Here is a 226,241-nt window from a genome sequence, read left to right on the forward strand (position 1 = left end):
AAAGACTGTTGAAGAATACAGACAGGAGCTTCTGGCACTCTGAACTGCACATGAGCAATACAGAGCAGTGCTTCCACCCCTGCCCTCCCATCATGCACTGCGCACAGAAGGAAGTAACAAATGCTGACAAGATGTCAGAGGAAGTGGAGATATTTTTCAGGCAAACGGTTATGTAAATGAAGTAGCAAGGCATAGAGATCCTATTACAAAATGACTTATTGCAATGATGTAAGTTAGATATTAAAATGTTAGTCTGTGCCCGGAATACCCCTTTAATAAAACCATGAATTAAGAATTCTTACCTTTACGGCACAGACTCAGCTTGGGCAACTTTCCGTGAGTTGCACTGTGACGAAGGTTAACCACCCATTCTGGAATCTTAAGCTGAAACCATAACGCAAAGTACATGGTTAGATATAAAACCGGCATATTTAAATAAAGAGGGAGCTACTAACAAACCAAAATAGTTAAACAACCAAACGTGCGCTCTCAGCCGGCTACCTGAGGCCTTTTCCCTAAAGGCCCATTTACACAGGATGAACTGTCAGGCAAACGATGCCCAACAGCACGTCGCAGTGCTGCTCGCTCCTGTGCTGTTACAGAGGAGTGAGTATCGCTAAATTGCTCAGAGGGCGGCCAGCATGGAGGCGGGGCGGCCCGGGAGTACAAAAACAAAAAAAAAACCCTCCATGGACACAACCCCATCAAGAGTCATTCACATCATACAAAAGCATTTTCATATGTTCGATCAATACAAAAGAGAAACCGTATATCACTAGAGATACATGTGATAGGACAATCCACCACTTAAAGTGATCATCAACTAAATAAAACGTCTGTCTGCGTGTTGTCTTCTAAGAACAATAAGCCACGAGGCTTGGACCATAGGACCTTCTACAATCTCTGACCACTCAGCCATGAGTTACTCATAGGAGGATCTGATTAACGTTTTGGAAATCACTCCCCTCCTTATTTCCCCCACCACAATAACTGGGTAAGAGGAAATTACCCAGAGGCAGTTGTTAGGCTTCCTATTGCCATCACATAGCATCCATTGGCGCACTGCAGGGGCAATGGGGTTCACAAGGAGCCCTCATCTCCCACTTAAAATGCCATGGTCACCCCTGACTGCAGACTTTAAGGGTTTAAAGGGGTTACCTGGGTTTTTTTTTTATGTTAAAACCCTGTTCCCTATGCAGTAACATAACTAACCAGCATGTACTCACCTCTCCCCGAACCGCCACTCCAGATCTCCCTTCTAGCGTCACATTTACAGGGTGCCCCAACTGCTATATGGGACATCACCGAGCTGTCATTGGCTGCAGTAGCCAGCGACTTCCCAGGAAGAGGAGAGTATATGCTAATTAGTTATGTTAATAAAAACTTGGACAACCCCTTTAAACACCAGGGTTTAGAGCGAGTGTCCAGCTGGTTCATGCTGTGGATACCTCTGGTGAGCCTGCACCGTACATGTACTGCGCTTCACATTGACGACCTCCTCACTGCGCCCCCCTTATAAGGCACAAGGCAAAAAGAATAAAAGTGGAATTACAGTACTTTTTTTTTTATAGAAACTGTTTCTTATAGACATATTCCTTTTATTCTTATTATTTTTATGATGGGGTTTGGACAGAGAGGTCCTACATTTGCATTCACAATGTTTGGAGTAGAGCCTCCAAGTGTAGATCTTTTCCTCCCATAGATTTTGTATTGGATCTCACAAGGGCGAGATCTGCATGATGCTCATATTTCCACTATGTACATTATACTACAACTTGCCCCTACATATGCAGTGCAGCAATTCCGCCATGTCTGAAAATCCATCTATTTCACACTCTGCATAAGCCAAATGCTCCGGCTGACTGATGGAGGTCGGAGGTCCCAGATAAGAAAATCCCCTCGGAATTCCGTAATAGTTTATACAAACCCTTCAGGAAAAGGACAAAAGCAATAATGGCTGCTCACCTCGTTAGCCAGACGCCTTAAGGGAATTGCAATCGATTTCTGTTTGGGTTCTGTAATTATATTTACAAATCTGTAACAGGAAGAAAATACAGTAAATGACAACAGACAATAATTCGTCACCGACTGCCTCATTTAAAGCGTACCTAACTTCTTAGAATATGCTGCCATGAGGAATAACCCTTCTGTCCATTAAAGGGCTTGTATATGTAAGTTTTCACCATATGTCCCTTCTGCAGGCTGCATTTCTACGTTGCAGTTTTCTCTAAGCTGGTGGGGTGAACCTGCTGTTATGATGTCTAACACACTGTGCATAGAGAGAACTGTAGATTCTGCTGCCTAACCTTCTGTTGCAGGTGCAGAGGAAAACAAATTATGTAGGACACACACACAAAAAAAAATACCGAACAGTATAGATGTGATTGCAGTAGCTGTAGGGGCTCACGTCCACAACTGTATTGTTTTCGCACACGTGATATGTGGTGAATGAAGGCATTGACAGTCAACATACTTTCATTGTTCCATGCACACCTGCGTGTGGACAACGTGTAGCCATATGCAAGAGAGATAAATTGCAGCATGTTCTATTTCTCTACATATGACACGCAGTCCTTCTATGGGCTGTGTATCACATGCATTACATCGCGTATGGGGAGTGTTTTGATACACATTCCCGGTCTGAACGGGCTATGGAATTACAAAAAAAAAGTTCAATCAAGCTGTGCATGTCCATGACGTCAGGCATACACAGTGCCCTACTCAGCACATACACGGTCTCTGCCGGCAGAGCGTATAAGCTGGAATGTGTAAAATGCCACAGTAGAGCCGCCACGTTTTACGCATTCGCCGTGGGCATGAACACAATAAATAATGACGATTAGCAGTCGGCAGTGTCTGTGTGAGTCTATGCCTTCTGTCTTGCTCCTCCTCTCCCCATAGACTTCTACAGCCAGTACGAGTGCATTACCCTCCACCACTTAAGGTTTGATGTAATGCTGAAAGCACAGTTGGAAATGTCTATCCACAGGCTAAAGGGTAGTGTGATCTAAAGATCTGTTACAAGAAACACAAACCAAGCATGTCTCCCAGTAACTACTCACCGGACGAGGGCCAAGCCATAAAGCAACTCCAGCTCTTGTTCTCCCATCCCTCCACTGACATCCAGGATTTTGCATCGCACCAGATCGGCCGTGCACTCTACAGCGAGGGGCATGCTGTTTCCATACCTGCAACAAGGAGCAACCGCTGAAGATACCGCTAGTAATAAGAGGCATAAAGTCACTATATAACGGATGCTTATTTCTACAACGCATCAGTTTAGAAGATCTTTAAGACGTGTTATCCAGGCAACTAAAATACTTCCCCAATCCAGCGGTGTTGGCAACGCCACTTCCCGGCCCGGCACCGGGTCACGTGGTTGAGAGACTTCCTACACCTTCCGATGTCAGTGACGTCCTCATGGGGCTGGCTGTTGGAATCATTTCAATACGTGTGGCAGCCCCCTTGCTGTCTGAGCGGGTCAGCAGAGTTGGCGCTGGCACTGCTGGATCAGGGTAAGTATTTTGGCTGCCTGGATAACCCTTTAACCCCTTAAGGACACCATTTTGGGCTTAATGATGCAACGATTTTTGGCGGATTGTCATCTCCATTTTTCAAAAGCCGTAACTTTTTATTTTTCTCTCTATTTTTTTTTTTTGCAACTTAAATGACAATACAGTTTTTCTGCGGGGCGGTACGATTACAAAGATAGCAAAATGTTTATTTATATTTTTTTTAGGTTGTTCCACTTTTTTTTTACAATAAAAACCCTTTTTCCGGAAATTTTGTTTTTTCTAAATCGCTGCATTCGAAGTCCCATAACTTTTATTTTTCCATGGACGGAGCTCTGTGAGGGCTTATTTTTTGCGAGACGAGCTGTAGTTTTTATTGGTACCATTTTGGGGTACATATGGCTTTTTCGATCACTTTTATTGCATTTTGCCTCCGCTTTTTGGCACTTTTTTTTGCAATGCAGGATAAAAAAGCATGTGCAACTTATTCTACATGTCGTTACGGACACAAAGAAACCAAATATGTGGTATTTTTTTTACATTTTTCTTCTGTGTACATTATTTATTTTTCTTTTTTTTAACTATTTGTGTCGCTGTGGGGGACTTACATCACAGCACCAATGATCGTTATGATAAAGCATTGCAGGACTTCTGTCCAGCAATGCCTTATCGCTTGTTACAGCGATCCCAGGCACTGGCAATGCAGGACGCCGATGTCTAGCGTCCTATTGCCATGGCGACCAGTCAGGCTCTCCGCGGTTATATCGCGAGAGTCTGGTGACGTCACAGAGGGAACATGCTCCCTCTGTTAACCCTTCCCATGCCACAATCTACATAGATCACGGCAGGGAAGGGGTTAATGGGGGGGGGGTCGCTGCTCCAATGTACCCCTGCTGTTGCAACGAGGAGCCGGCTATCAGTGACAGCCAGCTCCCGCTGCCGGATAGCGCGAGATCTCTTCTGATCTCACTCTATCCACAGGACGTAATTGTATGCCCTGTTGCGGGAAGTATCCCCCTGCCAGGACATAAACTTACGCCCTGGAACGGGTTAAGGACCAAATATTGCAAATTTACAGCGTTTGGTGCTGGGATTTAATCCCGGCCAATACCAAAAGTACGGATTAAAGCAGGAGCAAGTCAGGTCCTCGACTGTCAGACCAGGACCCAGAGGAGCAGTGAGAGCGTTTTTTTTAACCTTTTCTACCTTCTCCATTCCAGGCTGCATAGCGCTTAATGTGCGCTACGTACTTAAAAGTGAAAGTGTTCGTTCCGCTATGCGACCCGGCGATCACCGGCTGCCCACGAAGTCAACGGAAGCCGTCCGTCCCACGGCCCATCCGCAATTGACATTGCGTATAGGCCGCGGGTACCTGAATCACCGCCTAGCGACGACGCAGGAAAAGCAAATATTTAAATCAAAGATCTGCACTGAGCATGTCCGATGGCGAGCGTCCGCGGTCATCTGCAATACAGAGGATAGCAGGTACACGGTGTCGCCGGACGCAGTTAGGGTGTTATTTTGCTGTGGGCTCCCACATGCGGAATCCGACCCGTCCGTGTGCAGCCGGCCTTAAAAGGGTTGTCCCGCGAAAGCAAGTGGGGTTAAGCACTTCTGTATGGCCATATTAATGCACTTTGTAATATACATTGTGCATTAAATATTGGCCATACAGAAGTTATATAACCCCCCCCCCCCCCCCCCCCCCGATGTTGGCGTCCCCGTCTCCATGGCGCCGACCGAAGCCTTCTTCTGCCTGGATTGCACGCGCTTGCGCTGTCTGCTTCTTCTGTCCCGCTGAAGGGGCCGCTTCGGCGTGCAGAGGACCTCTGCGGCGCGAGCACGCCAGAGCGGGACAGAAGAGGGCAGACAGCGCAAGCGCGTCTAATCCAGGCAGAAGAAGGCTTCGGTCGGCGCCATGGAGACGGAGACGCCAGCACCGGAGGGGGTAAGTGTATAACTTCTGTATGGCCAATATTTAATGCACGATGTATATTACAAAGTGCATTTATATGGCCATACAGAAGTGTATAACCCCACTTGCTTTCGCTTGACAACCCCTTTAAGCCCATGTCACATGAACGTACGCTCGCTGCATATCACCCGCAGCAGCAAATTCTATAGACTTCTTATGGCCCTCACATGAGGCAAACGAAATACGTAAGCAAAAAAAAAAAAATTGCAACATGCACTATCATGGCGTGTACTATATGCCCAAGATAGCATATGGGGATTGGTGCACGTCACTGCATATTTACTGCGTCGGACACACTACCCCCACTGCACTCTACCCCGCTACCTCCCTGCCCGGGCACACTACCCTACAGCAGACTGTGCCCAGCACACGTATGCTAGCCCCGCACGCCCCCTGACCTGCTCTTCCAGGCGGAGATCTGGTGCAGCGCCTCCCGCTGCAGCTTGCAGTCCCGGCTGTACAGATACTCTAGCACCTGCTCCCATTCCGCCTTGCTGATCCAGGCTACGACCTGCCGGTTGCCCGCCATCCCAGCAGCCGCACAGCTCGGCCTCCCCAGCCAATCACTGAGCGCCTTTGTTTTTCGTGCTGTGTAACACTAAAACTGCGCCGATCGGGAACAAGAGCGACGAACTTCAGTTCCGTGCGGTGTCTTCTGAAACTGTTGTCATTCATAGTAATGGCAGAAACTGGAATGTGACCATAATAAAGCCGTGGCCCCAGCCCAATAATATGTCTTCATCCACTCACTGACACTTGTCCTAATGTGGAGATGGTGACAATCACTACAGCCTCACTATCTGACCTGTGTCGGTTCATGCCACTCGGATTGGAGCATTCAGGCCAAATTCACACGTATGGAAGCGGATCAGCGCACGTTTTTGTGGCATGGGCGAGCGCACCGGCATATTTTACTGTACTTGTTTGTGAACGCAAAAGAACACGCACCGATGCGCCTATTCATTGACATAGGCAATTAGTGTAATTAGTTCAATATGTGCTCGCTCCCTGCGCAAATAGAGCACGCTATGTATATTTTTGCGCAAACACAATGTGCGCATAAAATACACTTATGCGAACAAACCCATTGAAATCAATGGTTTCTATTCACTGTGGATTGCGCGTGCAGATTTTTTGTGCACAAATACCCCGTGTGAATGAGCCCTTAGACCGGCTTCACATGGGCGTATTCGCATGCGCAATATGCAAAAAATAAAACCCATTGATTTGAATGACTTCATTACCATTTCCGTATTTTGCGCTTGCATTTCGGTTGCGCAGAAAAAGTTTAGAACATGCCCTATTGTTGCAAAAAATACAGTAAAATACACCGATGTACACGCAAAAAACACAGTTTATTCCACCAAAAACCCTATGCTCATGCATGTGCAAATACGTTTATACTTATGTGAAGGCGGCCTTAATGGGGTAATCCGATGAATTATCGAGATACCGCAATTGTGTTTTCATTTGTATCAACAAGGCACCCTGATGTTTGTCTCCGCCAGGGGTGCATCTGTGCCATGATCAGCGGACCTGGAGCAACTGTGCCACATACTGGTTTGGAATAAGGCCAAAATCTAAAAATGTCACCGGGAGAACCCCGGTTATCACCTTTTCAAGCGATTCTCCTGGAGAACCAAAGATGGCTGTACTGCTTTTCTGTCCAGGCTCACACCAACGGGTCGAATTCCGCATGCTAATTCGGAAAGTGATGTATGGTAAGTGATGTTACCCCTCCCAACCTACATCATAGCCAAGCCAGGAACCTACTACACACTGATGAGGGGCAAAAACCCCGAAACAGCTGTCCGTGTATGGATTCTGGCTTGGTTTCCAATTCTCAATCATTGTTCTAAAGACCTGTCTAAAGGGTCAGGCATTGATTTGAAGGAATGCTGCCATCCAATAGGTGGCGCTGCAGAGGTATTGTTCTATCTCCCTTATTTGCACATTTCCCAGAGGAGCATTGATGGCCTTATAAGTCTCCTCACACACCTTCTTGGTGGTCTCCTTAAGGAGTGATGTTACCCCTTCTGACTCTTGTCCATGAAAAAGACCAGAATAGGACGTGCTGTGATTTTTTTGGGATGGGTCATGCACTTGTGAATAGGCTATAATGAATCCGTGTAATAGATGGATGGAAAAACGGACGTGTAAATGGGCCCTAACTGGACAGATTGATATCCCTGAATTTTAAGTGACTTTGGCTTAGGCTAGGCTCACACAGCCATATGCGTAAAACGCTGTATGAGTCACGTAGCGTTTTACCACTGTGGAGCCGGCGGTGACCTGGCTTATCGCCACGTACGGCAGCGATATTGTACTGTGCATATCTCATGCACGACAGTCGTCCTGTTTTTTTTTAAAACATTTCCTGCGCTGTTGCATCACAATGGCACGTATACTCACCACTCATACGCAATGTAATTACGTATGGGTGGCGTTGATTACGTGCTCATTGAGAACAATGTGTTCTCTCGCATAATACGCTGCAAAATAGAACATGCTACGCAAATCGCAGCGTATCACACAGCGCACGCATTATACGCGGTAATCTTACGCTGGTGTGAGCCCGGTCTTTCTTGTACCAGAAATAATGATGCTGATGTGACAGGGACAAGGCATCTGGAGTCTTCGTGGCGTTATATGCCAATTAAAGTATATGTGAGACGAAAGTGTACTGGGGATGTTGTTTGGTACCTACGGTGCAGCGACGCAGGACTGAAATTGATGACGTATTTTGGCACCTACAGTGCGCTAGGCCGCGATGTTAGTCATGCCGTGGACCTTTGAGAAATAGTCCGGAGTACGACAACGAGTTTGGACTACTGCGATGAAGATATTTCGCTACGAGAAGTTGGACGTGCCGTGTGCCATCGAGGTTCCCCAGATCTGGATATATGTTATTATTGTGCGTCTTTCCCTTAAAATTACGTAAAGTTTGAAATACCAGTGACCTCCTATGGAATGATGGGAAACCGCCTATTAAACATTAGTAAGGTTTATCTTTGTTTTTAAATAAAAAAAAAACATCCTCGGTCTCCATCTGTCAGCTGCTGCGCCATTCTGAACCTGCGTCACACCGCCATCCGTGACACTGTTAGGCGAGGTGACAGGGAGCTGGGTGATGCATTTTCACCCCCTCCCTGCGCTGTCACCTGTCGAAGAATGTGCGCCACATGGCAATGTGACTCTTCTCAGATTGTCATGCACGTGCTCTCCCATAGGCTCATATGCCAGCAGTAGTGGCGCAGGAACCAGGGAACTGTGAGTATAAAATATATATCACCCGGCTCCCTATCACCGAACAGTGTCACCATAAACTCTTCTCCCACCTGGGTGTGTGCTGTATATGGAGAAGCTGTTCTATGCCGCAGACGGCTTCTCCTCTTCAGAGCGTCTGCGCCTCCTATGATATCTATTAGCTTCCTCTGCATCAGGACTTCCATTTATAACATAAGCCACAACACAGTGCCAGATCCATCATGTAATGAAACCAATGGTGCTGGATGGCCCCCACGGACGTACCGTGGAGTCCGTGCGGCCCTGATGAAGTCTGTCATGTTGAGAAGTATACCGCAGCATGTATATGTATGTATAAGTACTTCTTGCCTCAAATCGACCGAGCTTCTGACGCAAACTAAGCAGCTCTCCATGTTGGCTCATAGAGGGTCCAGAGGCTCTGGTATAGAAAAGTCACGAAATATGGAGCTAGAGCCATTTGCACCAAAATTTTATGACTTTTCAGCCTCCTGCGCCTTTTATGAAGGGGGCGCCCAACAATTTTATGTATAATGTATGCCAGAAACTGGTGTAAATATGCCAGGCGCACGGAGCTGCCAGAGATGCTCTTATCACATGAAGACGCCTGCGCTACGCCATGTATTCCGCCCCGGGAAAATTATACTATGCCCGATGCCGCCAATATATCCCAATACAGACAATGGGGGACATTTACTAGGCCCAGGAATGTCCTGCTTAGTACAATCTCCCCAGGCGCACTGAGTGCTGAATGCATGATGAGGCGTCCCCGCAGCTCCGTGCACGCCAGGTCCGATCTGACATATACTTCTGGTATAATTTATTCCAATTTCTTGCATATATTACATAAATCTGTCGTTCAGGTGGCAACAACACCCCCCCCCCCCCTCCACAAGCCCGAGAAGTTGCAAATTTTTGCTCAAATACCCAGTAGAACACAAATTTGTGACTTTTTAATGGCAGTCATAAAACTGTTTACAAATGTGCCCAATGTTGTTGTGCTGAAGAGCAGTTGCCCCTAGCAACCAATCATTTTTAAGTAATCTGCAATCTGATTGGTTGCTACTCCCGCTGCCCGTCCTATCCGCTCCTGACTTCTTCCATGAGGTTCTCAAACTGACGTTACTTCCCGACAAGCCTTCAGTAGGGAAGGTTTGGTATTTTGCCAGGAACAAAAATGGCGGCCAGGCGGTCCTACAAGCGCTGACACGTCAGACGGAACACGTGACTCCATGTCAGCTGCGCATGAAGGCGGAAATACAAGATCCGGCAGAGAGTGAGGTGGAGACGGGCTGCGGCTGAGTGAGCGGCGGGTGAGTGCGGGGCCCGACAGGGACGCTACTATTAACCCTTCTCCTGCTGAGCTGTGGACAGCAGCTGACGTCACGGCCGTACATATATATATAATGACACTGTGAGGTGTAGCTCAGCCTTCTGTAGCTCTTCTGGACAATTAGCTTTATTAGTAGTGACAGGTGCGGTAAGCGTCCGTTTAGATGAGCCGATTTCTTGTTTGAACGTGCGAATGATGTCATCATTCGCTGTATAAATGGGAGCTACTGAACGAGCGCTGTTTAACCCGAACGATTGGCGAGCCGACAAGGGTTATTAAAATGAAGGAAAGCGATCGATTATTGGCTGCGTTTACGCTGAAGGTTATCGGTCACTTTTGCGCAACAATCGTTACGTGTAAAAGTGCCTTAAGGCTCATCACAATCAGTAGATAGTCCGTTAACGAGCAGTGATCCTAGTGAGCTCCTAAGGGTCGCAACCTTCTCAGTCCTGGGGCACCCTTACTAAGAAGGGGGCGTGGCTAGTAGCTTATCACGCCATATGATTGTACTTCCGTTATTCCAGCGCCCCTCTAGTAATCGCGCTCCCTCTCAGTGAGCCCAGTAGTAGTAATGTGCGCCTTTTACACCGTCCCCGTCGGCAGCGGCGCTCCCCCAATCCCTCTTAGGCCGGGCGTATAATACATTGTGGAAATTCAGGGCTCCTTTACACGGGCGAGCGCGATACGGAGCCGTGAATCCCACCCACATGTCGCCTTCGCCATCCATGTGAAACCAGCCTTGCGTCACTGCGGAGATGAAGGGAATCCCCGGCGCGGCCGTCACAGCGGAGAATCGCACAGTTCTCCCATGGCTTTCAATGGGGCCAGCGCCGCCGCCTCTGTGTGCCGTGGGCGCCGCCGCCTCTGTGTGCCGTGGGCGCCGCCGCCTCTGTGTGCCGTGGGCGCCGCCGCCTCTGTGTGCCGTGGGCGCTGCCGTTACATTGAAAGCAATGGAAGATCACCCAAGGAGATAGAACGTGCCGCGATTTGTTTCCCGCATCGCACCGCGGTGCCGTACAAGAAGACATCGCTCAATCGCTCACGTGTATGACTTGTTCAAAAGAATGGGGTTCGTATTTGTGCGTCTCGCAGTTTTCACGCCCGCGTGGAGCCGGCCTTACTCTCGCACTAACGGTTTTCATTGCAAATAGTACACTAGTATAAAAAGACCGCAGCCCGCTGTGTTTGACTGCGTATAACGCACGACGGGGCCCACAATGGCGTACACGGCGTCACTAAGCCACAGAGCGGGAAATGAAAGAAACCAGTAAGACCGCGCATAACAGCGTGCGTGAGATACTGTCCTGTGCAGGCAAAGTGGCGGTAATACACCGGCTCACACTGCGGTAAAATGCTGCATTAGGCTAGACACACACGGCCGGGTCCGATTCCGACTGCAAGATCTCACAGACCTGTGACCCCCGCGTCCTTTAAGTCTTCTCTCTGCTCTGCGGATGTGCCGGCTGGCGCACCACCACACATGCGCGGTGCAGAGAATGACGAGGATCTGCTGTGGGATGGACGGCCTCCATTTAATGCAACGGAAGCGGTCTGTGCTAGAATAGGACATGCTGCGATTTTCTTTTTTAACACTCCGTGAGCAGAAAATCGCAGTTGATTTCCACTCGTGGGCATGGAAAAGTGTTTTGCCCAGCATGTCTATGGGCGGTATTTGCTTTGGGATCCGGAGGCGAATGCTCGCTCCGGACCACCACATCCAGCAAGTAACGACACCGGGGCGGAAGACCCAGTAATGTCCCATAAACCTGTCATGTGGACAATGCAGAATTCCCCGACTGGTTTATGGGATGTCGCCTGCCTCTACTAACAACCATTGGCCAACAATAAGCGTGTTGGCCTGCGCTCGCTCCCTCCGTGCCCACGGGCATCTGCTCTATGGGGATGACTGAACGTAGACACAATTGTTTGATGCCATACAGCTGTCATTGATCGACTGCACCCCCCCCCCCCCCTTCCATTTATGGTTCTTTTCAAATGGGATGATTTTCGAGCCCGAAGCATTTGCTCGCTTGTTGGCTGATCGTTGGTTCCTTACACACTCCAAACGTTGGGGGAGCGAATATTCAGGGGAAGATGTGGGCTGATAATTGGCCCGAGTAAATGAGCCATAAATCATTGATCGTGGGGATCTGAAGCCTTCCGGATTCCTGCTGATCTGCAGAATAAAGGGACTGCAAAGCCAAAGTGTAGTGAGCGTTCTGCCAGTTAGTAGCAGTTCTTGGGGTCAGACCCTAACGATTTAATTGATGGTGTTCGAGTATACGTTCAATTTAGGTCATATGTAACAGGTATCGTCCTTATCAATCAGGTATGCCTAATTATTTTTTGATACATGGGAGAAGAACCTGTGTGAAACATTCAGGTGATCCAGGGACTATTCTGGCTGCCATTATTGAGTCAGGAAAGGATTCCACCCCCCCCCCCTTTCAAAAAAAAAAAAAAGGGCCAAACTGGCTTCTGCCTCAATGGTTTTATTTTTGCCTTCCTCTGGATCAACGAGGATGGGAAATGTTTTTGCAGCGTGAGCTCACTACCAAAATGCCCATCAATGGATTGTCCGTTTAATACATTGTAGCACACTAGACTTGCTGCCTTAGGCCGCCTGCAGGCGGCTGGGCCGGATCTGGCTGCGAGAATTCTCGCAGCGGGACCCGTCCCATGCCCCTGCAGAAACCAGCGTGTACTCACCTTGCTTCCGCCGCTCTGGCTGTTTGATGTGCGGGCAGCCGGAGCCTGTGCAGACCAGAGCCGGGGATTAAGAAATAGAGCATGCCGCGCGAGATTTTGGGTGCACCAATCGCGTCCATCTGCCTAGGATTGCGTTTGCTAACGCAATCCTATGGCAGCTTCCACAGGCGGAAATTCCCCAGGAAATCCCACCGCGGAATTTCCGCCCGTCTGCAGGCGGCCTTAGCGACTTACAATTCCCAATCTGCCCCCCCCCCCCCCCCCCCCCCCCATGTTTCATATTTTCACTTTATGATGCCAATGTTTTTTCATGCTCTTAAATGAGGAAGACGGTTGCAGAAAGTGAATGCTGTTTTTAGAATTTTTCTTCTTAAAGTACCTTTTTCCTGCTGCTCTCTAGATCATGATTTTTTTTCTGGTTTGTAACACTATAAAGTGTTTTTCTGTGAAGTCTTTCAAAAGTAGTTGAAGGACAGGGAAAAGGCTAAAATATAAAAAAATATCCACCACTTATTCATTAAATGGGCCCCCTAGGTCCAGTACGCCCAGTCCAGTCCTGGAAGCTCTAGCATACAAGACGCGTTTCAAGGCCTCTTCCTCAGTATTGCTGGGGGTCACAGGTCAGGTGGGCGTGCAAACACTTAGATGGATGTCTTTGTTGGAAAGAGTGTTTGCACCCCCCCCCCCCTGGCGTGTGATCCCACCCCCAGCAATACTGAGGAAGAGGCATTATTGCCTCAAAACATTGGCAGTTATGAGTTCCACCTCTGGGATCCGCACTTCTTCATAATCTGACCCCATCCCAGCTCACCACCTCCCACCTGAGTTGACCAAGATTACTGAAACGGCTGAACTGGCTGTTCTACACCATTTCCATAACTCGGAAGTGATTAGAAATCTCTTAGCAGTGCCAACGTTTTATAGAGACCTTCCCTTCTGGAAATCCCTGTTGGAGATCAGGGTGGAGTGCATCATGATGAAATTCAACCTACATTGAAGACAAAGGGAGTATTGGCACTAGAGATGAGCGAACGTACTGGTTTCGAGTAATTACTCAATCGAGTACCGCCATTTTCGACTACTTCAGTACTCGAGTGAAAAGTACTCGGGGGGGCGCCGTGGGTGAGTGGGGGGTAGCAGCGGGGAACGGGGGAGCCCTCTCTCTCTCCCTCTCCCCGCTGCAACCCCCCACTTACCCACGGCGCCACCTGAATTTTTTCGCCCGAGTATGGAAGTACTCGGAAATCGCGGTACTCGGGCGAAAAAGGGGTGTGGCCGAGCACGTTCGCTCATCTCTAATTGGCACCGACGTTACACTTAATATAATTATAGTCTCTTATAGTTTCTTTAATTGCGTGACTGGAAAAATGGTGGCCTCAGAAAATATCAACTGGGTTACGTAGCATTTTACGAAGGACTGAAGAGTAAATAACTGACTTCAGGTCACTTTTTACAGTAGGGTGTTGGCGTCGTTGTGATATGTTGTCAGATTTAATTCATGATGATCGCTTTATTGGACGTTCTCTTAATGGATGTTAATTTTGTGTTTTAGGAAAGATGATTTCAGAAGGTGGCTCGTTTATGCGGGGCATGCTAATTGGAGGTGCGTTTTGTCTAGTGGTAACTCTTCTTGGTCACATAAAGTTGGGCCATGACGCTGCCACCCCTCATGAACACCATCACATCCAAGCACTTAATAAGGAGGAAGTTTTGAAACTTTCGGATACAGAACGAATGGAGTTGAGTCAGAGCATGCGGGTTTATTGCATTCTTATCGTCAAACCAAAAGACCTGAGTCTTTGGGCTGCTGTCCGAAACACGTGGAGCAAGCACTGCGACCAGGCGGACTACTACAGCTCTGAACACGTCAAAGTCTTTGACTCCATTGTTGTCGACAGCAGCGACATGTGGATTATGATGAGGAAAGCTATCCAAATGGCATTCGAGAAACATAAACAGGAGTTTAACTGGTTCTTCATCGCCCAACCCTCTACTTTTGCCATCATCGAAAATCTGAAGTACTTTCTGTTAAAGAAAAATCCTTTGGAACCTTTCTACATTGGGCATACCGTCAAAGATGGAGATCTAGATTACGTCGATTTAGCCGGTGGCATCGTGCTCAGTATCGGCTCGGTAAATCGGCTTATCAGTGTTATGAACGAGCCGGATAAGTGTCCAGAAACCGGTGGTATAATATGGAAGGTTTCGGGAGATAAGCAATTGGCCATGTGCTTGAAGTACAAAGGAGTGTTTGCCGAAAATGCCGAAGATTCCGAAGGGAAGGATGTCTTCAACACCAAATCGGTTGGGACCTTAATTAAAGAAGCCATGGCAAACGATCCTCAAAAAGTTGTCGAAGGCTGTTGCTCAGACATGGCGATCACATTCAGCGGACTATCTCCGAACCACATGCAAGTTATGATGTACGGCGTCTATAGGCTACGGGCTTATGGGCACAGCTTTAACGATGCGTTGGTGTTCTTACCACCGCCAAACTCGGATAACGACTGAAGAGTGTACCGAGTCTTTCGTACCCGATGCAGTAAAATGTTAAGTACACTGTAGCGTATTTCGAGAACTTTGGGAGAAACTAATCAAACAAATGTGGTGGCTCTATTTATTTTAAGTGAGAGGTAGAACTTGATCTGTGTATGTGTAATTTTTAGGGTTTTTTTTCCTCTTCCGTACAGTATAGAAACTTTTGTCTCTTTCGACAATGTCAAGGACTGCAAAATGATTTGTTTTACTACACAAACGGCAACTGGTTTTACATGGTGATGACTTTTGCACTCAAATTCTATTTTTCTACTTCATGAAGAACTGGGTTGATATTTTCTGTTTTCGTGGTAAGCGAGCTTTGTACAATTCTTCCAGCTGCTCCCTATGGGAGAGTGTAAATGATCTGACTTCTGTCACCTCGATCGCGCATGGGTGATGTTGCCAAATGACATTGTTGGGTGTTAGAGTGCACTTTCTTCTGTGTTCCCTTACCACCGCAAGACTCTAACTCCATTACCTCATACACATAGTGCTTGTACTGAGCATAGGACTGCTTTGTATACGAGTAGCCGTACTTAAGATGACTTTGACACTCTTCTAGTACTTTTAGAAGATGCTCCAGCGTGAAAGTTACCTCCTGTTTTTAATAAGCATCCAGAACTGGAGCGCTGGTTCCGTCTTCACTTTTTCAGTAAGATACGTAAGACTCTGGTGACTACGTAACGTGGAGGGCATTATATAGCAACCCGTTTTTTTTATGCTGCACCATGGCCTTACGATGCTATGAGGTTATTAACGGGGACCTGTTGGCGCTTCCGTTTTCAGAAGTACTTACAGGGGTGGACAAAAGTATGGAAACGCCGTACGAAATGCATGCCTTAAGTTACATGGGATTAAAAATCCATATTTCCGTAAGCCCTATAGAGTCCGATTTTTTTAAGTGGGGGTTTATGTGATATAGATGCTGCCGGGTAGAAGTGAACATCTGTTCGAGCAACGAGGTTCCATTGGTCAGGGTTTTGAGCCGCTGTTACCAGCTGCTCCCAAAACCATCCAGAGCAGGGCAAGAGGTGAAGAAAACACAAATTTGTCAGGAAAGCTCTCAGCCAAGCGGGGTTCAAAAGGGCAGTTCAGTGCTGATAATTAAAATCCCATGCATTTTGTATGGTGTGTCCATATTTTTAATTACCCCCTGTATGTTTTTGATGGCATAACAATTCTGGTAACACTTTCCAAGAGGAATGACCGAGGAAGAGCACAAAAAGATGCTCCAGCTATGGTCATTTCATGGAGAATGCTAGGGTGCGTTCATATGTAGAGGATTTTGGTGTTGATCCGCAGCACAATCTGTAAAGTTGGGTGCAGATTTTAACGCAGATCTGCAGTTTATTTCACCCTTTTGATTGAAGGGAGGCAGTCTGCTGCGGATCCGCATCAAAATCCACACCTACGCTGCAGAAATTGACGAGGATTGGGGTTTCCGCTGTGCAAAATCTGCACCAAGTCCACTACATATGAACACGCTGTTCCACAGATGTGACGACGGAGTGCGGACTGCTTCCTTTAAAGGAAATGTGTCATCAGAAAACTATCTATTGTGTGAATTAAAAGTTTTTAGTTTTTTTTAATAGTTGTATTTTTATTGAGAACATCTCTAACAGTGTAGGGCCGGGCGCACACAAGCGTAATTTCGCCGCATATTAAGTGCTGAATGGGGTCAGTGAAAATCCATTTATTTTTATTGATCCCGTCACACTTGCGAATATTCATTGTGTGCAAAAAAAGAACCCATTGTTCTCTACGGACGCGTAATCAACGTTTGACATGCGCAATTACAATGCGTATGTGTGTCGTCTAGACGTTTAAAGAAAAAAAAACAGGAAGACTGCGCACGACGGCGTGCGTGAGTCGAAAAAAACACTGCCATCCGCAGCGACAGGGCCGGCTCCGCAGTGGTTTATGCTTCCGTCATGTGAGCCCGGCCTTGGGGTCAGTTCAGGGTTTCCGTCTCTTTGTTCTGTTTTCGTAAGAGAGAAACTCCCAGTTTAATTTGAACAAGAATGGAAAGAAAACAGACTTCCATTTGCTTCCGTTCTGTCAGGATTCCTTTTTGGGGTTTTTTTTGCGCAGTCTGCAGTGTTATTTTTCTATCCAAAAAAAGCTGAAAGCGGCCCAATAAAAAGGATTAAAAGCTTGTAAACCTAAAAAGGTAGAAGCAATATCCTAACATAGCAAGTTATATAGAGCATGGGGATGTCCCGTCTGGTAAATGATGTCTGAGGACCCCGGGGGTGGGGGTGGGGGGCGAAAACTGCAGAAAACACTCAAAGATACAATAGAGAAGTAGAAGGGCGGTTGGAACGACAAGTTGGAGTGAAGTCGTCTTTTTTAAAGACCGTTTTGGCAAAGACACTGTTTAAAATGAAGTCGGGGTAGACTTTAAGAAATGGCTGGTTGAGTAACTAAAGAACCCAGTGCCTATCCCAGGGGACACGGGGAATTTCAAAAAGGTCAATTTTATTTTTGAGGAGTGCTATCAGGTATTCCTGGCTTTGTACGTCTCTGGCTCTTGAGAATGACTTTAACCTGGAGGGTTGGGGGGTTGGAGGGGAATGCCTGTTTCCATTTTTTTTAGTGATGAGGCTCCTATCTGCTGTTACTAAGGGCAGGAGCGGCGTAGGGTCTAACAGCAGTCTGGAGTTTAGAACTTGTGCAGTTGGGGTCCTAACTTTTTTACTCAAAACAGGCATATCGGTGGGCAGGTGCAGAAAAGTCCATCAGGCATCGGGAACGAGGGATTTAAAATGTGTGTAAGAATTGGTGTAAGTCACCAGAACGTCAACAGCTTGTATTGGTTTTCTTTCTTGGATGAGCAGATGGAGGTCTTTGATGTCTGTTTCTGTGTAATGCGCCACATTACTTCCGATTTATGCTTATAGGGCGATCGGATGGATTGGTTGGGATATGGATTAAGAAGGATACTATAAGTATAATAAATATAGCTCTTAGTAGAAATATCTGCCCTGCGAAGACTCTTGAAGGGGTTGGAGTGGAAACTTGAGTGGCGGTCAAACAGTAAAAAATGCATAATTTAAAGTTACCGATGGCGGCGTCTTAGGGGTGGATAAAAGGTAGAATGATATAGTCGAATGAATTCGCATCCTATGCTCCACTGAATTAAGTTTTTTTTTTTGTCAAATGCAGTTTTTAAGAAGATGTGTGAAATGATCCTGCAGTCCATTATGGGAAAGGCCCATGAGGCTGCTGTAAAGCCTGTATCTAACTGCTGCCATAAAGCATATCTCTGCAGCAATGACAAGATGGCCGCCCCCATAGTACAGACAATAGAATAAAAAAAAAAATCTGCAGTAAAAAAAATAGTTGCACTGCATTTGCACATGCATGTCCACATAAGGCTCATACAGGCGTATGATTACCATGTATTAGACAGGCGCTGTACGCCCGTGTAATATGTGATAATTCTCAGGCAATCTATTACATTGCCTTACGCAGTTCCGCTCACCTTAGGGTTGAAATTGCGTAATAGATGAGCACAAAAAACCCCCATAAATTGTTCTATTTTGCCGCGTATATATGCGTGATGAAGGCAGTTGTTCTCTACGGGTGCATATATACGCAATTATATTGTGTATGGTCGGCATGTACATGTGCTTTCGCTTCACGACAGTGCTGGAAAGCTAAACAAAAAACAAGGGGTACTGCGCATGACATACACTGTCATGCTCATTGCAATTTCACCGTTATACCGGCAGTATACGTCGGGCCGCCACCGTCTCCATAGCTGTAAAACATTGTGTGAACCACGCACCGGTTTACGCTTGCGGCCGTGTGAGCCCCGCCTAACGCTGTGTGTTCATGGACACACGGTATATACTGAGCTCTGCGTACACCGTGCACTGGAGGTAGGTGTGTAAACGCTCGGCGGGGTGCGTGCAGCTCTATTGCACATTTTCAGTAATGCGATAAGTTAAAGGGAGCCTATCAAGAGATTTGGGGTTTGTGGATTAACGGATGTGGAAGTTGGTTAGTATTTTTATGTGTGAGAACTTTTTTATTGAAACTTTTAGAGGCCCGTTATATTGGAGGAAGAAACCTACCTTATCATGCAGCCCCCCCCCCCCAGTTTAAAAAAAAAAAAAAAGAGGGGGGGGGGGGGGGTCGGGGGAGGGTTGCTGTATACGGCAGAATGTGTCTACACTGTACGTCTGCGGATGTCGGTTGCATCTCCTGCCTGTCCGGTCTTCTGCAGTACGCTAGTACTCTTACGTTAATCTCACCCTCCAGGAATAGCAGTGTGAAAATGAATGAAGTGCGTTGAGGGCAGAATAAAGGGTTAATAACTTACTTCTAATGACCATTTAATAAGCTTGAATACCCTGTTTTCTGATGAGGGTGATTTGTCTTTCACTTGCTTTCATCTATGGGACTTGTTGGCTTAAAATTACCCAAGTGGAGAAAAGTTTTAAAGAGCCTGTCACCATCAGCTCACTGACAGCACCATAAGGTAGTGCCCGTCACGCTGATTACAGGGATATGTCTGCTGTTTGTATCTGTGCAGGAGTTTTGGAGAAACTTGCATTTAATAGCAGCCAGACCCAGAATTAGTTCTGCATATTCATGAGCTGCAGGCTGGCCACACCCAACTCACCCTCCAGCCAATGATTGGCAGCTCTGACAATGCACAGTAATAAGCAGAGAGCTGTCAATCATTGGCTGTGGGGCGGGGTGGGTGTCGCTAGCCCGCAGCTCTTCAATATGCATGACTGCTTTTAGGTAGTCCTCCTATGTATGTTCTAACAGTCACGTTTCTCAAACTACTGCACAGATCCACACAGCAGACATATCACTACTTTTTGCTGCCCTCACAGAGGGGTACAAAAAGATGGTGACTGCCTCTTTAAGGGCATCTAATATATAGTTCAAAACACGTTCTAGTCTGATCTTTTTTATACCCGACTGGTTCTTGAATATTAGATCTTTTTTCAGTTTCTATTATAACGGAGAACATTAGATTAGGATTTCATTTTGCCTTTGTTCATCCTTGAAAAGCAGCAAAGAAGGTGCTTGGTGGACCCTTATCTGGACTCGTCTTATTGCAATGACGCACGTGTTCAGCAGAGTTGAAAGTACATACAGTTGGGCAATTCCGGCCGGTTGGCTTTAGGCCAGATTAACGTTGTCATTTGTCTTTCCGTTTTTAGGCTAATGGCACACAGCTGTATGCTCCGGCGCTCTACTGTCTGTGTAACTCCATGGAGCACATGGCCCATTATAGCCTATGAGGCTACACACATGTACCCACCTATCCCCAATTGGACTGATGGTCTGCATAAAAAACTCATGGCCCTTCTGTTTCATAAGTTAGAAAAGGACATGCAATGGCCGTTAATGAGCAGTATCCATACATATTGTACCGCACACAGATGGTGGGTGTCCATGTGCTGTCCGACATGTGTTGTGCTTGTTTTTCAGCTGCCATTCACATTATAGCCATGTGCCGCTAGTCTAAAGCTATCAGTTGATGAGTCTCTCGTCTGCTTCTATATCTATACTTGTTCTGACTAATAGAATACATCTGTCATAACCAATTGTCAGAACACCATAGACCTAACTCTTGTCTTTCTCGACCGCAGTATTAAGCCTACAGCCTGCTTTATGCATTGGAGCTGATGTTCTCGGTTTCTAGGCCAAGATGTCTTCTACCCATATTTGCTGTTACCAATCATATATCAAGAACCACTTAAAAATTGCATACAGAAACCACTATTCCAATACACAACCGCCTCTGTTTTGCACATTAAAGCGTTAACATTAGCAGTAAAGAGTTTAAAATACAGGACCATTGGTGGTATAGGAGTAGATGTGAGGAACGTATAAGGCTGCAGTCGAATGTCCATGTTTACTGTGTTTCCACCGTGTGACTAGAAGAAGAAAAAAATCTTGCAGAGCGATTTCCCTTCCTCGTCTTGATGGGATGTGATCCTGTTAGTAGGCCCCGCACAGAGCTGTGATGGACACGGTGGCTCTTCGGGAATCCCATTTATGGACGTTGGTATAGAATATGGGACTAAACGTTCACAGAGCAGATAAAGTCTCTTCAACTTGTTTGGAAGGAGAGGTGATACACTTATCTGAGACCATGCCTTGAGAGGTGGTCTGTGGGCTTGGGCTACCCAAAGTGAGGGTACCATGACACTTTAGAAACACTTGACAGGTATTTTAGTCACTGGAAATGTATCGCGGTTGCTAGCGTTGCATCTGGGATTTTCTAAAATTGACCTTTTTTAAACATCTACTATTTTTTTGTGCTCCTAGATTTGTGCTGTAAATGTTAAATGCTGCAGTCTCCAGTTTCGACATGTTGGATCCCTAACAATTTTTAACTTGTGGCTCTTAGTTTCCTACTTCTGGCATTTTTAATATCAGAAGATGTATTAAAGTCTATTTCGAACTTGAATGGGATGTACAAGATTAGAGAAGCGTAGCCCTTTCATAAATGGTGCCACGTTTTGTCCATAGCAGGGTCTTATATTGTGGCGAAGTCTCATTTTAATAAGGCTGAACTGCAATACCACAAACAACCCATGGACAAGAGTGGCACTGTTTATGGAAGACTGTGGCCTTGTTTCCGTGAGCTCATGCAAGTGCTTTAGGCTCTCTTGTCCCTCAAAGCAAATGTAGTATTTTGTTTTTATACCCTTCCCTAGGATCCATTTTGTAGGGGGGATGTTTTCAGTTCCAACTATTATCAGACCTTGCATGCGTCATACATTGGTTTACGTAAAGCCACCAAGCTGTACTATTACTTGGTGGTGCTTGTGGCACTGAGCTGATGTCGGCGTTGGGACAAAGGCACACGGGTGTATTTTTGTCCAAGTGCTGTTCATGTATTTCACAGACCCATTCTAGCCAATGAGGCTATGTACATGGTTTTTCACATGGATTGATGTGGAGGAAAAAAAAATCCCCAAATTTTGTCCTATTCTTGTCCTCTGTCACAAAAAAAAGGACCTGCACTTTCCAAATAAATGTGCAGTAGATGTGAATATCGGACAGCACATAGATGGGTGTCAGTGTGCTGTCCAGTGTGGGTTTCTCTGGTGCCGCTCCCTTTATGACCGTGTGCCCTTGGTCTTATGCTGACAGGCATAATACACTGCAATACATAAATATTGCAGTGTATTATACTAGTTATTGAGATTATTGTGACAAAATGCTTTTGTATATAAAAAAAAACAAACCTATACATCATTGTCATCAACACATTTGTAACGACTTAAAAATGTCACATTTTAACCTAAATGATTTCCGATTAGAAGAAAGCAAAAAAAAAAAATACGAAACCGTTTAAAAAGTGAACAAAAACTCATATGTACCCCAAAATGGTACCAAAGAAGACGCCATTTCGTCCCACAAAAAACAAGCTCTTGTCAATCTACACCAGCAGAAAAATGAATGTCAGAGTATACGACACAAAAAAGTTACTTTGTTCGTATTTAAGTGTTATTGTGTAAATAAGTCTTGCAGTAACGAGTTCCCGTGGTTAATTATTCTTTTTTGTTCTTGTTCTTTGTATAAAATGGATGACAACCCAGTTTTATCGCCCCCCCTCTGGTGACCCTGCGCAACTGGATTAGGAACTCCACGTAACCTCTGAAGCCAGTCATCTGCATATGAAGTATATAGTTATAATGTTAGCGGTGGGCTAGAACTGAAGAGATTGGGAGGTTTGCTGGGGATATAATATATATTTTTGTTACTGGTATGTGGATAAGCTAACCGCGATTCTTGTATTAAAAAAAAAAAATGAATAAATATTTGTAATTTTTTTTTATGGTCTGGAAAATTTAAAACAATGAATTTCTGTATTAAATGATTTTATATTACGTGTTTATTGACTTTTATATTATTACTTAAAGGGGTTGTCCCGCGGCAGCAAGTGGGTCTATACACTTCTGTATGGCCATATTAAGCACTTTGTAATGTACATTGTGCATTAATTATGAGCCATACAGAAGTTATAAAAAGTTTTTCACTTACCTGCTCCGTTGCTGGCGTCCTCGTTTCCACGGAGCCGCCTAATTTTCGGCGTCTAATGGCCAAATTAGACGCGCTTGCGCAGTCCGGGTCTTCTTCTTTTCTCAATGGGGCTCCGTGTAGCTCCGCCCCGTCACGTGCCGATTCCAGCCAATCAGGAGGCTGGAATCGGCAATGGACCGCACAGAAGCCCTGCGGTCCACCGAGGGAGAAGATCCCGGCGGCCATCTTCAGCAGGTAAGTAAGAAGTCACCGGAGCTCGGGGATTCAGGTAAGCGCTGTGCGGTGTTCTTTTTTAACCCCTGCATCGGGGTTGTCTCGCGCCGAACGGGGGGGGGGGGGGGGGGGGGGTTGAAAGAAAAAAAAAAAACCCGTTTTGGCGCGGGACAACCCCTTTAATTTTACAAAAAAAGAGGAAAAAAACGATTATTGCTCTTCATGCAGTTATACCTTGGCCAGAGAGGCATTCATAATTCTGCTGACTTCAGAGCTGAAATCTTTCAAGATTCTGGTTAAATGTGATCGTATTCTGGAAAGAGTAGCTTTACTGTCAGACATTGTATAGTAATTAGATGTAAGAAATTAAATCATCCCACTGGATTATACGCCGGCCATACAGATACAATGGCTTCTCTAGCCTCCGCTCCAAATCCATCATGCCTAATCCCCTTTGGACGTCATGCGAGGGAATCAAAAGAACAGCAGGGGCACCACAAAAAATGTAGAACAGTGATATCTGGACACAGGAGCACTTTTTAAAACAAAGCCTTTAAAACTACCATATTCTTCTGACCATAAGACTCGTTATTTTTTTAGCAAGATTAAATCTTGCTGAAGTGCCCCTTCCTTATGGCGACCCTCTTCCCTGTCTACTCCGTGTCCAGCCAAGCACAGGGTAATGATAACAGGGGTCTGTCCCTCCTAGACCCCGGCAGCCCACTTTGGATAACTCTTCAGTGACTGATCCTAGCCCACCCCAGTTGTTGGTACTGCCTAAACTTTTTTCTCCATATTCTGTAGTCCTTTCTTTCTTCACTCAACTTGCAGTATCCTGTCTCATCCACTCGCACATACAAGATCTGCGCCAGTGAAATGAGGCTGAATATATAGACTGCATTGAAGTCCTAGGAGGAAGCCATGCTGTTTATTAATGTGCAGATGCTGGATCTGAAGCATTCCTGAGGAGGGGGTTAAGCACTGAGAGCTGTGTAAGTGAATGGAGAGTGAGTGGACAGAGGACATCACTGCTACAATATGTTAGGAATGCAGGTGTCTGGTTTAACAGTGAACTCTCAGTGCGCAGAGATGGCACAAGTGAACATGCAAGTGTGCAGGAAGATCTACACCAGTATGTACTCAAAAAGCATTGAAGTTTAAAATCAAACATTTATTTGTACATCCGGCTAAAAACATAAGCTCGTCATCCAAAGAGAACGTGTAGACACTTCATCAGTGCTGGAGAACTATATAGGTCTCATGCAGACGGGCGTTCTGTTGTACGCCTCCCATCCTCTTTTATTACTGCTTACAATGCAATGTTAACCCTCTTTCTACCCTACAACACCAACAAACTGACTCTGGACAAGTTAGTGACATTAGTAGAACATATTTTTTTCCTATTGTCTAAAGCCTGGGTGCATCCTGTAGTCCAAGAAATACGGTAATATGGTTTTGGGACAAAACTTTAACACTTTATTAAACTTGTTGGACAACTTCTCTCTACTTACACTAGTAGTTGGTGAGGTAGCATTGCCGTTCAAGACTAGTGTCTGGTTATCAGTCAAGCAGGTTCTGCAACCTACATCGACACTGTCTCTCAAGTCAATCATAAACCTGTAATGAGGACAGCAAGGGACACAAGTACAGTAGAGACAACATAGTTAATTAGGCTGAAAAAAAGACACTTAGCTGCCCAGTTCAGCCTATTACCCCTCCCCCATTTTAATCCAGAGGAAGTAAAAAACACACACCTCCAAAGACCTAGAAGCCAGTTTTCCCCCATATAATCGAAACCCAAATCCTTCCTGACTCCAATCTGGCAATCGGAATAATTCCCAGATCACCGACTCTTCTCAAGTAAGAAGGGACTATAATATGTAATGTTGTTACACTCAAGAAAGGCGTCTAGGCCCCTCCTAAACTCTTATCGAGTTCCCCATCACCACATCCCCAAGCAGAGGATTCCATAGTCTCACTGCTCTTACAGTAAAGAACCCCCTTCTAGATTTCTGTAGAAGCCTCGTTTCCTCTAGACGTAGAGGGTGTCCCCTTGTAATAGTCCTGAGCATAAATAGAGATGGTAGATCTCTGTATTGTCCCCTCATATTTTTATACATAGTTATTAGGTCACCCCTAAGTAGTTTTTTTTTCCAACCTAAGTATTCTCACTTTTGATGGCCTCGCTGGGTATTGTAGTCCGCCCATTCCATTTATTACTTTAATTGCCCAGCTTCGTACTCACTCAAGCTCTGATATGTCCTTTTTGAGTACCGGTGCCCAAAACTGTCCACAATATTCCATGTGTTGTCTGATCAGTGACTTTCAGAAGAGGAAGAACAATGTTCTTGTCATAGCACAGTCACAAATCTTACAGGGGTTATCAATGGAGAAAGAGAGATATAGATACACATATACTCAGCCAGACCTACTTTGGGTCCAGCAGTATTGGCACCACCGTTGCTGACTCTGGATTTAGCACGAGCCTCTTGTTGGAAAGTACGGCTATATAGGACACCCTCAAATCAGGACTTGTTGAGGGCCCTTGAGGACTGAAGCCAATATAGAGTCCATGAGAAAAGGCATGAGTTGTATTTTCCTAACTACCTTCATTTCCACGGATGGATAGGTGGGGCCATTCACATTTGTGTTTGGACTTTATGTTTTTGATACAGAGAAATGGAGTTAAAACAGAAATAAAGGCTTCTTTGCCCCATTGATTCCACTGGGCTTTTAAAAAAATGGAAAGCAAAAATTTCAGTTTACTTCCATTCCTTTTTTTTTTCATTGAAAAAAATGGGGAAAAACAAACCTTTTTTTCTGTTTATCTGTACGCGGCAGAGACCGAAAGCTCTAACGTAAGTATGAATGGGTCTTTACTAGAGATGAGCGAACGTACTCATTTCGAGTAATTACTCGATCAAGCACCGCGATTTTCGAGTACTTCAGTACTCGGGTGAAACGATTCGGGGGGCGGCGTGGTGGCGCGGGGGGTAACAGGGGGGAGCCCCCCCCCTCTCTCTCTCCCCGCTGCAACCCCCCACTCACCCACGGCCCCCCCCGAATCTTTTCGCCCGAGTACGGAAGTACTCGAAAATCGCGGTACTCGGGCGAAAAAGGGGCGTGGCCAAGTACGCTCGCTCATCTCTAGTCTTTACCAATTCCAATTTTGAAAATTGACAATTTTTCAAACTATCAATTTATTAAAGGACCCAAAACGGGTCCCTGTTCCTTATATCAGGATCTGTTCAGGCATTTAGTTAATACAGTTACACATTGCACTTGTGTTAGGCCATAATGCGGATCCGGCCTGGCCTTACTCTTTCGCCCTGTGCCACCTCCACTGTATTCTTCATCCATTATGCAAGGTGTTTATTCTTGCTCCCCGCCAGCACCCGAATCTTTAGGAACGAGTGGGCAGGTACTCCTCAATCAGTAGTTTGCCTTAGCAAGTATGCTCGCTCATCTCTAGTTAAGAGTCCTAATCACATGCGAGACCCACGCAAGAATAAGACATGCAGCGATATTTCAAACTTGGACCATTAGTCCAAGTAAAAAATTGCGAATGTGCATGAACCCATTTAAATAAAATGGGTTCTTTTCCCGTGCGAGTTCTGTGTATATCGCAATCAGACAGAACTTGCGTGGGACTATCGCCCGTGAGTATAAGCCCTATAGTACACCCGGGATAAACTGAAATGCAATTGTTGGTTAGCTGACCAACAGATTCAATAAGAGTAGAGCATTGAGTGCAGAGTTATAAGTTCTGGTATCCACAAAACAAAAGTAATCATATAAAATATAAATCCGGGTCTCAGGAGACCTACTCAACTAGTAAAATGTATTCCCCTTAGGGTGGTTTCACATCTGCATCAGGGGTTCCTCATTCCTGCTCCATTCGGGGAGCAGAAAAGGGGAATCGCCGTGGCTGATTGACACAGAACGGACCCAATCGACTGATGGGGTCCGTTCACTTTCCGCTCAGCTGCATGGCTTTTAGCCGGAAGAAAAAGCCCTGCATGCAGCACTTTGCCTTCCCGCACTTCCGAACAGAGGTTGCAGCGCAGATATGAAACCACCCTTACTGAATCTAGCGGTTTGGCCGCACCAAAAAAAGTGCTATTTCCATGCGATAAGCGCCGCTTCAAAACCCGCGGCAGTTTGCCGCCGACATTCCGTTGCAGTTTTCTCTCCCCATAGGAAGGAGAGAGGCTGCAACGGAAAAATAGCAAAAAAAGAAATGACATGCTGCAGCTGTCAATTCTGCGACTCAGCGCGGCTTTGCAGAATCTCATCCACATGGCTGGCTAATCCCGGGATTAGGAGCCTAGGGGGAATTTGCCGCACGGAGATTCTGCAGCAAATCCGTCCCATGTGAACCCAGCCTAATACAAATAAACGTAAGATAAGAAAAAAATATAATAAAACAAAATACAAAACATCCAAGTTTTGGAAAATCTATAAATATCACTGTCGTAGGGCCCTCCGACCGGTATGTTACAGTAGCATATCAAAATGGGGTATTATCATGATATTCAAGGGATATTTATACATTTTCCTGAACTTCGGCAGGTTTTACATTCTTTATGTAATTTCTTTTTTTATTCTCATGTGATTTGTTTTGGGGTTTCATTGATAATTTTTAATCGTTTAGTAGGCGTTTTGAGAGCCGGCTTTATAAAACGTACCGCTACGTAATAAGAACTGGTGATCTAATTCTTTGCATTCAAGATTTTCTTGCCCTCCAGCCCTAATTTGGGGGTTTCTACAGTCTGCGCATACCATAGCGCAATGTGGCTTGGTCTGATTGAATCACGTTTTAATTTTTACATCACGTGGACAGATGCCAGTGCATCACTGGCCAAAAGGGAGAGATGGCATCAGAATGAACTAAGGGAAGGCGGCAAGCTGGCCGAGGGCGGGTGAGGCTCCGGGCAAATGTTCTGCTGGGAATCCATAGATGAGGTGTTGGTTTTCCACAGCGGAAAGTCCACAGCAAAATCTTTGTTTTGGGTCAAATTCCGCTGCACTGATGTAGCTTTTGTTGTGGATTTTGACACATCTGTAGCAGACATCAACTGAAAGAGTGAAATCTGCTGCAGATCCAGATCAAAATCCACCACATGTGAACGCACCCTTGGTTGGAAGAACATGACCAACCGCTGAAGGTATTGACCCGACCTCCAAATTCCCTCTCAACCTGACGGAGCATCTATGGAACGTGATGGAAAAGCAAGTCCATTCCATAGAGACCCCAACTCACAACCTACAAGATCGGCTATTGCCGGTGGGAGAATGCCTCCAGAGGTTTTGTGGAGTCCATGTCTTGATAGGCCAGAGCTGCTTCATGGCACGAGCGAGACCTACACAATATTCGTGTTAATCACCGACCGGTGTATGATCTTCTAATAAGGCTTTTACCCTAGTACTTACGGTTAATGATTCCGACTATTGTACAAAGGTCTACTAATACTATGGCATCTCTGGTGTACAGTAATGTCCAACCCTGAGAACAGCTAGGAAGCCATAGACATTGAGCCTAAAAGATTGTGACCCCTGAGCCATTGAATGGAGAACATGGCATTAACCCCTTTCAGCTCCAGGGCGCAAGTTTACATCCTGACAGCGGGGTACTTCCCACAACAGGGTGTAAACTTACGCCCTGGAGATAGCACGAGACCATAAGAGATCGTGCTATCCGGCAGCGAGAGCCAGCTGTCAGTGATAGCTGGCCTCCCACTGCAACAGCGGGGGTGCAACAGAGATACGCCCCTGCTGTTAACCCCTTCCCTGCAGTGATCTATGCAGATCGCTGCATGGGAAGGGTTCATAGAGGAAGCGCGCTCCCTCTGTGACGCTGTTGGGCTCTTGCGATGTAATAGCAGAGAGCCCGGCTGGTTGCCATGGCAACAGGACGTCAGATACTGGCGTCCTATATTGCCATTGCCTATGATAGCTGTAGTAAGTGATAAGGCATTGCAGGAGAGAAGTCCTGCAATGCCTTAGCACAGTGATCATTGGTGCTATGGTGAAAGTCCCCTAGACGGACACAAATAGTGTAAAAAAAAAAAGATAAAAATAATGTACAAAAAAAAAAAAATGTTAAAATCCTTTTTTAGGTGCTTTTTCTCATATTAGCATAAAAAAAAAAAAAAAAAAAAAAAAAAAAAAAGGTAAAAAAAATTTAAAACCCCACATATTTTGGATTGTCGTGTCTGCATTGATGTGTACAATAAGTTGCACATTCTTTTTATTCTGCACGGCAAAAAGCTGGAAAAAAAAAATATTCAAAGTTTTACAATATAGCCTATGTACCCAAAAATGGCACCATCAAAAACTACAGTTTGCCACGCAAAAAACAAGCCCTTATACGGCCGCGTCGACGGAAAAGTAAAAAAGTTATGGCTTTGAAAAATGGAGATGAAAATCCACCAAAAATCGTTGCGTCCTCAAGCCCAAAATAGGCCGTGTCCTTAAGGGGTTAAACCACTCGGCACCATTAACAGTATAAACCAAATAAAACAGGGATTTACTGAATCCTTGTCAGCAGTATTCTCTGCTATTCATGTCATCTGCAAGAACTGTAGTCATGCAAAGTGCCTACAGAAGTAGAAACAAACTAACAACAGGAGAAACAGGTAGATTTCATTCTTTATTAAGCAGCACAGACTGCAAATATCACATTGAGGCCGGCTTCACACGGACATATTTGCGTGCGGAGAATAGAACCCATTGATTTCAATGACTATGATCCCAATTCCGTATTTTGGGGTGCACATTTCAGGCACGCGAGAGAAAAGTAGAACATGTTCTATTATTCTGCGTGTTTGCACACCAAAGGTCCCCATAGAAGTCAATGTGGGGACGAGGACACGTGTGAGACACTGCGGAATTCTGATGGAAAAACAACAATTGGAACAAACTAGTCATTTCAAATCAGTGGGCAGAAAAAGTACAGTGAAATACGCCGAAATGTGCGCAAAAAAGCCTCATTCATAGCGCAAACAAGTTGCACTAAGGCGTGTGCAATGGCGCATACATCCATGAGAAGCCGGTCTTGACCACACAAATAAAAAGTTACTTTCAAGTCCCGTTACATCTGAGTGCCCATCAGTTACAATACAGTGCTTCACTTGTAGGTCTTCATGTGCCACAGGCCGTCATTCAGATAGTGAATATTCTCAATGCCGATTCCTTTATTGACCTTCTCGCTGTAGAAACAAGAGGAATATTTACTTTGTGGCGTCATTCATCCTGTTCCCAGAGAGATACAATCATGTACTGTAAGCAGCACACACCCATTAACACCTCATCTAACGAGATAGGCAAATGCCACGTCCAATGTGTCGCTGAACTAAAGGGGCTATTTGGGTTGGGAAACACGATTTTAAATTCGTTATTAGGGAATTCTGCAATAAAGGGGTATTCTGGTTACCCCCATCCACATGTGTGACCAGTAGCTCCATTCCTCCCGAAATGGGATAATGCATCTTCAACTGTGAACTAGGGAGGACACAGGTCCCTCATTCTAGGGAGTAGCGGGGGTCCCAGTGGTTGAACTACCCCTCCCAATCTATCAGTTTTTACCTATACAGGGAATAGGTGAAAACTTGAAAAGACGACCTGTAACCTTTTACGAGGGGCTGCTGATAAGTCTTTGGCTTTGTGTTCTTTTTTTGTTTCTATGGTAATGAATGTTACATCACATGAAAGCCTTACGTGTCTAATATAGGTTTTCAAAATGTTGTGTTTGTAGCTTATGGCAACAGTGATCTCGGCACGTGGGAAAAAAATGGCGGAGTCTAAGGCGATATTCACAGCAAATGGGAGCAGAGGAGTGATAAAATTCTTGTTTCTGCAAGGAAAGTCTGAAGGATATTCATGGTGATATGTCGCAGACATTGGGGTATAAATGCCCTTCATATTCTACAGTGAAGAACTGGGTTGCCAAATTTAAAACAGGCCACTTCAGCACCAATGATGAGGATCGTCCTGGACGACCGAGAGAGGTTGTTGTTCTGGAGATCGTCGTTGCTGTGCACAACCTCATACTGGAGAATCAGAGAATCTCAGCTAAAGGAATAGCAGACATCATGGGGATTTCTGGTGAACGTGTTTGTGTCATTATCCATGAACATTTGAACATGAAGAAGCTATCTGCAAAGTGGGTCCCCAAATGTTTGACAACAGATCAGAAAAGCATGCGAGTGAAAACTTCCTGGTCCATTTGTCAGCGTTTCCGGACTGATAAGAACTTCCTGGATCGACTGGTCACTATGGATGAGACCTGGATTTATTTGTATGACCCTGAAACCAAGGAGCAGTCAGAAGAGTGGAGGCACAGTGGTTCTGCTCGCCCAAAGAAGTTCAGCCACTAAGGTGATGGCGTCTGTGTTCTGGGATAAGGGGGGCAGGCTGCTAGTGGACTACCTTCAAAATGGTTCCACCATCAATACAAGGTATTACATTGAACCTTTGGACCAATTGAAGGCAGCTCTGAAGGCCAAAAGGCGCGGCAAGCTGTCCAAAGGAATCTTGTCCCTACAACACAACGCCTCCGCTCACACTGCAGAAGCGACCATGGCACAACTGGTGGATCTAGGCTTCCAGCTGGTTGACCACCGACCTCATTCACCAGATCTAGCTCCCTCCGACTATCATCTGTTTCAAAACCTGAAGAAACACCTCAAGGGGACCAAATTTCACACCATGTATGATGCCATGGCTGCTATGGATGACTGGTTTGAGGCACACCGAAATCCTCCTTTTTGCAAGGCTTACAGAACTTGGAACACCGATGTAAGAAGTGTGTTGATATTAGTGGAGAGTATGTGGAATAAATGTAAAGTTTCATCTTCCCATCTCCTTTCCTTCTGGGTAAAGCCAAAGACTTAGTAGCCCCTTGTATATAGGACTCATCTAGAACCAAAAGCATTATGAAACCTGGTGGACCTAACACGTTCATGTACCGCAGGTTGGAGTAGTGACTTCCGCTCCGACCCCAGTATAGCCCAGCATCGACAGCTGGCACTGCCTGGAAAACCCCTTTAAACGTTGCAGCCATCACTGCTCCTCTAACAATACGATACTAGACGCTGGTCCTGGGCAGCAGTTGCTTTGACACACGCGAGACCCCATACAGAAGCAATGAGGCAGATGTGCCTCAATAATGGGAAGACTGAAGATTAGTACTGGATCAAACTTTGTACAACTCTACATTGCAGCTCCTAAACTACAACTACTGAAAAGGATCATTTAGGATTTCTTTAACCTACATCCTATGAAAAGCTATAAAAAAACAATGGGGTTCTCAAAAAAACAAAACAAAAACACATTCTGTGAAACTTACATGTCATCTGCAGACATCTTCATGACACCAACACACAGGGCGTGCTGTTTTCCTTCTGCCATTATTGCCTGGTTGCAACAGTTAAGGAAACTAAAATAATAAACCATAAATATTCAGATTTTTTTTTTTTTTTTTGCTTTACCAGCTAAAACAGCATTTTTCCAGACTGTACCCAACACGCCGCCGTGCTTTACATAAAATTACCGTATATACTCGAGTATAAGCCGAGGCACCAAGTTTTACCCCCAAAAACTGGGAACACTTGTTGACTCAAGTATAAGCCTAGGGTGGGTTTATACTCGAGTGAGGTTCGTGCATTATTGCTTTTAATGGGGACGCCACTTCTGCCGGTGGCTCTATTAAAAGCAATGGGCTGCGTACAGTGATTTTTTTGGGGGGAAGGGCTTTAAATAAAAGCCCTTCCCTGAAAAATCATCCCTAACATGTGTAATAAAAAAATACTCACCTCTCCGCCGCTGTTGGGGCTCAGGTGAAACTGCATCATCGCCGCCCCTCCATCCCACCACAAACTGCATTATAGCCGCCCCTCCATCCCACCACAAACTGCATTATAGCCACCCCTCCATCCCACCACAAACTGCATTATAGCCACCCCTCCATCCCACCACAAACTGCATTATAGCCACCCCTCCATTGCACCTCAAACTGCATTTTTGCCTTTCTATCCCACCGCAAACTGCATTATTGCCTTTCTATCCCACCACAAACTGCATCATGATCATAATCATCATCTTCACGGCCCCCCTCCTCCCTCCCCCATCTGCCCCCCAGGGCCCGCACTGACAAAAGAAATGGGATGTGAGTGCCACCACCAGGGAGGCCCTGCACGCCTCAGGGAACAGAGCAGCAGTGCAGAAGCTCACTCACCGCAGCCACCAAGAGAGAAGTCTCTGCAGCGCCGGAGGGGTGAATCCAGGCTGTCACTGCTGGAGTGGTGAGTGCAGCTAATCAGTCACTGGGGGCGTCACCGGGCTACACACACCACTTCCGGCACGGACAACACAGCGGCGGCCGGCGTGCAGAAGAAATGAAGATCACACACAGAGGCTGCAGGCACACCCAGGTGAGCGGGAGAGACCGCTGACTAGGTAAGCAGCATGGTTGGCACCGTATTCACTCGAGTATAAGCCGAGGGGGGCTTTTTCAGCACAAAAAAATGTGCTGAAAAAGTCGGTATATATATATATACACGCTATATATTTTTTAGATGTTACCCTATTAACATACCTGTTAAACATAGCGATCACAGTTCTATCACCACATGCCATTCATGTAATAATGGTTGTACTGCAAAAGCACGATCCCGCTGCAACACGAATACACTTTACTCCAACATGATGCCTTTCACATATTTTAAACATGTAACATACATGTATGGTAATGTATCTCATATAGTACGTATGTTTCAGGTGGTAATCTTCATTTCATTTCAGCCCCTGTGGAGGCAGTTTGCGTAGATGTAGTTTCAGACTTCTCATGTCCCTCTCAGTACTACAGTATATGGATGCGAGGTCTATGTGCCCAGGATGCTGCTGTCTTCACTAGCTCTTATACCCATTAGTCCTGGACAGATATTCTTATTCCCTATACTGACACTCCACTATATTGATGCTACATTGTGATTTCAGCTCCTCTTATAAATTCCACCATGGCTTCTCCCCTCTTTCTACCCAGTTGCTGGATATGTAGGCGTTTGTGATCTAGTCCCCCCTTCCCGATTTGCTTTCACTATATCAGTGTTTCCCAAACTTCAGTCCTCATGACCCCTGAACAGGTCGTGATTTGATGATATGCTATAGAGAGAACATCAGTGGCAATAAGGAAATCCTGAAAACCTGACCTGTTGGGGGTCTGGACTGGACTTTGCTGCCCTAGACTAATGCCGCGCATGCGTGCAATTACTTTCCTCCCTTGTAGATTCTGCCCTGGGTTATCTCCACCTGCCTGATATCTTACTTGCAGGCTCTGAGTCCTCTCCTTCCTCTGTAGTACACTTAATGGTGCCATATACAACCTCCTCTCCCTCACTGCTGATACAGTAAACACAGACGGGTGGGGAGCAGAAGGCAGCAGCAGTATGCTATGGAATCAGAAGCAGCAGCACAGCAAGCTATGTGGAGCAGTTACACAGACTCTACAGCAGACTTTTTGGAAGGTCACTTGATTTTACATTTGTGAAGCAAATGGACAATAAAGAATTCAGTGTAAAGCTGCCCATATCCTTTACAGGGTGTGGACACCTTTAAAGGGGTTGTCCCGCGGCAGCAAGTGGGGTTATACACTTCTGTATGGCCATATTAATGCACTTTGTAATGTACATTGTGCATTAATTATGAGCCATACAGAAGTTATAAAAAGTTTTTCACTTACCTGCTCCGCTGCTGGCGTCCTCGTCTCCATGGAGCCCGCCTAATTTTCGCCGTCTAAAATGGTCGAATGGCCAAATTAGACGCGCTTGCGCAGTCCGGGTCTTCTGCTTTCTTCAATGGGGCTCCGTGTAGCTCCGCCCCGTCACGTGCCGATTCCAGCCAATCAGGAGGCTGGAATCGGCAATGGACCGCACAGAAGAGCTGCGGTCCACGGAGGAAGAGGATCCCGGCGGCCATCTTCAGCCGGTAAGTATAGAAGTCACCGGAGCGCGGGGATTAAGGTAAGCGCTGAGCGGTTTTTTTTTTACGTCCCTGCATCGGGGTTGTCTCGCGCCGAACGGGGGGGGGGGGGGGGGGGGGGGTTGAAAAAAAAAAAAAACCCCGTTTCGGCGCGGGACAACCCCTTTAATTGTTTTTATTACACATGTTCTTGCCATTGGTTAACTACACTGTTCACAGTCCGTTTGCTTCAACTCTCCAATCCCAATCTTTCATGCTAGTTAAAAGGATACAACCACCTTGTCTGCGGCCGCTGGGTAAAGCTTCGCTCCAGGAGATGTTAAACCAGGACACATGATATTTGCTCCACTCAGGACAAATTTTATTGCGCCTTTATCGACCTGTTGATGTGGAAGGATGAAGGGATCTTTAAAGAAAAAAAAAAGAAGAATGAAAAGTTAAAATAATCATCACAGGAGGTTCTACATTTACACTCAATGGAAGTAAAATGGCTCTGTGAACCGTCTGAGCACCCTCAGAGATTTACGACCACCTATTTATATTGGCCACAAAACAGACAGTTTGCACTTTATACAATATTGGGCTCTACCGTGATGCAACTAAGTAAGGCCAGGGGCACACAGGCGATCATGTGCAGGTAGTCGGCATATCATCACTGCAGGACACCTAAGACCAGGATGACTACAGAGCAACGGCGCTGGCGCAGCGAGGGATATGCTGGTTGTGTAATGTTCCTTTCCTCAAACTCATTTTAAACGGGGGCCACATCAGCCTTACGGTTGCAGCCAAAGAGCAGATTGTATATGTATAGTAAGGGCTTGTTCATGTACACGTACATCGTATTACGTGCACACTTTTCATGTGTATAAAACACTTTGATTTAAATGGGTTTGTTCCCACGAGCCTATTTTTTCACGCGATGCGCGTTCTCGTGGTCAAATATGCGCCATGACCTATTTCTGTGCATATTACGCACCGCAATGTCATTAAAGTAAATGGGCGGGTAAAAATATGCAGTGCATATGCAAGAAATGTGCGTATTCACTGTGTGCTTCTGCACCATTTCAATGAGCCTGTCTGATCTGTGTTGCATGTGCAAATAAGCATTTACGCCCGTGTGAAAGAGCCCTAATAGTGACCCCAGTAGTAATACCAACGACTATGGGCTTTCCGCTTGCCCAGCCTGTAGCTGTGGTCCGGCGGAGGTGGTCAGCGGACACCTATTGCACTGCCGGATTGGAGATGCAGGCGGGGGGAGTAGAATTCCTGTTAGGCTTGATGCACGGTTGGCGGGCCACATAAAATGAGGAGGCAGGTTCGATTTGGCCCACGGCATAGCGGTTTACATGTGTGCTTTCAATGTAGAAACCTGTTTCAAAATCCCACGATGTGAGCGAGGCCTACAGAAGACGGTTCCTCCACCCACATACAACTCTGTGAATGGCCTGTGATTACGATTGTGTTTTGCAGGGTAGTTAACCCCCCAAGGACCAGTCATGGGAACATTTTCGGAAAGTTAAACGTAGGCAAGCAGCGATATGTGAAGGCTGCGGACAGAGAAGCTACGCCGAAAACTTACATTTGTGAAGTAACCGCAGTGTCGGGTAGAACGGTCCCTCCCTTTGTCTGAAGAACAGCAGCTCACCGTTCACAGTTAATATTTCAATGTGTTCATGGCTGCAAAAAAGATCATGGAAATCAGATACAGAGTCAGGAAAATCGAAGTAAAGCTCCTACGGAACGTGCAGTGCCAGTGATAGTACACCGTGCCGACTGCTGGAGTAAAGTCACTTTTTAGAGGCGCCCCTCTGCCAGGGCCGGTATTTCTAATACCTTACTATAATTCGCGGCATACCCAACCAAGACAGACAGCTCTGATGTACGAGCTACATACAGGTACACCCAGAAAATAGGTATTACACGGCTGCCATTACTTGCTGGCCTTGGTCATAGAGGGAGGTTCTGTGCTGTATTAAGGCAACCTCTTTATCCCCTTATAGACCGCTTCCTTACCCCCCCTTCCTCCCCATTTTTCGTCCCCAAATTGTAGTTTTAAATGATACTGTTAAATGTACTGTGTAATGCACTGAAAAACAAAAAAAAATCTTAGTGGAGTGAAATGGTAAAAAAACCCATTTCTGACATCTTTTGGGCGCATCTTGTTTTTATAGTGTACACACTGCAACAGAAATTACAAAATGTATTCTATGAGTCAGCACGATTACCACAATACTAATTTTTTATTTATTTTTGCTGTAATACCGTATATACCGGCGTATAAGACGACTTTTGAACCCCGAAAAATCTGCTCTGAAGTCGGGGGTCGCCTTATACGCCGGTAATACAAAAAAAAAGAAAAAGTGTCAAAAAAAAAAAAAAAAAATTCATTACTCACCTCCCCCGGCGGTCTGCGGCACTGCTGCAGGATGTCGCTCTCTCCTGGTCCCCGGCAGAGCATTGCTTTCTGGACGCAGGCCTTGAAATCCCCGCCTCCAGAAAGCTAATACTGTGATTGGCTAACACACGCTGTCAGCCAATCACAGCCATTCAGTGATGTCATTGAATGGCTGTGATTGCCTAAAAACACACGTGCCTTCAGCCAATCACAGCCATTCAATGATGTCATTGAATGGCTGTGATTGGCTGACAGCGTGTGTTAGCCAATCACAGTATTAGCTTTCTGGAGGCGGGGATTTCAAGCCCTGCGTCCAGAAAGCAATGCTCTGCCGGGGATCAGGAGGGGGCGACATCCTGCAGCAGCGCCGCAGAACGCCGGGGGAGGTGAGTAATGATTTTTTTTTTTTTTGCTCCGCTGTATTCCCGGCGTATAAGATGACAATTGGGGGGTCGCCTTATACGCCGGAATATACGGTACTTTTAAAATGCAAAATATCTTCAGAAAAAAAATATATATATTTTCTGCTGCCATCTTCTGACTGCCAATTTTTTTTTCGTTTTCCATCAACATAGTTGTGCGAGGGCTCATTTTTTTCGAAGACGTCCTGTAGCCTCTATTGGTACCCTTTTGGAGTACATACCACTTTTTAATTGCTTTTTATTACATTTTTTCTTGAAGATGGGTGACCAAAAAAAAAAAATGAAAAGCGCAATTCTGGCGTTGTGCATTTTTGACGACGTTCATTGTGCGGGACAAATAATGTATTACTTTAATAGATTGGACTTTTATGAATGCAGCAATAACAAATATGTTTTTTTTTTTTTTATTGTTTTAATTTTTTTTCCTTTATTTTATATTTTCTAATTAAGAAGTTTTATTAACTCTCTTTTTAGTCCCCATAGGGGGCTTTAACTTGCAATCATTTCATCACTCCTGCAGTATAACGTAACAACATACTATTACAATATACCGCAATCTGACAGGCATTCTACTAATCCACGCCACAGGCATGGCTTGATAAGCAATACGCAAGGGTAGCCTGAACTTCAATCGGGGAATTTAAATGCCGCTTGTCAGAACTGACAGCAGCATTTAAAAAGGGGTTAACAGCCATGATCAGCTTTCACGCTGATCGTGGCTGTTTCTGGCAGGTGTCAGCTATAAAACAGTCGGCGACTGCATTGTATGGCGCAGGATCAGCTCGCACTCCCATACAAAACCCGGACGCACAGGACGTGCTGTGTCGTTAAGGGGTTGTCCGGGATTTTATTTATTTTTTATTTTTTTAACTAATGATGGTCTATCCTCATTGCAATATAAGCATGTAGGTCTATAATGTTAAAGCGAACCTTTTATAGCCACTTTCCTGTATTAAATTTCTCATGACAAGTTTTACATCTCTTCTGCTTAGTGCTAGAAACACGTGTCGGACCTCGCCCAACATGGAAGCTATGCAGGAAAATCTCAATGTCGAATGAGGTCCAACACTGGATTGGAAAGGGTTAACCCCAGTGCTGTATTCCGTCAATGGTAGAGGAGCAGAAGATCCGGGCTTCTGTTTCAAAATCTTGACAGACAATAATGACAGCCTTTTGTCCATCATGATTCACAGATTTCAGGTGTTGCAAGTAGCTTCCATATTATACTAGAGGCACAAGGACAGAGGGCAAAGCTGCTCCATCCCATTACCCGGATCACTCCTAGTTACGCAAATAGCTTCAGGGCTGCTTAAAGCAGGAAAATAAACGCTGCCTTTAAAAGACGTTCCATTCCTTGCTGCTGACTGTTGTAGTTAAACCTTGTGATGCAGCGATGCGTCATATAGAGGGACAATAAGTCGCAAGAATGTAGGAGGCAATTACGGCTGCTGCTGTCCATATCAACATCGTTGCGGCTGCCCATAATTAGTCCCATTTTTCACCCCTAATGCAATGGTTCCCTGACAGTCTAAAGGCCCTTTTACACGGAACGATTAGCGTTCAATATAGCGAAAATGAATGATAATCGTTCCCTGTAAACTCGCCCAATGATCAATTTACAAATCATTCATTTAATGTGGGCGTAAAACCATCGTTTGCTTTAACCAGCGCTCGCTCAGTCGTTCTCAGTCACTTACACAGTGAATGTGACGACTTAAAAGCAAGTGGGGTTCAGCACTTCTGTATGGCCATATTAATGCACTTTGTAATATACATCGTGCATTAATTATGAGCCATACAGAAGTTATTCACTTACCTGCTCCGTTGCTAGCGTCCTCGTCTCCATGGTGCCGTCTAATTTTCAGCGTCTAATCACCGGATTAGACGCGCTTGCGCAGTCCGGTCTTCTTTTCTGAATGGGGCCGCTCGTGCCAGAGAGCGGCTCCTCGTAGCTCCGCCCCGTCACGTGCCGATTCCAGCCAATCAGGAGGCTGGAATCGGCAATGGACCGCACAGAAGCCCTGCGGTCCACCGAGGGTGAAGATCCCGGCGGCCATCTTCACCAGGTAAGTAAGAAGTCACCGGAGCGCGGGGATTCAGGTAAGCACTATCCAGTTTTCTTTTTTAACCCCTGCATCGGGTTTGTCTCGCGTCGAACGGGGGGGCTATTGAAAAAAAAAATAAACCGTTTCGGCGCGGGACAACCCCTTTAATGATTTCTCGTTTGAGCGAGCCAATGATGTATCTGCCAGTATAAACGTAAAAGGACGTCATCGTTTGCCCTTTGAAACGATTAATCAGCAAGTCTAAACAGATCCTTAGGCTGCCTGTCCACGGGCATTGCGGTATCCCATGGTGGAGATACACGGAACAGATAGGCTGACCACAGAGAATCACGGTAATTCGCAGCATGCTGCGAATTGCCGCCCGCGAGAGGAGAATCGCTATGATTCTCCGCTTGTGGACAGGGAGGAAGCGCTTTCCATAGCAACGCTATAAAAATCTTTCACTGCGTTCCCCATGTCCGGATTATTGCCGCGGGGAACGCAATGAATATACGCCTGTGAACAGGCAGCATTAAGGTCTCATTTGGCAGAAAAAAATTGTAAGCATCAGTATTTCTCCAGCCAAAATGACAGACGCCATGAAGGAACCCAATATAAGTCAATGAGGTCCATCTGCATCAGTGGTATCGGTCATGGGATGGACCTGGCACCTCCATGTAGTTCTAATGGAAACCACAATGCAATTGTGAACATAGTCTTAGTTTACTTGCCAGCAGGAATAATGTTTGCACTGGACACACAACTGCGTTGGAAAATCACTGATGGCAGTAATGTGGACATCCACAGCAGTCATGTGAGCAAAGTCACATCTTGGTAATGTCACAGTATTGGTATATTCACACGGGGCGGAAATACTGCGGAATATCCGCATGCAAAACAGAGTCAATATCGATCGCGTGTCCGCAGGCGATTTCAGCAGATACAGCGCTCTCTTCACCCTCCAATGTGTGCGCTGTCAGTGTGCCCCTTCACCTGGCGGCCTCTAATGAGCACCGCTGCCACTTCTGCAACACCTGACCAGCAGTTCAGCGCTCACTGGTGGGCGCCAGGTGCCGGGGCGCACGGACAGCGCAAGCATTGCGAGGTAAAGGGAGCGCTGAATCTTATGAAATCAGTAGTTGATTTTGACTCAAAATCCGCACCAACAGTGTGCGGAAATGCTGTGGGGTTTGCCTTGGGATCTTCCGCAGCATCTCTGCCCCGTGTTAATATATGATATAGCATCTAGAAGACGAGAATGTGACCGAGTGTTATTACCGAAGGAAAGGGGTTCGAAAACAAAGCCGAGGTGGGACATGGCACTACCCAGGACCTTTAAACTCACCAGCGGACTATTTTCACAGGGTCCTTTTTCGGCATTATTTGGTTAAGCCATTGGTCAATCCCAGGGAACTGGTCATTCAGCTGATTCTTTATGCCTTTGATTACAGAGGTCTTTAGTTGAATGCAATTGGATACATTTTCCTTCTCATCGAATCTGCAAGAAAAAGAAACAAATTAACAGTCAGGAAGTCTGAACGGATGAGCAAAATACCCAATGTTACCCCACGCAGCGAGTCGAGCGGGGTCTCCACCGGACACATTTATGGAAACACTCTGAGGAAAACAGACAGCTCTTGTCTAGTGAATCACATCCCCCCACCACTATTATCCTGCCCATTTCCGCTGATCTAGGAACCTTCATGATGCAACAAGGCCCTAAAGCCGTGCGTGGTTTGTCTTATACTTCATATTAAATCTTTTTTTCTCCATTTACATGAAAACAGAAAGTCAATAGGTTTGACAATTTGCCCTCATCTATAACACAGGATAGGAAGCGCCTCGAGTGTCTCATCGGCATGCAGGGCAAGTTACTTCCTATCCAAGATGTGACAACCGTAGGAACCACTTATGGTGCGCCTATACCCTAAATACCACCTTAAAGGGGTTCAGTCAGCAAAATAAAAAAAATGTATACTCACCTACATCCTGCCCGGTATCCCTGTACAGTCTAACCTGTGGAAAGAAAAGGGTTAAAAAAAACCAAAGTATACTCACCTAATCCCGTTGTATTTCTTCCCTCTGTTGTTTAGCTGTCGCATGAGGGGGTCGGCTCCCATCAGCTCCTATGCACTGAGACCGACTTGCGCGACAAACTTCTGCCGTCCTCGGAGAGTCGATGGCAAATGCGCAAGTGCGCCGGTAAGGGGGAACACATGCGCACTTGCCGTCGACTCTCCGAAGATTGCAGATGTTGGTCGCGGCCAGGCCAATCAGTGGGCGATGCGTCACTTGCGACGTGTTGACCACTGATCCAGGCGCAGGACTTGCCGTCCAGCAATGGTCGGAGCAGTGGCGGAAGCTGGCACTTTGCCAGCTTTTGCCCTGTGATAAAAACGCTGCCGCAGGGACATCAGGAGAGCAGTAGGTTTGTGGTGAGCGGCCCGGTAAGGCACAGGTGAGTTTAATTTTTTTTTTGCTGACAGAACCCCTTCAAGGCCTTGTTCACATGGTGGATTTGAATTGCAGATTCAGCGATCGCCATCCACTCGACGATACGCAGGCACTGACTTTTGAAGTTTCACTCGCACTTGCGGGTAGGAATTGCAGATTCCGCAAGTGGAAGAAAAATAGCAGCATGCTCCATTCTACCACAGATTATGCGAGTATGAGGTCCAGTGATCTCGATGGACGCGTTCGATCCGCAGTGCATATGCAATTACGTATGCAAGTTGCTAGGAGACCAGATAACAAATGGTATAAGGAAAGCAGGAATTTGTGGGCAGACAATGCAAGTCAGAGTCTGGGGAGCAGCACACCATCCAGGCTGCCTGCCACCCCCGCTTGTTCTTCTGGGTGCTTCCTCCACAAGAAGAAGGGTTATTTTTATTTTTAAGCGGTTTATACTACTTCCAAAACAAGTAGTCATTCCCTGCGTTCCTTCTGCCACGCAGACGATACGCTGTCCATAGGTGCAGAAACCCGCACGCATGCGCAGTTCATTTTTGTGATCATTCGAAGGTCTTCCGCTGCAGATACCCGTACGAGGAATCTGACCCGCTCGTGTGCGCCCGGCCTTAGACAGGCTTGGTCGCAGGCGATATAATTATGGCGCTCATGAACCCTCCTGTTCCTTTAGAGCCACAACCCCGGCCCTCACTAATTTTGGACAGGTTATAAAGAATGTAGATGATCCGCCCAAGGCAACTATTCCACAAGATCGCCCACATCCCTGGGAACAAGATTCCGTCGCCTACTCAGGGGGCACTTGTGTTTCCCATTGGCTAACATCAGAGCATTATCATACGGCACGGGGGTTCCCCTTTATTGCTCTGGTCGGGGAGCAGGAAAGGGGAATCCCTAGAGCTGAACGACTCTGTCTCTGGACCCCACTGAGTAATGAGGCCCGCCCAGCTTTACGTATTTTGGGCGGAAGAATGAGTGCTGCAGAGCGTGGTTACGTGCCAAACAACAAGCGGTTACCATAAGTTAGCGCCAAGATGGAGCTACCAGCCAGTCAAGCTGGCGCGGTGTTTGCTTTGATTGCCAGGAATCTGGAGCCAGCACTACGGCACTAACGGTTACGGTTTCTCATCACCTGATTATAAACATTTATTTCATGCTTCACCTGCCAGAGTTTTTCATGTGCGCTTCTGTTGCCCCCCCCCCCTAAAAAAAACCAGCAGCACCCTGTATTTTCCTGCACCCCGAGACCCCATAGAAGTCAATGGGGATGAACGAATGTGCGCAAAAGACGCCAGATGCACAAAACGCTGCCGGCAAAAACAGCACATCCGGAACTCGGACTAACGCGCCATTTTAATCCGTGCGTCTATGTTTGCCGTGTCACAAACGTCCAAGCCTTGCAGCGCAACAGTACAGTAAATTACGGCGACGCGCTCACAAAAACCATCATTCATTCTACAGACAGGCATACGCTGGTGTGGAGGGAGCCTGTGCCGAAGAGTGTAACCCCCTCCCACGTGCAGAGGCGGCCATGAGCACAGCCTCCTGTGTGCGGCGCTATCCTGGCCAGACATTCATGCACTCACTTCTTAAACATGCTGCTGTCTTCCAGGGAGCGACGGCTGATGGGAAGGTTTGGGTGAGAGGTCAGAGGATCACATCCGGGTAGCAGCCGCACCACGCCGGCTATGGACCGCCCACTACTCGCAGCTGCACTGCTAAACGGAAGTGACGTGTAAAGGGCGGAAAAGATCCTCCGTGGGCGGGGCCTGCGTCAGCACGTCCGGCGCGCACTGTTGCTATGGAGACGTGATGCACGCTTGACAGCAAGTTCTGCTCTGGCTGTTCCATAAATCGTGGCTCACCTGCAGATGGCAGCAGCCAGTGTGCTGCAGAGTATGTATGTATGTGTGTATATATATATATATGTATGTATATATATATATATATATATATATATATATATATATATATGTGTGTGTGTGTGTATATATATATATACATACACACACACACATATATTATATATGTATATATATATATATATATATATATATATATATACACACACACATATACTCTGCATATACGATGTATGTAAATATAACATCAGTTGCCCACAACTCTCTGTGTAGAACAGTATTTTGGCAGCTGTAGACCCCCTAAGGCTAGCGGGCCCTGGAGCCTTAGGGGGGTCCAAGTGCTCCTCCATCATATAAGAAAGCGCCAGTATTATATATTCGCCCTGTGACATAATTAGCACTCCGCCATGTAATCGTCGACGGCTGATGAGTTCCCATGGCAACCAGACACCATACACTGCTATTCAGGACAGCCGTGGTCTGTGATCGCATTATTGTAGCGATCAGATCTTTTATGGTTCAAGGCCCCTGCAGGGACATAAAAGATAGTGTAAAACATTTTCACGTACTTTCCCCTGTTTGTATCTAAATTTCTTTTTTTTTTAAAAACCCACATATTTGGTATTATCATATCCGCAACCAGCTGTACAATAAATTGAACAAACTATTTATCCTGCAGACCAAAAACCATAGAAATTGAGGCAAAACGTTTACTTTGTTCATTTTGCCTCTTAAAAAAACGCAATAAAAGTACTCCAAAAAAACTGTACCAATATAAACTACAGCTCATCATGCAAAAAAAAGCCCTCATAGAGCTCTGTCCATGGAAAAATAAAAAAAGGACTTTGAATACAATTTAAGAAGAAAAAAAAAAGTAATTTTAGGATTGTCGTAACCATATCAGCCCACAGAACAAAATTAGCATTTCATTTATGCTGCATGATTAAAAAAAAAAAAAAAAGAAAAGAAAACAATGGCAGAATTGGCATTTTTTCTTCCTGACCGCAAAAAAAAATATATATAAAAGTTTTACCCAAAAATGGTATTAACCCTTGCAATCCAATTTTAGATTCAGGGTTTCCTAGTGGGCTTTCTCTTTCTGCTATTAAACAATGGCGCTATCTGCTGGCTAGAGCCAGTACTGAGGTATGGGAAATGCTGGAGAGGCCCCCAACAACAGAGCGGCCAGTAATATACAGTAAGAATACCCTGCTGGATGTCTTCTGACATCGGAACTGTACAGCCTTCAATCAGAATGTCTTCAGACGTCAAACAGTGGATTGAAAAGGGTAAATAAAAATTAGAGTTCGCCATACAAAACAACAAGCCCTCATGCGGCCATGGAGATGGAAAAATAACAAAGCTATGGCTTTTGAAAAGTGAAGATAAAAATCCCCCAAAAATCGTTGCATCCCTATGGCCAAAATAGGCCACGTCACTAAGGGGTTAAGAGACCCAACGATGCAGAGAAAAGTTTTTTCTTGGGGGGGGGGGGGGGGGCTTGGTGAACATTTTGGTAGGATGGGTTTGCTAAAGTAATAACATCCTGGAAGAGGATACATGGGCCGGAGAATAGGCAGACACTTTATGATGCCCATATAAGGCAATGTGCGCACGGATGACTCAGACGTTGTGCCCAAGATTTGTACGCAACTCACATCGGACACGCCGTCCGTGTGCCGTCCAATGAGTGGGCTCTATTTCCATCCAGATTTGTAGATGGAAAAATCGTTCGTAACATAGCCTAAGTGCTCCTGTCCACGGGCGAATTTTCACTGCGCTCCCCGCAGCGATAATCCGGCCGTGGGGAATGCAGTGAACGCTTTCCATAGCGTCAATATGGAAAGCGCAACCCCCCCCCCCCGTCCAGGAGCGGAGAATCATAGCGATTCTCCGCTTGTGGCTGGCAAATCGCAGCATGCTGCGAATGGCCACGATTCTCCGCGGTGAGCCTATCTATCAGCTGGCTCCTGCTTCCCAGCAGCAGCCTGTGGACAGGCTTCACACGGGCGTAAGTGTATTTACACCGCTTTGCTCTGTGTACTTGCGAGATGGGCGTTGTGTTTTTGTGCGTATGTGTGCGTATTTGACTGTATTTTATGCACACGCATACCCTGCATATTTCCGCGCTCCAAAAAACTGCAAACATACCCCTATTGATTTAATTAGTTTAATACGTGCCATTTTCGTGCGCAATCCGCACAAATATTATACATACAACTTTTCTTTTTATACGATCGAAATGTACTCGCAAAAGACGCACAGGTGACTGCACCCGTTTAAATCAATAGGTTCTATTCACTGCATATTGTCTGCGCAAATTTGACACTCATTATACGCAACACAAATGCGTTCGTGTGAATAAGCCTTTAAGGGTTTACACAGACACACGTGATTTCGTCAGGTTTTTTTGGCTGTGAAAATCATGGCCGCAAAATGTGATAAGAGGAAACCACTGATTTCAACGTTTTCGTTTTGACCAGCGTGATTCTCGCGCGGCAATAATACTCTGTGTGAGAAAAGATAGGATTTGCCTTAGCTTTCGGCTATTTTTCTTTCTTTAATACGTGCAATAGGGCGCAATTTAAACGGTTAAAAAAAAAAAAAGAATTTTGACTGGTTCATGTGCAAATACGCTCCGCAGATTTGCTCATGTACTTGTCCGTATAAGTCCCTAGGCCGCTCTCACACATGAACACGACAAAGCTCAGCAATTTCAAGCACAGCGCTCTGCCGCGCTTTTACTTTTGCTTTTGGCCGTGATCAGGCGTATGTTTGTGAGGCCCCAATGATTTCAATGGGAGCGTTATACCACGATTAATGCAGCGTTCAAATCGCGGTAAAAAGTGTGAGGGAGGCCTGAGGCTGGATTTACATGGATGCAGAGGCGTAACTTGAAGCTCCCGGGCCCCGATGCAATATCTGTAACAGGGCCCCCAACTATAATGCTTTTTTCATAGTACTGGGCTCCCTATATGGAGAAGAGAGGCCTTAGGGGCCCCCTAAGGCTCCTGTGCCCGGGTGCAACCGCATCCTCTGCACCCTCTATAGTTACGCCCTGCATGGATGATTTTTCTCTCACAGCTCTGCAGGGAGATAGAAGAGTCGCAGCAGGTCCTGTTTTGGGGGCAATTCTGTTCAACAATCGTCCATTATTCCCTATGGGAGCAAAAAAATAAAATAAAAAATCGCAGCACGTCCCAAACTGAGCCCAACGCACGTGTGAAAGCAGCCTAATTAACGACACAACTTGTTTGCACATGCTCTTGTTAAAACCGCTGGTTTATTATTAATGACGTGTATTGTAGCACATGGTAGGACAAATGCCTCTTTGGAGTCACCGGGGCAGTCCGAAGGGCCACCTGAGTCACAGCGCAGGCCACACCGTTGTTGGCCGACAACATACTGGGTTTGTGACGTCAGCGTTACTAGCAAATATAGATGAAATAAGGATGGAATTCCCACGCAATTTCATCTGTAGCACATTCGCATTATGGCTCATATTATAAACGTATAACGACGCACTCGCGCGAAACCGGTTTAGATGACACAGCTGGGGTTTTGACAAGAACACGAGCCTAAGGCTGCACTCACAGAAGACCCTGCGGCATTTTTACCTCAATTTTGAGCAGCATTGTACAGCATATGACAGCGCTTTTTAACGCACCCCATCACTGTGATGGCTGATGAGGTTGCGCTAAAAAGCACTAAACCGTGCAAAAATAGAACATACAGCGCTCAAAAATCACGTTGTTAGAAATGCTGTGTTCGAGCGCATGTCTGCGAGGCCCCATTGAAATCAATGATGGCGTTGTACCGCGGCGCTCAGGAAACCACGCTAATTGTGGTAAAAAGCAGTGTGTGTGAGAATGACCAACGGCTTCCTACATATCAGCGGGCGTGATATTGCGCTTTCTGGATTGCTTTTTACACAGGGGTGTGGCTTTTTATTTTCAATGGGAAACCCCACATCGCACACCGTGCGGTGTTTTCCTGTCCCATTGAAGACTATTGTCGATGCCTTTCCGAAGGGCCGCCCAAAGATGGGACATACCACAATTTTTTCCCACACCATGATGCGATGCAAGAAAAAAATTGCTCATGTATATGACCCCGTTCAAAAGATAGTAGTGCAGAAAAAAAATCACGGCATGCCTTATCTTTGGGCGTTCCCTCGGAACGCCTCGCCAATTGTTTTCAATGGAACCGGCAAAGCATCGCACGGAGTGTGAGCTGCACGTGAGTGTGATACAAGGTTTTCTATTGAAAACAATGCAAACACTTTGGGATCCTCCACCGGTAATTATTCTGGGGATTTTCTACTGGCTTGAACTTTGGGGTATAAAAAGGGGATGTGGTTCATTTTGAATGAGAACATGTTCAGATGGCACTTTTCTAGTTATTGACATGTCGTTCAACAGTCAGCCCCCAGGATCCTCAAAGCCAAGTTATAATTCTCTTATGCTTACTCTATGTACTTTATGTGCTGTTGTATCTGCTATTACATACTATTCTTTATATTACATGTTATCCAGTTATATTTTTATAATAACCTACATATTGAACTCTGTATTACATATTAGTCTGTGTTCAAAGCCTCTCACCCAGATTTGGTACAAAATCGCAGACAATATAGCACAGCATGTAGTGCTATTTTGTCTGGCAAAATTCTGGGCAGCCTAATAGAAATCCGGTGGGCCCCATTATAGTCAATGGGGTCTGTTGGACGCCATTCGTGTCAGTCATGTGCCGAATCCGACGCTTCTGTTATTTTCATTGTTTGACCCCATTATAGTCAATGAGATCCGTTGGACGCCATATATGTCAGTCATGTGCTGAATCTGGCGCTTCTGTTAATTTCATTGTTTGACCCCATTATAGTCAATGAGATCCGTTGGACGCCATATATGTCAGTCATGTGCTTAATCTGGCGCTTCTGTTATTTTTATTGTTTGCCCCATTATAGTCAATGGGGCTGTTGGACACCATTTATGTGAGTCATGTGCCGAATCTGGCTCTTCTGTTATTTTCATTGTTTGACCCCCATTATTAAATTAGATCCATTGGACGCCGTTTGTGTCAGTCATGTGCCGAATTCGACGCTTCTGTTATTTTCGTTGTTTGACCCAATTATAGTCAATGAGGTCCGTTGGACGCCGTTCGTGTCACTCAAGTGCCGAATCTGGCTATTCTGTTATTTTCATTGTTTGGCTCCTACGATGGAACTGAAAAATGGAAAATTTAGCATAAATGTGAATGAAACCTCATCCAGTTACATTTTTAAACTAATTAAAGGAAAGCTCACCACACAAAATTCCAATCTGCAGTTCAGCCATATAGATCGACGAAGAGAGAGAGCAGTCGGTGATCAGCCTGGCAACTGACAGCGAAGAATGCAAGGAAGTCCGAAACCTCTAATATTCAGTTATAAATGTCTCAGTTTATTGCAGCATATTAAAAACAGTACAAAAAGGAATGCCAAAGAACAGTGAGCCACGCTTACGCGTTTTGGACCGAACAGGCCCTTGTTCACAGCATAAATGGTCATAAAACAATGTACTTTTTAAAAACCCGGAGAGAGTAGAAGACCCCCGTATTCCTGGGGCTTTCCATTTCAGCTGAAAGGGTTCTGAAGCCTGACTGTTCTCCGATGCCAAATCCTCTGTGTGGGTGTGGTAAGGAAGAGGCCCTTATGGCAGTGCTTACCTCCCTGCAGTGATCACTGGGAGTGTGCCCACAGACCTCTGCCAACCCGCTCTCCCGACTGACAGGGAAGAAGCAGTGAAGTCCTCTCTTGGCTGCAAATGAACTTGGATGGTCAGTAGTGGAAATTACCTCTTCCGTCCGTTCCCTATATCCTCTGGAGCAGCTTGAAATGTGGGAAGATACTTAAAAGAAAGTCTCGTGGCAGGAGCTCTACAGGTTAGCGTGCTCATGCCGCCATTGCCAGCCCACATCCCCAGTGGCATAATTTAATGTGATCACGTCCAGATATAAAGTTATGTCCTTTCTACAGGTTAGGGGATAACTTTATGATCGGTATGGGTCTGAAATTCAGGACCCCTATTGATCCTGAGAATGGGAGCCCCAGCCCGAATGGACCCTGTTCATGCAGAATTGTACATGTTCACTGCTGCTCCATTAATTTCCATGGTAGCGTTAGATATTGCCGAGTACAAACGCTCAGCTCTCTCCACATCCCCACTGACATCAATGGAGCAGTGGTGCACATGTGTGGGGAGTGCTGCCAAGAATTCAGGACATGCTGGGTGTGAAATCTCTGGATTGGTGGGGTCCCAGTGGTTGGACTCCCACCAATCATAAAGTGATCCCCTCAATCTTTTTTCTGGCCCCATTGAAAACAATGGGCGAGGCATTCTAAGGGAACGCCCAAAGATAGGACATGTCGTAATTTTTCATGCACCAAAAGAATAGGGTTCATATTCTCACAACACACAAATCTCGTGCAATTTTCTCTTCCGTGTGCAAGCGGCCTTAGGGTGAGTTCATTAAGGAGGATCTCTAATGGGATAAAATCAGTAGGGCTGGTCCCACAGCTCTGTAGTCATGGCCCCATGAACTCTATCACCGACGTTACCCATTGAAAGTGAACAGTGAGGACCGCCTACTTGACACATTGAAACCAACAACTGAAGAACCTAAGAGAATCCCATCGAGATGAAAAGAGGCGCATATGAAAAAAATAAACAGGAATAGAGTCAGCGGGGTCACAGTTACAGAGCAATGCAGCCCGCCCCACTGATTTTATCCTGTGAGAGGTCCTCTTTAATAAGGCTGAGTTGTAGACCAGTCTGAAAATGCAGCATAGGGAAATGTATCTCATGATACTTAAAGAGGTTCTCCGGAACTTTTACTATTGAGGACCTATACAATAGGTCATCAAAGGTTCAGCGGCGGTAGTCAGCCACTCGTGATCCCCACCGATCAGCTTATCATTGGACCCACTGTCAGTGCGAACAGCACTGGAAGCAGATAGCACTGTCAATATTTCAGTGGCCTGGGTTGGTACTGCAGGCACATCTTCCATTACATATGAACAGGGGACAAGTATGCCTATTGCCCCTGGGTGTGTTCTATTCTGAAATGCTATACAACACAGAAGGGGAAATATAAAAACAATCACAGAAAACAGCCATTACTTACTGAATAAGGAATGCATATAGATGGATCCTCTCACCATGCAGGTAGCTGACTACCAAATGAGGGAGCTAAATGCACCTGTGTAGGACACCGATGAGACAGCCACTCACACAGCCTCTTGATATAGAAGGGGGTGGCTGCTTGGCGTATGCTCCCACACAGAGTGGATACAAAGTGGCAGACAATTCTGATACATGTAGTTCACCATGCAGACCAGCAACCTATTAATGACACCGTAATAATTCAGCGGGTTGCTCTGCCAAGATACATCAGCCCACTAACCACTTCACGGTTCCTTGCGTTGTAGTGGGTCATTAGTGTAGGGACCCACTACAACGCAAGGAACCGTGAAGTGGTTAGTGGGCTGATGCATCTTGGCCAAAATCCAACTAATGCCTTGCATTTATTATATCATTCACATGCAATGTGCTTTAAGACTCCAGGGGGAGCCCAGGGTGGCAGTACCAATGTGGTTCACTGATGGAAGTGCAGAGCAACCCGCCGAATTATTATGGCGTCATTAATAGGTTGCTGGTCTGCATGGTGCACTACATGTATCAGAATGGTCTGCCACTTTGTATCCACTATGTGTGGGAGTATACACCAAGCAGCCACCTCCCTCTATATCAAGAGGCAGTGTGAGTGGCTGTCTCATCGGTGTCCTGCACAGGTGTAATTCGCTCCCTCATTTGGTAGTCAGCTACCTGCATGGTGAGAGGATCCATCTATATGCATTCCTTATTCAGTAAGTAATGGCCGTTTTCTGTGATTGGTATTCTGAAATGCTGCAGCCTTTCAGAAAAAAACACACTTTGCAGTTTGACTCGGAAATGGAGTTCTGAGTCACGGAGGCCGGCCACGCCAGCCCGTAACATGTAAAGTGATAACTCTCTCCCTATATACAAAATGCAGGAGAGCACTTCAGAATAAAACATACACAGGGGCAATATGCATACCTGTTGGCAGCATAAACCAGGTGACAGATTCCTTTTAAAGGGGTATTTCAGGACTCTGTTATTGAGGACCTATCCTTAGCATGCGCCATCATTACCTGATCAACGGAGGTCTGCCAATCAACTGTCTGAAGAGGTTGCATACTCTTCGAAGCTGCATAGCGCCGTACATTCCATAGTGTTGATGCCACATACAGCAGCTCAATTTCATCCCTTTGAATAGGACTGAGCTACTCTCAGGACACGTGTCGAATGAACATATCATCTCTGGCCTAAGAATAGGCTGCAGAGCTTGGCCTGTTTAAACAGCTGATCGGCAGGGTTATAAGTCACAGGTCATCAGTGTTTTAGTCCTGGAAAATCCATTCAAAGAGACTCTATCACCTACTTTTAGCCCTATTAGAATAGCGTATGGGCTGAAAGTAGGTTACCCCGTTATACTTACTTTCCCCGGTTGTTCCCCTTTTAATAACCTGCACATAAGAGGTAAAAGACTGAACAACTTCCGCAGCAGACGTTTATGTGCAGACTATTAAAAACTGCCATATATTTATTACGTAATCAGATGAACTATATAACTGAGAGATTAACAGCAATGCTCATCTAGTTCATACTAGTCTGGTATGTAGGTGACTCCACCTTCTGTCCATGTAAAAAATGTGCACATGTACGTTATATGGATCTGGGTGAGAATACTGGCAGTGAACTACGGAAGGGCGTGTTATGTCTTCTCACTCATATGGCCGCCAGGGGTTCCATTTACATCTATTACATTCAATGTAATCATAATTTGATTTGGCATTTTTCAGATTTTACTATCTCTATCAACCCCTACGCCAATTTCAGGCTGCATTCCCACGAACGTATATCAGCTTGGTTTTCACGCCGAGCCGATATACGTTGTCTCTCTCTGCAGGAAGGGGGGGGATGGAAGAGCTAGGAGCAGGAACTGAGCTCCCGCCCCCTCTCTGCCTCCTCTCCGCCCCTCTGCACTATTTGAAATGAGAGGAGGTGGGATGGGGGCGGGGCTAAGTGGCGCAAATTAGCCCCGCCCCACCTCTCCCCATTGAAAATAGTGCAGAGGGGCGGAGAGGAGGCAGAGAGGAGGCGGGAGCTCAGTTCCTGCTCCTGGCTCTTCCATCCCCCCCCCCCCCCCGCAGAGGAGAACGACGTATATCGGCTCGGCGTGAAAACCGAGCTGATATACATTTGTGTGAATGCAGCCACACACTGTATTATGGCCAAGTTTCCATGTCCACGGGGTTTACTGACCCAAACTGTCACCAATATAGATGGAAGTCGTGTGGACCATCCCCAGCACAGAAAAAGAAAGAAGATGTGAGGCACGGGCAGAAGTTGCTGCCGGCAGGGTTGGATTCTGCTGCGGGCTCCCACATGCGGAATCCGACACGCCTGTGGACATGAGGCCTTACAGTGCCTATAAAAAGTCTACACACCCCTGATAAATTTGTATTTCCGCCTTCAGTGTGGCCCGTTATCTGTACAATTCCATTGAAAAAAAACTGAAATAATTTAGGGTGGAAAAATAAAAAAAACAAAACTAAAATAATGTGGTTACATAAGTGTGAACACCCTCTTATATTTGGGGGTGTGGTTGTGTTCAGAATTAGCCAATCACATTTAACCTCCTGATAAATAGTAGTCCGTATTCTTTTTTTCCCCCATATAAAGTTCGGCTTTTCTAGGAGGATTTTCCTGATATTTTCTTAGTTGCTCCGTAAAGATCTTACAACACATCAAAGGGGTCTGATTCTTGGACAGTGTCAGTCAGGAGAAGGAGGCCAAGACATCTCCAAGGCATTACATATACCATGGGACACAGTGATGATGTCATCAAAAATTGGATGACATTTGCCACAGCAGTGACATTACCAAGAACTGAACGTTCCTCAGAAATTGCTGAAAAGACCAGAAGAAGATTGGTCTGGGGGGTGGCCAAGAGGCCGACAGCAACAGTAAAGGAGCTGCAGGAGTTTCTGGCAAGTACTGGTTGTGTAGTGCATGTGACAACCATCTCCTGTATTCTTCATATGTCTGAGCTGTGGACGGTGAAGATGGAGGAGGTAGCTTTATGCTTTGGGGCTGTTTTTTTGCTGCTGGATATGGGGCTTTAGCCAAGATGGAGGGAATAGTGAACAGTTCCAAATATCAGTCCATTTTGGCACAAAACCTTCAGGAAGCAGAATCACTGTAAGGCTAGCGATATTCCGTTGCAGGCAAGGAGGGGGGGAGCACTAAAAGGTCTCCGCCATGAGCCTATATTAATAATAGGCTCACCACGGAGAATCGCAGCATGACGCGATTTTAATCCCACGAACGGAAAATCGCTATGATTTTCTGCTCGTGTGCAGTAGGCTGCGTTTTCGATAGTTATCCTATCGAAAGTGCGTCATGCAAGCTCCATGTGTGATTTATCGCTGTGGATCTCGCAACGACACCTCGCCTGTGGACAGCCAGCCTAAGGTTGCAGTTTACAAGGGTGAGCGCCATAATGGTCCGAGAAACTTGAACCAATATCGTGCTTGCAAACATGAGATTTTTTGGTCAGCGCAATGCATTTTACAAAAAAATGCATCGTATTACATCGCTAAACGTGCGAGTTTTAATATGCACGAAAAACTTGCATGTTGCTCCAGTACTTATAATGGTAAAAATTGCAACATATGGTACGATGCGAGAGTGATGCGATTTTTACTTTCTGTAAGAAATAATAGGCACTATCGCCCAAGAATGGGACATGCTGCAATTTTTCCATCTTGAAGAGAAGAATCGCACATATAAACAGACCCATTGCAAATAATGCGTTCTAATTATGTACGGGCTTTGTGCATCTCGCAACGCACAAAACTCCCCCGATAAAATCACCCATGTAAATACGGCCGTACTTACACGTGTGAGTGTTTGACACCCACTATTGCCCCTATTTGCTGTGATGTCATAAACTACAAAACTGGACGTTACGGAGTGGAACTGAGTTGTCTTCAGATACGGATCCAGGTTTAGTTTGGGCATGGTCGACGGTCGTGTTCGTGTCTGGAGACCGTGGGTGGGGAGCCTCAAACCTGCCTTTGATGTGGAGCGGCACACTGCCCCCTGCTGGTGTGATGGTCCAGGTTGCCTTTGTATATGACAGTCGGTTCCCCCTACTAGTGGTACGAGGGACAATGACAGCTCACGATATGTTCAGGACATCCTGCAGCCATATGTGTTCCTCTGATTCCAAGAGGCAGCAGGATAATGCCCGGCCGCACACACAAGGGGGTCACAGGAGCCCCCACAACATTGTCACATTTCCGTGGCTGACCGGTCGTCAGATTTATCACCAATAGAACATGTATGGGACCATCTGGGACGCCAACTACAACAACCTATGAGTTTACACGATCTAGAGACATAATTACAGCAAATGTGGAGTGATATGCTGCAGGATACCATACAGAACCTGCATGCCTCCATGCCCGCCTGTATCACATCTTGTATTCAAGCTAGAGGCGGCACAACAGGGTACTAGAGCCTCCATGCTACCCGTATCACATCTTGTATCCAAGCTAGAAGCGGTACAACAGGATACTAGAGCCTCCATGCCCATATCACATCTTGTATCCAGGCTAGAGGCAGTACAACAGGGTACTAGAGCCTCCATACCCACCCTTATCACATCTTGTATCCAAGCTAGATGCGGTATAACAGGGTACTAGATCCTCCATGCCCGCCGTATCACATCTTGTATCCAAGCTAGAGGTGGTACAACAGAGTACTAGAGCCTCCATGCCCGCCGTATCACATCTTGTATCCAAGCTAGAGGCGGTACAACAGAGTACTAGAGCCTCCATGCCCACCTGTATCACATCTTGTATCCAAGCTATAGGCGGTACAGCAGGGTATTAGAGCCTTCATGCCTCCCATATCATATCTTGTATCCAAGCTAGAGGCAGTATAACAGGATACTAGAGCCTTCCTTCAAGTGGTCAGTTTTCCACAATGGATTCTCCTTTTGCTCTGATATGTAATCACTTACTTATATTACACAGAAGAAGTTTCATTGGATTTCGACAACTTCTATGGGAGGGATTGGTTTTTACAATGAGCGTATTTAATCCTTCATTGATGCCATGTTATAAATGTAACAAAAGAGCTGTTGTCTTAGGAAGTCAACCACACCACACATAGGTTGTCCCCTGATTGAAACCCCTGTATACCGTGTTTCCCCAAAAATAAGACACTGCCTTATATTAAATTTAGCCCCGAAAGAGGCACAATGTCTTATTTTCGGGTGAGGTTAAGGCTTATACTCACCCGGTCCACGGAGTCCGGGTCCTCGCGCTGGTCTCCGACGCTGCGGCAGGTTGCCATGCCAACCTGACCGAGGCTTCTTTTCTCTTCAGAGCCGACGCTGGATCCAACCAATCACAGCCATTTAGTGATGTCATTCACTGAATGGCTGTGACTAATCGAGCACCAGCTCTGATTGGCGGGCGTTCAATCCAAACAGAGCACTTGCTTGCCGAAGGCGGGGTAATTCAAGACCCCGTTACCAGAAAGAAGAGAATTCTCGGTCAAGCAAACATGGCAGCCTGTCTGCCGCAGCGTCAAGGACCAGCACGAGGACCCGAACGCTGGCAGGTAGGTGAGTATTTTTTCCCCAAGTAGTGTAGCTAGGGCTTATTTTCAAGGGAGGGCTTATATTTTAAGCCTCCCCAAAAAATCAAGGTACGGCTTATTATTGGGGCAGGTCTTATTTTCAGAAAAAATGCGGTAAGTCAGAGTGGAGAACTGCCAAAAGTGCCCTCTGCTGGACGCCATGTAATGCATTTCTCATGCAGTGGTGTTACAGAGCAAACGTATGATTGGCAATAACAATTGATCTCCGGGGGTTCTGGAGCCAGACCTCTTGGTCTCATGGTTAACCTCTCTTCTACTAATGTGCCACTATTACATTACTGTCTTATGTTGTGCCACAGTTGCAGTCACCATGGCTCTATAATATAACCTGGAGTTACGTCTTCTTCAGCAGCACCAGCCACAGATGCCCCCGATATTGGGGCAATGGCCACTGACACCTTCATAAATATGCACAATTGGATCAAGGCTCATCTATGACCTACTATAGTCAGGGGCCACACAGAACTCAGGGGCCACATAGCAGAACCCAGAATATACCCCACCAGGAAAATCTATGTATATATAGTTAGATACAGCTCTATACAGTGATAGTGATTACAGTGCAGTTACATCTAGTGATAGTGATTACAGTGCAGTTACTTCCAGTGATCACAGGTGTCATTTCCTCTAGTGACATCCGCTTTCACTTCTTAGAGTCCAGTTCACCATGAAAACGATTCTTGCAACCACAACTCACACCTCCCGATCCTGCTGCTACCCCAATGAACCTCTCAACAATTCCCCCATAGTACTAGTGCCCTCAACTAATAGTTCTTCCAACTAGTAATAGTGCCCCTCTCAATGGCCCTAATAGTAATACTGCCCACCTCAGTGGCACTAACTAGTAATAGTACCCCCTTAGTGGCCCCAATAAAAGTAGTGCCCTCTCTCACCGGCACCAATAGTAATAGAGCCCTTTTAGTAGATCAGTCCCAGATATATGGACAATAGGTGAGATAATCAACACGTGTCAAAAAAGCCGATCAATTAATGCATAAGCTATATATGATAAAAGCCTCACTCACACGAACGTATGGGTGTGCGTATTACATGCGTAAAATCCATGGTACACGGCAAATACGCATGTACATGTGCATTCGCTGTGTATGTTCAATCCCCATAGCCTATATTGGGGTGTAATAATAGGACATGCCGTATTTTTTTGCGCTCATATTTTGCGCGAACGAAGTCACACAATGATAGTCTACAGGATATTAGTATTGTGTATTACCCGCGCGAAATAATACGTGCGTAATATGGGGTGAGAATACACTCATGTGAGCCCGAAGGCCGGATTCACACGAGCGGATTTGTGCATAAAACATTTGGACATGCAATACGCAGAAAATAGAACCCACTGATTTCAATGGGCTTGTTCACATGCGTGTATTTGGCTGCGCAATTCCGTCGCACAAGAAAATACACAGCATGCTCTATTTTCTTGCGCAGGGAAGGAAACCATCTTGAACTCATTAAAGTAACTGGCCATTTCAATGGCTAAGCGCAGTAAAAACCACTATTGCACACGCAAATGTGCAATGCCTGATGCGCAACAATGCGGCGCAAATACGCATACGCTTGTCGCTATCATGTCGTAATAGCGCCGTGAAGGGAGCGTAACCGTGCATCTTACTGTACTTTTCTGCGCCGCTGGGCCCGTTCACATCGGCGAGGGACACGCCTGCGCCATGACTGAACAGACTGCGCAACCTAATTAGTCCCCAGTGTTACTGATTAACACCACAAAATAGCGCAGTTTAGTTACCTGGGTGCACACAAAAACGGAGCGTGTCGCGTTTATTTTCACACCCGCAAAAACGCAGAATGTGATGGAGCCCATTGAAATTAATGGGTTTTAGGCCGCCTGCAGACGAGCGGGTCGGATCCGGCAGAAAGAATTCTCGCCGCGGGACCCGACCCGAGAGCCTGCAGTGACGAGCGCGTACTCTCCTGCGCCTGGCGGCCCCAGCTCTTTCATGTGCCGGCTGCCGCGCAGCCGGCGCATGCGCAAACTGGAGCCGGCGGCCAGGTGAGTGCGAGCCCCGCACAAAAATAGGACATGCCGCGGTTTGTTTGCCGCGCGGCCAAACCGCAGCCATCTGCATAGGAGTGCGTATTGTAATGCACTCCTATGCAAACTTTCAGTGGCGGAAATCCCGCGGGAAATGCCGCCGCGGGATTTCCGCCCGTGTGCAGGCGGCCTTAGTCGCTCTGCAGAAAAAAAAAAGCTCCTCTGCAGAAGCTCTTTGGCCGGTCTCACAGAAGCGTATTTGCGCATAAAGTTTGTTACGTACGCAGAACGCAGAAAACAGAACCCGTTGATTTCAGAGGGTTTGTTCGCAGGCACGGATTTTGCGCGCGTAACTGCGTTGTGCATGAAAAAAGGTTTTGTTTTTTTTTCATGTGCATTAAAAAATGTGGCCATTTCCACGGCTGCGAGCATCGGTGCGTCTTGTTTGTGCGCACAATTGTGCACGATTTGCGTACGCAAAGAGTATAGTCAAAAATGCAGCGGCACGCTCAAATACGCAGATCCGCTCACGCACAAGTGAAGACGGCTTTGGGTGGACGTCACACGAACGTAAGCGCAATTGTGCTCTGTGAACGAGGCTTTTTTTTGCGCGTATATGAGCGTATTTTACCGTATCCCTCTCTCCCAGGGCACGCTGATTTGCGCGCAGCAAAAAAAGCACCAATTGAAATGGCGAATCAGTCTAGTTAGTCGCAGACGTGTTATTTTCCTGCCGGAATTACACCGTGTTTCGCACATCTTCTTGCGTATTGCGGGCATTTATGGTGTCCCTCCCCCAATACACTTCAGCGGGGCATTCGGTGCGCAAAAACGCAGGAAAATACGAGCGTATTCTATTTTTTTGTATCGCACACAAACTACGTGCATGTGAACAAACCAATAGGTTCCATTCTCAGCGTATTGCCCGCGCAAATCCGTCAGTGTGAAGCCTTATGAGGCACATACAGCATATAGTATATGATGCCCTCTGCTATAGCGGATAACGATATGTATATCTATCGCCACAGCCGATGCAAGGCAAATATCAGTCATCACGTGACATGTCCTGTATCGGGCCACGTGACACTGCGAGTTACCATGCACGGCGGGCATATTAACACATTCTGCCGCAGTTCTACAGCGCGGCCGATTCAGCCAATCAGCTGGCTGGAATCGGCATCACGTGACTCAGCGGCGTGCCCGAGCATTGCCGTGCACGATGAGCTGTGCCCGCGCGTCACGTGGGCTGTGACGTCACCGAGCCTTGCATTTGCCCGCGGATTTTGAACAGTATCGATCTACGGAGGAAGCAAGCAGATGGTTGGAGCCTTTTCCCCAATTTACAAGATGGGAGAGTAAGATTTGTGCTCTACGTGTGGTGAGTACCCACCTGAGATTTGTGCGCTACGCTGTGCGCTACGTGTGGAGACGCGGTCACCTGAGATTTGTGCGCTACGCTGTGCGCTACGTGTGGTGAGTACCCACCTGAGATTTGTGCGCTGTGCGCTACGTGTGGAGACGCGGTCACCTGAGATTTGTGCGCCACGTGTGGAGATGCGGTCACCTGAGATTAATGTGCCGTGCGCTACGTGTGGAGACGCGGTCACCTGAGATTTGTGCGCCGTGCGCTACGCTGTGCGCTACGTGATGAGACGCGGTCACCTGAGATTTGTGCGCCGTGCGCTACGTGTGGAGACGCGGTCACCTGAGATTTGTACGCTGTGCGCTACGTGTGGAGACGCGGTCACCTGAGATTTGTGCGCCGTGCGCTACGTGTGGAGACGCGGTCACCTGAGATTTGTGCGCTGTGCGCTACGCTGTGCGCTACGTGTGGAGACGCGGTCACCTGAGATTTGTGCGCTGTGCACTACGTGTGGAGACAACACCCAAGATTTGTGCCCTACGTGTAGTGAGTACGTCACCTGAGATTTGTGCGCTACGTGTGGAGACGCGGTCACCTGAGATTTGTGCGCTACGTGTGGAGACGCGGTCACCTGAGATTTGTGCGCTGTGCACTACGTGTGGAGACAACACCCAAGATTTGTGCCCTACGTGTAGTGAGTACGTCACCTGAGATTTGTGCGCCGTGCGCTACGTGTGGAGACGCGGTCACCTGAGATTTGTGCGCTACGCTGTGCGCTACGTGTGGAGACGCGGTCACCTGAGATTTGTGCGCTACGTGTGGAGACGCGGTCACCTGAGATTTGTGCGCTGTGCGCTACGTGTGGAGACAACACCCAAGATTTGTGCCCTACGTGTAGTGAGTACGTCACCTGAGATTTGCGCGACGCCACCTGGCGCAACCTGTCTTTTTTTGCAGATTTGTGCGCCTTATTGCAAAATTACGTGTGGAGAGGATCCTGATGTTTGGATGCGTTTCGAGAAGAATTTCGCTTCGCTCGGACACCATCTGACATCAGCGAGGTAAGCTGCTGCATCTGCCCAAATTTTCATCGCGTGCATCTGCTCATATGCGCATATTTGCAGGTTTTCGCTTGCATCTGCTGATATGCGCATATTTGGCGCATATTTGCAGGTTTTCGCTTGCATCTGCTGATATGCGCATACTTGGCGCATATTTGCAGGTTTTCGCTTGCATCTGCTGACATGCGCATATTTGGCGCATATTTGCAGGTTTTCGCTTGCATCTGCTGATATGCGCATACTTGGCGCATATTTGCAGGTTTTCGCTTGCATCTGCTGATATGCGCATATTTGGCGCATATTTGCAGGTTTTCTCCTGCATCACCTGATATGTGCATATTTGCAGGTTTTTGCTTGCATGTGGTGATATGCTCTCCGTTTTCCACAGGACGACTCGTGTGGAGAGTAACCTGACATTTGGCTGCGTTTTGTACAACGTACGGAACCGGAGATTGGCGTTTTAGGTGCTGATCTCACATTTGCCCCCCGCCTTTTGGAGAGGACGACTCTTCTGGAGAGGAATTTCGCTTCGCTAGGACACCACCTGACGTCACTCGGCGAGGTAAGCTGCTGCATCTGCCAAATTTTTCATTGCTTGCATCTGCTCATATGTACATGCATGCCTGTATGCGTACATGCGTGCATGCCTGTATGGGTACGTGCATGCATGCCTGTATGCGTACATGCCTGTATGCGTGCCTGTATGCGTACGTGCCTGTATGCGTACGTGCGTGCGTGCCTGTATGCGTACGTGCGTGCGTGCCTGTATGCGTACGTGCGTGCGTGCCTGTATGCGTACGTGCGTGCGTGCCTGTATGCGTACGTGCGTGCGTGCCTGCGTGCGTGCCTGCGTGCGTGCGTGCCTGTGTGCGTGCGTGCGTGCGCGCCTGTATGCGTGCGTGCGTGCGCCTGTATGCGTGCGTGCGTGCGCCTGTATGCGTGCGTGCGTGCGCCTGTATGCGTGCGTGCGCCTGTATGCGTGCGTGCGTGCGCCTGTGTGCGTGCGTGCGTGCCTGTATGCGTGCGTGCGTGCCTGTATGCGTGCGTGCGTGCCTGTATGCGTGCGTGCGTGCCTGTATGCGTGCGTGCGTGCCTGTATGCGTGCGTGCCTGTATGCGTGCCTGTATGCGTGCCTGTATGCGTGCCTGTATGCGTGCCTGTATGCGTGCCTGTACGCGTACATGTATGCGTACATGCCTGTATGCTCACATGCATGTATGCTCACCCACTTACTCAGCCACCCCCTCTCTCTCACACACACATTTGCTGTGTTAAATTCGTCTTATTGGCCGAAAAAGACATTCCATTAGATTTGAGCATTTAATTCCTTTTTTTAGCACACGTACAGGTTCCATCACAATACTGCACCTAATCTGCACTAACTGAACAAACCTTCGGAGAAACATACCAATTGTCCAAATAAGATATCTTTATCTATTAAAGTAGGAGTGAAGAAAAGCAGGGACAGTGCAATAACTATGAAAACCCACGGAATTAAGCCAATTGCAGGCAGGGTTAATTTTTTTTCTCTTCCTCGTTATAGGTCAGCTGATACGTTTTGGTCAGAATCTTGCACTGTGGTAGCCGTTTCCGGTGCTCGCAACCGCAGAGTTGAATCACCAGAGAGCCAGAAGTTCCCAGATGTTGGCTCCGGGGGACGCTTAAAAGCTGGAAATGGCCCATCACCTGCTATGGAAATCCATCATCAGGATCTGATGGAGCAGTACGATGAAGATTGTCAGGTTGCATGTGATGCTGCTCACTGTCCCTCGTTAGTCGGTTCACAGTTCATACACTAAGCTATTTATCCCCTTAGAGAACCAGGCTGTTTGCGCCTTTGTGACAGACCGAAAATTTGGAACTTTACATGTGTCACTTGACACATCATAAGTCCGTAAAGGTTTTGCATATCCAAGTGACTGTGACATGGTTTTCTTCCCCTTGTTGTACTTCTGTTAGGTAGTAAAAAAGGACTGTTAAAAGTTGTGTATATTTATTAAAATTGCTACTTTGCACAATTTTGAATTTTCATTTTTTCGCATTGTCAAATGTCATATATAAAATAAGTGCCAACATACTGTACAAATCTCTGCGAACATATAGATTTCCATCTGTTCACTTTATTCTGGATGCACGGTTTAAAACTTTGGTAAATTTATTTTTTCCATTTAGGAGACGTACAAATTTAACATTACTTTTCAGAATTTAGAGGAACACTTAGGCCTCATGTCCACGGGGAAAATCAGGCCCGCTCCGGATTCTCCATGGAGAATCTGCAGCGGGTCCCTCCTGCCCCGCGGACATGAGCGCTGAAAATAAGAATAAATCAGAATTAACTTACCTCTCACACGCTCCAGATACTTCATTCGCTGCGGCGTCATCTTCTCTCGTCGCGGCCGGATCTTCTTTCTTCGGCTCGGCGGATGTGCATGATGACGTCGGTGACGTGCCCCGCGCATGCGCCGGGCCGAAGCAAAATGATCCGGCCGCGACTGAGAGAAGATGGCGCCGCGGCGAAGAGAAGAACCGGAGCGTGTGAGTAAAATCTGATTTTTGTGTCCCGCGGATCCGGACGCCTTCCATAGGCTTCAATAGAAGCCCGCGGGAGCCGTCCCCGCGGGAGACTCGCACGAAAATGGAGCATGGTCCAGATTTTTTCATGCTCCTTTTTTTTTTAAATCACTTTTACAGGGCGGATTTGCCGCGGTTTTGCCGCAGCAGATCCGCCCGCGGCAAAACCGCCCGCGGCCGCTAAGCCCGGGATTAGCCAGCCATGTGGACGAGGTTTCTCAGAAATCTCGTCCACACGGGACGGCTAATCCGCTGCGGTAAATCCGGTTGAAACCGAGGCTGCGGCGGCCGCAGCCGCGGTTTTAAAAGAAGCAGCATGCTCATTCTTTTTTTCATTCCGCTGCGGCCGCGCTCTCCTCTATGGGAGCGCCGGCCGCAACGGAAGAGCAAGCGGCCGGACCGCTTCAAAGCCGCCGCGGCTTAAACCGCAGCGGCTCTGCCGGCGGAGATCTCGCGGTTTTTGCTGCGGCTAAACCGCGAGATTTCCGACGGCAATCCGCCCCGTGTGACCCTAGGCTTAAAATCCGCTGCAGATTTTAATTCTTATTTTGCCCGTGGACATGAGCCCTTAGTTTTCCTACACCAATCCTGCTAGGTGTCATAATTAAGGATGAGCGAGTATACTCGCTAAGGCACTACTCGTTCAAGTAATGTGCCTTAAACGAGTATCTCCCTGCTCGTCCATAAAGATTCGGGGACCGCTGCGGCTGACAGGTGAGTCGCAGGGGAGAGAGAGATCTCCCCTCTGTTCCTCCCGGCTCTCCCCCGCGGCGGCCCCGAATCTTTAAGGACGAGCGGGGAGATACTCGTTTAAGGCGCATTACTCGAACGAGTAGTGCCTTAGCGAGTATACTCGCTCATCCTTAGTCATAATGATAGATACTTACAAATTACCACATTTTAAAAACTGCACCCCTTAATGTATTCTCTGAGAGGGTCAGGGGTATTTTGACCCCACATTTATTTTTAGGAATTAATGCAATTTAGGAGACCAAATAATATTTAATTTTTAGAAAACCTGTCCTTTTCAAGACCTTTTTTTTTTCTATATTGCACATCAAAAGGAGGATTGAACTTCCGAAATGGACACCCCTGTTTTGTCTCGTGTTCACAAGTATACACATTGTGGCCCTAATGTTATGTCTGTATGCACCACTGGGCCCAAAAAGAAAGGAGTAGTCAGTGGCTTTCTGAAGAGACTGTTACAATCGTGTGAGCAGATAAAGCAGAGGGCCCACACGATCGTGACTAAAGGAGTGGTAGTCTAGTAGTATACACGCACACAGGGAACACAGGAGAGTCACACAGTATCCAGGCAACCAAGCCTGTGCTACAGGGGGGATGACAGTGGCCCTACCTAAGCGGGGGCATCAGCCCAGTAAGAGGACGGCCCAGCGATCTTAAGAACTGGGCCCTAGCAGATCCGAGGAGCCACACCAAAGAACAGGAGTCATACACATGCCACATAACAGACACCGCCAACTGCATCAGGAGCAGGACAGGGCACACCGCCAACTGCATCAGGAGCAGGACAGGGCACACCGCCAACTGCATCAGGAGCAGGACAGGGCACACCGCCAACTGCATCAGGAGCAGGACAGGGCACACCGCCAACTGGAGCAGGACAGGGCGCACCGCCAACTGGAGCAGGACAGGGCGCACCGCCAACTGGAGCAGGACAGGGCGCACCGCCAACTGCATCAGGAGCAGGACAGGGCACACCGCCAACTGCATCAGGAGCAGGACAGGGCACACCGCCAACTGCATCAGGAGCAGGACAGGGCACACCGCCAACTGCATCAGGAGCAGGACAGGGCACACCGCCAACTGCATCAGGAGCAGGACAGGGCACACCGCCAACTGCATCAGGAGCAGGACAGGGCACACCGCCAACTGCATCAGGAGCAGCACAGGGCACACCGCCAACTGCATCAGGAGCAGGACAGGGCACACCGCCAACTGCATCAGGAGCAGGACAGGGCACACCGCCAACTGCAACATATAGTGAAAACACGACAGACTCAACCCAATTCGGATTTTATAATTTATTGCTAGTGTGGATGTTACACCAAGGTTCATTCCCCGATATAGACAAAAGGCGGCTGTGTTCATGGGTCTTTTCTGTTTACTGCATCGCAGTAAAAAATATTGCGCAGTTTTTCAGGATCCTCCGTCATAATTCTTTTAAAGAAAAAGCGTATCAAAAAAAAGGGAGTCACTGGGAAAAAAACAGTTCATAAAAAGAAGGGTTTCAAGATTGCTGAACGTCGAGGGTCTCTTCACTGTCCGCCAGCCTTCCCGTTCTCAAGGACGTCAGATCTGCAGGAAATGACGAGAAATCAGCAGGTTAACAGTTACATCCCACCAGTATTACTGATCCCTAGATCCGCTCAACCCACTTACAATGACCACTACTCCCCCAACCTGGACAGAAGAATTAGACATACATACATACATACATACATACAGGCATGCACGCATGTATACACACAGGCACGCACGCACGTATACACACAGACATGCACGCACGCACGTATACACACGCATGCACGCACGCACGCACGTATACACACACAGGCACGCATGCACGTATACACACACAGGCACGCATGCGTGCACGCACGTATGCACGCATGCACGTATACACGCGTGCACGCACGTATACACGCACGCACGTACGCGTACAGGCACGCATACAGGCATGTACGCATACAGGCACGCACGCACGTATACAGACACGCACGTACGCGTACAGGCACGCACGCACACACGCACGTACGCGTACAGGCACGCACGCACGTACGCGTACAGGCACGCACGTACGCGTACAGGCACACATTCATATACGCATACAGGCACGTACGCATACAGGCACGCGCACGCATGTACGCATACAGGCACGCGCACGCATGTACGCATACAGGCACGCGCACGCATGTACGCATACAGGCACGCGCACGCATGTACGCATACAGGCACGCGCACGCATGTACGCATACAGGCATATACGCATACAGGCACGCACGCATACACGCACGCACGTACGCATACAGGCAAGCACGCACGTACGCATACAGGCACGTACGCATACAGGCACGCACGCACGTACGCATACAGGCACGCACACAGGCACGCACGTACGCATACAGGCACGCACGCACGCACGCACACAGGCACGCACGTACGCATACAGGCATGCATGCATGCACGCATACAGGCATGCATGCACGCATACAGGCATGCATGCACGCATACAGGCATGCATGCACGCATACAGGCAGGCATGCACGCATACAGGCAGGCATGCACGCATACAGGCAGGCATGCACGCATACAGGCAGGCATGCACGCATACAGGCACGCATACACGCACGCATACAGGCATGCACGCACGCACACAGGCAGGCCTGCACGCACGCACACAGGCAGGCCTGCACGCACGCAGGCATGCACGCACGCACGCAGGCATGCACGCACGCACGCAGGCATGCCTGCACGCACGCACACAGGCATGCCTGCACGCACGCACACAGGCAGGCCTGCACGCACGCACACAGGCAGGCCTGCACGCACGCACACAGGCAGGCCTGCACGCACGCACACAGGCAGGCCTGCACGCACGCACACAGGCAGGCCTGCACGCACGCACACAGGCAGGCCTGCACGCACGCACACAGGCAGGCCTGCACGCACGCACACAGGCAGGCCTGCACGCACGCATACAGGCATGCATGTACATATGAGCAGATGCAAGCAATGAAAAATTTGGCAGATGCAGCAGCTTACCTCGCCGAGTGACGTCAGGTGGTGTCCTAGCGAAGCGAAATTCCTCTCCAGAAGAGTCGTCCTCTCCAAAAGGCGGGGGGCAAATGTGAGATCAGCACCTAAAACGCCAATCTCCGGTTCCGTACGTTGTACAAAACGCAGCCAAATGTCAGGTTACTCTCCACACGAGTCGTCCTGTGGAAAACGGAGAGCATATCACCACATGCAAGCAAAAACCTGCAAATATGCACATATCAGGTGATGCAGGAGAAAACCTGCAAATATGCGCCAAATATGCGCATATCAGCAGATGCAAGCGAAAACCTGCAAATATGCGCCAAGTATGCGCATATCAGCAGATGCAAGCGAAAACCTGCAAATATGCGCCAAATATGCGCATGTCAGCAGATGCAAGCGAAAACCTGCAAATATGCGCCAAGTATGCGCATATCAGCAGATGCAAGCGAAAACCTGCAAATATGCGCCAAATATGCGCATGTCAGCAGATGCAAGCGAAAACCTGCAAATATGCGCCAAGTATGCGCATATCAGCAGATGCAAGCGAAAACCTGCAAATATGCGCCAAATATGCGCATATCAGCAGATGCAAGCGAAAACCTGCAAATATGCGCCAAGTATGCGCATATCAGCAGATGCAAGCGAAAACCTGCAAATATGCGCCAAATATGCGCATGTCAGCAGATGCAAGCGAAAACCTGCAAATATGCGCCAAGTATGCGCATATCAGCAGATGCAAGCGAAAACCTGCAAATATGCGCCAAATATGCGCATATCAGCAGATGCAAGCGAAAACCTGCAAATATGCGCCAAGTATGCGCATATCAGCAGATGCAAGCGAAAACCTGCAAATATGCGCCAAATATGCGCATGTCAGCAGATGCAAGCGAAAACCTGCAAATATGCGCCAAGTATGCGCATATCAGCAGATGCAAGCGAAAACCTGCAAATATGCGCCAAATATGCGCATATGAGCAGATGCAAGCGATGAAAATTTGGGCAGATGCAGCAGCTTACCTCGCTGATGTCAGGTGGGGTCCGAGCGAAGCGAAATTCTTCTCGAAACGCATCCAAACATCAGGATCCTCTCCACACGTAATTTTGCAATAAGGCGCACAAATCTGCAAAAAAAGACAGGTTGCGCCAGGTGGCGTCGCGCAAATCTCAGGTGACGTACTCACTACACGTAGGGCACAAATCTTGGGTGTTGTCTCCACACGTAGCGCACAGCGCACAAATCTCAGGTGACCGCGTCTCCACACGTAGCGCACAGCGCACAAATCTCAGGTGACCGCGTCTCCACACGTAGCGCACAAATCTCAGGTGACCGCGTCTCCACACGTAGCGCACAGCGTAGCGCACAAATCTCAGGTGACCGCGTCTCCACACGTAGCGCACAGCGCACAAATCTCAGGTGACCGCGTCTCCACACGTAGCGCACAGCGTAGCGCACGGCGCACAAATCTCAGGTGACCGCGTCTCCACACGTAGCGCACAGCGCACAAATCTCAGGTGACCGCGTCTCCACACGTAGCGCACGGCGCACAAATCTCAGGTGACCGCGTCTCCACACGTAGCGCACGGCGCATTAATCTCAGGTGACCGCGTCTCCACACGTAGCGCACAGCGTAGCGCACGGCGCACAAATCTCAGGTGACCGCGTCTCCACACGTAGAGCACAGCGTAGCGCACGGCGCACAAATCTCAGGTGACCGCGTCTCCACACGTAGCGCACAGCGTAGCGCACGGCGCACAAATCTCAGGTGACCGCGTCTCCACACGTAGCGCACGGCGCACAAATCTCAGGTGACCGCGTCTCCACACGTAGCGCACGGCGCATTAATCTCAGGTAACCGCGTCTCCACACGTAGCGCACGGCGCACAAATCTCAGGTGACCGCGTCTCCACACGTAGCGCACGGCGCATTAATCTCAGGTGACCGCGTCTCCACACGTAGCGCACAGCGTAGCGCACGGCGCACAAATCTCAGGTGACCGCGTCTCCACACGTAGCGCACAGCGTAGCGCACGGCGCACAAATCTCAGGTGACCGCGTCTCCACACGTAGCGCACAGCGTAGCGCACGGCGCACAAATCTCAGGTGACCGCGTCTCCACACGTAGCGCACAGCGCACAAATCTCAGGTGGGTACTCACCACACGTAGAGCACAAATCTTACTCTCCCATCTTGTAAATTGGGGAAAAGGCTCCAACCATCAGCTTGCTTCCTCCGTAGAGCGATACTGTTCAAAATCCGCGGGCAAATGCAAGGCTCGGTGACGTCACAGCCCACGTGACGCGCGGGCACAGCTCATCGTGCACGGCAATGCTCGGGCACGCCGCTGAGTCACGTGATGCCGATTCCAGCCAGCTGATTGGCTGAATCGGCCGCGCTGTAGAACTGCGGCAGAATGTGTTAATATGCGCACGGCGGCAGCAGCAGGAGCGCAGCGCGCGGATGACCTCACGTCACGTGGTCCCACCAATCAGCAGCCCCGCCGTGACGTCAGTCACCACAGCAGTCGGCTCCGCCCCTCGCTCGCCAGTGTCGCTGTTTTCTCCTTCCCCGCCGGGACCAATCAGATCGGTAGCTCGGCGAGGGTACGGCGACGGATGAGGCCCGCACGGTCGGGCAGTATGAAAGACCTCGCCGCCAGCCCTTCCGGTAAGTGTGCCCGCCGCTCTACCCGAGATGCACCGAGAGAGGAAGTGAGGCCATCTTTGGTGCCTTGTCTTCTGACAATAAACAAGCAGAAAGTGTAGTACCGGAGGCCGGAGCCCCGCCGAGCAGCCGGCCGCCCGTCCCCGCGCCTCTATGTCTGGTGTGTTCATGTTCCCCGCAGGTTTATCGTCCCCCAACCCTCCCGCCCAGGAGGTCCGCTCCGAGGGAAGCAGCAAGAAGAGGAAGCTGACCAGCGGCGACAAGGACGACTACGACCCCATCTCCCCCCCCAAGAACCACATCCAGAAGAAGCTGCGCTTCGAGGACACGCTGGACTTTCTGGGCCTCGATGTGAAGATGGCTGAGGAGTCCCCGTCCTCCTCCTCGTCCGCGCCGCAGCCCCTGCGGAGTAAGAACGTGCTGCTCTCCCCGGTGGCCACGGGGCACCACGCCAACGGGCTCACCAAAGCCTCGCCCGTCTCCAGCTTCGCCAACAGTAAGCCGGGCTCTGCCAAGAAGTTAGTCATCAAGAACTTCAAAGGTAAAGCCTGACCACCTGCTTGTTGACGGTTTCCATGTTGGGGTAACCTGATTGGGTAGTTTTTGCGTACAAATTAGTTAGCGCAACCGGCCGGGTGACGAGAACCGCGCAGGCCGCGCCGTCCTCCCCCTAGCGGTGGCCGCGCCGTCCTCCCCCTAGCGGTGGCCGCGCCGTCCTCCCCCTAGCGGTGGCCGCGCCGTCCTCCCCCTAGCGGTGGCCGCGCCGCTCTCGGTTGGAGTCTTCTATCCCATTAAAGGGATTTTCGCAAGACAGTCGGTTTCCATGACCAAGTGAGTCGAGAAACTGTCCAGCGCGCTTTGCTATATTGTTTTTGTATCCATTGACAGCGCTGGGCTGAAGCGCTCAATAGGAAATACGGAAACGGTGTAGCAAAGCGTGCTGGACAGTTTCTCAAGTCACCCGGTTACGGAAACCGCGTAGCGAGCTGCCACACTGTTTCCATAGCTCCCATTCAATTCAAGGAGAACTTCAGAAACAGCGCTGGATTGAAGGCCTCGGCTGTTACCGTATAGTTAGTGTCCGGAAGGCCAGGAACTATAGTAGTGGATTTTCATCTTGGCCATATAAAGCTGAGATGGAAATACCTCCGTCAGGCCGCTCTCACACATGTGTTCACAAAACGCAGCGTCTGAGACGGCAGTGCTTTACAGCAATTTTGCGCTGAGTTTTCGAACGCAGGTGTTTGACAGCGTTTGAAGCATCCCACCATTGTGATGAGGTGCGTTAAACGCTTAAAAATAGAGTAGACGGCCCTCAGAAATCGCGGCGTTAGAAACACGATATTCGAGCGCTGGTTTGCGAAGCACCATTGAAATCGGGGGCGGCGTTGTACCGCGGCTTTAATTGCGGTAAAAAGCGAGCTGTGTCAGCGGCCTGGGGGTATGTTCATGCAGAATGTTTGTCCGCTGCCGATATTTTACATCCAAACCTGCACCATTTGGCGTGGCGGTCGCCCCCTCGTTAGAAGAGATGGATTCAGCAGCGCTTCCGGTGATGAGATGGACGTGCTGCAGATTCTGTACCGAATGCCAATTTCCACCCCGGTTTTAGTGTGGATTGTTTTCATTCGTGTCTCTGCACATTCTCAGCTTAGCGGTCCAATGGGCGGAGCTATGAGTGATTGACACCCACACCTCTCTGATAGCTGTGTATGACTATACAATCACTGGCTCCGCCCACTGGACCTTTAAACTAAGAATGTGCAGACATATAAATGAATATAATTCTTCCATATAAAACTATATATCAGTCTCCTCGGCTCTTTTGACCCTATAACATGCCACCTGCAGAATGGACCACGTGCCCAGTGTGACCCGTCCCTTTAAGACATTGAAACTGTAATTTCTTCCTAATAATTGTTATAAAGATTATTCCAATAAAGTTAGTCAGTAAGGCCCCCTGTCCACGGCCATGACGGATTATCACTAGCGATATTCCGCTGTGGGGGAGCGCTGTCAGGTCTCCATGCTGAGCCTATCTGACAGATGGGCTCAGCGCGGAGAATTGCGGCATGCCGCGATTTGAATCCCGCAAGCGGAGAATCGCTATGATTATTCACTCGTCGACTTTGGGGCTGCGCTTTCCATAGCAACACTATGGCAAGCGTTCACTGCAATACCCGCGACCGGATTATCGCCACGGATAACGCAAGGAACTATCGCCCGTGGACAGGAGCCCTAGAACCTACTCTGTGCGGACTTTGATCCTGCAAACAATGTAGGGAGATTTAAGCTCCGACGCTTTTAGACTGGTGAATTCAGCTTTTTAGTAGCCGGGCTGTAAATCGGTATCAGTACAAGGTGAGGTCATTAGGAGTAGCCTGTTTACCTGCATACTTGCCACAATGCACATCTTATCAGCTGTCGAGCTCTGGAGGCTCGGACTAAGGCCGGCCTCGCACCACCGGATTTGTATTGCAGATTCCGCGATCGCAGGCATTGAAAGGTATGAACTTGAGATTTTTTTTTCCCTTCACACTCGCAGATATGAATTGCGGATTCTGCAAGTAGAAAAATCGCAGCATGCCCTATTTTGATGCAGAATCCACATGGATGGCCTCCATTGAAGTCAATGGAGGTGTCTGACCTGCAACCCATCCGCAATTAACACTGTGCATGGGCTGCAGGTAACTCGTGCCATCGCTATGCGACGGTGCGGGAAATACAAACAAAGAAGAAAACAAATCCTACTGCCCATGACCGACGGCCAGCTGCCGCAGTGATCTACAATACAGTTTAATGAGGTACACAGGGGTCATTGACCGGAATCGGCTGCGGGCCTCCCGTATGCAGAATCGGACCCGTTGGTGTGAGCCAGGCTGGAAGAGCTGTTCACAGCATTAATAAAGTGGTTGTTGATCAGTAAGCTGGTGGTGAAGTAGATGGTCCAGTCGGTCGGCAGGCAATCGTGGCCGGTGTAAACACTCGTCAAGTGGACAGTAGAGTAAACAGAAGAGTCCCTTGGTAGAGGGCACAGCATGGTTACTCGCCCTCCCCCGCTCTACTGGGCTCACACCTTGTACTCTTCCTGTGTAAACAGACCGGACAGTGCAGAGGCGAGTGGAATAGCAATAGAAAGACAGATTGTTTTTTTTTCTGGGCCCATGTCAGTAGGACCAGTTACACGAGACGATCTGTCAGGCAAACTATCCCCGACACTTGCCCCAGTGATGCTCGCTCCTATGCTGTTACACAAGAGCGAGTATAGCTCACAGCGCCGAGCGGACCGGAGACCGCTCACTTCTCCCGTCCGCCTCCACTGTAAGCAGACAGTCGTTCCTAAGCGAACGACTGCTGTTTACACTGAACAAGTCTCGTCGATTTGCTGCATGGGTACGCCGCTTCTACAATGCTGTGTTTTAGGCTTTACATTGACATGCCATGTAGTATTGTATCACCCCCTCAGCAGTATAGTTATGTCTTGTGACTCTGTAGTCATTTCTCAGGCTGGCTGATTTCCAGTGGAGTGTCCGCAGCGGATCCTGTGCTGCAGACCAGCAAATTGCCTGCCTCCAAACCCGCAGCGTTTGCTGCAATAGTCATCGTGAATTACTGTGCGGCATTCGCTCCCCCGTTGAGAGAGGGTGAATTCCGCCGCAGAGATGGTGATAAAATTGACATGTTATGAATTTGAATTCTGCGCCGCAAGTAAGTTTCCGCACGGGTCTTGTCTGGGTTGTTTCTGCAGCTTGTGGATGAGATTCTCAAAATCTTGTCCACTTTTGCTGCGACTGTAAATACAGCGGAATTTTCGTGCGGAGGGTCTACACGGATAGTCTGCGGCTATTCCGCTCCATGTGAACCCTCCCTAAGTGAAGAACTGAAGAGCGGCTGATTGCATTCAATGATTCCCAGGAAGGCAAATGTTGTGACCTCAAATCAACAACTCCTTTCATTTAAAAAAAAGTGCAAAAATATTTTGGTATATTCTTTTAGGGAATTTTGTGTTGAAGGGAACCCGTCAGACTTGGCCGAGAGGGGCGAGCGTGGAATCTGGACAGGCGCCCACATTACTGAGGTGTAGTTTACTCCTGCAGTATTTCAGAGGAAGCCTAGTCTAAAGAGGCTTTCTCACTTGGTTATCAGTAGATGAGCAGTAGGGGTCCGCTGCTCCCCGGCGCTGCTATCACTATTCAGGAAGCAAATTGCGCTAACCATAGAGCGGTGGTCCGAGTTGCCATTAATTTATAATTACTGTGTTTCCCTGAAAAAAAGGCACTGTCTTATATTTCCCCTAAAAAAGGCACAGTGTCTTATTTTCGGAGGGGGGGGGGGGGGCCTTTTACTTACCTGGTCCGCGGCGTCCCAATGGTGTTCGGCGGCGTCCTCCTAGTCTTACAGATGCCTTCTGCTGGTGATGAGGCTTTGAATACCCCGCCTCCAGCAAAGCCAGCGCTGTGATTGGCTAATCGAGCGCTGGCAGCCAATCACAGCCAGCGTTCTATGAGCCAATCACAGCCATTTAGTGATGTCATTCACTGAATGGCTGTAATTGGTTCATCGGGCGCCGGCAGTGATTGGCTGCCGGCGCTCGATTAGCTAATTGCAGCGCTTGCTTTGCTGGAGGCGGGGTATTCAAAGCCCCTTCACCAGCAGAGAAGGCAGCTGTGAGACAGGAGGATGCCGCCGGGACAATGCGGACCATGTGAGTATTGTTTTTTTTTTTTTGTTTTTTTTTTGTGGGGCACCCGAGATAGGTCTTGTTTGGGAAGGGGGGGCGGCCTTATATTTCAAGGCTTCCCCGAAAACCCGATAGGTCTTGTTTTGGGGGGGGGGGGGCCTTATATTTCAAGGCTTCCCCGAAAACCCGATAGGTCTTGCTATCGGGGTAGGACTTATTTTCGGGGAGGCACGGTAGGTCCGTCATGTTTTATGTGTGTTCGGTTTCTCCCTGCCCCTTAGGAAGAAAAATTTGTAAACAAAATGACACTTTTTGTGCAGTAGAACTCGGGAATTGAAAATGGCGCCTGTGTGAACAGCGCCTAATGCTTCAAAATCCTGGTGTTAAGTTCAGCCGTCTTGAGGAGATCGGATATATCCCCACTTACATGGATAGGGAGTCATCTTCCTCCTCTCCCTTCCTACCTCTCTGTTCCCCGCTTTAGGGTGCCTTCACTTGTTGCGGAAACACTGACAGTTTGTTGCCTAATTTCCGCAGTGTATCCGCAGTTTTTTTCCCTCTACACAGGAACAGGATCTTCTTTAATCCCATTCACTTTGATAGTAAACTCTTCTTCAGCGGAAAATCCGCAGTCTTTCTTTAAGCGTGTGAACGCACCCTCAGGCAATTTTCCCACCTTATGTTGGGGCATATAATAGTTTTTTTATTCTATTTTATTGCAAGAAAGGAAACTTAAGTCCGGTTTCACATCTGTGTTGAATCCTGCGGTCGGAGGTTCCGTCACAGATCTGGCTGTAAACACTTACCTGAAAGCTGGCGGACCCAATTATAATCAGTGCGGTCAGCCTGGCGTGGTTCAGTTCTGTCCTAAGACGAAGTCGTTCGGCCTCAGGGATCACCCCTTTTTCTACTTCCCAAACAGAATAGAAAATCAGAATCCCCAACGCCTCTGTGAAACCACCCGTACTCCACTTTATGCCCAAAACATGGCGTCCATCAATCAGTTGCATAATCTACCATTGACATTCATCATGAAAGCGGCTTACAAGTTTTACCTATATGTGTACCTTATGTAAACTCCTGCAGGGCCTGTTGGGTGTGTAATGTAATAGTGCGATGCAGGCGCTCGGGGACGACATGTGACAGTGACTTCTGTCTTCATGTCTCGCGCCTTCCACTGCCCAGGCAGCTGCCTGCTGTTTCCTGGCCCGCATGCTCAGAGGATTCAAGGACGGCAGGAAGTAAAGCCGTTTACACCAACCTAAGACGGCCATAGACACTTATTTTAGTAGCATCTGCTGGTAGTCTTGTGTATACATGCTAAACACAAGATTAACAGCTTAAAAGTACATGTGAAGTGCTTCCATAAGGGCCGGTTATGTGCCGAAATGGCCACCATGGATAAATCCTCTGCGAAATTGCCATGTGGGTTCGCTACGGATTTCACCATTTGCATATCCACATGTAAGTCGCCGTATTTCGTGGTAAATTATTTTGGCAAGTGTGAAAGCCGCATCCATGCAGGTGGGAAGTCGGCAAATGGGCTTTATCTTTCCAGCATACAATGGTATGACCCACATAGGATTGACAAAGACGTCTATGTGGGTCAAACTATTGCCGTATGTGTCCCTTCCTACATATTCTGGTAATCGTGTCCCTGAGGGATTCCTGTGGCTAAGCCTTCCAAGGGACGTGTGTGTACGCTGTGGACTGATCGATGACCCGCTTTCTGATATACTCCGTACACATGTGGCACTGTCAGGCCTTCCTACAAACCGCTGTACCAGTACAGTGCTACCAATTATTGGGCTCTGGAACGGGTGCTGATATAGTTGGTGTGATTTGGAGAACTCTAATCCCAGCCATTTCACCTCTAAGTGCCTTGTGGAGGACAGGGTCTTCCCTTCTCGCCCCACATAGGGACATCATGAGGTGTCTATAGTCGCTATGGACACTTATGGCCTCGGGGTGTGCCGTGTACTGTAATTCTCCGGTCCCGGGGTATAATGTGTCGTCCTCTCTCCTTGTTCCTGTTGCTCGGGCTCCTCTTCATTCTGCAAAGATGGCTGCAGTACTACTTCGACTACTCAATGCAGACTAAGCACTTGTGGTGTGTTGGTAGTCTAAAGCGTTACATGCTGCTCAATTAAGGCCGTCTTGGGAACACTGCAGAGGGGCCTAAGAAGAAGCTGGCATTGGAGCGTGGAGAAACGATGGCACCAGGTGCTAAAATTCCCCCCCGGGCCCTGGACAGAGTTTGCCCCCAGTCCACAGAGTTGCTTTAAGCCCTGCAGTGTGCCCAGGCAGCAGTTTATGACCACATAAGGCGCACTTAGGCAATTGGGAGAAATCATGTAACAAACTCGTGTTTTTTTTTCTCTCTCTCCAATTAGCCCCAAATTTATTAATTAGCCTTCAATTTTCACAAGGGGCACAAGTGCCTAATATCACTGCAACAATAGTGTGAGTCACAAAGGGCCAATAACAAAGCACGTATCGCTGCAAAAGCAACGCCTTCTTTTGCATAAAATCAATACTTTACCCCTTTAGTGGCACGCCCGGAAAATCTCTGGGGCTTGCTTCACTGACCTGACCATGCAGTTAAACCCTGGAAGATTTCCGTGGAGAGCTCTAGTGCTGAAATGTGCAGAGCACTGAGCTGCCATCTGAAATCTTCCGGGGTTTTTACTGCATACTCAGCGCAGCAAGCCCCTGAGATTTCCCTGCCATAATATGGTAATAATAAACCTGCCACTGAAGGGGTTAATCAAAGATACTTTAAAAGTCAAACCCCAGTTAACAAACACATAATAGAGATCCATATACCATGTGTGCCCACTTGAGGTCTAGGGCTCAACAACAGGTGTTCATACAGTTCTCATGATTTGTAGAATGAAGTTCTTCTATTCATATAGATAACCTCCCGGGGAAGATCAACATGGGCGTTCGGTGTCCACAGATGAAGGCTCTCCCTATTAAAGCCCTTTTAATTGACTTGTCTAACTGAGGTGTGATCGCCCTGACAGGCGCGGCCCCACTCCACATAGGCTGACCCTGTTGTCAACCTACAAAGCCCAAAGGTGTCGTACACTGAAGCTACCCCAACGCGTTTCTCCCATATAAGTAGTCACTGCGCTCATCGTGGAGGGGGGACACAGAGACCAATGTATTACAGGATCATTGAGGTGGTAGGTGGACTTATGGGATACTTATACCCTAATGCTCCACATGGTAAGTTATCGTCTATATTAGTGGGGACAGTGGTCATCGTGGATTTGGGACATTTTCTTCAAACCTTGAAAAATGTGCTGTTTAACTTAACTATTTAATTAAAAAATAGACATTTAAAAACTAGTCATATGGTAAATGGTAACGAATTTGTGTGATATTACTATCTGCAACTGCCCAAAACATTCAGATGCAATTCGCATGGGACAGCATACTAGTGCTCTCCGATATACACGGCCATGCCACAAGCTTTTTCATGTTGGTCATCGGGCCATCTGAAAAAGGTTTGCGTGTGGCATAATGGGCTATAATGGGGCGGTGTGCTCTCCGGCGAACTACACAGACAGCGCATAGCCCCGTGTGGACCCAGCCTTACATGGGAGCGCTGTGCAGATTAGAGATGAGCGAGCATACTCCCTAAGGCAAACTACTGGAGCGAGTAGTGCCTTATGCGAGTACCTGCCCGCTCGTCTCTAAAGATTCGGCGGGGGGCGGGGAGGAACGGAGGGGAGATTTCTCTCTCGCTCACTCCCGCAACTCACTGCTCACCCCTGCCGGCATCCGAATCTTTAGAGACAAGTCGGCAGTTACTCGAATAAGGCACTACTCGCTCGAGTAGTTTGCCTTAGTGAGTATGCTCGCTCATCTGTAGTGCAGATCTGTCCAGTGCCTCGGGCTATATGAACCCAGTGACTGGGGTTAAGGTGATTGCACGCACCTAGTATGTAAAGAAGATGGAGAACATAGCAGAACAGAAGCCTATCAGTGTGTTTGGTTCTGAGGACAATCCTACCGAAGTGACTGCGGGAAGTGCCAGCTTCTAGCTCCGAGTATGCGTATTGTTGTTAGCATAGTTAGACGGTCACAAAGTGATGAAGGTTCAGCATCCGTTCCAGAAACTACTAAAGTCTTTGAAAAACTCGTGGGGGTGCACCGCGCTACTATGAACATGGCAAACATTCAGGTCGCTTGCAGTTGTGTGCTGAAAACCTCCGCCACGTCATGTGCTATACCCATGGAATAATAAGGCAACCTGCTTGTGGTGTCAGTGAAGCTGCATGTTGCTTCCTTAGTGATGAAACAGTCGGCAGGTTTCTCATTTTGCCCGCGTACCTTATTTTTTCTGTATGGCGGATGACCGTGGCGGCTCGCTGTCAATCGTGCGCAGTGCTGTCGGTTTTTCTTTTTGCAATGTTTGTATTTACCATGCTGTTACTTAACGATGAGGCGTTTACCTGCGGCCCATATGAAATGTTAAATGCGTACGGGCTGTGAGTCAGACGGCCTCCGATGACTTCAATGGAGGCTGTGTTTGGGAATCGGCGGCAAAATAGAGCATGCTGCGAATTCTCCTTCATTTGCAGAATATGCAATTCATAACTGTGAGCGAAAAAGTGATTTAATTTTTTACATGCTTTTTAATGCCTGCGTTTTGCCGCGGCTGCTCTGCACTGACACCAATCACGGATTCCACAATTGGACTCTGCCTGTGCAAGACCAGCCTTAATCCGTGAATTTTGCTGCATCTGATTTTTTTTTTTTTTTCTCGTTTCATTTCTTGGGTTTCTTTTTTTTTCAGAAAAACCCAAACTGCCTGAGAACTACACTGATGAAACCTGGCAGAAGCTGAAAGAAGCAGTTGATGCCATTGAAAATAGCACTTCAATAAAATACAACTTAGAAGAATTATACCAGGTGAGCAAATGACTTCTGTAAATAGTATTTCTTTATAGGCCTCATGTCCACAGGGAAAATCAGGCCCGCCACGGATTCTCCATGCAGAATCCGCAGCGGGTCCCTCCTTTCCCGGGTACATGAGGCCTGAAAATAAGAATAAACTCACCTGTCCGGACGCTGCGGATCTTCCCTCCATCGCAGCCAGATCTTCTTTCTTCGGCCCGGCGGATGTGCTCGGCACGGCGGCAGCGTGCTGCACACATGCACCGGACACATTCACCGGGCCGAAGAAAGAAGTTCCGGCTGCGACGGAGGGGAGACACGCAGCGTCCAGGACGGGTGAGTTTTAATTCTGGTACAGGTGTTCTGCGGATCTGGACGGCTTCCATAGGCTGCAATAGAAGCCTGCGGGAGCCGTCCCCGCGGGACACCCGCACTAAAATGGAGCATGTCGCGGTTTTTTTTTCGCACGCGGATCCACGCCTGAAGGGGAAAATGACATCCGCATCCGGTATTTAACTACCTGCGGGTGTCCAATGCATCCCTATGGGGCGCAGATCCGTGCGTGGGAAAAAAGCTGCGGATTTTAAATTAGAATTATTCCGTGGACATGAAGCCTTAATCTAATTGTCCTATAGCCCGTGCCATAAAGATATCTCGTCCGGTGTGACTCCTGTAAGCTAGGGAGCTGACCAGTAAGTGAGAGACGGACTGATGTAGAACATTGCAGGTGCTCTTATGGTAGGCTTGTTTGGTGATTTGGGCAACAACACGTCATGAGATAAAAGATTGCAGTGTTGCATCCCAATCCAATGAAAGTGACTGGTCACATTGCCACAATCCTACAATATTGCAACCAGTACTTCTCTACCATGTCAATGAGGGGCACAGCTGAAGACAGTTGGTATAGCTGCTGCTACTGGGAAGCAAAAGTGTTAGTGCCTCTTACCAGCTTACTGGGAATACAGGACTGGCACTAGACTCATTGAGGATGGCTAAGAGCGTGGAATCAACCACTCTGTTGTATGCCCTACCCTCAGAAGACAAGAAGGCGTGGTCCACAGGCTAAGTGGACTGCGACCCACCAGCCATAGCGTTCCTTCTCCCCGCTCCCGTTACTAGCGCACTCCTCTTCTCCATAAAGGTTGGCGAGCTTACGGGCTCACACTGCTGAAGTACAGCCATCATGCTCCGTACACAGATGGGTATAGCAGCCGAGTAAGTATACAGACACCTAATTTTCCTTTACCCTCCGTGGTGGTGTTCCCATGCCGCTGCCATGGTCCTGCGGTCTCTGACTCCCCTTCTTCACACTTGGCTGCAGGTCCGCCAAACTCAGATGTTCTCACCGCTGCGCCATTCTTCCTGATAGAGGTTAAGCCAGTTGCCTGGTGGGTGTCCTGCTTGTGTCCAGGGCTCTGCACCCGCTGCAGACTGTCCGATGTGTTGTGTTGCCTGGTTAGTCATGCCGCCACCGCTTTTCTACTCCGGCACCCCGCAACATCGGAGCGTACCTCGCTTCCAGCTCCCACTTGGACACTTGTCAGGGCTTTTCTGCGGACAGCGGTCAGGAGATGATGGATAGGAAAGAATGCCTTGCAGGGCCATGTGTTAATCCAGGTCATTGTCTGAGGCCCAGCGCTGCCTCTCCTGAAGGGGAGGGCACGCAAGCATCTTGTGGCCAATCGGGAAGCTTTCCTTGCACAGGATGGGGTGGACCTAAAGGTACCTTCCTATGACATTTGCCTGGGACTGGGGAGGGGCTTCCCTTCCTCCCCTATAATCAGGGCCTTGGGCGCCATTCCTTCGCATTCCTATTTGTTCCCGTGATCCCCCTGTGCAGTGCTCACCTCCAGGTCCTTTCTCCATCCCTTTTCACTGCTGTGACCTGCGGTACCACACATGTAGCTTTCATTCAGCTTTATGTGGCAGATAGCTCCTCTTACCTCTACACCCCTCTGCAGCACCCCTAGCAGCAGGGTCTATCCCATTCACACCATCTCTGGCCTTGGGGCAGAAAGATCCAGACAGACCATAGTCAAAGCCATGCACTTGACATGCTCTTGCTGTAACACCAAAGTTCCATGCAAGACAGTCTGACCCGCTCTGCGCTTACCAGCCTCCATCAAGACCGGCTACCAGCAATCAATGTACTGATCTGGGCTGTCGAATTGGAATGGGTGCACCCTGTCACAGGCTGTCCCGGACCTTACTTAAGCATCCAAGATGATTGTCAAACAAGCCTTCCCGTCAGCCACCTTGGCACTTGTATGACTCTACCACCAATGACTTCTCCTGTAGAAGTCCCAGAAAGCGATTTAGGCCATCTCACTCGCGACAATCCTTTGAGTTGCCAGCCTCCTGTTAGGCCTGGCCTGTGACATATGTTTATAGGTAATGTCCTGTAGTAATTTGTCATTGAAACACTTATTTTCAGAATATTGATCTGTGTATTTTATTTTATTTTTTAGGCTGTTGAAAACCTTTGCTCTTACAAGATTTCTGCAAACCTCTACAAGCAATTGAGACAGATATGCGAGGACCACATCAAAGCACAAATCCACCAATTCAGAGAATATCCTTTTCGTTTCTGTTTGTCATTGCTTGAATTACGCAGGTAAATTAGGTGCCGTAACAATTTCTGACAACCCGTCTTGTTGCTTTGACACGTTTAAATGGTAGGTAAATGCTTGGTTCACCCAATGTGAATTGAGCTTGTAGATTAAAGAATCGCGTATGTAGCAGTTCCCTAATAATTTCTGGTTTTGGAATTGCTCAAGCGACTGGTAAACCTGTCAGAAATGTTATATTCGTTGCTACTTCCGTGTCAGTCCAGTTGGCAGACATGGGCGGCCAGGTTGTGGGCAGTCTGCAATGCTCTGCATCAGAGGCTCCATTCAGAGATTCCATCCCAAATCTGGTGCAGACCTACAGAGAAAATAGGTCCATCCTTTCCGAATGGAGCAGGAAAGTGGAATCACTGCTGCAGATGTGAAAGCACCCTATGCAACACTGCTGTGCTCCTTCCATAATTCCCATTTACTTCTATGAATCCTGTGGATGCACCGTACGTCCAAGATGATATACACCTTTAAATGACGAGTCTGACAACAAATAAAAGAAATGGCAGAAATGTGTACTTAAAGGGGTTGTCCCGTGCCGAAACGGGTTTTTTTTTTTATTCAATAGGCCCCCCGTTCGGCGCGAGACAAACCCGATGCATGAGTTAAAAAAAAACAAAAACGGATAGTACTTACCCGAATCCCCGCGCTGCGGCGACTTCTTCCTTACCTTGCTAAGATGGTCGCCGGGATCTTCACCCACGGTGGACCGCAGGTCTTCTCCCATGGTGCACCGTGGGCTCTGTGCGTTCCATTGCCGATTCCAGCCTCCTGATTGGCTTGAATCGGCACACGTGACGGGGCGGAGCTACGAGGAGCAGCTCTCCGGCACGAGCGGCCCCATTCACCAGGGAGAAGACCGGACTGCGCAAGCGCGTCTAATCGGGCGATTAGATGCTGAAATTAGACGGCACCATGGAGACGAGGACGCCAGCAACGGAACAGGTAAGTGAATAACTTCTGTATGGCTCATAATTAATGCACGATGTATATTACAAAGTGCATTAATATGGCCATACAGAAGTGTATACCCCCACTTGCTTTCGCGGGACAACCCCTTTAACCACCCAGTGGCTGCAAAGGTAAACCAGGGGTGCACAACTCCAGTCCAACAAGTCATGACTTCAGGATTCCCTCAGTATTGGACAGGTGATGTAATTGTCAAACATTGCCACAGTTGTTACTATAGAATATCCTGAAAACATGATTTGTTGTGCACCCCTGAGGTGATCTATGCTTTATTGGTAATTGCTTTTCGACATGGTGTCACAGCCATGAGACGTGGTATTTAGATCACAGCTTTCACTTTAAGATACTGTTTCCTTAATAGATTAATTACAGATTCTTTGGATAGCGTCCTGTTCCTAAAGAAAATAGACAAATGCTGGCAGGATCATTGTAGACAATTGGTAAGTAAGGTTTCCTTTCACTTGTAATTGGAAATTAAATATGAAGTTGTGTCAGTGGTTGAAGTTAGCGTCCCAAGGCCCGCAGCTCCTGTGCCCACGACGTCCCAGTGATCGTCTGGTGTTGTGCTGGTCTAGTTGGGATATGGTCATTGATGCGTGTAGTGATGAGGATCAAGAAGGGTATCGTTTCTCAAGGAAAGAACCTAGAAAGTGAGTGATGAGACTTACTAGGCCATCTATGCTCCTCTGGGAAAGATGCAAATAGGGAAGATGGAACAATACCACTACAGTGCCACCTATGGGAAGCTAGCATTCGTGCAAGTAAATGTCACTCTTTAGACAAGTCTTAGAACAATGACTGGGAATTTGTTATAAGGCTTGTGTAAAGAATTTGACATTGACCTGCAGGAATGCTGCCTTCCAATAGGTGGCGCTGCAGACGTATTGTTTCATCTTCCTCATTTGTGATGTGGATCCACATGATCCTACAAAAATACAGAAGAGCTGCTGACGCAGAGGCTACCTTCACAAGGGCGATAAAATCGCACGATGCGAGAGTAAGTAAAAAAGCAGAATCATGAAACCAGTCATTTACAATGGTCTCCTTCACATTAGCGATGTTTTCACTGATGCGATGTTGTGCGAGAAAAACAACATGGCGTGCCTCATCTTGTTGCGTGTTTTTTTTTTTTCCCTATAATCTCCCATGTTTCCCTATGGAGCCTCCCTTTTATCGCAATGCACAAACTAGCTATTTTCGTGCAATGCGTTTTTATCATTAGAAAGTCCTATTGACTTTCACAATAAAAAATTGTGCGTTTTTTTAAAATATATATATATATATATATAGTGGGCAACAGTGATGGACTGCGAGATTATTCACAAGAAAAAGGATCGCTGACGCTCAAAAATCGCGGGAGCAAAGACGCAATTGTGGCCAATCAGATGGGAGGTCGAGGATTGGTGACTTTAGAACGTACAGGAATATGTTAATCGTGTTAAAATAAACTTTTTGTTTTTCTCTTTATTTTCTTGTTGAAGATCATGATTAGAAGTATTTTCCTGTTTCTGGATCGGACCTATGTTCTTCAGAATTCCATGCTGCCATCTATATGGTAAGATGATACTTTTTACTGTTTTACTATAAGCAGGAGATAAAGCATGTCCAGTTTTAGCTATATAATGATTGGTAGAGTCATTGGCAGCCAGCACTCCTACATATTATCTTCAGGCTGCTTTCTGTAATTGCGTGTGGGAATGGTTTGTCTCCTATAGACCATTTAACAAGCTGAATTCACAAAGACTGCAGCAGAGCCCTAATAAAAGCTGCATGTATTCATATACAGAGTTCAGGTCTTACTGGCTGCACAATCTGGAACAAGTTTATGGCCTATTAAATGGCGCTGTGGATTTGAACCCCTCCCCCTCCTACATGTATTTTATTGGGGAATCACAGGACTGAATCCGCCAATAACTGACATTTGCGAATATGGCCATAAAATTGATGGAAATCCATGAACTTTGGCTCGTTATGCAGTCCTCTTTTAATGCTAATAATGGGAGTCTAAGGTCAGACCTTCACCTTAACGCGATTTAAAGGAGTATTCTAGGACTTTAACTACTCATTACCAATCCCCAGAATAGGGCATCAGTAGTTGATCAAAATGGTGCCACATCTTGGGATCCCCAACAATCAGCTCATCGTTCAGCCCACTGTCAGTGGGGCAGGCCAGACACAGTCCTCGCTGGTCAGCATAGGAAATGTAATAGCCGGCTTCATGCGCATTGAAATTACACTTCTGGCTCTTCATCGCGGTCAGGACGTCCAACTCTGAACACAATGAGGAGCCGGAAGTGTAACGGTAGACAGCGCTCACATTGATTTTGGTGGCCATGGAGCTGGCTATTACACTTCCACCGCTGACCAGCAAGGATGTCTGAACCGATTGGCGGGCCCCCGTCAATCAACTACTGATGTCCCATCCTGAGGATGGGTGATTAGTAGCTAAAGTCCCAGAAAACCCCTGTAATCAACTGTTTGTTTTTTATCCGTAGGGATATGGGCCTAGAACTATTTAGAACTCACATAATCAGCGATCAAAAAGTCCAGAACAAGACCATTGACGGCATCCTTCTGTTAATTGAGAGAGAAAGGAACGGAGAAGCCATTGACAGAAGTCTCTTACGAAGTCTCTTGAGTATGCTCTCTGACCTACAAGTAAGTCCATCCTGTGTCAGACTTTATCACCACATAACTAAAGCAGATGTCTCGTAACTGTTCAGCACTGAATTTTAGTAAATAGAGCTAAATATACAGCAAAATCAGAAATGTACATCAGGTTCAGTGCAGCAGGAGCCATATCAAGTCGGCAAATGAAGATGCTGCGGCACGCACTCTGAACTCTTTTTCTTCTTTTATGGCTGCCCTGAAATTTTTGTCCAAGTTAATTGTACTGTGGAAATGATTCCTACGTAGCATGAAGCCACTCAGTCATCAGCAACCTTCTGATTCTGGTCCGGAGTATGTAAGCCAGGCAGTGAATAGGCAGAGCGATGTGTGATTTACAGCATTGCCTAGTGAATGACACCTCCAGCTCCTCTATGGAACACACAGGGTCTCCATGTGAAGGTGGCAGAGCTGTTAATCCCTGGCTAGGGTTAAGGCTTAGACCCCATTTACACTGACAGATGATCGCTCAAATGATAGTTTGAGTGACAGTTTTGAGCGATCCTCTTTGCATACCTTATAGCAGCTAAATAGCTACTATACAGTTATGCAGCAGGAGCAGGACACAGCCGAGGCCGCTAATAGAACAATGCAGCTGTTTTGCTCAAGCAAACGGCTGTATTGTTCTGCATGCTTACAGCCCGTGCCCCGCTGTGAATTCACAGCAGGATACAGGCACAGAGAATCTTATCAGCACAGCCGGCTGTGATAACAGCTGATTGCTTAATTCAAGAAAACTTGAAGTGGGTGAGGAACGACTTGTGCACGAAAACTGCACAATGTCAGTGCATTTAAACGTAACGAGAATCACTCACAAGACTGCTTTGAGCAATTTTTGAGCGATTCTCATTGTGTCTTAATAGGCCTTAAATGAGGTTTTAGGATCCAGTCACACCTGCATTGGGGCTTTCGTTTCGTTTCGTTTCTCTGTTCCATTTTTGGAGCAGAAAAATGGAAATAAACATTTTGTGTTTTTCTTTCCCCCCTTCTCCACTCCTCCACTGATTTCATTGTGTGTTTTTTTGTTTTTTCTTTTTACTAAACAAATAGAACTGTAGACCGTGGCAATTTGTTCAGTGTAAGGCCGGCTGCACACGAGCGTGACTGGCTCCGCCGCGGAATATTCCGCGGCGAAGCCCGTCACGGCGCCCCCCAGAGACCCCATACTTACCAGCGGATCCGGCGGCTGCGCTCCCGCATGACGCTTCCCCGCCCACCGCCGCCACGTCACATGACACACCCACCGCGTCACATGACGCGGTAGGCGGGAAAGCGTTTTCACGCTATCTTCCGCTGTGTTACAGCGGGAGAAAGCGTGAACAGACTGCTTCCATTGACTGCAATGGAAGCCGTCAGCGCGTACACCCGCGGCAAATAGAGCATGCCGCGGGTGAGGACGGGGAATTTCACGGTGCGGAATTCCGCGGTGGAATTCCGCACCATGTGCCCTGAGCTATTAGGTTTAATAGAACCTAATAGCTGCGGGCAACGCAGCGGATTTTCGCCGCGAATTACGCAGCGGAAATCCATTCGTGGGAAGGAGGCCTAAAAAAACAGAAACCAAATGGAACGGAAATAAACTGAATGCTTTCCATTTTCTTTCCTGTGGCTTTTTTTTTTTTTTTAAACCCCTTGGAGTCAGTTGGGAAGGAATGGAAACCTTTATTTTGGTCTTTATTCCGTTTTTTTCCATCTAAAATGCAACAGAAAGAGGGAAAACTGGCCATCTGCAGTGTTTCAGTAGAGGTCCACTGCCTGGGATCCATGCAAGTTGTGTCCATGCATTGAGCTGATTACTACAGGAAGCAGACAGCTCTGATCTCATTACAGTGGCCTAACTTGGTACTACAGACCATAGACTTCAATGGGAACTATGCTAATAATACCAAGCTTAACCACTGCAGTGAGAATGAAGCTGTTTGTTTCCCACAGAAATCAACTTGGTGCATAAGCACAATGACCCAGGAAGCTATTTAACTAGTAGTACTATAGAAAGAGACTGGTCTCTTTGTGTGCACACACTGATATAGGAAGAACTGGCACTAGTGCATCTTGTGTCCACCAGAAAAATGGGCGGAGACATGAGTTGCCCTGGTTGGGTTATAGGGGAGAGCCAGGTGACGCTCACAGCAGTGGGTTGGCTGATACTTGGGGTTCTGGGCCTTCTCTGTTGATCTGCATTTTCCCCCGGCGGGCTGCCATGTCCACTCCCGAAGTCGTGTATGCGCTTCTGCCTACCACAGTGAGTTTTGCCCCAGCGGGCTGCAAAATCCTGCGCTGTGTATGTGCTCCCCACTGGGTTCCCATCCCGCTTTTTGTAACTCACCTTGCCACTGTGACTTGTCCCCTACTGGCTACTGCGTTCGCAGAGTCCTCGCTGTCGTCCCATCTGCATTGGAATGTGTGTCCTCCGGTCCTGCTTCTGCGCCGCTCTCCCTTCTGCTGCCGTTCCATCCGTGCTGGAATGTTGTGTCCGTCGCTCCTCTCCCTTTTGTGCCACTCTTCCTTGTCCTCTCCCGGATACCGTCTGTCTATGTACTCCCAGTGCCACTGTCCTCCCCTCTGTCACTCTGTATGCCGTCGCTGTCAGACATCGTTCTCTACAGCCATGTCCCCCGGCTGTGCTTTTGGTGTCCTCCCTGTGCTGCAAACACGCACTCACTGGGACCAAAGGATCCAATAATCCACTGCAGCTAAGAATCCATGCCAGCTGAGGGGGGCGTGGCCTGGAAGTTCCCTGTAACTGACAGCAGCCAATCCATGTCTCCACCCATACATCCGGTGGAGACAAGATGCACCAGTACCAGAAGAACTCTTATATTACTGTACAAAACAGGTGGCTTTGAGACCTGGTTGTATTTAAACCATTTATTTATTTTTACATGAAAATATCAAATCGAGTTATAGGCTACGGTATATCCCAGAGTTCAGAGTAATGTTGGAGACCTGGCAAATCCGCTTTAAGTCTAATTGGCAGTATTATATTTTCTTTGTGCTTGCACATGGTTTATAAGCAGTGTTCCTATTCCACTACAATCACTCAACATTTATTTGTTTCCTTTGTGTCTTTCCTATGTAGATTTACCAAGATTCATTTGAGCACAGATTCTTGGAAGAAACAAACCGGCTGTACGCTGCAGAAGGCCAAAGGCTCATGCAGGAGAGAGAGGTAAGTTTTTAAAGTTCACCACTAAGGTATTGACATTTAAGTGCAATGGACAGCAGCCAAGATGATCTTCTGATAGAAGAAGCCAACTTACTCCGGCCTTCGAAATGAGCGTTATGTTTAATTTTTTTAAAGTTAAAAATGTATAAATGGAAATGAAGGCTATAATCTAACTAGTTACTTGTGAATGCTGCTGGTTTCCTCGTGTTAGACAGCCCCTTTTAATTAATATTAAAGAACACCAGTGATAGAATCCTCGGATCATGCAGCTCTTCCCTCCTTCCATGCATAAGCTATAACACCATGTATCAGCTTAGACTTGTTTCATATGCGTTTGTGAGTCAAATACAGGAGTGGATGTATCAGGATTGTTGCATTTTCTTTTTGTACCCACTCCTGGTTTTGGCTTAAACAAACCAAAAATGCATCTGAGGCTCCATGTGTGAATCCAGTCTTAGAGGATTTCCAACTAAAAGGGCTGTAAGTAAGTAAATGTGAAAGCAGCTGAGGAATTTCCAAAAATATTCCATTATGGCAGCTATGTTTGAGGAAGTGAGACGAAAATACGGACAAAATAAACTTTGTGAATGGATAGAAAAAAATCTCTATCTCTTTAAATAGTGACTAGTGTTAAATCACTTTTTTTCCATGAACCAATGGGAAAAAGCAAATATAGATCAGAAACTTGTAGTAGGTCTCATTACAGATAAATACTTTCTAGCATGCGCCTCTCCTACCTCACTGCACTCACTGATCAACTACAGTCAATTCACTGGGAAAATCTGTATACAATATTCTGTTTGCTAGTAGATCAGCTTACAGTTGCTGTGCATAGAAGTCTATGAACTGGAGAGGGGGACAGATGCTACTGCTGCTTCTAGTCACCCGAGTGCTGGATTTACAGCAACACTGCTCAGTACCGCTATATATGATGTCTTTTATACTACTGTCTCCTGAGGGTGTGCTGCAGACAAATGAGCAGGATCTCCTCTTTTTTTGTGTGTGCTGTACATAGCAGTTAGTCTCCACCCACCTGCTTAGGGAAAAACTGTTAGAAATTGATCTTACAGAGTGAAAAGCTGTTAATAAATGCAGGATACATATAATGGCTAGTAATGGTGGTGGCCCTCATGACAGATGATGGCTTATTTAGAAAATTCACCTGACACAAGTAAGTGTTAAGTGTATAAACTTTTATGGCTGCTGAAAGTTCAGATTTTCTGGCATTTATACTTTAAGTGGGATTCCTTTTTAATACTAAGTACAATAGAACAATGAGAGGGGATAAAACCGTGCAATGCGAGAGTGAGTGAAAATGCAGAATTAAGAAACCAATGGTTTCATTCCAATTTGCGATGTTTTTACTCATGCGATGTGGAGTGGGAAAAAATTGCAGCATGTTCTATATCTTTTTTTGCTTTTTTTTATCTCCCATGTTTCCTTATGAAGCCTCCTTTTTTAATCGCAACGCATATACTTGGGATTTACGTGCGCTGCGTTTTTCACATTATATCTCCTGTTACAATACAAAAAATGCACAGAAAAGCGCACGCGGCAGTGATGTTTTTGCAAGAAATGGCATCACTGACGCTCAGGTATCTCATGAGCAAAATTGTGTGTGTGTGTGTGGGGGGGAGGGGGGGTTGTCTTTTCCCCCTTCCCCATCCGCCCACTTTTAACTGCTGATTTATCTTCTGGATAGGTCATCAGTAGTTGATGGATGGGGGTCCGCCGCTCAGGATGTTGTCATCAGCAGTCACTGCAGGAAGTGCTGATGCGGGCTTCACACCCACTGACATCAATGGGAGTGCTGCTCTACTACAGAACTTTCTGCTTCTCTTCTAGTCATGATGTCACATCCAGTTCTGACCAGCAGAGAAGTGTTAGGCGCCATTGTAGCACGGCGCTCTCATTGACGGTGACCACTAATGACAATGTCAGATAAAATTTTTCCTTTCCTGCAGATTTCATAGTGCTCCGAGATTTTTTTAAAATCTTTTTCTTCTCCAAAACCTGTGTTATTGAATTTCTTGATTTTATGCAGTAAGCAAGATTTGAAATTATACAACAACAACCTCTCAAGTTATATTTTTAACTATGGTACAGGTCCCAGAATATCTTCACCATGTAAACAAGCGCTTAGAAGAAGAAGCAGATCGCGTTATTACATATTTAGATCAAAGCACACAGTAAGTGTCAGCTTGTATGATTTTTTTTTTATCTGTTGGCTACAAATATAAAAGTTTTGTTTAAGGGAGCGTTCACACAGCATTAATGTGCACGCTATGTGACTACGCTGGTGGGATCAGCGACAGCTGCTGAAAACAGCACGGTGGCAGAATCCCCGGAAAGGAAGCAAACGGGGTCAATCACTTCTATTGTCAAACGGATTGTGGGGTCTGTTTTCACAAGGTTCCCGGTTGTTTCCGCTTTATTTGGAGTATAGAATAACATAGTTGACTGCGCTGCTTTATACTCCAAATAAAATGGGCACCTTGTAAAACGGACACAGGAGAGTTGTCTGATCCATAGAAGTGAATGGCCCGATGTGTTACCTTCCGGGGATTCCGTCACGGTGCTGTTTTCAGCAGTTAGTTACGGAACCCCCCAGCATAGTTAAATTGCGTGTTAATTATTAACATTATGTGAATGCTTCTGAAGTCCTCATTAGAAGAAATGGATTAGTCTGTCATTAATGCTGGCTTTCTGTCAAATTAATTCTGTGAATATGGTGCTGCACCAAAACATTGCAGTTATCCAACTATGGATGAGAACTGGTGGGCTCAGGTATTTCCTCTTCCTAATACCATCAAATGGCTCTCAACCTCCAGATGATGGGTGGTCACACCTGGATATCCCACATGTGGGTGAAGATAAGCTTGAGGCATCCAAGTAAATATGCAAAGTAATGCTCCTTTTACACGGGATGACCGTTGTGTAAATGACCGCACAAGTGCTGACATCACCACGAAGGTCATTGACACTCGTGCAGAGCGCTTCACCTGCAATGTGCAGCACTGAGTGGGGAGAATTTACACTTAACGAGAAGCCAGTGATCCTGCGATTAGTTTTTTGAAAATTGGCGACAACAACAAGTGAATAGTGAGTGATTTTGCATTTACACTGCACGATTATCACTCAAAATCGTTCATTTGAACGAATTTTTAGCAATAATCATTACGTGTAAATGACCCTTAAGGCCTTGTGTGGATACAGTTATATTTTGACTTGAAGAACAGCTCACAATTCACTGCTATTCTTCCCATCAAAACAATGGACACTGACCGAAATACAATTGACTCCATTATAAGTCAATGGGGTCTGGCCCCTACACAGATGCGAACAGATTTTGAAAGGCAAAGCTCAGAATTATAATTTTTATATATCTAATAATTTTGGACTTTCTAGAAAATGCTAAAGTTTGTAAAATTTTTTTCTTCCTATTCTGCAGGAAACCTTTAATTGCCACAGTTGAAAAGCAACTTCTAGGCGAACACCTAACAACTACCCTCCAGAAAGGTACAGTTTTTATTGGCCTTGGATTCTGATCAATACTTTAAACTTTTTTTTCTTTGTTTCATGCGCTCAAATTGGCACATATGCATAAACCGTTAGTGGCCCATACATTCTAACGTTATACTTTTTATACAGACCAGATTTGCCCGTAGCAGCACTGACATTGCACTCGTATCTTTAGTTGTGGATTGTCCTGTGTTGCATGATGATACCAGATCTACTCCTTTGTTCCCAAAACAGGTTTGAATCACCTTCTGGATGAAAACCGAATCCAGGACCTGTCTTTGCTTTATCAGTTGTTTAGCAGAGTCCGGGGGGGAGTGCAGGTTCTTTTGCAGCACTGGATTGAGTACATAAAGGTAAATGTTTGTGTCTAAAAGCCTTTTAGGTTTCATGTAGAAATGTAATGGCGCTGACGGTTGACACTGAACGCTTTTTCAGGCTTTTGGAAGCACCATTGTCATCAATCCAGAGAAGGATAAAACCATGGTGCAAGAACTGCTGGATTTTAAAGATAAAGTTGACCACGTGATCGATGTGTGCTTCATGAAGAATGAAAAGTTTGTCAATGCCATGAAAGAAGCATTTGAAACTTTCATCAACAAGAGACCAAACAAGCCAGCTGAACTTATTGGTACATAAAACCACCATAGTGTGTATTCTGTTTTTCTTGTTTGTTTTCCCCCCTCAAAGCCATCATTTCTTCCATATATTTGTATTGAAAGAAAATTGTCTCTAAACTAAATACTCAGGAATGAATTCATTGTTGGCCATTGTGGAGCTAGCATGCATATGCCTCTTAACGCTCAGTAAGATATAGCCTAGATACATACAAAGTGTTCAGTGTACTGTGGAACAGCGGTGGCTGTAATGACCCACTTTTCCTCATTATAGACATCCCTCCCTCCCTTCTGACTTCATTCTGAGGTGCTCTTTTTGTGTATAATGTGTCAAACAACGCTTAGTGTTAATATGAAAAAATCTGCTTTTTAACTTTTTCAGCTAAATATGTGGATTCAAAACTACGAACTGGAAACAAAGAAGCAACAGACGAGGAGCTGGAGAAAATGCTGGATAAGATTATGATCATTTTTAGATTTATTTATGGTACGTGACGTTCGCTTCCAGTCCTGCAGTAAGGAGCAATTTAGTGGCATAAACGTTCTTTAGAAACATATGGCTGGGTCTTAGAAAAGACCCAGGATGATACAGATGTTAGTTGACAGGTAAAATAAGATACTTCTAAGCATTTTTGGGTTTCTCTTCCCAACTTTTCAGCTAGGTTTGCTAGGAATGGCTTTGTTTGGGTCCTTGGCGCCATATTCCCACACTAAAGCTAAGTCGCACTTTTTCACTGCTGTTCACTCAGACAAATTGCTGAGGAAAAAAAAATATTAAAGGGCTTGTGCCGAGCCCTTTTAATTTTTTTTATCATAAATTCACCATATTAGAGGAAACTGCATGCCACACTGCTTTTACACTGGCAGCTGCCAGTAAGTCTGTGTCGAGCTCTTAACTTCACACTAGACCCATTCTCTTACATACTGTAACGTGCTTGCACAGGATTTCCTCATGGGGGGCTTGTCTGCAACTTCAGGGCCGTGACACCACCAGTCTCACGTTATGTACAGGAGATTTAGCAGTCTGAAGACACCCCTGTGACAAGCCGACATCTCAACATTATCTAGAAAGGGAGTTGTAACTTCCTAGAGATTAGTCCCTGACTCCAGCAGAATTGGGTGCATGAAGTTGAGGATAATACATCTTAACTGTGCATGCTGATGCTACTGGAGTGGAGTCCAGCACTCCTATTACATCTGGCTATAGGGTGTCCTTTTCTTTACCCCCCCCCCCCCCTTGCAATAAACCGAAAATCTACAGGTAAAGCATCACAAAAAACAGTGATTGAAACTATCCTAAAGTTTTATCTTATCAATGCCTTCAACAGCCTGTAGTTAGCTTTAACATTAATAGAACGTATCCCATATGGATTTCTACAAAACTGTTTTAGTTTTACATTTAAGGTGACCCTCCGGGCCTGGAGAAGAGATGGATGTAAAAGTATAACTTGGGCACTCCAAGGAACCATTCATACCATAATTTAAAATGCAGGTGTTCCCCGCTGGATTTATTATAAGATAAAAGGAAATGGAACAAATATGCGGCGCGTTTCATCGCAACCTATGGCGACTTTCTCAAGCATAACAACAAACAAAAATGTCATTCATTAGAACTCTAAAATGCGGGACTTACATTTGAATATGGACCAATCCTTATCCCTCTAACCGTATCCGTTGACATGTCCAGGCAAAATGAGTGTATTGCACTGGCAGCACGGTGTAGCCCGTAGGACTTCCGGGTCCCGGCTGCTGCGTGTGACATCATGACGCCGAGGCGTCATGACCGCAATGTGAGGGTATTAGCATGGCGTGCTCCGTGAGACTTGCGGGTCCCGGCTGCTGCGTGTGACGTCATGACCGCAATGTGAGGGTATTAGCATGGCGTGCTCTGTGAGACTTCCGGGTCCCGGCTGCTGCGTATGATGTAATGACACTGGAGCGTCCTGACCGTGTGACCGCACACCTAGTGTGTGTGTTTCCATAGTAACATTCTGTATCCTGTGGTACGTCCGGGTAGTGGCTGTAGTATACATCTTTATGGTGCTAACTATCGCGGGTGTGGGGAGAAGGGAGAGCCCACAGTCCTATGTGTAATAGAACCGGGAGTTGAAAAGATGCTTCCTGCGTACCAAAAAGGCCTGGAGAAACCAAGATGGAGGAACCGCTTTTCTAACTACCTGATACATGCTATAGCATGAGTAGTCTGAGACACTGTATGCTGATCTGACTGGCCAGCATTGCTTATGTGGGCAGCACTAGTTAATTTAAAGCAGGTGTAGTGTCTTAGACTAATGATGCATACTAATACACAGTGTGTATCCGGTAGTCATAGAAGCTGGTGTGGCCATTTTTTCTCCAGGCCCGAGTGGTTGCTTTAGGCCTCATGTCCACGACATGCACCGTTTCCAAGTGTAGAATCTCGCAGTGATTTCCACCCGTGCCCCAATCTGTGAGGCCAAACATTATATTTACTCACCTGTCCAGACGCTGTGGCTCTCCTCCGCCGCGGATGAATCTTCTTTCTTCTGCCTAGTGGAGGCACTTGGCGTCTCGTGCGCATGCGCCATGCTTAATTTTTTTTTTTTTTTATTTTATATCCTCTTCCACGGACCCGCGGCACAGCCACAATGACAGCTGTGACTGTGCCGCGGATATGACTGCTTCCATTGAGGTCAATGGAAGCCGTCCCTGCAGGTTCCGCAGAATAATGAAACATGCGGTGATTTCTTCCCGCACTCTGGGGGAAAAAAAAATCATATCTACATGCATTAAATTGCCCTGCAGATGCTAATGCATCCTTATGGGCTTCTAGATCTGCGGATATTCTGCGGGGAAGACACGCGCCAATTTTATAATTAAAATCCACACGTGGACATTGGGCCTTAATGCTTGGTAAACCTTGTGACAATGTAAATGGGGTATACGGCATGAGAGGTAACACATGTTTGGCTAACTCTTACAGGGAAGGATGTCTTTGAGGCCTTTTATAAAAAAGACCTAGCCAAGAGGCTCTTGGTGGGAAAAAGTGCTTCCGTGGATGCTGAGAAGTCTATGCTTTCCAAGCTTAAGCATGGTAAGTACAATTTACACTGTTTGCCTTCATTCAATGTTCTCTTCTCTAAGTTACGGTGATTATAAGATGGAACCCGTGGTGTCTGAGGCTGTCACTTTTGGAATTACCTGGGCTCCCCTTTCCTGCATTCTCACCCCGGGAAGTCTGTGCTCCGTCTATCAGCCTAAAACTTTTCAATGTTTCCTGTGGTAGTATGTGCACACGGACTGGATGAAAAGCGTTGCGTTGATAGATGGAGCACCGACTTACTGGGGTGACAGCTCAGAAATGGCAACCTCGGTAAGTAAAAAAAAAATTCACCCCTGGATTCCACAGGACCTATCCCATAAACACCATAACTTGGTTTATGGTGCTTATAGGAGGTGACTGGTTCCCTTTTAAAGGGGTATCAGAAGACTAAAAGTTTTCACCCATTTTCATGGACCCTCACCGATCCTGAAAACATTTGTTCCCTCTATCTATAAAACGTTGTAGTCGATGGACCGCTGGCTGCAGCTCCATTCATTTCAATGGTGCTGACAAAGATTGAGTACAAAGCGCTTGGCTTTTTACATCAGCATCATTGAAATGAATGGAGCTGCACATCAAAAATGTGTACAGTGTGTTTGCACTTATTTGAGATATTGCAGTTGAAAATGTGATAAAAAATTTACAATTTTTTTTTTGTTCAAAATGTTCCCAATTTTGGTGCTTTTAATAAATAAACACAAATTCTATCAGACTATTTTTACCACCTAAATGAAGTACAACATGCGGCGAAAAAACAACGTCAGAATCACTCAGATATGCAAAACCTTTACAGAGTTATTCTATGTTAAAGTGACACATGTCAAATTTCCAAAATTTGCCCTGGTCATTAAAGTGCAAACAGGCTTGGTCACTAAGAGGTTAAGCAGATTGGCCCTTGCCAAGCAATTACTGAATTAGCAGATTCTTGGATGAAGACCTCCATGTATAACCTGAGAATTTTATTATTCAGAACAACATTTATGGAATAATCCTTTAACTCATTTGGTACATTGATTGTGTTGCAATCACATTATGTTGTACTTGGGATATACCTCTTTACTAAAATTTCAAAATGTAATAATTACTGTTACCCAAAAAAATGTAACTCCCCCCCAAAGAAATCCTGCGCTCCTACTGTTATTGGTGGGTTTGGACAACAAAATGACATGTATGGGGCCTTTTAGAGTTAAGGGGTTATTCCCAGGGAATATACCATTGATGACCTGTCCCCAGGATAGGTCATCTATAGTTGATCGGCTGGGGTCCATCGCTCTGGACCCCTACTGATCAGCTGACTGTCCGCCACTGACAGCACCACAATTACATAGGTCAGAATGGAAGTAGTAGTCTCTGCTCTGACCTCTGTGGTGGCTCGAGCTTGTAACCGCAGACGTGGTTCCCGTTGATTTCAATGACACTTGCGATTGTAGTTACAAGCGCTGGCTGCTACACAGATTATCAAAGCAGAGACTGTGTAATTGCAGCGTTTTCAGCAGGCGCACAATCAACGGATTGGTCGAGCTCCCAAGTGACGGACCCTGCTGGAACAACTATTGATGACCTATCCAGAGGATAGGTCATCAATAGTGTTCTCCCTGGAAAACCCCTTTAACCATCTCCGATCAGTTTATTTACTGAAGTAATACTTTAAACCCTTCACACCTCAGGGCGTGCGGTGTTTGTATGGATCGGGAGCCAGTGCACAGTGAGCGACAGTTGTTTTTGGTAGACTGCCTACCAGAACGCAGTATAATGCAGTACTATGGTATTGCATTATACTGTATGAGCGATCAAATGACCACAAGCTCAAGTCCCGAATGACTATTCAAAACTTTCTAAAGAAAAAAAAAAAACAGGTAATCAGTTTAAACCCCACCCATTTTCTCATATTTATAATATTAAAAAAATGTCAAAAAAACCACATTTGGTATCACTGCGTCCGCAAAGGTTTGATGTATCAAAGTATCTCCTTATTTGTTCCGCACAGTGAACGTTGTCAGAAAGGGAAAAAAAACACAATGCCAGGTTTACGCTTTTTTTTTTTTTTTTGGTCAACCCGTCTCCAAGAAAACAATCTAATAAAAAGCAATCAAAAAGTTATGAGCTCCAAAATGGTACCAATGGCAACTGAAGGATGTCCCGTAAAATAACGAGCCCTCATGCAACTGTTTATTGACGGAAGAATAAAAGTTATTGCTGTCAGAAGAGGAGGCAGAATTTCGCCCCCCCCCCCCCCCCCAGAGATTTTGTTTTTTAAAAACAGTACAGCCAAAAAAAAAAAAACTATTTAAATTTTAATATCGTAGCAATCGTACCGAACCATGGAATGAGGTTTTGTCATGTCTACCGCGATGTATACATTGTAAAAACAAGACCGCTCCCAAAGACGGCAGAATTGCTTTTTCAAAAGTTTTTCAGTACATTCCATGGTACATTTAAAAAATACTGTTGAAAAATAGTCGTCCTGCAAAAAAACAAGCCGTCATACAGCTACATTAATGGGTAAATACTAGAGATGAGCGAGCGTATTCGGATAAGCACTACTCGCTCGAGTAATTGGCTTTATCCGAGTATCGCTGTGCTCGGGTCTAAAGATTCGGGTGCCGCGGCGGCTGACAGGTGGGGAGCAGGGGAGAGCGGGCGGGAGAGAAGGAGAGAAAGATCTCCCCTCCGTTCCTCCCCGCTCTCCCCTGCAGCTCCCCGCTCCGTGCCGGCACCTGAATCTTTAGCCCCGAGCACAGCGATACTCGGATAAAGCCAATTACTCGAGCGAGTAGTGCTTATCCGAGTACGCTCGCTCATCCCTAGTAAATACGTTATTGTTTTTTTAAATGTGGAGATGAAAATGAGAAAAAACTGCGTCATTAAGGGGTTAAATCATCCTCTACTTGATTGTCCAATAAGGGTCCTCGCTCTGTGAAACTATTGCTGTTAAACAAAGCAAGTGCAAATAGCAATTATGTTCAAAGTTATGATCTTTTTTTCTTCTTGATTGCTTTCCTAATAGTCGTGTTTTCCGTGTTTTTGTCTTCCCAGAATGTGGCGCTGCCTTTACTAGCAAACTTGAGGGAATGTTTAAAGACATGGAGTTGTCTAAAGACATAATGGTTCACTTTAAACAGGTACAGAAGATCTCTGAACACACAAAAATATTCCATTTGTTTTGCCCCATTTTTCTTCTTCTTTTCTCCTTGGCCTACGCTTTTCTTCACGTTCTGAACATTTGTCTGTTTCAGTATATGCAGAATCAGAATGTGCCAGGTAACATTGAGTTAACTGTGAATATTCTAACAATGGGTTACTGGCCAACCTACGTGCCTATGGAAGTTCACCTACCTGCTGAGGTAAGTGTGCATCATCTCTGTATGTGAAGTGCTTTACTTATTACATGGTTCTAAGTAGGAAAAATATTATTTTAGGTCCTTTTTTCTATCTGTGTAGTGTGCATATTGTGTATTACAAGTAGTAGGGCTCAGCCTTGGCCCACCTACTTAGTAGGACTCTGAACATGTCGGACTGAAGTGATAATTAATAGATATGCCTGTCATCTACAGTGAGCCCAAAATACTGTACAGCAGGACGCGCAAAAATGAAAGTAAAAACAAGCGTCTAGAGCCTAAGAGCCATTTAAGGCCCATTTACACGGAGTGTTGATCACTCAAAAATCGCTAAAAAGCAATTGTTTGAGCGATAATCGTGGCGTCTAAATGCACGCCAATCGTGCACTTTCCGTGCACTGCTAGCTGATCGTTAAATTCAAGCCAGACTAAAAATCGTCGTGAACTCGGGACCACACACTGAGCTCTCCACAGGGAGTGCTGATAGCATTGTTACCCATCAGAGAACAAAGGAGCTGAATGGAGATAAGAGCCCTCAGGCTATTAACTGCATTCAGCTAAAGGCTTCATTTGCACACCTAATTACTGCTGAGTAGCTGCTTAATAGTTTATGCAAAATGATCGCTCAAAGCTGTCACTCATACTGTGGTTTGAGTGATTTTTGAGCGATCATTGCTCCTTGTAAATGGGCCTTTATACGGGATGATTAGCATTCAAAATTCATTTAAACAAACTAAATTGAGCGATAATCGTCCTGCGGAAATCCGGCCGTGGGAATTAGGCCTAAGGGGGGAATAGCTGATCCTGGACTCCGCTCCATCTGGGGAACTGCTAGAGCTTCTGTAATGTGAGGGTGCTGACCGAAGAGCTGCATGGAATGTAAAATAATTTATTTATTTATTTTTAAACTTTAGATGGTGAAACTACAGGAAATATTCAAGACTTTTTACCTTGGGAAGCACAGTGGTAGAAAGCTACAGTGGCAGTCCACATTAGGACAGTGCGTCTTAAAAGCGGAATTCAATGAGGTACATTTCCATATTTTGTTCCGTGATTGACTTTTTTTTGTTTTTGTTTTAATTCTTCTTTTGTAGCGATAATTTAAACTTTGTTGGCTGCAGTTTTCTTTCCATCAAGATCAGGCTGATACAACAACCTCTTTTTTTTTTTTTTTTTCCCCAGGAAACCCCCTGAAAGATTAGCTAATAATAATGAAAATAAATATAATAAAATATTTAGAGAGATTTCTTATCTAATCTTTCATGGGGTTTCCTGCTGATTAAATAGAGGTTGTCGTGTCGGCACGATCTTCATAGTTGTGCTACAACGTAATGTTGCATGAAGCTGTGTACAAATAGCAGGGACCGCACATGCAAAGATTCTTTGTTTTGTACCAAATTGCATAAGCCCAAGGCATTTAACTACTTGTTCTCAAAATATCAGCTTTCCATGTGCTCTCTGAGATTGGTTGTTGCTGTGATGTGGGGTCCATAGGGAGGTGCGGCTCAGGGCGGAGGGGGCTTGACCTAGCAGATAGAGATATCTATCGAATATTTTTTACGAAGTGTACCAACTTTTTTTTCTTTCTTTTCATTTTTTCTTTAGGGTAGAAAAGAGTTACAAGTTTCACTCTTCCAAACTCTCGTTCTGCTCATGTTTAATGAGGGTGAGGAATTTAGTTTTGAAGACATAAGGCAAGCTACTGGTATTGGTGAGTGGAGAATTCATGCTAATTCTTAACATTGTATATTAGTGATACAATAAAGGTGGTTTCACATCTTTGTTGGAAGAAAGAACCTCTGCTTTCTGCCAGCGCTTTTTATTCCGCCTGGAGGAAAGCTGACAGACCCCATTATAATCAGTGGGGTCCGCCCAGCACTATTTGGTTCTGACCAGACGGAGCTGTTTGGCCGTGGGGATTCATCTTTCCTGCTCCCCGCACGGAACAGGAAAGCTAAACCCCAAGCGCAGAAGTGAAACCACCCTAACCTTGTCGGTTTAAAGAAACCGAGTTATTTAATATGTCATGTGTTGTTTTTTGTCTGTCAGAGGATAGTGAATTAAGGAGAACCCTCCAATCTTTGGCCTGTGGCCGAGCCAGAGTTCTCACCAAGAATCCCAAGAGTAAAGATGTAGACGATGGAGACAAGTTCACCTTCAATGATGACTTCAAGCATCAGCTGTTTAGGATAAGGATTAATCAGATTCAAATGAAAGAAACGGTACTTTGCTGGTTTTCCATTTTTCCACTCTGGAGAGACCCATTTTCCTATCTGTCATAACTTACAATACATGGATTCCATCTCTGCTTAGGGAAAAAAAAGGAAACCCTTCTAAAGAAATAGTGCGGACTCCTCCTTAGGAGCCTGTTGTACTTATAGGAAGTGCTCCCCTCCTACCTGTTGATTAATAGCAGGCACAATGTTCTGGCTGCTTTGGCCAAACTGTTTATATTTATAATGCGCCGTCCCTATAATAGTGGCAGATCGGCTTTATAAAACTTAAAAATCCCTTAAAAAATAAAGAAGCAGCTGTTTTGACTGTGACATGCTTAGATTTTTTTTTGCCACAATGAGTCTCTTTACCTGATGCTCCTTTCAGTCCAGTTTGAAAAAAAAAAATCTTGCTGAAGGCTAAATTAATACTGTAGAAATCTGTGCCCAGACAGAAGCAGGCGTGTAATGTTAAAGCACCCAGTTTGTAATGTTAAAGCACCCCGTTCTGCACAATTTGGGACATATGATCTTACTTCTCCAACATGAAAAATGCCCAATGTAGAATTGCTCCACGACCTATCTTTAGGAAGCCAGTTTGATTGCAGATTACGAACTGTAGCAATCAATATTCACAAGCGTTAATATGTATAAAGTTCTGATCCTGATTTAATTTCTAGTGCATTTACACTAATCGATCTGCCTGCTCTGGTCTGTAGGCAGCAGGACCGGCTCCTCGATTACATCTTCTGAAAAGTAATCGTGCTTTTTACATGGGCTGATGTTCACCCAAGTAATGGCTCAAAAGGGCGATTATTGGTGACTGATGTCTTGTGTAAACAGGGAACCCAACAGGGCAAGTAAGCTATAATCGCTCACTTGTGGAGTCATTTAGCTCATCTAAAAACCAAGAGACTGTTGGCCCATTTAAACATCTATGAACGACTGCTTGCGTAATCTGAATGGAAGTGGGCGTCTGGAAGAGATCTCCGGTACCCTAAGGCAATGATTTCTGTTGCGAACTGTTATATTTTCTAGTATTTGGTGTCTTTGTCTAATTGGGACTTTTATATTTGATGTTTAAAAGGTGGAGGAACAAGCCAGCACTACAGAGCGAGTCTTTCAGGATCGGCAGTACCAAATTGATGCCGCCATCGTTCGAATTATGAAAATGAGGAAAACCCTTAGCCACAATCTTTTGGTGTCAGAAGTTTATAACCAACTTAAATTCCCAGTGAAGGTAAGTTTTAATACTGTCTATGTCTCAACTTTGTCTAGGACTTTTAGGAACCATTACAAATTCAAGTGTAAGGGATCGTTCACACGTAGCAGAGATGCTGCGGATCTTCTATAGCAAAAATCGCATTTCCACGTCAAAACCCACACCACGGATTTTGAGGGGTATTCGTCTGCAGATCCGCAGCTGACTTGAATCTGCAACGCGGCTACTTTCATGTCATACTGAGCCTTCAGTGCAGCTCACATCCCTCACTCAGCAACTGCTGCTGAGTCCAGCGGTCAGGTGATGCGCCCACTTCTGCATCACCTGACCAGCAGCGCGGCGATTAGTGGTGCTAGCCAAGTGAGGGCTCCGTAAGGGGTGTTGCAGGTTCAAATAAGCTGCGGATCCACAGCTATACAACAGTCAAAATCTGCACCAATGATATATATTTGGACGTGTAGCGGCAGCATTTCCGCTTCCATGTGCATGTAGCCTAGTAGGCTTTGGTGGTGGTGGTTGAGCTAGTTTACAAATTGTGTATCAGCAGAGTTTTAAGGGGTTTCCCACTTTAGGAAGTGAATGGTGTATTGCTAGGACATGTCATCACTTCCTCAATATTGGGGGTCTGACTTGGCACCCCTGCAATCCTCAGCTAGTTACGTGCGCTGCAGCTCCTTCTTGCATTTTCCCTGCACAGTGACCACTGAGATGGAAATTGCAAACACAGCTTCATCTATTTAATAGAGCTGTGACGACATATCCTATCAATGCGCCACAATATTATAAGATGGGAACATTCATTTTAAGATCTATACATATGGGAGAAATCTATGCATTGCCTTAATCCATACAAACTTTTCAGAAACTTTTGATCATGACGTAACTTTTTTTTTTCTTCTCTTCAGCCTGCAGATCTCAAGAAAAGAATAGAATCCTTAATAGACAGGGACTACATGGAAAGAGACAAAGAGAATCCCAACCAGTACAATTATGTGGCATAATAAGAGTATATGGCAGCCTTTTGTCTTGATGGGCACCTAGCGGATAATAAAAAAAATAGCTTGATCCCATTAAATTAACTTGTTACACCATTGATAACTGAATCCTGCATAAAGAAGAAAAAGTGAGCAGAATTTTTTTTCGGCAGTTTGATAAACCTTCTTTTAAAGATTTACATTTAACAAGAATGCTGTTGAACTCTTTTTGCATGTTTAGAATGATGTGTCCCGGTATGTCCGGGACACGCTGAAGATCTCGTGGCCATATGACATCATTTCCCAGCTTTCTCATAAAGCTAGATAAGAAACCAACATGGTATCATCCAATCTTTTGAATCTGCATGTAAACCAAGCCGGCAACAGGATGCGTATGCAAAGGAAGGCTTGCTGAAGCCCCAGTGACTGAAGTCCTACATTAAAGTTTTTGATGTGGATATCTGGACACTTCCAAAACAAGAGCCTAACCATGTTCCTATAATGTCATCCTATCATATGTGCCAGCTCATAAACTCTCCTTCACAGGTGTGTACCAGGCTAAAATGTATAGGAAGAATCGGCGTACTTTTTCCCCATTCAGCTGAACACTTTGATATCTAGTTGATTGTACGGTGTAAGTTTGCTTTTTTTTTTGTTGTTGTTTTGAGGGACAAGTACAGCTTTAGCCCCCAAAATTTGGCCGAAACTTACCAAATCACACTCTGACGTCCTGCTTTGGGCAGGATTTCATGGAGACAGTAAGTCTGTGAAAGTGTGGCTAGTGATCACCCCAACTTTTCTATGTGGCTTTCTACAATATTGCCGTATTGCCATTCATTTGGCTTTTTTATAGGCCTGTTGACTGATTCAGTATTGAGCGAGTGTATTGTATGCAATGTAAAGTCATTGAAGGGTTTTATGGATTTTGTGCCTTTTTTTTCTTTTTTTTTTTTTTAATCGGAGACTTCAATTGTATTTACTGCTACAAGTGTGTTATCTGTAGGAAAAATAAAAATAGTGTTTTTTTTTTTTTTTTTGGTTTGTTCTCTCCTTAATGGGGTTTTCTGGGGCTTGATGACCTATCCTTGGCACAGGTCATGAACATCAGATAGGTGCGGGTCTGGCTCTTGGAAGTCCTGCTGTTTAAAGGAGGCCAAAAAGCAGCGCAGCCCCTTCATTGGCTTGTGACGTTTGTCACTGGTCACATAGCCTTTATGCAGCTTTGATTCAGTTGTAGTTCCAGGCTACTAAATATACATCCCTTTCGTATACCGTGAAGAGGTTGTATCCTTTTCAAGCAGCTCAGGGGTGCAGAGAGCCGGACCCCAAGGATCTGATATTGTGAACCTAAGACCCAGAAAAGTCCTTTAATACAGGGTAGGTTTTTTCTATTTGGCAAAATTGGGTTAGAAAATCAATTTCCTTGTAGTTTTTGTGCTTCTGCAGCACATTTAACATTTTAAATCCTTTTATAGTTAAATTAAATGCAGTCATTTACATTTGCTTTCTTAAAGGGACACTTCTGTCAGAAGGGGGTATATATTTTACTTATTTTGGTAGTACTATGCCCTTAAATACAGAATATTTCTCTAGCAGCGGCATATGTGGCCAGGATAAATAACGGAGGTGCACGGCTCTGAGTCGCCACCCCCTCACTACGTTCTCGTCTGACTGGTCGTCTGATCGCGCTTTTTTTAATTTTTTTAAATGACTCTAACTTTGTTAAAATAGTAGTGATATTTACCCATCCTCTCCACCGTCGATCCAGCTCTGCCGTCCTCTTGGTATTTGTTGTGTAACGGCTATCAACTGACTGCTGCAACCAATCAGAAGCCAAAGCAGTTGGGTGCTGTTTTCCTGGCATATCCACTTGCAGCAACTGAGCATATATGCCACGAGAATGGCTCCTGACCACCGTGGCTTCCGATTGGCTCCAATGGTCAAGTGGTAACCAGTCTACAACACAGACCAGAAAGACTGTGGGGCTGCAATGCTGGATTGACGGGAAAGGATGGGTAAGTACACCTTCTTAAAAATTATTTTATACAGGGTTGGGTCTGTTTTTTGTAAAAAAAAAAAAGTTGTTCTAACACCCAGGAAACCCCTTTAAGTAAATCCTCTGCTGTGCTATCACTGCCCATAGGGAGGGAGGCATACAAAGGCACAATGCAGGAACCAGTTTTCATGGAGTGACTTTAAATTTATTTTTTTTTTAATATAAAACACCCATTAAAAAAATGAAATAACCTGTAATTGTCACATTGCTTGTTAATGTGTAAAAATGACGTAAGTGCCTATTTAATCACCTCAAACTATCAGCTTGCTTTCTGTGGCCAGGTCTGATTAATTGTTGATGTTTTATCCTCTGAGCTGTATCTTTGGCGTTCTCGATGAGGGATCAGTCTTGATTGCCTGAGCTCCCCGTACTAATCGACACATAGAACATCTGCAGTGATGCCTGCAACCCATCCATGGCGAATTGTAACGTAGCGAAGGGTCCTTTTTAGACGAGTCACGTCATTGTTCGCTCATGCAGGCGGATACATCGCTGGTCCGTTCAAGCGAGAAATCTTCCCATTCACTCGTACAGCAGCCGAACGAGCGCCGTTTAAACCGAGCAATTGGTGAACGAGCCAATGATGGCTTATATGCCTGCATGGAGTGAACAATTATTGTTCGTCATCCAGTCGCTGGTCCGCGGTAAGCGTGGACGACTATCGCTCACTTTTGCTCTTTTGAACTATAATTGTTCGGCCTTTAGGTCCGTCTGATAGTTGTCCTTCAAATATTGGCATGTTTCAGCTTCAGGGGGCACTAAATCTGAAGTCTATGTCCTACAGAATATTGTGCAGTACGTTTGCTGTGCAGTTGAATGTAATGCGCCATTCCCTTTGGCGGTGGAAGATCGCCGAGTGTGTCCCATTGTTTTCAATGGGAAACCTCATATCACACTCCTGGGGTGATGCTCTGCCCGCCCCATTGAAAACAATGGGCGATGTGAGAGCATGCCCAAAGATGGGTCATGCCACAATCACTAATGTGTAGGACCCCATTCAAAAAAATTGTGTTCATATTTGTGCATCTCGCACAAAAGTTTCGGCCGTGTGAAACCGGCCTCATGGTAAATATATCCACTTCAGGGAACCCCAGAAGCCCTTTACATGCCCATGTGTGAATGCGATTAGCAGATGGCTTTTTTTTAATATCTAGTTGCCCTTTTTAGATGTTATGGTCAACTCCACAGCTATATTTTATTGTTCCCGTGCTTCATTACTAATCTGCTCTTTTAGGTCTACCGCGCCTATGCAGATCTGCGGCTGTAAGCAAACCTTGTGCCGTCTGATTCTACAATCCTATTACCATCTGTCCGTTACTTCTATTGTGCATTAGCAAATATTTGCGGATAGATAGAAGGGATATCTGACTCAGATTGCCTAGGGATTGTTTTTACTCTGTTACCATGGTGACGCATGGATCTGCATAGGAGCTGTAGGCAGAAGAAGATGTTTAAGACTATTTGTAAAGTTGATTAACTTTTTCATGTAAGCTGCATCGAACAGTAATAAAGGGGTTGTGAATGTGGACCTTCCCTTTTAAGCACTGCAAAACTAGAAAACCAAAGCATGCATTTCCCTAAGGCCCCTTTCAGACGAGTATGTTACAGGCACATTTTTGCACCTGCATGGCGGGCGAGGGTCCTGACCCGACCGTGGGTTTACTGATCTGAATTTAAAGCATCATACTTATGATGGTGTGATTTCGAGTCGGTAGAATCCTGGTTGGGCAAGGACACTCATCCGTAATACTGGCACCCAAAATATGGTCCTCTGAAAATGGCCAAAGCTTGAGGACCTCGGTGTGCCATCACCTGCAAATCACTAGCGGGAAGTCTTGTCTGTACGATGTTTGAGCTGATTCTTGTCCACCGAAGCCCACCGTTCACACACCCTTACAATCGTTGAATTGTTTCTTTGTGCTAGTGATGAATATAACCCCCGCCACCTGCTGGTTCTCCCTCCATCTAGTATATTGGTTCATACTGGAATGTAGCAAACGCAGTTGCTGGTAATAATTGCCAAGCTCGCATTAATTTATCTGCTTTTCTCTAACATGTGCTGTTAATTTTTTACTTTCCAGGGAGTTTCTTTTTAACTCTTTACTGATAACGGCATTATTTTCCATTTAAAGGAAACCTGCCAGCTCAAATACACTGTCCAAACTACAGACTGCGTGTTATAGAGCCGGAGGAGCTGAGCAGACCGATACATTGTTTTATGGGGAAAGTTAAGAATAACTTGTATTATATACATTTATATCTCTGCTCAGTCTGAGCTGCAGTCCGATGGGCGGAGCCATCAGTGATTGACAGCTCTCTATGTATGACTGTACATACAGGGGCAGCTCAGTGTCTGATAGCTCCGCCCATTGGACTGTTCAGCTCAGAATGGGCAGAGATTTAAGTGTATAATATACAAGTTATTCTTAACTTTCCCCATAAAACTATAGATCGTTCTACTCAGCTCCTCCGGCTCTATATGTCGCCTATGGCTTGGACAGCATGTTCCAGCTGATAGATTCCCTTATAACAACCATGCATTGTTATTATTCAGGTGTCTAAAATAATTTTTATATAGATTACACAAAGGTGCCAAAAAAATGTCGCGACTTATCAAAGTCACAACTGAAAAAAAAAAAAAAGTTTGTTTTACAATGCATATTGTTTTCCAGAGCTCTTGTACTGTCTCCTCAAGGCATGCTGAAGATTAGGTTTTACCTTCTTTTAATTGTGACCTGTATATAAAAGACATGACTTTCTCATGCGTTAGAGGCAATCACAGCTTTAAATGGTCCCTCCAGGTATATTGTCCCGCTGGAGAGAAGCAACTGAAAGCGGGGCGAGTACAGATCCAACCATACAACCCCCAGCAAGTATTGTGCAGAGGTCCTATTCATATTGGACACTTGCTCAATGCTCATTGGGTATGCATGGTTATCTTGGCCATTGTACCACCCAGGATACAATTGCTTCTCCATATGTCAGATCGGGCGGGGGTGTAGTCCTGGAAGGACAGTTTAAGCCTATCATAGCTGCAAAATGAAGGCCAGACGTGCGACAAGTGAACCTCAGTAAGATTTCACCAACTCTTCTCTCATGGACTATTAGAAGGCTTCAAGTAAAAATGTGCAAACCTCACCTGCTGAAGAGTACAGCAGCATTCAGAAATGTAATATACCTTTCATTTGATGGTTTTCTGTATGCGTGAACTTGCCTCCTTTTTTTTATTAATTGGGGAGCATATTCACTCAATTGTAGATTTTGGAGATTGTGTCTGTTCACTGTATTAAAACTCAATGTGATTTAAAAGGCATGTGACCTCATCGCATCCTTTTAAGGCAGTAGTCGAAACCTTTATAATGTTTCATAAAACAAGTATGACAAGGGTACAAGGTCTTTCTAAGTTGAAAAATAATGTAAATATGTGTCCCTTCAAAGAAGAGTGAGTCTGTATCTAGGTATTTTGTGTCATTTAATAAATATTAAGCAGTTTTGTGTTGCTAAAGTTTTTTTGTTTTTCTCGATTTTGTTAATCATGAACCTTTTGTTCTTACCACCACTAGTCACACATTTTATGGATTAATTACGTGATTTTATCCATCTAGATATAGAACAATGCATTGTCTTCTCTATATAATTCCAGTATTATGGCCAAATGATTCACGACTAGAGATGAGCGAACCTACTCGGCCTTTTCGCCCGAGCGCCGCGATTTTCGAGTACTTCCGCACTCGGGCAGAAAGATTTGGGGGGCGCCGTGGGTGAGTGGTGGTGGTGGTGGTGGGGGGGGAGAGGGCTCCCCCCTGTTCCCCGCTGCTACCCCCGCTCCGCCACGCCGCCCACCGGCGCCCCCCGAATCTTTTCACCTGAGTATGGAAGTACTCGAAAATTGCGGTGCTCGATCGAGTAATTACTCATCTCTATTCACGACCCTTAAACTCCTCTTTTTCTTTACTCTTGTTCTGTACAGACTGACTGCGACTGGATACTTCAATGCCCCCAATAGTGTAATCAAACTTCTTCAACCCCTTAGTGATGACCAATATGCCTCTTTACTGACCTCACTGATGGGCTTTTAACCTGTACATACATCTTTTTTAAGGCAATGGGTTAGATGGCTACTGACAGCAAGGATCCTGTTCTAACTGCCAGGAGAGGAGAAACCTCAGATCCTGGCAGTTTATTCCCTTACATGCCACAACCAATAGCAACTACAGCATTTAAGCAGATAACAGAGACATGGGGCTCCTCCGGTCACCCATCGACACCCTGCAGTGCAATTGCAAGGTAACAATAGGTTCCCATGGCAGCTGGAAGCCTGCCTATTAGACTCCGCCTCTGGTAAAGTCTAATAGGCTGCTGTCATAGGCTTAGTAGAATGCACTACATAAGTAATACAGTGTATTATCCTAGCAATCGAGCTATTGCAACTTCAAGTATCCTTGAGGGACTAAAAAAATTGTGTCAAAGTTCAATAAAATTGATTTAATAATTTTAAAAAAGCCAGTTTACAAAAATATGCATTTCTTGTCCATATCTTTGGGGGATCAGAAGACCTTGGGTATAGGTGCTGCCCCTAGTAGGCAACACTAAGCAAAAAGTTAGTCCCTCCTTACAGCTATACCCCTCCTACAGGCACTGAACTAAACAAGTTTTAGCTTGGTGTCTATAGGAGGCAGACCTGCTTCCCCAGGCCTCCTGTATTTTCTTATTTTAGTTTATTTTTTCTTCCCCTCTAGCTGTGCATCAGGATAATCTAACTTCCCTGATGGTCCAAAAGTGAGGAGGGTAAACAGTGTTGTATCCAACAAACTGATACCCACCCTCCAAGAAGACAAAGCGGAACACCGTGACAGTCACTGAAGTGGCCATGAGCAGAGAGGGTGGAACTCTCCTGTCTCCTTGCATGGCTCCCTATAAGCCGAGCTGCTTACGACCAGCCCAGGCTCCAAACAAGCCCCCAGCTTTTAGGCTGTTGCTTGCAGTGACCGGAGGCGGGACTCCCAAGGTACGTGGAGGGGTTAAAAATTGTCCGTCTAACTGTGCAAATCGCTCTAGGCCAGCTGTCCTGGTCATTTCACTCCTCTGTGTACACTACCAGACTCGCCTCTGCCCAGGTTAGGCACAAATCAAGCCCCCTTGCTTCTAGGCCTGTACAAGCCATGATGGATGTGAGACTGCGCACCTATTTGCTGTAGACCAGCAGCCCTGGCCTTTCTTTTCCATCTGTCGTCACCAGCGGCGATGCCTTCAGCTGGCTGAGGCTCAAATCGAGCCCCCGACTTCTAGGCCTGTATAAGCTGTAACCAGACGAGGGCTCTCGGGGGACGGGTAAGAGGGATTTTTCCCCTCATCATGGAGTTTTCTGTATATGCCAGTTACCTGGCCTGGTGTCCGTGCGTGGCCTCCATCGGAGCTGGTTCCTGGCCAGGCTAAGCTCAAACCGAGCCCCTGGTTTGTAGGCCACAATGGGCGCGGGGCGAAGCTTTGCATGCTACGTGAGTTCAGTTCAGCGCCCACTTAGCACCTTACGCATATCGGGTTGGTTGCTGGCTTCTGGTCTAACTACTTGTGCCAGAAGTAATTAAAAGACGGCGGTCCAGTACTTCACCTCTCCCACCAGGGCCAGTAGCTTTCATCCTGTGGAGCTACCACCACTCCCCGATAACAGCAGGATACTCATTCCCTTGTCACCTCATCACCTGCAACCATCATCATCTAGATCATTGTTTCTAAACTCCAGTCCTCAGGGGACCCCCAACAGGTCATCTTTTCAAGATATCCTATAGTAAGAACACCTGTGCCAATGTCTGAGGCACTAACAATAATTACATCACCTGTGCAACACTGAGAAAATCCTGAAAACATGACCTGTTGGCGGTCCCTGAGGACTGGAGTTGGGGAACACTGATCTAGATGATTGTTGGCCTAAACCAGGCAACCTCTGCCCTAAGGGGCATTCTCTTTAAGAGGAACAACACTGAGGTAGACCGTCACAGGGCTAGGCGGGCAGTTGTTCAAGTACGTCGTAATTAGCTTGGGCTTCCACGCCTACACTTTACCCTCACTACTAGCAGGAGTAATAGTTGTACAGCCAGGATATGCATAACAGGAAAGCACCATTAAGGTAAGCATCAAGCCGGCCCATTACTCCCTTCCATAGGAGAAGTAATTGGATTACGGCGAGACTCCAGGCTCCCCAATTACTACACAATTATGGAGCAGTCATTTATTCACGACTTCAGGGGAGAAGTAATGACCACTATTCTCAATCTCATTACCCCCTTTTGTAGGAGGAGTAAAGACCCATTTACACGGGACGAGTGTTGGACAAATGATACCTGAAACTATGGGCTTAGCTAAAGGCTCATGAGCCAGGGTGCAAAAGTTTATCTTGGGGCCCTCCAACTCCCCTTAACACAGAGGGCATAATTTGAAGCTCCTGGGCCCCCAACTATAATGCTTTATTCATGGTACTGGGCTCTTTATATATAGAAGAGAGGCCTTATGGGTCACCTAAGGCTCCTGGACCCAGGAGCAACCACATCCTTCTGCATCCACTATAGTTACGCCAGTGCCTGACACTCATCCCAGTAATGCTTGCTCCTTTGATGGTACACAGAAGCGAGGCATCACTCACAGCATGGCCAGCAAACAGGCAGGGCAGCTGTAGAGCATTCTTCCTCCGCCCGCCTCCATTCACTGTAAGCAGCAGTCGTTCAGTACTGAGCAACTGCTGTTTACACCGAACAGCTTGTCGTTCGGTTTTCAAGCATGCTGAAACTGCCCGACTCTTGTTCAGTCTCTGCATGCATTTACATGGGATGACTATAGTTCAAAACACCGCAGGAGCTACCAACAATAAACTACCAAAGATAATTTTCCCGTGTAAAAGGGCCTTAATGCTAGGACTGTGAGTCTCAGTATCTTGTATGATTACTCAATGCTGACTACTGTCATTCCCAACATTACCCTCTTCCTTAGGAAGATTAACTGTTATCTGTGCGACTCTCTATCTCGGTATCATACAGATCCAAGCAATCATAAGCAATCAGGACAACCATTCTCGGTTGCATTACCTTTTTTTTTTTTTTTTTTTAAACGGGAGTAATGGTAAGATGGTGAGTCTCAGTATTGGGTATGATTGCTTGATGATGACTTACCTTCGGTCTTTAACAACAGCTATGCTCTATTTCGTTACCCACCTCTAAAGCAGGAGTAATGGTAGGGCGGGGAGTGTCAGTGTCCATTCCCTTGTGGCCATTGAAGGACATCCATCTTATAGATCCCTGGTATGGGGGAGTGATGGGAGTTCTATGGGACATTGTATACCCGTGACTACCTAATGTTACATCATCTGCCCCATTGTCCCCCTCTAGATGGGGTCATTTTCTTACTGCATTAATCCTATGACTCATGTCTATACATCCATGACGAACAGTGGCTACTGCATTATTCCTCTTTACTAGGATGAATTATGGCGGTGCTGTGCGAGGCTACCTTAATCATATATGCTTACGGCACATTTCAAGTCTCCTCTTTATTTATTTCCGGGGTCTCCCAGGCAGTTATGGTCATGACTGCTATGATGGCTTTCGGCCATGGTCAGGCATGGTACCTACGGGTTCTTCACCACTTCCATTAGAGCGTAGCATGCCTTTACAAGGCCAGGAGTTTTGAGTTGTCATCACCTTCCATAAACCAGGGTTTATGCTGAGACAAAATTTTCTGATATTGATGCTGCTGTAGTACTGACCATATATCGCATATCACTCTATGCTAGATTCTAAGGAATCTGGATAAAGTAGTACCTAATGTTGTACGGTACAATGGGGTGTTCTGTTTCCAGCCCAGTCTCTCACTAAGGCCCCTCCTGGTGCCCTGCCAGTTAGTATTGGCCTAATAAGGTCTGAACCCACTTACTACGCAGCGTACCAACCACCCTAGGCAGTCTGCGCCAGCTTTTGCTTCTACAACAAGCCTCTACATGAAACAGTGTATATAGTCCATCACTACCAGTAAGTAATGTCTAGAGCTAGTACATTATGGGGATACATATAACCGATACATTTCCCTGTATTTATGTCGCTTTACTAGTATGGGGACGGATTTTAATCCGTACAGGACTAACGCTGGCTCATGTGACCCGCGTCGATATGCCACCACAGGTCCTGTTCCTCACTAGTGCCTGTCCAAACATGGCTACAATGGTGAGTAGAGTGAGGACCTAGACCCTCGGTCTGAGTCCCTGACTATGGCTTGCAAGGGCTCCATGGAGCACAGTTTGGGAACAAGAGATCAATACAGAACTTGTTCTCTCTTGGCTGGCTTGCTTAGCATAGTAGTTTGCCTTCTCTTGGCGGTAACAAAGTACACAGTAGGAGGCGACACTATGCATAAAAGTGTTAACTCCTCCCACTAGCTATACCCCACTGCAGGCACCAAGCTAGCTCAGTTTGTATGCAAGCAATAGGAGCAGTCAAGTAGGATACAATAGTTAATAACAATGCTAAAGAACTGTAACTCATTCTATCATTCTAACACCAGGTGCGACTGCACTGAGCACACTCCAACCAAGAGAAGTATATGGTACAGTCCTAATAACAGACTGAGTGGGTGTTGTGTCCCCCAATGAACAAGACGAGAAAGAGATTTTACGGTAAGTTATACCAAAATCTTGTTTTCTCATATGTATCATTGGAGGACACATCAAGACCTTGGGACGTTCTAGAGCAGAACTCAAGGGGGTGGGGAAAATAAAAGAAGCCACATGTGTAAAGCAGTGATTCAGCTCTTTAACCGTGACTAGCGTTAATGGATGCCTAGGCATCCAGCATGCCCAGAGACGAAGCATAAAGGGGCAGGAGTAACGGTCTGATCCATCCACCATGAGAAAACTCCCTACGAGGAGCTTCCAACGAGGCACCCGTGTTCAGGTAGTATGTGCCGTAACAGGCCTGAAGATATGAGGTCCTTGACCTGATAATCCTGTACTGCCGCGAAGCGGGGCCAGTGCAAGGAGCCTACCTCAGAAAACCAAAGACGCAACTTCAGTTGTCGGGAGTACCTACAGAGATCAGGGCGACTGAAGAATTCCACTTAAGAGAGGTAATCTTACGAATTCAGACCAGGGCCACTTGTGACCGGCTAGTCCCGTGGAACTAGCCGCTATTGTAAACTGAATTCTTTATGAACGTGGGTTCACGATCCCACATGACATGAAGTAAGCAGCAACAGGTTGATAGCTACCTTTTTCTGATAAGAAAGAAAATTCCACCCAATAGCGCCTCCTGCTCGGAAAGGAGGCGAGTAGCCAAGGGTATTTGGCCGTGACATCAGCACCATTGACAATGGAGCTGAAACTTCAAAGAGCTGGGGGCCTTCTCACTGTGGACCCAGTTAAAGAAAAGGGCCTGCTGAAATCCAGATTGTAAACCCCCAGCTAGGCAGGCTGTTGTTTGCGACAGCACACTGTTGAAGAGTGAGGCAGAAGCATGCCAGGCGATGCGTGGGAGCTACTGCTACTAGAGAGAACGGGAGATGGAGACACGTGGCTCAAAAATACTATTAATATCAGCCTTCTGAGACTGTGACCATAGCTACAGCATCCACCTTCTGCATGAAGCCTATGGCTTTTTGAAGAAGTCTAGCCTTGGAACTGACATCTTTCTAGGTGGTCAGCCAGAGTGGCTCCTTACCACGATGTCATCGCAACCACGTGACTCGAGCCAGGCACCATAACCTTTGGTGTTGCGGCAAGATTACACAAGTATGTGAATCTCGCTGGTCCCTTTGTGGAAACATCCGGACCCAGGAGGACGAGTGCTAAGAATTGAAATCAGTATCAGTGTATACTGATTCACGGTTTCTTGCAAGCAATCATGCAGGAGGATCACAGCATGCTTCTGACTCCGTCCGATTTAAACATTTTGTCTCCCGGATGGCGCTTTATAAGGCATAGTCCGAAAGGTGAACCAGACGTGAAAAAGCAAAGAAAAAATTCTTTCCACCAGCGTCTCTCAGCCAACTGGTTTCAGAGTACCTGCGCCAACGAGAGGACCTTGAAAAATGTCATTTGTGTCATTGCTGAGGAACCCTGCAAATGCTCCTCTGACGCCAACCACGTCGGTCCTAGAGCGAGAATACTCCTGTCAAAATGAGGCCCTAGAGGATGCAGGACATTCCAACTCTTTGCTTAGCGATGCAGTAGTCAGACAGGCTCCAAGTTGGACCAGAACCCCATTGTACCTGCGTAGGAAGGATCAGTGGAGAAAACGTTGTAGGAGCAAAGTAGGCTCTGACTACAGAGTACTCTTTATGACCACCGGCCGTCAATCCACCACAGAGAAGAATGCGTGGCCCGTTCTGCCCCAAATTTGGACCAGCGGAGAACTCCGCCTCAACAGGTATCATTCGTGCATCACCAGTGACATGAGTGGACCCCGTCTGCCTGGGCACAGCTGACTGAGCACGCGGTCCAGTCTGCCTAGAAGACACTAGATGCCGGTTTGGTTCCGAGGCCGCCTGGAGAGGAATTGAACTCATAGTAGGAGGGGAGCTAATAGTTGAATCTACAGCCCCCAGGCTCCCTGTCGGAGGGCGGACCCTCGGCCTACCACTATACTTAGACAGACCAAGACAAGATATTCTTTGACTGACAGGATGTCACTCTCATATTGCGGTGGAGCACATATAGTATGCGGCCCTAGATGGCCCCACTGTGCAACTATCCTGTAAGTGGGGATTGAGCTAAAGCTGCCTGCAAGAAAAAACTGCCAGCGGGCCACCAGAGGAGAGCTAGCTGTTAGTAAGGCTCACCCGCTCCGGGGTGTCCGCAGACCATCTGTGCACAGTACTCTTTCCGGTATGGAAGGTACCACAGGTGTCAGCAAGGTCCCACCCTGGGCCCAGACACTGCACTAAGGCTGCCTGTGGAAAACCACAGGTGGGCAACCCACGGTGAGCTAGCCGTTAGGCAAGGCTCAACCAGTGCGTAACAGACATGAGCAATGATGAGCCCAGAGAATGCCTGTGCATAGTACTCTTTCCAAATAGGAGGTACCACAGGTCTCAGCCAGGCCAGAGTCCTGCTGGTAGCTCTGGCCATCCCCTGCTCGCCGGTATCAGTAAACGGACGCGCACCGGCATCACAGACCAGCCACGTACCCAACGGTATGAAGGCTGTCCACAAGCCAGTATCAGTAAAAGGGGCCCTGCGTTGGCATCACAGGCCGGCCACGTGCAAGAATCAGTAACAGGCCGGGCGCCGGCATCACAGACCGACCGCTCACCGGTATCAGTAAACGGTCGCTGGCATGAAGGCCGGTTGCGCGCCAGTATCAGTAAAAGGGGGCCCTGCGCCGGCATCAGCATCACAGACCATCTGCACATTCCATCTGAGAATGGTCACGCGGCAGCAGGAAACACCTGCCGCGTGGGGGCAACGAAGCCGCTGCGTGGCGGCCAGTGTTAAATACACACATGCTGACGCACAAACCCACGCACCACATGGACACGCTGCGCAGTTACAGGGCCTGGCGGGCAATGTGACCCAGGAGGGGGCTCCTGTTACAGGGGCAGGGCGGCGAAAGACTCACCTAATGACTTACTTACTCCTGTCCTGATGCTGGGAAATGCTCCCTCAGCTCCAACAGTAAATCCCATCTACTCTCCGTCCTTTAGAGAGGATGGGAGTGCTCTGTGATGGGGACACTTTGGCTGGCGGATCACTATCAAGCTTTCTTTAGAGTTGATGTGCCTCCTTTTCTTCTTGGAGGAGGACAGACACTTACAGTCTGCCCTTCTCGGGGGGAACAGGGAGAGTCCTGCCTGCCCTGTGTGCCCACATCCATGTAGTCCTGAAGGACCTTGATTGAAAAGGTCTGCCTCCTACAGACACTAAGCGAACAACTGAGCTAGCTTGGTGTCTGCAGTAGGAGTATAGCTAAAGGGAGGAGTTAACACTTTTATGCTAAGTGTCGCCTACTAGTGGCAGAAGCTATACCCAAGGTCTTACTGTGTCCCCCAATGATACAAATGCGAAAAGTTAAATAAAGTTTCAACTGCCCTCACGGATCGGATCCATGAGGGGAGCATCATTGGTCACATGATCGCCGTTATCCAATGGATAATGGCGATCATGTAAATTTTTTTTTAAGTTGCCGTTTAATCGCACCGATGCGTTCGGCAAGAGGAGATGAGACTTCTTAACAGAGGTCTTCACGTTTGAACCCCGATGTGATCCTCCTGCACAGACCTTCCCCGGCTTCTGCGCATGCGCCTACCGGCACAGTGATGGACACATGCAGAAGCCAAGGACCCCAGGAAATTTAAAATCTCCATACTCCCGGTGACCAAAGGTTGCTGAGAGCCTGGAGCAGTGACTGGAGGTCTCGTTGAGCGGTCCCCGGTCACGTTATAAAAAGGTAGCGATCTACCTTAGGTTGGTCTAACATAAACGGATAGGAATTGCGGATTCCGCATGCGTCTGATCCGCGGTAATCCGCGGATCAATCAAATGCATTCGATTACACAATTCCGCTCACATTAGCGGGTCAGAATTATGTAATCCACTCGCAGAAAACAGAACGCAGCATGTTCTATTTTACCGCCGATATCCACAACATAGAGCCCATTGTGCTCCATGGTCGAGGATATATCCGCAGCCCATCTGCAATTACCTTGTGTATGGGCTGTGAGTACCTATGTCATCGCTAGGTGATGGCGCGGGAAATACAAACAAAAAAAGGTGTACTGCTCATGACCGCCTGTGTAAGTACGCAGTTATGCGCAGTACATTGCGTAGCCATACGCAGTGCCACGGCCGGGCTCATAGCTGAGACCCGCTGTGGGCCTCCACAAGCAGATTCCAGATACGGCCGTTTGAGCCCGGCATTATTCAGATCGCTACCTGTAATACGTAATTTACAAGAAGCCCCGGGAACGTTCAACTTCCTGCAGTTCCAGGAGCAGCTTGCTCAGTGCCTTCTGTGTGAGACCGCTGCACCCTAGTAAGCTTATGAAGCCTCACAGAACGCCACTTTTCACACGCCATCCCTGTCACTGAGGTCAAGAAATACCCCCCAAAAAGCATGGGTGGAGGAGGGATACCCGGTTTTATTGCCCCATGTACCCATCCCAACCAGCCTCCGTAATTACCCCGGTCTTCGGACATACCACACAGTTTACATTATTACTTTATCAAAGATTTAGGGAACGCTAAAAAGGATGAAGGGCTGAGATGATTTTTAGGGAGTCAATTTTTTTTCTGCATTTTTTTCTGGGGCCTGGAATTTATTCCGTTATACCCTGAAATCCAACGGCTGTTCCCTCCATTATAGGTCTACCCATGTGTCCTGTAAGTAGATTAGGACCACAATGGGTATGTTTCTGAACATGAGACAAACATGGGGATCCATTTTGGGGTGAAAGTCTTCATTCCTATGTGTGCTGTGCAAAAAATACTGTTTTTGAAATGACACAATTGCCAAAAATGAAAATCGTAATTTTTTCCTTCTGCTATGCTTAGATGCATTCAAAAACTGTGGGGTCAAAATACGCAGTACACCCCCAGAGGAATTCGCTAAGGGGTCTAGTCATCAAAATGGGGTCATCTGTGGGGGTTCTCCATCATTTGGCCGCTCAAGGGCTCTACAAGTGGGCAATGGGGCCTAAAACACCTTCAAGCAGAATGACTGTTCTAAAAGCCACCGGCTGCTCCTTTCATTTTGGGCCCCGTTGTGCATCCAGACATAAGATTAGGGCCACAATGGGTATGTTTATGATGAACACAAGACAATCAGAGGGATCCATTTTGGGGTGAAAATCCTCATTTTCATGTGCACTATACAAAAAAACTGTCTTTAAAATGACATATTTGCAAAAATATGACATTTTATTTTTTCTCCTATAAATTGCATTAACTCCTGAAAAAAATCTGTGGAGTCAAAATACTCCTGACCCCCTCAGTGAATACATTAAGGGGTGTAGTTTTAAAATAGGGTCATTTGTGGGGGTATCTATCACTGTGATACCTATGAGCCTTTGCAATCTTGGCTTGGTGCAGGAAAACAAAGTGTTCCTCCAAATGTTGATAAATAATGGTAAATGTGTACGTCTCTTAAATGGTTAAAAAAAACTAGAGTTTTTCCAATGTGCTTCCAGAATAAAGTAAACAGATGGAAATATAAATCTCATCAAAAATGTGTAAAGTATGTTTGCACATATTTGACATATTGCAATTGAAAATGTGAAAAAACTGCGATTTCTTTTCCAAATTTTCCCAATTTTGGTGCTTTTAATAAATATACAAAAAAATTCTATCGGCCTATTTTTAGCACCTAAATGAAGTACAACATGTGGCGAAAAAAACAATGTCAGAATCACTTGGATATGCAAAACCTTTACGGTGTTATTCTACATTAAAGTGACACGTGTCAGATTTCCAACATTTGGCTCCGTCACTGAGGCGCAAACAGGCTTGGTCACTAAGGGGTTAAACCGATCGTGTGCGCCATTTTTCTTGTACTAAGACTAAGAGCTGCTTGAAATGCATCAAATTGTTGCGCCATTGTACGTCCTTCCTGTCGGGATTCTAATACGCCTCCCTAGAGCTGTGATTGCCCGGATGCTTGTCTTGCTGCCCGTATTACAGACGCTACCGCCGGATTCCATCACTATTTCTTCTAGTTTTTGCCTCCGTATAATTTATTTTATACTGAACAAAAACCGTATTTACCCGAGAGAAATGAATAGCAAATTGGGGAGACGTACGAAAAAAATAGGTCATACCGCGTTTTTAAAAAGCGACTCCGTCAGAAACGGCCGTGTGAAGCCACAGATTTATATTAGCTTTGTATTACGGTTCGCAAAAAAAACGGACCAAATATGGAGGCAAAATACGCTTGCTTGAAAGCAGCCTTATGTAAATAACAGGGCGCCGTGCTGCCGCCATGTTGCTGCATCATTTTCCGAAAATGCTTATAAAAATGAACAGCTGGAGCGTCGCCGCTGTTTACCGCGAGCGCTGATAGTCTACAGCCTGAGGGCTCCTTCACACAAGCGTACGCACATTAGCACACCCCAGCGGTTTTTCCGGAACACTTTTTTGCGCACATATCAGCATATTTTCATGTATTTTTTCCACCCACAGGATGTGCATTGGCGCGCGGCAAACTAGATGCGTCGATTAAAATAGTTAATTAGTTCCAGATGTTCTTTTTTCCATCGTATTACGTATTTCCTTGCGCATCCCCATTGACTTCCATGGGGACCTTTGCGCGAAAAAAATAGAGGACGCTGTTTTTTTTTTTGGAGCAACTGAAATGCGCACGCAAAATACGGAAATGTAAACAAACCCATTTAAATCAATGGGTTCTATTCTCTGCGTGTCACGTGCGACAATTCCACACGCTAGTGCGAAGGCGTATTCACGGGAGAGTAATGGCGTGCTACATATGCAGAATACAACCCATTTTGCGCACGATTTGCACGTGCAAAAAGCGCATTAAAAAACACGTCTGCGTGCAAAATGAAATGCCTATTCCGCAAAAACACGGCGCAGATGCGTATACGCTCGTGTAAATCCGGCCTAACGGGGAAATACAGAAGAAAAGCTAGTGCAAAAGAAAAGTGGAGCAGTTGCCCATGGCAACCAATCAGGTTGACTGTCAAAAGGCCTCTTAAAAATAAGAAGCGAAATCTGGTTGCCATGGGTAACTGCTCCAGCCATTCTTTCCCAGCAGTGACCCTGCACGTCGGGCGCCCCCTATGTGCTGCAGGGCGGGCAGCCATTGTTACACAAGCCGCGCGCCCTCTCAGCATCACAAGCTCGTTTGACTCAGCATTTACTGTAAACTAAAAGCTACTTCTTGTTTGTCGTCGCCTCCCACGTCTCCGCTTCAGATGGCGGGTAACCGCTTGTATCCGTAATATTAATCCCGGGGAGAGATCTCCATGTCTAGTCCTCTCCTGTACATATAAAACTAGGCAAATTATGTGAGATTTTATAAAGTGAATAAGAAAAAAAACCCCTTCCCGCCCGCGCAGCTTATTATGACGTGAAACCTAAGAACAAGATTGACGCCGGAGCGGTGGGCGAGGCCGGGCCGGTCATGTGACGCCGCTGTAGTCCGCCAGCAGCAGTCAGTGTGACAGCGGTGCTGAGGTGAGCTGGTGCGCAGTCGTGGCCGGAGATGGAGCGGTACCTGCTCTGTGCGGTTCTCTGCTTGCTCGGCTTAGGTAGGTGAAAGGCGGTGTGTGCGCTGGGGGGCGCCAGTGAGAGGCTGGAGCAGCGCGGTGCGCTGAGGCCCTGCGTCACTGGGGGTTCTGTGCTGTGGGCATGGTTTCCTGCCTCCCGGGGAGCTGGGTGGTCCCTGTGGCCACCGTGTAGTATAGGTAGTGTTGGGTATTACATGCCCCCTACTGGCTGTGGCGCTGGCCACCAAAGACTGATCTCTGCCCAGTCTGAGAAGCCCCCAAAGACCCAACTAAGTCAGACGCCTCTAGGGGGCCCCGCTGAGTAAAGCGGTGGCGGCTCTTACCTGTATAGCGCCACATGGCCTTTAAGGGGTTAATAAAGCCAAGGTGCTTCAGTCCCAGAGGACCGGGCACTGTTAGGGGTTTTCTACATATTGGCGGTTTTATGGCACAATTTTTCTTTTCTTGGGCCCCAAAAACTTTTTTTCTCTGACATTTTTATGGCTGCCTTTACAGCCGCGTTGGGGAACTCCGTTTGGAGGCTTCGGTACCGATCCGGCGTGTGCCAGAAGGAGGAGGCCGGCGTGCAGGGCTTTATTGTACGGTAAAGGGGGGCCCGTCCGGGTCTGCCGTAAACGGAATCGCCACTGCAGATGTGAATGCGGCCTAAGGCGCCTTTGTGGATGCCACCCCGTGTATCGCTAAGGGTGATATTGGCAGTGTGAAGGCGCCGGTGGAGGAAGTGTGGAAAACCACGTTAAGGCTGGCTGCACATGGATGGGTTGGACCGTCAGAGTTGGGTCTTTAAACGATGTAAGTGGTTACTGACCATTGGTAATGGTCAAGTACTTTGCCTAAAACTGTGGCCACTAACCTCAAACAGTCAGTAACCATTTAAAGGGGTTGCCCACTTATAATCTACTTATGGTCTAGCCATAGGATAGGTCATCAGTAAGAGATGAGTGTGGGTCTGATGATCAGCAATTCTCTATGCTGGTGTGTTCAAGCACGAAGATGATTTCTTCAGGAAGCAGACAGCTCCGTTCCAATGCAGTGGCAAAGCTTGGTATTACAGGTGAAGTTCCAAATTGCTTATGATGGGAAATCAGTCTTTGATACCAAGCCTGGCCACTGCGGCGAGAACGGAGCTGTCTGCTTCCTGTAGAAATCGGATCAATGTGTGAGCACAGCGGCCTGGCGAACGGCTGATCGTCCGGGATCCCCTGCCGATCCAATATTGCACATAGGACATTAGCAGTTTACCACTGAACAACCCCTTTAAATCTGTGACCCGCTCTGTGTTGGAGCTTGTGGCCACAGAACAGATGAGACAGGGAACGCACCCTGAAGGCCCTTGTTTATACTGGGCAACCAATGTCTTCCTGCCAACTGGCCTGCCCTAGAAGTTCAGCGGGAAGTTGGTGCCAGGAGTTGGGTCTTCCTGCTGTGCTTCCTGCGGGTGCGTTCCATCTAGTAACAGTCAGCAGATCAGTGGATGTGCTGATACACGGCATTCACCAGCTCCGCTCTGACAGCTGACTCAGCCGTTTACGCCCCTTTCACACATTGGAGTATCTTAGTTGTTTCCGACATGGATTCTGTGTCAGAATCAGCTTTTCTGCATCCAGTTTTCGGTGGGAATGCACATTGTGGGGAAACGAGACTTAGAGGCTTTTGCCGTGGAAACCAAGATGGGCGGCAGCACGTGGATCAGCCCCATTAAATGGGGGTAAAACATGACAATCCACTGCTTTTACCGGTGTGGGTTTTGGCGCACCCCTTGTGAATGCTGCCATAGGGGGCTGACGGCCCCAAGACATGTGACTTTTAGTTGACTGTGTCAACCGGAGTGTAATCTGGTCTTTACAGCAACTCTAATAGGGGAGCGTTCTAAGAAGGACGAACTCCGGCCCCCATGGACAAGGGTTATCCTGAACAGACGACACTTTCACTACAATGAAGTTGCTAAGACTAAATCCTTAAAATCAGCCCCACTGTACTGTAACCAGACATTAAAAAGGGCCTACACGTTCAGAGAGGGGTTACCTAACTGCTGACAAATCCAGTAGTATTGAGCAAACCGAACCAATCAAACCATCTCAGGTCAGACTTTGCAGAAAGTTTGGTTTGTGAAGAACCATAGGTGGTTTGACCCGGCCAAATGTGGTGGTCCTGCCTCTTCTCCTGTGGCTCAGTGGTTAGCATTGTAGCCTTGTGGCACTGGGGGTCTTAAGATTCTTCCTGCATATTTAACTCCATGCAGGTGTTGTCCTTGGTTAGGACCCCAGCACTACAGGGCAGCAGTACTAACCCCTGAGCCACCATACTATTTCTTCCTCCTAGTTCTAGAAGTTGACATGTAAGGATCCCAACAACTATGACAATGGACAAGTTCTGATGACTAGGTCAGGGCATCTCTAAAACGGCAGGTCTTCTGGTGTTGGTATGCTGTGGTTAGTACCAATCACAAGTGGGCAAGTGATGAAATTATGGGCTTCCAAGCTTAACGTCAATTGGAGCTACAGCTGGCTACCTGAAGTGCTACAGCCAACGTAAACGTTATCAGCCATTTGTGTCAGAATGCACAATGCATTACAGTGCTTTATTCAGGGTTTCATCGATGCAGAGTAATCCGTTCCCATTCTGATCCCTGAACTTACAACGGGCACTTGAGCATCAGAACTGGACCATGGACAATGGAAGAGGATGGTCTGGTCGGATGAAGCATGGTGGCTCAGTGCTTGGTACTATTGCCTTAGTGTTGGGCTTCTAGGTTCAAAATTGACCCAAGGCAATATCTGCATGGAGTGAAAGGTGATTGTCAAACACAGGGAGAACATATAAACTCCATGTAGGTGTCCAATTGGAACCAAAAGCCTCAGTAGTGCAAGGCCAGAGGAGAAGAGCCCCATAGTTCAAACTAACTCAACCCAACCACATTTTTTTTTTCTTCCCTGAAATTTTGCAAACCCCCACTAAACTTTTAAAAGTTGGCTCGTCTCTGGTCACATGACTTGCAGGCGGTGAAGTTTGGCTCCTTTCTCAGAACACTTTCTTCTCTGATCCAGGGACCAGTTTTCCAGTTGACTCTTGGTATTTTACACGGTGAATTCCAGGCTTGTGAGCATCTGCCTTGTGATGGAAGCCAACCCATGAAGGTCTGACAAAAGGATTTTGTGCTAATGTTTCCAAGAAAAGTTGAACTCGGCACAAAGAATTCCAAAAATCTGCAGATTTAGATGTTCAGTGCTAGATGGTAGCTTGTAAATCTTGGGTATACACATGCACCGTTCTTGTAGCCTTCTGAAGGGCTGACGTCTTGTGATGTGCCTTACCATAAAGTTCTGGACTCGTCCAACACAAGTGCATTAATGTCTGAGGCTGTGGGTGATGAGATCACATGGTTGTCACCTGACTGCACGTTGACGTGATTTAGTATATATAAACACTACTGTTGTGAATTGCGCAAATGAGACTTGAGACTGACTCACCGAGGTCAGTCTTCCTATTGCAATAGAAGAATGCTGAGGATGCAAGTTGTACGGACCCAACTGTCACGTGGCTCTGCGGCGGACTTCAGCCGGGTGGCTTCTGATCCTTAGTTGTCAATAGGATGACCACTTTACCTGTCATAGAGAACATTCCTGGGTACAAATGACCTGTTCTGGGTCTTGCATACATAAAGCATCTAGTAGACCTTTCCCATTGCTGCCCATCTGAATTCAGACTTCACTTTTCAAAAGCAAGCTTGAAGATAAAACAAACAAGGATGGTCATACTGTATGTACAACCTGTAAGACCGCCGTCAAGGGGGCCAAAATAATGCATTCTTCTCCGCTCTGAAGAGCCTTGAGGTGTTTGGTCTACCACTTCACAGTTGTATATCAAGGAGTCCATATACTATTCATGCAGAGGTCCTCTGTTATTAGTCTATGGAAAGAATCGGTACGTTGGCACAACTCTTCAATGAAAGGATGTGGCACAATGGAATAAAGTATCCAACTTCTGTCCCCTCTCCGGGGTCACTATCCTGCCTTATTGGGGTATGCAGCATCCTACTATTAATGTACCTCCTAGCATGACTGATGAAGGGGCTCAGCCCGAACCCCCTATCCTATTGCTGGTTTTTAATTTACTGACTAAGAGGCTGAATATTTTTATTTCATTGCCTCACATCTCTTCAATTGAGTTGTGCCAACGTTTCTGTAGATCCTCTCCATCCACTATTTGGTGGGTTCACCTGGTTGGGCAGCACCTCCACTCCTTTTTGGTAACCTTCAATCTTTCACCCATGCCTGGGATTAGAACTTTTGACAACTTGTTTTGCTCCCCCCCCTCCTTTTTCTAGTTGTAGCTCCCCCCCCAATGTCTCTACATGACTATGGGAACTGCCGCCTTGTCTCTTCCTTGGAGATATGCTTTACCAGTTGCCTGTGCCATTCACACTGCAGACAGTAGTTGACGCATTGACTTCTGTGTTAGGCTATCTTCACATGGGCCAGCTCAGCATTGCAATTGTCAATGTGCGTCTTACCTGCGGATGCGAGGCACCTTTCATGCAAAAACTCCTTCCATCCTTCCTCTGAAATTCCGAATCTCCGGCGCTTTCATGCGTTTCGGAGAACCGGCAAGTGTTTGCCATTTGATTTCAATGGAAAACGCCACACTCGTGCGTATCGCGCAGCATTTGATGGGTTTGACTGTCCCATTGAGAACAATGGGCGATGCGTTCCGAGTGCCGTGAAAAAAAAAGGGGTATGCAGCGTTTTGGTATGCGATGGTAGATGCTACAATGCCTCTGCAGCGCCACCTTTTGGAAGGCAGTTTCCCTGTAAGTCAACATTTGACATTGTAACGTGACTGGAAATCTAAGTCAAAGCCCGATTCTTCTCGAGGATAGCCATGTACAGACCACTGATTACGGGTTTTGCCCCTCCTCGGTGTACAGTAGGTTCTTGGCTGGAACCTGTGCAGATCTTATAGCTGTGCGGTAAGTGCCACAAGCCATGTACTCGTCATCACGATCTACAGATCTCTCGCCCGTCTCTCTGGTAGGCGGCCTCTCATGGCTTTTGGCAGTTGTCTGAGAGGTTTTGCACTATATATGATTTTCTCCAATAACGACAACCGTTCTGTTCACTCACTACTAGGAGGAGCAGAATTTTTGAAAACCAGGTTAACAAAAGGCTAAACTGCTATCTAGGGGGTGGCTGGGGATAAGATTTCATTTAACACAGGGCTAATGTTACCTAATGCCGCTTAATGGGGATGATCAGAAGTGTACGGTGTTACGGGATGCTGTAGTCAGCTGACATATCAATTAACCATGGTACTGCGAACACCTACCACTGTTAGTGGTAGAAAAAGGGAAGAAAAATAAAATCTTGTAGATATAGCTTTTAATGGCTAACAAAAAATATTGCAGCAAGCTTATGGAAACCTAAGTGGTCTCGAAAGCTTGCTGCAACATTATGTTTGTTAGTCATTAAAAGTCTCACATCCACCAGACATCAGCTCTCTTACGGAGAGCAAGAACCTTTCACAACTAGATGGGGTTTCCAGATCCGGATATTGATTACTCTATACAGATCTGTTCACCCTCTAACTTTTCCGGAGTTGTACTAAGTTGTAAAGTTTGTCATGATGGCCATTTAATACAATCTTGCACCATTTGAGTGTCAAAAAAAATGTAGTGTTGTCACTTATGTAGAAATTGTAATGTCACACGGAAATCGTGGTAAAACCTTGCTAAGCCAGAAGTGCCACCCGATCAGGTGACTGGCCTGCGGGTGTGGTGGGCAATTCTCCAAGATTATATGCATTTTTTTGCTCAGAGTAGATAAAAGCTTTACTATTAGACTTGGCACCTTTCCCTCTCTGCACCCCCGCAAATACCTGTAGTCGCATATAGACACTAATCTCGTGTCGGCAATACATTGTACTGACTACAAGTTCTGGTGCCCGATACAGATCACTTAGCCAAACTAGTCCTATGGCAGCGTACGGAGCGCAGGCAGTATGAACCGATCATCTTCACATGTAGCCACAAGAATCTGGGAGGGCCGAGGACTCTAAATGATGTAAATTATAAATCGCATAACTTTTACAAAGTTTTCGGTTTCAAATTGTTTGAAATGAGTCACAATGGAAGAAGGTACCTATAACCCAGGTAGTGGAAGAGAGCGCCAAACGCACATTGGTAACTAGTAGAGCTAAGCGAACGTACTCGGTTCGGGTGTTTTTGGACTCGAGCACTGCTTTTTCGGAGTAACTGACTACCGAGTACATGCGCTCATCTCTAGTAACTAAATGGTCACCGCCAAATGCGGTGTAATGTGCAATGTCTACTGGTGGAAGCCGTCAGTGCTCCCTGTACTGCTGGAGGTTTAGGGTTGGGATAAAACTACCACTTCTCCTACTTTCCCAGCACAATCCTATTATTGTGGCGCCGGTCATCGTTTCAGTTCCATCGTAAGAGTAACGTCATGGTCCGCCTCCCTGCAGGCGGGAATGGTTGGGATCCATAACTTGAGGGACTTTGCTCCGGCTGATGACTGGGATTATTGCCTTATTACTCACACATCACGCTGTTTACTTCTTTAGGGTTCATGAGGACAGAAGCTTTTGAAGTGACCGTGAAAGATGAATCCAAGACTACCTGTATCTACGCCAGCATGCAGGTGAACTTCGCAGTACAATATGACACCAACAACGGTACAAAGGTAAGTCCGACACATCAGCGCCCTATAAAAGTAGCATTATACCCTCTAGTCTCACAGGTGACAATCACATTAAGGCGGTTCTACAAGTATTTAGTATCTAAGGCCTCATGTCCACTAGGCAACTCTATTTTCAAAATCTGCGTGCGTATCCCGCACGCGTAATCCGCCCACATACGGATGCATTGGACACCCGCAGGTGAGTAAATACCTGTGGATGTCCTTTTTCCTTGGCGCGCGGATCGCATGTGTAGGAAACCACCCGCAGCATGCTCCGTTTTCTGTGGGTTTCCCCTCACGGACGGCTCCCGCAGGCTTACATTGAAGCCTATGGAAGCCGTCCGTATCCGCGGCACAGCCACAGCTGAATTCCTGCTCTCCCGCGTGGGAGAGCAGGAGCTCAAAGAAAAGAGTGCACGCGGCCGGTGTGCTGAGCACATCTGCCAGGCCGAGGAAATAAGATCCGGCAGCGACGGAAGGCAGGTCTGCAGCGTCCGGACAGTTTAGTAAATGTTGTTTTCAGGCCTCATGTCTGCGGGAAGGGAGGGACCCGCTGTGGGATTCTGGATGGAGAATCCCCGCGGGCCCGAATTTCCCAGTGGACTTGAGGCCTAAAGCAACACTATTGATAACTGATGTTAACCCCTTAAATGGCAAGCTGGCGCATATGATGGTGTGTTTTTTTTTTTTCTCTAAGGCCTCCTGTCCACAGCCAGTTCTGCATTGCTTTATCCGCGGCAATAATCCGCACGCGGGTAACACAATGAACCCTTTCCGTTGGATAACTATAGAAGGCGCAGCCTGATGTACATGAGCGGAAATCCTATCATAATGATGGGTTAATCGCTGTAACTTTAGTGGTCTCCCGCAGTGGAAATCCACAGCGTTAAAGCGCAACGCCCGTGGACAGGCAGCCTTAATGGCTATTTTTTTTATTTTTTTTTATTGCCTAATTAGATAAAAATTGGTTTCAGGTTTTTTTCTTTTTCCTGGTTTAAAACCTACTTGGAAAACTTTTTTTTTAATTTTGACATACTCTAACTTGTATACCATTCACTTATTCTTTACTGGCTGTATTATGTCCAGTGTTTACATGTTAAGGGGCCACTCTAGAGATTTAACCCTTAATGACGTGGCCTTTGCTGCCCCCCTCCAGAATTGACACCAGCATTTAAAGGGTTACTAGCCAGGATTGTCCACGTGGCTGATTGCAGCTAATGTTAGTGGGTGTCAGTTGTAATAAAAGCTACCGCCTGCGCTGTATGAAGGGAGGTCGCCCTGCGAAGGGGTTAAAAAAAAAAAAGTTGTCATGAAACTCCCCACAGTATATATGTGAGCAAGCTAATTCTGTGCTGATGCATCATGGCTTAGATGTGAAGCAAAATTAAAAAAAAAAAAAAAATGGTGGTTGATTAACATCAGGCTGGTGACTGCAGTATGCAGATTGTAACAGGTGAAAGGGTTAGGGATAGGAAAATGTGTTTTAGCTGAAGTAGCCCTTTTCAAAGGGGTTGTCAATTTTTTTTTAATTTTTTTTTTTTTAATACTTTATTTCCAACCCATTCTCCCCAGCCCCAATTTATTTGAATGCCTATTCAGCATTCTCCCTTCACCCTCCTGATCTTTGACAGCCGAGGTCAGGAGGGTGCCGGCGGTCACATGATTGCCAGGGGAATGCTTAAGTAACACTTTCGCATTCTTTCTTCATCCTCCCGACCTAGGCTGTGAGTGTCAGCTGAGGTCAGGAGGCTCCTGGCAGTCACATGATCGCCGGGCAGAATGCAAAAGTGTTACTTCCGCCTTCTCTCTGCATTACATAGCGCTATGTAATGTGTAAAGGAGAAGGCGTTAAAAACCCTTTCTGCCTTCTCCCTGGGGGTCCTCGATGAGGACCAGTGCAGGAGTGCATCTGCGCCTGATGTGTACTCCTGCACTGCAGTTATGGACCTGTTCCGACATTGGAGCTATAGAGGAAGCGCATAATGTCGTAACAGATCAGCCATTGGAGTGAAAAGGGTTAAACGGCCAGTCGTGTGATACATTAACAAAAGCAATACCTGCCTTTCTTCTACCCCTAGGTAACAGCATAGCTGCTCCAGTGAATATCCTGCTGTTGGGACAGACTGAAAGTCACGTGCCAGCTGTAGCCAATCAGAGGCTGCAGTATCGCCTCTTGTGCTCCTGCCATCACCACTTGTATCCTGGGTGCTATGATGCAAGGAGTTTGGAACACAGCTGTGGCCTGGGATTGGATGCAGCAGTCACATGACTTTCGGTTTCTGCTAGCGATAGGCTCTTCACTGGAGCTGCTCTGCAGGGTAGGAGAGAGGCAAATGCTGCTTGTGCGTGTAGGAGTCTATACTGACATCTCTGTGGACCGCAGGTCATCTACTAAATGTCTCTTCTCTTCCTTTTAGCGCAATACCACATTTGCTGCACCTGATAATGTGACGACGGATGGCAGTAGATGTGGCAGCAGCGGGGTAGATCCTCTGTTGGTGGTTAACTTTGGGAACAACCATTCTTGGAGTGTGAACTTCACCAGTGATAGTACTGTGTACCGCATCGGTGTGATTGTCTTCACTTACAATACAAATGACAGCACTCTCTTCCCAGATGCCAAAGAAAAAGGTAATTACATGGGGAAGCCATAATGAATGTTTTCCTGACTTTTAAAAAAAATTTATTTATTTAATAAAGGGAACCTGTCAGCAAGTGGGAGCGTGTAAAACCACCTACACCAGCAGAACACAAGTTTAATGGATTCTAAAACTTTCATATTTGTCTAATGAAGGCAGCATACAAAAAAAAATATTTTAAAAGTTTCTGGACCATAAGCTAATTGCCACACACTGGGCAGACTGACCCTTTCCTGCAAGCCAGACTAATTTCCTTAACCCTTTGCAGTCCAGTTTTGGATTCAGGGTTTTCTAGGGTTTTTTTCTCTTTTTGCCATTCTACAATGGCGCCACCTGTTGGCTAAAGTCAGTACTGCGGGTATTGGACATGCTGGAGAGACCCCCAACAACAGAGCCAGTAAGAATACCCTGCCGGATGTCTTCCGACATCGGAAGCTGTACAGCCTTCAATCAGAATGTCTTTAGACGTCAGACAGTGGATTGGAAAGGGTTAAAGGGATTACCCAGGCAGCACCTGTCAGGAAACATTGGGGTCGGAGTGGTTAGCGCTTGTAGTTGTAGGCACTGCTTTCATTGAAATCAATGGGACCCAGCCTGCAATTACAAGCGCCAACTGCTGAACTTTCCCTCCGACCCTGATGTATCCCAGCAGGCACAACCTGGGTAACCCCATTTAACTTTGTCCCTTTCCACCAGTGAGATATGGATAACATCTGAGCTGTCATCCACAGGATGATCGAAAACTGTTACATGCGTCAAGAGATCGATTTGGAAACTGTTGGCTTGAGTGTTCTGTTGGTGTAGGCGGTTTGACATGCTCCAACCTGCTGACAGTCCCTTCAAAGGAGTATCCAGTTTCATCAAATAAAGCTTTTATTGTATCCTGTAAGGTAATCAATCAGTGGGAACCTTTTGCTTTCTGCGTATTCCTATTCATAGAGGGTTTCCGGTAATGAGTATATTGGAAAGGTGAAACCTGAAGGTTTATGTACAGAGATTGCAGAATTCTCCTCTTCACCAATGGGTATCTGCCTGCTCTACTTCTCATTCACGTTAGCGCATATGCCCTTTGGTGATAGACTGGCGAAATGTCTGCGTTTTGAACAGTTGGCAGCATCTGCAGACTTGTTATACAGGATATCTCAAAAGTGTGAAATAGAATAATTTTGCAGGTGGTAACTTTTTGCATACAGGCTGTAAGGGAAGGGGTAAGCCTGTTAAGCCATGTCCCCAATGTGATAGCCTTTTTGAATGCCGTCCTCTTGGATTCAACCCTACAGGCCGAACATGTTGAGATTGTCCTTATGTCACATGGCCTAGCAGGTTCCCCATTCCCCTGCAGTCTGTATGCAAAATTGGATCAGCTTCTGCCAAACTGGCTTCATTCCACATGGGGGGTGTCCATACTTTTGAGACACCCTGTATTGATCCATAATACAGAAGCGAATTACTTTTTGTTCCAGGGCTCCTCACCGCTGTGAAGACTATCAATGACTCAATACCAATGAACACAACCTATGTGTGCATACATGAAGAAGTCCTAACTACCGAGAACGTTGTACAAGTCTACCGGAATGTGACCCTGCTGCCGTATGGGCAAGATGCTAAGAAAGGTAATTGGATTCACCGTTGGTGTTGACGCCCAGCACTTATTTTAGGCTTAAAGGGAACCTTTCAAAAGGTTATGCTGCCCAAAGCATTGGCAACATGACCCTGGGACAGGTATGTGCACTGCGCCCATGTGGGTCTTGGTCTGAGGTGTTGCGGTGTTACAGAATAAGCCTACTTTGAAGATCGATCCTGGATGGAGAACGGAGTCACGGGCAGTGCCCACCTTGATCATCTAGTGTGACAGCTCTATCCCTGTATAGGCAGAGATTTCACTCTAGATACAAACCTCCCTGCTGTTCAGGCTGCACGAATCTGATGGCAGGAATGATCTGAAGTCTTGTTCTTAATACTACTTAAGCTGTATGTGAGGATGCTAAAATGTACTAGCCTTGAATAACCTTTTGCCTCCTTTTTCTTTTTCTCCCCCCCCCTCCCTTCAGAGTTCCACTGCAGTGCAGACACCCCAACACCCCAACCTCCAACCACTCATCCAGTGACTACAGCCAATGTTACAGTCTCTCCAGCTCCAACCACAAAGCCCGTGGATAAACCCAGCATCGGCCACTATAATATCTCAAGAGGCAACGAGACTTGTCTGCTGGCTTCCATGGGTCTGCAGCTTAACGCCACTCTGCTAATCGATGGAAAAGTAAGACTCTATCGCCCCCTAGTGTGTTGTATCGGAGGTTCTATCCTGGCACACTGTATTAGCAGCAGCATAGTGATTGCATGTGTGTAGGTTCTGATTGAAACCAAGTCACCCTGTATATCCCGTAAACTGATTTTTATATTTTCTTTGTCTCCAGCGCGTCTGGACTCCGATTAATATTAACCCTAACAGTACCGTCAGTTCTGGAATCTGCAGCAACGGCAGCGCTCTCCTGCGGCTCAGCGACAGTGGCGCTACCGTTGTGGAGTTTTATTTCTCCATTGTAAGTATTTCGGCGACTCGCCCCTTTGGCTTATGAAGAGGTAGCAGGATTTTGCTTTTAGTATAAAAGCTGTGTGACTTATTTAGTAACTTTTCTAATTCGGTTTATAGTGTAAATATTAGACTTCCCAAATATACTGAATTGTGCTTTTTCTGTCCCCTATAGAAAGAGAAGAACTTTTATCTTAAAGAAGTTAATGTCACTCTCACAAATGGATCAGGTAAGTCTGCTTTTTGGGGGGATTGATGGCTTAGATTGCTCTAATAGCATTGTCCTTTCAGGCCACTCTGGCTAGCTTGCTGCTTTCTTTGGTTAGTCTTCGTTCTGTGCTCTTATGTTATACCTTTTATGTGAAGATCAAACTGTCTTGTATTACAGGAATTTCTTACATAACCAACTCTAATCTGAGTTTATGGGAAGCGTCAATGGGGTATTCGTACCTGTGCCACAAAGAGCAGCTCATCACGGTGTCGGAAGACCTCTCCATTAATACTTTTGATGTGAGAGTTCAGCCCTTCAATGTACAGAATGCGACATATGCCATAGGTAAGCACATCTGCCTAATATACTGCAATAACCATTTTGGCCTATACTGCGGTTTCTCTTCTGCAGGATGGGAGCAGATAAACTTTGCTAAAGTTGAAAAGTGACTTTCTTGAAACAAAATACTATTAGAAGTAAAGACGTGTAATCGACATCTGAGCAAGTGTAGCAGAATTACTATGGTGACCTCTACAAATAAGTGTAAAACAGTAGAATTTGCTAAAGTTAGCCTACGGCCTAGTTGGGCTCAGATATATTGGAGAATGTCACCATGTAGTATGTATGTATTTGCAGATTTAAAGGGCATCTACTGCCATCTAAGGGGTAGTGACAGGCATTCTGTATGTCTCTAGTGTACTTCTGGAGAAACGTAAGCTTTTAATTGTAGCATTTGTGATAAAGTTCTCAATGGTATATGTGGATTTAAGGAGTCCACGGTATCCACAAGCTAACCCTATCTACTTATTGTCAGTTGCGTGTTTGTGTGTTTTTTTTTTTGTTTTTTTTTTCTTGCATGAAGAAATTAGGGAAAAGACAGTCAATCAGCAGCAGGAGGATCCTGCAAGCCCTGACTAGGACTCCTCCTTCCTCATGAACGCTGCAACTAGGGAAGTTGTTTCTCCAAAAGTACACTAGACACTCTTAAGAAAGCTGAAGCCTGTGGGTTACTAGTTAATGCTGCTGTCAGAGGGCAGGATAAAAGTGACCGCTTCCCTTTAACGTGCCATATTGTGACATCATAGTTCAGATGTTTAGGCACTAGATAAACTTGGTGTCATGAATGCGTTCACCAGGGGCTAGCTGACACCACCTATAGTCAGATGTGACAACACTACATTTCTTGCATGGCTTTACGTGGATTTTTGCCCTAATTGTGTATTTGGGGGGTCAGAAATGAGAGGCCCACCACCACCTGCCCACATGAGGTAAAACTGCTCTTAAACCTAGCGCACAAGTTCACCATTCAAGCATTTTTCTTCATTTCATATGCACATATGTTGAAAATAGAGTAGTTTTGAAAAACTTCATACTCTAATTAGTTATCTGGAGTTGCAGCCGTGCTTCTGGGGAAGAAAACTTTGAAATTCAATGGAACTTGCTGCACTCTTTTTAAATTTTTTTTTTTTTTTTTTTTTTTTTTTAAACCCTTTCAACTTTTTCCTAAACAATCAAATGTGTTTCAGAAAAGTGGAAGGAACTTTAGGGAGTCACACTGACTGCAACCCATTTTATGAAGTTTCCATATATTTGAATATAAAATATTTCTGTTGATGCCATCTATGGCCACCGGTTGTTACACCAGTCCAGACTTATGGCTTATGATAAGGTTGTGTGTTTTAAGAGGACCTGTCATATCCTTATGTCAGCAGGGCCCGCTACATAGCTTTGCTGCTGACTTCAACATTCTTCTCCTCCCCTTTAAAGCAATCCTCCGTGCCTGGAGAAACAAAGATGGCTGCACCAGCTTCTCTGACTACCTGATGTTCACTGTACTAGTATGCATCATTAGTATAGGACACTAATTGTCTTTGATTAACTAGTGCTGGCCAGTCAGAGCTGCATGTAGTCTTAGACTAATGAACAGTGTGCATAAGGCAGCCAGAAGTGGTTCGGCCATCTTTGTTTCTCTAGGTCTAGAGAGGCTTTTCTTTCTTTTTTTTTTTTTGTTTTGGCGTGAAACCTTTGGTAAACAGTAGGATCTGCCCACTTGACACATTCACCACTGGGAGCTGAAATTGAGAGCAGGGAAACGGGAGGCAGTAGAGGGAAAAGACCTGGTTGAAGTCAGTAGGGCTATGGCTGTGAAGCTATGCAGCCGGCTCTGCTGATGTGAAGGACATGACCGGCCTTTTTAGGCTTTGGCTTTCATTTATACTTCATATATAATTTATTTTTATTTTTTTCCCCCATTTTTCACCCATTTTATTTCTTTCCCACTTACAGCTTCTGAATGTTCCCTCGATGACGACTCCATTTTAATTCCAATCATAGTTGGTGCTGCACTTGCAGGCCTAATTGTCATTGTTGTGATTGCTTACTTAATTGGCAGAAGAAAAACCTATGCCGGATATCAAACCCTATAATTGCCTCACTGCCCTCTGACTTGCACTTTTTGGAATAGGTGCAAATTAATCTGCAGCAAGTCTTTCCCACTATTGACTATTTCAGGCCGCGAACATTGTTTGCACTAAGTCGTGGATCTACAAGTTCTAGAATGCCTCGCCCGTGTCTGGCACATTAGGACTGGTAGATGCACTGCAGATGCCGGCTGTCGGTGTCTATTTGATGTTTGACAAAATGTCCTGCAACAAAAATTTCCTCTGCTGCTAAAATAGAAGGGAACCCTTTCATTGTCTTTCGTAGTCTTGACCAATGTTCAGTCTTGCGGTTGCTTCTCCCATTCCAAAATGTAGACCTCTTCCTAAAAATACTGGATGTTATTTAGGACTTGACATCTTTCGGTATGGGCACCGATACGACTCTAAGTCAACTCCTAGATTACATCCAAGTACAGCATGACGTGCCTGCTTAGAAATAACCCCGTACCACTAGGAAGAACATTGGTCCCGTAAGTATAGTATTGGCTTAACTTCACTCCACCAGCAGATCCAAGTCCCTTTTATATCCGAGCTACTATTTTGTAGACCTCAATTGGCAACCGATTCCGTTTTTCCTGAGCAGTTTAGGGAATTAGATCTTCACCATCCTCCAACAAGGCCAGTTTTTCTGTTAGATTGTTCTGATAAGAAAGGTCTACTGTGTTTTATCAATGTTTAAGTGGCTTTTTGTGTGTTTAGTCCCCCCCCCCCACCCCCCCACCCTTTTTGGCAACTTACATTCATAAAATAGTACTTTTTTCCACAGCCTTTATTAGCGTAGACTTGCCACCTGATATTGTGTGAATTTACGTAAACCTATATTTTTAATCTATTGCTTAAAAATTCTAAACAACTTGGTCTATCCCCCTCGGACACCCCAAATCTAATCCTTTTAAATACCCGAACCAGTACATTATTGGTTTACTGTAAGACACCGATTTTATAAAATGATCATTATCTAGGCCTTTGGTCTCTAAAATGTCCTAATCTTGTTTCTTGGAGAGTTGACCATGTAAAGAAAAAAAAAGGGCCAACCATTGTCCATGACTATTTCTATCCATGTTCGTATGTAGGGAACGGATTTCTGCCTTAGGGTGGTGTCACACGTGGCCTCTTTTTTTGGAAAATGAAGTTGCAGTTTTTGATGCACTTTTTTTGAGCCAGAAATGGATTGGCTTTGGCTCACAAAATGCCACGTGTGAAGCCAACCTAATACTTCTGTCCGCTTAGTAATTGCATTCCCGAAGAAGGTGGCCAACATCACCGTTGGGTCTCCTGGCTTTACAGCTCCAGCTATCATCTTCTTTCAATTCCCATTGGTATAATAACTCTTACTTTGGTCACTCCAAGGAGACAAAACTATCCAGTTTTTCTGTAATCCAATACCTTAAAAAAACAACTTACAGACTTTTGTGTGCTTCTGTATGTAGAGAACATTTTTGTATATAAGATTTTGGTCTGGTTAAGCTGATCACATGAATGATTGATAACTATTATAACCGAACAATAAAACCGAGTGACAAAATCAATGTGGAACGTAAATCATTTTGGTATATCTTATTTTTCTTTCAGTCATTGTTTCATAATGTAAGTCAGGATATTGGATCGGGCCCATATCACATCTTAGTTGCCGGTTAATGGCCATCACCAGGTGGTACCATCTACCTCAACAGGCTGCTCTGAGTTAATACAAACTGGCCCAGGATGTGTGCAGGCTATACCATAGATGTTGGTCCTTAGACAGTGTTTAAGGTCTTTGGGCAATCCTAACTATAGACTGCACTACGTTGGAAGTGTGTGTGTGTTTTTTTTTTTTTGTTTTTTTTTAGAGGTTTTTGCATTATGGTAGCTTTTTTTTTTTTTCCTTTCTGTTTTATAAAGTTTTGTTGTGCATTTAGTAAATGTCCAATGCTGCTTGAAGAATAAAAAAACCTCTACTGAAGTAAATGGGAACTCTTTCTGTGTCTTCTGCTATGCTGCCTCAATCACTGAGTGGCACAGTTGAGTTACGCCAGTCTTCCAAACACAGCATTGCTCGAAAAACTACATACATGATTCCCCTGTCCTATTCAAAGAACTACAGCAACCAGGCCACGTTGTCTTGGAATGGATCCCTTCAAGTGATTATCTATGGAAAAGCTTTAATGTTAGGCCGAAAAGACACACCTCCATCCAGTTCAGCCTAATTATCCTGCAGTGTTGATCCAAAGGAGGTTTATAATTAAAAAAATCAATGAGCCCAATTTTCCACATTTTTAAGAGGTGGGGGCGGGGTGCAGTCTGAGTAATCCCTGGATCACGGACCCTTCTGAATTAATTAGACTAATCTGTAATGCTCAAGAAAAGCGTACACTTGATTAAGTCGCTTTAACAGAAGAAAACATCTGCACATGGTAAACTTAAAGGGGTTTTCCAGGCAGTATCTGGTATTGCAGCTCCGCTCCATTGACTTGAATGAGGCTTAGTATAATATCACACAACCTCTGGACAGATGTGGTGCTGGTTTTTAAAACTGCATTATTATATTGTAAAGTTAGTCGGTAACAGATGAGAGGTAAAACCTTCACTCCCACTTCATCTTCTCATATGTAGGGGGGAACACACTTCACTCTCTCCTCCTAGAGCGCTTCTTTAGTTCCTGGGCAGAACAAGGTGCTGCCCGTGACTTACGGACTGACAAATTGGCTGGCTGTGTTTATAAAATAAGGCGCGTCTTCATCCCTAGACGCTGCAGAGCTGGTTAAATATACTGTGGTTTGCAGGGTCAGGCTAGATCTCAGTATGGGGTGTAAGCCATAACCCTTTTTATCTCTTTTGGGTATATTTATTTTGTAATATGTTTGTGTGTGGCCTGAATCTTTTATTTTGTTTACATTTACTCTTTAATCCCTTCAGTATGTGATGAGACTTTTTTTTGTTTTGTATTTTTATTTTTTTCCTCTTTGTTTGACGTTTTCCACATGTAGCCGAAGATTGCTTTGCAGATCAGAACTTCACTGTACCAATAGTCGTGGGAGCAGCATTGGGAGTCCTTGTAGTCCTAGTGATGGTGGCTTATTTCATTGGCCGCAGGAATCGGCGTTCAGCTGGATATGAACACTTTTAAAGATTCTATGATTTGGGGTTGATGCTGCAAGTATTTCAAACTATGAAAAAAAAAAAATAACAGAACTGACCCGTCGGCTTACTTTATAGTATTACCTTTTTTATTAAGCTTGACTTCTCCAGTAAGCACAATGCGCCTTCTTTGCCCTCTGCTCTACGCAAGCTATAATTCTACTGAATGTATTTCATAATGTCGGCAAAACCACTTGAATATGAGAATGTATGTTCTGATCTTTGCCTTATTTCTATAGAAACCCTGCTCCAATAAAATCTAGTTTTGTGTCTTATACATTTGTTCTATGTAATGTCTAAGTGCAACGATCTCCTACACTTTATATTGAGCCTAAAGTTTTAGGGACACTCTTAAGAGGAACTATTATGTCTTCTGACAGGTCTGTTGGCAAATATTCGTATGCTTCATGAAATAATAAATCTGGGGCTTTTCTCAGAACACTGCACTGTACGATTACTCCTGGAAATGTGACTAAACTGACAACGTTGTCCGACTATGCCGACATCCATTCCATTCACAAATTAGGGGATAATGTCTTATCAATGTTGGCGGCATTCCTGGGGAAAGACGCATAATTGACAGTTAAACGCAGTTATCAGTTTACTAACATGTCAAGAAGTACTTGGTCTCTAGTACAGAAGTCTGAGAAGATGGTATAGTATACTTCCCCATAATAGAAGTAGGGTATTTACTAAAGCAGGAGTAGTGATGGATTGTCTTTTTAACCCTTTGCAATCCAATTTTGGATTCAGGGATTCCTAAGGGGCTTTCTTTTTCTGCCATTATACGATGGCACCATCTACTGGCTAGAGCCAGTACTGCAGTATGGGACATGCTGGAGAGGCCCCCGACAACAGAGCGGCCAGAAATCTACAGTAAGAATACCCTGCTGGACGTCTTCCGACATTGGAGCTGTACAGCCTTCAATCAAAATGTCTTTAGACGTTAGACAGTGGATTGGAAAGAGTTAAAGGGGTTATCCAAGGACAAACTTATTTTCCTATGCCTACTGTAAATTAAAAGAAAGCCGTATTGTCCTCACCTGCTCCCATTCTACCTGTGCCTAACATCCAACAATGGCAGCAGATCAATGGTAGTCAGTCAGACTCTTTGGCTAATTAGTTGCAGTGGGCACTTGCCCTGTTTTTAAACTTATTTGCCTGAGCTTGCCAATAACGGGGTGACACTTCGATGGTGGCTCAGCTTTCCCCGATGACAGGGGATCAGGGTCATTGGATTTTAACGCTTGATCCTTTTTAGTCCATAGGAGATAAGTTGATGTCAGTGTTTTCTGGCATTGGCGCAGCTCCTTATACACACAAACATTTGGTTTAGTGTAACTTTCATGTCTAGGACAGCCAGGGGGAACTAGCTGTCGGATGAGCTTTTTTTAAGGCATTTTTCTGTGATAAGTGTTTTTTTTTCTTAGACTATTGAGAAAATTTACCATTACTTGTTTAATGAGGCCAATCAGCTGAACGCAAGCTGTCTGCAACCATGCAATGCTGCTCTAAAGGTGGCCATACTCATTAGATAGAAGTACATTGACAATCAATGGTTTCATAGGCACAGCTCGACACATTTTAGTCCATATTGGCTGTTACAGTTCCAACTGTCTACACATGGTTAAAAACACTGGGGTACGGATAAACTATCTTTCTGGGGCCATGCTTTCAAAGATGTGAATGAAAATTTCAGATGTGGTCCAGTTCTTTCTAAACAATGACGATCTTACCACTCAGCTACAATTATTCACATGACCCTATGTGGTTTTATGATCATCCAATCGCAGCTAAAAATCACATGAATGAAGAATAGCTGCAATCATGTCCTGATCTTAGTGGGTTTTTTCAACCATTCACATGGGTGGCGTATCGGTGAAAAAAATGTGGCAGCGTGGAAATCTTCGGGATGGCTGCTTATGCTTAAATAGGGAGAGCTGTCTTCCTGGTGCTGAACGCAGCTAAACTGATTTCTTCCAAAGACATCATAACCCTTATCTTTTGGGTAATACCATCTGCTCCAATTCACTTCAATGGAGCTGAATTGCAATACCACACACAACCCTGTGGCCAAGGCTGGTGCTGCGCTTGTAAGAAAGTCCTGTTTTTCTAACACTGCACAACCCCTTTAACCACTTATGACACAGGACGAACAGCTACATCCTGTATCATATATATATATATATATATATATAAAATTTAGTATCCTGATCTCCATAATAAAGTTGTCATTCTCCCCCCCCCCCCCCCCCCTTTCTTCCCCCTCAAAGATGGAGGAATTGCAGTTTTTCCCTCCCTCCATTTCATTCTTAGACATTTTGAAAGTTTTGCAATCCATTATGGTACGTTTTGATGGATAAATCAGAGGGTTATGATTATTTGGAGGGGTGGAGAAAAAAACTGAAAATGGGGGGGGGGGTTCTTAAGGTGGCTAAATGAATCCTGTTTGTGAAGTATCCCTCTCTTATTGGGGACTTTCTATAAATTTTGTAATGCCTTTTGAGTGGGTATATTAAAGGATCCCTAAACACTAAATACATGTGGACTCGTGAAAACAAAACCATTTGCACATGGACAGTATATGGTATATTACAGTAAAAGTTTTCATGGTATCCCAGTACTATTTGGCATGCTGTGCAAGGGTTAAACTGTAATCCTACATATGGTTTCCTTTCATGGCTTTAACATAATTTCTGAAAGTCTACATCTAGCATTACCTTCCTATAATTCTCATATGTGGTAACTAGTAAATGACACGAGGGTGGAGATCTGTTACTGCTGTATGTTCTGGAAAAGAGGAACCTGTAGGTAAGAACGTTCGCTCTGCTGCGTGTAGAGGGCATACCCCTGCGACTATCGGACCTCGGCAAAGCCTACATATGAGGGAAATCTTTGTTACAGGCACATGTGTAAAGCTACGTGCAAACATGTCATTGCAGAGGAGAGCACTCTGACAAGTGCCAATTAAACTCTATTGTACCTTGCTCTAGCAAATGGGAAGAGGCTTCTACAGCGCCATCTATTGGAAAGCTGTTTTCCTGCAAGTCAATGGCGGACCTTTTATGACACATTCACACTGGGTGGAAACTCTACCGACAGTTCCACAGCATTTCCCCATTTAAAAAAAAAAACGCTTCAAAATCCGCGCTGTAGATGTGTATTTTGACCAGGAATTGGCTGCTTATCTGCAGCTGATTTTAGCCCCCCCTCACCTTTGCATACATAGCGCTGTCGGCTCACTAGAGGGGCCTATGCTGGGGTGCGCTGACGGCGTCATCTATTCCGAGATGAGGGGAAACAATGTAGTTACCAAAATCGGCAGCAGCCAATCCTGATCAAAATCTGCACCTATGATGTGGATTTTGACACAAGTTTTTATGCAGAATTGCAGCGTTTCTACCCCGTGTGAATGTATTCTTAACGAGCCTTGTAATAATGACTGGGAATTATGAGCTAAAGCCAGAAGCAAAATAAAACCATGCACAGACTGTTTTCTGCCCCACGTCTGTAGGCCTCTCGCGAGCCAAGCCTACTGCAGGCGGATGAGGGGCAATCACCCTGAAACAGTGTCTGTGCATGGTTCTCCCTTCTGATGAAGACTCTGGCTTTGGCTCATAATTCCCAGTCATTATTACAAGGCCTGTTAAAAGGTCTGATATTGACTTGCAGGAATGCTGCCTGCCAGTAGGCGGCACTGTGGAGGCATTGTTCCCCTTTGGTATTTGCATATTTCCCAGAGGAGCATGGATGATCTTATAAGCCTCCGAACACCTTCTAGTTGCTCTCCTTAAGGAGTACTGATACTCTCCTTGGCTCTTGATCTAGCACACATGACCCTCGCACACCCGCTGTTCAGGCATAAACCTGTTGAACCAAAGCCCTCTAAAAGTTGATTATTCCTTGTAGTGCAGAACAACTAATCCTCATCTACACTTTTTAAAGCTCCTATGGAATTCTAAGAAATTGTTAACTATACTGTTGTGGAGACCACGTGCCATAAGGACTGTTTATGGACTTCATTCTTCTGTGCCGCATTGTAGAACTGATGTAGGTAGGCCAATAGCCAAATAAAAGGGTTTTCTAGCCATGGCTTTAATATACTTACAATGGCCATCAGCACAGCTGGTCCTAGTAAATAGGAATACATTGCCCTGATTGCAGTATGATGTATGGTTGGACATCAGCTCCTCTTTGTTGCATAGACTTCAATGTGCAAGAATTCTGCATTGTGTTGTAGCAGAGGGAATAAATACAGTTGGCGAACTCTGTTCTCCTTTCCCCCCCCCCCAGTTATATTATGCTATTGGCTTAATAATACTATACATAGATCAAATATTGCAGATGCCCTTCATAGCATTGTGCCTGCCCCATCTCTGACGCTTTTATATCTCACCTTTGCATTGCATCTCCTTACATTAAAAGGGTTTGCTGGTTGTAAACTGTCGGTGGCCTATCCTTAGTTTAGGCCATCAATAGTAGGTTGGTGGTGGTCTGCCCAGAACCTCCTATAATTAGTTATTCTCTAAGCAGGTGCGCTCATGCACTCAACTGATTTCTGCAGGAAGCAGACAGCTCTGTCCGCTTTTCAGTGGCCAGGGTTGGTATTGCAGGTATTGAAGTGAACGGGAACTTTGCTTCTAATACCAAGCTGGGCTACTGCAGTGGGAACGGAGCTGTCTATTTCCTGCAGAAATCCGCTCGTACCAGCCTGGCTAACGGTGATTGCCGAGATAAGGATAGGCCATTGATAATTTGCAATTGGATAGCCCCTTTTAATTGTTGCATGCCATGTTAGCATTAAAGGTATAGGCTTGCCCACTTTTTCCCTTTCCCCTTCCTTTCTTTTTTCTTTCATTTCTCTGTCTTTTTTTTTTTTCCTCTTTTCCCCTTTTAGAGGGACTGAGAGTCCTCACCTTATTTACTGGGTGTTTTTTTTATTTCTGTTCAGTTCTATTTTAAATTTTTGTTTGGTTAGTTAAGTATCCGCAAACACAAAAGCTAGGGCAGTGTTAATTATGCCGCCATTTGTGCGAAGGTGTGGCAGAGGGGGCAGATGCCTACTCTCCAATGTGTATCTGAGTATATGTGAAGCCTTCTGAGACGCACTGCTATTATGTTATTGCATTGAATGTCCTAATAAAATCTTTTTGAACTAAAGGTATAGGTTTTGTGATAAAGCCGGGTGCTGTGTGTACAATTTGACATTTTTGCATTCATACAGCTATCAATGATGAAAATATAACTGGTGTAGTGATCTATTGGAAGCATTTTACTAGAGATGAGCGAGCATACTCGCTAAGGACAATTACTCGATCGAGCATTGTCCTTGGCGAGTATCTCCCCGCTCGGCAGAGAGGGTTCAGCTGCCGGCGCGGGTGAGAGGTGAGTTGCGGCCATCAGCAGGGGGGAGAGAGAGATCTCCCCTCCGTTCCTCCCCGCTCTCCCCCGCAGCTCCCCGTCCGCCGCCGGCAGCCGAATCTTTGCTGACGAGCGGGCAGGTACTCGCTAAGGGCAATGCTCGCTCGAGCAATCGCCCTTAGCGAGTATGCTCGCTCATCTCTACATTTTACCCATTATGATGTGGGGAAAAAAAGACAAATTGTTACGTTTTGGATTTTCAGACCTCCACTGTCAGGGTTTAAAAAAGATGGGCTAAAGTAGTTGCCCTTTACAGGAGTTTCCCACCACATTCATTCATTTATACCATAAAATCTACCATAAACATTTTTATTTTTTTTTGGTGAGGCTTCCAGTGATTGGTTGAACTCCTGTGGCGCAGTGTTTAGGCAACAGAAATGCAGTCCTAAGCTCTCGCTCATGACCTGAAGGTTGCAGGTTCAATTCCCGTGTGGTATCCGGCTCAAGGATGACTCAGCCTTTCATCCTTTCGTGGTTGGTAAAATGAGTACCCAACTTGGTGGGGGGTAAAAAGATGACTGGGGAAGACAATAGCAAACCACCCTTGCAAAAACAGTTGCCAAGAAAATGTCATGATGTGACATTACTCAAGGAGTCCGTCATGACTCGGTGCTTGCACCAGGGGACTTTATCTTACCTTACCAGTGATTGGAGCCCTATATATGCATAGGTCCTGTTTGTATTCTCTAAATGTAACTGGTCAGAATTCCCTTTTAAGGCCTTTTTTTTCACTACAATGTTTGAGGTCTGTTCCCTTAAGTACTTTTTTTTTTTTGCCAAGAATAGGAACGGTTCCAAGGAAAAAAGTTCCAGCTTTCTACCTATTTTTGGAAAAGCAAAAAAAAAAAAACTACAGAAGGGAATGCAGACCTCCGATCTATCTGAACGCGGCGAGAATAAACTACTTCTCATGTTTTCCTCTCTTTTTCCCCAACAGCTGAAGAATGCTTTGCTGACTCTGATCTGAGCTTTCTTATTCCAGTCGTGGTGGGGGCTGTGCTTGTATTTCTCATAATCCTTGTCTTTATCTCCTACTTAATTGGACGACGAAAAAGTCGGACAGGCTATCAATCTGTATGATACCAAACCCTCTTTCTTTTCTCCTTTCTATACTTTCAACAAAATAATTTATTCTTGTACAATGCTAACCTCTCTATGCAGATTGCTTTACAGCCCTGCTGTAAAGGTTGGTCACAAAAAAAAAATAGGCAAATCTAAATTTGATCTTTTGGAATTTGTATGTGATTTTTGGCTCATGGGTGCATGATCTGGGTTTAAAAAGTTACAAAAATACCCTGGATAGAAGTTCTTAACCCACCAATGGCTTCATTCACATGGCTATACAAAGTCATTGAGAGCCATATGTTGTATGCCAGAACTGTATTGGATGCCACAAGAGGAAAACAGAGAGCTTTCTCCTGATGGGATTCGATCCTAGATTTGGCGCATTGATTATATGTACAGCCGTGTGAATGAAGCATTTTTGTACAGTACAAATGTGTATATAAAAACACTGAGATATGTTGGATTCAGCACTTACACAAGGAACAATAGATCAGACGTGAGATTATATAATGGGCAGGTCAATGCGAAACTCAGTGTATTTTTGTTCTTCCAGCTTATGTAGCCTAGACCAATAAAAACACAAATGGAATGACCTAGAACAGTATTTCGCAACTTCAGTCTTCAAGTTCCACTAGTAGGTCATAATTTTATCATATCCCATAGACAAAACGCGTGTGGCAATGCCTAGTGTATTGACTGTAACAATATGACCTATTCCCGACACTAAATGGATCCTATAAACATGACCTCCAGCAGGTGCCATAAAGGGGTTCTCCTACTTCTAGCGGTTTTCAGACAGCTCTGTACATTGCACAGTAGCCCAAGTTGGTACTGCAGACTAAATGCTATTAAAGTGAATTGGACTCAGCCTTCAGTACCAATCTGGGCCACTGTGCAAAGGACGGAGCTGTCCTGAAAACAACTAGAAGTGGGAGAACCCCATTAAGGGCTGAGTAAAGAAACGCTGTACTAGAGCAGTGTTTCCCGACTCCATCATGATTTGTCAATATTGTTAGTTTATATAAGCATTCCATCTAAAGATGGCCATAGATGTGACCTTTAACCTGGCCGAAAGATTTGGATTTGGCCAATACAACTACAAACATTTACAACCGGGTGCAACAGAGATTAGAACAACAGAACAATGACATCCAACACAAAAATGTCAACATTGCCACTTTCTAATAAGATACGGTATTTATATCTTGTGCCTATGGTCCACCTAGTGGTGATCCCGTGTATTGTCATATTACAACAATGTTGTTAGCAGCATGTTGACTGTTGAGCGTCCACCTATTTAGAGTAATCAATTTATTCTATATGATTGTTGTAGTGATACATTGTATATTACCACATAATTGGATGTGCAGTTTGGCCCAAATACTCCATTTGTACTCATCATTTTTTAATGGATTTATTCAATAATTGGTGACTTTCCACAGTCTGATCCAAGAGCATATTGATTCCATATTAAACAAATGGAAGTTAAAGTCTGTAGTATCTCATTCAGTCTGGAGGTACCCGAGCCAAAATATTAGAAAAGTGCATTAACTTGAAGGCAGATTAGACTAGGTCTACAGCAACTGTAAACACTATTTTAGGAAGTCCTTTCTGCTGTCTTTTACAGTTGTTGTTTTTTTTTTTTCTCGCTTTTTTATTTTTTATTTTTACAAATTAGTAAAAACACTTATTTTTTGCAAGCTTTTGTTTTGTTCTGATGTGCTCCTTTTTTTTGTCTCCTATAGAAAAGTCTATGGAATAGGTCTGAAAAAATGCCACCCCTAGATCGCGCTGCATTTTTTGAAATAGATCTGTCATAAACCCAAAAAACGTACCCAAATTGAGGAAAACCGCCACAAAGAAACGGCACTTCTGCTAACCTCTCAGCATGGCTTTTATGCCAGTTAAAAGAGCACTTTTTTAGGAAAAATACTGCAATGTGTAAAGAGAACCTATAAGATTGGCAGCACAAAAAGATCACGTGGTCCGTTCAGCCTTGATGGCATAGATTTATGCTTATCCCAGGCAGCTTAAACTCATTTATTGTTGGTTTTCCACCCTCCTCTGCTGGAAGGTTGTTCCAAGCATCTACTAATCTTTCTGTAAAACATTTCCTGCTGTTGCTTCTGAGTTTCCCCCCAATTAATCTCAGATTGTGCCCCTTCTTCTAGTGTTTAACTTCCTTATAAAAACACTTGCTTCCTGAGCCTTATCGATACCTCTAACATATATGTGTTTAGCCATGTCTGCCTTCTATCCTTCAGGTTATACAAATTAAGCTCTTGCCTGTTCAGTTTTACGCTTGAGACCTTCCACCATTTTTATATCCTGTCTTTGGACCGTTCAATGTTATCAATGTCTTTTTGAAGGCGAGGTCTTCAGAACTGAACACAGTATTCCAGATGTGTCTCACCAGAGCTCTATACAGCAGGATCACAATCTTCCTCTTTCTACTGGTAATACCTTTAGCTATGCAGCTGAGCATCCTACTTGGGTCTTTGCTGCTTGATCACACTGTGGACTCATTCTGAGGCTGCCAGAAATCAGAACCCCCTAAATCCTTCTGATGTCCTGGGTAACACAGAATGGACAGGGATATCTAGGGCTACAAGGCAACATGAAGATTGCAGTGTTGTACTGCGACATCACATGTAAGGATTGTCTATCATGTTGCATAGTGACCTAACATGGCTGTGACACAGCAGTTGTAGAAAATCCAACTTTTGGATCTTGGTCGCATGCAACTTTTCCACCATAGACCTCAATGTAAGTCGCATGTGACTTCGACTTGTCTATTGTTTAAGAGCTGAACTGCACCTCTGTATTAGTCATGTGACAGCAAGTGTCACAGTTTTTTGTAGAGTGACTTTTCTTCGACTCTGTTGCTCTACACTTTACCTTGTAGCCCTAGCCCAATACTTTATAATTAGAACCAGCAACAAACCCCCTTAAAAAATTAATACAGGATCTGTTCAGCCAAGGGAATCCTCTTTCCTGCTCCCATAACGGAGCAAGAAAACGGACTGCCGGAGGGCAGAGGTGAAAGCAGCCTATAATGTGTGTATCCTGACTGCAGTGCTGTATTTCCATTGATCAGGAATATAGTCTTTCATTAGTAAATTGCACAAGATATTTCATATGTGGGTTTTTAAAAAATTAGATTTATATGAGAATTAACGGAGACGGGCGATTGTTGATCACATGTGCGTTGTGGTTCTCGTTTATAACAAAATCCACAATGCAGTACCGGATACCCTATAACATTCAGCACTGATTTACCCGTGAAATATGATCGCACCACCAATGCAGATTTCGGCATAACTTTAGTAAAGTCACAAGATCCAATCCCATACTGTTTAGCTGGCTGCACACAACCGGGTCAGTTTCCCCATGCGGGAACCATCTGTCCGTCCAGTGACCCCCGCGTACCTGTCTTTCCTTGACTACTTCTGTACTGCGGATGGTCCGGCCAGCGAGCTGTTGAACATGTGCAGTACAGATTTTACCGTGCCGTCTCTAGGCGATGACACAGGTCCTGCGACCTTTCCACAATGTTAATTGCAGATGGGTCGGACGGCTTCCATTGACTTCAATGAGAGACGTCTGTGTGGACACTAAACAAAAATAGAGCATGTGCTGAAGATGATATTTTACCCGTATGCAAAGTTGGCCATGTTCAGCTGGATCCTTTTGGTGATTATCTAATGTGTATCGAGGTCTTCCAACTGTACCCCGATGACAATGTTGGGGAAAGAAGCATTGACCATGTTGTATTTTAACATGCCTGATCATTTGTTCCCTTGTTAAGCTGCTGCCAGGTTGACCTGGTGGCGCCTCTACCCCTCTCATGTAGACTTGGACATGGTGGAGTCGGGAGGGATAGCTGTCGGCCACACACTATCTAAGTTTTTGTTCAAGTTTTCTTTGGACCTTCCATTGGATCCCAAGAATTGTAGTTCAGGATGATCAGTGTGCTACTCCCATCCTCAGGGTACGTTTAGTTACTGATCAGTGAGCTATATGATCAGTATATTGAGGTTTTTAGATTCGTTAACCTAAGATCAGCTCAGACTGATAGCAGTCACACACCTTTGGGAAGAGGTTTTTATTTTTCTCTCTGGCTCAATAAACCAAGACTGATGTCTTTTCTTGATGTTTTTCAAATCCCTGTGGGTAAATGTTTCAAACCTTGTATTCTACTAGTTCTCCTCTAACATACTAATTGTGAAATCTATTTCGCCCCGTGATGCACAAACCAACCACAAAGATGTGGACACTTTCCGCACAAGGCATTTAACAGTGCATGACCTTTGCTTTGTACATGTAGAGATCTGTTCTTCATCTTGATGGCTTGGAAAAGTGAAATGTTTGCAATTCAGGATGTAATGAAATTTCTATCATGTTATTGAGCGCCAGTACGGGCGGTTTGGAGCTTTGTGAGTTCTAGAGTGCCTTTTAAATTGATAATGTTTTATGTCTGTTCCATAAAGATCACTGGAAGGAAGCATCAGTCATTTTCTGAACTCTGTGTGTATAACAATAAAAACTTTTTGGAAAGTAATCTTTTGTTTGCTGTGGTTACTTTTTAAGTTTTATTATGGACACTTTACAATGGCAGCCTCAATCGACTGTTATTCAAGTTGACCATGGCCGATACAGCTCCATTTACATGGGCAGTTTAGCACTACTGTACATGCTTATACAATGGTTAGTGCAAGCATTCAAGCACATACAGTTCCATTGTTGGCAGCACATCGTTGTTTAGACAAGCTTTCACATCTGCGTTGGGGAATCCGTTTTCCACATTTGTTACGGGAGCAGGAAAGGGGAATCCCCTGACCGAACGGATCCCATTGACTATAATAGGGTCCATTCAGCTGAAGGGCATTTTACCGGACAAAGTCCTGCATACAAGATTTGTTTTCTTCCGGTATTTAGTGTTACATCTGCAACGGAATCTCTTGATGCAGATGTGAAAGTAGCCAAAGTCAACCAGTATTGTCTAATACAATTTCATTTATTTTGCATACTCAAATCTGCCACCAATTCCTTATGCATCCTTTCTGAAACTGGAGGGGACGGCTGTGAGTGCCAATAGCCAGGCATCACTATCCTTGATGAGGTGAGGAAGTTCTTTTTTGCATGGAAGTGGTATGTCAGAAGCATAAGAAAAGAGAAAAAGCTGAAGTGTGTTGTTCATTAGTTGAATGGTCACCCAGCTGCTGGCTGCTCTGTGAGCAAGCAAGGGATACTGTAGTATGTCTCCACCTGGGCGTTACCTGTAGGTCAGCCCGGCCAACCCATACTTCCGGTAGAGGCATACTGCACTAATACCCCATCTTCATATATCTTACTATGAATTACAGGACAGATAGCAGGCATGATTGCAGGTTTGTTTGCTGTCTCTCGGACACACATAAGGTTACATAGGAGATATAAATGCAAACTAGTAACCAGTGTCCAAGCACAATGAGACTGTTAAGAGATCCGCAACCTTTATTGAATCTCCACATGATAAAAATAAACTGCCTATAACTGCAAATAAATATTTGCCTACTAAGGTGAGTGGATTACCTGTTTTATTCATACAAACACAAAATGGTATAAAATATTGAATCAATTGAAAAGTTGTTTCTTTTATTTATTCTAGAGACAGTGGGATGATAATTGTGAGGTACCTGCGGATGCGAGGTGTTTTTGTGTCAAAACGCCTGCCATCACTTCAATACAGTTCCCATCCTGCGATGCAGTTGTTAACCCTTTTACATGGTTATTCACTGCAGCGTAGCAGAGGTGCTGCCATTACCACGTGTCCACACTACCACTAAAGCCTCTGATCCTTTTCCCTTGGATGAATGTACACTTTTTGTAAAAAAAAAAAAAAAAGGCCAGCACCTAGTAAAAGTTGTCATTCTGCCTCAAAACTCGTCCTGCAGTTCCATCTCAAGTGGATATACAAATGATGAGAGTTGTGTTGTGATTAGATGAACGGTCCTGTCACCGGAGGCCCTAAAAGTGGTTCCCCCCTTGGCCTATAAAAGGCTCTCGGAGGCCCCTTGTGTGCAGTGACCTCTTCCGCTTGTGTAGAGCTTGTTGACCACTAGACACCTCTACGACACAGAGAAGAGATTTCACCCTGTTCCCAGAGTCTGAGAGAGGCGCATTATTGGGATGTGAGAAGCCGGATGGTCGTATTGATGAATTGTCCCCCACCGCCCGTTCTGACTAGACTGTTAGGGGGTGTTGGGACCGGTGGATGCGTAAGGGCACATACACAAAACATCCAGGCTCAGGACGCCCTGCACAGACGACTACAAGAGTGCAATATCTGACAGGCCGACAGGTCCAACTGCTTTGTTGTCCACCATCCAGAGACAGGTGGCACCATCGTTATAGGCCCCTGTGTCTGTTGGAACCACTTCCAGGCGCTTAGCTGAAGGATATTTGATCTCATGACGCCCATTATGTGTACTGTACTGCCTTTGACAACTCCTTCTAGGGAATGCATGTTTTCTTGACAATGAGTGTATAATAGGACTATGTGAGCACCTCCTGAAGTTCTTTTGAAGAAAGTTATATAAAAAATGTATTGTAAAATTGCTTGTGTTTGCATTATTGCATATTGACAGGATTACGATTCCCAGCATGAGCCAACAGCCTTTGTTTCTTAGGGCATACTCTGGGAGTTGTAGTTTTCAGCATCTGGAGAGCCACAGGTTGGAGACTCCTGCTATGGGCAACATACAGTAGGCACTTTTTATTAACACCGTTTTTTATGCTTGAAGACTTGTCTGAACGTAGAATGAAAACGGAGATGTATTTTTTATGTTCTTTATTTCTATCAATGTATAAGAAAACTGTCAACAGGAATTTAGCAATGCCACAGCTTAAAACACTGATGTGAATTAAAATCTCTCAAAAATAAAAAGATCCTGACAAAAGAATTTATAAAGTATATGAAATGCCCCTTCTGCGGTGTTTAGTTTAATGGATCTAAATAATGCCAATTATTACCCATTTAGTACAACATCAGGCACAAATAACATTAAAATGACCCTTCGGTCCTGGACAAATAAAGATGGCCGCACCAATTCTCTGACGACCTGATGTACACTGTGCATTAGCATCCATTGCCAGAGATGATAGAAAAGTTCTTCGTGTTGTAGGTATATTTTCATATATTCAGCTATATAGACCTTAGATGAATCAGTGTGAGAGAAATTGTATTCTTCTATAATTGGTTTTGTGTTTCAGTCTGAATCTGCTTATATCAGCAAGCATCTCCCATACACAATAAAAGAGTGATGTATTTGTTTACATAAACAAGAAAAAACAGATTCTTATCAAGCACATGAAACTAGCAAAGAGTCTTCAAAAGACAAGAATACATAAAGATTTCCATTAGAACAACAGAGATAGCAGACTGGACCAGAGACGAGTCAACAGAGACTGATCATTCTTTGCACTTCAAAAGAAAACCAGTTTGAACCAAATGAATAATGTCGATGTTCTTAACTTTGTCATGTGGCAAGACCCTACTGAGCATGTCTGCTAATTTCCTTCCCTTTTTTGATTACCTTATAAAAACTCCCCATGAGAATGACCTATCAGCACACAATATATTGTAATGTATCTGAATGTCACACCTTATTTTGTTTAAATTACCATAGAAACTCTTTCCCGGCAGAATTAAAGCAGATGTCCTTTGGTTTTACACACTATACTGTGTGCTATTCATTGGCTTCTCCGAGCTCTTACCAACCATACCCAATATGACACCCACAGTATATCTAACAGTGCATTTACGCTAACACCATCATTAGTCTAAGACGCTACATGCTGCTTTCATTGGCTGGTGTTGCCCATTTGAGTAGTGCTGACCGGTCAGTTCAGCATGTGTGTCTTAGACTACCGATGCCTACTCTGCACAATGTGCATCAGGTAGTCCAAGGCGCTGTTCGGCCATCTTTCTTTGTGCAGGCCTGGAGGGTCGCTTTAAGTCAACTATCTCAATATCAATGGTAGAAGGCAGCACTTCTTACAGCAGTGGAATAAAAGATACGACCTTTATTCAGTCCATGGTCAAACAGAATGCCTCAGCAACGTTTCAACCCCAGCATGGGTTTTTTTCCAGCTTGAAAAAAACCCACGCTGGGGTTGAAACGTTGCTGAGGCATTCTGTTTGACCATGGACTGAATAAAGGTCGTATCTTTTTTATTCCACTGCTATAAGAAGTGCTGCCTTCTACCATTGATATTGTGACTGTTATTTGGGGCAACGGGATCCAGTCCCTTGTTAGGCGTGCACAGGCAAGTTTGTGCAACTGCATGAGGAGTGTGGGTGCTGCTGGCAACCTAATATTACTGCTTAAGTCAACTATCTCATAGAAAACTTGCCCTAACCCACTACAGCTTATACATGACACGAATAATGAAACACAGATTGGTTGGTATAGGTAACATGGATACCTTTCTTTCTAGGGCAGTTTTGGCACGTGGGGCTCATGATGCCTAAAGTATTTTCAGCATATCTTTAATGAATCTATACATTGTTGACTAATTCTCGCCATCTCCTCTACATAAAGAACAATGACAACCAAATATGTTATATTGACTTTAAAAAAATCTAAATCTAAATAGTAGATAATTTTAACTACATATAGTCATTACTTTACAGGACTATAAATGATTGACCAAATATTAACATGTCAGTAAAGACCTTCTTGATTGGCTGTTCCTGTGGATGGCAAAGCAGCAGTGCATTGTGGGGAAGTAATATGAAACGGAGTGACCTGAAACTTGGCTTACTGATAGGCTTTAGTTGGATGCATGTTTATATCGCTGCCATGTTCCTATGGCGCTCTTCTCTCATTTGTACATGTAGACCAAGTCTATGACTAGATTAGCACCAAGGACGATATCTCACAATCTAGTGGCCTAGAAGAGAATGTACTGATTCATTTAGGTCTCAGCACTGGTAAAACTGCTGCAATAAAAGAAAAGTAAGTTAATAGTCTGAGCATGACCACTTATAGGTTTCCTGAATTGGTGAATTGGAGGCCATTCATGTAATGTTCATTGTGAAGATGACTCTGCCCAGGTAGCGGTCTGACTTATGATCATTGATAATGTCTTGTCCATTTATCTTGCATTGTATGTGAACGTCATGATCAGGGGTCACGTCTAGGAAATGCATTGCAACTAGAGGGGATGTATAGTTTACCTAGAAAGAAAAATGAGTTAGATATAATACAAGACAATATTAGATCTCAACCTCCTCAGTCTTCCATCAAGCTCCAATGGTTACAAATGTAACATGTAATGGTCATTAGAAGGGAGGTCTCCAGACATATAGCCTAGGCAATCGTATGATTAAATTGGACAACTCCAATATTGAAAGTGGATAAATTGCCTATGTTACAAATTAATAATCTTTATATTGTGCCAACATAGTCGCCAGCCAATCAGAGGGTACATGTAGAGAGAAAATCAAATGTTATATATAATATTAAACTATTTAAACAATAGGTGAGAAATTCCTGCTTAGAAGAGCTTAGAATCTATGAAGAATTAGGGTTGACTCAAGTGATAAAAGTTCTTGTTCTGTACATTGGTCCAGCCATCTTTTTCTAAATAGGATAGTATACACAAAGCTATATGAGTCAGTCACCAGCCGGTATCTGTGTATTAACAGAGGTAAAGTGCATTACGGTTCATGGAGGGTGGGGGATACTGCTGGAAGAAAGGGTCGGGTTCTGAGGAAGACTGTAGATGAGGGGTAAACTGAGAAGAGTTAGATTAGGATGTAATGGGCCTCCCTAAAGAGATGTGTTTTTAGGGCACACTTCAATGTCAAAGCTATGGCTATTAGGGATTAACCTGATAATGTGGGGTAGCACACTACGGAGAACTGGTGCAACTTGGGGAAAATCATGCAGAGAGAAGGAATGAGAAGTTTGTATTATGGAAGATGTTAATCTAAAATCATTAGCAGAATGGAGAGCACAGGTTGGGTGGTAGACTGAGATGAGGGAGGAGATGTAAGGTGGTGCAGCACTGTGGAGAGCTTCATGGAGAATGGTTAGTTTAACTCTTTCATGACCAGCCTATTTTGTGCCTTGTAGGACAAAGCGATTTTCATCATTGCATTGCAAGAGCTATAACTTGTTGACATAGTTGTATGACAGCGTTTTTTGGGGGGGACGAGTTGTATATTTTAATGGCATCACTCTGGGGTTCCTTTATTGTGTTGTATAACGTATTCCTTTTTTTGAGGAGGAAGATGGAAAAACGCATCTAGAATTCAGTCATTGTTTTTTGGGTTTTATTTTCACGGCGTTCATCATTCGGTAAAAATAACATGATAATTTTTTATTTGGATCCCTGTAAAATGTTTTTTTTTGTGGGGGAAAAATGTGTATTTTTTTCAACTGGATTTTTTTTTTAAATTAAATTTAGTTGAACTTTTTTGATGCTATTCTGTAGTCACTGAAGCGGCTTGAAGATGCAATTGTTCGATTGCTTAGATAATACACTGCAATACTTATGCATTGCTAAGCCTATGACAGCAGCCTATTAGACTCTGTGGAAGGCGGGGCCTAATAGACTGAGTTACATGGCAAATAAGGAGGCCTTTGTCAAGCTTACAGCTGCCATGGGAACTCATTGGTATTTTGTAATTGCACAGCGGGTTGTCAGTGGGTGACAGAAAGAGCCCTGTTTCCCTGTCATCTGCTTACATACTGCAGTTGCTATTGACTTTGGCATGTAAGGGGTTAAATTGACAGGTTTCTTTGTTCCTGGCAGTTAGAGCTGGAACCTCACTGTCAGTAGTCAACCAAGCCACCGCCTTAAAAAGATATATATGCAGTTTTAAGGCCCATGAGTGAGGTCAGTAAAAAGTTATATTGCAGTCACAAAGAGGTTAAATTGTATTTTATAGTGGATAGGCAATGAGTGCAGTGAGTGGTACGGGGTGGAGACATTAGTGTAGCAGATGTACATTAGCCTGGCTGCTGCGTTCAAGATGAATTGGAAAGGGGAGAGTTTAGTGAAGGGAAGGACGATCAGTAATGAAGACGAGAATAGATCAGAGCAACAATAAGTTTTTGTCACTTTTACTAAGAAAAAGGTGGATTCTAGAGATGTTTTTGAGGTGCAAGTGACATGAGCGAGTAAATGATTCACTATAGGGAGTAAAGGAAAGATCAAAGTTAAATGTGACCCCAGGACAGCGGATGTGCTGCTTAGGAGCTATGGTAGCATTTATTCTTTAAGTACACTTTGGTCGTTGAATGTATTAGCTGCGAGACAACGCTAATAAATACCTTTGTTTTTTTTCCAATATTCATTTTTTGAATCAAATCTCATTTTTCCTGACCCTGGACATTGGATACCTCCCCGTGTTCCCCCTTCCTGTTTTTTAATTAAGATAAAGGTAGCGTGAGATAGGATTAAATTCCTGTGTGGGGTCGCACTTTTCAGGGCGGTTGCTCTGCTTTTCCATTTACAGCCTAGCATTTGGGACAGTTTAGAGCGTAATTAGGTTTTTAGATGAAAATAATCAATAAAAGTTATATTAATTTATGATACAGCACACCTTTCTGTAGACCCTAGCACCATGAACTGAAATGGAAATATCAAGTTCAGGTCAGTTAGTAGATAGTGGAAATACAAATTTATTTTTAAAAAGATTCAGTTTCAGATAGAGGAAGGACATGATGTTAGAGACAGCGGATGTTAGAGACAGCGGATGGACAGTCACTGGTGTTCTGTAGTAGTACAGGGATGATGTCTTGTATAATTGGATGTCCTCAGAATAGAGATGGTTGCGGCAGTTAACATTAGGTTAAAGCTCACATCAATTAGTCATATATGTAGTTGGCTTTCTCCCTGTAATAGTCAGTGTGGCTCAGCACTATCTATTGTATTTGACCTACAAAAGGATCAGGATCTCTGGGATAGCTCAGAAGTCTCAGAATCTTTCCTGCTGTCGATGCAAGTTATGTCCTGCTCCTTTTATCACACGCTGGTGCTGCAATATTTTCTATAGAGCCATTTAAAGTCGTGTTCTGAGATTAAAATAAATGACAGAGATTGGATAATAGTATATAACAAAGAAAACTTTGTATTCATTTTTTAAGCAGCACTGGTCCAACTCCTGCAGTGGTCACATGCTGTTCACCATTCACATGACTGCTGCAGCCAATCACTGCCCTCAGTAGTCATGTGCCATTCATGCAGACATGACCACTGAGAATTGTGATTGGCTTCGGAGGTGACAAGAAATACATGCTGCTGCAGGAGCACCTGGAACCAGAGCCGCAGGAACCGGATTGGCGGCGGCGGACTGGAAGGATATTTAAAAAGGGAGTATAGTATTCTTCTTTATTTTACACCCGCCAAAGATGAAGGCTACTGAGGTGAAACGTAGTGTTGGGGTAGACGACATCCTGGGGGCTCCAAATCACAGATTTGCTGACATGTTACATTTTGGATAACTTTGTACACAGCATACATTTTATTTAGTGTAATATGACATGCCTTGTAGATGGGTAGGCATCAGTATATTTTTACCGTTCCTGTGATGTTGTCCGTCTTTCTGTGGGACGTGATTCCTATTTTTTAACACTGTATTTTACATATCATTTAATAAAGATTTATGTATTTTTGGTACATTGTTGTATTCACGTTATTGTTTTGTGTACAATGGGTGCTGATAAGTCTTTGGCTTTACCCAGAAAGAAACGAGATAGGAAGATGAAACTTTCCACTTATTCCACATACTCTCCACTGATGCCAACACACTTCTTACATCGGTATTCCAAGTTCTGTAAGCCTTGCAAAAAGAAGAATTTCAGTTGTGACTCAAACCAGTCATCCATAGCAGCCATGGCATCAGAAATGGTGTGATATCTGGTACCCTTTAGGTGTTTCTTCAGGTTTGGAAACAGATGATAGTCGGAGGGAGCTAGATCTGGTAAATAAGGTGGGTGGTCAACCAGCTGGAAGCCTAGCTCCACCGATTTAGCTATGGTCACTTGTGCAGTGTGAGCGGAGGCATTGTCTTGCAGGAACAAAATTCCTTTGGACAGCTTGCCGCGCCTTTTGGCCTTCAGAGCTGCCTTCAATTGGTCCAAAAGTTCAATGTAATACCATGCATTGATGGTGGAACCATTTTGAAGGAAGTCCACTAGCAGCCTGCCCTCCTTATCCCAGAACACAGACGCCATCACCTTAGTGGCTGATTTTTGCACCCTGAACTTCTTTGGGCGAGGAGAACCTCTGTGCCTCCACTCTTTTGACTGCTCCTTGGTTTCAGGGTCATACAAATAAATCCAGGTCTCATCCATAGTGACCAGTCCATCCAGGAAGTTCTTATCAGTCCGGAAACGCTGACAAATGGACCGGGAAATTTTCTTCATCGCATGCTTTTCTGATCTGTTGTCAAACATTTGGGGACCCACTTTGCAGATCGCTTCTTCATGTTCAAATGTTCATGGATAATGACACAAACACGTTCACCAGAAATCCCCATGATGTCTGCTATTCCTTTGGCTGAAATTGGCCGATTCTCCAGTATGAGGTTGTGCGCAGCATTGGCGATCTCCGGAACAACAACCTCTCTCGGTCGTCCAGGACGTTCCTCATCATTGGTGCTGAAGTGGCCTGTTTTAAATTTGGCAACCCAGTTCTTCACTGTAGAATATGAAGGGCATTGATCCCCCAATGTCTGCGACATATCACCATGAATATCCTTTGCGGACCTTCCTTGCAGAAACAAGAATTTTATCCCTCCTCTGCTCTCACTTGCGGTGAATATTGCCTTAGACTCCACCATTTTGTTTTCCAGCGTGCCGAGATCACTGTTGCCATAAGCTACAAACACAACATTTTGAAAACATATATTAGACACACAAGGCTTTCATGTGATGTAACATTCATTAACATAGAAACAAAAAAGAACACAAAGCCAAAGACTTATCAGCAGCCCCTCGTATATTGGTTAGTTGAATAATATAACACTACGCAGTAAACGTTAAGTGCCCCTTTGTGAATAGTGATGAGCAATTATTGGAATAATCTGGTCGGGAGTAATTGGACCAATTTTAATAATCGAAAAATATTCAACCCAGTCCCGATCCCCATTAAAGTCAATAGGAGTCATAATAAAGGAAGAGAAGGAGGCTCTTCATTGAATGTTGCGGAGTGGTTAGCACTGTTGCCTTGCAGTGCTGGGGTCCTAGGATCTAGTCTCATCAGCAACAACACCTACATGGACTTTGAAAAACTCCATCCAGATGTTGCCCATGGTCAGATTTAAACCTAGAAGTCCAGTACTGCTCATCCTTGCAGATAATGGTATTTATATTTATCCACATTCCCTATACAGCTAGTTCTCATGAAAAACTTTGTTAAAGCAATGGATCGAAGTGTAGATGAATTTACATGGTTAAGATTAATATTTCCAAAAATCAGTGATGCAAAGATAAAAGAGGGAAACTTTGTAGGACCTCAAAACTGATTCAAGATGAGAACTTCTATTCTAAGTTGAACCAAACTAAAAAAGGTGAATGGGAATCTTTCAAGAGTCCTTGCTAGAACGTCTCAGGATCCATAAGGCCGTCAAGTACAGAAAACTATTGGATGATAAAATGAGAATGGAATATAACATTACTCTGAAGATACAGTACATCTCCTGCACGTGCATCTAGATTTCTTCCCAGCAAGTCTTAGACCTGTAAGCAAGAAACATGGTGAACGGTTCTACCATAAAGATGCCGTAATGGAGAAGCAACACCAGGACAAGAGAATGGAACCCGTTGATTACGATGGGTTTGTTCACATTTATTTTTTGTATGCCCGAAAAAAAAAACGCAGCATGCTCTGATTTTGTGCCCACCAAAAAGATCCATAGAAGCTTATGGCGGGGGGGGGGGGGGGGGTGTGTGCAAATGCAGCAATATGCTGTGCAAGTCCGCGGGAAACAGAACACATCTGGAAGTCTAGGTAATACTGTAAACTTCTAATGGGTGTTGCACAAAATCATTGTGTTTAAAAAGAAATGGTTTGCAAAAGTTCACATAACAGTAAAATTTGGATTTCTGCAAACTGGTGGAATTTTTATGTGTTTTTTTTAAAGAACAGTAAAATATGCGTTGGAAATGGAGGCAAAAACGCCACGTGTGAACTTATGAATTCGCATACCAGAGATTACTTTTTCATTCTGTACATTTTTAGGAATCACTCGCAACAACATTAAACATTGGAAGAAAAAACTGGAAAATAATACTTAATAGAAAATATAGAAAATTCGAGAAAATATACTTACGTGCGTGAGCTTGCCATAGTAGGGATAGTACATTAGGTCAAAGTAATTTTCTGGATAAAAGGCAACGGCTCCTAAAAGGGTCTCATTTCCTTTCTAGGCAGAGAAAACACAAAACACATATCACTCGAATATTACCATACAATATCCAAATAATCCCACCCTACGGTGCCCACATAATGCTGCCATATATTGCCCATGCAATTCAGTTTTTTTGTTAAAAAGATGATTCCATGTCCAAAATGCAGTGCTTAAACAATAAAAGAGTTCAAGTCCCTAGTGGAAGTAAATGCTCTGTCTGACCCCTGGAACTGACAGTAAAGGGGAATGCTTTTCTGCTTTTAACCCTTTCCAATCCACTGTCTGACGTTTTCCTACATTCTGATTGAAGCTTGTACAGTTCCAATGTCAGAAGACATCCGACAGGGTATTCTTACCATCTACAACCAGCCACTCCACTGTCAGAGCCTCTCTGGTGCACAGACAGTTTTATGATCTCTACATTGGTACTAGGAGGTGACAGGCCTGTGTGTTATCTCTCCTTTAGACCTGGACATGAGGAAGATGGAACAATACCTCTGCAGCGCCACCAATTAGATGACTGTATTCCTTCAAGTCAATTTATCACTTTTTACCACATCTTTAAAACAATGATTGGTTTAGCCATTAAAAGGTATCATATCTACAAGATTACTTAATTTCTCTTGCTGGGAACAATCACACTTTGCTCTACTTGTTAACATCGGACCAATTTTTTTTCTCGTTTTACCTAACTGGGAAAATGCTTCATGTAAACACAGCGGCAGATCAGTGGCTGTTCGGGATAAAGAAGAGGGTCCAGAGCAGCAGATAAAAGGTACAGGTTACCATACTTAGCTGTACCGCCTAGATTTCAGCATTATCAGAATTTCAATTTTGTGCCCAGAAAACCCCCTTGGCTTACAGGTATATAGGTATGTGTGTCATTTAACCCCCCCCCCCCTCCACTCACTGAAGTGTCAGTTATAGCCAGCAAGTATGTGGGAAAAGAAAAAGAAAACTAATGGCAGACCCCTTTGTGCCAACACAAACCAAAGACCGCTCTATAGGTGACCATGCAAACTAATAACAGCACTTTGTATGCCCACACAAACCTATCGTGGACCATTTCCACATTTTAATGGTGGCCTCTGACTCTGTGCCCCTGCATTTTAATAACAATCTTCTCATTTTAATGGTGCCTTTCCCCTCTACACCCCCATATTTTAATGGTAGCTGCCCTTCTGCACCCCCAAATTTAGTGGTGGTCTGCTTACCCACCCCAACATTTGGATGGTGGACTCCTCGTCCCTTCGTTTTAATGGTGGCCTCCTGACCCTTGAAAACTACACATAGCAGAACTAATTTTGCTCTGTACACACTGTGCCGACAACACATGAACAACGAAGCTCACTGTACAACACAGTCCGGTTCCTTCCCTAGTTTCCTCATCTCAGTCCAGCAAGTTCCGGAGACGGTGGGTTGGGGGGGGGGAAAGAGCCAGGCTGTGTTTTACACTAAGCAAGCCTCAACGCGGTGAGTAGGAAGCAAAGTTTAGCTTGTTGTGTCCTTTCCAGAGTATCGGAAAGATTGAGGGGTGCAATGTGGTGTGAGAGGCACTTGGGCCCTCCAGGCTTAGTTGTTCAGTCTCAACTGTGACCACAGCAACTCCTATAGCTGTGCCACTAATAACATGGTAGCTGGCTAAAAGATGGGCATATGTCACAGAACTATAAGGGCTTTATAGGGACATGAGCAGACACTAATCTATGATTGGGATATAAGGATGCAGGCTGGTAGAAGAGTATGTGGGGTATATAAGGGCACAGGCTGGCACTAGTTGATGAGGGGGATTTAGGGGCTAAGACTGAAACCAGGGTATGAAAGATATAAAGGGGAAGGGCTGGCACTACTCCATGAGTGGCCTAAGGGAGCATATGGCATCTATTCAGCTGTCTGAATTCATGTGCGCTGATATAAAGGCTGGAAATGGCTGGGGAAGTGAGTGGCAAAAGTAGTCTTAGTAGCAAACCCTGCATTCATTGAGAAAAATCGTCATGATGGTCTGGGTAATATGGAGAAGAATAAAACTTCTATACTTTAGAGAAGACATTGCCTGTAAGTCACTACAATTAACTGTACTGTAATCATTTAAAGAAGCATTTGGGGGAAATCCATGACAATATCACTGATCTCTGAGAAGAATTCAGTTCTGTAGCTCATCCCCTCCAGGCTTTGTATTCTGCACTTTTCTTCTGGCCTCTAGATTACATGACCCGCGCTCTGACAATATTCTGTGCCCTGCAGTTAAAGGGTCAGATTTATGTCAACTGTCATAGCAACAAATCACAGCGTAGCTTTCATTTTGTATTCCACTCTTCAAAATTAAAGCTCCGCAGCCATTGATTGTTATGGGTAAGAAAGACACTTTTTCTTCAGGACAGCTGACATAAAGCTGATCCATTGACTGCAGGGCACAGAGTGTTGTCAGAGTGCTGGTCATGTGATCTACAGGCCAGAATACAAATGCAGAATCCATCGTGAGGAAGGGATGAGCTACAGAACCGGAGCTTTGCCTATGCTGCTTGCTCCATCTATGTTGCCTCAGATGCTACAGCCTCGCCACTACCGTATTATAACAGGTCTACACCCCTCATAATGGGACCCTGAAACAGGTAATCAGAGTAATGAGCAACAGAAAAGTCAAACATTATGCATTATACTTACATGGGTTTCACAAGACACGGTTATTGGTGTCCCAGATCCAGCTTTAAACCCAAGAATCTAGAAGGACAATAAACTTTATGAACTTCAAAACATAATAAACATTGTTGGCGTACAGTCATCGGTGGTATGTTCACACTTAGAAAATTTGTTGCAAAAAGTGGTACAGACACGCGCCACACTGAACTTTCCCTGGAGTTTTCTGGATGATGGCACTAATGATTTTCACATCTAGGCTGCTTTTACGTGGCCATGAAACTCACGTGAGATTTGTGCATTGAGAGATGCGCAAATCTTGATCAAGTATGAACTCCATTCTTTTGAATGGAGTCGTATACACGAACGATGCATCACGGTGTGGAAAAAAATCGTGGCATGCTCTATCTTATAGCATTCCTCAGAACGCATCGCCCATTGATTTCAATGGGACCTTTAACCATTTCCAATCCGCTGTCTGACGTCTAAAGACATTATGATTTAAGCCTGTGCAGCTCCGGTGTTTTAAGACGTCCGTCGGGGTTCTCTTACTGTATATTGCCAGCCTCTCTGCTGTCGGAGCCTATCCAACGTGTCACTTCATGCAGTACTGGCTTTAGCCAGCATATAGCGCTGTTGTATAATGGCAGAAAAAAAGTAAGCCCCCTAAGAAAATCTGGAAACAAATTGGATTGGAAAGGCTTAATGCATTGCATGCCTCTCGCATGCTGTGCGATTTGCATGTGAGGTTACCTATTGAAATCAATGGGAAACACTACTAATCCTCTACCATGCGTGAGACTCGCAAGAGAGGATTAGAACTTCCCAGATGTGATGTGAGGCATTTTTGCTAAAAAAAACTCCTGGCATCTGCGGGTAAATCGCATGTTCACAAGAATGATATTGGGCTGAGTTTCAAGGCCCGATATCGCACTTACCCATGTGTAGGAGGTGGTCTAGACGGGGCATTTACAGTGGCAACAAAGTGGATGAGATTTTAAAATTCTTGATTCACAAGCTGAAGAAATAATCTGCACAAAACTTGTGCAGAAATTGACATGTGGTGCAGAATTCAATTCCGCAGTATGTCAATTTTATCGCGATTTCCGCTGCGGATTTCACCTCTCCTTAATGAGGGAGTGAATTCCACACAGGGATACGCAATATGACCCGCTTCAAAATCCACACTGTATGGTATGGGTTTGGAGGCAAGCTTTCTGCTGCAAATCAGCCCCCATGAGGACCCAAAGGTTGGATTCCGCTGCAGAAACTCGAAGCATAAATAGACGTGCTGCAGATTTGTTGTGAAAAATTTCTGCTCCATGGAAGGAGATTTTGTAGATCTCCTCCACATGGCTAGTACCGTACACGCTGCGGAATCTCTGCAGCAAAATCCAAAGGTGGCCCAAGGGTATTGCCACACAAGGCAGTATGTCCACAGCAGAAAATCCACAATGAACCTGTGAAAAAATCTGCATACAGCACTGTGCAAAAGTTTTACGTTACTTTATGGGCAGATACATTGTTTGCTCATTCATTTGCTGAGTCCTTCACATTCACTGTATAAGTCAATGAAAACGCCTTAACGTTTTTGAATAAATTTGGCAGGGAGGTTATTCCAAATATCCTGGAGAACTAAGCCCAGATCTTTTGTGGATGTCGGGTCGCTCAAATCCTTCTGTCTCTTCATGTAATCCCAGACAGACTGGATGATGTGAGATCAGGGCTCTATGGGGCCAAATCATCACTCCCAGGACTCCTTGTTACTCTTTACACTGAAGATGGTTCTTAATGATATTGGCTGTATATTTGGGGCCGTTGTCCTGCTGCAGAATAAATTTGGATGCCAATTGGATGCCTCCCTGATGGAACTGTATGATGGATAAGTATCTGCCTATATTTCTTCGCATTGGGAACACTATTAATCCTGATCAAATCCACAACTCTATTTACAGAAATGCAGCCCCCAACTTGCAAGGAACCCCCAGCATGCTTCACTGTTGCAAACAAATTGCCTTCGGTCACAACCAAATAGTTCACATTTTGACTCATCAGTCCGGAGCTCCTGCTGCTATTTTCCTATGTTTCTTTGCATAGTTGAGTCGCTGCGCTTGTTTCTACATTGAAAGTATGGCTTTTTAGCCACAATTCTTTCATGAAGACCAGTTCTGCCCAGACTTTTGCAAGCAATACTGTGGATGGGTGTACCTGGGTCCTATTGGTTTCTGCCAGTTCTAAGCTGATGGCACTGCTGACATCTTTTGATTTCGAAGGGAAGTAAGTATGTTTCCTTAGCTGACCACTGCTTCTACAGTCCTGAACATTGCCCGTTTCTTTGTGCTTCTTGAAAAGAGCTTGAACGGCACATCTTGAAATCCCAATCTGTTTGTAAATCTTTTGTTAGGAGAGATTTTACTGATGCAGTATAACTACCTTGTGTCTTGTTGCTATGCTCAGTCTTGCCATTGTGTTTAACCTGGGACATGAAACTGTCTTCCATAACCTCACTTTTGTAGCAGAATTTGGCTGTTCCTCACCCACTTTTAAGCCTCCTACACAGCTGTTTCTGTTTCAATTAATGACTGTACTTCAACCTACATATGAGAATGATGATCATTCTCACCTGTTTGGTATAATTGGTTACTCATACACCTGACTATAATTTTACAAATCCCTGATTTTGTGCAAGTGTACCTAGAAAAATGAATGCTGTTTTGAAGGCAAAGGGCAGGCGGTCACCCCAAATATTAATTTGTTTTTATTAATTGAAAAAATAAACTATTAACACTTCTATTTTTGAAAGCATTCTTACTTTGCAGCATTTTTTTAACCTCTGCCTAAAACTTTTGCACAGTACTGTATGTTACATCCAGAATTGCTGCAGAATTCACTCTGTTCATTAAAAGATATGAATTCCATGTTAAAAATCTGCAGCAAAAAATTGACACGCTGTGGATTTAAAATCCAACCAAGTTAATTCCAGGCAAATTGTTTTCTGCATCATGTGGATGAGATTTGTTAACATCCCATCCAATCGCTACTGCTGCAAACACGGCTGTTTTTTCGACATGCAGTTCTGCTAAAGAATATCTATAGTTTTTACATCCTGTATGAAAGCACCTTAATTGGTAAGACCCTGTTTACACTGACAGATGATCACTCAGAAATCGCTCAAACAACAGTTTGAGTGACAGTTTTGAGCGATCATCTATGCATAGTCTATAGTAGCTAAGTAGCTACTAAAGAGCTATGCAGGTGGAGCGGGACACTGCTGCTATCTCTGGCAAACAATACAGCTGTTTTGCATAAGCAAACAGCTGCATTGTTCTCCACACTTACAACTCACATCCTGCTGTGAACTACTTGTGGGACACGAGCTGAAAGAATCTTATCAGTGCTCTGACTGATCAAAGTTCATCTCTCAATTCAAGAAAACTAGAATTGAGCGAGAAACGACTCGTGCACGACTACTGCACGATGTCCGTGCATTTAGACGCAACGGTTATTGCTCAAAAAAATGGCTTTGAGCGAATTTTGAGCGAGAGTCGTTGTGTCTAAATGGGCCTTAAAAGTTAATTTGTGCAGTATCTTCTCGTGAACGCTTCACAGACCCTCCTGTCCTTTAATAAGCATAGTTACATTGTTTCACCTTTACTTAGTATTACCCGGTTCATCTTTAGTAAGAGACACGGTTTCCCATGAGAAAAGCCAAAACTTGGGTCCTCGATTCCGGAACAGTTTTTTAGCATTGAGCGTCGGAACTGACAGGCTTTCCTTTCTTCGTGTTCCTCTCCTTCTTGAAGGAAGTATTGTCCTGGCGTGCATTCCACATTTGTTGCTATTTGTTTGTCATCATTGTAGGCTATTATATCAAAGAGAATGTATATTACACACATATATGTTATCAATTCCATAATTAGTTGATATGTACTTACTGTAGGATTCCTATGGATCACCCCATGTCTACAGAAGAAATGTACGCATATTGTTGTTTTGCTACTTTGCTATCTAACACAACTATGGTCTTGTCCAAGCAATTATTTGTGACATGAAAGCTGATTTTACCTTCGAGAAATGTATGCAGACCTTCGGTGTAAGGTGACCATGTAGCCTTGTCTGAAGAAGTAAATGTGTAATGCAATCCCATTGCAAGTGGCCGGACTGTTACACCTGCGAAATACAATAGAGATCAATAGTAATTACGTTACATATAATAACATCATAATAACATTACTCGGTGTTGTTTTATTGTTTGGCTTCTGTTAGGCTGCATTCACACAGCTGAGAGAAGGTTACGCCCAAGGTTGTCAGGCACAACTTGCATCGCACGGCACACGAACAACCCATCCGCGTGCTGTGCGGGACATCACACATTACATGTCCCATTCAAATGAATGGGTTCATTTTCTATACAAGTTCTGCCCCTCTCGGACACGGACAAAACTTGAGCGAGAGTATCAACCATGTGATTGCGGCCTTAGACTCATGTACATATCCGTTATATCCAAGGCTGCACAACGTGGCCTACACCAGTGCAGATTGTGGTCCCCATCCTGCTAGAGGTAAAGATAGCTGAGCACCTATTTTTGTGATCAATCGTGTTTCTGAAGATCACCGAGATCGGCCACTGCTAGGCTTCCAGGAGCACTTTCCTTGGCTTTGAAGAAAAGTGCTCATTGGTTAATATAGGTTCCATTTGTGCAACAGTCACCTGTATTAACCATTACTGCACAGAGAGGGGGGTTGTGCATAGAAGAGAGATATGGTTCTGTGCATAGGGGGAGGTATCCTCATGGTGACCATGATGGCTTGAGATGGGAATATCCCTTTAAAGATAAGCAATTTTTTTAATTTTCCTTTTTGTTTTTTCATCCCCGATTTTCAAAAACTATAACTTTTTTGTTGTTCTGTCAACGTTACAGTATGAGGACTTGTTATTTGTGGAATATATTTTTATTAGTATTATTTAATGTATCATATAATGCATTAGAAAAGTTTTACAAATTTTAAAGTTGGGTGAATTGCACTATTGTTTTTTGGTTTTTTATTTTTATGGCATTCATGGTGCAGCAAAACTGACATAACTTTATTCTGTGAGTCGGTACAACGGTGTCATTACCAAATTAATATAGTGTTTTATTTAGTATTACTTTAAAAAAGTTAAAAAAACTTTTTTTTTTTAAATTGCTTTCTGTCAACATATTCTGAGACCGTTAACTTATTAATCTTTCCGAATCCGGGAACTCGGGCTATGTGATAAAATTCTCCTGCTTTATTCATTCATAAGTGCTCATACATCAGGATTGTATGGAGAACGCGTTTCGATTTACTCAGAACCTTGTTCACCTTGTCTCAACATCATATCCTGTTTCCTTAAAAACCAACTTTCATTAAAAACACCTGATTTTTAACCCCATGTTGACTCTTAGGGTAAATAGGCTGGGTTGCCTCTCCATTCCCATAGAGATGGCCACACGGCCGTTTAACCCCTTTTCCGGTACTTTACTTTTCAAACTTACAGATATTAATTTATTTTGATAACTCATCATTATTTTTTGTTTTTCATTCTTTATGGATTCTTTGCTTTTTTGATTATTATTCTTTAACAGCGACATCTGGTTTTATATATATTAAATATCATTCTATCTATTATTAATATTACTATACATTGTTACAATGCGCTCCTAGATGTTCTTTACACACTATATTTCCATTATAGCTTGTCTAATTATGTTGTCACTTAAAGGGGTTGTCCCGCAGAAGCAAGTGGGGTTAAGCACTTCTGTATGGCCATATTAATGCACTTTGTAATATACATCGTGCATTAAATATTGGCCATACAGAAGTTATACACTTACCCCCTCCCGGTGCTGGCGTCCCCGTTTCCATGGCGATGACCAAACTTCTCCTCTGGTCGCCGCAACAGTCGCGCTTGCGCAGAGAGGAATCCTCTTCTGGATGGTTCGGGCTCATGAGCTGCGTCCTGGCTCCTCCCCCTTCTCAGCGTCATCACGTAGCTCCGCCCCCATCACATGGTGCTGATCAGCCAATGAGGTGGCTGGAATCGGCAGTGGAGCGCAGACAGCAGAAGAACATCCACGGTGCACCATGGGAGAAGACCCGCAGTGCACCGTGGGAGAAGACCAGCGGCAGCCATCTTGGAAAGAAGATTTTTAAAGTTGCTGAACGGGGATCCAGGTAAGAGAATTTTTTTTTTTTAATAACACCTGGCAGCAGTATTCCTTTACAGGTACTGGGGGACTGGGCAAAAAAGAAAATTCTCTTTAGGTGCGGGACAACCCCTTTAAGATTAAACCACACTACTTTTTTGTAACATCTGATGAAAGGTGCAGATTATATTAATTTTGAACATTCTTAAAACTTGTCATATTCTTTTTACTAATGAATGCGTCGTATTTCATGTTTATAGTAATTATAAACATGTAATAGGAAGAAGAAAGAGGGGAAAGAAAAAAAATGGGAGGGGGGGGAGCTAATTTACACTCAATAAATATAACGAAGATCTGTTTTTGTATTCATGCCCCCGGGATACCTTGTTCCCAGAGTTAGTATCCAGAATTAAGGAAACAGGATATGATGTTGAGACGGGGTGAACAAGGTGCTGAGTAAATCGAAACGCGTTCTCCATGCAATCCTGATGTATGAGGACTTATGAATGAATAAAGCAGGAGAATTTTTCACGCAGCCCGAGTTCCCGGATTCCTTATGTCTATGTGTAAAACAGGCCACTGGGACTGAGTGGTGAAGGGCGTGGATACATCCCTGCTAATGACAGTAAATGAGAAGCGAGCACAAGAGGTGAGATCTCTTCTTATTTTCCGTTTGACAAAGCTGTGTGAGGGCCTGATTTTGTTTCGGCAGGGTGACCTGTAGGTTTTATTGGTACCATTTTGGGGTACATGCAACTTTTTGATCGCTTGTTTTTCAATTTTTTTTTATTGGAAATTGGGTGCCCCCAAAAATGTAAGTGAGATAGAAGATATACTCTAAATCATTACAAATATTATATGGGGCCATTTGTAAATGCAAATTTGAATGTGCTAGAAATGCAGCTCTATACGAAAAGTCAGACAACAAACATGGCGGAAGATATTCTCCCCCCCTGTTATAAATAGTGCGCTGACACGGAGGACCGGGATAATACACAGACTTATAAAAACTGTCTTCAAAAATGTTTTCAGGAAGTGAAGTCACTGAGAGATATGATTACTCGGCAAGGTCACACATCTGAATGTAGAGCATTGCCGAGAGGGCTAAAGGGAGTTCATCCTATTTATCATGATCTAGGGGAATGTAGAATGCCCTTTAACACGGCCAATAAACCCAGGGCCAAAAATTAATTCCTGCTTTAAAAATAGGAACACGTAGGACTGCAAGAGTGCAAACAAGGCTTATGGTCCAATTACACGTCAACATAACTGTGAACCCGTCTGAGTGATTTCAATGTAGGCATAATGAGGTACTATAAATGCTCCAAGTGAATCGGGTAGTACAATACAATTTTTGTACTGACAATCCAATTTTGGCATTTCCTGCTTTTTTAAGGGATTAAAAGCTCAGAAGGTTTTTAGATATCACTGTGACTAAATGCCATGGAGCAGCTGCTAACCAGACCATGAGGCATGCTGTATAGGGGAGTGGGTTCTGAACAGCATTTCAAAGCCAGGATATTGGGGTTTATCATAACAGTGGCATATCTATCGCACTTGTGATCCGGCCCCTAAGCTAGGGGGGCCCACAGGTCCCCCCTTGCTACACTGAATAGGCTATGCTGTACTTTAATGTGGGTTACCAGTGTCTTTTTGCCATGTCTGCACAGAATGTCATGCGCATTTGTGGCTCAGGGTCCATTGTGGCAGCAAGGAGAAACCTGTGCCATTTAGCAGGCAAGTGAAATCGGCAAGTGTATACTGTACTTATGTGTAAAACTATGCCCATGTGTACAGTGTTCTGTGTGTGCATGCATACACTATGTATGTGCCTGTATGTATGTGAATGTCTATGGAGCTAACCACACTGTGCTCTGCACCAGTCATGCCTATGATGCTCCGAGTTCAGGTCCGGAGACCGGAGGTCAGGCTGGGACACATTTCTGAACTCTGTACATAAAACAGATGGTGCAGAACACAATGTGGTTAGCCCCTAAGTGTAACTTTGTGCCTGTGCATTTGTAAGATGTACTGTGTGTGTGTTTTGTGAGCTGGGGCCCATAGGATATGTCAATGTGGGCCATATTTGCTATGGATTTTCTGCTGCAAATATGCAGCTAAATCACCAAAATCACCAAACGGTGCGGGATTTCCACAAATTTTAGCCTTTGCATTGCAAACAGCCAACTCTGCACTCAAATCAGCAGCAAAAAAATTTGAAAGGTACTTATTTGAAATTTACAGCTCATGTTAAGGGTGCTTTCAGACGAGCGTGTGCGTACATAGGTGCACACAAAACCATGCGTCTGCTGTGTTCACATGTCCATGTTTTACAGGCGTGCAAATGCACATACCTGCATAACATAGGACATGCGTGCACCATAGGTCCGTGGTGCATGTCAATATTCCCCACGGGGAGTCCCCTTGTCACTGAACACTGTGATAGCACTGTCACAGTGATCAGTGCCAAGGGGACTCCCTGTGGGGGAGTAAAGAATCCCCTGCCACAGCTGTCACAGCTGTCAAATCTGTGGCAGAGGATCGCGATGTTCTCCCATTGCTTTCTAAGGGACCGACACTTCTGCAGCCCCATTGAAAGCAATGGGCTGCTGGCAAGCCCTGCAGTCACTTTCGAGGAAGGGCTTTAAATTTAAGCCCTTCCCTGAAAAATCATCTGTAGAATGTGTTAAAGATTAGAGATGAGCAAGTATACTCGCTAAAGGCAATTGCTCAAGCGAGCATTGCCTTTAGCGAGTACCTGCCCGCTCGAGACGAAAGGTTCAGGTGCCGGCGTGAGGGAGCGGTGAGTAGCGGCAGTTAGCAGGAGGGAGCGGGGGGGAGAGAGGGAGAGAGAGATCTCCCCTCCGTTCCGCCCCACTCTCCCCCACAGCTCCCTGCCTGCCGCTGGCACCCGAACCTTTTGTCTCGAGCGGGTAGGTATTCGCTAAAGGCAATGCTCGCTCGAGCAATTGACTTTAGCGAGTATACTCGCTCATCTCTATTAAAGATAAAAAATATATATACTCACCTCTCTGGGGGCTCTGTCAGCAGGCAGGGATTTAAAATCCCCAACTGCTGAAAGCGCTGTATCTGATTGGCTGATTGGTGATAGATAGATAGATAGATAGATAGATAGATAGATAGATAGATAGATAGATATGACATAGATATGACATAGATAGATAGATATGAGATAGATATTAGATTATCTATAGATAGATAGATATTAGATTATCTATAAATAGATAGATATTAGATTATCGATAGATAGATAGATAGATAGATAGATAGGAGAAAGATAGATAGATATGAGATAGATAGATAGATAGATATGAGATAGATAGATATTAGATTATCTATAAATAGATAGATATTAGATTATCGATAGATAGGAGAAAGATAGATAGATATGAGATAGATAGATAGATAGATAGATAGATATGAGATAGATAGATATTAGATTATCTATAGATAGATAGATATTAGATTATCTATGGATAGATAGATAGATAGATAGATATTAGATTATCTATAGATAGATAGATATGAGATAGATAGATATTAAATTATCTATAGATAGATAGGTAGTCATATATAAATAAAATGAAACTTACCCGGTGGAAAAACTCTATCTCTGTATGTGGGTACATATGGGCTTATTGTGAGAAGCAGCCCGTATATACATAACGCAAACATCCCCGTTAGAAATGCGTAAAATAGTAAGTAGAATAGAAGGATCAGGGCTGGAAAGAAAATAAATCAGAAATTAATGGCTGATGTGTATACAAGAAATATGAGAACATGAAAGAAACAAGATCTGTCATTTAGGTTTTGAACAGAGATGAGACAGTTGATCTCTATGGAGAGATGCCAGTGTAGTCAACATGTCCTAAATCAAGATGATTGACAGGTCAGTGTAGCTGTATGGCACCTTGTATTCTGTTGTCCGAGTTCTAGTTTTTATAGGTACCAACTTCAGGTACAAATAATGTACTGAAAAACTTTTATTAATTAAAAAAAAAAATAAGGTAGTGAGGAAAAAAGCTATTTCACTACTGTTTTTTGTGATTTATTTTTATGGTGTTCCCCACATGGTATAAATATTATGTTACCTTTAATCTAAGTGCCACGTTCCAGGATCAGCGCGTTTTTATTTTTCAGTTGACATTGCTGTATCAGGCCTGTTTGTGGGACGACTTGTAGTTTTTATTGGGGCCATTTTGAGGTATATACGATTTATTAAAATTATTTTTTATTTCTGTTTAGGTGAAGCAACAGGATCAGAAAATGGCTATTTTTTTCCATTTTATTTTTTCTTATGGAATTTTCCATGCTTGATAAATAATGTAATGTTTAACAGTAGAGATTGTTATAGATGTGGCAATACCTATTATGTGTAGGGCTTTTTTTTGTCTTTTCATTATTTCAGTATTTAAAACCTTGTGTACGGGGAAAAGTTTTAAAAAATGTTTCTGTAAAAACATTTAGATGCCACAGTCAGCTATGACTGCAGCATCTGCAGGGTTAAATGGTGTAGATGATTAGATAAGCGAGTCCTCAGCATTTCAGCACTTTTCTGGGAAAACCCCTTATGGAACAATCAGAGAGCAAATATGCTTTCTGGATGATCGGGGATGAGGGAAGCAATAACATAAACATAAATTTATTTCACCCTTTTCCTTGGAAAGGGGGATATACGGAAGAATCATAGATCTTCTCTGCTGCCACTGGTCCCCTCCCTCTCCCTCCTCACCACACACACACAAAAAAATGACAACTGGGAATTAAGTATTCCCAACTCCACTTCAAACGGCTGTAACTCCAGTTCTGTAAGAGCTACAAACATGCTTTTAGTGACATTTTAAAGCCAAGAGTCTAAAAATATGCTGATAGACCCAGGGCTACAGCTGTTTAACTTAGAATGAGCTCTGTTTGTCCTAAACATTAATGCCTTTTTCCTGCAGAACTAACACAGCTGGTCCTATACTGCTGAGGTGTAGGGTAAATAAGATGTCCTAGAACGCTGTTGATCCAGTACTAATAAAATTAGACAAAGGGGGATAGCTCAGCGAATGACGCTATATGTCACAAAATGTATTGTGAATGTAAAAAAGAGAGAAAAATTTTTGTTGCATAACTAAGGGTTGTTTTACATAGAGCAATTAGTCATTGGAATAAGCAAACAAGTCATTTGTTTTCAAATGACTTAAATGTTTTTTATCATAACTTGTTTAGTCAATCGATGGTCTGCCAGGGGAGTTTGGAAATGTCTAGGAATGGTTTGCAAATTATTGAATGATCGCCTTTTACACAGAATGACTGGCAAATGATAAACAATGATTTTTATGCCTGCTGTGGCAAGGTAATACACCGGATGACCTGCAGAGGGTGTAAAATCAGGCATAATGTGTACTAATCAGCAGGGACAGCTGAGTGGGTGTGACTGAAGGACATAAACCCCCCAGACACACCCCTGCAAAGGAGCTGAAAGCCAAGGGAAGAGGCTGCAGAGGCAACTTAGGAGCTACAAAACCCGAGGTCTGGTGTGGACCAGACTGTGTCCGTCACAAATCTGACAGGGCAGGACGCCCCCTAGGCACCCTGGGAGGAGCAGCATAACAAGGAGTTTGTGTTATGTTCCAGTATGCTGATGCTGTAATCCTTTGCTGTGTGTGCAAAAAAGTCAGAGTGTTGAAGTAATCAAGTAGTTCAGCGTCTATGTCAGAGTGGTGCCAACTATCTTAAAGGGAGAAGATAGTAATCTTAGTGAGCGAGTAACTCCCAGGTTGCCACACTCCATGATGAACAATAGACGAACAATTATGGTTCATTGTTCAATCGTGGGCCGTTTTTACACTGAGCAATTATTGATCATATTTGCATGACATAACTATTATTTGAAGGATAAATAATAATTGTTTTGTGTAAAAGGGCCTTAAAGGGTTGATTTCGGGTTGTCAATTGAAACATACATATTTACATTGCTTTTTTTTTACATAGTAAAGTATTTTTTTCCAGTTCGTGAAAAACTGGAAGTGCTAGGAATACAGCCTACACACCTGGTTTTTCTAAGTCTTTACACTGATTCCCATGCTATTGGACATAACTTCCTCTGTTACATAAAGATTTGGATGCTGTGACTTGATTGTCATCTGAAATTTGTTGTGGCTAATCTGTTCCAGTATCCCATTTCACAAAGAATCTTATTTAATAGCGAGACATTTGGATTTCTCCCAACTATTCTCATTAGGGACCTTTCACACAGGACGGAATTACGCGCAGGATGCAGCCAAATGCGCAGCTGTGGAATTCCACACCAAAATCTGCAGTTCTAACTGCAAAATTTGATGTAGAATTGCAGACAGGTTTTAAACCATTTTCAATTTTGCATCAAAATCTGCAGGTAGCCTGCATATTTTGATGCAGAATTTACAGCAGATTGCGATGCGTTGAACTAAACAGAGGTTCTAGCGTAGATGTGAAGGAAGCCTTAAAGGGGTTGTCCCGCGCCGAAACGGGTTTTTTTTTTCAACCCCCCCCCCCCCCGTTCGGCGCGAGACAACCCCGATGCAGGGGTTAAAAAAGAACACCGGAGAGTGCTTACCTGAATCCCCGCGCTCCGGTGACTTCTTACTTACCTGCTGAAGATGGCCGCCGGGATCCTCTTCCTCGGTGGACCGCAGGGCTTCTGTGCGGTCCATTGCCGATTCCAGCCTCCTGATTGGCTGGAATCGGCACGTGACGGGGCGGAGCTACACGGAGCTACACGGAGCCCCATTCAAAAAAGAAGAAGACCCGGACTGCGCAAGCGCGGCTAATTTGGCCATTAGACGGCGAAAATTAGTCGGCTCCATGGAAACGAGGACGCTAGCAACGGAGCAGGTAAGTGAAAAACTTCTTATAACTTCTGTATGGCTCATAATTAATGCACAATGTACATTACAAAGTGCATTAATATGGCCATACAGAAGTGTATAGACCCACTTGCTGCCGCGGGACAACCCCTTTAAGGCTTATTCAGACGGGTGTATATCGGTCGGGTTTTCACGCCCGGCTGATATATGCTGCCCCTCTCTGCAAGAGGAGGAGGCGGAACACGACGGGAGCTAGTGCACTGAGCTCCGACCCCCTCTCCTCTCCTCGCCACTGTTTGCAATGGGAGGGGCGGGACAGGGCAGAACTTAGCTCCCCCCCACCCCGCCATCCCATTGCAAACAGTAGCGAAGGGTGGAGAGAGGGCAGAAAAGGGCCGGGAGCTTCCGTCCCGTACCGCCTCCTTCTGTTGCAGAAAGGGGCGGCGTATATCCGCTGGGCATGAAAACCTGACCGAAGTTGCGAAATTGGAAACTAAAGCAATAACGCATCATTTGAGAATTTTTTTACATAAACACAGAAAATCAAAGAGTTAAAAGCTTCCTGGGAGCTGTACAAAGTGTGTTTGTACAATACTGAAGATATTTGCCACTTATTTGTACAGGTTTTGTCATCTATTTTTACTTGCATGTCTCCCAGATGAAACATTATTTTAGTTAAAGTTCACAGCACCAGATGGAAATTTACTTAAAGGGGTTGTCTCGCGGCAGCAAGTGGGGTTATGCACTTCTGTATGGCCATATTAATGCACTTTGTAATGTACATTGTGCATTAAATATGAGCCATACAGAAGTTATTCACTTACCTGCTCCGTTGCTAGCGTCCCCGTTGCCATGGTTCCGTCTAATTTCGGTGTCTTCTTGCCTTTTTAGACGCGCTTGCGCAGATCCGTCTTCTCCCTTCTTCTCCCTTCGGCTCCGCTCGGCAGCATCGGCATTTTGGCTCCGCCCCCTTGTACGCATCATCGCGTAGCTCCGCCCCATGACGTGTGCCGGTTCCAGCCTCCTGATTGGCTGGAATCGGCACATGACGGGGGCGGAGCTACGCGATGACGCGTACAAGGGGGCGGAGCCAAAACGCCGATGCTTCCAAGACCAGCCGAAGGGAGAAGATGCATCTGCGCAAGCGCGTCTAAAAAAGCAAGAAGACACCGAAGTTAGACGGAACCATGGCAACGGGGACGCTAGCAACGGAGCAGGTAAGTGAATAACTTCTGTATGGCTCATATTTAATGCACGATGTACATTACAAAGTGCATTAATATGGCCATACAGAAGTGTATAGACCCACTTGCTTTCGCGAGACCACCCCTTTAAGTTTATTCCCTTAGTGCAGTGTAGTCATGGGAATAGTCCGTCATGGAAACTATATCATGCAGAGTTCTGAACATCCATCTGTGACAGTGCAAATTGATTACTAATGTCTTAGCTAAAGTACATAGATGTAATGAATGAAGCCAGCCATAACTTTGGGACTTCATTTTCAGTAGTAGAAGCATTTGAGATTTGCTCACACATCATTATTGCAATTACTTTGTTAATGACATAATGAGATGGTTGAATTAGAGAATTTCATAATAGGCAAAGGATACAGCTCAAAATGTGTATTCAAAAGTGATGGCCTTCATGGAAACTCCATGGGGGTTGTCAATATGAGTGAATGGCGCAATACAGCTTCCACTAAAGGGGTTCTGTCACTAAAAAAAAATTCTAGCTAAGAAAAAGACCCACCTAGGCTAGGAGCTCCTGAAGGCACTCATAACATTCAAAATCAGCTTTTCTGCCTATTTATTCACATGCTTGGCCTTAGATCAAGGTTGGTTTTCAGAAAGGCAGATTTTAATGGACTCAGAAAGAGGGTAGGAAGAATCCAATGGCTGGATGTTCTTAAGGACAGAAATGTCCAAGAAGGTTGGGAAATATTGCGAAATGAGATTCTCAAAGCCCAATCGTTAACAATCCCTAAAATAAGGAAGAATGGGAAGCATTTACAGAGACCAGGATGGATGAACACAAAACTTGAACACATGTTAAAAAAAGAAAGAAAAATATGTTTATCAAATGGAAAGAGGAGGGAATATCTAAATAAGAATATAATTCCACCTGCAGAAACTAAAGCTGAAGCTGATAATTAGAGATGAGCGAACCTACTCGGCCACGCCCCTTTGTCACCCGAGCGCCGCGATTTTCGAGTACTTCCGTACTCGGGCGAAAAGATTCGGGGGGGCGCCGTGGGTGAGTGGGGGGTTGCAGCGGGGAGTGGGGGGGAAGAGGGAGAGAGAGGGCTCCCCCCTGTTCCCCGCTGCTACCCCCGGCTCCGCCACGCCTCCCCCCACCCCCGGCGCCCCCCGAATCTTTTCACCTGAGTATGGAAGTACTCGAAAATCACGGTGCTCGATCGAGTAATTACTCGAAACGAGTACGTTCGCTCATCTCTACTGATAATGAATTGAGGCTTGCAAGAGAGGCCAAAAGCAATAAAAAAGAATTTGGGGAGTTAAAAGCAAAAGAAAAGTCAAAGATGCTATAGGATGTTTACAGGATGAAAATGGCGAATTGGTTGAAATGATGTTGAGAAGGCCAAAATTTTAAATTCCTGTTTCATATCTGTTTTTTCTCAGAAAGTAAATGTAACAGCAGCTGATCTTCCCTGTGCTATTGGGGGAGTAAAAGAATGCAGGTTATCTAAAAGCAGAGAGATGGTGAGGGGACTGTTAGCTAACTTAAATGAATTCAAGTCTCAAGGTCCAGATGAATTACTAAAGGAAGTAGCAGAAGCAATTGCTGAACCACTCACAGTAATTTTTGCAAATTCCTGGAGAACAGGAGACGTTCAGGAGGTGAAGGGCAAATGTCCCTATCTTTAAAAAAGAGAAGATGGACCCAGGAAACTACAGGCCTGTGAGCCTAATTTTTATACCAGGAAACATCTTTGAAAAAATTACTAAACGGCATATATGCAAGTACTTGGATGAGAATGGAGTAATTAACAAGAGCCAGCATGGGTTTGTAACAAACAAGTCATGCCAGACTAATCTAATTTCTTTCTATCAGAGAATCACCAACTCGGTTGACCAGGAAAATGCAGTAGATATAGTATATCTTGACTTTAGAAAAGCATTTGACAATGTATCTCATACCATCCTTATTGAAAAAAATGACCAGATATGGGGTTGAGAAGGCAACTGATGATTCACAACTGGCTGAGTGATCGTACTCATAGAGTGGTCATATATAGTTGCATATCCAACTGAAGAATGTGTCAAGTGGGGTACCAGAAGACCCTGTCCTGGGTCCAGTGTTGTTCAATAATTTTATTAATGATCTAGAAGAGGGAATTGAGGGGAAACTGCACATGCGCAGAAGACCTGTGCAGCACGAGCACACCGGAGCGGCCCCTTCAGCGGGACAGAAGAGGCAGACTGCGCAAGCGCGTCTAATCGAGGCAGAAGAAGGCTTCGGTCGGCGTCATGGAGACAGGGACGCCAACACCGGGGAGGTAAGTATATAACTTCTGTATGGCCAATATTTAATGCACGATGTATATTACAAAGTGCATTTATATGGCCATACAGAAGTGTTTAACCCCACTTGCTTTGCGGGACAACCCCCTTAAGGCCTCCAACAATGTTCCCCAATGGGATCTTCATCTACGGATCTTTGCCGGCTTCTGCACATGCTCCCATCTGTGGGGGATGCAAATGTAGAAGTTGTGGAGGGCCCGGGAAATTGAAAAACTCTTTAGTCCTGGCTACCAAAGGCAGCTGAGAGACTGGAGCAATGACTGAGTGGTGCGGTAAGTGGTCTCTGGTCATGTTATCGCAGTTATCAAGGTTAATTTTATCTCCCCTTACCAATGCTATCAGTGAGGGGAGATGAAAGTTCTTACTGGAGGCCCCCACATTTGTCCGCTGACATGATCATCCGGAGAAAAGGTGGATGCATGCACAAAAGCTGGGGAGGGCCCGGGTAATTAAAAATCCACTTGCTTCCAACTACCAAAGGCAGCCGAAAGCCTGGAGCAGTAAGCAGAGGCCCTGATGAGCCGTCCCCAGTCACATAATCGCCATTATCCAATTGTATAAAATGGTAGCGATCTGCCTTAGGCCGGTCTCACACGACCAAAAAGTGATTGCGGATTCCACAAGTGTTTGATCCTCGATAAAACGCAGAAAAATTTAATTCATTAGATTGCACAATTCCGGCTACATTAGTGGGTCGGAATCGTATAATCTGCTCGCAGAAAACAGAACACAGCATATTCTATTTTACCGAGGATATCCACAACATAGAGCCCATTGTGCTTTATGGTTGCGGGTACCTGAGTCATCGCTAAGTGACGGGGCGGGAATTATAAACAAACATGAGATTATTCAGATCGCTACCTATAATTCGTACATCATTTACAAAAAGTACTAGGGGACGCTCACTTTCCTGCAATTCCAGAAGCAGCTTGTTGAGTGCCTTCTATGTGAGACCGCTTTTGAGTCTATGGAAGTGCGAAGGCTCACGGAGCACCACTTTTTACACCCCATCCCTGCCACTGAGGTCAAGAAATACCCCCCAAAAAAGTGTTGGGTTTGCAGCAAGCATGGAAGGAGACGGGATACCGGGTTTTATTGCCCCATCTGTACATCCCAACCAGACCTCTGTAATTACCCCTGTTTTCAGATATACAGGCTTGGTCACTAAGGGGTTAAAGGAAATCTGTCAGCTTGAATTGGTTGTCTAAACTGCAGGCATCATGTTCTAGAGCAGGAGGAGCTGAGCAGATTGATATATAGTTTTATGGGGAAAGATTTACTAGAACTAGTAATTTATTCATTTATATCTCTGCACATTCTGAGCTGAAAAGTCCAGTGGGCGGAGCTATCAGTGACTGACAGCTATCTGTGTATGACCATACATAGAGGTGTAGCTATCAATCACTGCTAGCTCCGCCCATTGGACTTTTCAGCTCAGAATGTGCAGAGATATAAATGAATAAAATACTAGTTTGAAATAAGAATAAAAGTTCTCCTGAATCTTTCCCCATAAAACTATATATCAATCTGCTCCGCTCCTTCTGCTCTATAACATGATGCCTGCAGTTTGGACGGCATGTTCGAGCTGACAGATTTCCTTTAAAGAAGTGTTCTAGATTCAGCTGAAAACTCAAAGCCTTCCACAAATGACGACATCTAATATAAATAAGCCTACATGCATTTTTTTGCACCACACTTTGACCCCTTTGCTGTAACTTTGGTGTATGATGTTGGTGTCATTAGATGACACACAGGCTCACTGATGCCGTAAAATCATCAAATGTGAGCTTAATACATTCAGGGACTGTCAGGCGAGTTAAAGGTTACAATGTTAAGTCTATGGGGGGCACTGCTGTGCTTCAGGCATGCGCCGGAATGAGTGAAGTGTTGCTAAGCTGCACCATACACTGACCAACCACCAAGGTGCCCGTATAATTCCTGTAGTAGTGCCCCCACAACTCAGCTGCTCAGCTGCTGTCCCACCCCCGCCGATCACCTTGCAGCTGTGACTCTTCATGGGCAGCACAGAGCACTGCACTGGGGGTGGGGGGGGGGCTACTGCACGGGCTCCATGACTCGCTGCTCCACAGCCCTGCATGCCAGTCACATGGACACTTCCTAGCTAGCGGTCCGGGGCCTCTATTGTCTGCAGGGGAGCTACTTCGTCTCTCTCTCTCGGGCTCTCTCTCTCTCTGTAGAGTGAGAGAGCGATAGAGAGACAGAGAGAAACAGACAGAGTGATAGAGAGACAGACAGAGAGCAATAGAGAGACAGACAGCGAGAGAAGAGACAGAGGCAGCAATAGAGTCAGAGAGAGCAATAGAGAGACAGACAAAGAGGGAGTGATAGAGAGACATGCAGCGAGTGAGAGAGAGCAATACAGACAGGGAGACAGGGAGAGCGATAGAGACAAAGGGAGCAATAGAGACAGAGGGAGCGATAGAGAGACAGATAGAGAGAGTGCGAGACAGAGAGCACGCGATAGAGAGACAGAGAGAAAGAGCGATAGAGACAGAGAGATAGCGATAGAGGAACAGACAGAGTGACAGATAGAAAGTCAAACAGAGAGAGATCGAGTGATAGAGAGACAGAGTGATAGGGAGACATGCAGTGAGAGAGAGAGCAATAGAGACAGAGGGAGTGATAGACAGACAGAGAGAGCACAACAGAGAGAAAGAGCGATAGAGACAGCGATAGAGAGACAGAAAGAAACAGACAGAGAGAGTGATAGAGAGACAGTGAAACACAGGGAAAGAGTGTGATAGACAGAAAGAGAGCAATAGAGAGGCAGACAGAGAGACAGTGATAGAGAGACAGAGGAAGAGAGCTATAGGGAGACAGAGAGAGAGACAGAGAGACAGACACAGAGAGACAGATAGAGAGGGACAGACAGAGAGAGACAGAGCGATACAGAGACAGACATAGAGAGAGACAGAGAAAGAGACAGACAGACAGAGAGACAGACAAACAGAGAGAAAGAGACAGAGAGAGAGAGAGAGACAGGCAGAAACAGACAGACAGGGAGAGAGACAAAAAAACTGGCAATGAGAGAGACAGACAAACAGAGAGAAAGAGACAGACAGAAAGACAGAAAGATATATAAAGAGTGACAGGCAGACAGAGAGAAAGATAGACAAACAGAGAGAGAGAGAGAGAGACAGACAGATAGAGACCTGTGGGCTTTTTTATATTAGATATCTGCTCCAAATACAAACTGACACTCGAAATAATCCCCTAACCAAGCAGATTTACAAGTTCACAACAATCCCTCCTCCAAACATTTCATGTTCACATAGCGAACATCCAGTCAATCTAGTTAGTTAAATCCACACACAGACTTTCTGTTAAACCCAACACTTATTACAACATTTATATGTGGTCATTGCTAATGAAACCATTTATTATCCTACAGTCAAGTTACCAGGCAAAGTGCGAGAAGCTTGGTGAATGCTTTGCTAATGCAAGTTTAATTCGTTAGTGAAAACCATAAATGACTTTTCAACAGGAAGCTCAACAGCAGCGTCAGTAGAGTAAGAAGATGAGCCCCCGACATCTGCAAGAACTATAAAAAGACTGATTTATTTACTTCTGCAACGGAAAAATGTTCTTTTAAAAGTTTGAAAATTAGATTTATTTTAAATTGGAGAATGGAAACTTTTCAGCTGGGAAAAACAACATTTAGATTGACTCTGACCTACTGTCTAAGGATACTTCTGATGGACCTTTTCTGTATGCTTTGATCTCCAGCTGTGCCGTGGCTGTGGATATGATTTTAAAAAATCCCACTTCCTTAATGTATCTGAGAACTATGTGACTTTTACAGCAAACCACAGTTTTTTTTTAAACTCTATGACCACCTTCTCACGTAACCTACCCGTTTTATTTTTTTTTATGTTGGCTATGGTTTGAGTCCCCCTTGTAAACTGAAATGACATGAAATCAGGCATCTTCCTAGTTAATTCAATCAAGAAATTTCTTTCTAAAGTCTCAGAACTCAGTGATGATGTCTCAACCTGTTACCACTGCAATCTGGTATTGCGGTGGTCACGTGTCTATATGACATATCATAGCTGGAGGTCAGGATGCAGAAACCAGGGGGAAAGAAGACGCAGAAGGTGAGTATGATTTTTTTTTCATTTCACACCTTTTTTAAAATTGTGCACAAAATCCTCACCTGTGGATTCAGCTGCCGCTTTGTGGGTGATCATCAGCGAATTCGGCAATAATTTGGGTTTGTTGTGGGTTTTAACTTCTCCATTGAACTTAAAGAAGTTTAAATCGGTTCCGCAACTCAATTTACACTGCACATTTTTGCATTCAAATCAACAGCATATTTGCACCTTTTGAACATATATGTTCTCGATTATCAAAGGCTAAGTTTGAAAACAGTGCAAATGACAGCTACTCACAGCAGCACAGAAGCAAATGTAGACAGTCAGACAATTTGTAATACACCAGATTTATTGACTGCCATGCATCGATTAAAAAATTAGGTATAGTTTTCGCCAACTGCTTTGGCCAATTTCATTAGCTCAAAATATAACATTATTAAAGGGGTTTTCCAGGGAAATACTACTGATGACCTATCCTCAGGATAGGTCATCAACAGTTGATCGGCCCTGGTTTTTGGCTTGGGACCCTGACCGATCAGCTGAGCGGGCTCATGCTGTCAGCGCTGAAAATTCACAGAGGTCGGTGTGAAAACCTCCACGCCGACCTCCGTGTAGTGGCCGGCGCTTGTAACTGCAGGCACAGCTCTCAATAAAATCAACGCGAGCCATGCCTGCAGTTACAAGCACCGGCCACTACACGAAGGTCGGCTTCCAATCCGACCTCTGTGTTATTGCAGTGCTGACAGCTTGCGCCTGCAAGACTGATCGGTCAGGGTCCCAAGCAATGGACCCTAGCCGATCAACTATGGATGACCTATCCTGATGATAGGTCATCAGTAGTATTTTCCTGGAAACCCCCTTTAATAAATCTGGACGAAAGTCTCAAATATGCCTCACATACTTAGATAGGACATTTGTAAAAAAGTGTAAACTTTGGGTTTGTGTGGCTGCTAGTGACAATGGAAATATTTAATGGCTATATTAACTTTGTTGAAAGTTAGAAAGAAAGTGAAGAAACCGACTTCATTAGATTGATAACATTTATCTTATATTTCAGTAGTGGTGCAAAAATATATCAGATTTAAAGTTTTGCTAATGTCCTTTCATTCAGAAAGTAAAAAAAGATGAAATGTGACAAACTTTCTCATTTCTTGCTAAATCATGTGCATCCTTTAATTATGCAGCATCTTTTTATATAAGGCAGAAAATCTTAATTAGCTTGAGAGATACATTCATATATAAAGTTGGCATTGAGCATTAAAACTTCAGCTTGTAAAGCTGCTGTATAGTACAAAATGATGGCAGCTTCACAGAATATGTATTATCATACAGTATACGGGGCAAACATTTTTTAATTGGATTTCAAGTGTAGTAACTTTCTTTTCTTACCCCAGCTTTTCCCATTTCGTCCTAATACTTCTTTTTTCTCTGGATTCCAGATGAAGAGTTTTAAGTCTTGTATCCATTCTCCCCAGTTTTTCCTCTGTGCCATCTGGTGATGCCTGTCAGACTGTGAGAATTCTTCATCCTGACTGTCCTGAAAGACAGAGGTCCCTCCCATTAGTAAAGAAATTACTGTCATGAGATGTATCCAGGAAAAAGAAAGAGGTTGGTGCTGCCTTGTTGTAATTATGACATACTGTGGAGCATAGGATATACAGTAGCATAAGCTGGTTTACTGTTATATATTGGTGTATGATACATCACATAGTCTATTCGTCATTTGTCTATAATAATGGGCAAATGTATCATAAACTATTAATTAACCTTAGTTTGAATACATATTATAAGAAGGAGTGACATAAAAAGTTAGAGATCAGTTAAAGTAAGGCCGGTTTCACATCTGCGTTGGAATCTCCGGATCAAAAAACCAAGGGTGCTTTACAAAACATTATGATGACCCTGGGCTAGAAGTCAAATGTTGTGCCAATACCATTGGCGAGACTACACTCCGCAGTCTACAACAAATGTTGTTGACAATATGGGACTGGCAGTTGCTTTCGATGATGGTGTTATTGCGTTTCCAACCTTTACTTCTAAAATTTAATATCAAGATTACATAAGACAGCATGACCTACATAAGACAGCATGACCACTGTGACTAGATAAACCAGCAAGGCAGGATCAGGTGGTACATCTAATGCCAACCAGATAATGCCATTCAACATAAATGGTTCCACCAACACACTGGCAGATTGGCTGCACAGCTGCACCTTGATCCCAGGGGAATAACAGCTAAATTACCAGTTCTTTGTTCAGCTATTAAGGATTTCCTGATAGCTGAACGAAGAACTGCTCCAAATAGAGCTGCTCCAAATAGAGCTGCTCCAAATAGACTTGATTGCCACAAGTCAAAGCACTCAATTGGAGAGGTACTGTTTCTTAACTACAGCGGACAACCAATGGGCCATTAGATGTCTCTTCTCTGGAATAGACATTTCAATTTCTCTATTTACTGCCTTCATTATTGCCTGGGAGTTTTACTTTGAGTACTGTGAGAAGCCGGGATGTAGCCGTACTGTAACTGCAGGGCAAAAGGGAATAAGTCCTATTGTGACTACTTTGAGAAAACTTAAACGGTGACTACTGTTAAAGTGGTGGTTCTGCTATAACTACTGGGGTGAGAGGACAGAGGTTCTCCTGTTTCTACTGCCAAAATATGAAGGTCTTATTATAAGTATTAGGAGAAAGCGTTGGTACCCTGTTGTGACTACTAAGAGAATAGAAGGACTGTTAGACTGGGTTACCAAGGTAAGGATTTGCTGTGCAATTTCCATGTGGACTTTGAGCACAGAAATTCAGCAGGCATTTTTAAAGCTGAGACTAAGCAGCAAAGTGGCCAAAATTTGCAAAAACCTTGTTCACACGCTGCCGACAGTCCGCTGCGGACAAGCTGCGCGGAAACTAACTTGCGGCGTGGAATTCAAATCTGCGACATGTCAATTGTGTTGCAGTTTCCGCTGTGGGCTCTCTTCTTTCTATGAGGAGGGATTTCCGCAGCGGAACACAGGCGGAAAAGACGCTTCAAACCCGGGTCAAATGGAGCGGGTTTTGAATCAGCCTTTCTACTGCGGAAATCTCACAGAAATCCGCTGCAGACACTCCGCAAGATCGCCATCCTGTGGGAACCCAGCCTTATTTGTCTACTGTAGAGACGAAAAATTGGTGGTTCAATGCATCACTCCAGAAGCGATCAAATTGCTAGAACGATTAGGTTCAGCTTCTCCTTTATTGGTGATCAATCAGCATAAAATTACGTTTTTTGGGGCGAGACCCCCTTCAACAGTTCAGCTGGATTACATACATACAGTTAGGATGAATGTGAGGTCCCAACTGCCAGGAAATAATACGGGGATATCAGTGGAGGGTGCGGCGGTCAGAACTGGAGAAGTTATTTTTACTCTGTCCGAGAATTGATGTTGGATAGAGTAAAAATATTTTGGCATCCATTACAGACAGCTATGCTTTACTTCCAAGATTTTATGGACACAAGAAACATGGAATAAACACTTGTCAAAGTGAACCTGCTCCAGGCAGGTAGACTATATAGACTTGTATCTTTATATGCGCCTCCAACATTAGAGTTCTGGCAACCAGGCTGAAGAGAATGGGGGACCAGTTTCGGTGCTAGGTGTTTTCTTAAATATTACATCTGTTTCAAAATGCAGCGAGTTAAAGGGGTTGTCTCACGCCAAAACGGTTTTTTTTTTATTCAATAGGCCCCCTGTTCGGCGCGAGACAAACCCAAGGGATGGGTTAAAAAAAAAAAAGTTTATTACTTACCCGAATCCCCGCTCTGCGGCGACTTCTTTCTTCCCTCACCAAGATGGCCGCCGGGATCTTCACCCACGATGCACCGCGGTTCTTCTCCCATGGCGCACCGTGGGCTCTGTGCGGTCCATTGCCGATTCCAGCCTCCTGATTGGCTGGAATCGGCACACGTGACGGGACGGAGCTACGATGACGACGCGGGACCAGCTCTCCGGCACGAGCAGCCCCATTCACAACGGAGAAGACCGGACTGCGCAAGCGCGTCTAAAATCGCCAGAAGATGGCAAAATTAGACGGATCCATGGCGACGGGGACGCTAGCAATGGAGCAGGTAAGTGAATAACTTCTGTTTGGCTCATATTTAATGCACGATGTATATTACAAAGTGCATTAATATGGCCATACAGAAGTGCTGAACCCCACTTGCTGCCGCGAGACAACCCCTTTAAGAGAACTGGCATGAACATTGCGTTCTGACTGCTGGGATTTTTTTCTATATTTGAGTGATGTCTGCAACATATTTTCAAAACTGTCACAATGCTCATAGTGGATGGATGTTTTTTAAAGTGCCATCACCACGTCCTCAGGCAGAAAGTTCAGTAGTCTCACTGCTCTTACAGTAAAGAACCCTCTTCTTTGTTGGTGATGGAACCTTCTTTCCTCTAGACATAGAGGATGCGCTCTTGTTACCTTTGCAGTCCTGGGTATAAACAGATCATGGGAGAGATCCTTGTATTGTCCCCTCATGTATTTATACATAGTTATTTGGTCGCCCGTTAGCCGTCTTGTTTTCAGGGTCAATAATCCCAATTTTCTTTCAAAATGTGTTTATTAATTTTCCATGTTAACAATACAACTTTGCAATAAAATGGGTAATGATATGAACATACAGGGTGTCATTCTTATTTCCTTTAGCGCGGTGTGGGTCACGGGCTAATGCGGGTACTTGCCCCCCCCTTTGTAACAGGAGCTTGATATTTAAGGATTTTTCTTGGGTAGGGGTGTACCCTTCCTAGTCAAATAATTCCAATTTTGATAGCCTCTCTGGGTATTCCAGTTCTCCCGTTCTGTTTATTAATTTAGTTCCCCTTCTTTGAACCCCCTCAAGCTCTGCAACATGTTTCCTGAGCACCGGTGTCCATAACTGTGCGCAATATTCCATGTGAGGCCTGACAAGTGCCTTATATAGTGGAAGAATAATTTTCTCGTCCCTCGCCCCTATACCTCTTTTAATGCACTGCAAGACTTTATTTGCTTTTGCAGCAGCTGACTGGCATTGATTGCTCCAGCTAAGTTCACAGTCCACTAGTACCCCAGGTCCTTTTCCATATCCCTTTTCCCTAGCAGTACCCCATTTAGTGTATATTGGTGATATCCATTTCTCCTGCCCATGTGCATGGCCTTACATTTATCGATGTTGAACTTCATTTGCCATTTTTCAACCCAAGCCTCCAGTTTATCTAGGTCCTCCGTTGTATTAATTATCTTGTATAATTTCATATCATCTGCAAATATCGATATTTTACTGTGCAGTGCCTCTATCAGGTCATTGATAAATATATTGAACAGAATGGGGCCTAGCAACAGTGACCCAATCAGAGTACAAACCATTTATTACCACCCACGTCTTTCTATCTCTGAGCCAGTTCTTTACCCAGATATACACGTTTTCACCCAATCCGAGCTGCCTCATTTTATATATCAGCCTATTATGTGGCACGGTGTCAAATGCTTTAGAAAAATCTAGATATATGAGATCAATAGACTCTCCTAGGTCCAGCCTAGAACTTACTTCGTTGTATACTCCTACATCTTTCCCATACCTGGACTGTGTCTCCAGCCTTTATGTTATGTTCAATGGTATCAGTACAACCATAAACCTTCAAGTAAGGCAAATGTCACGCTCAGTTTATTTTCAGACACTTAGCTGTAATTGCTTCCACAACATGGCCAAATGCTCATCAGTCCCTTGCAGGTCAGGTTGATTCATGGCTGCAGCTTGCCGCCAGTCCTCCGTAGCCAGTCATAGCCATACCTGACATACCTAAGAGCTCACTTACATAGGCGTATGTTGCCTGTTTATAATGCACATAATAGGCGGTGCTAAAAGCTTATTGATTTCTATTGGGCTCCTCATACCTGCATTTTTTTCATGTGCGTGAAATAAAACACAGCATGTAATATTCTGGTGCGTATTACGCACCAATATAGGCTGTGGTGATTTAAAATATGCATGTACATGCTAATTTGCTGCGTACTGCATATTTTACGAAAGTGAAAAACATGAGTGTAATACATGGGACACATACGCCCGTGTCAGTAAGCCCTTACTGTACACTCTACTGCTAAAACCTTTGTAAGAAAAAATCCCACCCCTAGAAAAAGTTGTCATTTTGCTGACATGCAGTTACATCTCAGGCAGATAGGTAAATTATTAGAGTTGTGGTGATTAGATGAACTATCTTGTGACCTGAGACCCTAGAAGAGGTTCCACTCTTGGTCTATAAAAAGCCACTCGGAGGTTCCTTCTGTGTAGTGACCTCTTTCTCTGCTTGTGTAGAGCTTGTTGACCACTAGACACCTTTACAACGCAGAGAAGAGATTTCACCACATCACCAGAGTCTGAGAGGGGGCACATTATTGATAAATTGTCCCCCACCTGAGCCATTCAGACCAGACGGTTATGCCCCCATGGCCATCTGTATCACATCTTGCGTCCAAGCTAGAGGCAGAATAACATGGTACTAGAGCCTCCATTCTCACCCGTATCACATCTTGCATCCAAGCTAGAGGCAGTACAACAAGCTACTAGAGCCTCTATGCCCATCCGTATCACATCTTGTATCCAAGCTAAAGTTGGTACAATACAGTACTAGAGCCTCCATGCCTGGCCATATCAAATCTTGTGTCCAAGCTAGAGGCGGTTCAACAGAGTACCAGAGCCTCCGTTCTCGCCTGTATCACATCTTGTATCCAAGCTAGAGGCGGTACAACAGGGTACTACAGCCTCTCTTTAAGGGGTCAGTGTCTGGAAGAGAGACTTTCTTGCTGATTTGTCCCGGATCGACTACTTTGAGCACTCTGGCCACTGCCAATTGTACCGGCAGAACCTCAATCGATTACTCTAGCAGGGTTGCAAGCGCAGAGTCGTTAGAATACAGGTTGATTTGTATCCATCTTTCCTAGGCTTCTGCATGCATGCAGAATGAAAGCTCAAATCACTCCCTGGTCGCTCTAACGTCTCCAGCACTCTACAATACACATACTCACTGCCACCACCAGGTTTTATCACAGGGAAGCTGGAACTCTGACTAGGAATTATGAACACAATCTTTGGGTTATAGTTCGTTTTAAAACAGACAAGGCTTGACTAATAAATTTCAGATTTATTCTAAAAAAGGCTAGCAGTGCTAAATATTTATAGGTGTATAGAAATATACAGAAAAGATGTTACAATGGAGGTAAGGTTTACAGGCATACACAACAGACAGTATTTAAAATAAGACAAGGAGAAAATAAATAAAGATACCAGATTTGGGATATTCAGCCCAAGGTTCGGTTCGCGCAGAGTCACTGAAGCAAATGGGAAAGCCTTATGTCATAGCGTATCTCTGAAGTCTGACCCTAGGGGTTCGTTGAGCCCCGAGTTATAAAGGATTTCCCAGAACACACCTCACCCTGCCCTCTCTGAGGTCATTTACAGAGGGGTGGTTTGATGCATATGACCTCTGGAAAAGCACAATTCTCTATTTTGGCCATATCTCCATATCTCTGCAGAAGATTCTCTGATCAGGAATATATGCCTGGCATATTTCTGATCATGATTTTATCTATTCAGTGATATCAAGCATGACACATAAATTATAACCAGGAACATGGATACGTCGTTTGGAGGTGATATGGGGCTCATAACGCAACATATGTAGATGCTTTTCATTCAGCTGGCCTGCCCGATTCCAAAAATATAATTTGTATCAGACTAGGACCTTCACACGACTAATAATCCTTATTAAGAGATTTTCCCTTAATAAAAATCTTGGAGCCAGGGAGTCTGTGGGAACCATCTGAGGTGTAACACCCCCCCTGGCACAGGGGTAATTAACATTTCCCTGTCACTGCCTTAACTTTGTTGCCATTCGAACAAAGAACTTTCTTAGGCCACAATGTCATCAAAGGCTTGGCAGTTGTGAGGGAAAACGGCGAGACAAGGGTTGAGGATGTCAGCTCAACTTTTCCAGTATCCAGAACGGCAGCCGATGGGCAGCTGGTTGATACTGTTTCAATCCTTATACCACAGTCAGTTTTCCACAATATATGATTCATCTGCTCTGATATTGTAATCACTCATTTACATCAACATTACAACCATACAGAGAAAGTTTCATTCAATTCCGACAACTCATTTTAGGAAAGTGATAGTTTTTGAACTAAGTATATGTTACAACTGTCCTCAACAGAGTCCATGTAACACCACACCCTCAAGTGTCTGCACCCGAGACCAGAAAACAGCAGCATCACCAGCAGTGACCTGTAAAAGGGACGCAAAACCTGAAAGGAAAAGTGGTTACGGCACACAATGATAAACACTGAATAATGTAACTTTGTATAACCAATCCCAGTTAACCTTTTTGGAACATTCACACTCTAGTACACAGTAATAACATTCAGTTTGGACATATACTCGGTAAGGTGGTGAAGTTCATAGTTGCAGGCGGGTCATCTCAATCACCCCCTTACAAGTTACCACTGATGTATCCAAGTTTAGCACAAGTCCACTGAGGATAACATTCACAGCCGAGCTGTTGCAATGTGCCAAGTGAGGTATGTTCTTGGACTAAATCCAAGAAAATGAATACATCCTAGCGGCATTGGCCGTCAGTCTTATGTAGTTCTCATTCTATTCAGGACTCAGGACACCTTGTTCTCTGTTGGGTGTAGCTCAGGTATACTGCTGAAGAAAAACTTATTTGGGGACTTTCACACATAATGGAATATTGCACAATACGCAGCATAATATTCTCCTGCTGAAACCTGCATATCCTGCAGCTTGATAAAGGCCCACCATGGGTCGAAACGTAGCCTACCATTTTAAGAAGACTATGGAGAAATAAAGGTTGTGAATTTTATATCTACTCCTGTCTATGCTGCCACTTCCATTGACTTCTGTTGAAACCTGCATATCTAACATAGGGATTTTGAGACAGATTGGTGGCGGAATTTAGCCATTTGCAATTCTTCATTACACATGCAGATTTTTCCACGCAGCAGATTATTCTGCTATGCTTGAAATCACCATTATAATTGCAAAGGAACAATGCACAAAGTAATGTTTCTCCTGGTGGAAAGCATTCCAGGAGAGAGGAACACATGCAAATAGTGATGCAAATATAGGCCATGCAAATGAGTGATGGAATAATCTTCCACAGCACCACCTATTGGTATGGTAGCTATTAGAAATGAGTGAGCATACTCGCTAAGGACAACTACTCGAGCGAGCATTGTCCTTAGCGAGTACCTGCCCGCCCGGAAGAAAAGATTCGGCTGCCGGCGCGGGTGAGAGGTGAGTTGTGGGAGTGAGCAGGGGGGGCGAGAGGTAGAGAGATCTCCCCCTCGTTCCCCCTGCTCTCCCCCGCCGCTCCCCGCCCCCTGCCGGCACCCGAATCTTTTCTTCCGGGCAGGCAGGTACTCGCTACGGACAATACTCACTCGAGTAATTGTCCTTAGCGAGTATGCTTGCTCATCTCTAGTAGCTATCCTATGACTACATTTCCTACATTTTTACAAGCATTGCAATATGATTAGGGATGTAAGTCAAACCAGAAAACCCATGTATTACAGCAGTTTGGGGATTCTTGCCCTTCTTCACTGTACAGTAGGGTTCTGGTCGGATGGTTGAGAGACTATCAACGTGAGGCCAGGGGGTAATATTTCTCCATGCGGAAAGCACCAAGAGGGAGAAGGGAGTCTTATATAAGTCATGCAATGCTAATGTACAAGCAGCTGCCTGTAGATGAGTATTCTGGTTTGACTTACATCCCTATTCATGTTGCAAAGCCTGTTAAAATGAATCTGTCAGCTCGAACACGCTGTCCAAACTAGAACAGAAGGAGCTGAGCAGACTGATATATAGTTTTATGGGGAAAGATTCAGGAGAACTCGTATTTTATTCATTTACATCACTGCACGTTCTGAGCTGAACAGTCCAATGGGCGGAGCTATCAATGATTGACAGCTCTCTGTGTATAACTGTACATACAAAGGTAGTTGAGAATCTCTGATAGGACTGCTTAACAGTCCAATGAGTGGTCCTATCAGTGATTGACAGCTATTTCTGAGTGTTTGTACATATAGGAGTAGCTGTATCACTGACAGTACCGCCCAATGGACTCTTCACTCAAAATGTGCAGAGATATATATGAATATGATACAAGTTATACTGACTCTTTCCCCATAAAACTATATATCAATCTGCTCAGCTCCTCCTCTATAACAGGCTGTCTGAAGTTTCAACACCATTTTCAAACTGACAGATTCCATTTGAAAGGTTGGATATGGACCTATTTTGCAGCTACCTTCCAATAGGTGGCACTGTGGAGGAATAGTTCCATCAGTAATTTGCATAGCTTTTTCCCAGGATGCATTGCATGGCCTACTTAAGACTCCCTACAGCCTCGTGGTGCTTTCCAAAAAGAGAAATATTTTGCTGTATTTTTTAAGCACATGCCATTTCGAGAACAGGGGGAGTATCTTAGACTCCCGATGCATAATGAATGAAAAGGAGGGCACTATGTAAATTTAGTAATAATTCCCTTTAATAGTGTCACATTTTTATCTCCGACTGGAGAGTTGCTTTAAACTGCAGTCATACCTGAATTTGAAATACTGTATAAGGACATGAGTCCTTTTTGTGGTAGTTTTGTCATAGTTTTTACAAAAAGGGTGGGATTATGTGATTACAAAACTACCACAAAACCAACCCCTGTATATATTGTATACTCTTAGGTTTTCAGTGGTGTTAGGCTAGAGACCGGATTTAAATCTCTATATTAAAACATATAGGGAGAAAGGCGTGCAATATTTTTTCTTTGCCCCCCTCACCTGATTGCCCGCCACACTCTGGACCTTGCCTATTTATACTGCAGTCCCTTCCATGCAAAGCAGCCTCCTTTCTGAAGCTCATTAGGCATCATCTTGATGTTGCTTTCACTATTCTGTGCTATCAATCCCATGATGCATCAGCACAGCATTACATGAGCAGCTAGAGACTGTGCAATCTCCGTTGCAGGAAAATCACTGCCATTACATTCTGTATTCACCCAAATAAACTACAGAACAGAAGTATACAGTTAGAAAGATGAGCTGTGATCTCCTCTATTATAACTACATGACAGAAGCTGTGTGAGCACCATCAGTAGCTGTACCCCGCTCTAAGCAGTTTTTGCATGTTATAGCATTGCACAGGCTGAGAAACTGACTACAGACTGAACACATAAACCCTCTACCTGAGGACGTGGTGATGGTGAACTCAATAAAAGAGTACAAGGGGGGCTTTCTTGAGCGATACAATATTATATGACCTGAAGATTATTCCGATTGCTGGATTTGGAGTTGGAAGGAATTTTTTCCCTTACATGAGGAAAATTGGATTCTACTTTATTGCATTTTTTTGCCTTCCTCTGGATCAACATTGGAGGGGAAATAGGCAGAACTGGATGGACATATGTCTTTCTTTGCCATAACATACTATGTTATTGTGTCAGGTTACAATGTTGATCATGTCAACTGCTAATTGCTTCCATAGCACATACGCATTTTAGATCTACCCAATGAGGTGTTCAGGTGGTTCTGCTACACCTTTATTCATATAGGTGAACCTGTCTTACTCAAAACATAAACTGGCTTACATACGAAGGGTCACTGTCAATCTCAACCTGATGTATGGCATAAAAATAGTGGAGTCCAAAGTGTTGGTAGTCCTGCCACTTTAAGTACATACCGATGAATGTAGATAGGTCACATGTTGGTCTAAAGGAGGTGCAGAATTGATTTCCATACTAGAAAAAAATGGAGAAGTATGATAAATTGTGAAGTCATTGAAAGTTGTTACATCTTTTACGCTAATTGCAAAAATTAAAATCCTGATCAGGACCTTGTGTACACTCGTGCGCTCCACCTACATACGTGTATATACTACATGACTATAAATAATGCAGTAATAACGTTATTACCTGGCTTATTTTACAGTGGAAAAACCTTTGTCAGGGCTCATTCCGACGATTGTATATGGTTAGGGTTTTCACGCCCGACCGATACACTCTGTGCCTCTCTGCAAGGGGAGGAGGCGAGACGGGAGCTAGTGCATTGAGCTACCTCCCCCTATCCGCCCCTCGTCACTGTTTACAATGGCAGGACAGGGGCGGAGCTAAGTCCTGCCCCATCCTGCCCCCTCCCATTGCAAACAGGGTGGAGAGGGGGCGGATGCTCAGTGCACTAGCTCCCGTCCCGTCCGCCTCCTCCTCCACTTGCAGAGAAGGGCAGCGTATATTGGTCGGGCCTGAAAACCTGACCGATATATGATCGTCTAAATAAGCCCTGATCCTGTTATAGTTTCCATTAGACCAGATGGCTAGAAGAGGCAGCCTCTGATTAAGGATGCATTCACACGGTTGAGCGCGACATGGTTCCGAGAAACTCGGGCCGATATCGCGCTTGTAAAATTGCGATTTTGGATGCGAGCATGATGCATTTTTGCTTAAAAATACATCGCCTCACATCTATGTACTTGCGATTTTCAATTGTAAAAAAACGCATTGCACTCACAGGCTAATCATAGGGCGAGTGCGATTAAAAAAAAAAAAAGAGCCTATAGGAAATAATAGGAGATTCCTTACGCAGAATTGCCCAAAAATAGGAAATGCCGTGGTTTTTCAATCTTGCAGCATCACTGTGAGCGAAAAATTGCTCCTATGAACAAGCACATTGAAATCAATGTGTTATGAACATGAGTGAGTTCCGTCCATTAAGCTGGATTCACACGGGCGTATGTGCTTTTACACGCGTATTTGCGCACTGGGCATTGCATTTTCGTATGCGCCTCTGTGTTTTTTACTGTACTTCTTGTGCACAAATAAACCATAGTCCCAGCTATTGAAATGGCCAATTAATGTATTTAGTTCCATATGTTCTATTTCCCTGCACAAGTACATAGGCAAATAGAACACGCTGTGTTTTTTTTTTGCATGACGAAATTGCGCATACAAAATACGTCCTTGTGAATGAACCCAATGAAAGAAATGAGTTCTAGTCATTGCGCATTGCCCACGCACAAATACGGTTGTATGAATGCGACCTAATGCACCTTAAGGCCTCATTCACACAAGCATTTTTACGTGGCTATTTAGTCACTATTTAGTAGAGGGAGTTTAACAGTGTACAACACAGACAAAAACTTGCAGGTGCCTCTATTAACCCTTTGCAATCCAATTTTGGATTCAGGGTTTCCTAGGGGTTTTTCTCTTTCTGACATTATACAATGGCGCCATCTGCTGGCTAGAGCCAGTACTGTGATATTTGACATGCTGGAGAGGCCCCTGACCACAGAGCGGCCAGTAATATACGGTAAGAATACCCTGCCGGACGTCTTCCAACATCGGAAGCTGTACAGAATTCAATCAGAATGTCTTTAGATGTCAGACAGTGGATTGGAAAGGGTTAAGGCATTAGAAGTCATTCTGATGATTTATGCCAACCGAGGGATTTCTGGGCTTTGTTGTATTTCTTCGCCGATACGTCGCACCCAACCGTGTGAAAGGACAAGAAAATGCAAATTAAGATTGGGACTTGATTGCGGATTTTCTTCATTCACGTGATTTTACGGTGCTGTAAAAACGCATATGCTCATGTGAAGGAGGCCTAAAGCTGCTGTGACATGCCAGCCTTCGTGGTGCTTTACAGTAAAAACATATGTGGCTCTCAGCAGCGGTTTAATGTGCAATTAACATGCACATCAAAAATGCCATATAAACACCATGAGAGTACGCAGCCAATGTAATGGGTAAGGGCGGCGTTAATTATATGGCCATAGAGAACAATGGGCTCTCCTGCACATCATACACGGCAAAATAGAACATGCTGCATTCACTTTTGCGCTCATGCATTCCACAATTCCTACACGCAAATGTGAGTGGAACTGCGTAAGGAATGTATTTGATAGCCTGCGAATTACCGTGTACCACACGCCGTAGTATGTGGTAATCTTACACTTGTGTGAGGCCGGCCTCAGGACTGCAGTGGTAATGGTAATTAGGTACAATGTGTTACAATATCAATATGTGTTATTTGTGACTTTCTGTAGGACTGCAGGTAAGCTTAGAGGTATACAGCACACTTGGGATTATGACACGTATTTCAAACACAAGATGGCCAACATAAGAGTGCTTCAACCCACAGTCCCTGCAACCTCTCACAAACCTTCCCAGTGCTCCTCCTCCATGCTGAAGGTAAGCTCTCCACTCTACTCTCCAAATTGCACGTCACTACCTTTAGACTTCATCCAATCCCATCTCACCTCATCCCATATTTTACCACCACATTCACTCCAGCTCTAACCCATCTTTTTAAGCTATCACTCACCACTGGCATCTTACCTTCCTCTTCAAAACATACAACCATCACATGGATGCTAAAGAAGCCATCCGTTGTCCTACCCTTGTTATCCAGCTACCACCCCATTCTGCTATGCCCGTTTGCCTCAAAATTCCTGAAACAGTAAGTCCACTTTGAACTGTCCTCCCATCTTTCATTACATTCGACTGGTCACAACCTGGCCTCCAACCAATACCTTACTGACCTAAAATTTAGTGTTTTCCATTCATACAACACCTCCTTACCTCACCCTCTCTTTTTTGGAATTCCTCAAGACTTTGTCCTTGGACCCCTACTCTTCTCCATCTATACTTTTGGCCTGGAACAGCTCATAGAGTCCCTTGGGTCGGGAGTACTACCTTTACACTGATGACAGTCAGCTCTACCTCTTTGGCCCACATGTTACCTCTCTGCTATCCAGAATCCCAGTGTTTGTCCGCAACATCTTCCTTCTTCTCTCCCCAATTTCCAAATCTTAACATGGAGAAAGCTGAATTCATCATCTTTACCCTCTCTCACCCCCCTATCAATCACAGTTAATAGCTCCCAGTCCAACACGCTTAGGGGTAACCTTTTATCCCGCCCTAATCTTCAAACCATATATGCCTGGCCAAGCCACCTTCTGCTACCTTCAACTCAAAACCATCTCTTGGATATGATCTTTCCTCAACCTTGAGTCCATAAGAATGCTAGTGCATGCCCTCGTCATCTCCCACCTAAACTACTGCAACTTGGTCCTCTGTGACCTCTCATCTAAAGCTCTTGTGCATCTTCAATCAACCCTCATTACTCTTCTACCTTTACCCTCTGCTATTCTCTTCACTGGCTACCCATTGGCCAGTGAATTCAATTAAAATTATTAACAACTTAGAAGGCAACCTACTCTCCTAATACCTCCCCACACGTAATCTCCGATCCTCACAACTCCTTTCCCCTTTGCTTTTGTCTCATACAACCACCTTCATGATTTCTCCTGTGAGCTGCCTATGCTCTGAAACTCACTATCCTGATTATCAGGCTCTTCCTCACCACTGAGATCTTCAAGAGGAACCTGAAAACCCATCTCTTCTGAAAAGCCTACAGCCTTCAATAATCTCTACCGCCACTACACTACCATAAGAGCACCTTCTACTCCCACATATTATCTCCTTCCCCCTTGCCTTGTAGATTGTAAGTCCTCGCGTGCAGGGTCATCTCTCCATCTGTACCAGTCTGTCAGTCACTTAGTTCATACCAGTATTTGTGGTCCTTGTTTTTATCTTATGGAATGTAAATCCACTGGATAGGTGAAAACTAATAGATTGGGGGGGATCTGACCGCTGGGACTCCCCACCAATCCCAAAAATGGGGTCCAGTTGGCCTCCAAAGGAATGGAGTGGAGGTTGCGCGGGCACACCATCACTCCGTTTTAATGAAAGCGCTGGCAATTGCCCAGCAATGGAACTTAGAACTCAGCACTATACTCCGTTCCCTTGGAAACCAACTGGACCACATTCTTGTGATTGGTAAGGGCCCCAGCGGTCAGACCCCCCACCGATCTATCAGTTTTCACCTGCCTAATGGATGGCTGATAACTTGGAAAAAACGTTAAGTCTTCGGAATACACCTTTGAACTCCATTTTCATATGTACACGGCCATATATATATGTACAGTGTATAAGCAACCTTTCACAGAACAGACCGTACAATGCACCACAAGCACCATCAAATTCTGCAGTTAGACCTACAGATTTTGGTGTGCAATTCTGCAGCTGCGGATTTGGCTGCGTCCTGCGGCGTAATTCCGTCCCGTGTGAAAGGTCCCTAATCCGGCAAGATATTGCAATTGTAAGTACCATAAATAGTGAATGTTTCGATGGTGGGAAAGTTAATGCGCAAGTATTCCCAGGTGCAATAAAGATGCCATGCAGTTGCAGAATTCTTATTAATTATATTTTTGCTACTTGCAAACACAATTAACCAGTTCCTGACTGCCCATAGACTATAAAAAAAGAAGTCTAGGTGGCCCATGCCTGGGAACGAAGGGATATAAAACTTCTGGTCGGAAAGTGGTTAATGATCTCTTTTTTTTAACAGTTCCACTTATAGAGAACGTCTAAGTACAATACATGAGCATTGCTAGATAATAATTACTTATTGAATAATCAGCGCATTATTATTTTACCTTCTGCTGTCTTTTCGACAGAATCTTCAACAGTAGATTTGGAGATTTCCGATGTTAGTGCTATCTCATATTTTTGGGTAACGGCAGTCCTTGAATGCACTGTCTATGGACAGGCAGAGACGTTCCAACTCTTCTGCATGAAGATAGACTGAGAGATGTTTTCTTACCTACAAGCCCAGATTGTAGAGAACAGGCAATGTGTGCCTGTCAGTCAAAACTATCCCATGCTGGCAGTCCTCTCAAAAATCACTCTATTTTTATCTTTGCATACAGTCATGGCAAGAAAAAAAGAAATCTGTTTGCAGTGTCAGTTCTCAGATAGTCGTAACTTGTATGAACTGGGTATAGGCAGATATTGCCATGTAAATGCTACATTTGGATAGAAATTTCGACTTGCATCATATCAGCTGTTATGGCGCCTTAGGCAAGTGGCAGTTGGGTGTATTCTTAGGCCGCAAGCCGTCTTTGTAATTCCATATGGCCTCATTATAGCCTATGAGGATATACACAAGGACATTTTTTCATACAAATCCATGGTCTGCGTAAAAAAACTCATAGCATGTCCTGTTTCTGCTCGTTTCACTAATGAGAAATAGGACATGCAAGGCCTCTGAATATGCATCATCGTGTATATCGAACAGCACATGGATGGGTATTCGTGTGCTGTCCAATGCAAGCTGTGCCCCGGTTTTTCAGGCTCAACTCGCAGTTGTGGGCCATGTGTGACCATACATGGTAGATGGTTGGATAATCCTGCCAAAATTGTTGGGTTCGGCCAACATTAATCTAATGTTCATGATCAACTTTACAGAATGTATACTAAAGGGCGTTTTTAATTACTAGTAGGTATCGTTTCTAAAAGTAAAAGGTTTCAAAGTAATACAGAACTACAAGACAAAGGAATATGGAAGACATAGTCACAAATAGAGATACTGTGTTTCCCCAAAAATAAGGCCTACCCCTAAAATAAGCCCTGCTCAGATTTTTAACTATTTTCAGGGAAGGTTTGAAATATAAGCCCTATCCCAAAAATAAACCCTAGCTAGGCAACACTTAAAAAAAACAAGAAACATTACCTAGATATCGCGGTCCGGCTCCCTCCCGCTGTTTTCCTAGGTTCCGTACCTCTGCTGCGCGTCCTGCACTCCTTGGCCGCCGACAGAACATTACTTGCTGGTCGTGGGATTCATAAATCCTGTTTCAAGGAAGCCATGGCTCTGATTGGTTCAGCAAGTGCTGCACTCAGCCAATCACAGCTGTCGTATTGGTTCAGAGAGCGCTGCATTGATTGGCTGAGAGCAACGCTTGCTGAACCAATCAGAGCCATCAGTTCCTGGAGGCAGGATTTATGAATCCCACGACTAGCAAATGATGTTCTGTCGGCGGCCGAGGAGTGCAGGACGTGCGGCGGAGTTACGGAACCTCGGAGACCAGTGGGAAAGACCCGTTCTAGGTAAGTAAAATAAGCTATTCCCCAAAAATAAGACCTAGTGCCTCTTTCGGGGCAATAATTAATATATGACAGGGTCTTATTTTTGGAGAAACACAGTATCACAGAGACAGTGAAATAATATGTGACATTGTTAAATGGATTGGCCAAATGAGCTGCCAAGTCGCAGTAAATGCCCCCGCTGCAGTTACAGTGCATTAATAAAAGCAAAGCATACAGTTGTTATATGTGAACCAAGAGGCTACGGTCAGGACCTCCAATGGTAGCACGGAATGGTTCATAATCGGGAAAGCCGTACGCCAAGACTGCATCTTATCCTTGAATTGTTCAACCTGTATGTAGAGGCGATCTTGAGGCAATGCAATTTAGACAAATCCAACATTGCAGTCAAGATCAATAGAAGAAACATCAACAATCCCAATCAGATGCAGATGATACAACCCTGCGGGCAGAAAGTCAGAAGATCTTGAACAAATTATACTAAAAGTTAAAGAAGGAAGTGAGAAAGCAGGACTGTACTAGAAAATCAAGAACTAAGATCATCACAACAGCTGATAACAGTACAGGAAAAATCTAAATCAACAATGAAGAAATTGACACGGTTCAAGACTTCATCTTCCTCAGATCAAAAATTGACTGGAGTGGAGAATCAGGACCCAAAATAAAACAACTAATCGCGCTAGGTCGCAGCGCAATGTTAAGTATGGATGAGATCTGGAAAAACTAAGACATAAGCATTGCAACGAATATGCCGGACAGTCAACAGAATCATCTTCCCAATCACAACTACGAAAGTTGGGCACTGAAGAAAACGGGCTGGAGAAACTTGATGCCTTCGAACTTTAGTGCTGGAGGAAGCTCCTACAAATTCCTTGGACCGCAAAGATCACAAACAAAACAGTCCCAGACAGCATCAAACCAAAGCTTTCATTTGAGGACAAAATTACGAAACAGAGACTCTCACACTTCGGCCACATAATGCAATCTAATTCATTAGAAATATTGATATTGCTTGGAGTGGTCAGCGATAAAAGAAGACCTGGCCGCCAAAGAACACGCTGGTATGATACTATCAAAGCCAACACCAACATGCAGATGATCGAACTGAAAGAAACCGTACAAAACAGAAAGCGCAGAGAGGGTTAATCTATAAAGTGTCCAAGAGTCGTCCTGACTGAATAGGTAAAGATTAGAGATGAGCGAGCACCAAAATGCTCGGGTGCTCGTTACTCGAGCCGAACTTTTCGCGATGCTCGAGGGTTCGTTTCGAGTAATGAACCCCATTGAAGTCAATGGGCGACCCGAGCATTTTTGTATATCGCCGATGCTCGCTAAGGTTTCCATTTGTGAAAATCTGGGAAATTCAAGAAAGTGATGGGAACGACACAGAAACGGATAGGGCAGGCGAGGGGCTACATGTTGGGCTGCATCTCATGTTCCCAGGTCCCCCTATTAAGCCACAATAGCGGCAAGAGTGGGCCCTCCCCCTTCCAAACAATTTTTACTTCTGAAAAACCCTCATTAGCAAGGCATACCTTAGCTAAGCACCACACTACCTCCAACAAAGCACAATCACTGCCTGAATGACACTCCGCTGCCACTTCTCCTGGGTTACATGCTGCCCAACCCCCCCCCCCCCCCGCACGACCCAGTGTCCACAGCGCACACCAAAGTGTCCCTGCACAGCCTTCAGCTGCCGTCATGTCACACGCTGGCCTCATAGCCACACCACCCTCATGTCTATTTATAAGTGCGTCTGCCATGAGGAGGAACCGAAGGCACACACTGCAGAAGGTTGGCAGGGCCAGGCAGCGACCCTCTTTAAAAGTGGCGGTGCGATATCCCACTATGCTATACAGAAGCAATGAGAAATCCAATCCTGTGCCACCTCCATCAGGAGCTGCACACGTGGGCATAGCAATGGGGAACCCATGTGCCACACACTATTCATTCTGTCAAGGTGTCTGCATGCCCCAGTCAGACTGGGGTTTTTTATAAATAGTCACAGGCAGGTACAACTCCGCAATGGGAATTCCGTGTGCACCCACAGCATGGGTGGCTCCCTGGAACCCACCGGCTGTAAATAAATCCCATTGCAGTGCCCAGCACAGCTGAGGTAACGTCAGGTTTAATGCAGGTGGGCTTCGGCCCACACTGCATGCCCCAGTCAGACTGGAGTTCTTTATAAGTAGACACATGCAGTTACAACTCTGTGTGGACCGACAGCATGGGTGGGTCCCAGGAAGCCACCGGCAGTACATAAATATATCCCATTGCAGTGCCCTGGACAGCAAAGCTAACTTCAGATTACATGCAGGTGGGCTTCGGCCCACACTGCATGCTCCAACCTGACCGGGGTTTTTAATTCATAGACACAGGCAGGTACAAATCCCCAATGTGAAGTCCCTGTGGACCCACAGCATGGGTGGCTCCCTGGAACCCACCGGCGGTACATAAATATATCCCATTGCAGTGCCCAGCACAGCTGAGGTAACGTCAGGTTTAATGCAGGTGGGCTTCGGCCCACACTGCATGCCCCAGTCAGACTGGGGTTCTTTATAAGTAGACACATGCAGTTACAACTCCGTGTGGACCGACAGCATAGGTGGGTCCCAGGAAGCCACCAGCGGTACATAAATATATCCCATTGCATTGCCCAGCACAGCTGAGGTTACGTCCGATTAAATGCAGGTGGGCTTCGGCCCACACTGCATGCCCCAACCTGACCGGGGTTTTTAATACATAGACACTGGCAGGTACAAATCCCTAATGTGAAGTCCCTGTGGACCCACAGCATGGGTGGCTCCCTGGAACCCACCGGCGGTACATAAATAAATCCCATTGCAGTGCCCTGCTGAGCAGGGCTAACGTCACATACAATACAGGTGTGCTTTGGCCCACAGTGCATGCCCCAGTCAGACTGGTAATATGTACCTTAACAGTAACCGCGTTGGTGGGAATGTGGTGGCGACTGCGGACCTAGTAGTGCGGTTTTATTTAGTTGGTTTTTGGAATGTGGCCAGGATTAAGTGGGCCGTGGCGGGGGGATGGTGGGGGGGGGGGCTCTCTTGTTGTGTCGGTAAAGGTGAAATTCTTGGACTGCCACCAGATGGACCAATGCAAAGGTATTTGCCAAGAATGTTTTCATTGTTGGAGGAGGAGGGGGATGTTTTTGAGGTACTACGTGTCCTCTCCACGTGTCCGTGGTTATATGCACCTTAACAGTAACCGCGTTGGTGGGAAATGGCCTCGCCACCATCATGTCTTTGGGAAGCCTCCGTTTCCACACCCCAGTGACATAGCATTAGCAGCGGTACAGTCAGAGCCCAGAATTAGTAACATTTCAGCTGTAGCATTAGGGACAGGCCCCAGTAACATATCACTAGCAGCATTATAGGGGGAGCACAGTATTAGTTCCATTTCAGTAGTAGTAGCAGTCCAGACAGGCCCCAGTAACAATTCCGAAGCAGCAGTATAGGGGGAGCACAGTCTTAGTTCCATTTCAGTAAAAGTAGCAGTCCAGACAGGCCCCAGTAACAATTCCGAAGCAGCAGTATAGGGGGAGCACAGTATTAGTTCCATTTCAGTAGTAGTAGCAGTCAAGACAGGCCCCAGTAACAATTCCGAAGCAGCAGTATAGGGGGAGCACAGTATTAGTTCCATTTCAGTAGTAGTAGCAGTCAAGACAGGCCACAGTAACATTCCCGTTGCAGCAGTTTAGGGAGATAACAGTCTCTTTCACATTTCAGTAGTTGCAGTATAGACAAGGCCCCAGTTACATTTATGTAGCAAAAGTGTAGGCCAACCCCACACACCTTGCTGTAGCATGAGTGCAGGCGAAGCCCATAAAAATTACTAAGATTACACTGTAGGCGAGGGCCCAAAAAACTTGGTGTACCAACAGTACTAATGTACCTCAGAAAATTGCCCATGCCCAACCAAGAGGGCAGGTGAAACCCATTAATCGCTTTGGTTAATGTGGCTTAATTTGTAACTAGGCCTGGAGGCAGCCCAGTTAAAATAAAAATTGGTTCAGGTGCAAGTTTCAACGCTTTAATGAGAATTGAAACGTAAAAACATTGTTTACAAAAGTAATATGACTGAGCCTTGTGGGCCTAAGAAAAATTGCCCGTTCGGCGTGAATACGTGAGGTTTCAGGAGGAGGAGCAGGAGGAGGAGGATGAATATAATACACAGATTGATGAAGCTAAAAGTTCCCCGTTTTTTATGGTGATAGAGAACGATGCTTCCATCCGCGGGTGCAGCCTACTTATAGTTTAGGTACCGCTGCTGTCCGCTGGTGGAGAAGAGAAGTCTGGGGAAATCCAGGCTTTGTTTATCTTTATGAGTGTAAGCCTGTCGGCACTGTCAGTTGACAGGCGGGTATGCTTATCCGTGATGATTCCCCCAGCCGCCCTAAACACCCTCTCTGACAAGACGCTAACCGCAGGACAAGCAAGCACCTCCAGGGCATACAGCGCGAGTTCAGGCCACGTGTCCAGCTTCGACACCCAGTAGTTGTAGGGAGCAGAGGCGTCACGGAGGACGGTCGTGCGATCGGCTACGTACTGCCTCACCATCCTTTTACAGTGCTCCCGCCGACTCAGCCTTGACTGGGGAGCCGTGACACAGTCTTGCTGGGGAGCCATAAAGCTGGCAAAGGCCTTGGAGAGTGTTCCCCTGCCTGCGCTGTAAATGCTGCCTGATCTCCGCGCCTCCCCTGCTACCTGGCCCTCGGAACTGCGCCTTCTGCCACTAGCGCTGTCGGATGGGAATTTTACCATCAGTTTGTCCGCCAGGGTCCTGTGGTATAGCATCACTCTCGAACCCCTTTCCTCTTCGGGTATGAGAGTAGAAAGGTTCTCCTTATACCGTGGGTCGAGCAGTGTGTACACCCAGTAATCCGTAGTGGCCAGAATGCGTGTAACGCGAGGGTCACGAGAAAGGCATCCTAACATGAAGTCCGCCATGTGTGCCAGGGTACCTGTACGCAACACATGGCTGTCCTCACTAGGAAGATCACTTTCAGGATCCTCCTCCTCCTCCTCCTCCTCAAGCCATACACGCTGAAAGGATGACAGGCAAGCAGCATGGGTACCCTCAGCAGTGGGCCAAGCTGTCTCTTCCCCCTCCTCCTCATGCTCCTCCCCCTCCTCCTCCTCAACGCGCTGAGATATAGACATGAGGGTGCTCTGACTATCCAGTGACATACTGTCTTCCCCCGCCTCCGTTTCCGAGCACAAAGCGTCTGCTGTTATGCTTTGCAGGGAACTTCTCAAGAGGCATAGCAGAGAAATGGTGACACTAATGATTGCAGCATCGCCGCTCACCATCTGGGTAGACTCCTCAAAGTTTCCACGGACCTGGCAGATGTCTGCCAACCAGGCCCACTCTTCTGTAAAGAATTGAGGAGGCTGACTCCCACTACGCCGCCCATTTTGGAGATGGTATTCCACTATAGCTCTACGCTGCTCATAGAGCCTGGCCAACATGTGGAGCGTAGAGTTCCACTGTGTGGGCACGTCGCACAGAAGTCAGTGCACTAGCAGATTAAACCGATGTTGCAGGGTCCGCAGGGTGGCAGCATCCGTCTTGGACTTGCGGAAATGTGCGCTGAGCTGGCGCACCTTTCCGAGCAGGTCTGACAAGCGTGGGTAGCTTTTCAGAAAGCACTGTGTGAGGGTATATGTATATATTGCCATATGTTTTTTATGCTTTATACCTATATGCAAGTTCTATTCAATTCCAAATGAGAAAAAACTTAATCTGTCGCCTTACATCATATATCCCAAAGGCCTTGCGAGACAAAGACAAAATGTATCTTAAAACCCAGCAAAGGAAGAACCAGACACAAGGACGCGTACTTGGCTGTTTTTCCAGAGGCGCCGTAGCAAGATAACGACTGTTCAACTATGCATCTGAACTTTCACTGTCTCAGGCCGGAAATCCGGACTTCCCATATATGGTTATGCTGTGAATTTTAGCCAATGAGCCCATCACCCATTCCTGGTGATGAGACAAAAGGGTATAAGATCTCATGTAATCTGTAATAAAGGCGCGCAGTCATGTCCCCGTGTGAGGAACTATACCAGACCTCCGTGTGGTGTTTTCTTCTTTACCGCCGGCAGCGGGGCAAGTGGGGTGGGCCTGATTGGTGCTGTACTTAGAATTTTACCCTGACAATTTGGCGCCCAACGTGGGGCGACAAAACCAGAGCCGTACAACGCATTCCACCCGGATCCACGCCACGGGGAAGCCGTCCTGCTGCAAACCGAGCCTGATCAACTCACAGAACTCCAGGTAAGACCAGCATATATTTATGTTGTGTTTTACACTGCGAGTCTTGCAGCAGGAGGGACTATCTGTGTTTTGTGACCGGACGGGTTGGGTTAAGAGTTCTACACGGTAAGTCGTGGGCTTTGGGTTTGCCGTCACGGACCACTGACCGTGATATGCGCACCAATCGCTCACCCAGGAACTAGTCTGTAGTCTATTTTTTTGTTGAAGTCCGTAGTGTTTTAACGATAGTGGAGATTGTTTGTTGTATCTGCAGAATTTTTTTTTTTTTTTTCTCTTACTTTTCATTTGGTCTCACAGAAGAAGGAACCCTCGGTTGTTTTAGTTGTTAATGGTTTAGCTAAGGAGAGAGATGCACTCTGTGAGACAGGTCCCATAGAAGAAGGAACCCTCGGTTGTTTTAGTTGTTAATGGCTTAGCAGAGAGGGATACACTCTGTGAGATAGGTTCCACAGAAGAAGAGACCCTCGGTTTTAGTTTAGTTATGGCTTAGCAGAGAGGGATACACTCTATGAGTTAGGTCTCATAGAAGAAGAGACCCTCGGTTTTAGTTTAGTTAAGTTGTTGATGGTGGAGAGGGATGCACTCTTTGGGACTGGTTCCATAGAAGAAGATGCCTTCGGTTGTTTTGCCATATATAAGGGGCTGACAATTCGGGTCAGAAGGATGCACTCTATGGAGCGTGTTATTATTATTATTTTTGTTGTTGATGTTCTAATATGCGTAAGACCTTATTAAAGAAGACAGAGCCCCTCAAGGGCTGCCGCCGTGCGGATCAATTGATGGAGGAGAGACAGTAGGAGAGACAAGGGTCACAATCTGTAAAATGTAAGACATTTTATGAAAATGTGTAACAAGGACCCGCACGGTAGATTACAGTATGGTGACTAGGAGGTCTTTAGGACCAAGAAGCGTGCCTTAAAAGATCAAGGTTTGCTAGAAAGTGCTGGAGTGAGAAGCAGAGAGATAGTCAGAGAAAGTTAAGTATGTACACATTATTTGTTTAAAGGTGTATAATTGTTTAAAGGTGTATAATACTAGATAGATATAGATAGATATATATGTGTGTATATATGTATATACTGTATGTGAAAATAGTTAACTGAGCTTGCTTTTAGATGAGAAAGATTGTTTACATGAAGCTGTAGAGCTTGTGTTTAGTTTTCAAGGTCAAGCGATAACAAAGCAGAGAAAATGAAATACTGACCCTGGATAATATCTTTGCTTGCTTAAATGGAATGGAGGCTTGAAATGAATTTAATTAATTATACTGTCTTAGTAGGCAGGAAATATAGCAATTTCTAAGGTATATTCTTACTTATACAGGGGTTGAAAATGAATGTTGCAAGGTCCCAGGATATGTGTTATTTATGAGTTCAAATGCAGGCAATAGTTAAGCTAAAACAACTTAGTCTGTGTTTCATATTCGTAGAGAGATAACAGTTGGTTTTACAAAGGTGGGGGCTTTCAGATTCACTCTAAGCTCAGGGCCACGCATTCTAAAATACTTCAGTGTTTAATATAACATATAATAGCTTCAGTAAATAAGAAATATAGAATGTCTCAGTCACTCAGCAAATTTTTTTCACATAATTTGTCAAAGATAGCGCTCATTCACAATCTCATCTCAATAGAATCATGTACTTTATAACATTATAGCACTCACCTCAATATTTTTCAACTGATGTATGTTTGTTTGTCAGACTTTTTTTCCCCCTGTGTATCTGTATGTACTGGTACACCTTCAATAGGGGGTGACGGGGCAGACTTGAGCACATGGATGGATGAGAGTTAGTGACCCGTGTTCGGGCTGTGGTGAGTGTGTGATGCAGATATTGACTGGGGATAAAAGGTCCCCCCATGCATGGGACTTTGCTTAGTTGTGATGTGGATGCTTAGACTGTACAGCTGAAATGAAGTTGGGAAAAAAGACGCACGCAGCCAGTATCGAAGGGGTGGAGCTAGATGATGTAAAAGTAACTAACGTGTTTCATCCCTCTTGTCCACAAGGGAGGGGGTGAGAATCTTGAGCAGCTAGTAAAAGTTTTTGTTTTGTTTTTTTCTCTCTCAAATTTGATAAGACATTGCAGGCAGGATCAGATTAATAATGAATTTGCTTAAAGGATATCACATTTCCAATATTAATACATGTTTGTAGATTATTCTGCCCCGATGTAACTCATGTCTCTGTTATTTGTGCTAACATTTTACAGGCCTTATCTGCATCCATCAAATCTTTTTACAATGTGGTACTAACTTGAACCCGGCTACTATTCTTACAATTGAGTACCCTGGTTCAAAGGGGGGGAGGAGAAGGCATAGGTGATCTAGGTATTGCAAGTCAGCCATTTTTAAATTTTTTGCAAGCCATTTTTAAATTTTTTGCAACAAGATTCTGATCTATTTGAAATAGAATACCAGCATGATAGTCTAGCATTGATGCAACAAGAAAATTTAAGTTTTAAAAAGTTACTGAAAGCCCTTGTTAACAATGCATATTTTGAGTTGTTTTTTATAGATGGTACCCAGGGTGATTGACAACTCCACTCCGGTTATGCAGTCGTAACACAACATGACACGGTAAAAGCAGAACCTCTGCCTCCGCATGTCTCAGCACAAGAAGCGGAATTAAAAGCACTCACGGAGGCATGTAGAGTGGCCACAGGTAAGACGGCAACCATTTACACTGACTCCCGGTATGCATTTGGCATAGCTCATGATTACGGCCCAACATGGAAGGCCAGACAGTTTTTTACCTCAGCAGGACAGCCAATTAAGAATGTTGCAGCGGTGCAGAGTCTCATGGAGACCCTACTTCTACCTGACAAAGTGGAAAGCTCACACCAATTCCTACACCAGAGAAGCAAGAGGCAACGCCATCACAGGCCACACAGCAAAGGCAGCGGCCCTGAAGCCGTGGAAGAAAAGAAGAATTTGACAATAACTTTGGACTTTGACAAAAATTTGGACTTTGACAAAACTTGGACTTTGATAAAAACTTGGACTTTGATAATAACTTTGAACTTTGATATGCTAAAGACTTTACAGTTACGAGCCAGCAAGGAAGAAAAGGAAAAATGGACTAAAAAGGGACGGTATATGGTGAACAGTCAACAGCACTTGCCTACCACAGTCCCTGTGCCCCATGATGGCCCAGCTGACGCACGGAAAGACGTACCTCTCAAAGCAGCAATGATGTCGATGCTTGAACGAGGACGAGTTGCTCCTGGGTTTTCTGTAGCTGCTGCATCATTTGTCCAATTTTGCATGATCTTTGCCGTAAGCAACAGGGCAGAAGTAAATTTGCCACATCACACTTGCCTAGACCACTCTACGCATTTCAGGGATTGCAAATTGGCTACACTCAGCTCCCACTTGTTGGGAAGCATGAATATGTGCTTGTTGTTGTTGATGTTTTTCAGGTTGGAGACCTACTCTGTTACCAAAGTAAATAAGCAGGTAATCACACAGAAGCTCATGAATGAGGTAATCTGCAGATATGGGGTACCGGAGGTGATTGAGTCAAACAAAGGTACACACTTCACAGGTGAAATAATGCAATACACCATGTCTGTTTTGGGTATATCCCAGGCTTTTCACACACTCTACCATCCGCGGAGTAGTGGGAAAGTAGATCCAAAAGGCGATGGAGGAAACGGGCAAATTTTGAATTGAGTGTCTTCCATTAGTCTTTCTTTTTCTCCGGAGGGTACATGCCACAGTAGCTGAGCTTGGGAAATGATTCTCTTGTTAATTTTGTCATAGGCCTCCCCAAGGAATTGTCAATAATGCATTCTATAGTCTCTGCTTTTCTCCCAGGTCCTACAGATGAGTGTCACTATCTGAAACCAGGTGACAGGGTCTATGTAAAAAAGTTTGAGCGAGAAATCCGGTTTAAAGGTCCTTACCAGATGTTGTTCACCACCCCAACTGCAGTCAAGCTTGAAGGGAAGCCCACTTGGATCCACACTTCGCACTGAAAAAACTCATGATCCTGCATATCCTTTACATGCTATAATGTGGTACAATTCCTCTAACACACACCCTTGACTACTGTACACTAGCCCCCTGATACAGAACAAATTAATACAATCAAATGTGCAATATGAAGACTACACTGAGGGTGAGAATTTGACGCTCCAGGTGGTAACTTTGATCCACATGTATACATAGATGTAATAGGAGTGCCAAGGGGGGTGCCAGATGAATTTAATTCTAGAGATCAGGTTAAAGCAGGTTTTGAGTCCTTATTTGCTATTGTCACTGTTAATAATAATGTAGATTGGATGAATTATATCTATTACAATCAGCAGAGGTTTGTAAACTACGCCAGGGATGCTTTATAAGGGTTAGCGGACCAGTAAGGGCCCACTGCATCCATGGCCATAGAGTGGCCCTGGATATGATTTTAGCAGAAAGAGGTGGGGTATGTAATTTCCTGTATGTGTATTATCCCTTTGATCAAAAAGAGTATGAGTAAGGGACTGGACAATATGACACCAACATTTCCCTTGTTTGTAAAAGATGAAGAGCCAGTTCCGATAATGCCAACCACGTACATTACCAGAAGAATGGAGAGATGGACTAGTACTGCGCCGCCCCGGTCTCATAAGATGGACTGTCAGTAGAATTCCCATTTGCCTAGGGATAGTGTAGAAGACCTTAGGTTCCGGCGAGGGCACACCCTGTGGGGTGTTAACTTGTACAGATAGAGGGTATGGATGCCCGGAAATAAGCCCAGGGAATCCATGGCCTCCTTCTGAGGTGAGGTAGGGATCCCCCCCTCCTAGGAGTAGGGACTTACGGGCAGTGGAGAAACCCTGACGCAAGGGAGAGACGACCGAGGAAGAGTGCAAGGTCTGATGCTTGATCTCCATATAAGTTTTTAGGGGGGTTTGTGAGGGTATATGTATATATTGCCATATGTTTTTTATGCTTTATACCTATATGCAAGTTCTATTCAATTCCAAATGAGAAAAAACTTAATCTGTCGCCTTACATCAGATATTCCAAAGGCCTTGCGAGACAAAGACAAAATGTATCTTAAAACCCAGCAAAGGAAGAACCAGACACAAGGACGCGTACTTGGCTGTTTTTCCAGAGGCGCCGTAGCAAGATATCGACTGTTCAACTATGCATCTGAACTTTCACTGTCTCAGGCCGGAAATCCGGACTTCCCATATATGGTTATGCTGTGAATTTTAGCCAATGAGCCCATCACCCATTCCTGGTGATGAGACAAAAGGGTATAAGATCTCATGTAATCTGTAATAAAGGCGCGCAGTCATGTCCCCGTGTGAGGAACTATACCAGACCTCCGTGTGGTGTTTTCTTCTTTACCGCTGGCAGCGGGGCAAGTGGGGTGGGCCTGATTGGTGCTGTACTTAGAATTTTACCCTGACAGCTGAACCACCAAATTAAAGACGTGGGCCAGGCATGGCACGTGCGTGAGGCTGCCGAGCTGCAGAGCCGCCACTAGGTTACGGCCGTTGTCACACACGACCATGCCCGGTTGGAGGCTCAGCAGCGAAAGCCAGTGGTTGGTCTGCTCTGTCAGACCCTGCAGCAGTTTGTGGGCCGTGTGCCTTTTCTCTCCTAAGCTGAGTAGTTTCAGCACGGCCTGCTGGTGCTTGCCCACCGCTGTGCTGCCACCCCGCGCGACACCGACTGGTGGCGACGTGCTGCTGCTGACACATCTTGATTGCGAGACAGAGGTTGCGTAGGAGGAGGAGGAGGAGGAGGAGGAGGAGGAGGGTGGTTTAGTGGAGGAAGCATACACCGCCGCAGATACCAGCACCGAGCTGGGGCCCGCAATTCTGGGGGTGGGTAGGACGTGAGCGGTCCCAGGCTCTGACTCGGTCCCAGCCTCCACTAAATTCACCCAATGTGCCGTCAGGGAGATATAGTGGCCCTGCCCGCCTGTGCTTGTCCACGTGTCCGTTGTTAAGTGAACCTTGGCAGTAACCGCGTTGGTGAGGGCAAGTACAATGTTGCGGGAGACGTGGTCGTGCAGGGCTGGGACGGCACATCGGGAAAAGTAGTGGTGACTGGGAACCGAGTAGCGCGGGGCCGCCGCCGCCATCATGTTTTTGAAAGCCTCCGTTTCCACAAGCCTATACGGCAGCATCTCCAGGCTGATCAATTTGGCTATGTGCACGTTTAACGCTTGAGCGTGTGGGTGCGTGGCGGCGTACTTGCGCTCAAACAGTTACGCTAGCGACGGCTGGACGCTGCGCTGAGAGACATTGCTGGATGGGGCCGAGGACAGCGGAGGTGAGCGTGTGGGTGCAGGCCGGGAGACGGTCATGCCTGTGTCCTGAGAGGGGGGTTGGATCTCAGTGGCAGGTTGGGGCACAGGGGGAGAGGCAGTGGTGCAAACAGGAGGTGGTGAACGGCCTTCGTCCCACCTTGTGGGGTGCTTGGCCATCATATGCCTGCGCATGCTGGTGGTGGTGGCTCCCTGGCTGATCTTGGCGCGACAAACCTTGCACAGCACAGTTCGTCGGTCGTCTGCACTCTCAGTGAAAAACTGCCAGACCTTTGAGCACCTCGGCCTCTGCAGGGTGGCATGGCACGAGGGGGAGCTTTGGGAAACAGTTGGTGGATTATTCGGTCTGGCCCTGCCTCTACCCCTGGCCACCGCACTGCCTCTTCCAACCTGCCCTGCTGCTGCACTTGCCTCCCCCTCTGAAGAGCTGTCCTCAGTAGGCTTAGCAAACCAGGTGGGGTCAGTCACCTCATCGTCCAGCTGCTCTTCCTCGGAATCCTCTGTGCACTCCTCCCTCGGACTTACTGAAATTACTACTACCTGACTGATAGACAACTGTGTCTCATCGTCATCGTCCTCCTCACCCACTGAAAGCTCTTGAGACAGTTGCCGGAAGTCCCCAGTCTCATCCCCCGGACCCCGGGAACTTTCCAAAGGTTGGGCATCGGTCACGACAAACTCCTCCGGTGGGAGAGGAACCATTGCTGCCCATTCTGGGCAGGGGCCCGAGAACAGTTCCAGGGAGTCTGCCTGCTCCTCAGAATGTGTCATTGTAATGGAGTGAGGAGGCTAGGAGGAAGCAGGAGCAGCAGCCAGAGGATTCAGAGTTGCAGCTGTGGACGGCGTAGAAGACTGGGTGGTCGATAGATTGCTGGATGCACTTTCTGCCATCCACGACAGGACCTGCTCACACTGCTCATTTTCTAATAAAGGTCTACCGCGTGGACCCATTAATTGTGAGATGAATCTGGGGACCCCTGAAACTTGCCTCTCTCCTAATCCCGCAGCAGTCGGCTGCGATACACCTGGACCAGGTGCTCGGCCTGTACCCACACCCTGACTTGGGCTTCCGCGTCCTCGCCCCCGTCCACGTCCTCTAGGGCTACCCCTACCCCTCAGCATGGTGTATTACGAGATTAGCAGAAACAGACGCTGTAATTAAATGTGCCGCTTATTGGCCTGTGGTTGGAGGCTGACTTCGTGTACGTAACGCACTGCAGAGGCAGGCAACAATTATGCGCAAAACTGGGTATTAATTCACCAACTACTACACCCAGCAGACACGCTGTAAACGGAAGGCACTGACAGGCAGGCCAAATCTTGTATATTTTTTAACTTGGTGGGAACAACCGCACTGCCTATGATATGCACTGTATTTCGATTGCCCTGTTGTTGGCTAACTTTGCGTACGTAACGCACTGCAGAGCAGGCAACAATTATGCGCAAGGCTGGGTATTAATTCAACAACTACTACACCCAGCAGAGACGCAGTAAACTGAAGGCAGTGACAGGCAGGCCTAATATTGCATTTTTTGGAAGTTTTTGGGAAAAAGCCAAAAAAAGTGGTAGGCCTTAAGTATTTTGCTTCTATTTTTTTAAATGGTGAGCTGAAACACCAGACAGACCCTGTATGCAGCGTATATTAAGTATACTGTTTCCCTCTGGTGCTATGACGGCGGTGATGTAACGGGCACAGCAAAGCCAGGAAACAATTATGCGCAAGCCTGCTGTAACGCTTAGCTGCGTATTAATTATGACTACTACCCCCAGCAGACACGCAGTACACTGAAGACGGTCACAGGTAGCCCAAATATAGTATTTTCCCCCACAATGTTTTGGAAAAAGCCCACTGCCTATATAGCCTGTATTCCTCTTTCCCTGCCTCACCAGTACTGGCCCTATACTCTGTACAATGACTGCAGACTGAGGACGCTATGGTCTGCATGCCCGATATACAAAAAAAAAAAAATTGTGTAACACTGCTAAAAGCAGCCTCAACAATACTGCACACGGTCAGATGTGGCCCTAAGAAGGACCGTTGGGGTTCTTCAAGACGAATATAACACCTAACACTCTCCCTATAGCAGCTAAAGCAAGACAGCACTTTCCCTGATCTACGTCAGAATGCATCTGTGGCGAGCCGCGGGAGGGGCAGATTTAAATACTCGGGTGACACCTGATCTCCCCAGCCACTCACTGCAGGGGGGTGGTATAGGGCTGGAACATCACAGGAGGAAGTTGTAATGCCTTCCATGTCTTTCTATTGGCCAGAAAAGCGCGCAAATGTCTCAGAGATGAAAGTGAAACAAACTCGAACATTGCGTGGTGCTCGTCTCGAGTAACGAGCATCTCGAACACGCTAATACTTGAACGAGTATCAAGCTCGGACGAGTACGTTCGCTCATCTCTAGTAAAGATAGAAGATAAAATAAAAGCATGCCAGTAAGACTTTGTAACTGTGGCTGTCTTTACATTATGTGCTTGGCTGTGGGATGTTAGGTCGATTTGATGGCCCTTTTTAAATGAAAATGATGTATGGTAATATTATTCTTAGTTTAGAGGGGGGCAGGCTTACTACACCATAGGTTAAGGACCCCATGTAATCTAAATCTTGTGCGGCTACTTTGTATTTATTCTTTTACATTATTTTATAGCGTATTTATTAGGAATACCCGTCCAATAAAGTAACAAGCTTGTATGAGTCAACCAGTTGGCTGTAAAATGCTGCATCATAAGGAAAGGGATTCTCTTATGTTTTAGCTTGCACAATTATATTTGTGTTTATATCTTGCTAAGCACATTGATGAAATGTCTGGTGAGCTTCCAGGGAAACAGAAAAGAAAGTGTTACAAGTAGAACCTGCACCCAAAGCATAATGCTGGAACCCTGCTGAAACAATAGCTGTTCTACAAGATGTTACATTGGCATGCATCACTGAACAATACACAGTGAACCGGTAGCTGGAGAGAAGCTTAAAGGGAAGACAGAAAGGTCCTAACAATGCGATACATTACCATAAACAACAATCAGTCATAGCATTAATAACCATTGATTATCTTGGTACAAGGGCATCTATCCAGGGATGTGTTAAGCAGCAAGTGAAGAGTCAGTTCTTTAAGTTCATGTGTTGGAAGCAGTAAAAATTAGCAAGAGTAAGGCCAGCTTCATGCGAGCGTAATTTGCTGCATGCCACCCACATGCTTCAGCTACAGGTGACATTGTGTATATGATCCAGTGACATTGTGTATTTGTTGTGTGCTGCCAATCGCCATGCACTATCTTAGTGTGTATCCGAACCTAAAGGCCCGTTTAGACACAACGATTCTCACTCAAAACTCGCTCAAAGCCATCTTTTGAGCGATAACCGTTGCGTCTAAATGCATGGACTTCGTGCAGTTTTTGTGCATTATTCGTTCCTCGCTCAATTCTAGTTTTCTTCAATCAAGTGATGAACTCTTATCAGCAGTGCAGGCTGTTATCACAGCGCTGATAAGATTCTTTCAGCTCATATCCCGCTCTTCAGAGGGACGTGAGCTGTAAGCGCTGAGAACAATACAGCTGTTTGCTTATACAGAACAGCTGTATTGTTCGCCAAATGATAGTGGCGGTGTCCCGCTCAGCCTGCGTAGCTTTTTAGTAGCTACTTAGCTACTATAGACTATGCAAAGATGATCGCTCAAAACTGTCACTCAAACTATCGTTTGAACGATTTTTGAGCGATCGTCTTTCAGTGTAAATGGGGTCTAATACGCTTTAAGATAGAACATGCTGCAATCTTTATTGTGTGCGTATTTTGTGCAATATGTATGAGCAGAAACATGGGTACCTATAGCAGATTGGTACAATGTATTGTACAGGCAAAAGCCTCGCACGTAATACGCAGTAACAATACATTCGTGTGAAGGAGCTGTAAGGCCTGGGTCACGTGAGCATATTCGTATTTGCGTATGCCCTTTGTGCTGTGTTGCGTATTTGCGTGCGCAACAGTGGTTTTTACTGTATTTTCTGAGGCCGCAAGTCATGCACAATTACGCGAGCAAAAACACACACCCATGCTCTCCGCCATTGAAATGGCCAATTGATTTAATGGGTTCAAGATTTGTCCTTTTACTACACAAATGCACACAAAATACGCGCTTGTGAGAGATATGGCTTTTACTTTCTGCATATTGCGTGTGCAAAATTTTTGCGTGCCCAAATGCAAGCAAATACACCCATGTGACACAGGCCTAAGGCAGGATTCACACAACCGTTTTTGTACGTGTATTTCCGTGCGCAATGCACAGTTATTAAAACGCGTTGATTTCAATTGGTTTGTTCGCAAGCGTGTGTTTTGTGTGTGCGATTCTATTGCACAAAAAAATATAAAGTATGCTTCATTTGCACAGAGAAGAAGAGCATTTTGCTGTCATGAATTGGCAATTTCAATGGCTGAGAAATGCACATGGTGCACAAAAAGTATACCAAAAAACAAAGCTGCTCTCGCAAATATGCAACGAGCTATGCAAAAAAAAAAGTGGCACGATTGCATGCACAAATACGCATACGCTCGTGTGATTCCAGCCAGCTGCACATGAACGGGTTTGAATTGCGGAATTCGCAATTGACGATCTGTGGTATTCCGCACCCATTGAAATAATAGAACATTCACATGTCAACTCAGAGGAGCGGATAGCGATTGCAATTTCCGTGAGCAAAAATAAAATCATCCAAAATCGTTTAAAATTCAAAAAATGTTCTATTTTTGTGTGGACTGCGCATGGACAGCTTCCATTGAAGTCAATGGAAGCCGTCTGACCCGCAGCCAATCTGCAGTTGACAGGCGATGATGTGGGAAATACAAATATTTAAAAAAAAACAACCCGTACTGCGCATCACTGACGGCAAGCGTCCACGGTCATCCGCAGTATAGAAAAAAAAGGTACACGGGGTCGCCGGCCGCAGTCAGAGACGGATTCCGCTACGGGCTTCTGCATGTGGAGTCGGACTTGTTCGTGTGCAGCTGGCCTTAGGATCTGAGGAACTCTGTTGAAGGTGAAATTGCAATGACTTGATCATCTCCAAAATGGCAGGTCCTGTGGTGTGTTCCAAGTATGCAGTTGTTAATACTTACCAAAATTGGTGTGGAAGAAAAGGACAACCTGTGAACCAGGAAGAGGATCATGGCGCACCAGGCTCACTGATACAGGTGGGGAGTGAAGGCTAGACTTTCTGGTCCAATCCCACAGAAGGGCTACTGGTGCACCGATTGATGAAAAAGTTAATGTTGGTTATGATAAAAAGGTGCCAGAACACACAGGACATCACATCTAGCTTCGTGTTGGCTGTGTAGCTGCAGACCAGCCATGCTGACCCCTGTCTACCGCCAAAAGTGACTATAATGGGCATGTGAGCCTCCGAACTTAGCCATAGAGTAATGGAAGAAGGTGTTCTGGTCTGATGAATCGCATTATCTTTTACATCATGTGGATGGATCCATGCTTGTGCATTGCTTACCAGGGAACGAGATGACACCAGGATGCACTATGGGAAGAAAGCAATCCAGTGAAGAATTATGATGCTCTGGACAACCTTGGGTGCTGCCATTCATTTGGATGTTACTTTCACACCTATCAGCTACCTAAACATTGTTGCAGATCATGAACCCTTCACAGCGATGATATTCCTTAAAGGGGCTTTCCCACTATAAAACAAAATAAATTAATGGATCAGCATGGCATAAAATAAAAAAGAGACAATACTCACCAGTCTTCAGTCCCCTGGAAACAGCTGAGCGGCTATGGCATCCAGTTGTGTACGTCAGTTGACTGCTGCAGCCAATCAGAGGATGCGGTCTCAGGGTCCGAACTTCTGGCATCAGCGCTCAGATCGGGGCTGAAGACAGGTGAGTATTGTCTCTTTTTTATTTTATGCCGTGCCCAGCTATTACATTTTTTTCGAGTGGTAAAACCTCTTTAATGGCAGTGCCCTCAACCTGCCACACTGCAAAAATTGTCCAGGAATGGTTTGATAAACACGACAAAGTTCAAGGTGGTAACTTGGCCTCCAGATTTCCCAGATCTCAATCCAGTCAAGCATGTGCTGGAAAAACAAGTCAGGTTCACGGAGACCAGACTTCAACGCTTACAGGACTCATAAGATCTGCTGCTGACAACTTTTTGCCAATTACTATAGGACACCTTCAGAGGTCTTGTGGAGTCCATGCCTCAATGGGTCAAAGTTGTTTTGTCAGCAAGAAGTGGACCTCTAGAATGTAGTAGGCAGGTGGTTTTATTATTTGCAGATTGGTGTATTCAAGTTCTATTTATGTCAAAAAGAAGGAAAAAGGGTAAAAAATAAAAGGGAAATGGTATAAAACCAAACCATTATCCAAGCCTATTAGAGTCCAGTGGTTTGCATCCATTTCTAATGCACTCAGAAACCTAAAGTGTTGGACTCACAGACGTGGTCACGTGGCCCCTTCTTTGATATCCACCCACTAGCCTTGGATGCTATTGGATTCCCATATCCCGGATTTTTTTTCTCTCTGGCGTTGTAATGACATGCTGGAAGGAAACTGATACTAGAACTGATCCCAGTTTTCTATGGGACCGGTCAAGGCATCCGGCACACCAGTTTTGATGTTGGATCCTACTCTGTATCAGTCAGAAAAATATTTTCTGCCACATTTTTCTGTCCAGCTGTGGATGCCAGATCAGTGCAAAAAGCTGACCAAAACTCGATGAGTTGTGTCTGGCTCCAGCGTGAAAACACTGGCTGATATATGTGAACCTAGCCTACGAGGGCAGAAGTGGAGATTGCGGAGACCCTGCTCTATGAATCACAAGTGGGAGGTGTACAGCCACTAAAACATATGTACAGTCAAGTACAGGTTTACGCCCCCATCACACTTGCAACATTTCCAGTAACACAAATTGTTAATCTTAGGTGATACTCAAAGAGTATTGTAGCCTCATCATTCAGGTATGCCTAATTATCTATAGACGATGCATCAGAAAAGAGCACACTCAGAAACACTCAATGATGTTTTCCAAAGTCTTCTGTTTTATTGTTGCAATGCAAGAGGTTATACAGTGTGACAACCCCCACAAAATCAACCATTCAAAGTCCGCAGCATGTGTGATACTTCTATCTTAGTAAAACATTACAAAGGTTATGATGACAAAAGACAACCAAAAGGACACTTTGGTTTAGGATTTTAGAATTTAACCCTTGAAATACAAAGGTTCAAATACCCTTGAAAAACACTGCAGATTTGTTGTAAGTCTGGAATACCCGTTTAATGCCCACAATCCTGTGTATAGACTAGCTGCACATGCACAACCCCCTCTCTAAACCTCTCCTCCTTATTAGGTCGCTTTCACACAGCAATATTCTCCATCAGTATTTGTCCACGAAAATCAGGAGTGCGTCCAAAATACGGAAGAGATGTAAATCTTTCTATTATACTTTTTATCAGCAGATTCCACTCCTGGTTTGGGCTTCCAAGTACTGAAATACTGTCATGTGAAAGTGGCCTTATTACAGCTTTTAGGGCATTTTCACGTGGGCTGTAAATGCTGCAGAATTTCCATAGTCGATTTTGCTGTTGACATTCTGCAGCATTTCCATTACAAGCCTAGTGGAGGAGATCAGAAATCTCTTTCACATGGCGCAGAAGTTTTCTACAAAGAAGCTGTAGTGTTTTTGAAAGATGCTGCAGATTCCAAATCCGCAGCATGTCTATTGATGCTGGAGATTTCTGCTGCGGAATTCGACTCTTGCAAAGCAAGGGTTAAATGCTGCAGCAGATCCGCAATTAAAAATGTGGCCAAATCCACACCAAAATGATGCAGATTTTTCCCTTGCGGATTTGCTGCAGGTACTCCGTTTCAGAATACCTGCAGCAATTTCAGCTAGCGTAAAGGTACCCTTATAAGGGCGCTTTGCATCTGCCCTCGGGGTTGTGCTTTCCTGCTCCATTTGGGAAGCAGGAAAGGGGAATCCCCACGGCCGAACGGCTCCGTCCCAGAACGGAACCGAATAGCGCTGACCGGCCCCAATGAACTATAATGGGTCCATTCCGTTTTTACTCAGCTGTGTGGCTTTTTCTTCCGGTCTTTTTAGCTGATTTTGCGATTGAACGTTCGATTGGTGGTTCCAACACAGATGTGAAACCGGCCTAAGGCTAACCTCATAAGGACAAGCGCGATATGGGGCCATGAATCCCTCCTCCATATCATGCAAGCCGAACAGCCTCACAACACTTCAGGGATGAAGGGGACAGCCGCAGTGGAGGATCGCAGAGTTTCTCACATCGTTTTCAATGGGAGACATTGCATCGTGTGCAATTTGCACTTGGTGCGATGCTGCCGGCTGCCCCATTGGAAGCAATAGGCGTTGCAATGCGAGAGCACAACCAAGATAGCATTGTATCGCGGTGCCATGCAGGAAAACATCGCTCATGAGTGTGATCCCATTCAAAAGAGTGGGGTTCATATTTCTGCATCTCGCAACACACAAATCGCACGCGATTTTGAAGCCTCTGTGAAGGCAGGCTAAGCCACACACACAAAAAAAAGGCCAATTAGGAATGTACAGTGGAAAATTCTTTTAACCCCTTAATCACGCACCTTATTTTGGTCCTAAGGATGCAACAATTTGGGGGGGATTTTATCTCCACTTTTCAAGAGACATAACTTTTTAATTTTTCCATATGAAGGTTTGCTTTGGCGAACTGTAGTTATTATTGGTACCATTTTTGGGTACATATAATGTATTGTATGCATTTTATTCATTTTTTGTAGGGCAGGGAGAAAGAACACATCAGCGTTCATCATGCAGCATAACTGACATGATAAGTTTTTTTCTGTGGGTTGGTACGGTTACGGCAATATCAAAAGTATATATTTTTTAGAGTTTTTCAACTTTTCCACTCTAAAAACCCGTACGTTTTTTATTATGCAGGATAAAAACGTGTGTTCAGTTTCTTGTACGAGTCGTTACGGCCGCGACGACACTTAGCAGATTTTCTTAGTTTTTGTTAACCAAAAAAAAACCACATCACCTAAGAAGCGATGTCTGGCTCCGGCGCTGGTCTCTTTTCCTTATGTCTGGCACTTGTCTTCTGTCAGCCCTTCCTGGAATGAAGTATCAAAATCCCCGACTCCAAAAAATGTCTGGCTGTGTTGGGTTCATGAGCGAGGTGGCTCAGCCAATCATAGCCATTGAATGCATGAATGAATGGCTGTGATCTATCAAGCGCTGGCTCTGATTGGCTGAGCCCCCAGCACTTGTGAACCAATCACAGCCAGCCCTTCCTGGAGGCGTGAATTTGGATTCTCCAATACAGGAAGGGCTGGCAGAAGACTTAAGAATAGGAGACCCACGCTGGAGCCGGACAGCATTTCTTAAATGATGTATTAGCTTTTAGTTTTTTTTTTTTACTACAGCTAGGGCTTATTTTCAGGGGTAGGGCTTATATTTCAAGCCCCCAAGCCTTCCCAAAAATCCTTGCAGGCGGTGCTATAAAGTTGCGCGGCTTTGTAGTGCCACAAAATCGTGTTATCGCCGCGAGAAAATGCAGTGA

General features: G+C 45.2%; 6 protein-coding genes and 2 long non-coding RNA genes across 12 annotated transcripts in view; 4 read left to right on the forward strand and 4 right to left on the reverse strand.

Annotated features, from left to right (window-relative positions):
- The window catches only part of LAS1L (LAS1 like ribosome biogenesis factor), a 25,780-nt gene extending 19,719 nt beyond the window's left edge, over positions 1–6,061 (reverse strand). Inside the window, exons 1-4 of the mRNA XM_066581674.1 lie at positions 5,886–6,061; positions 3,063–3,188; positions 1,966–2,035; positions 303–384 (exon numbers count right to left, since the gene is read on the reverse strand). Coding sequence (XP_066437771.1) covers positions 303–384; positions 1,966–2,035; positions 3,063–3,188; positions 5,886–6,016 — 409 coding nt within the window. The 5' untranslated portion in view covers positions 6,017–6,061. The remainder of the gene's footprint in view (positions 1–302; positions 385–1,965; positions 2,036–3,062; positions 3,189–5,885) is intronic.
- Positions 6,062–10,003: 3,942 nt separating this feature from the next.
- Positions 10,004–23,199, forward strand: C1GALT1C1 (C1GALT1 specific chaperone 1). Its single transcript, XM_066581675.1, has 2 exons — positions 10,004–10,064; positions 14,346–23,199. The coding sequence occupies exon 2, from the start codon at positions 14,351–14,353 to the stop codon at positions 15,302–15,304; it is 954 nt and encodes a 317-aa protein (XP_066437772.1). The 5' UTR covers positions 10,004–10,064; positions 14,346–14,350; the 3' UTR covers positions 15,305–23,199.
- Positions 23,200–30,205: 7,006 nt separating this feature from the next.
- On the reverse strand, positions 30,206–44,585 carry MCTS1 (MCTS1 re-initiation and release factor). Its single transcript, XM_066581685.1, has 6 exons — positions 44,460–44,585; positions 41,753–41,905; positions 37,125–37,222; positions 35,818–35,951; positions 32,916–32,983; positions 30,206–30,777 (listed from the first exon to the last, which is right to left on the reverse strand). The coding sequence occupies exons 1-6, from the start codon at positions 44,468–44,470 to the stop codon at positions 30,696–30,698; spliced, it is 546 nt and encodes a 181-aa protein (XP_066437782.1). The 5' UTR covers positions 44,471–44,585; the 3' UTR covers positions 30,206–30,695.
- A 16,073-nt stretch (positions 44,586–60,658) lies between these two features.
- LOC136580826 (uncharacterized) lies at positions 60,659–63,965 on the forward strand. 2 transcript variants are annotated; one of them, XR_010787018.1, is made up of 4 exons: positions 60,659–60,921; positions 61,864–61,967; positions 62,356–62,529; positions 63,511–63,965. It is a non-coding gene; the product is annotated as an uncharacterized lncRNA (long non-coding RNA). The 2 variants fall into 2 exon arrangements; XR_010787017.1 differs by lacking the exon at positions 60,659–60,921 and having other exon boundaries at positions 61,369–61,967.
- A 2,603-nt stretch (positions 63,966–66,568) lies between these two features.
- Positions 66,569–70,704, reverse strand: LOC136580820 (uncharacterized). Of its 2 annotated transcripts, XR_010787016.1 has the most exons (4): positions 70,477–70,704; positions 69,339–69,442; positions 68,325–68,498; positions 66,569–66,857 (listed from the first exon to the last, which is right to left on the reverse strand). It is a non-coding gene; the product is annotated as an uncharacterized lncRNA (long non-coding RNA). The 2 variants fall into 2 exon arrangements; XR_010787015.1 differs by lacking the exon at positions 70,477–70,704 and having other exon boundaries at positions 69,339–69,702.
- A 102-nt stretch (positions 70,705–70,806) lies between these two features.
- On the forward strand, positions 70,807–110,517 carry CUL4B (cullin 4B). The gene is made up of 21 exons (XM_066581676.1): positions 70,807–70,985; positions 71,164–71,523; positions 80,471–80,586; positions 83,040–83,143; positions 84,529–84,598; positions 85,640–85,713; positions 86,654–86,816; positions 89,905–89,994; positions 92,098–92,180; positions 93,443–93,510; positions 93,748–93,866; positions 93,949–94,141; positions 94,510–94,614; positions 97,090–97,200; positions 100,246–100,331; positions 100,446–100,553; positions 101,462–101,575; positions 102,153–102,258; positions 102,597–102,769; positions 103,848–104,000; positions 104,888–110,517. The coding sequence occupies exons 1-21, from the start codon at positions 70,934–70,936 to the stop codon at positions 104,981–104,983; spliced, it is 2,544 nt and encodes an 847-aa protein (XP_066437773.1). The 5' UTR covers positions 70,807–70,933; the 3' UTR covers positions 104,984–110,517.
- A 12,590-nt stretch (positions 110,518–123,107) lies between these two features.
- On the forward strand, positions 123,108–141,144 carry LAMP2 (lysosomal associated membrane protein 2). Of its 3 annotated transcripts, none has more exons than XM_066581677.1 (9): positions 123,108–123,251; positions 129,813–129,931; positions 132,346–132,559; positions 134,031–134,180; positions 134,619–134,827; positions 134,985–135,110; positions 135,276–135,330; positions 135,489–135,656; positions 140,719–141,144. In XM_066581677.1, the coding sequence occupies exons 1-9, from the start codon at positions 123,206–123,208 to the stop codon at positions 140,856–140,858; spliced, it is 1,227 nt and encodes a 408-aa protein (XP_066437774.1). In that variant the 5' UTR covers positions 123,108–123,205; the 3' UTR covers positions 140,859–141,144. The 3 variants fall into 3 exon arrangements, with proteins under 3 accessions (XP_066437774.1, XP_066437775.1, XP_066437776.1); XM_066581678.1 differs by lacking the exon at positions 140,719–141,144 and adding an exon at positions 137,598–139,281; XM_066581679.1 differs by having other exon boundaries at positions 123,123–123,238; positions 129,809–129,931.
- Positions 141,145–155,578: 14,434 nt separating this feature from the next.
- ATP1B4 (ATPase Na+/K+ transporting family member beta 4) lies at positions 155,579–202,839 on the reverse strand. Its single transcript, XM_066581684.1, has 9 exons — positions 202,659–202,839; positions 197,847–197,904; positions 187,469–187,616; positions 175,186–175,314; positions 169,467–169,571; positions 169,067–169,263; positions 165,429–165,485; positions 162,687–162,779; positions 155,579–156,578 (listed from the first exon to the last, which is right to left on the reverse strand). Exons 2-9 carry the CDS (start codon positions 197,901–197,903, stop codon positions 156,420–156,422), a joined length of 945 nt encoding a protein of 314 aa, XP_066437781.1. The 5' UTR covers position 197,904; positions 202,659–202,839; the 3' UTR covers positions 155,579–156,419.
- Positions 202,840–226,241: the final 23,402 nt, after the last annotated feature.

This window comes from Eleutherodactylus coqui, chromosome 10 (genome assembly GCF_035609145.1).
Source record: "Eleutherodactylus coqui strain aEleCoq1 chromosome 10, aEleCoq1.hap1, whole genome shotgun sequence".
Classification (NCBI taxonomy): domain Eukaryota; kingdom Metazoa; phylum Chordata; class Amphibia; order Anura; family Eleutherodactylidae; genus Eleutherodactylus; species Eleutherodactylus coqui.

What these genes read in the sequence shown, in the direction of transcription:
- MCTS1 (XM_066581685.1), bottom strand. An exon ending in CCTGTGAAAATAGTCCGCTG is followed by an intron (nt 37,223 to 41,752) that starts GTGAGTTTAAAG and finishes TCTTTTTTGCAG; the next exon opens with CCATGAACACATTGAAATAT. An exon ending in ACTGCGGTTACTTCACAAAT is followed by an intron (nt 35,952 to 37,124) that starts GTAAGTTTTCGG and finishes TTTTCTTTAAAG; the next exon opens with ATCCCTTCATCCTTCCACAT.
- C1GALT1C1 (XM_066581675.1), top strand. Translation starts at nt 14,351, where the DNA reads ATGATTTCAGAAGGTGGCTCGTTTATGCGGGGCATGCTAATTGGAGGT.
- CUL4B (XM_066581676.1), top strand. Translation starts at nt 70,934, where the DNA reads ATGAGGCCCGCACGGTCGGGCAGTATGAAAGACCTCGCCGCCAGCCCT. An exon ending in AGGATCATTGTAGACAATTG is followed by an intron (nt 84,599 to 85,639) that starts GTAAGTAAGGTT and finishes TTCTTGTTGAAG; the next exon opens with ATCATGATTAGAAGTATTTT. An exon ending in AACAACTACCCTCCAGAAAG is followed by an intron (nt 93,511 to 93,747) that starts GTACAGTTTTTA and finishes TTCCCAAAACAG; the next exon opens with GTTTGAATCACCTTCTGGAT.
- LAMP2 (XM_066581677.1), top strand. Translation starts at nt 123,206, where the DNA reads ATGGAGCGGTACCTGCTCTGTGCGGTTCTCTGCTTGCTCGGCTTAG. An exon ending in TGGAGTTTTATTTCTCCATT is followed by an intron (nt 135,111 to 135,275) that starts GTAAGTATTTCG and finishes TGTCCCCTATAG; the next exon opens with AAAGAGAAGAACTTTTATCT. An exon ending in CACTCTCACAAATGGATCAG is followed by an intron (nt 135,331 to 135,488) that starts GTAAGTCTGCTT and finishes CTTGTATTACAG; the next exon opens with GAATTTCTTACATAACCAAC.
- ATP1B4 (XM_066581684.1), bottom strand. Translation starts at nt 197,903, where the DNA reads ATGGAAATCAATTCTGCACCTCCTTTAGACCAACATGTGACCTATCTA. An exon ending in TCTGCATACATTTCTCGAAG is followed by an intron (nt 169,264 to 169,466) that starts GTAAAATCAGCT and finishes TTGATATAATAG; the next exon opens with CCTACAATGATGACAAACAA. An exon ending in TCTTACTAAAGATGAACCGG is followed by an intron (nt 165,486 to 169,066) that starts GTAATACTAAGT and finishes TTGTCCTTCTAG; the next exon opens with ATTCTTGGGTTTAAAGCTGG.